The 288,358-nt window shown below is 41.3% G+C and overlaps 2 protein-coding genes and 1 long non-coding RNA gene across 3 annotated transcripts; 2 read left to right on the forward strand and 1 right to left on the reverse strand.

The window, feature by feature from the left end:
* The first annotated feature begins 14,503 nt into the window (after nucleotides 1–14,503).
* Nucleotides 14,504–172,165, forward strand: CPVL (carboxypeptidase vitellogenic like). The gene is made up of 13 exons (XM_002751466.7): nucleotides 14,504–14,612; nucleotides 38,985–39,163; nucleotides 47,033–47,151; nucleotides 61,987–62,101; nucleotides 63,037–63,095; nucleotides 65,404–65,483; nucleotides 71,231–71,297; nucleotides 85,116–85,238; nucleotides 85,613–85,744; nucleotides 90,663–90,761; nucleotides 92,298–92,471; nucleotides 129,067–129,249; nucleotides 171,926–172,165. The coding sequence occupies exons 2-13, from the start codon at nucleotides 38,995–38,997 to the stop codon at nucleotides 172,034–172,036; spliced, it is 1,431 nt and encodes a 476-aa protein (XP_002751512.2). The 5' UTR covers nucleotides 14,504–14,612; nucleotides 38,985–38,994; the 3' UTR covers nucleotides 172,037–172,165.
* On the reverse strand, nucleotides 14,519–35,135 carry LOC118143640 (uncharacterized). Its single transcript, XR_004727905.3, has 3 exons — nucleotides 35,045–35,135; nucleotides 33,062–33,276; nucleotides 14,519–15,043 (listed from the first exon to the last, which is right to left on the reverse strand). It is a non-coding gene; the product is annotated as an uncharacterized LOC118143640 (long non-coding RNA).
* A 38,243-nt stretch (nucleotides 172,166–210,408) lies between the features above and the next one.
* On the forward strand, nucleotides 210,409–214,235 carry TRIL (TLR4 interactor with leucine rich repeats). The gene has a single exon (XM_009002224.4). The coding sequence runs from the start codon at nucleotides 210,479–210,481 to the stop codon at nucleotides 212,912–212,914; it is 2,436 nt and encodes an 811-aa protein (XP_009000472.1). The 5' UTR covers nucleotides 210,409–210,478; the 3' UTR covers nucleotides 212,915–214,235.
* Nucleotides 214,236–288,358: the final 74,123 nt, after the last annotated feature.

Consider the following 288,358-nt stretch of genomic DNA (forward strand, 5'->3'; position numbering starts at 1 on the left):
GTAGAAATATTTATGAGGGCCAGGAAATCATGCCGATCTTAGGAAAGTGAGGTTTCTTTAACAGAGGGCCAAAAGGACACAATGTTTACCTTTTAGTGAGGCAAGGTCATAACGAAGCTTGGCTCTCCACAACACTGTGTGCTGATGGACAGGGCACATCGAGTCGGAAGATGACCACCAACCAGAAACTGATGTGCACCCATGGGCACACAGGAATGCCATTTGGAACAATTCATTAATTCCTTCCACAAATACTTAAGAAATATTTTATGCCAGGCACTGTCCTAGGTGCTTGCATTACATTATTTAACAAAAAGCATCAGAATGAGTGAATTACGTAGTAAGTCAGCAGGTGATAGGTGCTTTGAATAAGAGATAGAACAGGGTAAAAGGGATCAGTAATGCCAGGATGTGTGCTGTGATGTAGGTTAAATAGAGGATTTGGGGACTGGGTGCAGTGGCTCATGCCTGTGATCCCAGCGCTTCGAAAGGCCAAGGTGGGCTGATCACCTGAGGACTGGAGTTTGAGACCAGCCTGACCAACATGGAGAGACCCTGTCTCTACTAAAAATACAAAAAATTAGCTGGGTGTGGTGGCGCATGCCTGTAATCCCAGCTACTCGGGAGACTGAGGCAGGAGAATCGCTTGAACCTGGGAGGCAGAGATTGCAGTGAACTGAGATCACTATGATTGCACTCCAGCCTGGGGGACAAGAGTGAAATTCCATATCAAAAAATAGAAAAATAGGGGAGTCAGGGTAGATCTCACTGAGAAGGTGACATTTGAGCAAAACGTCCTCTGTGCGAAAGGGGGAAGGAGAGAGCTGTAAGACTTGTGGAAAAAGGGTTTCTAGAATTAGTCGCCCCATTTCATTACTCTATATAGGAGAGCTAGAATGATAACACATATGTGTCACATAATATACACAATTTTTCTTTTTGAGACAGAGTGTTGCTCTTGTCACCCAGGCTGGAGTGCAGTGGCACGATCTCAGCTCACTGCAACCTCTGCCTCCTAGGTTCAAGCGGATCTCCTGCCTCAGCCTCCAAGTAGCTGGGATTACAGGCACCTGCCACCAGGCTAATTTTTGTATTTTTAGTACAGATGAGGTTTCACTATGTTGGCTAGGCTGGTCTCAAATTCCTGACCTGGCGATCTGCCCATCCTGGCCTCCCAAAGTGCTGGGATTACAGGTATGAGCCATTGTGCCCAGCCATAATAAACACATTTTAAATGCTTTACTTTTTAAAAAGGGTTTTGTTGTTGTTGTTTTTTTTTCCCATCGGAAGCAACTTCTAAGGTAGATAGTTTTCCAAAGACACCATCCAAAAAATTATTCTGGTCTAAAACATATCACCCTCCCTTAGGACCATGAAGGCTCTGTGATACCAGGATGCTGCAGGAATTTGGTTTCAACCCTTATTCTGTCTCTAACCAGCGGCGGATATTAGAAATCCACGTGACCTCTTCTGTGCTCAGTTGTTTTTTTTTTTTTTTTCTGCAAATGGAAGGAGCTGAGTAATTCTCAAGGTCCATCTCAGGTCTAAACTGACTCCCAAATAAAGAAATCTGCTTGCAGCAGTCTGCACAATACTTTCTCACTCGTTCTGGCGGGGTGCTCCTTGTGCTGTGCAGCCCATCAGGAAAACACTGAAGAGCTACCTAATGACTTAATGGGCTTTAAAATGGGTGGCTAGGTTTTAATTTTCTCTGATAGCAGATTCCCTGAGGGAAAGTGTACTTTACAGTAGATAATAACCACATAGGATATTTCGATTGCCTCAGGGTATCTTATTTGGAAATCAGTTTTCAGTCACATTCCTCTAGTAATTTTTACTATCAGAACAAAATAAAAGCCCCCAAAGGAATGTTTATGCAGAGTTGAAATGTGTTGGAAAGTTAAAAGTATCTCTCTAAGAGTTAAGCATCTGTAAATATTTGAAATAGGATGAAATCACAAATACTGCTACTACTAATCTCTTTCACTTTTGATTAGAGGCCAAAAAGAACAAGCAAAATCTCCAGGAACATTTTATATAAAACTGTTAACTACAGCCATGTCTAACGACTCAAATTATAAAAGAAAGTTGGGTGAAATGCATAATTCACCCACTCAAGCACACAGTCAGCTCTACACATGTGAAAACAGGTCCCGAAGAGGATGCTGAAGAGTAGTATTTTCCTGTCTGGTAAACTTAAATAGCAATATTATCACATAAAGACTAGGCTGCACAATAAAATGAAGTCAGCCTCTCTGCCTGAATTTTCTCCCCCACTCTTACCACATAAATCAGAGCTTTACAGGTTTCTCTAGTTTCCTTTGGTTATGGATCTGACATCATGCTCCATGTTTCAGTCACATCATCTTACTTCATCTGCTCTACAACACTGAAAGGTAGCAACTGTTTGCTCTTTTACAGGATGGTGGAAACTGAGGTCCTAAGAAAACACGTGTGTGCTATTTAAACTGCTTTCCCTTCAAATGGCAAAGAACATTGAAGGAAGACAGTTTTTGACTGTAGACATTCATTCAGGAACTCATGCTACTCTTAATGTACTCAGCTCTACAGACACCTCCCTACCAATACAGCCCATTCCCCGCTTCTTAACCAGCTTTCAGTGGAGATGGGAATTTGGAGGAGTGATGAGTTCATTGCGTCCTCTCCTCCTTTATATGATTACCTCCCTGCCATCTTGCCTTTTCTGGGCTAAATGATAACACTTCCTTCTGTTTCTCTTTGGAACCATTTTCAAAAATATCTCTTCAACAGTGGAATCACAAACAAGAAACTCTTCATAAGGAAGAGTAAAACAGAAGGACTGCCAGAGCATTTTTACATTAGCACATGACATTTCTAATAATCTACATTGAAGGATTTTTTTTTTTTTTGCATCCTCCTAAGTGCCTCTTGAAAACCTCTGTGACATATGAGACAGCTACTGACTAATTTGTTCTGGCGGAAAAATGAGTTTAGTATTATTGAAAATATGTTTTCTATCACCAGATCTTGTTCAGGTCATTGAGTGGCTTTTCACTGGTGAAAGGGTGAAGGATTTATTTCCAATGAAACATTATGGAGAGAAGAGAAATAGCATTTGACTTATCCCAACATTAGCAAAATGCAAATCACAGTCAATTTTCCATAGGGTGATATTTTCATACTTTGCATTTCTGTAGTTATGCATCAGTCTGAATATATTTAAGCAAGGTGAATGAAGGATCCATGAAAGACACGGTGCATAAGCAACTGCGCAAGGCTAACTTTAAACAGTTTTTAGCTTAGTGACTGAGATAATGCCATTTCTCTAGAGAAGTTCTAAATATAGGTGAATAATGGATAACAGTTTACTAGAAGCTATGTAGTGCCCTAAACCAGCAGGGGCTGGGCGTTGAGTGGAGGAGGATTGCAATTTTGAGGTTGATTAAAGATGCAGTACTGACAGGTTCCAATGGGTGTCTCAGGGTGGGGGAGGGGTGGTATCTCATTCTTTTTTTTCCTTCCCATTCAGAGGCGTGGGTAGCTTCAATGTAAATTGCTGATGTGGGTGATTAGGATGTTAAGTGGGAGAAAAGACAGCTCTTCATTATTCTTTTGGAAATAAAGAGGGATAAAATTCAGCAATCATCAAGCCTTTTCATTTTCCTACAATTTGTTGGTGCAGTGAGGAGGCTGGCTTCCTTTCCACAGATGAGATTACTTCCTGCTGACATCAAGTGGGGGTAGGGTGGACCAATGTGTGAACAAGAAAATTGAGCTTGAAGGGTAGCTTTTGTTTTGATGTTTGCTGATGTCTTTTCTTGTGTTAAAATTAGATGTATCACCTACTGGCAGCCACAAGATTTTCATGTTGAGAATGCAAGGCGGATTTCTCTAGATAAATCTCCAGGTGCATAAACTGATTGTCAGTTTTGATAAAGAATTATGACTTCTTGGACTTTAGCTATGCAGAAGAGAAAAATCTCATAATTTAGCATAATGCTTGTGTAAGCTGTGCTGGAGAGTAATACATAGTTGCTTTTATACTAACATAAAGCTCCTTGGTCAAAATTACACCAATAATGCATATTTAATTAGACTTTATAGATATCCAAAGAGGAAAAATCCCCACAAAGTTTCCCTCACAGATGACCTTTATCAGGGATGCCTTACCTGAGTTCCTTCTGATGCCTTAGGGCAAAATTTCAGCCCCAATAAAATGAGATGACATATGGCTGGTTATTCCACAAGATCACCATCTTTAGATTGAATTTAACTTTTTTTTTCTTCCGAGCTAGAGCTTTATGGAGTTTTTGGGTTTTGGAGGTAGCTGGACGGTACATGCCTCAGATTTATAATTTCAAATTAAAATCTGTCCTTCGTCTCTTTAGAGAAGTAACAAGCTTAATCTGTGGCGTTTAATCATTGAAATTTGTCTTGACGTTTTTGAAACACAGATCCCAATACTGAGATGTGATTACTTTGCAACAGATTGGCAAGGAAGGTGACAGACCGCAGAAGAACTTCTAAACAAAGGCAAAACCAGACGAGCCCAGGGGGAGGGAAAGGTAGACCTGAATGTCAAAAAACTCAGAAGTAAACACACTGTTTTCCAGCTGCGTCTATCTGAGGGCTTACCTTGCACACATTAATTAAACTCGTCCCTCTCTGATCATGCTTCGCCGCTTTATCCCTCAGCACTCTTTGATTTAAGGAAAGAAAACCAAGATTAAATGTAAAAGTAAGTTTTCTCACTAACAGCCCAAGGGGCACAGCTGCATAGGCTGTGCAGGAGCACGTGGGCATCTCCAGATCGGTCAGCTCAGGGCCTGTTTCCCAGCTCCCAGACCCTGTCAGGATGCTCCAATGTGGTCTGAAGGACAGAGGGTATTTAAAACTGTCCTTGCTATTCCAGGTGTCCTGAGGCCTAGAAAAAAAAAAATTCATCACAGGGATGAGATTTGTCAACAGGACCCCTCCAGCCAGCGTACCCTCCTGGCTCCCAGTGAGGGAGGACTATCCACAGTTGACCTTGCTAAGGGGACGGGATAAAAACAGGGAAGCAGCCCAGGTACCGTGGCTCATGCCCTGATCCCAGCACTTTGGGAGGCCGAGGTGGGTGGATCACCTGAGGTCAAGAGTTCAAGGCCAGCCTGACCAACAAGGAGAAACTGAATTTCTACTAAAAATACAAAATTACCTGGGTGTGGTGGTGCATGCCTGTAATCCCAGCTACTCAGGAGGCTGATGCAGGAGAATTGCTTGAACACAGGAGGTGGAGGTTGTGGTGAGCCGAGATCGCGCCGTTGCAGTGCATCCTGGGCAACAAGAGTGAAACTTTGTCTCAAACAAACAAACAAAAAACAGGGAAGCAGGGCAATGATTGGAAGAATCCCAAGCTTGTATTCCAAGCCTCAGATTGGAGTGGAGGCAGCTAGATAAAGACATGAGAAGAATGGCAGTTTTGGTGTCAGAGACCCATGTTTGAATTCTGGTTTTGACAGTAGCTCTATGATCTTGGACAAATCATTGAACATCTCTATTCTTCTGTTACATTTATTAGAGAATGGAGAATTTAATACCCACCTTTTAGGGTTATGGTGAAGTCTGAATGATATCATGTGTGATACACTTAGCATGGCTTTGGCTGGTAGTGAGGATTCAATGCCTTTTAATTTCTTTCTCTTCTCTGAGCTCTTTCTTCTTAGCATTGGAAAGAGTTCTATTTATTTATTTATTTTTGACAATGGCTTTTTAACTTAGCCTGTTAAAATGCATTTTTTTTTCTGACATTGTACAATTTGAGTTTAGATAGTAGTATTTCTTTATTTTAATTAATTTATTTTTTTGAGATAGAATGATATGGTTTGACTGTGTCTCCACCCAGATCTCATCTTGAATTCCCATATGTTGTGGGAAGAACCCAGTGGGAGGTAATTGAATCATGGGGGCAGGGCTTTCCTGTGCTGTTCTCATGATAGTGAATAAGTCTCATGAGATCTTATGGTTTTAAAAAGGGAAGTCTCCCTGCACAAGCACTCCTCTATTTGCCTGCCGCCATCCATGTAAGATGTGACTTGCTCTTCCTTGGCTTCCACCATGGTTGTGAGGCTTCCCCAGCCATGTGGAACTGTAAGTGCAATTAAGCCTCTTTCTTTTGTAAATTGCCCAGTCTTAAGTATGTCTTTATCAGCAGCATGAAAACAGACTAATACACGGAGTCTCACTTTGTCCCCCAGGCTGGAGTATAGTGGCACCTTCTCAGCTCACTGCAACCTCTGCCTCCTGGTTCTAGAGATTCTCCTGCCTCAGCCTCCTAAGTAGCTGGGACTGCTGATGAGTGCCACCATGCCTGGCTAATTTTTTGTAGAGACGAAGTTTCAACTTGTTGCCCCCGCTGATCTCAAACTCCTGACCTCAAGTCATCTGCCTGCCTCGGCCTCCCAAAGTGCTGGGATTACAAGTGTGAGCCACCATGTCTAGCCTAACAATAATACTTGTTTAAATAGCAATCAAAGTATGAACTGTTTCATGCAATCTAGAGTATAAAAAATGTCATCTCTTTTTATGTTTTCAAAAAATAATCCAGTTTGAGCTTACATCTGCTGAGTTTGGCAGGCACGTCCAAAGTTTATAGGTTTAGGGAGGCAAAGAGGAGGGTTGGGGAAGCCCTTCCCATTTAGATCATACAGATATGCTAGAGGCTGATTCACTGCATACAAATGGGGAGGGGCCTGATCTCCAGCATTTACACCACTATTGCCCTTATTGTTCCTTTGCTGACTCAGAGCTGCTGGCTCCGGGCCCTCCTCTATCTGCTGGCATCCTGTTCCACAGATTCTGCAATGAGAAGCCCGCCACCCTCCTCCCCAGGTGCAACACTCACAATAAACGAGGCTGTGACGCGATGACAAACACATCCTACAGTTGACTCTTGAGAAACACAGAGGTTAGGGATGTCAACCCCCTATAATTTTGACTTCTCCAAAACTTAACTGCTAATAGCCTACTGTTGACCTGAAGTCTTACTGATAACATAACACTATATTTTGTATGTTAAACATATCATATACTATATTATCACAAGAAAGTAAGCTAGAGAAAAGAAAACGTTGTTAAAATCATAAGGGATGCCAGGGGTAGTGGCTCATGCCTGTAATCCCAGCACTTTGAGGGGCCAAGGCAGGTAGATCACTTGAGACCAGGAGTTCAAGACGAGCTGGCCAACACGGCAAAACCCTGTCTCTACTAAAAATACAAAAATTATCTGGCTATGGTGGCTCATGCCTGTAATCCCAGCCACTTGGGAGTCTGAGGCAAAAGAATCACTTGAACCCAGGAGGCGGGGGCTGCTGTGAGCCGAGATCACATCACTGTACTCCAGCCTGGGCGACAAAGTGAGTGAGACTCTGTCTCAAAAGAAAAGAAAACCATAAGGGAGAGAAAATGTATTTACTATTCATTAAGTGGAAATGGCTCAGCATAAAGTTCTTAAAGGAAGAAAAGGGGTTGGTCCTGATGTCTCAGGTATGGCAGAAACAGAAGGAGGTGGGAGAGAAGGGGGAAACACTCAATGTCACTTTTCTAGAAAAAAAATCTGTGTTATGTGGACGTGTGTACTAGAAATGCATCTGTTCAAGGGTAAACAGTAGTTTAAATCAACAGATGTTTCTTTCTTTCCAAGCCAGCTTCTTTCTTGGGAGGCTTGGGGCAAGAGTACACATGGAGGCCCACATACCATATGTCTAGATATGTAACTTGTGAACCAGGGAACAAACTATTAAATGAAATATACCTTTTTACCTTGAAAAATATTCCTTGATAGCAACCTAGAAAATCAATCTGAGTTTCTAATTCTGAGACTCCCTGAAGTTCTGTGCTGAAACATGGTGGTGTAGAACACTACCTCCACACTTGTCCTCTGGGACATGCTCTCCTGAGCATCCCAGCTCTGTAAGGTGGCCCTTGGCCACCCCTCAGGGAGCATCTTCCCTTGGAAGATGACTCCAAGGAAGAGTGGCATGCAGGCTCTGGAAGAAAGCTTGTGGACACTTGGGCAAGGAATTCTGAGCTCCTCGTTACCCAGACCATGGATGAGAATTTGCAAATATGGAATACAGAAATAATAAGCATCGAGTGTGTTTTGTTTTGTTTGCCTGTTTCTTGTCAAAATTTACTGAGAGAAACTAACAATGGGGTGCACCAAAAGGGAAAAAATGGAGTTCACTCTTCCAACTGTCTCAGAGCACAGACAACTCTGTGTCAGGTCACTTTTCTTCTGAGAAGGAGAAGGAATAATTCCTTTTCTCTTTTTGCTGATAGATCTTTGGGTGGGGTAGAGGGGAACAAACTAAGCTCAGTTTACATCACATTAGTGAGTATGGTGTCACATGTGACATGTGACATGGACTGTATCCTTTAGCTAGTGCATTCAGAATCCTTGGCTCAGTAAGGGTGGATAGAGTGGGTAAGTTGTTATGACTTCCATTTTCAGATGAGGAAAGCAAGGAAGATTTAGCCAGGATCTGAGAAGAGAGAGTGAAGAGATCTGGAAACTGGCCTTCTAGTTATTTCTCTCTCTCACTGCTTGGTTCTCCTAGGTGTAGCTGTTTCAGAGTCAAGGGGGAATCCTTTAAATCCATAGCAGTTAACCCCGCAGGAAGTTTTGAGCAGTCTAGCCATGCATAAAAAGCAACATAAGGTTTTATGTAATTGCTTGAGCATTCATACCAAGAAATACCTTTTGCCCATTTTACTTGTATTTATTTGGTGGCATGACCTAGTTCTTGAAGTTTTAGAAAACCCTTCAGAGGCTATAGAATCACTTTTCTAGATAACCCATTTTGGGTCCTGCAACTCATGATAGGCACAGAAGGAGTAAGCAGAGCACCTGCCATAACCCCGATTTCCACGGGAAGAAAATAAAATAGAACCTAAACAAGATAAAAAGAGGAGACTCCAAATGCTGCTTCACCTACAGGAGTTTCTTTCATCTGTGTTTGTCATTTACAAATGTCTTTCCTTCAACCAAGGAATGACCGGCTTGCTATGGGCCAGACATTGTGTTGATGGCTATACACACAATTTCATCAAATCCTCGGATCAGCCCTGGAAGGGTTGGTGGTGTCCTCTTCCCATACATGAGAAGGCTAAGGCTTAGAGGTTAATTAACACAGCAAAGGATACACAGCTAACGAGTGGCTGAGCTGGGATTCAAATCCCCTCCGTCTACTGCTAAGGCCATGCCCTTAATCAGTTACTATTCCGAGCACACTGGCAGGTTCATCATAACGTCAGTATATACCTTGCAGGGCTGATGTGAAAATTGAAAGAGATTATATAGATGAAAGAAAGTGTTGGGCAAAACATAAAATCCTTACAAATATTCGCTGTGATTATTTCTCTTGGTTTTACACAGGGCTCGCTCAGCTGTCCTTAGTGGCCATGTCTTTATTAATCCCATAATTTATCCTTAAACCACCAAAGTCTTATTTGCCTGGCTTTTCCCATAGCCGAAGGGAAACTGAAAATGTGCCTTTTATAAGAAAGTTTTAACACCTGCTGCTCAAGGGCGCTAAACCATCTGGATCGTCAGAGGAGTATAAGCTCACTTACAAAAGACGTAGATTAATTTGGACATTGTTTCCCTACATAAACCAGGCATAAGGAGGCAAGCAACCCAGGGAAGGATAATCATGCTGAGAGTGGAAGCACTTATTAGAAATAATTACCATGTAATTATCCACAACTTCCCTGGAGTCTGTAGCCTGTGGCTAGTCTTAGGAGGTGCCTCTTCCTTACCAAGTGCAGGGAGATGGAAGCACTTCAATAAGTTGATCAGGGCATGTATCTGTGTCTTAGAGTTTGGTTACTGCCACCTGGGCCTACTTCTCACATATGAAGCTTTCAACGCTGATGGCTAAGGTACAGAACAGCTGTAGACCTTCTTCAGCTGGATCCACCACCCACCCCCTCCCTTTTTTAATAGCACAATGTTGTTTTGCAAGAGTGTGGGTGTGACACATCTGACTTCTTTCCTTAAGAAAAGTATTTACTGAGCAATTAAATGTGGTGCATGGGAGCTATGACATTTCTCTTTTCCTTGTGCCTCTGAGCCATGTGTCCAAGCTGCCAGGCAGGCCCCACTGAAGATCAGTAACAGCACTGAAAAGGAACAATGGCTATAAAAGCCTTGACAAGTACAGGGAGAGACCCAGGCACTTCCAAGAGGGGCGTCATTGCCCATAGGGTTAATCAATTCTCCTTGTTTTCATTCCAGCTCCACATTTGTCTTGGTGGCAGCACTGCAAATGTAAAATCAAACCTACAAACTGACGTTTGATACACATTGTCATGACCATCATTGTTACTGTTATAGCTACCATTTATTAAGCCTTTATATATGACAAGCACTTTATATGTACCACTATCTCATTTCTTCCTCTTAATAATGCCGCTAGATAGTTAATAGTATTTTTATCATGTACCGGTGAGAAAATGGAGATGAAGTCACTTGCTTGTGGTTACTAGGTGCAAGTTTCTAGATTCAAACTGAGTCTGACCCATGCTCTGAACCACTAGGGCTTAACAAACCCAAACCTCCCTAGAAAATGCAGGTGCAGAGAACACAAGGGCTTGGGGAAACCCTAAAATCATCTGGAGTGATCGACCTACAGTTCGAAATGTTTGTTTTCAGGAAAGCCAACTTCAGAGAAGAAGGTTTAACCAATCTCTTTGCAAACAGATTCGTTTGTCCACCTGTGATTATTCTCAATACAAGAAAAGGGCTAAAAATATCACTTGCAGCACTGAAGTGGCCTTATTTTGAAAATGAGTTTTCATAGAAGTAATCCCGCTAAACTGAGGTCATTAAGGTGGGCCCTATTCCAATGTCATTGGTGTCCTCATATATAGATGAAATTGGGACACAGAGACGGACACACAGAGGGAAGACACTGTGAAAAGACATGGAGAAAACCCCTGAAGGCTGAAGCAGAGATTGGATTGATGCTGCCACAAGCCAAGGAACAGCTGGGGATACCAGAAGCTAAAAGAGGAGAGGAAGGATCCTTCCCCTCCAGGTTTCAGAGGGAGCCTGGCCCTGCTGGCACTTTAATTTCAGACTTGCAGCCTCCAGAACTATGAGACAATAAATTTCTACTGTTTATAGCCAATCAGTTATAACTCCCCTGGAAAACACATACCCCTGTTCTGTGGTTCTATTCTGTTCTGTACCGTTTTGTTCTATTTTATTCTTTCGTTAATAGATTTCCAGGCTGGGCACGATAGCTTACACCTGTAATCCCAGCACTTTGGGAGGCCAAGGCAGGCAGATAACGAGGTTAGGAAGTCAAGACCAACCTGGCCAATACGATGAAACTCCGTGTCTACTAAAAATACAAAAATTAGCTGGGTGTGGTGGCGGGCACCCATAGTCCAGCCTGGGTGACATAGCAAGACTCTGCCTCAAAAATAAATAAATAAATAAAATAAACAGACTTCCCAATCTGCTAATTTTGAATGACATCAGCCTCTAGAGCTCAGCATTCACACCCTTTCCAAGCTGGCTCCAGTCTAATTTTCTAACCTCAGTATTAGTCAACCCCTGACCCATCCTGAACACGCCTGGTGTTGCACAGTCCATCAATCGGAGAGCACAGCGTCAACCTGAGTGCAGGTGGCCTGCTCAGTGCCTGTGCTGTCACCTTTCCCCTTAGAGGCTATTCATTTTTTAATGCCCAGCTTCAAGTCACCTCCTCCAACAGGATTCCCCTGGCTCCTTGGGCAGAATCACTTGGTCCCTGTCCTCTGTTTCCCCCAATACTTTATCAGCCCCAATTATAGCACTTACATTGTGTGATAGGATCAGTCTGTATGTCCCCTTCATCCCCTCCCCACAACTAAACTTCAAGTTCCCTAAAGAAGACTATTTCTTCCCTAATTTTTTCTTTTTAATCAAGTGTCTAGCACAGAACCTGACACATGATAAACCCAAATACAGGGTACCCCAAAAAGCTTAGTGCAGTTTTAAGTTTTAATAACTTCTTAAGTCTAAATGCTACAGACCTACAAAATTCATTTGAAAGCTTACTTCTTTTGACCGTTTTAATTATTTTAATGAATGTCATTGTAATTTTCTCTTCTGGTTACTGCATGCCATATTTCACTCAGGGGAACTGAAAAAAATGAAAATTAAAATGCGTTATTCAACATTCACAGAGCTAAATAGTGTTAAATTAAACTTTCAAATGGTGTTCTTGTAAGTTGCAGCATTTATAGCCCTGAGGTTAGTAAAACTGCAGGAAGACTTTTGGGACAACCTGTTTTTAAATAAATATCCTACAGTATGGCTCATTCTGTGTTTACCATTATATTCAGTTTAGTTTTATTGATTTTATCGAGACAGAGTCTTGCTCTGTCACCTGACTGGAGTGCAGTGGTGTGATCGTGGCTCACTGCAACTTCCGCCTCTTGGGTTCAAGTGATTCTCCTGCCTCAGCTTCCCAAGTATCTGGGACTACGGGCACATGCCACCACGCCAGCTACTTTTTGTATTTTTTAGTAGAGACAGGGTTTCACCATGTTGGCCAGGATGAATTTGATCTCTTGACCTCGTGATTCACCCGCCTCAGCCTCCCAGAGTGCTGGGATTACAGGCGTGAGCCACTGCCCCTGGCCTCAGTTTAGTTTGCAAGTGGTTCCACATGAGTACAGGTATTCTTTGGCCACTAGTTGTTCTTATACTTAGATGCAAGGAGCCCTTGTCCAGGTTGCACACTGTAGAAGGCAAATTCCAAATTCCCTCGCCAAATGGTACTGAGCCTACTTCAAGGGACTGTACACCAGCAGTGTTGTCTGCTAATGTCTATGCTCCCATGGCCTAATACTGCTGACGCTGGTGTTCATACTCCGGCTCAAGAGGTGGCTGGAGGACAGCTACTTCTGGGAAGCTGGACTGAGCTTCCATCATTGAACTGGAGCCCTGTGGGAAGAGAGGAGGTGGCTGCAGACCAGGAACTAGAAACCAGCTGTCTCTGCACCACCATATTTAAGTGCAGATCATCCAAAGTTTCAATCCAGCATGTCACGTCAATGCCCAAGGTGTATTTATTCATTCAATGTCATGTCAATTCCCAAGGTATATTTATCTAGGTGGGATGGTAGAACACATTGTACTTAATCATTTGTTAACTTTGTTTATAACTTTTAAATATTTAGGTAGGTATCTGGCATACTAACTAATCTCTATTTGTACTCTTGCCCTGGGTCCTACAAATATTAAAGGTGGGTGGATTTTGGCCTTAAAGAAAAATATTTTCCCACACAGATTTTTAGCTGTAAAGAGGTTGGTGGGTAGGAAAACTTCCATATGGAAACTACGATAGCAAAGAATGACTGCAGTCACTGAAGACACATTCTGTGCTGGGTGATTTATACATCGTTTTTCAGTTCATCCTCACAACAACCCAATAAAGTAGGTACTTAGGAGAAAACGGATATTCAGTGACATTGGTTTGTTCCAGCTCACAAAACTAGTGCTTTAGTTAGCCTTAGTGGCATAACGAACTATGGGAGACTGAAAGTTACTTAAAACAATTTTTCCCTCTGACTGTTGGGTTGGCTGGGCTGCTCTACTGTGGGCTTCCCTAGGCTCACTCCTGCAGCTAGCTGTGAGGAGATCTGGGGTGCCGGGCAGTGCAGAAGGTTCCCCATGGCCTCTCCCACTTGTCTGGCAGTTGACGCTGCTGTTGCTGGTAATGACGACCTTCCTTTATTTTGTGTTAGCTACTGGTCATTGCAACCTCCTTGCGTTTTTTAGTTTTTGCTCCCATACTGTCTGGCTCAATGCCCGGCACTTGGTGATGGTTAATAATAGGCATTCAGGTCGCTTACAAGCAATGTGACCCTGGATGGGTTACCTAACCTCACTTAGTTTGTGTTCCCCACTTGCAAAATGGGTATAATGGAACAGAACACATCAGGTGGCTCTGAGACCCCAACGCAGCGATGCAGGAGAGAGAGTGCTTGGCACTTGGTGCACGCTTGTTGCTAGTGCAGCTGGAATGTAGACCACCAATGAACGTGTGTTGCCTTTTTTAACAGTGGGAGTCAAACACCACTAGCTTTCCAAATTGAAATTCCGGGCTTGCAAGTAAGTCCTAGAGTGCAGAAATAATTTCAAAATACAGGGCTGAAATTCTAAGAAAGCAACTCTTAAAAAGTGGGAGAGAAAACCAAAACAAAACAAAGGGACAAAACAACCTGAACTGCACCGCAGCTGATGAGCTTCATTAATTTGTAAGATTCCACCCTGGGAGTCCACCCTGGGCTGCTCGCTTCTTCCAGCACGGGGAGCGCTGACTTGGTGGGGCCAGGTGCGCACCAAGCGCTGACAGGTGCGGCTGACTTGGTGCGCTGACTTCTGGGACCAGGAGGTAGGGAAACCACGTAGCTCTCGCCCTGTAGGTCTGGGTCATGTGATCCTACAGGAGCACTTAAAAGGCTCGAGTTCGGCAGGCTCCTCGTAACTAGGTGGGGCTGTCTCGTGTCTGCCAGACTTGGGAAGAGCTGTCAGGACAACCGGCTGGGGTCCGTGCTCACCGCGGCTCAGGGAGAAGCACCGACTGCGCCGCGTAAGTCAGGCGGGCTCAGCGGGACAGGTCCTTGCCGGGGTCCCTCGGACGTAGGGACCTCAGGGCAGGTGGTCTCAAAAGCTCTCAGCACCAAGAGGGGAGAAAGCGCCGTGGGGTAAGATTGGAATGGGGTAGTCGTGGCCAACTCCAAGTTTTCAAGTTGGAGCATTGGGGATGGACTGCGTGCGCCCAGCCGAGGGAATACTCTTTCAGACCAGAAGGCACCTCCTAATCCAGGAGTCCCTCTAGGGAAGTGCGAAGCGGTGGGATCCTCCGCCGCTCTTAGTGCGGGAGGGTTGGGGGTGCAGGACACTTTCCGTTCCTCAAGGCGTCTTTTGGGGATGTGTTGATTTCATGGGTTCTCAGAAGCAAGAGAAGCAGAAACGTCTTCTATTTGAAGGTGCCCAAAGCAGGAGAAACTTGACTTTAACCTAGCAAGGAAAACACATAAGATTTTTATTCTTGGAATGTAGGATTAGGAGAAACCAAGGACACAGAAGACAGGTGGAAGCAGCTCCCTGCGAAGTGCGGGTCAGCTTTGTAATACAGAAGCAAAAGGACTTTGGAATATTAATGGATTTAAATCCCAGCTCTGGCCTTGGCTAGTTGGTGATCTTGGGTCAATTATTTAACCCTACTAAACCTCAGTCTTTCCATCTGAAAGGCGGAGCTAATAAGTTTTTCTTTTTAAATAACTGTCTTATTAGAAATAGAAATAACATATAGAAAACACCTTCCTAGCCCAGGACTTAGCTAAGTGTCATTTTCCTTATCAGTTGTAATTGATGATGAAGTCTATGGTGCAGACAACAAAATGATGTCTGAAACTCTGGCCATACAATGTCTGCGGCTCTGCATGACCCACGTGGAGTGACCTCTGAGTCCCCCCACCTTCACTGCAACCCCAGTGGGTCCCAAGCAAGGTGCTTGGTTTTTGGAGCAGGACAATTCTGTGTAATTCCTGGTTCTAGTATCCACTACTTGAATGACATCAGGGACATTATTTATCTTTCACAGCCTCAGTTTTGGCATCAGGAAATGAAGAAGGTGCCCCTCAGTACCTGCCTTTCCCTTCCTTGCTTAAACGTACAAATCTTTTTTATTTTTTAATTTGATTTGGGATGAGTAAAAAAGATGTAAGCAGAATAAAAAGCCCACTGAGAATGTATTTCATGAACTTGATAAATAACTTTCTTAAAAGTTGTCCAAAAGGAGAATTGGAGCACTTTGGCAAAGTACACTGCCCTGGCTTTGCTGGCATGTGAGAGTCTGCATGGGCAAGACCCTGTGGTTAACTGGGCATTCTGGATGTGTACCTCATGCTACTCTAAGTACCGGGGAAACCCTTTATAATGTAGTGTCGGTGTTCTTAACAAGAAGCTGTTTTATTAATCTTTTATAGGCATTGACTGGGAGGGGCAATTGGTCCCCAAATTATAAATCCAGTCTATAGGTCAATTTAGAGTGGGATTCTGCCAGCATGATTTTATAGCCTTAGAAATAGATGGGTTTTGACTAACAGGGTGAGTGACTTAGAAGAGTGTTAAGAAAGTCCACTGGGTTTACCAGTTCACTCCCCACAAGAAAAACAAGAAGCAAATTATACAATTTTAAAAAGGAGTTGTTTTTGTTTTGGGAAGCATCTAGTTTGTCGGGGGAAACGCTGAGTGTTGAATACTGCCCTGAGATGCACAGAACTAAGACAATGAGAGGGGAGAAACTCAGTTATTGCCTCAGGTATCATCAGATACCTGTTTGTTAGCATCCAAATACTCAAGGTAAATAGGGAAGGACCCATTCTGTCTTTTTTAAGACAGAGTCTCACTTTGTCACCCAGGCTGGAGTGCAGTGGCACCATCTTGGCTCACTGCAACCTCTGTCTCCTGGGTCCAAGCGATTCTCGTGTCTCAGCCTCCTGAGTAGCTGGAATTACAGGTGCATGCCATCATAACCGGCTAATTTTTGTATCTTTGGTAGACTTGGGGTTTTGCCATGTTGCCCAGGCTGGTCTTGAACTCCTGACCTCAAGTGATTTTCCCATCTCGTCCTTCCAAAGTGCTGGGATTACAGGTATGAGCCATTGTGCCTGGCCAGTGACTCCTTAATAGGAAGTATGACTCACTAAAGAGCAAACATGATTATTTTAGTTTAACATTTTCAATGGCTTTATAATATGGGATTTTTGTTGACTGAACTAAGAACATTTAAAAGATGTAGGCAAACTTCTCATAATTAGAAAGATACCTCTAGAACAATAACTCATTAATGTCTATGTTGACTTGGTAAGCTGGGCAAAAAGCTAAGAACTTTTTCCTGGTGAAAACAGTAACAGAGTTTGAACGTTTATGCTATATTTGCAAGTTCAAAGATGTAAACCTTAATAGACAGATCACCAGACAGCTATCACAGCTTATCTGAACTGGAGCCAGGGTGTTGAGATTTCTGTCCCTTCAGAGATACTGTAGGTATAACCTTGAACATGAAATCACATGCTTTCATTGCTTTAACTCAGACCCTGGGGTGAAGGATGTGGTGGTGAAAAGAGGGGGAAGGACTATGTCTTTAGATCTTGGAGCCTGAAAAAGCAAATTCTTAGCAGCTTATCTTTCCAATACAGCTGGGACTTATCTCTTAACTTTTTCTCTCTAGTCTGATTCTAGTTAGTGGCTATCTTTATATTGCTTAGAGTTGTTTACAGGCCAAAATGTTTACCTAGAACCCTGGGGCTAGCCCTTCTTTTCTCTTTTGGGAGTCTGTATCCCATTACCCTTCTTTCAAAAAGACCCCTTGACATAGGCTTTTGTACCTGTGTGATTCTCGGGAGAGAACGTAACCCAGCTCCCAAGTGATTCATTTTCTTGTTTATTCATTTAAATAATATTTTTCCCAGTGTTTAATTCTGAGAAGATTTGAACATTCAGAAAAGTAAAAAAAGCTTTGCAATCTAGAATCTACCTAGATTCTATTATTGGTTAGAAGCCAGGCTATGGATTTCAATTGATTAATCAACTTGATTAATCAATTAGTTCCTACTGTTTGCCTAGAGCTTGGCTCAGCAAAGCTGTAAAAACATAAAAGGCAGGGTAGGGTTAAGGAACAAAGCATAGGCTTACGGTTTGTGAAGCGATCATGTAACTTTGGTTAGAAAAGTTATGTTGGAGTTGTATGGTGTAGGACATTGAATTTCACTGTAGAAAGTTTATAGGTGATCCTGGTTGCAGGTGGGAGTCATTGAAGGCATGGGAGGAAGGGAGTGCCTTGTGTTTTAGAAAGCTGATTGCATTAGGCTAAATTGAACGGAAAAGGACTTGAAGTCTGAGAGATGTTAGGAAGCTTGTAAATGTCTCAGGGCAAGTAAGGATTGAACTGTGGATAGAATGGAAAAATGGAAGTAGGATGGCACTTGGTGACAGATTTAACTTGAGGATTTCTGGTTTTAGAACTCAGGCCTCTGCAATGATAATGGAGCATTATTAAGCATCTGGAAGTTGCTGGGTGTCATGGCTCACATCTGTAATCCCAGCACTTTGGGAGGCTGAGGTGGGCAGATCACCTGAGATCAGGAGTTCGAGACCAGCCTGGCCAACATGGTGAAACCCCATCTCTACAAAAAATAGAAAATATAGCTGAGCTGGGTGGCACATGCTGTAATCCCAGCTACCCAGGAGGCTGAGGCAGGAGAATCACTGGAACCCAGGAGGCAGGCACTGCAGTGAGCCAAGATCGCATCACTACACTGCAGCCTGGGCAACAGAGCAAGGCTCTGTCTCAAAAATAAATACATCAAATCTGGAAGTCATACAAGGAGGAAGTTTGAGGAGAATGATGATGTCCGGGTATAGTCTGTGGGTTTGAAGGACTGATTGATTATCCATGTGGGAGTGACAGCTGACAGTGCTGATACTGTCCTAAAATGCCCAATAGCAATGTCAGGACTGAGCAAACATTTGGACTAGCAATTAATACTCAAGGGGTGGTTGAGTGAGAATGTATGGAAGGAGAAAAAAGAAGGACAAGGCCTTGAAGAAAATCTGAATATATGGAGTTCTTGGAACGAAAAGTAAATACAGATGTTGGATGACCTGATAGTGTTTTAATGGCTGTTCATCTACAGTGTTACTGTAGCTGCAGTTCTCCTTAATAACTGACAACACTCCCTGACTAAAAGACCGTATCCGCGCTAGTAAAATGAAGTAAGTCTTTCCCGTTTCCATTGTGGGAAGTGCAGGGGGAAGAAAAAGAGAAAGTTAAATAATTTTTTATCGAGGACTTTTAGAGCATACAATGCTTTTTCCAGATTGGAAGCCAACTAATTTAATGAACCTGTCTATGTTTTCACAAGGCATCACCTACTTAATCTGGGAGCTACGACTGATGGTGGCAATATTTTCCAAACCAAACCTCTAGTGTGACACACATTCTGGATCCACGGTCATCAAGCCTTTATACAACCATGTAGCCATCAAGACTCCCTTCTTTCTTTCAACTTAATTTTTAAATTTATTTTTATTTTTCTCTGGTACTTGATTCAGGACCTTTCTACCTCAGTACTTTAGTACCTGCTTTATATGCAGAATAAATATTCAGCTCCGTGAACCCACTTATTATAATGACCACTGGCAAGGCAAAGGAATTTAGTCATTTAGCATCTTCTCTGTTGCTAGGGACTGTTCCAAGGTCTCAAATAGAAAGTGAAGGCAGAGACTGTGTTTCGTCTCTCTGCAGGTCCTGAAGTGTGTATATGTATACATATAATCTCTCGTATCCCTCACTAGAACAGTGAAAAAGAGTGTGATTCTATTCAGAATGCAAGTCATTTGTCTAAGGGTACAGAGTTTTTAAGTGGCAGAAGCCACATTTGAAGCTGTGAGGGCATACTTTTATTTATTTTTTAATTTTTGAAATGGACTCTGTTGCCTAGGCTGGAGTGCAGCAGGGTGATCTTGACTCACTTCAATCTCCACCTCCCGGGTTCAAATGATTCTCTTGCTTCAGCCTCCTGAGTAGCTGGGACTACAGGCATGCACCACCATGCTTGGCTAATTTTTACATTTTTAGTAGAGATAGGATTTCACTATGTTAGGCAGGCTGGTCTCAAACTCCTGACCTTGTGATCTGCCCGCCTCTGCCTCCCAAAGTTCTGGGATTACAGGCATGAGCCACCATACCCGGGCTGAGGGCATACTTGAAATCTTTCATGCTATTCCCACTGGACTGCATTGCCTTCCTAGATACTACTGGCTGTATACCAGGCACTGTATTAGGTGTTGGCACATGTAGGCTCCTTACTGTGGTCCCTGTTTTGGGAAGGTGATCAGCAGGGAAGCTCAAAGCACATTGCACAATTAGTTATTACTGGCAGGGTATCTGCCCTCTGGTCCTGCCTCTTTTTCACCCAACTTCTTGAACTCTATATGAAGGGCCAGCCTCTCTAAGAAATGCCAACCCCTAAAACTGATGAAAAGGTCATGCAACCTTCCTACTTCCCTGAGTTCAACAACCACTTCATTCATTCATTCTTAAGATTATGCCCTCAATCCCTGGCTGATTTAAGGGTGAAGCAAAAAGGCATACTCTTTTGCTTGTATGTTTATTTATCAATATTCTGCCCTCTTTCATTGTCTCATAGTTGTGCCTGTCTAAGGTCACTTTTTGCTTTTTTCTTATCCATTCCCGGTGAGTCTTTGGAGAAAGGGCGTGATAGAATGTGGAGCCTAGAGCAAGATTACCCCCAGTTGACTCTGGAAGCCATAAGAATTATGCTGCTTCCTCAAGGCTTTTTTCCCAGTTAGAAGCAGCACGTTGTGTAGTAAGTAATAGGATCTGCATTGTGAATGGGTCATCCTCCAGTGAGGACTTGGTGCGGTGTTTATTTGTAGTGGGGCACAGAACTGCATTCCTCATGCTTTATGACAGTACTTAGGGTTTATTGGTTTCCATGCATTTCTCTTTGCTAGAATGAGGGCTCCTTGAAGGTAGATGCCGTCCCCTTTTCATCTTTAACTCCTCCACGAGTTTTAGCGAAGTAAATCTCTAAAGAGTTGAGTTCTGTGGGTAGAAGTCTGTATGTTTGTTTGTCTGATTTGAGACAGGGTCTTGCCACATTATATAGGCTGGTCTTAAACTCCTACACTCAAATAACCCTTCCACCTTGGCCTCCTAAAGTGCTGGGATTAAGGCGCAAGCCACTGTGCCCAACCTGCATGTTTGAATGGATCAAGAAATGTGATTGGTTACTGCTGAGGGAGGGTAGGTAAGTTGCAGGGAAAGGCCTGGCTAGGGAAAAGCTCATAAGCTCTTAAGTCAAGCAACAAGAAATGTAGAAAGTGAAATAAAGATGAAGCCATTCTGAGTCACATGCAGACCCTAGGAAATATCTCCTTTACATTTGACACAAGGGGAAATGGCAGCTGTAGCTAATTCTGAAAATGAAAAATGTTCCTGCCTGGGTGACTTGAGGAAGAATATCATTAGCAATCAGCCAGTCAAGTGGAAATAATTTGTTTTGTTTTTTGTTTTCTCCCCTGGTAAGTATTGGCGTGTTGGTAGAATTAACTTGGCTGGCAGGAGAATGAACTGCCTGTGCTGCTGGGACACAGGAGCTTTCTGAGCTGGCAGACTGCACACTCCACGTGAAGCCACGACTCTTTCCACTGTTCATGTGTATACATGTGCCTGAACATTGGTGTCTGCATAATCTGAGCCTTTTGTTTCAGAGAAAAATTTCTGGAAGCCACTGATTTGGAATTTGTTGATAGGATTTTTTAAAAATTCATGCTCAAAAACCATGTAATTTAATAACTGTCATAGCTGCCGCCCCCCTCTCCACACCCCCCCACTGCCAAAAAACAAACAAAAAAAATCCTTATGTTTCCTATCTTATGAACAGTGACAGAAATGTGTAGGTTTGGGGCACCCAGAGCAGAGGTGGACGTCCTTTCATTAAGGGAGCTTGCATGAATCAGCACTGTGACTCAAAGCCTACCGCACTTTTAGCCTGATCCCCTTGGCTGCATTTTTAGAATCTGACATTCCAAGCTGAGAGGGATTTTGGGAATTATATAGACCATCTAATCCCCAGAATTTACCAGTGAAGGAACTGAAGTCCAAGGGGAGAAGTGAATTGGCTTGCCCAAGGATATACCTGTTGCCAAAGTGAAGGCTGGAACTTCCTGCCTTGTGCATTCAGGAATTGGGGCAGAGCCTTTCCTGCTCAAATTTGCATATGATATACTATAGAGAGCTGCAGCCATCCTCTATGGTCTGGCTTTATTGTCTCTTCTCTATTTTTTAGTCTCCCTCCTACCTTTTCTCAGTACAACTTTCAAGTGGGATGGATGTTGAAAGCCACTAGAACATGAGAAATACATGTGTAATGACACAAAATTAGGTTTGTTAGCTTTTATGTGCAGCAAAGGAGGACACATACCCATGGGATGGAAGAAGAGGGAAGAGGCATCTGAAAGATTTGGCCAGTGCTTGAATGAGTCAAAGGAGGGATCAGGGAAGAGGAACCCGTTGGATTAGCTGCTGCCAAGTGCCCGTGGCAGCTTAGGAACTTACACTCCCAGCAGTTTCTGTTCAGGATATAGAAGGGACAAAGTGACAGCAATTGTTTGGGGGAAAAAAAGGACTGTCCATCATAATGCAGCTGCAGAGTAGCCTTGGGTGTATAGAAACACTGTCAGTGTTCTGTTGGGAGCATCTAAGTCACATCTGGGGTCATCCTAGATTCTTTATTCTATTTCAACTCTAATATATAATCACAAGTTTTTTCAATTTTACTTTCTAATTCTTTTTCTTATTGTTTGGAGACAGAGTCTCTTGTTGTTACCCAGACTGGAGTGCAGTGGCATGATCTTGGCTCACTGCAACCTCCACCTATGGGGTTCAAGCAATCCTCCTGCCGCAGCCTCCTGAGTAGCTCCCATCATCTTTGTTCTATATTATCGTGAAGCATATTAATTAACTGGCCTTCCTGCCTTCTGTCTTTCTGGCTTAAGTCCATCCTTACATTTATGTTCATAGTAGTGTTTTCAAACTGTAAAGCCCTTCAGTAGTTCCTAGTCCCTAGAGGATAAAGATTCTTAGCTTATCTAGAAAACTCTCCCTGATCAACTCTCTATTAACTTCTCTAGATTCTATCCTATTTCTCTACTTCCTACTTAAGCTTTTCTCCTGCCTCTGTATTGGTTTTCTATTGCTGCAAACAGATTTTTAAATGCTATAAATTCCATGACCTCTCAAAATAGTGATACAGGTGTTAAGAAGAAATTATTTAGGCAGATAGTGAGGGTACAGGAGTCCTCGGTAAGGTTTTCCTTTTAATGGAAAGCGGCCCCCAGATCATTTTCTTTTCTAACAAAGAGCAGCCTGCCTATAAAATTGAGCTGTACGCATAGACAGGCAAGCTGGAAGCTTGCATGGGTGAATGCTGGCAGTTGTGCCAATAGGAAAAGGCTACCTGGGACTAGGCATGTTCAAAATGGCCACTCCGCCTTCCCTTTTCCTTTCCAACCACGTGTGCAGTAGGGAGCCGACAATGTGGTGCTGGCCAAGTGGAAAACCCATTTGCATAATAAAGTTAGGGTGAGGTGGCCAGCTTCCCTGCGTGCTATGTAAATATCGCACCTGGCCCAGCCAATCTGTGGTCATTCTGTCTATATAAAACAGACACTGACTCCTCAAGCCTGTCTACAAAATCCAGTGCACTCCAGAGGGCCAGATTTCCCATTCAGACAACCCTCTCTGCTGCGAAAGAGAGATCTGTTTTCCTTTCTCTTTCTTTTGCCTGTTAAACCTCTACTCCACTCACTCCTTGTGTGCTTCCATGTCCTTAATCTCGGCCCAAGATCATGAACCCCAGGTATTTACCCCAGATGATGATGCCCCCCTCAATAGGAGAGACAGCAGCAGATGAGGAAAGTATTTGAGGGATTCATTTAATTAGGACTTAAAGTCAAGTTTGGAAACTAGTTTGGAGGTTTGCAGTAGTCCAGGCAAGTGACAATAAGGAACTGGATTAGCCCCTGAGAGTAGGTTCAGAGAGAAGAATGTGGTTTTAAAAAACATCTAGGAGATTCAATTGGTGATTGGCTGGCTGTGGGAATCCAGGGCCAGAGAAAAATGAATAAATCAAGAAGACATTCTGGATTTCTGGCTTTAGTACTTGAGTTTATGGGAGTATTTCCAACCAAGACAAAAAATAGGGAAGTAAAGACAAGTTTAGGGAAGGAGATAACAAGTTTAGTTTTCGAGTTCTGCTGAACTAATTTTGATTTTTGTTAATAAAAGTAATGTTACAATTCTCCTGATAAAAATTTTAGTCATCTTCTCCACCCCTCCCCATCCTTGTCTTATCTCTGGGACCTCCTCTCATACTTTTACCTCTTTGTTCTAGCCTTTAATTCCAAATTTCCAAGTAATCTGCCTAATCTATTTCTTGATTATTGGATTAGAGTCACACTTTTTATTTGAGGTATTTTCTATTGACTTACTTAACAAGATGAGATTTTACCACTTTTACATACATTATCTCCTCACTTTCCTATTCTTCATCATTTCTAAGTGGTGATACAATTTTCTTTTTTGCTAAATCAATATCTAAGATTTACCTTATTATGTAAGTATTGCTCACTGCTGAGCCAAGCAGTGTACTATAATTGCAATCCATGTCTTGTACAGTTTCATTTTCTTCATTGAATTAAAAATTGCCTCTTGGGATTTTTCCCTGTCACTATATGACTATCACTCTATTTTTCCTATCACTATATGACTATCACTCTATTTTTCCTATCACTGTTATAACTTCTGTCCAAACTTGGAAAGAACTGTAATATCCGTAATGATAGGATTTGTTTTACAAAAGCTCATGCAGTAGTCAATTATAGATAAATTTCTTCCTTGAGGACATCTCATGTCTCTGTCTTATTGCTTCAATATGCACTGGCGGCTCTTTAGATCTAGCTGTTACTCTGCGATTTCACTTCCCCTCTTCAATCCTAGTTCCCCTGTTACTAGGCTCCCATGTCTTCCTCTTTCTTCTTGTTTTGGTGGACCACATTTTCCAGCAGCTTTCTGAGAAGTGGTATATGAGGAACATTAAATAAAAATCTGGCTGGTTCCCAAGCTGCATATGAGGCGAAAAAATTAAATAAAAAATCAAAGTCAAAGTAAAACTGGGTGTGGTAGCTCACACCTGTAATGGTGGCATTTGGGGAGGCTAAGGCAGGAGGATCACTTGAGCCCACAAGCTAGAAGCTGAAGTGAGCTGTGATTGCATGATTGCACTGCCACTGCAGCCTGGGTGACAGAGTGAGACCCTATATCTTAAAAAAAAAAAATAAATCATATGTTTCTGAATATTTAATTATGATTGATATTTTGTCTGTGTAAACAATTCTAGTTTGAAAATAATTTTTCTCAGAATTTTGAAAGGAATTTTTCCCAGCATCTTTTAGCTACTGCTAGGTGCTGCTATTGAAAAGTATACCATTTTGATTCTTGATTCTTTTTATGTGATATCATTCTTTTTTATTCTCTGGAAAGTTTGTAATAGTCACTTTATTTCTGAAATATGTTCATTCTTTCACTTTTTCATCTGGGAACTTGATGGTTCCTTTAAATCTGAAAAATCATATCTATACCTCTGCAAATGCTTTTGTACTGTTTCCTTAATAATTTCTTACCCTGAATATTTTTTTTAGACAAAGTCTCTTTCTGTCATCTAGGCTGTAGTGGAGTGGTGCAATCATGGCTCACTGGAGCCTTGACCTCCTGGGACCCAAGTGATCCTCCCACCTCTGCCTCCCAAGTAGCTGGGATCACAGGTGTGTGCCACCATGCCTGGCTAATGTTTTAAACTTTTTTTTATAGAAACAAAATCTCATTATGTTGCCCAGGCTGGACTCGAACTCCTGGGCTCAAGCTATCCTGTTGCCTTGGTCTCCCAAAGTTCTGGGATTACAGGCATGACCCACACAATCTCCCCTGAATTTTATCTGCCATCATTTTCTGGAACTCCCTTTAATCAGATTTTGGTCTTCTGAAATCACAACCTTCTAATTTTCTCATATATTTTTTCTTGTTATTTTTAAAAGTTCTATTATTTTCCAATTATATTTTCTGTCAGATTTCTATGACTTCATTGCACTGTCCTTTTATGAAATCTTATAATTTCTATTTTTAATTTTCAGAAGCATGTTCTTGTTTTTTATTTTGTTGTTTAATGAAAGTAATATCTTCTCTTACCTCCTTAAAGACATTTTGTTTTTTGGAGAGTTATTCTGCTTCATACATTGCTATTTCTTGTGAGTTTTTATTTTCGTGCAGTTTGTTTTGTATTTTCTACCAAGTTGGAGGCTTTCCTCAAATGTCCATTGGCTCCTTAATATCTATTTACATATTAAGTGTGAGAAACTAAATTGCTGGTTGGACACCGCATTGTGTTGAAGGGATTTCTCAGCATTTAACTGGTTCCCTGTAGTTGATTGGTGGATCCAACACACTTCGTTAGAGGATCCTACATGTCAGTATGTGTAGGCTCTTTGTCTAAGAGAATGCAGTTGTTGCAGAGAAGAATTCTTCAGTTTCCTGCAGAGGCTGAAGAATGAAGGCATAGTGTCCTTAGCACCAATGTTCTTACTGCTGAGTGTTCAAGGGGCTGGGGTCTGTCAGTGTGTAGATGAGTTTTCAGTAGGGTATCGCTCACCCAACTTTCACTTTTTCTTATATTCCCAAGTTTAGAGCATCCCTGCTGAAAATGTCCAAATAATGAATTTTATACAGAATAAGTCTCTCACTTCCTCTTTTAGATTGACGGTGGTGGTGGTGGTGGTGGGGGGGGAACTTGAGGCTCTAAATGCTGTTATACACTCACACCAGTTCCTCCATTTTCAGCCCCATATTTCACTTTTGCCTTCTACAGTATCCAGTACTTAGCATTTTGACACTTTCTGTAGTTGTGTGTTGTTGAATTAGCTTATTTTTCAGTTACATTCTGCTTTCATTCTCTGCAAACTGTCTGTTCACTTTCCATCTAAGCATGTTTTTGCTTTCAGAAACTGCTGACAGAGCAATAATAGAGGGTGTTCAGTAGTTTCTGAAGCAGATGAACCAGTCAGTGGACTCTCTGTTGCCTCCACCTTGGATGCTGTACGCAATGGATTTTGAAATAACTAATGAGGGAATGCAGTGACTTCCTTGCCTTTGGATTAGCTGTATGAAGGCATTTTGGCTGGTTTGAGAGATCATTTCTTCTGCTACACTCTTTTTTCAGGGTTGGTATGAGCAAGCCAGACTGTATGGGGTTTTAAATTCTGAATATGACTGATGAAGCTGATACGGTTAACCATGCCTTTCTTCAATTGTATATGTGATTAAATGTTTGCAAGAATATAGAGATAGTGGAGTGTAGGGGTTACACTAGAATAAAACCTAAATTCTGTTTTTGAAGTCTCTGAGGGAAGCAAAAACACAGCACTTAATGAAGAAATTGAGAAATAAGACAGAAGAGCAAGGCAAGGAGACAGCAAAACATCAGCTTGATTAACAAGGGAGGCTGAGCTAGAATGGTGCTTTTCCTTTTGGACAAATGGGCTTCCCATGACTGATGCCCAAGTTGAGCAGACTTGCTCAGCAATCCTCAGGTCCATACAGGGTGGAGAGAGAAAAGCACTGCTCCATGTGGGAATGGGGAGGGAGGTGAGCTCAACATGACCAGTTTACCCAAATGTACTGTTAGAGCAGTTAAGTTCCTTAAATTCCTCTTCAAAGCATTAGCTACCTAGTCATTTTCTGTTGACAAACCCCTTCTGCTGCATTTACTTGTTTACAAAAGTTTACATCTTTGCTAACCACGATCAGTTTAGATTGCATGGTCTAACCCCAGCCAATGAGGGAAAGACACAGAAGTAGAGACTGCATTAGGGATAAAAACCCCTTCACTCCTTTGTTCAGTGTGCTCTCGCAGCAGCTAAAAGTGCAAGTAGCACCCTTCTACAGAAGTAAATTTACCTTGCTGAGAAATGCTTTGTTCAAGTGCTCACCTTCTTTGCAATTCCAAGCTTATGTTTCTGACAGTACCTATCAGGTGAACCTTTCTACCTGAGACTCTACCCCTATGGAGGAAGAAGGGAGCAGCAAGGGGCCAGCAGTGTTACACTGTTGGACTTCCTGGACATTGAGAGAGGTATCCAGAGTGGAGAAAAAGCAAGGCCCTAAAACACAGGTTGGCTTTCAATACCCAGCACCAGCCTATACCTAATCCCCCTTCAAACCACTCTGACCATTGCTCACTGACCCCCAGCCATGCTGGCTTCCATCTGCATTGTCTCCTGTTAATGGCCTTTGTAGTTACTGTTCCGCCAGGAACTGCCTTCTTCCTAGACACTGTCTCATGCCCTTGGATCTGCTCAGATGTCACCTACTGAAGGGGGCATTCCCTGACCACCTATCTCAAAAGTGCCACTGCTTGACCCCTTCCTCTTTATTTCGTTTATCCGGCTTTGATTTTCTTAAAAACTCTTGACTGTCTCTCTTTGTCAGTTTGTGAAGGCAGATGCTGTCTGTTTTATTCATTGTATGAGCTAAGGATATATTCAGTGAATGAGTTGATGGTTCAGTTAACTTGGAGTCTGTTCCAGCTCAGCTGCTGCCTGGAGTGTTATTGCTTGCAAAGTGGCCCAGTCAGCATGGGCCTCTGTTGAAGTGCTACACTAACTCCTTTTAAGAGTGGAGGTAGGCTGAGGCGCAGTGGCTCATGCCTGTAATCCCAGCACTTTGGGAGGTCGAGGAATGCGAATTGCTTGAGCCCAGGAGCTCAAGACCAGCCTGGCCAATATGGTGAAATCCCATCTCTACAACAAGTACAAAAATTAGCTGGGTGTGATGGCATGCACCAGTGGTCCCAGCTACTTTGGAGGATGAAATGGGAGAATCACTTATGCCCAGGAGGCAGAAATTGCAGTGAGCCAAAATTGTGCCACTGCACCCCAACCTGGGAGACAGAGTGAGGCCCTGTCTCAAAAAAAAAAAAAAAAAAAAAAAAAGAGTGGTGGTGAAGCTTGAATGAGACAACATATGGAAGGTTGCTGAGGAACGTACCAGAATAGTGGAAGCAAGTACTATAGAGTGGTTACTGCTACCAATAGTAGTCTCTCTCTTAGAAGCAGGGAGAAGTTTCTTGTCACTTCAGGGAGTGGTGGTTAAACTGATGACATTGCCGAATTTACCAGAATTACCCCCATATAAAATGCTCTCATTCATTGCTCCCAATCTTAGCCTTGTGTTTGCCATGCTGTGTACCCTAATGTTTTTATTGGAACATTTAAATTATAGTAGGCAATCAAATGTAGGCGATTCTAAGAAGAAAAGGGCCACACTGACTTTAGCAAAACTAACAAAAATTTCCTAGTTGAAGACACTTACTTTGCCAAGAGACTTATTGCCCTAAAGAGTAGCGAGCTTCACTTACCCCGCAAAAGTAATTTTCGAAATGGAAAGAAGTAAACTAGAAATTCATTATGATGCAATCTGTGGACCTGTGATTTTTTACTTCTTTATAGATAAATATACATTTAAATCACTTGCAATTTCAGTACATACAACTTCTGCAAATGGTAAGACAAAACAATCCAGTTTATTCAGAATTCTGCTTTTATCTACAATTACATTGAGGCAGATTTTCTTACATTCTGTCATTTATATAGCAGTTAATGGAAAGTACATGGACTTTGGCATTCTCTAGATGAGGCTTCAAATTCCAGCTTTGCTACTTAACAGCTGAGGGGGCATGAGAAAATTATTTAACCTGGAACTGAGTTTACTCATATGAATATGTCTTACATAAAGCTCTGGTTTTAGAGCTTGTCTAAGAATAGAGTCACAGTCAGGTAAACCTAGTGCCACTGACAGACAGCACAGGTTTTCTTGACTGTGACATGATTTAACAAGGGAGCCCATGTAATTGCATTTAGCCCAGACGTTCCCAAATGTTTTTCCTTATAAAATCTGTTAATATGTTACAGAATTGGTATTCCATAAAGAACCCTGTGGGAAATCCTGGCTTGCAATAATGCCAGACATATTTAACGTAAGAAATCAATTTCGCTTCTCTTTTCCAGTTTAGTGTCAGCCGGTCAGAATTTTCACCTAGACACCTACCAGACAACTTAAAGTAGATCTTTTGGGGTTTTGTGCCTTCACACCCTCCATCCCAACTCCTTCCATAGTCTTCCCAATCTCCAGTAATGACCCCACTATTGATGTATTAGTTTCCTAGGGATGCTGTAACAAAATACCACCATTTGGGTGGCTTAAAACAGACATTTATTGTATCAGTTCTGAATGCTAGAGTCCATCATTAATGTGTCATCAGGGCTGTGCTCCTTCTGAACCTTGTAGGCTAGGATCTTCCCTTCCTCTTCAAGCTATTGGTGTTCGGCTGGCACTCCTTGGCTTGTAGATAATGTCACTTAGTGTCTGCCTCTGTTGTCACATGGCATTCTCCTCTATAGTTCCCTCCTCCTATTATAAGGACTTCAGTTATATTGGATGAAAGCCCTGCCCTACTCTAACTCCAGTATAATCTCATTGTAGCTAATTATTAGGTTGGTGCAAAATTACTTTTAATTAAAAGTAATGGCAAAAACTGCAATTACTTTTGCATCAACCTTGCAAAGACCCTATTTTCAAATAAGGTCATATTCTGAGGCGCTTGGAGTTAGGACTTCAAAGTGTCTTCAACTGAGCGCATAATAATCCATGTAGTCACTCTGGGCAGAAAACAGGTGCCATCTTTGCACTTCTTTTCTTTCCCTCAGCCATTTTATCTGGTCTATGAGCAAATACTCTTAGTTCTGCCTTCAAAATGTAGCTAACCCTTTCTCATTACCTCCCCTGCTACTCCTTGACCCCAGCCTTTTTCATCTCTCCTGTATTATAACCTCGGCATCTTATTAGGTATCCTGGTTCCATCCCGATTTTCCTTATGTCTACTTGTTAGATAGCAACCAGAGCAGTCATGTCACAGTAAAACAGTTGCTATTCCTCCCTTACTCAAAACCCTCTGATGGTCTCTCATTATCCTTAGAGTAAAATGCTAACACCGATGAAGGAAGATAAGCTCTCCATGCTCCACCATATCCATTTCCCCAGCCTCACTGTGTACCAACCCCTCTGTGATTGACCTTGCCCACAACCCACAGTAAGCACCTGCCTGTACCTCAGGGCCTTTGCACTATTTCCTTAAGCCTGGCTCCCTCTCATCTCAGATCATCTACCCAGAGAGGAGTTTCGCACTGATTGTTAGCTGAAACACTTGCACCCCATCCGGCAAAGGCCAGAGAACGTTTTTTTGTTTTTAAAATTATTTTTATTACTACCTTTTTTTTTTTTTTTTTTTTTTTTTTGAGACAGTCTCACTCTGTCACCCAGGCTGGAGTGCAGTGGTGCAATCTCAGCTGATACAACATCTGCCTCCTGGGTTCAAGTGATTCTCATGCCTCAACCTCATGAGTAGCTGGGATTACAGGTGTACACCACCACACCTGGCTAATTTTTGTATTTTTAGTAAAGACAGGGTTTCACTATGGTGGCCAGGCTGGTCTTAAACTCTTGACCTCAAGTGATCTGCCTGCATCGGCCTCCCTAAGTGCTGGGATTACAGGCGTGAGCCATCATGCCTGGCCTAGAGAGAGTTTTGTCACCAGTCATGAAGTGAAGCTTTCAGGAAACAAAAGGAGAGAAACAGGAAAGAGATAGCTGCTCCTGGGAGAGAAAGGATCAGTAACTAATGGTCCCCCCAAATCAGATTTACGTACAAGTCACAATTTAAACAAATGATTTTCTTGTGCTAATCTGAATTTGGAAAGGAAATTCCTAACTAGAAGAAGAGATCTGAGAGAGCTGATTTTTGGTAAGAAAACAAAAAAAGCAAAAAAAATCTTAAGCTTTGTTGTTTTTCAGTCAGATGTCCCAGGTTGTCATCTGCAGGTTCTGATACTATTGGGTGTCTCAGCCACTCCATGTTGCCTGCCAGAAACTGTAAGGGGAAAGAATCTTTTTCTCATCCATCACAAGGTTCACAGCTGAGACCCCGTAACAAATAAAAAGAAAAAAAAAAACAGATTAAGTACAGTATAAAAGTTGTATTTAATATAAATTTCCAATGACACAGAATCCTGCAGAATACAAAGCCCCACAGACCCAGGGAAAACTGTGTGTCTTTAGAGACATTGTGCAGAGGTGTGATTGGAGGACAAAGGGTGTGATCTATGGTAATGAAGGGGGGAACTCATCAAGGTCTGTCCATTCAGATTCTTTTCAGCCTCAGCATGATATTCCTTCCCTCTGGGTATAGGGCAGGACCCTTCTGGAATGAGGGTCTTATGACCTTTCAGGGGAAGTAGGTCAGAGAATTCTTTCATGGCCAGCTCTCAGGAGAAAAAGGGGGGAAAAGGTCAGAAAGCAGCCTTCATGCTTCTGCTTTTCTTTCAGTTTCCTGCACTTTAAAATACTATGCCGAGGTGCTGTTATTTTGGGGTATCATGTTCTGAGCCCTGACACCTCAGTTCCTTGCTTTACCACTTGCTAACTGAACATGGACAAGTCACTTAAATTTTCTGAGGATCAGTATCTCATCTATAAAATAAGACAACAAGGTAAGGTTATTTCTAACCGTTACCTACCTGGTTAGAAATAAAACATAAAGAATCAGCACAGTTTCTTTTCCATAGTAAGCGTTCAGTATGTGGTAGCTATTAACTGGTATCATGATCACGATGGTGTCTTTAATCACAGGCATGACCCTTCTATTTCAAGTCTGTTGAAAAACACTTGGGGATAATGTCTACATTTTACTTTCCACCACATGCCCACTTAAATTTCCCTTCTGGTTGGAGTGGGATTTCAAGGTAAGGCTACAGACTATGGTGTCAGAGTGTATTTTCTCCTCTTCCTGATTTCTCATTCTCTCCCTGCCATGTACCTCTAGTTTCCTTTTCCTGCACATCCAAGGCTATGGTGGCAGAGATAAGGATGACTAATTGATTACAGAGATTAGACACCACTGTCTGATACCAGAGAGGGGCCTGTGATAAGGAGACAGGTGTGTCTCAGTGCCACTTCAGCAAAGGGTGCCCTTTATCTTGCATGTCATGAGTGTGTCCTCCTTGGGAAAAGAGTACTTCAAGAGTGTTGTCCAGGATGTCAACATAGTGAGACTCTGTCCCTTAAATAAATAAATAAACTCCTGGTCTCAAGTGATCCTCCCACCTTGGCCTCCCAAAGTGCCGGGATTACAGGCATGAGCCAGTGCTCCTGGCAATATCTTAATTGCAGCTACATGGTTATTACATGAAAGATATGTATCCTTTGATTGGAGTAATTGATAGTGTAAAGTGGGGAAGTGGAAAGGAGTGAAGGGGAGAGCAGAAGTCTGGTTTAAATACCTGCTCTTTATTTCTTTGTCTTCATTCCACAGGTTTTGTTTTTGATTCTTTTTTCATTTGGCAAAACACACACCTCCAGAGGCATTTTCAGGTTTCTTTTCTTGAGGTCTTGCAAATCTGATGATGTTACTGGTAGATCACATAGGGGAGACCCGGCCAGGATTTTCCCTTTTTGTCTCTTCTGCTGGTCAGGTCGATTGGAATTGGAGTGTGAGCTGATGAGAAGTAGCTCATTTTACCAATAATGAAGATGAGACCAATGTGTGCAGATAAATGTTTAGCATTGGGTCTCTGGGGGGAAAAAAGCCCTGATTTGTGGTGTTTGCTGGTTACTGTGGTGTAAACACTCCTACCGTGGTTGATTTCAAGCTACCAACAAGATTACTTAACATGTAGTAGGAAAAATGTCCAGAAGCAAACCATCATATGTATAATCTGTCTACTAGACAGATAAAAAAACATAACTCTAGAACACAGATAATAGTAAAATGTAGAAAAATCATCAGGAAATAAGTTTTGAGAGCTTTGAATGTGTTTTAAAATGTAATTTCTTCAATAAGTTTTAACAGTTTAACAGTGGCTCTATTGCACAACTGACTTAAAGTTCCTGAAAATTCAACCATCAGCTCTCTTGTTCTGGCTCTAGCATATCAAATGGGACCCAGAGAAGTTGCTGTCTTACACAAAGTCCCCTGATGAGTCATGGCAGGACCTGGATTATTACAGAGCTGTTTCTAAAAACCAAACTTCTCCAGACAGATTTACTTATCAGTGTTTCTGTTTATTCATTTGTTTAGTGACTGCATCCTCTAACAATCTATGAAAGGGATTTAGGACTATTGCAGGCTGTTATTATCTACTAAGACATATGAGTCAGAATATTTGAATATATCTAGAACAAAGGAGAATGGGCCAGGCATGGTGGTTCATGCCTGTAATCCCAGCACTTTGGGAGGCCTAGGTGGGAGGATCACCTGAGGTCAGGAGTTTGAGACAAGCCTGGCCAATGTAGTAAAACCCAGTCTCTACTAAAAATACAAAAAATAGCTGGGTATGGTGGTGGGTGCCTCTAATCCCAGCTACTCAGGGGTGGAGGCAAGAGAATCGCTTGAACCCAGGAGGCAGAGGTTGCAATGAGCTCAGATCACACCACTGCACTTCAGCCTGGATGACAGAGTTAGACTCTGTCTCAAAACAAACAAACAAAAAAGGCAAGTGTGGAAAGTCTTTTAGTCTGGCTGACTGTGCTGTGGACACCATGGTAACCTCTCTGAGCTTCACAGACACTCCAGATGAGTTCCTGGAACTGGAAAGCCTTAAGTAACTGAAAGACCATGAAAAGGGGAAGAATGATCAACCCCTGTGGTGCCTAATTAAATTGAGACTTTCTTCTATTGTTACTTATTCCCGGCCTCAACTGATAAGGCAATTGGACTTTGTAACTGACCTTGGTCAACCTAGTGACTCCAGACCCTACAACCCCCTCCCAGCTTGGAAAAACTGTCCTAAACTGTAGCTTCTGTAATTTTCCACTGCCTATCCCAAACCTATAAAACCAACTCCTATCCGACTACCTGCAGTTGACTGTCTTTTCAGATTCGGCTGGCCCATACCTGGGTGAATAAACAGCCATGTTGCTCACACAAAGCCTGTTTGCAGGGGTCTCTTCATTCAGAGCACATGATTTAACAGAAAGCAGATGAGATTTAGAGCCATAAGTAAATTCTGGTTTTGAGTCTTGGCCTTGTAATGTTGATCAAGTCAGTTACTTCCTGGTGAAAGTTTTCTAGTCTGAAGATGAAGGAATTGGACCACACGAACATTTAATATCTTGTAGGTCTAAAATATCATGGTTCATTACTTAGATTCATCAATCCAATAATATTTGCTTAGTACCAACTGCATGCACTCTCATTATCAACTGTACACCAGGAAGAATGGAAGAATGAAATACGAATATATAATATTATTATAGTATCTTACATTTATGCAGAGCCTTCTGATTTACCGAAGAGAAAATTTACTTTGAGTCTCTGGGATTCTGTGGCTTTAGGAGAGCTGGACACATCTTAACAGAATGTTACAGAGAGAAGAAGCTATTCTAGAAGTACGAATAGAACCTTATTCCTAGGAAACAGAAGAGGTCATAACCAGGTAGTAATAAGGAATAAGGAATATGCACTATTTTTTTTGCCATGTCTAGCAGTTGCTTCACTTTGTTTTTTAAAACAAAGCCCTAAATTATTTTTTTCTGAGTATAAGATTTTTTATAGAAAATTTAGAAATTAAGAAGTATTAAATCAGGAAAAAATGACGTATATCCAATCTAATATCCTGGTTTTCTTTCCCTAATAACATTTTATCATATTTTTCAAAACATTCTTAATGGCATTATTTTAATTGCTGTATATATAATAATTTTATCTTTTTGGTATATGGTAACTTATCTGATGTCTTATTGTTGGACATTTTATTTTTTGACTGTTTTAATTATTCTAAAGAGCACTGTGGATAAATAGCTTTGTTCCATGTCAATTTTACGTCGGACACATATCCAACTTTAAGGTTTAGTAAGACAATTTTAGCAAATTACAGACTTTTGACCTTTAGATTCTTTGATTCTGTCAATATTGCTTTTTGTTTACCTAGATGTTATTGTGTTTCTAAACATTAAGAGGAACATTTTATTTGAATTCTTCAATATGATATGTTTGAACTGGAAATAGCACCACTGTTCTGATATTAATTCAGGTAGGTATGACAAAGTGTAAGGTTAACAGTTTTCTTTTTTAACTTTATGTAGGAGATATCCTCTAGTACAAGGTTTGTTGGTTTAGAAATTGCTCAATATATGTTCAATAAACAGAAAGATGCATGCTAATTTAGGATATGCAAAAACATATGAGAGGGTATTAAAAAAAAGAAACCCCACTTCTTCGTTTGTGATACTAGCTTTCATTCTCATAAGGAGAGGTAACAGCTAAGCACAGTTCAGGAATTCTGGCTTTTGAATGAAAACTGTGAAATGAAATATGTTGGTGCTTTAATTCACCTACATGGGAAACCATGACTCAAATAGTTATTTGATTAAATGTTAATGAGATCTAAGTTGGCCCAATTCTTACTTTTATGTATTAGATTTATATTAATTAAAACAAGACCAGTTTTACCTCTTTTAAAAATATTAAAAATACAAGGGAAGTGCTGTAACTACCCTGGTTATTTAAATATTAATGGTGTCCATTAATGGGGTCTAGGGATTGGCAGCAGGAAGATTGAGAAATTGGATGGCATGATTCATATGTTTCTGTCCCCAGGAAAAACCTCTTACTCGAAGAGCTGCTTCCATTATTTTTTTAAATAGTGCATACATATATATACATAAATTTTTTTTCTGAACCAGTTAGAGAGTAAGATTGTTTATTTCAGGCATTCCTTGGAAGTAGCTATGCTGTAAAAGCATCGGTGTAAACAAGTTCACATAATTTTTAAAAATGTTTTAACAGAGCCAGAGAGGTCATTATCCTGGAGCTTCTTGGGAACCTAATTTCAGTTCCTAAATTCATTTTGTTCTTTATGATAGTCAATAACAGGCAAAAGCATTTTTTACGTCCGTACTGGATTTGGTTGGCCTTATTTACATTAAATGTGGGGAATTCTATTAAGTTAACTGAGAGGCGTGACAAGGGTTATATATTCAATCACATTATAATTATAAACCTTTATCTTATTGGGGAAATGTGCCTGAAAAGCTTTAAAAATTTGCTACAACCAGTATTTTTATGTTATGCCAAATTGGGTTGTAATAAGCATGTGGTTAAAAGATTTTTACACATTATGTATTTTTAAGATGTTCTAATGGCTTGGCATTTTAAAGCACTGAACAAAAGCAGGCATTGTGTTTGCATAATTGTGTATCTCTTTTTGCATCCAGAAATGTGAGCGTGTGGAATACTAACTCATTTCATGTATTTTATTTAGAATTTACAGCTAAGAACATGAGTAATTTTTCATGCTTAAATAGCAGGAGTGCAGTCATATAACAGCCCTGGTGTGCTTGTTCTGATTTCCCACTTATCAAGGTCAGGGTTAGGGTGAGACAAGAGAGACACTGCCTCAGGTGTAAAACTTGGTGTCAGAAAAAAACCTCAACATCAATAGTATTTTATTTTAATGTAGTAATTAAAAAACTGTGTCATACTGAGAAAAGTTAATGATATAAAAATGGTCAGCATTCTAGATGAAGCTGAGATATGGCCCGGCATCTGCACCTCCCTCGCTTCTCCCTAGTCCTGGTCTTGAGTGCGGTTAAGTCCTGGTTTCTCTATTTTCATGTCCTTGCATGAAGACACTCTTTTGATTCAAATTTTCCTATCTGAACTTGTTGACAATAATCCTCACTTTCCTAGTATCAAGGAATTTTTCCTTGGCCAAATTTTAGTTAGGCTTGTGAATCTTCTGCTAGGCTCATTTGTGTACTTCCTTGCAATGCTCGGTTTTAGCAAAGGACGCTGCTGAGTAGTTTTATGAAGAACCACCAAGACCAACATCTGACTGCTTCAGTGTCTGACCAGGTTTCTCATCCTGTCTGATCATCCTGGCCTGTCTTCAGCACGAATCCTATTAGGTCAGTTTAGCCAGATCCACCTTACCCCAGTGCTTCCTTTGAGTAATTTTTCATCCACTGACCCCCACAGTGCTCCTTGGCTATAAATTCCCGCTGGCCCATGCTGTGTTTGGAGTTGAGCCCAATCCCTCTTCCTTGTTGCAAGATCCTGTTGACTGCAAGGTCCCTATGCCTGTCTTTATCCTGATAAAGTCTTTGTCTCCATGCTTTTACATAATCATTCAGTCATTTTTTCTTTAACACTGGTGAAATTAGATTTAAATCAGCTACATGGGCAAGCCCACTATAAATATAACTCACATATTGATGTATATGTAAATCTTTATACAATTTTATACTGTCATTATCATGCCAGATGAATCCAGATGAATATTCTAAGCAAACACCAGATTTAAAGATCTTTGGAAGGCTTTGTGCTAATAGCTTGGGGCCTAATGTCCTGAATTTACTTACCAGCTAGCAATGAGGGGAGAGTCCTAAGGAGAGTTGTAGGACCTTCCTTTCTGGTTTTTGTTGTTGTTGTTGTTACTGTCGTTCTTTGATACAAACTGGGGGTTATAGGAGATAGAGGACATAACCAGAAATGAGTTGCTTCTTTGAAGTTGCCTGGCAAAGTGTGCATGCATGCCTGAGGTCTCACCTTTGCGTAAGCTCTTTCCACCCACCTGTGATGCCTTTCCCATTTCTCCCACCTCTCTGAGAAACATTCACCTTTTATTTAAGATTCGCATCTGACTTTGGTAAGGCCTTTCTATGATCTCTTGGCCTGAAATGTGCTGTCAATCCTCTGCTCTTCTGTGGTGGCATAACGGTTTCTACAACCCATTTATGGTCTTTTACAGAGTTCTTGTGGTCCTGAGACTTTATCCAATCCTCCACTGAATTTGCTTTCCATACTGAATCTTTAAAAATGTCAGTGATTCACACCTATACTCCCAGCACTTTGGGAGGCTGAGGTGGGAGGATTGCTTGAGCCCAGGAGGTCAAGGCTGCAGTGAGCCATGATTGTGCTACTGCATTCTAGCTTGGGCAACAAGCAAGATTCTATTAAAAAAAAAAAAAATGGTAGTTTAAAAATTACTGACATGGTAAATCCCTTGAAGACTCTCCCATTAACCTGTGAATGTAAGGGTGAGCAGGGATTGAGTGTGCTTATTTGTGGTGCTATCCAAGGTGTTTGCAAAGATCTTTACACACAATAATTTTTTAAGTGAATAAATGAATTTCTTACATGTAAAAGGGCCAGATAAATATTTACTCTTTTGATTCATTTGTGGAATGCTGTTTTTATCCTAGACCTGGAGAGATGGTTGATATCACGTGGAAGGTGATTGTTTGGCTGGTCTTGCTGACACCTGGCCCCTGTGATGGACTGTTTAGCTCCTTATTCAGAAGTGTTCCCATGCCACCTAAGGGAGACGGAGGACAGCCGTTATTTCTTACCCCTTACATTGAAGCTGGGAGTATCAAGAAAGGTAAGTAAGTTTAATTAAATGAGAAATTACCACTGCTACGAATTCAACAGTTTTTCTTAAAACAGGTAATCCACAGAATGCAAAATATATTTCAGTATTTTTACTGAGTCGTTTTGTTTCAAAATTTTTTTTTTTTTTTTTTTTTTTTTTGAGAAAGAGTTTTGCTCTGTCACCCAGGATGGAGTGCAGTGGCACAATCTTGGATCACTGCAATCTCCGTTTCCCAGGCTCAAGCAATTATCCTGCCTCAGCCTCCCGAGTAGCTAGGATTACAGGGACCCAACACCAGGACTGGCTAATTTTTTTTTTTTTTTTTTTCTTTTTGAGACGGAGTTTCGCTCTTGTTACCCAGGCTGGAGTGCAATGGCGCGATCTCGGCTCACCGCAACCTCCGCCTCCTGGGTTCAGGCAATTCTCCTGCCTCAGCCTCCTGAGTAGCTGGGATTACAGGCACGCGCCACCGTGCCCAGCTAATTTTTTGTATTTTTAGTAAATATGGGGTTTCACCATGTTGGTCAGGCTGGTTTTGAACTCTTGACCTTCAGTGATCCGCCCATCTCGGCCTTCTAAAGTGCTGGGATTATAGGCGTGAACCACTGTGCCTGGCCTATTTCAAATATTACTGACTTGATATCATATGTTATCTGAGTTTTTAGCTCAAATTAGAATTAGCCAGGGCTGAATTACCTGCATGGTTGAGTTGCAGCATTTTATTTTTAAGACTACTAGAGTGCCTGTCCCCCAGTGGGCACTTAATGCTAATACTATCCTTAAAACTTACTATGAGTCAATCACTGGTTCCAAGCTTTCTGCATGAACTTATTTAAACATCTCAACTTCCCAGGGAGGTGCCCATTTTACACATGTGAAACCAAAGCAGAAAGAGATTGAGCTACTAGCCAGAGTTCATGCAGATAACAGCTGGTGTGAAGGCTTTATATTAAGACAGCCTCACTACAGCCTCTCTGCTGGGCCCCCTCAGCCAGCATGTCTAGGCCTTAGTTTTCTCATTAAGATAAGATGGAGATTTAACAACTTACCCAACTTGCAGAGATGTTATGAAAATCCAATGAGATAAGGCACATGAAAATTCTTTGTACCCAATAAATTGTTCTCCAAGTATGAGTGTTTGCAAATGGCTTTATTTAGAGATTGTGGGTTTTTCTACTGCTCCTACTAAAAGGAAAAAAGATACCAGTTAGTGTTATCAGAGACTAAAATTTATGACGTGCATCTGCTCTTTTTTTTTTTTCTTTTTTGACAGTCTTGTTCTGTCACCCAGGCTGGAGTGCACTGGCACAATCTCTGCTCACTACAACCTCTGCCTCCTGGGTTCAAGTGATTCTTCTGCCTCAGCCTCCTGAGTAGCTGGAACTACAGGCGTGCACCACTACGCCAGGCTAATTTTTATATTTTTAGTAGAGATGGTGTTTCGCCTTGCTGGCCAAGCTGGTCTTGAACTCCTGACTTCAAGTCATCTGCCTGCCTCAGCCTCCGAAAGTGCTGGGATTATAGGCATTAGCCACAACACCTGGCCCTGTATCTGTTCTTTGTGGTTCTTTGTGCTAAATTACTGTGCAGGCAAATGACTTCAACTTTCTGGACTTCAGTAGGTTCCTGAGCTATAAAATAGTAGGTAGCTATTCTGAGGGGCTGTTTGCAAAGAGTGGCAGAGAAATGGGTGGTGGTTGAAGGGAGCACTGGGCTCCAGGAAGGGTCTTTAACAGAATAGTAGAAAATGTTTGTTTGCTGACAGAAATGATGAGCAGGGAGTTGGTTTGGTTTGGGGAAACATTGTTGGAGACTGTGTTTAAGGAGGTGAGAGACAGGGATCTGGCACACAGCCCCAAGGTTGTCCCTTGTCACAGGTGGGAAGGCAGAGATGGTGCCGGTGAAGCTGGCAGGTTGGCAGATTTGATGGGAATGAAGAGTAACTCTGGAAATTTTAGTCAAATGATCATTTTAAAGATCAAAAGTAAATGTAAATACTATATAAAGACATTTAAAATAAAGCAGATTTTCTTCATTGGAAGTACTCGTAGCCAATAGGATGTCAGTGTTTTTTGTTTTGCATTGTACAGGAAGACATTCCCATATTTTAAGGGTATGTGTCAATGCTGTTCATATGTCTTTTTTTGAAATACATATTGGCTTCAAATTTCACCATGTCTTTTCTTAGGAAAGATGAAAAACTTTAATAATGTAGTTAGTGTGTTTTAAAAAGGACTGATTTTTACCTCGCATAGAGAAGTCATGGGAAGACGGCTGCCCCAGCGTATCAGCTGATACCACTAAGATGCGTGGGAAGAGGCTAAGTATCGATAAACCCTCCAGATTGGGTCACATGCACGTATTTCAGCTTCTTAACAAGTGGACTCTGATGGCTTCGATTTATGTTCATTAATAGTAAATCAAAGCAAGCCATTTGATTTAGGGATGAAATAGGTTAAGTAATTGTTGTAACTGAATTCTACCAGTCCACATAGGAAATTGAGCCTGAAATACTTCACTGGAGTTGCCCAATAGGATGTATGCATTAGAGCTGGGTAGCAGAGATGGGCTTAGGACCCAAATCTTCTTTCTGCTCTGTGATTTGCCTGCTATAATTTAATTCCATTTGTTTCAGAAGCTTCTAAGGTGCTCTTCTAAAGTGACCAGATGCACACACATAAAACAGTTAAGGAATTAGAGCATACTAAAGTACTAAAGTATTACCTTTGAAGTAAGTGCACTGCAGATTTGGAGAAGGAACCTATCCCTGTTAGTTGGCATAATCTAGGGAGAAAATACTAGAGCTGTCGTTGCTGTAGTAAAAATAAGTAGCTAACATCTAGTCATTATATCCCTAGTACCTAGCATAGTACCTACACATAATAGGTATGTATGAATATGTGTGGGGTTTAAACTTGGGTGCTAACCCTGTCCCAGGCATTGTACTTTACATCCACTTGCTCATTTAATTCTCGGAGCAACCCTAAAAAAGAGTGCATAAGCGTTGTTCCCATTTTATAAATGAGAACACTGAGGCCTGGAGAAATCAAATATCTTGCCTAGGGCCATAAAATTAGTAAGTGGCAGAGCTGGAATTAAAACCTATACTGGCCAACCCCAGGGCCCATGGTATGAACCACTATGCTCTAGGACCAGCTCTGGACTTGAGAGTATTGGGTAAGATTTATGTAAACAGCAAAAGGTCTGTGCATACCGAATGAGGGAAACAGCTTAAAGAAAGGCATTAAGTGAAAGTGACCATGGTGTATCTGTATCACACATCTTGTGGAACCAAGTAAAAAGAACCCTGAGAAATCTATTTCAGAGACTGTTGACATCACTCCTGTTCTTGTTTTTCTTGCCTGTGAGCATTCCAAAGTTATGGGTATTAGCAGCAGCCGAGAAGGATTCCAAGGGAGGTAGTTTTGTCTTCCACCCTCCTATGTCAAGATTGGTAGATCTTCATGTGATAATCGACAACGTTTAAAATATTAAATCTGTGTGTAATATCACTTTCTAAAGTTATGTTACACAGCCAAATTCTTTGAACAGAATTTTAAGTGACTGATTCAAAATCTGGTACATCTGGGTATTCAAATGTAGCCCTGACAACATAATTAAGGATAATTTTATTCATCCGCTTTGCTGAAAGTTCAGGAAGCTCTGGACAGATGGTCAGCTCACTCCCCTAAATCCCTTTTGTTTCTCGAGTCTGTCAAAACCCTAGGAATGTGAGTCTTATTATTGCAATGGAATATTTTCGAGATAAACAGTAGCTCACAAAAAGACAAGGGACATTTTTATTTTTTAAAATCCCCAATTAGCTGTCTTAGTTTTATGTAATTGTAATTGCATGTTTACTTTCTCTGAAGCTAAAATAAATCTTTACTCCCTGAAACAAAATGAATGTAGGAGGCACATTTCAGCTTGTTTATAAACACTGCATGTTCACACGTTAAAGACTATTTTACTAGTAGGTCCTAATTTATTGTTACTTATGATCTGGCAATGCCTGTCCACACTGGTGATAATTTGAGTGTTTGTGAATCTGACATGCATGCTGATGAGCTGGTTCAAGCCCTTTGTTGGTTACACTCCAATGTTTTTGAAAGTGTTAATATCACAAACACTGGTAGCAGTAAAAACAAAGGAGGAAGTAAAATCACTTCAAAGAAAGCTTTTTCCTTTTTAAAACTATTCTAAACATTCATATTGTGAGTCATGGTGCCAGAAACATAGAAACTCCTATATCTTGGGAGTTTGTTTTCCACATTCAACTGATAGAAGGATGCACAGACATTTGAAAATATAAAAAGTCATTTTAGTTGATGAAATTTTTAATTATTTTACTGGGATTTAGTTAGTGGAAATTTAAAATTTGAAACAAGGGAAAACATTTTTTATAGGCTAGAGAAAGGTTCTAAATTTGAGATCTCCTTTTTTTTGAAACTGAGTTTTACTCCCGTAGCCCAGGCTGGAGTGCAGTGACACAATCCCGGCTCACCACAACCCCCACCACCTGGGTTAAAGTGATTCTCCTACCTCAGCCTCCCAAATAGCTGGGATTACAGGCATGAGCCACCATGCCAGGCTGATTTTGTATTTTTAGTAGAGATGGGCTTTCTCCATGTTGGTCAGGCTGGTCTCGAACTCCCAACCTCAGGTGATCCTCCCACCTTGGCCTCCCAAAGTGCTGGGATTACAGGCGTGAGTCACTGCACCTGGCCAAGATCTCTTAACAAGGTCTGCCTTGGGAGGTTTTTGTAGAAATAAGCTAATCCTAGTGCATTGTCAGCAGTGCTTTTCCATTTAGTTAATTCATTTATTGACTTGTTCATTCATTTGTTAACATTCGTTCGTTAAAAAGTATTTATTGAATGTCTTAGGTGTGTAAATCAGCATGCGGAGTCCCAAAGTATGCAAAGTTAAATAAGACAAATTCCCTGCTTCCCGGCCTCCTGACCGAGGAGGGAAGGTCTGAAATACACTCAAGTGCAAGGTAGCAGAGAAGCTACTTTGGCATCCTTAACAAGGGAGGGATGAGTGAACATCTGAATCATTTGAGAGCAGGTCGTGGGCCCTGTGTGATGCTGGTCTTGGGAGAGTTAGATTGATTCAATCATCCTCTTCTCTATTTCATTCCCTCCAGCTCCTTTCTATTATATATTTTCTTTTTTTCTCATTATACTTTGACTTTTCTCATTTTTCTATTTTCTTTCTCAAATCCTCTCCTTCCCATTTACCTCTCTGAAGTCCGCATCTCATTCATTTCTAATCCAGTTTTAAAAACCTTCTGTACTCTTTTTTTGGCGGTGGATGTTTGTTTGATTTTGCAAAGATTAATAGTTTTGCTAAAAAAGACTTCTAAAGCATTTTAAAGGCTGCCCACCCCTGGGGAGTAGGGGGGTGATCTTTCTGTGGGCTAATTAAGAGTGGAAGTGAAGAAAAGGAAAAGAAAAAAGATGGTGGGAAGAGTGGGAGGGGAGGAGCAGCAAACACCACTTGACCCAAACACCTCCCTTTTCTTTCTCACAAGATCATCTTCTCTTTTTCTTTGCCTTTTTTCCCGATGGAGGAGGGGATAGACCTCACTGGGAGCAGAATGGGAAGACCTACAGAGGTTGCATTAAGCGACATTCCATGGCAGAACTGGGCTGAGCCAGAAAAAGGAAATCCTTCTAGACGTCACTTGGAGTGGCCAAGGGCTAATGTTAACTTTCCCTTCCAATTGACTGAACCCGTATTTTATGGGCAGTGCTAAGCTAAGGGTTCAGATGCATTTTTATTGTTGCTTGATCCTCACAGAAAGCGCAGGGTAGAGGAATCGTTATTTATATTTTGCATAAAAGGAAAGGCTCAGATGGAGCAGCTTCCTGGGGAGCCCTAATTTGGTTAGGATTCCAAACCCAGGTCTGTCGGGCTAGGAAACCTATGCTCTATTGTGCTAGCCTAACAGGACCCTCAAGGACCACCTATGGAGATCTTTCCTTTGTCCCCACAACCTCTGCTCAGAGATGCTCCCTGTTCCCAGTCAGCAGGTGCATTTCACAGACAGCAACACTAGCTCTGCTCCCTGCCTGCCAGCTTCTTTTTATAGGTTTTACATGTGGGGGCTCTTTTAATCCAGGTGGCCCACAGGCAGCCCATCTTCCATAGAGGAGACCCTGAAATACAGGGAGGTTAAATGCTTGTCCAGAGGGTAACTAGCTGGTCCATAGGAGTGCTAGGATCAGCAAAGTACTAAAAAGAAAACAAACTCTGTGGCCTAGATAAGAGGTTTCCCTTTTGAGAGGCATGCTTATATATATACACATATATGTGTGTATGTGTATATATATATTTTATATATGTGCATGTGTGTGTATTTGAAGACAGGGTCTCGCTGTGTCATCCAGGCTGGAGAGCAGTGGTGTGATCATGGCTCAGTGCAGCCTCGGCCTCCTGGGTTCAAGCCATCATCCCACCTCAGCCTCCCAAGTAGCTGGGACTGCAAGCACTGCTGCCATGCTCAACTAAGAGGCATGCCTCTTTTAAAAGAGAAACTAGTGGTCCCAAAGCAGCAGTGTGCTGGTAGAAGTTTAACAACCAGCCCTTGGAGTCAGGACCCTGAGTTGTAGCCTCTATTCCCTTGCATGTAAATAGTGTCACGTTGGCCTATTTTATCCTAACGATGTTGTCCCTGAATGCTGAGCTGGGCTTAGGTGGACCCTCCACCACCTAAGGGTCCACCTACCACCAAAGGCATCTTTAGTTGATGGCATGAGAGGAGTCAAGTTTCCTGACCTACTAAACAGTCTCCAACTTAATACGGCTCAGACTTACATCACTTTTGAGTGATTAGTTCCTACTGTGGACACATTCTTTGTCACCACTAAAGGATTGTTCTTCGTCCAAACTTTCCCTTTTACTTCCCCACCATGTTCTCTTGTTTTCTGTTCCTTTGTCACTCCCTTCCTGACCACTACTTCCCTTCCCACTCCCTGCCACCTGCACCTGCTGACTTGCTCTAGTTAAGAGCCCTGGGGGAAGGAACAGACTCTGCAGCCCGACTGCTGGGTTTGATTCCAGCTCTCCTCTGCTGGCTGTGTGACCTCAGGCAAATCACATAATCTCTCTGTGCTTCAACTTTCTCATCCGTAAAGTGGGAATGAGAATTACACTTCCCACATCATGTAAAGCCCTGGTATTGTGGCCTTGCAAACGTCAGCTCCTAGCAACATTCTTTACTTCTGGGCATCCTCAGCCCTCTGAGCTTCCCCAATTATTTCTTCCCTGTGCCTGTCGCAATGGTACCATAAGAAAGCCAGGACCCCTGCCCTCTATAGCTGACCCTCATCCTGTTTGGCTCCCCCTGAGTAGCCATGAGGTCACCCCCAGGCTCCCCACTGGCCATAGCCACCCTCACTCGCATAGGCCTCAGTCCACTCCCCTTAGTAGACGTGACAGGCTTTTTGCCTTCCTGAAAATGAGAGCATGAAGGACACCGGCCACTTCGGGGCTGAGAGCTGCTCCACCACATCGTTTCTCTTGCGCCCCACTATTTTGGGTCAGGTTACTTTATCCCGCTTCTTTCTATGTGGCCCAAGGTAAACACCTTGGTTTATGCAAGGTGTGATGACAGGAAATTTGCTTATCTTCTTTTAAAAACCTTGTTACAGCTTGTAGAATATATTTGGGCACTCCTTCCCAAAGGCTTTAAACTTTCCCATATCCTTGGCTACATAGTGAGGGTGGACTATGTGGGATTTTCCGCAGGAACTACCTTTCATATCAATCCCTTCTAGTCTATCTAATCACTCCATTTCACCCAGACTGAGATAGATGGCTCACATGGCTTCTTTTCTGTAATCCTTGGGTAATTTCTTTTTCTCCCACTAGGAAAAGAATTGAGTTTCGTCAGTCCTTTCCCAGGATGGAACATGGACAGTTATGCCGGTTTCCTCACGGTGAATAAGACTTACAACAGCAACCTCTTCATGTGGTTCTTCCCGGCTCAGGTAGGCGCCCGACAGAAAGAACACCAGTGTTCAAGAGCTGGCTTGCCTCTTGAAGGCAGAAATGTTAGCCTAACAGCTTATAGGTCTTAAGAAAAAAAAAAACCAGATTTTTTTTTCTAAAAATAAGCAAATCTGCGTGGTGTTCCTGTTAATAGGCAGGAAACAAACGTTTTCTGTGGGGTGGGAAGTGTCCAACTTCGAAATTGCTTGCAGCCCTATTTGGAGGGTTAAAACTATCACTTCTTGCCACAGCCGTCTTCCTATCTTTCTGTTGTATTTTTGTTCTAAGAATACTTAAGGCAGGGATGGGTGGTGGGGAGCCCAAGGAGGATAAGTAGGGAGATTCCTGAAGTTAACAGGTAATGCTTGGCCGAGTATGTTTATATCTAGTCAGCCTTGGCCTTATATGGTGACCTTGTCTGTGGACTCCTTCATGTACTCAGTACCCACTTACTGAGCATTTTCTGCGCTGTGGGGTCACAGAGGAGATGGAACTGAGCTCAGACTCTATGGACCTTAACAGGAGGAGTGGGAGGATTGCTGATCTAGGAAGGCTTCTGGCAGGAAAGGCCATCACTTTTTCAAATCTCTATAGATGTAGGCGGGTATATTCTTGTACTTCACCAATCCTATGTAATTTACTTCAAGAGCATGCCATTCTTCTGTATGAACAAGATACTTTCAGCTTAGGGGTGCTGTTGTGGGTATTGGTAGAAGTGCTGAGATGCATAAACAAATCTTATTCCACTGCAGAGTAATTTTCTATTTTCATCTTCCAAATTGGATTTGTTTTAGAGGCAGGGAAAGCAAAGAAAAAACTATCCCTGTGGAGGGTGTTATTTACATTTGCATGTGATTTGCATATAGCTGGTTTGCATGTATAGTAACTGAGTATATGGCTTAATCCAGGGTAGTTTTCGAGTTACATTGTTTCTCTTGGTACTATTGCGTTATATTTTCTTATCTTTTCTTTACTGCTTTCCCAACTACATGGCCTCTGACATAGTTCACCCCAAAGCAGCCTGTGGTGGAGTACAGTCAAGTTAGGGCATGTAATAAAGGGTGAAGAATTCTGTGTCCTTTGTGGTTGGGTGCACAGTAGCCATCATCTTCTCTGGAAGGCTTTCTTGGCCCCCAGCGAGGGCTTCTTATTTCTTTGTCAGTGTTCCTGTTGAGTGAGGGAAGAGAGGTGCCTAGAGTGTACCATGTAAGGAGACATACCCTCAGGTGTGTGTCATACAAGGGCAAGGTCAGCACTGGAGCCTGACCCCTTCCAGCCTCTTGTTGGTGCCTCCCATGAGTGGAGCCCAACTAGAAGCCGGGTGGAGTCAGGTGGCCTAGCCCATAGAGGTACACCTCACAGGGCACAGAGTGGGGTATAGGAGGGTGGATAATGGACCTTCCGTCTCTTAAACTTTATGCCTTTGAGAAACATTCTGTGCCTGTGTATTTTTGATATCACATCTATCGATGTCATTGAATGCAGTCATTTATCTGCAGTAACCCCTTCATATTAGTTGTCTCTTGCTGCTATAACAAATTGCCACAAACTTAGTGTCTTAAAACAACATACATTTTATTTTATAATTCTGTAGGTCTGACATGGGTCTCCCTGGGCTGAAATTCAGGACCAGTAGCGTTGTGGTCCTTGTAGAGGCGCAAAGGGAGAATCTCTTTTCTGGCCTCTTGCAGTGTCTAGAGGCTGCTCACATTCCTTGGCTCATGGTCCCTGACCCCAGCTTCAAAGCCTGCAATGGCAGCCTGACTCCTTCTCACTTCATGTAATCTCCATGGTTGTGTTGCCTTCTCTGACTCTTGTCTTCTGCCTCTGTCTTCTAAAAGGACTCTTGTGATGATGTTTCGCCCACCTGGATAGTCAGGATAATCTCCCCATTTTAAGGCCAGTTGATTAGCAACTTTAATTTTATCTGCAACCTGAATTCTCTTTTGCCCCATAACCTAACGTATTCTAGGGATTAAGACACAAACATCTTTAGGGAGTTACTATTCTGCACAAAATGGATACTTGAAAATTTGCCTAGATTATTGAGTCTCAATATGTTCTCTCTCAGGTCAGTCTCACATGTTGTTATATACAAAAATTCTCTGACTTCCCCTAGAGATTCTGACTTGTAAATTGGCAGAGGCCAGCAGGTTGCAGAATTACCAGGTGAACCATGCTCTGTGAAACCATCACTCCAGCCTACTGGCCATTACCCTCTGCCTGAAGCTCCTGGCCGGAAAGTGACTGACATGCCTTTTACCAGAAAGAAATGCCTAGAGCAGCCAAACCCAGACTGAGGCGGTGTGTTTCCCATGTTAAGGGTTGAAATGCAGGGAGTGAAGAGACCAGTGCAGTCTGTGGAGGCTGGCTTCACTAATCCAGCTTGCAGATTCTCTAAGACCTGTTAGGACCACTTCCCCATCTTCCTTCCACTCTCCTACTCCCCCACATAAGCCGGAGAACCCCAATTCCTTATTTTCCCTTCTGCTTTGTTACTTGTTTATGACACTAGTCAATTCCTCATTGCCTTCTGAATGTTGAGTCTTTTTTGATAATGATCCAGATTTGAAAAAAAAACAAACAAACCAGGAACTAAGGCTGAGAGAAGAGCTCAGATGGAAACAAAGCAAAAACCCAGTTGTTTTCTTTCTCAGGTTGACTCTGGACAGGTAAACAGCTGTGTCTAGAATGTAGGTGGTGTTTTGGCATCATAAACCTGTTGAGAGAAAGAGGTTTAGTTTGCATGCTCTGCCGGTTGCTAGACTGAGGTCTGAAAACCCCCTTCATTAAACAATAACTGGACTGTTGGTTTTTGCTCTTTTCCCCTTAATTAAATGAACACCCAGCTGTGCATCCCCTGACCAGGTTATGTTCTTTTGAGTCCAATACTGTAGCCGTAAACACATCCTGCGATGAACCCAGAAGACACAAGAGAAAAGAAGGTCTTTAAGTACATGGTGTTCCAGTGAAAGTGATAGACGAAGCTTTGGGAGAAGAGGGGCCGAGATGAAAAACAGTGCCCACAGATAGGTACCACCATGTGGCAGCCAAGAAAGATTGTTCCAAGACCTCTTCCCTGGAAGCCCACATGCAGAGCCAGATATCTGAGGCTTCTGGCTATAAATTATGGAGTCATACCAGTTTGGGTGAAGGAGATAAAGCCTGTGTGACAAGGAGAAGCAATGGTCACTGAGATGGGGGAGTCCTTTTCATTTGGCAGAGATATTAGTTCATTGTCTATCACAGGGAAGCAGCTGATATTGTCACCAGGAGAGAAATGACCTCTTTAAAAAACTTAAGGTAGAGAAAATAAGAGATCCAGGAAGGATGCCACATTTGTCACATCCTCTGAGTATTTTTTTGGGGGGGGATGCTGTTTCTCAAATTAGTTTTGTTTTCCTGTTATTTTTATGAGACTGCCCTGTTATTGTATACAGATCAGTGCAGAATGAATTCCAGAACTTGAAATTGGTGTGCAGTGGGAATGACAATCTGCTGGAGAAAAGAGTAGGCATTTTGTGTGGGATAAAAATATAAGGAAACTAGCAGAAATGTAGCAGTTCTAATAGCTGCTGGTAACTGAATACTGTCTATTCTGGGCACTGTGCATTTTCTTATCCAATCCTTGCCTGAACCCCATGAGGAAGGAATTGTCATCCTCATTTTATAGATGAAGAGATTAAATAATCAGCTCCAAGTTACTCAACTAGAAATTGGCGGAACTGGAATATAAAATTAGGCCTCTGATGTGCAAATCCTTGATCTTGGCCTTCATGTGTTAGATCCAGAGGAAACGAGTCATGGAAGGCACTTGAGTATAGTAGCTAAAAGTACAGCCTCTTTAGTAAGTCAGGCTTGGATAGAAATCTTGGCTTCAGTACTTACGCTAAAGGTGACCTTCGGCACATTTCTTAGTGTCCCTGAGCACTGGTTTCCTCATTTTTAAAATGGGGATCAAATACCTATTTGGCAATGGTTTTGAGACAGAAGAGGTAATGGGGAAAGCATTAGCATAGTACCTAAAACATAGTAACTATAGTTTCTACTGTCGTTATTTCATTATGATTAACATTATTATGGTTGTTATTACTTTTTAAACTATTAACACAAATGTTGAGAACGAAACCAGTCACAATTTGAGAGGTTAAAGATGACAGCAAATAGAGGGAAATTATAAATTAGAAGGACCTGAGCCCCAGGCATCAATCAGGGTGAATTAATTGCTACCAGGTCAGGAAATCACTAAATGAAATTGGGATTTTTTCCCCACATGGAAGAAGATAAAAAGGACATAGAGATTATTACTGTTTAAAGTCAGCATTCTTCTCATTGGTAAAAAAATAGCTAGTATTGGACTTTGTGTTACAGAAGTAGAAACAGATAATTCATTGGATACATTTATTCAAAACCTGCAGTTAAGATACCTCAAATGTCATGGAGCCAAAACCTGGGGCATTTGGAGTCAGGCCTAGGCCCCTTTACAGAGGACCCCACCTTAATCCTCAGGCCAAGAGGAAAGACCTAGATGCCTGTATTTGAGAATCTGGTGTCTGAAGAGGTCAGGATCACATTGATGAGGCCCATAAGGTGCTGGGATGAGGAGGGCTCCCTTTCAGGCTCCTGCAGGCTGGGCCCTCCTGGATCAGACACCAGAATGATCAGATAGCACAATGTGCTTGAATCAGCGGTCAGTTGGAGAGGAAATGAACTGCTCTAATGCTCCTGGTCCAAAACACTCTCTGGCATGTCCCAAAGGTGCCTGGAAGGCAACAGCACAGCCCATCCTGGGGCCGAAGGTATGGAATCTGGCCCCACCGTAACTCAGCCCATGGTGCCATGTACACTCCCTCACCTGCACATCTGAACTTCTCCAGTAACACAGATAACGTGGGAGAAGACAGGGATTCCCAAATGTGCGACTGCTCATCAGAAATACCTGGGGAGCTTTGGAAATAGGATTGATCTCCCGGCTTACTGTCTAGCTGCACCCAGCAGAGACTGATTCTTCAGATCTGGAGCCGGCCTAGGGATCAGTGTTTCTAATGGTGGTCCTGGTGCAGTGAGTCAGTGGGCTGGAATTTGGGAAAAAAGAACTAGAGGGTTGGGATACAGGGATTCTAATTCCAAGTCTGTGATTCTATGCTGTATAACTTGGGAGACAGCATTCATATTTTCTGGGCCTCAGTTCTCTCATACAGAAATAAAGATGTTAAACCTCATGGATTGCTCAGGCTCCTTCCCAGCATTACCTTCTATGGTTCTGTAGTTAAGTGTAAGAACATCCAAGAACTCCAGATCAGGATGTGGATTGAATGAAGGAGCCCTTGACTATGTGGTAGCCAGCCTTCAGGCTGGTCCCCAGGGCTCTTCATCTCTTGGTGTATATGCCCTTGGGCAGTCCCCTTCCATACTGAATCAAGGCTGGCTTTGTGACCAACATGCTAGCAAAAATGATGGTGTTGGACTTCCAAGGCTACATTATAAAGGGCAATGTTACTTGTGCCTTGGTCTCTTCAATCCTTCATTCTGAGAAAAGGATGCCATGTTGGGAGGACACTCAAGCAGCCACATGGCTGTGCCCCTGTGGAGAGGAAGTGAGGCCTCCACCCTCTAGTGGGCACCAACCTTGGAAGAGGTTCATCTAGCCCCAGGGAAGCCTTCTGATGACTGTAGGACTGATAACTTGACTACAATTTCATGAGAGACCCTAAGCCAGACACCCTCAAATTTCTGACCCACAGGAATCCTGAGACATCAAAATTTATTGTTGTCTTAAGCCGTTAAGTTTTGGAGAGATGTTATGCCGCATTAGATAACTAATACAGCTTCTTGTCTTGGACTTTTCAGCTGTGGTGGTGATACCTTGTGACCACTAGCATATTCTCCCTAACCTGGGGGAAGGATAAGAACATAAGGAGTGGGGATTACTATGCCGGCTACTTTTAATTTTCATTTTTTTGCCTTCAGCTCCAATTCTACCCACTTCCCTGCTCCACCATAATAGAGCCCTCAGCATTTCTCCGATGCAGTAAGCACAATATTAAGCTTTGCCAGTAGAGGGTGCTGGAGAGACATTGCAGGAGGAATTTGGCTTAGCTCTCTGTTCTGTGTCCTGCCTTTGCTTTTTCTTGGCGCCACTGCCTTGTCTGTCAGCAGTGTGTTGTGGAGGGGACATCCAGTGGCACTGCGCCTTAGCTGTGCACCCAGACCACCAAGACTCTCAGCAAGATGATATCCCTGGCTGTCGCCCTCCCAGTAGGAACACCATGCGCCCCAGGCCTTGCCGGCAAGCAGGCTCCCTAAAGCCCTTCTCTCTCTGCAGCCCTCTCACTAGCCTTGGCCATTTGTGCCTCAGAGGGTTGTTCCCTCAGCGCCTCCCCCCACTCCCCCACCGCCCCCCCCCCGATATGGACACCATGTACTCCAAGGTTGTGTGCCACCCTTCAGGCAAGAAGGCTCCCAACCTCCTGAGTCTCTCCGTGTCCACTTGCCAGCCACAGCCTACCCATCCCTACTTACCCAAGGATGGTTGGCCAGCTTTGGACCAGGGAACCCAGTGAACCTCTCAGCTCCTCAGAGGCCTGTGACCATACCTTCATGGGTTGGTGGACACAAATCTACCAACAAGGTCTGGACAGCAGCCTTGGGAAGAGTCCCCTCTCCACTTTATGGGCTTGTCCGGCCGTGAGCACTCCCCCAGCCCAGGGTATTCTTTGGCATTCTCCTTATATATGCATATTTAGTCCCTGTTATAACAAATACTTCTAGATATTAACATTTCCGTGTTCCTTAGTGGAAACAGGAAGCCTACCCAGCATGCTGGTCTTTGGCCAATGCTGACGATGTGGCTTGTGGGAGAGCAGGCACCTCTAGTATTTCATCTTCACTTTTGCCCAGGGGTGTCTGAGATACCCATGGCTGGCTGTGGCCAGAGTAAACACTGGAACTTGTAACCGAATTAAAGGTGAATGTTTCCAGGTTAAAAAAAAAAAAATTAAAATGACTCTGGTTTCTGACTTCTGATTGAGGTTTAACTGATACAGCTACCATTCTAAATCTTTCTCCAGCTCTGAGACACTACGGGCTGGACATGTGGTCTGGCCTAAGGAATGTGTGATAGAAAGGCCTCGAGAGCCAGGGCAGCCAGTCTTTTTGTCTCAGCTCTATTCTGTCTCAGACCACAGGATCCCTCATCTGTGCTTCATTCTTCTCCATTGGCAGATCAACATGCTTTGCTTCTTCAGGCACTTGGCCAAGTATGGCCAACCTTTTGTTTCCAAGGTTACATTTTGCAACCAACAGATTAACTAGCATCCACAACTGCCAGTCTGGATCACATCCTCCTTGGTCCAATCAGCTAAAACTGAAGATGTTGGGTATTAGCTATGATATAAATATGGCTAGCAGGCTAGCCATGGATGAATGGAGACTCAGTTCTTAGAGAAGGGGACATGGACTGGACAGATTACTGAAAATATGTCTCAAAGTATATCTAGCACAGGTGGACACAAATCTACCAGCAATACAACAAAGATTGGGGCATCACAGATAATTGTCTACTTCAGATAGAGGCTGTTTATCTTCTCTGCTACATATTTAATGTCATCAGGGATCTGGAAGAATAGAGGGTATCGGAGACAAAACAAAGTAGCTAAAGGTGGTAAGTTAGAGATTATCACCCATAAGTACATCTGAACACTATCTACCCTGCAGAAACTTTTGCGTTTCTGATTTCCCTTGAGGAAATGAAATTAACATGGAGAAGTAAGTAACTTTTCCATCAAGAAAAGAAAGTAAGGTGTCTTCTCCATGCTTCCTCCTCACCGCCCATTTCCCTTTTCTTTATTAAGTACATCTTTCTGGCAGGAGGCACAAACAGAACAGCCCCACCTATGTCATGAAGGAATAAGCCAGGTAGAAAGGTTAGGAAGAAGAAAGTTAGGATTCTAATGGGTTGTAAGCTGGTTCAGATCGATGCTACAAGCGAAAGCTTGATGAGAGTCAAGGGAGCTTGGGAGTGCTGCATGGGGGTCTCAAAACAAAAATGATTTTAAGACCACGTATGGTGGCTCATGCCTGTAATCCCAGCACTTAGGGAGGCTGATGTAGGTGGATCACCTGAGGTCAGGAGTTCGAGACCAGCCTGGCCAACACAGTGAAACTGTCTTTACTAAAAATACAAAAATTAGCCAGGGCTGGTCACGGGTCCCTGTAATCCCAGCTACTTCAGAGGCTGAGGCAGGGGAATTGCTTGCACCGGGAAGGTGGAGGTCACAGTGAGCCAAGTTGCGCCATTGCACTCCAGCCTGGGATGACAGAGTGAGACTCCATCTAAAACAGATTTTGAAAAAATTGATTTTCTGTATGATGGTGCTGTGGCAACAATCATGATAAAGGAAGGTGAGTGGTCAACGCCAACCACTTGAAAGAAAATTCCTTTGAAAAACACAAATGTTTGTGGCAACTTGTGTGTATGTGTTGAGTGTGTGGGTGTGTGGAATGAAAATGTTACAGACCTGTTTAACAAGTCTAGTCACAAAATTAATGGCTTTAAATAAAAACTCTGCCTTGATTAACACAATTAGTGTAGCAGCTGAAGTACTAGCCGAACTGGGATCTGCATGGCAAAAAGGGAGTCCATTTAAGCTACTGGTGGGAATTTAAAGACATTTACTTGGGGTACTAATGACTTCAATTAAGGTAGAACACATTACTTAAACCAAGCAAATGATCAGCCTCTGCATAGAGGAGTGTGAAGAGGGCCTTAATTAATTTACTAATTGCACTTTTCATCTGAAGCAGTGTCCTCGATGTGGATGTGTTAGTGGTTTAGTTGCTGTTTTCTCTAACCAAATATGGCATTTCTTATTGGAGATGGGAGGGAAGGGGTGGCTATGGATGAAGCCAGTCCTGAGATGGGCAGATGCCTGTCTACTTTAAGTGACTTTCTGGTCCAAAATGTTGCCTTAACACTTGTTGAGGTACCTAAAATTTCCTAGAGTTACTCCAATAAAGTCCTCTTATAAAATAGAATCTGTTACTTAAAAGTACTGAAATTGGTAGGTTTTTAGCACCCCCCGCCCCTGCCGTCCAATATTTTAACTTAGTGTTTCAGTGATAGGCATGTGGTCTGAGCGGAAGGTTATCTCTATTCTCTCTCTCTCTTTCTCTCTGATGTAAAGGAGGGCCTGAGGGATTTGTTCTGACGGAGGGTGAGGGTGGAAAGGAAGACTCAGGGCAAGGATACTGCTGCCCAGGGAGGGTGTATCCATCTAGGGAACAGCAGGGCAGACAGGATTTAGTACTAGTTTCGTTTCAATGAGTTTCACAGTTTCACTTTCTTTGACAATCTGTTAAGACATGGAGTAGAGTTTTCAACATCATTGTGAATAAGCGATGGAATTTGCTAATGTGAGAAATTGTGAAATTGCCCTTTGTAGAGATTCTGGCAGAATTGATAACCGAATCTCTCTACTTCTGGGACATTTCTTCTGGAAGAAACCCTGAGGAAAGAGTGTCCAAATTCACAGATTGGCCACCAGGGGTCGCCAGAAGAACCGAAAGGGCTTCTGAGGCAAAGCCATAGTTGCTTCTTGCTCTCCAATGGGAGCTGCGGGGCCCACCCTCTTTTATTGCTAGGGAGACTTCTTACTTAAGTATTTAGGATTCCTTTGTTCTTTAATATTTAGAACTTTTTCTGTCCCTTCCCTTTTAATCATCAGTTCTTGCTGCAGGACTTTGATGTATAAGTCATTGGTAGAGGTTTTATTTTCTCTTAATTAAATATGTAATATGAGGGGATTACTCATTTTTTTAGATCTCAGCTCAAATGTTAATCCATGACCGGAAACCTTCTTTAACTACTTAATCTAGTGTCTCTCCGTTTCTCTTTCATATCGCTCAGTTAGTTACTTGCTTATTGTCTTCCCACACCAGTAGAAAAATCATCAGAGCTGATACTTAAATAGATGTGCCGGGCACTGTTCTAAGTGCTGTACATAGGTCCACTCTAAAACTGCATGGAGACCTTGGGAGATAGGCATGAATAGTATCCGTATTTTCAAGCAGAGGACACTGAAACACAGCGGAGTTAAGTAATTTGCCCAAGGTCACACAGCTATAAAATAGCATAGCTGGAATGCAAACCTTGGCACGCTGGCTCCAGAATCCATGCTTATAACTAAAACGTGTTCTGCCCGTTCATAGGTAGGAGTTGGTCTGCATCCACAGCCTTAGACAAAGCCCTGTGCGTAGTTGGCATTATATGTTAAGTGAATTAATACACTGTGGTAAATTCATAGGGTGTCATACTATTCAGAAAATGATGACATGTACTGGTATGAAGAGATCTTCACATATTAAGTGAATACAGCATATATAGAGTATAGCTTGATTTTATTTTTGGAAAATATGTGTATGTATATTGTGTATGTAATAGCTACGATACGTATATATGTGTGCAGGGGGACCATAGAGAAAAATCTGGAAGAGTACACATAAGTGTCTCCATGATCATCTCTAGGAAGTAGAATTTCTGGGGTAAGAGGGACTTTTAAAAATACCTTCATTGAAAAAAAAAATCCTTTAGTTAAGAATAAGTACTATTTTTATAATGGAAAAAGTTTAAGAAAAAATTTAAAGCTTTTGAAAAACGAAATGCATTAATTATCTTGCTTCATACACTCTTGAATTAAAACTTCAATATGAGAAATGTTTTTAAAGTCCTGAATTTTGTAACGCTGTAGCTGACTCAGTCATTTCCTCATTCGGTCTTAAGTATTGCAGGGTGGTTTTGTTCAGGAAGTCGTTTGTTCTTTCCAAATTTGAGGGTAGGGCAAGGGCTGCATTCTCATAATTGAGAGCTGAATATATCACCCTAAGGATTGTCACAATAACCTCATGCCATTATTATGGCCATAATTAATATTGTACCTCATATCATGGCATTTGATGCCGTATTTGACAAAAGTCTGCATGCTGTGACACAACGGACTCTTGGGTTTTTGGCACTGAACACGCATGTACACCTTTATTTTCCAGATGCGACTTTTACATCTTATTCCAGATAAGGGTGACATTAGCTCACAGGTTGTTTAGCCCATCAAAGTAGAAAAATATATGCGTGGGCTTTTCTTTAAAAACGGGCTTCTTCAAGGGTTGTTGAACCTCACTCACCTCCTCCAGGAAAGTAAATCTGGAGCAAGGTCAGCTGAGGTTGGAGGTGTGTACACAGATCTTGTTATTGAAGCATTCCAAGAATGCAGTGTCCTGTGCTTCAAAGTTGCATAATAAAGATGTTTGACACTGAGGTGTTTGACTTGACTTTGTAGTGTGGCCTCTCAGAGTCAGGCTATTTTTCTGAGAGTCCAGAGATCTGGTTGATTGTGCCAGGTCACCGGAAGGGACATGGAAGGCCAAGGGAGAATAGGGTGTCCTCCCCTCTTCAATAGGGGAGGACAGCCTGGAAATCAGAGGGCAAACTCTCCATCCACCTTAAGACCCTCAGCCCCGCCTACACATTTGAACCACCTGGGAGCTTTTGAGAAAGGAAAGACCAATGAGGCCTCCTCCCCACAGACCAATGGAATTGGAATCTCTGGGATTTGGGCCTGGAGAATAGTATAAAAATACTATCCAAAAGAGAAGAGCTCTCCAAAATACTTTAATGAGCACACTGTGGCATCTAGGAGTTCACGTGTAGTTTAGGAAGGAAGTGGGGTTGGATGTCCACTGGAATTAGTGGACACAGCATCTCACATTCCCTGGGAGGCTGAGAAGAGTGGGGACTACCTTCCACCCAGATCCCATTGTTTTTCCATCTCTCACAATGTGCTCCTACTGCCGAGTGAATCCAAGTGGAAGGCGGTGCTGGTGAGTGGATCTGAGAGGAGATAAAAATCCTATTTAAACAAAACATACAATTGGATTGCATGCAATCTATCTGTACATGACAGAATAGGAAAGTGGGCTCTGTGGTGGTTTTTCCTTACTCCTGTAGCCCACACTTCCCTGAGCAATTTTTCACTAGTTACTCCTGCCTTAAGTGCTCCAATGTCTGTGAGCAAGTCAACAGAATGAGGGTTTTGTTTTATAAATCAAAGCAGAGGCCGGGCACAGTGGCTCACGCCTGTAATCCCAGTACTTTAGGACGCCTAGGTGGGTGGATCACCTGAGGTTGGGAGTTTGAGACCAGCCTGGCCAATATGGTGAAACCCCCATCTCTACTCAAAATACAAAAATTAGCTGGGCATGGTGGTAGGCGCCCATAATCTCAACTACTCAGAGGCTGAGGCAAGAGAATCCCTTGAACCTGGGAGGCGGAGGTTGCAGTGAGCTGAAATCATGCCACTGCACTTCAGCTGAGCGTTATGCAAAGGACTTCATTTAATTCTCCCAGCAAGCATACAGTGTAGCTACTGTTATTGATCCCGTTTTTATAGGTGGGGAAACTGAGGTCCAGAGAGCTTAGGCAACTTGCCCAAAGTTACACACTGGTCGGTAGTAAAGACTAAATTTGAATCCAAACAGTTTGGGGCAAGAGCTTCCATGATTATTCATTATATAATACTGCACTGACTCCTGGGGCTTCAGGCCTGCTCATCAGAGGTCCCAGTCAGACTCTGGGCTTGTACCATTTCTGTTTCCTTAGTCATAATCATCATTTATATTTATTGTGCTTTTATCATACATTAGGTATTGTTCCAAGGGCTTTAATTATGTCACTTAATTTCTTTTTCTTTTTTTTTTTAATTGGAGATGGAGTTTTGTTCTTGCTGCTCAGGCTGGAGTGCAGTGGTGCGATCTCAGCTTACCATGACCTCTGCCTCCTGGGTTCAAGTGATTTTCCTGCCTCAGCCTCCCAAGTAACTGGGATTACAGGCATGAGCCACTGTGCCTGGTCAATTATGCCACTTAATTTCTTAATGCTCAAGAATGAGCCTGAGAGGTGGCGCCTCATAGGAAGGGTGTGCCCCAGCCCACAGCCATTCCTACAAGCACCTCTGTGGTAGCAGGTCCCCTGGTCCCCTTTCCAAAGCTGTGAAGGACTGTTAGGCTCTTGGTGACTGGGGAAGAGAAGTTCCTCTGTGCACTCTGTAGCCATGGTTGAAACTTGGCTCAGCTCTTCCTGCAGGTCTTGGCGGTGGCATCCCTGTCACCTCTTGAGTCAGTCTTGCCTTCTGCCTCAGCCTTCTCCTGTCATCCAGGTCGATGGAGTATGTCCACTCAGACCTTCCAATGCTTGGTTTGTCTGCACAGCCAGGCCAAGGCAGAGGTGGCAGGATTTCATTTGGCCCAAAGCTAGGGGATCCCTGCTGACTAATCATGCAACAAGCCACACCATCATGCTGGGGCCCACTATTAGGTCCTGCTAGAAGCCGAGATCGGGGTGCCAAGTAGAGCTTTTTCCAGGTGGTTCTGGAGGATTCGCATGGGGAGTGTGCCTCCTTCCCCTTCTAGGTCTGTGCTAGTGAGAGGGTTTCCTTTGCCATTTCCCTGGTGTACAGCTCTGCTCCTTGGCTCTGCTCCTGGCTGGATCCTTCTCAGCTTTCAGGGCTCAGGGCAGCACTCAGACCTCATGGAGGCCTTTGCTGATCACCACCTCCTTTACAGCCTCCAGGGACTCTTAAATCACACCTGTATTTCCCTTTTACACTCTCCAATCATTGTCTTTATTTATTTATTTTTTATTTCAGACAGACTTTTGCTCTTGTCACCAGGCTGGAGTGCAGTGGTGCAATCTCAGCTCACTGCAACCTCCACCTCCCAGGTTCAAGTGATTCTCCTGCCTCAGCCTCCCACGTAGCTGGAATTACAGGCACCTACCACCACACCCAGCTATTGTTTTGTATTTTCAGTAGAGACAGGGTTTCACCATGTTTGCCAGGCTGGTCTCGAGCTCCTGACCTCAGGTGATTTGCCCGCCTCGGCCTCCCAAAGTGCTGGCCTTGTCTTTATTTCTTTACGTATTTATTGCCTATTTTGTCCATGCAATTCTAAGTTCCAAGAGGACCTGAGTTTTCTTCTTCACTCATTGTTCTGTGTACCCAGCTTCTGGCACTGTACCTTGCCCATAATGAGTGCTCCATAAATACGCAGTGAATGAAATAGTTGAAAAGTCTCTGTCATTGAAGGTGATGGTATTGACACTACTGCCAGTAGCTCATTTTCAATATCACAGCCCTGCCAATAACCCTCCTTAGTATATGTCTCCCCCATGTCCTACATAAATCTGTACCTTGTTCAGGGTTTTATCACTGTTAACGTGCATTGGCTAGAGGCCCCTGGGGCCTGCCAGCTCTTCTTCATTTTCCACCATGTTGAATGAAGTTGTCATGGTCCCTGTGAACATGTTCTTAGTGAACAAAATCAGAAAGGCGTTTGGGCTCTCAGTGCAGAAGGGAAAGTGTCAGTGAGAATGGATTCTTTGTTGTGCCTCTGTTGGGAATATGCACGTTAAATGGAAGAGTCCCAAAGAATCCCCTTTTGCACTTAAACAGCTAAAAAAAGATAACCGTGCCCTAGGCAGTGTGCTAGGTGTCTGGTAGCATGCACAAGGCAAGCGTCTGCATTGAAGGGGCTTTCCGTCTCTTGGTGGAAAAAGACTGCATGACAAGAAGACACCAGCATACGAGGCACAGCCTCATTCAAACAACCAAAGATGGTCAGTACTTTGCCTAGAGTGGAGAGTGGTGGAGAGTGGTCACTGAGGTCTGGGAGGTTTTGTGGAATTTAGTCACAGCCCTGTAACACTAAGCCTCTGTAGCCTTAGTGTGTGTGCTCTGTAACACTTAATGTTCTGTGTGGTCACTGGTTTTTACTGTTTCCTCTAGATAAAGCCGGAAGGTGCCCCGGTAGTTCTCTGGCTACAGGGCGGGCCAGGAAGTTCATCCCTGTTTGGACTCTTTGTGGAACATGGGCCTTATGTTGTCACAAGGAACATGACCAGTAAGTATCCTTTGCACGATATTTCCTATAGAATCTTCCATCTGAGCCTTACATCTGCTCCAAAACTTATTTAGAGTAAACACTGCACCGCTAGGAATAGCTTCACCAGTCCAGATGATCAAGACACATCTTTGTGGCAATGCCCATCCGAGAAGGAGGAGCCACGGGGGTGAGTGTCCTGACTGGTCTGCTTTCTCCCTTGAAATTTGGGTGAAAAGTTCTAATCTGTTTTCTTGCAGTCTGCTGCTGACTCAGGCATTCTGAGTTTGCTAAAACAGTTGGTATTTATTACTGTTTGGGACAGCTCTTTGCATGGGACTCCTGGGTGGAGTTATATTCTAATTACTCACATGAACTAAGCACTTTATGGTTGAGTCGCACACATGATCTGATAACGTGGAGGCAAGAGACTATTGCAGGTGGGGGCTGAGGTGGAGAAAGATAAAGAGCAACATCTGGCTGTTGCTGAGTTTGCCTTCATCTCTCTTTTTTTTAATTTTGGGAAGAGTGTTTACTTCCCCTGGGTCGGAATTTGGAGTGTGAGCCAGTCTGTGACTCAGTATAAAGGCTTATGTTTCAGTTTTGTTGAAGTAGTTCTCTTCAAGAGATCCAGCATTAAGGATGATTGATTTAGTTGGACAGATGGATGTTACTGCAGAGGTGGTCGGTGGGTGTTTCTTCATGAACCAGCCTCCTGAGGTTTTGTTTCCAAGCTTTATCTCAGAAGTAGAAATGCTGTGGGCTGGGGGCAAGTGAAGGAGAGGACTGGGGAGGGTAAAGGTGCAGGTGCCTCTTCCCCACCATGAGTGTGAAGTGCTGTCAGAGGGGACAGGAACAGTTCACAACGATCAGCGGGTGTGTTGGGCTTCTGACCTCCATGAGGCCTCGGTGGAACGCTTGTCCATGACTGTCTCATCCCTGTTCTGTTTTCACAGTGCGGTACAGAGACTTCCCCTGGACCACCACGCTCTCCATGCTTTACATTGACAATCCAGTGAGTCTGGGGCGACACTGTGAGCCGTCAGTGCTGCCTCTCCTGTCTTTCTTTTTTCCTTCTTATATTAAGTACATTCACAGAATAGACTGAGTTTTTGCTTTTCAAAATAGAATATAATCTGCAAACTTAAAACCATCTTGAGATTTAGTTTTTCCTTTTCAAAGTAGAATTTAATCTGTAAAATTAAAACCATTTTGAGATTTAGCTTTTCTGTTAACATGTATAATCATACCTGAGTTTGGGAATTTTCCTTGCTGCTTTCTCTCATTTCTTCATTTGTTTTTTGGAGTCTCGCTCTGTCGCCCAGGCTGATGTGTAGTGGTGCAATCTTGGCTCACTACAACCTTGGCCTCCTGGGTTCGAGCCAATTTTCCTGCCAAATAGCTGGGATTACAGATGTGTGCCACCACACCTGGCTGATTTTTGTATTTTTAGTCGAGACAGGGTTTCACCATATTGATCAGACTGGTCTCAAACTCCTGACCTCAGGTGATCCACCAGGCAGCCCATTTCCTCATTTTTAATCCTATGAGATGTCCTGTTCACTGAATTAGATAACCCAGAAGGAGGGATTTGTTTCTTTTCACTAAGAATATGGGTTCCTTGTATCAGGGATTATTATATAGTGTCAGAACTTCTAATCTTTCACATAGAGTTCTAGATCCAAAAAGTCAAAACTGGTCTCCTTCAATTACATGTTTTAATTAATTTATTTTTTTGAAATGGAATCTTGCTCTGTCACCCAGACTGGAGTGCAGTAAGCCGAGATGGCTTACTGCATCCTCCACCTTCTGGGTTCAAGCGATTCTCCTGCCTCAGCCTCCCAAGTAGCTGGGATTACAGGCTTGTACCACCATGCCTGGCTAATTTCTATATTTTTAGTAGACACAGGATTTCACCATGTCGGCCAGGCTTGTCTTGAACTCCTGACCTCGTGATCTTCCTGCCTCAGCCTCCCAAAGTGCTGGGATTACAGGCTGGGATTACTGGCCTCCTTCACTTACTAAGACTAGCAGAATGCTTCATCTCTGGACAAAAAGTGATAATCTTCTTGGAGAGGTCTTCCAATATTGGTTCTATTAAGGTGCAAAATAGGAGAGAAACTTAGGGTCAGCTTCTACAGAGTTGGAGTATCTTTGCCCCCTTAACTAAAATCTTTTACTTCTCTCACTATTCAGATGGTCCAAAGAGAACAAAATAAATAAAAGGGAAAAAAATGTCAACATGCTCCTTCCCCCACCTTGTTTTGGCAAGCTTCCATATTCCTAGTCTATATCTGTGTATTTAAAGAAAAGATGAATTAAACACCCTTGGGTGTTTGGAAAACCAAAACACGAAAATCTTTATACCAGATGGGGAGTCCATTCCTTATGCAAATTGTTAACCTAAAAATAGTAGCTGCTGCTTTCGATTTACAGTTCAGTTGTCTATGAACTTCTAGCTATAATAAAATATTAGTTTAAAATTAGTCTTAGTTACTCTAAACTCCTTATTTACTGAAGAGGAAATGACTTAATGGCCCTATTTCTCGCAAATAAAAGAAGTAGGAGGAGAAAGACAATGTACAACTACCCTTTATCTCCAGCGTAGAGAATCTTTTTTTTTTTTGGAGATGGAGTCTCACTCAGTCGCCCAGGCTGGAAGGCAGCGGCATAATCTCGGCTCACTGCAACCTCTGCTTCCCAGGTTCAAGTGATAATTATTATGTCTCAGCCTTCCGAATAGCTGAGATTACAGGGCTCACCATCGTGCCCGGCAAATTTTTGCATTTTTAGTAGAGACAGGGTTTCACCATGTTGGCCAGGCTAGTCTCAAACTCCTGACCTCAAGTGATCCACCTGCCTCAGCCTCCCAAAATGCTGGGAATTCCAGATGTGAGCCACCATGCCCAACCAAGAGTTTCTTATTGGCAGGACAGAGCAATGCACTCTCGAGGTCTCAGAGAGGAGACAACTTTTGATCTTTTGATACTGTAGCAGGGGACGAGAAAGATGAATTCTTCCTTCTTAAATCAACATCTGGCAGGGTCTCCACTGAGGACCAGGACAGCCCTGCCACTGACCCCAGGGCAAAGCTCTGTGTTGGTGTTTTTTTGGGCTTTGGGGGATGGACAGAATAGGTGGAACTCAGGATCCTTCTGGGAGGAGGGCTAAAGGCATGGGGGCAATGGCAAAAAAAAAAAAAAAAAAAAAAAAGTCAGAGCTTGTCCTTTGGAACAAGTCACCTTCCAGTGTGGGACCTCTCTGCAGGTCCCTAAGGTGTGTGTTTCTCTTTGTTTATACCTGCTTGTTTATTTCTCCTGCAGGTGGGCTCAGGCTTCAGTTTTACTGATGATACCCACGGATATGCAGTCAGTGAGGATGATGTAGCACGGGATTTATACAGGTGAGATGCTCTGCCTCTATCTTGGTCGTCTTCAGACCAAACATTTTTCTATCTCAGTAGGAAAATTCTCCTAGTGTTTTAATTATTATTGACTGAGATTTATAGTCCACTTCCTGAAGATAATTTCAGGATACTTTCACATCTACACACACACAGCAGAATTTTTCAATTAGAGATTATTTTTTAAACCTTTCAACCAGACATCTGAAAGGTTTCTGCTTGTTTTCAAAATTGTATTTAACTTTGCCTTTGCAGGGGACATCTTCTCAAATATTTGTTTTGTTTCCCAGGATTCCTCTTTTTTTTTGACTTTTGGATGCAATTTTTTACTTTCTGCTTCTAGTTCAAAGCATTTCCAGGCTTGAAAACTTAGCTTATTAGTCTCTAGTCTTCTCCCTTCATCTTATGAAAGTTTCCTTTTGCAAAAAAAAAAAAAAAAAAAAAAGGGGAAAAATGTAAAGTTGTAAGTCTGGCCAGTGTCCATATAATTTCTCCCTTTCTCTTTTTACTCATATTAATCTTTGCTATTTTTAGCATTTTTTAAAGAGCAAGTGACCTTTCTTATTTGGTCAGATATTTCCAGTCTACAAATTATTACTAGAGACCAAGTCCTAGATTCTTTCTGGTCACTAGGGCACTGCCTTATGAATCATGATAATTTACTAAAAGAACCCTAGTGGCCAGAAGGAGTTAACTAGGTCCCTACCTCACACCGCCACTAAGCACTCTGTTAATTACCGCCAATCCCCAAAGCCGAGAAAGTGCATCTAATAGGAGTCAGGGTTTGCTGATCTCTGACAAAAGCTTTCCATTGTACATTTCTTTCTCTCTGAGGCAGATATGGCTGGAGTGGGAGAGAAGAAAGTATAACTTCCTAGCCTCTTTCCCAAAGAGCCTCTTTCCCCTCTGCCCACCAAGAGAAGAATATGGCTGTTGTCTTCTCCACTTTTATTTTCCACATGTTCCATGATTCGATCAGGGGGATGCCCAGGACCCCACACTTCTGCTTCCAGATACGGTGGGGTCCTAGGGATATATTCACCAAGATCCTCGAGAGGTGTCCCCCCAGCACCTCCTCCCCCTCCCTCCACAGACTGCGGTCCTCACAGGCTTCCGCAGAGTCAGGGCCAGGGCTCTCTTTGGCACTGTGTGCTCTCTTTCTTCAGATTAGAAACCTCCTCCCTCCCCCCACCTCCCATCCCTCTTTGGTTTAAATCCAAACAATCTCAGTGGTTAACTAGCAAACACCCTGAGGGCAGAGGTTCTGTATTGAAGAGGGGCATCAGCCCCCTCCAAGACAGAGCATCTCTGCCAAGCCGTTTCTGTCTCTCCTTCCCCTCCCCTGAAGATGGTTACAGCTTCCAGTTGCCCCTCAGTGTGAGGATGTCGACTGCTGACATGTGGTCTGTCTCTTCTTGCCTGACATGTAAAGGGAATCTATTTCAAAGCGTTCATTGTTTATCGTGTTGTAGTTCTTTTTGCTTTAGGCTCTTAGAACTGGAAAATAGCTAATCAGGGATAGTGCAGAAAACTGATTTCAGCTGTTTCCTTTATAGTTTACACTGTTCATTTCCCTTGTGACCGCATTCTTCTCTCCAGCTGTCCAGATGGGTGTTTGAAATAAGAAGGTCGCTTTAAACCTGCAAATGGGCTACTACAGGTTTAGAGAGTGGGGCTTTCGTTTTCTCCCTTTGAAAACCATCTTTCTTTTTTTTCTGGAAATCCCATTCTTTTTGACTATTAGTAGTGCTTGGCTGTAAGCAGTAGGCCCCTAAAGAGATGTTTACCATTCACATTTATGGTGCTTTTCTTTGTGTTTGGAAATAAAACACTTTCACTAACAAGACATTAAAATACTTTCTCTCCCTCTTTTCCTATTTGGAATATGCTAGTCACAATGCCTCTCTGGTTTAAAAAAATGATGAAATTTACTAACTTCAATTTGGAGTGTACTAGCTGGTGCGGCTCTCCTGCCACTGTTTACTAATTGCCTGTTGTGTGTCAGCAGCTGCTCTTGGTGCCGGTGAGACAGAAGCAAGCAGTCTCCAAAGCCCTTGCCCTCCTGGTGCTTAGTCTAGTAGTGGCCCTATAGTTAATTTCTTAGCAGCCACATGAAAGTGCTACTATAGTTTTCTCCTACATGTTGGTTTGCAATGGGAAATTATATGTAGGATTGCTAAACAAAGCTTCATAGCAATGCAGCTAGGAAGCAGGCTTTCTATATGAAGTGAGAAGCCTCTGTGTTCTGTGCCAGGTGGAGAGGATCATGGCTCAGCCTCATTCAATGTAGAATGAATGCAGAAGAGGCTCCCCACACATGCTCCAATAGAGCGGCAGTGCCAGGATTCCTGTTGCTGAGCTTGTGTCAGTCTAGCGCAGGGCAGGTGAGCCCCAAAGTGGGGCTTAGCCTGTGAGGGTTCTTGGCTTTGCCTAGGAAAGAATTCAAGGGTGAGATGGAGGTAGAAGAGAACAGCTTTATTGAAGGGGCAGTGTCACAGCTCCATGTCTGCTCCTACAGGGGTACTCTCTAGTCACAGTAGCAGCTTAGGGCAATTTCGCAGTCATATTTAAACCCACTTTTAATTACATGCAGATTAAGTGTTGGTTCATGTGGAAATTTCTAGGGAAGGGATAGTAGCTTTTGGGTCTTTGGGTCATTGCCATGAAAAGGGGTGGTAATGCCTGGGTGTGGCCATCACAATGGCAAACTGATGTGGTCCATTGGTAGGCACGTCTTATGGAAAGCTGCTTCCGCTCAGGTCCTGTCTTAGCTAGTCCTCAATTTGATCCAGCATCTATGCCCCGTCTCTGTAGTTGAGTCCCACCTCCTACCTCAGGTCCACTGCCAGTGATGGTAGGTACACTTTGCTTGGCTTTTCTTGGCATAAAGCTTTTGCTTACATCATCTGAAACTTGATTATCCTGAATGTTGCTTGTGTTTGTGATTATGCTTCTGTCTCCATCAGAACTGACCAGATTCCAGTGCTGTCTTTAGGTCTACAGTGCATGATCAAGTCCAGTCACCTTTTCTGCCCTGCATCCACCCAATCTCTGTTTGAAAAATTATCTGAGGAATAATTTTCTCCTAGTCATTCTTCCTTGCAATCTCCTTGTGAGCTTTTAATGTACCTTTCTGCCAGGAAAGAGCCCTTAACTAAAATTCTGTTTATTAGACAAGTCCTTGACACAATGCCAAGGTGGCCAAATGGAATCTCCAGGAAGTGGCATGCTGCTTGTGCCATGTAGCTCTTATACCTGAATAAATGCAAGGAGTGTGCACATGTGCACACACACGCTTATGTATTAGATATATGTTTAGCAGTTCTACTTCTGAAATTTGAAATTTCGTGTGGGCATGATTCTAGATTCTACTTTCTGGAAGATGCTTACCATGTAATAAGAAGAGTTCTTGACTAAAATACTGTTAAATGGGCAAATGACATATGTAAATCTAATTTATTAAATTGACTTTTTTCATTCTTCACTCTCTTTGAAGAAATGGGAGGGCTACCAAGTTACCAAGTGCTTGCTTAAAAAAATATAGCCAATTTTTTGGCTGTGAAATCAAAACTGTGAAATTAAAACTCCATGCTGGCCGAGTGCGGTGGGTCACACCTGTAATCCCAGCATTTTCGGAGGCTGAGGCGGGCAGGTCATGAGGTCAGGAGATCGAGACCATCCTGGACAACATAGTGAAACCCCATCTCTACTAAAAATACAAAAAAATTTGCTGAGTGTGGTGGTGCATGCCTGTAGTCCCAGTTACTCAGGAGGCTGAGGCAGGGGAATTGCTTGAACCTAGGAGGCAGAGATTGCAGTGAACTGAGATGGTGCCACTGCACTCCAGCCTGGGCGATTCTGTCTCAAAAAACAAACAAACCTGATAACTTCTTGAAGTGGAGCCTTGCCTTAGAAACTTGAGCTAGAGAATCCTGCCATTTTCAAGATAGAAGTAACCTGGGGGATTATCTCCACCTAAGTTGGTCAGATAAAACACAAAATACCTAGTTAAATTTGAATTTCAGATAAACAACAAATAAAATTTTAATGTAAGTATGTTCCATGCAGTATTTGGGACATACTGATACTAAACCATTATTTGTTTATCTGAAATTCAAGTTTAAGGCACGTCTTATGTTTTCATTTGCTAAATCCAGCAACCCTAATGAATCGCCAGCAAATACTACAAGGAAGTAAGCTTTAAGCTAAAGCCAAAGGCTTAACTGAGATTCACTAAATTACCTATTGGCCATTCCAACAAGCAGGAAGAAAGAAAAGGAAGTTGTTTTTAGTCTGAAGGTTGGAGCGGGAAGGGTGGAGAATGAATATCTATTTTAATCTGCGTTCTAAAGCCAGCTTATTGCCAGCACAAACATGGAAGCTATAAAATGCAGTGTCTCAGATTTAGTTGCTACAAAGGCCACTATAAATAATGGATACAGAAATAAACCGAAACTCTGCAGTAGTGTTTCATGGTGAATTTTTATGCAACCTTTGAAAATTAAATATAGCTAGCATCATGGTGATTGCAATGACCCAGTTTTGCCTCTTTGTAACCCTTGAACTTTTCCTTCCTACTGGGTTTCCAGAGCCTCCTTGCCTTTCATCTTCCCTGGATGGTTCATGGCCTGTAGTCTCTCAGCAGGAAGCTGGGCCAAAACCCTCCCCTAGCCTTGCAGGCACTGCAGTCTGGGTCAAAACACTCAGAGTTTCTGAGTTACTCAAGTTTTTGTTTTTTTTTTTTTGAAATATTTTATTCAAGCAGAGAATCATTTAAAAATCCACTGTTTTCTTATTATGAAATCATTCCTTGAGTCTGTTAAAATCTATTTCATCACTGAAGTGGCTATTGGCATTCTTTTTTTATTTGAGACGGAGTCTCACTCAGTTGCCTAGGCTGAAGTACTCAGTGGTGCAATCTCGGCTCACTGCAACCTCCGCTTCCTGGGTTCAAGGTATGCTCCTACCTCAGCCTCCTGAGTAGCTGGGACTACAGGCGTGTGCCACCAGGCTAAGCTAATTTTTGTATTTTTAGTAGAGATGGGGTTTCACTGTGTTGGCCAGGCTGGTCTCTAACTCCTGACCTCAGGTGATCCACCCGCCTTGGCCTCCCAAAGTGCTGGAATTACAGTGAACCACCATGCACAGCTGGCTATTGACATTCTTTAGTAAATGTGTTTTTCTTTTTTTCTGTTTTTTAGCCCAGTGGCCACTGTACATTTATTTCAATATCTGTGGCTGTTTGCTGTTTTTCTTTTAAATTATAGTCATCTTACAGTTTTTCTGTTCTTTGGTTATTAAAATACTGACATCCTGGGAGCTCCATCAGAAATGTTTAGAGTCCCCCCACAGTGGGGGTTGGTAAGAAACTAAGATCCCCCTTACTTCACAAACCTGGGCTAATGGAATTATAAAGTTTGCAGAGCTACCTCCAAGAATTGCTATGTAACATGTGAAACCCATGTTATTTGCTCAGGGTGCCCTCAATAGTTATATGATCCAAACTGGTAACTCAGTGATTTGGAAACATGCCCAGAGTGGTGATGTCCACTTATCCAAACTTCTTATCACAAAGTAAGCCCACACCTATTGGGTAAATAGAATGTCCTACAGGAGCGCATTGTGGAGTGGATCTTATTTCAAATGTGAAAGCTATTGCCAAAGGCTTAGATTTGATATCCTAGCATGAAGAGATCCTGAATCATTTTTCTGATGAATTTGTATTGTTGTTGTTGTTCTTTTTGCAGTGCACTAATTCAGTTTTTCCAGATATTTCCTGAACTTCAAAATAATGACTTTTATGTTGCTGGGGAGGTAAGTAGAAGTCATATTCTCTTGTGTGCTTCAAACGTCATCAGAACTGAGATATATTATGAGTGTAGTTTGCATATTTAAAATCTATATATGTATATACATGTACACATATGTATCAGTATTGATTCATTCAGCCTATATTCAAAATTCTCCCAATTATGAAAATACCCTTCATAACATTTTTTAAATCCCAGGGCTCACTGCATGCTCACATGTTACCATGGGTGCACTAGGTGGTCTCAGTCACCTGCCTTGTCATGTCCTCGTCATGCATGATGATGATTTGAAGAGTCCAGGCCAGGTGCCTTGTAGAATGTCCCGTATTTGAATTTGTCTGATTTTCTCCTCAGTGCTTAGGTTATGTCAGAATATGTGGTTGAGAGCATCACACAGATGGTGTGTACTTTGTTGCCTCTCATCAGGAGGCACATGATGTCAGTTTGTCCCGCTGTTGATGATGCTAAACTGGATCACTCTGTCAAGGTGGTGTCTGCCAGATCTTGCCATTATAAAGGCACCTCATTCTGTTAATAATTAATAATTCAAGACCATTTGAACACTGTTTCCTCCTAAAAATGCCACCCAGTAGTTTTAGCATCCATTGATAATCTCTGTCTAAATCGGTTATTACACTGTGTGTGGTGGGGGTGCGTAAAATGGTGATTTTTCTTTCTTTCTTTTTTTTTTTTTTTGAGGCGGAGTTTTGCTCTGGTTGTCCAGGTGGGAGTGCAATGGTGCCATCTGGGCTCACTGCAACCTCTGCCTCCTGGGTTGAAGCGATTCTCCTGCATCAGCCTCCCGAGTAGCTGGGATTACAGGCATGGGCCAACACACCTGGCTAGTTTTGTATTTTTAGTAGAGAAGGGGTTTCTCCATGTTGGTCAGGCTGATTTCAAACCCCCGACCTAAGGTGATCTGCCTGCCTCAGCCTCCCAAAGTGCTGGGATTACAGCTGGGAGCCACCATGCCCAGCCAAAATGATTTTCTAATGTATCTTTATGTGAATATCTTTCTGGCATTCTTCCTTAGAGAAGACTTTTCCCTTTTCCTCCTATTACTTACTTTAAAAATAGTACTCTGGACTCACAGATTGTTATTTCTATTTGATCTGTTAAAATTTGTTATCATTGTTTTTGATGCTTATAGTGTTTTAAATTTGCTCATGAGGAACCGCTTCAACTGGCTCCTGTGCCCTTTTGACAGGTCTCCATTAGCCTCCAAGTGTGTCCCTGCTTTTTGACACAAATGTATGTTCCAGGAGCATCCTGTACTTGTACTTTCCCTGCCCTAGCCTTGGAATAAGTCAGTTCTTCACAGAATGCTGGTTCTTTTTCATGGGGAATGGTATTTAAAAAGCAAGTCCTCAGCACTAAGTGGGCTCCTTGCTGCTGGGATGTCATTGCTTTTAGACTTTGTGCATGGGCAGAGCTAGGAAACAAAATGACCTCATGCTGATACTTATAATTCTAATTCCACAGCACAAGGTTGTCTTCTCTCTTCCCCGTTTCGCGTTTGTTTAACGCTTCTCCCGCGTCGAGGGCTGTGGTACCTAATAGCATCGGTGTGTTTACTCTTTTGCTTACTCCTACAATATGTCCAAAGTGGCTTCAGAATTACTACCTGAGTACCATTACCAACAAGAAACAGCAAGATTACTTTCATTATTTTTTGCTGCAATTATTTTTATCCTTAAATTGTATCTCACTACACACTTAAAATCAAAGTACTGTGTTTAAAAGTTATAAGAATTCTGTTTTTTAAGGGCGATGATGTTACAATTTAATGCACAGTTACATTCATTTGTCTATGTTGGTTTCAGTTTTAGGGCTTGCTTTTTGCATCCTTTTTAAGATCATTTAAAATGTGTGTACCAGCCAATCATTTGAGAACACAGGTGCAGTTCTCGGTGCTAGGAATACAATGGTGAATAACACTGAATAACAAAAAAATCCCTGCCCTCATACATTCTAGAGAGGTAGACAGTGATAACTCAAATACATGCTGTAAAATCAGGCAGTGGCAAGAGTCGTGAAAGAGATGCAGTAGGGCAAGGGCTGGAGAGTGACCGAGGTGTGGTTTCAGATAAGATTGTCTGAACAAGGCTCTCTGACAAGGAGATAATGAGCAGAACCCTGAATGATGTGGAATAATTTCTGCAGTATTTGTAAGAAGGGCTTTCCTGGCAGAAGGAACAATAAATGCAAGACTCTCCAGCTGGGACAGGCTTGGCGGGTTCAAGGAAAGCACAGAGCTGCCGTGGTAGGAGCTGAGCAGAGAGAGGCCAGTGGATCCATCCTGTAGGGTCCGGCTGCCTGTGGCAGACTTTGGACTTTGTTCTGAGGGTAATGGGAGACCATGAAGGGTCCAGTGTTCACTGACAGAACATTTAGAATCCAATTCAACTGAGCACAGATACATTGAGTATCTACTATGTTTGAGGCACCGGACAAAGATTAGGAATTCAGTGGTTTGTAAGACATCGACCCTGCCCTAAATCTGAAGGTCTAATAATTAAAATACTGATGAAAGGTACAGTTAGAGAAGTATTATCTCTGATCCAGGAGTCTTGATAAAAGAAAAAAAAGTTAAGCAAAATTAGAGAAGTAACTATAAAGACTAGTAGCCACAGGAAAGGTACAAATAGCTACCTCTCAATGTGGGATCCTCAGGAAAGGCCAAGCAGAGGAGGTGACAAACTGGGTTTTGAAGGATACATAGGGGTGTGTTAGGCAAGGCTCTTTTGGTTGCACGTGTCACAGAAACCCTATTTAAAGCAACTTCAGTGAAACAGGGCATTGATTGATTTAGCGTCAGGTGTGGCTGGATCTGGGTGCTCATACTTTGTCATCAGGATTCTGCCCGTCATTCCCTCCTGACCAATGTACTTGGCTTTGTACTTCTCTGGTTTGATTCTCAGGCAAGTTCTTTTCGTGTGGCTCCCCTGCTTCTCCATCCATCCCAGGGCAGGTATAGCCTATCAATTCAATGTCTCTTTCCCAATAATTCCATCCCCCCAGATTCCTGAATCTCAGATGTTCCACTTGGATCCCATGCCTATCCTAGAACCACCAAGTGGAGCCAGGTGGTTGGAATATACAGATTGGCCATAATGGTGCCTGAGACCCACCCCAATACCCTGGGAAGGTAGGGACAAGGATGGGGGCACTCATACTCTGAACCGCAAGAATGGGAGATGAGTGGTCTCCAGAGGAAGATCCAAGTGATGACACCAGAGGTAGGGCTGTAAGGATGCTGGTAAGCACGTCTGCGGTGTCCACTTTCAGGACACCAGAGGTAGGGCTGTAAGGATGCTGGTAAGCACGTCTGCGGTGTTTACTTTCAGGACACCAGAGGTAGGGCTGTAAGGATGCTGGTAAGCACGTCTGCGGTGTTCACTTTTAGGGTGAGAAAGAAAAATGGTCCAAATTTTTCTATGGGAATAGCAAGTCACTGGAACTAGCAACTTCTTTCTTCTCTTTCTAAGGTATTTGGAAGGGTTATTCTGACTGTTGAGCATACTACACTTTAGGTTTTTTAAGCCAGTTATCCAGCAAGGATGATTTAGGACCCCTCCTGGTAATTTCTGGCTTTTCATTGTCTTTTAACCAATTTCAGAGCCAGGTTAGGGAAGCGAATAGGAAGTTACACTCCCATTATTTGGCAGCAACCCTGGAAAATGCCCATTTCACCTCCTGCAGAAGAGCAATGTACTTTGTGTGTAATGTCTGTCTTGCAAATAATCTGGTGATATTGTTAACCATGATGTTGATGCAAACCATGATGTTTGGCAAAGTTGCCAAATCCCAGATGAAAAATTTGACTTGGTTATTTCACATCTGCCTGTGGTTTTATGCATATCGTTTCCTAATGTGTGTAGAAAAGGACAATTTTCTTTTTACCTTCCTTGCTGCCAGGATGAATACTTTAAGGAAACCTGTGCCACCTGAGTGATGAAGGTGGATGTGAGGTAGATTGTCAGGAGGTACCATCTTACAGAACTACCTTCAGTCTGGGGGCACTGCTCTGTCTAGAAGAAGAAAAAGCACTTTGTAGTGATGTCTTGATGGTTTATTATGAATAGTAGATTGCTATGTTTCTCCAGTTTAGTTTGTCCCGTCTGGATTGTCTTTTGTTTTAAGGCTTTGTGGCAGAAAAGAGAAGTGGAAGGCTTTCTGGATTAATAATTAGGAGACCTGGGATTCAGGGCTGGCTTTGCTCCTCCCTGGATGATTTCAATAAAATCTTTCAACCTCCCTGGGCCACTGCTTTTCATCTAACAGAGGAGTTGTTAAATTAGATCGCTTCCAGGGATATTTTGCTTTACTAGAAGTTCAAATGTAGTTATCTAGACTCACTCTTAAAGCATCTGTATGTAATTGCAGTTTTAATGTAATCCCTGCCCATTTTTCCTCTTGCTGATGCTACCACCAAAAAACAAAACAAATTGTTCTAGATTTTTCAAGAAGAAAAAAAGTCCTTTCTCTTCTAAACTCTTAATTTTCTCACACTCTTAGGAAACCTGAATAATGCTGCTCGGTTTGTAGTGCCATCTTCAAAAAACCAATGCACAGATTCAGAAACGGTTTTCTGCTTTTCAATGTAAATGCACCAGACCTAAATATCTTCACATTTGTGTGTGATGAATGAGAGGAGCCTGATGCTCAACGGGTCTGGAGCAGCTGTTCAGAACCCTGATACGGTATGAAGGAGCCTGGAAATAATAATAGTACCTACTGCATAGGGTTGTTCTGAGCATTTAGCTAGATAATCCTCTCAGTTATTAGCATAGTGATTGGCTGTGGTGAGTACCCAACATGTGAGGACTGTTATTCCCATTTATGTTGAAAAGCTTCATTAATACATTATGACTCCCAGCCATTCAGCCTCATGCATGTAGATAAGAGCTGAAGTGTTAAAACAAGCTCCGCTAACTCGTTGCTGGGATATGGCATTGTCCCCTCTACTCTGTGTCTATTATTCTGAAATCATTTTAAAAAGCAATAGTTACTTTCTAAAAAGAAAACGGAGCTTAGCAGTTGACATTAGAAGTTGTGCTTGTTCATTTTTTATATGGACAGCAGCAAAATGTGTCCAGGCCCACCCCAGACTCTGCCTTGCCCTGTGGATGATGGTGTGGCCACACCAGAGAAAGTGGAGTGGGCCTGCCCTCAGTGCAAAGGAAATGGGAGAAGCTGCTTTGTCGTCTTCCTCCTCCTCTTCCTTTCTGCCCAGAACACCAACTGGAATTAATTTTCTCTAAAAAGAGACAAATGTGTTTGTAAGTCACCCTCCTCAAGGCATTAAAAAAACAAAAAACAAAAAAACAAAAAAAAAAAACACTTCAAAAAGAGAAACAAGCTGCATTTAATTCCCATAATTAACTTTCTTTCTAAGTGTTATCCTTTCTGAGGCAGTGACTATTGGTGAAATTGCCCTTGTTCCTGAGGCACAGACACATGCAGCGTCCTCTCAATTGTATGTGAGCCCAGCTAGAAGTTAAAGCAAAACAGCCCTCACTGGAAGGCAGGCAGGTGACGGGATCAGGGGACTGCCCCTTGTTCTCTGAGCCTGTGACTTTGTGTGCCGCTCTGGGGAACGATTCAGTGCCTGTGGGAGGTTGTGGCAATGCATGAAAACACTTCCAAACTAGCAGGGCCTGTGGTTAAAACTGGCCATCTCTTCCCCATCAGCAAAAAAGGGCAGGCTCTTTATAAACAGTTTTGCAACCTTAATTTATTTGAGGACTGAATAGAGACAAAACTTCGAAGCTGTTTAAAAATGAACTAGGGAGCTTAATGGGATACTTGATCTTCATCTGTACAGGTGAAGTCCCTGTTGGAAGCACAGTGTCTGACAATCTTTGCTGAAATCATCATGGCCCATTGGGTTAGGGGGCAAGCTCCCGGTGTGCGAGAGCTGTGTTTGTTTTATTCAATACTAAGCAAAGTGCTTAATGAATATTGTAGAATGGGGTTCATGCAAGGCTGCCTTTAGATAAAATAAAAAAATAATTCTTTCCTGCATCTTTTTGCCTCCCTTTTAAAACATTTTTTATTTTAGGTTTGGGGGTACATGTGAAGGTTGTTTACATAGACAAACACTTCCACGGGGGTTTGTTGTACATATTATTACATCACCCAGGTGTTAAGTTCAGTGCCCAATAGTGATCTTTCCTGCTTCTCTCACCTCCTTTTAATTGCCCTTCTCTCCCCACACTAGGTCCTGGGCCCTGGGGACTCTCCTTTGGCCTCCATCATTTTTCAGGGCCATCCCCTACCTCAGCCTCTCTCTCCTCAGTCTATTGTGCTCAGCTCCTATTTCTCCACGCTTCTTCCATCCCCATCATGATTGTTCTGTTTCTCTCCCTCATTCTGTCTTCTTATCAGCTCATTGTTCCATAGAAAGGATCTGATAAATTAGAACCAATCTGGTGGACTCTCAACATGTTTGCATTTGAGTAGAGAGTAGAGCCTACCTGATGGATAGATATTTGTAATAGGATAATTTCGAATACTGGCATGCAAACAGAGTGGGGGCAACCAAGGTGGGGTGGGAGAGCAATTCTAGAAGGAGGCCTATATTTATTAGCATTCTATGTAAGTCCGTGCCATCGTCCTGTTAGCTCAGGCTTGGGATCATTAACTGTGATGGCTAGTAGGGATGCTTTGAGAGCACATAGTTCACATATTTTATCTGTAGATTTTACTAGAGAATATTTATTGAGAATGGACTGTATGGTAGGCATCATGCTAAACACTGGTTTATACATTACCTTGTTTAATCCTAACAGTTGCCTTATGAAGTAGGTGCTGTGATTATTCTTCCCATTTTACAAGTGAGGTTACCGAGGCTTAGTGAGTTTAGGTATGCCTTACCAAGGCCACCCAGCTGGAAAGTTGAGGAGCCAACACTGGAACCTGAAGAGTCAGACTCCGGAGCCTGAGGATGGTAGTGAAGGAATGAGCTAGTGGTGCAGCCTTGTTCACCAAAATGCTTGTTCACCAAGCTGGGTGCTCTACCTTGTGCTTGCATGGTCTGGAGGACCTGCTTCAGATTCACTTTGTAGAGAAGGGAGGCAGACATCCTGTTCCGTATTTTATGCTGGATCTCTAGGGTTATCAACCTTACACAAACAGAAAAGAAGTTCCCTAGCTTCTTGAATGTCTCTGTCTTTCTGGCCAAGACTTAGTTTTAATCATAAAGACTTGACTTTGATCATTAAGTTTTATAGAGTAAGTGGAAGTTTCAAGTGATAAAAAGACTTGAAATCTTCGGAATGCAATTATTTCTCAAGGCTTGGAACTTGCTGAATTTTATTAGATAACATTCAAGCTGTTATAACTCTTGAACCCACGACAAATGTCTATTTTCAGTTATGCTCATCTGTACTTGCCAATATTTTCTTTGAGAATTGAAAAGGGATTTGTGACTACTTATTGAGTTTAATATTACAAAAATCAAGGTTTAAGCTGCAACCGGAGAATCGAACAAGGGCATATGGAAATGTTTGCAAGTTGAGTCTCTGGCTTTTGGACAGCATATCCAAGTCAAATCAATACATATACGCTGAGGTTGCATGGATAAGAATATGAGTAAATCAGAAGTCAGAAAGGAATTACCATGCTGGAGCAGGCAGCATAGAGACATAAATAGTACCTGAATAGATGAGAAGTTTAGGTCGGGCATGAGAAATGCTAACTTACATCTATTATGCAGCTTCGTCCTTATGAATTGTATCTATAGTGAGCAAACAAAGACTCAGTTTGTTGACTGTGGCCCAGTGTGTTCAGGCTTTTAAATAAAGAGTAACTGCTGTCTCCATTTGAAACAAAAGGGTTTATTCATCTCATTGAGGCACCTGGCTTCAAGCTGAGTTTCTCCAAACTGGCACTCAACTCAGAGTAGGTGGGAAAACGATGCATCTTGTTCACCTATGCCTGTCAATGATGGCTTTTTAAAATTAAGGAGCAGCTTCTCAATACAAAATAAGAATATATCATTTGGGAGGCAGCATGTATTTTTGCATAAGTTTATGTGACTAAAAATTGGCTGTAGATTGAAATGTTTTTGCTATATGCCTATGCCTGTAGATTTTGCAGGTTTCTTTTTAAGCCCATATTCGAAAGAAATAGATGCTTTGATAAATCCATATTCTTGTTAGAAGGCTTTTTCTTTTAATTGCAGCAATATGGTCTTGAAATGAGATGACGCATGGTCTAGAAATGTCCAGGAAATTATAGAGATTACCACAACACTAAAATTCCAGCTTTCCTCATTCATTAATTTTCTAAACTGGCTACTTTAAGGCCACACTGCTCTCGAGAGAGAAAATCATGGTACTGAGGGAAGTGAGATTCTACCCCAGACTAGATGAAGCCAAGGTAGGTCGCCCTAGCCTAATGCTGTCCTCTTGGCTGCTAAATGGTCCCCATTACATGGAGCTTTTCATCAGGTTTTGTGGCTTTCCTGGGGTGTTCAGTGTGTTCATAAAGTTCTCTTTGAGGCAATGAAGGTCTCTTGTTCCCTCTGGTCCTTTCCCACAAATGGGCGGCAGCTCTATTTTAGTCTGTGCCTGGGATGAGCCGGAGAACAAGGCAATGATATTACTATTTCCAGAAGGGCAGTTTGCCTTGATTCCTTCTAGGGATACAAAGGGGCTCTCACCAGCCCAGTAGTGAATTATTCAAAGAAGGATTTTTTTCTCCTGTGCAGCTGGGGAGAGAGGGGTTCAAGCAGGGCAAGGAGCTTAGAATGCCTCTCAGGGTCCTCAGTGTTCCACTGCTGAAGTTAACAACTCCTTCTTTCCACCTGCCAGGCAGGAGATAGAAACTAAGACCTGTGGACGTTGAAACTGTGTGTCCAGGTTTAGCTGTGTCTCATTTCAGAAGCCATCTCTTATTATTGATGACGAAGTTCTGAATGTTTTTACCATGAAATGTGCACCTAGAAGCAAGGCAGAAAATGAGTATAACTGTATCTGTTTTTTTTTTTCTAAACTTCAGAGAAATGTAGTCAACTGAGAGTAGCTTAAACAATAGTAACTGCTACCATATGTGAAATTTCTATGAGAGGATGTTGTTTCCATTTTAATATTATTCTCTGACACTATTTGTTTTCCTCTGGAGGAGCTGCTTGAAGCTGGACTTTAGCTATGAAATCTTTTTCCCTTCCTTGAAAATAACCAAATGGCAGGTTACAATAAGTAGGCTATGAATGTTGTTGAAGCATATAAGCAAAGAGAGATTCAGGCAAAAAACAAAAGTTTTCTCTACGTCCAATTTGATTGTGTTTTTACACATCTGGGTAATTAACCAAACATTACTTTCTCTGTAACTATTTTAACAAGTACAATGTGATCCTCACGGGATTTCCATTAGGCTGGAAAAAAAATATTGCAGACCAAGATTCAAAACTACTATTCAACTATGATGTTGAGGCCTTTTTCTCTTGTGGGAGAAATAAAAGATTGAGAGCTGAATTCTGAGATCCTTCTGATATAGGAGGAAACTTGGAAGTTTATTGCTTCTTTAAGCTCCAGCAAATACAAGCATGTACAAACACACTCTAATACCTCGGGTCATTCTTGTTGGAGGTGAGCTCGAAATATGGTCACCATGGGAAAAATTAACCAAGTAAGGGCAGTGCTGGAAATTGCAGCTTGAAGCTCCTTTAAGTATTACAAAGGAATAATAAGGGCAGCCTAAAATTCTGATGTGTTGATTGCTAACCTAGTTTGAATTCTGTTAGATGTGTTACGTTTATCTGCCTGAGTTTCTCATGTGAAGGTCACTGCCAAATCCTGAAGTAGTGTGTGTTCAAATAGTTTTTGGCCACACTTTTCCTCTTTCTTTCTATAATTGCTTTGGTATTGCTCTGAGCTTTTACGAGGCCAGAGTCTGATCCCATGTTAGAAGGTTAGTGTTAATTCACAGGCTTCAGGGGCTTCACTGACCAGCTGCTGGCCACATTGGTGAACACCATGGGGAGGTCAGAGAAGCCACAGGGCCAAGAGTTCTGGTTGTTGTTGCTGTTTTCATGATTCTGAGCAGAACTCAGAACCAAAGAAGCAATAGTTCATAGAATTACAGAATCACTGTTAGAAGCCTAGGGGACCATATAGTCCATTTCTAATCCATAGGGCAGTCACACTGAAATCCTTCCCCCCAAATATAAGGTTCTATAAAATATATACAGGAAAGAGCCAATGAGGAACAATAATATATACTTGATATATTATCTGGTTGTCTTTTGAAGTGCTTATGATGGTCAGAGAATCATTAAATGGAGAAACAAATGATTCAAGAAGAATAAATAAGCCTGATCTTGCCAAAAAAAAAAGAAATCTATCTCAACAAAGAGAGTGAAAATAATTGAAATTTATTACAATGTTTCAGTGTCTGTTTTCCATAAAAATAATTCTGTAATTGTCTACTCTGTGAAAGCCTGAGTTACTCAACCAATGGAATGATTAATGAAAAAGGCAATGACGGATTTGTCACACTGACACAAAGCAAGGAAGTGTGTGATAGTCATTAGAAAATAAAAAGAAAAAAACAGGTAAAGATGATCACTGAAGTTAGCAGATGTGGACTGAATATTGAAGAATCTCATTTTGGATCTCATTATAGTACTACTCATATGACTGTTTTGTTTTTCATAAACAATCAGCTTAGCAACCATGGAGTAGATAAACCCAAGGATGTAGTCCCACCTTGGGATACCTCAGACCCATCCCATTCCAGGACCACTGACTGAAATGCAATTAGATATGACAAAGGGGAGCTGTGGAGACAGCCAAGCAGGGCAGATTCCAGCCAGGCATGTAAATGACATGCATAGGCCCTTGTTTTCATCACTGTAAAATACAGGAAAATAACGCTTATCTTAAATCGGCTTAAAGTAGCTGAGGAAGCCTGGCTCATAGTAGATGCTCAGAAACTGAGTGGGTGTTCCTTCTTAATTCTCTGTCTAGATACGTCCCAGATACACATGATGGTCACTGGGGGAAGGTGCCATAAACGTGCAGATGTTTCAGCTTACATTTGTGTCAGAAAGGGTCAAGAGAGATGTTTTATTACCAGGTCTTATAACAAGAAAGCTGGAGTGATAATACCACTGAAAGATACGCTTTTTAGCATTTGTACCAATTTCCAATATGGAAAAAGTATTTAGAAGTAGCGCCAGGTAATTTATTTATCAAGTATGTTTTTATTTACCTACTTTGTGCTAGGCGATGTATACATTATGGAAATAGTAATCTAAGAAATGGTAAACTTTGCTCTATAGTGTTTCAGTCGAGGTTTCCATAATAGAGTTTTGAAAGAAATTGTGAGCTTTATGAGGCAACTTTTGTGCTTTATTCATTTTTATGTCTCTTCAGCTATGTAGTATAATGCCTGTATTAGTTCGTTTTCACACTGCTTTAAATATACTACCTGAGACTGGCTAATTTATAAATAAGGGGTTTAATTGACTGTTCGGCATGACTACGGAGGACTCAGGAAACTTAGAATCATGGCGGAAGGGGAAGCAGGCACCTTCTTCACAAGGCAGCGTGAGAGAGAGAGAACGCACAGGGGAAACTACCACTTTTAAAACCATCAGATCTGGTGAGAACTCACTCATTATTATGAGAACGGCATGGGAGAACCACCCCCATGAACCAGTCACCTTCCACCAGCTCCCTTCCTCAACACATAGGGATTACATTTGGAGATGAGATGTGGTTGGGAACATAGTGGCAAAGCATGTCAATGCCTTTGACAGAAGAATTGCCCAAAAAATTCATTAAATAAAGAGTATATAATAATAACATTTTTATCAGTAAAATAGGGAAATGTGCTTTTTTGTCAATTGACAGAAATTTTATTTGATAAATGTTCACTTATTGTCACTAACCAGAATGTAGCATAGTTAGGCAACAAACCAAATTTCAGACATGTAAACACACCTTTTTATTACACAAGGAAGCTAAAATGTACTTACAAGTATGAATGGATAAATTACTTTGATTTGATACTTTGCCTAAATAATAATTATTGTACAAGAGAGCTGCATCAATGAGGAGATCTTGGATAAATTACATAAATGACATTATTTTATCATTGCTTGGAAGGAGTTTAGGTTTTGGAGTTGGTCAGCTCAGGTGTAATTCTGGCTCTACAACTTAACCTCTCTGAGCCTCAGTCTCCTCATCTTGAAATGGGAATGATGCTCTCTTCAGCATATGATTTTGGTATGGATAAAATAAGAGCTCTCAGGGGTTCCCAGCCTTTAAACTACAGACCCCTGTAGAACCTTGGAGATGCCGTGAAGGGTCTGTGAACTCACGGGTTATCTACATAGTGTCTCCAATCTGTTTTAAACCTAGAGGCACTGCTGTTATTTCAGGTGTCTGTGCATTCATTTTAAGATTCGTTTATTCAACAACTATTGAGCATTAACAAATCCACAACATCAGTCATAGTGGACTCAAGTAAAACAGACAAATGTCCCTGATTCTAGTATGGGTTGAAGAGTAATAGTATATAACATGAGTAAGTAAAAGTTTGTTGGAGAGTGATAAGTATTGAGGAAATACTTAGGAAAGTAAAAATACAGGAAATTGAGGGACCTTGCCGTGTGTGTGTCTGGGAGAAGAGCATTTCAGGTGAAGGGAATAGCTAATGCAAAGGCCTGGCAGCCACATGCCTGGTATGTGCAAGGAACAGCATGGAACCCGATGGGCTGTAGAGGAATGAGGGAAAGGGTAGCAGAGTTGAGAGTAGAGAAAGGAGCAGATCATGTCAGCCCTTATGCCTTTGCTTTTGAGAAGATGGGAAGTCATTAAAGGATAAGGGCAACAGAAGGGGACCAATGACGAGGCTACTGCAGTCATCCAGGCCAGAGATGATGTGATGGAGAAGGGGTTGTGGGGAGACGCTGGACTCTGGACAGATTTTGATAGACTAAGTAGAGTTAACAAGCTTGGCTGATTGACTTTTGTGGAATGTGAGAGAAAGGAAAATATAAAGAATGGCACCGAGATTGTTGGCCTGAGCAGCAGAAGAACAGAATTAACGTGAATTGAAAGGGAGGCTGCCTCAGGGTTGGGAATGGGAGCTTCATTTTGGACATGTGAAGTTTAATATTAGACATACAAGTGGAGATGTCAAGAAGGCAACTTTTGATGGAAAAAATACAAAATGCAAAGTTATTTGAAAAATACTACTGAATCAATAGTAGTTCTTCCAGCACAGTCTAAAAATAGAACTATTACCATGTCTGTTAGGGGAAAGACATTTACAGAATATTTTGACCTTGTAAAGGACACTGTGCTAGAAAAGGTTGGAAATAGAGGTGAGTTCAAGTGAAAATTTTAGTACCCAATGAATAATATTTTCCTTTTCTTCTTCTCCTGTTCCTTTAATACATGTTGATTTCAAAATTTATGGCATCAGATTTTGAAATCTTAATTTTGAACTTGAGGTTTTTTCCTTCTAATTTTTGAATAGAGCTTTCACCTAACACATGGCAGAATTGTGTTCACTGGCCCAAGTTACTTTATTTTGGAAGAAATGTAGAATGTTCACTTATTACATGTTCACTTGTTACATTTTGTGCATTGAACCTGTGCATGTCATTTGATGCTATTTGAGACAAAAGAATTGGAAGACGGAGGTTCTTGCTACTGTGGAATCTACAAGGTGAGGTCAAGAAACAGATGGTATACCTCATGTGGAAAGATTGCTCCTTCATTGTTACTTTATTTAACTTCAGTAGATATAATTTTATTAGCATCAATTTGTGATTGGCCATTTCAACATCTGTCCTTCTCAGTCTTACGCAGGGAAATATGTGCCAGCCATTTCACACCTCATCCATTCCCTCAACCCTGTGAGGGAGCTGAAGATCAACCTGAAAGGAATTGCTATTGGAGATGGATATTTTGATCCTGAATCGGTAGGTGTCTCCTTTTTACTTTCTATTTTGTCTTTTAGGGAGATTAAATGAATTTTATCAGATGGAAGTCTCCTCTTCGAGGTCTAATTTCATAAGGGAAATTTATGACTTAAATCTCCTAACTTTTACCAAATGTTTCATCGTATCAATTTACTGTGCCAGCTTCCCTTGGCTGTCAGTGCAAATATGTGTGCGTATTGTGTTGCGTTCTGTTGCATGTGTTGTGGGATAGATGTATGTGTGCATGTAATTATCCTACTTGGGTAACCAGCACAAGATTAATTATTACAAAGGATGATTTCATCAAGTAAATGGGTTTCCTTAATGTCTTTCTCTCCCTTTGTGGCATTGATGTGTGTCTTTGTTGTCCTCAGGTTATAGGGGGCTATGCAGCGTTCCTGTACCAAGTTGGCTTGTTGGATGAGAGGCAAAAAAAATACTTCCAGAAGCAGTGCCATGAATGCATAGAACACATCAGGAGGCAGAACTGGGTTCAGGCCTTTGAAGTGAGTTCTGGGGGCCTGTGCTGCCCTTGAGCAATTAAAACCATCTGGGGAGGGGGGCAGGTCAGTAGAAACACCTTGGTGCTCAGGCATGTTTTTGTTAGAGAAGGTTTATCTGTTAATTCTGTTGGAGATTGGGAGGCAAGTTGAGTGGGCTGATAATGAAGAAAAGGTCTGTCTGTGTTTCTTTGAATTTACTTTGGCTGTATTTTAAGCCTGAGATCATCTTGGAGTGTTTATCTAACTGTGTCTTTCATTAACTGTTTTGATTTCTTTAAATGCCATGGAGGCCCTCAAGGCAGACCGTATCATATGGAAATCAGAAGAAAGGCAACCCAGGAAGTAGAGGCATATGCTTCACCATCTGCTCTAAACCATGTAAAGAGTTTTATATCCACAAACAGGGTTTCAGCTGGGAGAAATGACCAGTGTCTAACACATGTCACGTGACACACGTGTCAGGAACAAAGATTATAAAGCATAGTAATTTGAAACTTACAAAGGACCATTGGTATTTGTGCATACCTTACATTGCCCCCCTAAAATTAAACTTCAGAATCAATAATTATGTTCTTCACCCTTTTCTTTTCTTTCTTGGCTGTTTAAAAAGTAAGAATAGACTAAATATTAGGATACAGAAAGTTGATTTTTTTTTTTTTTTTTGGTCAATGTAGACAGAGCCGTGTGTAAACAATCTCCCTTAGGAGGCTTTTGCCACATTTACTACAGAGCCATCGTATTTGACATAGTAATAAATGAGGCAAGGACGGAATTTCGAGGACTTTGTTATTAGACACATTCTGTAACAGTATATCTAATGTCATTGTTAATAAAGACTGATATTAATAGTCTTAAGGGCATTGCAGATTAACCAGTTCAGATCAAAATAGGAGACATAGAACCTTGGAGAGAAGGTGGAAGGTAAGACAAAGTTACTTTTCATTTTACAAGTAGGGTGTCAGGACACCATCTGAAATCCCCCAAGGCAGTGACTGCCCTGGCCATGATCTGATAGCAGCTAGCTGTGCAAATAGTTGGAGCAAAGGGAGTCCTGAGCCATCTTTCAGAGCTCTATCAGGCTCTGTGTCAGGACACGAAATATTGCTGCAAAGGATGAATTCAAATTTTCTTGTGCAATTGCAAACACAAAGGAAGAGGGGTCTCTTGGGGACATGTAGGATCATGTTTCCATTTGCAATGATAGTCTTTTGTAGGCTTTCTGCTGCAAAAGTCAGAGGGGGAAAAGCAGTGAAACTTCAGTATTTAGAACTAATACCAATTTTTATGTGGCACGAGACCAATTTGCAAATGAGACATTTGATTTGTTTTTAAAGAAGTACGCAGGGGATAAAGCAGTGTCGAGAGCAAGAGCATTTGAGAGGCCCTGGTTTAGAAAGAAAGCAGAAGGATGACTGCTACTTAATACAGCAGGCTAAACAGCTACGGGATTAGTGAAGCTGTAGAAAAGTTCAGGTATGTTGTGCATTCAGAGATAATGAGAACATGACCGACGAAGTTAAATAGTCTCTCCCAAACCAGATACATCAGAAACTGGAACCCAAATAGGCAAAACCTTGGAAGGCTTGGAATGTCTTTCTGATCATTGGTCCAGTATCTTGAGTGATAAATTAAAACAAGATCTTTGCTTTTTCAAGAAAAACAGATAAAATGATACTTAGGACAGTAAACAACTTGTGGTTGAAATGTGTTTCAGTGACTCCAAAGGAAGACTCCAACAAATCCTGAAACCCAAGGGAATATAAACGTCAGAATTTGAAGCCTAAAATGATGAACTGTTTGATGCTCTGATCCTTTAAAACGATTTAATTACTCAAAGCTGTAACTCAGAGCTGGAGAATACTTTGGAGACAGGTCATCTACTGCCCCTATGCATTTACACACGCACACACGTGCATGTGCGTGCATGCGCGCACACACACACACTTACTGGTGGGTGGGAGAATACCGAGGCCTAGAGGATTGCAATGAAGTTCTGAAAGATACACAAATAGATTGTGGCAGGTCAAGGACTGGAATTGTTCCCCTATTCCCACCCTAGTATTTATCCTATGGTAATTTTCAGGCGTTCTATAAAAACCCTGGGATGTTTTAGATATCCTGTAAGATGTAAAATGGCTGAACCTCTGTCCAGTATTACCTCTCTTTCCATGACAATTTTCTGAATCACACAGTTCTTAATTTCACAGGTCTTGACTACCCACCTTATATTTTGACAACAATTGACTTTTTTTTTTTTTTTTTTTTTGACATGGAGTCTCTGTCACTCAGGCTGGAATGCAATGGTGCAGTCTCAGCTCACTGCGACCTCCACCTCCAGAGTTCAAGTGATTCTCCCACCTCAGCCTCCTGAGAAGCTGGGACTATAGGCACACGCCACCATACCCTGCTAATTTATTGTACTTTTAGTAGAAGTGGGTTTCACCATGTTGCCCAGGCTGGTCTCAAACTCCTGGACTCAAGTGATCCCCACCCACTTTGGCCTTCAGAAGTGCTGGGATTACAGGCATGAGCCACCGTGCCCAGCCAACAAAGGACTTTTTATAAAAGCAGTTACTCTTCAAGGTTGACTTTGTATTCCCCTTGGTGTTGAAGAGAATTTCTCACCATGAGTTCCAAACATGAAGTGTGCATTCAGAATGACCCTGGCCTACGGTGCCCCCTCTGGATGAACAAATTAGAAAAAGACACCACCTCTGGGGTGACGCAGTCCTGTGGGTTCAGGACTGGGCAAACAGGTGCCTCCATTGTATGAGGATAAGAGGTGGCCATTACTCCAGATGCAGCCCTGAGCTCGGCTCTCCAGCTTAGCAAGCAGAGCTTTGCCTGGTTCGCTGCGTCTTCTTCCCCCTTAGCCACAGGCATGGCCATGGAGTACACAAGCTGCACAACCAGATGTGGGGCCCCGTGCAATGCTAGGGGCATTCCACCCACACCGCTTTCTATGGTGATAACTCTTCTCATTCCTGGCCTCTAACCCCTTGGTAATAGGAACCTGAATAACTTAAGCTTCTTCATATTTGAAAAAGAACGTGAATACAACAGTGAGACTGTATATCAAATGTTGAAGCCTGGCCAGAAGGAATTGGCAAGGGGGAAGCATTGCAGGCTGCCCGCTGGGAGCCAGTGTGTGCATGGTTGAGTGTGCAGGCTCAGGAGTCGTGGCCTAATCATCTCACTTCTGACATTCTTAGTGGGGTATCCTCAGCAAGTTGCTTAACCTTGTGTGTCTCAGTTTTCTCACCGAGAAAATTAGGATAATAATACCTTACAAGAAACCTAAATGTGTACTTGATAATTGTTTTTAAGATGTGCTGACTTCATTTCTTGGAACCCTTCCATGAGAACTCCTTACAACTTAATACCGTCATCAACAACCCCTCCACGTCTCCAGCCTCTTCTGTGACCATTTTGTTCTCTTCATCTTCTTGCTTTGCCAGAAACCTGGCTCTCCCCTGATGATGCTGTGGTCCTTGTGGTTCTCTCTAGAGGGGACTGTTCTCTCTCTCAGGTTCCCTATACCACTTGGTTCATAGGTAGAGCAGGTGTCTCCCTTGCTCATCATTGTGACTTTCAGATCAGATCATGTTCCCTGCCTTCTCCCAAAGCTTTGCTCTTTGACTCTCATGTCCTCAGAGAGGCCCTCCCACCACTTCCAATTGTGTCTGCTAACCCCTGGTTACTTATTTGAATAGCTGAGTTCCTGCCTCCCTTTCGCTCTCTCCAGCATTATACTTGTCATAATTCCTGGTGACTACAGGATCCACATTGGTATTCCTTTTAGGACCTGGTCCTTGGTGCCTTAGCCTTCTCTTTTTCAATAATCTTGTACTCCTCCTCATTTTAGCTGCTGATTCTCATACCCTAAAAAGCCGGCAGCTGATCCACAATCACACATTCAAACATCTTTCTCCAATTACCACCTCCTGTTCTAGCTCCCTTCTGCTAATGTAGCAATCTTACAGCCCTGCAACCTCACTGCCTTTCAATTCATCGACCCTCCTGCCTCTCCACTATCTCTAACCCCCTCTAGTCTCCATTTCTCTAATTGCCTGTCTTCAACCCAGGGTCAGTCATTCCATACATTTCCAAGCTCAAACCCCTTTTGCACTTCTTCTGACGCCTTTGGCTGAACCACAACCTGGGTCAATCTGCCTCTCTGCCAGGCTGTGCTTGTCTCTGTGCAGCTGACAGTGGCTGGAGGAAAGCATGCAACCATGCTGACTGCGCTCTCCCTCAGCTGGTGACTGGGTTTTTTAATGTCAGGAGCCCAAAGATAGCTTCTACCAGCTCCAGGAACCTGTGTCTGTACTATATCCTACATTTTCTCTCCATGTCCTCTGGTGGACAGTCCATGCTCCATGTTAAGGCACCTTCCGACAAAGCTGACTCCCATAGGCAAGGCCTTTGAGCATGCCGTGTCCTCTGCCTGGAAGCTGCTTTCCCCTAGATGTCTGTGTGGCTCTCTTCCTCCCATCCAACATGTTTTTACTCAAATGCCATGTTTTGAGTGAGATCCTTTGTGACCTCCTCTCTACAGTGTCCCGTACACGCATGCACACACATGACACTTCCTACCCCTCTTTAGTTTTTTCCTTATTCCCTAACATACTCAAGAGTTTGTCACTGTCTACCATATGACATAATTTGCTTAGAAATGCTTATTTTGTGCTCTAGAATATAAGCGCCATGGGGAAGGACCATTGGTCTGTTTTGTTGATGTTCGTTTCTCCAATGCCATGACAGTGTCTAGCTCAGAGAAGATGTACAATAAGTGGGCACTGGATGAAACAATAAAGGAATGAAGAAGTTACTACATGAAAGCAGCAGAACACAGAAATGTCTGTACGTTTTTACCATGCTGATGTGTTCTTTCTCTCTTTCTCCCTCTCTCCCAACCTAGATAATGGATAAACTATTCTATGGCGTCTTTACAAGTGATCCTTCCTACTTCCAGAGTGTTACAGGATGTACTAGTTACTATAACATTTTACAGTGCACGGTAATGACAACATTTTTGAAACCATAACAATGTTTGATTAAAACTTTTGGCAAAACCAAACTTCTTTGATTTGGGAAATACTATAGATGACTTTGTACTGGACCACCATGTCCAAACTGTATTGCACGTTGTGGTCTCCTAACCCGTAGGATCTTTTTCCTCACCAGTGTTACATGTTACACACTGAGAATTTATGATGTTTCAGATAACTCAAAACAACTTCCGATTCACATGATTTTCCCCCAGTAGAGCTTGTTATAGAGGCTCTTTTGTGAAGGACACAGACTGGGATTGGAGTTCTGGGTCTCAAGTCCCAGAGCTTCAAATCTGTTTATGAGTCTCTTGAAAATGCCCACCTTCTTTGTTCTGTACTTAAGACGCCTGGAAAATCAAAACTGCCAAAGCCTTAATGAAAATATTTGCTTTGTCTTACTTTTAACTGAAGATGTTTAATGCATTTATGGCCCTTACTTCAAGCCTTCTGGAATGTTTCGCAAAGTATTCAAGTAGTTTGTTTCATAAAAGTAGGCCGAAGTTGGTATCGTTTGTTGGTCAAAACAGAAGGAGCCAAAGTAGGTGTTTGAATTGGTATAATCTTTGTCTAATGCTTATGACAATGCATTCTGTTTTGAAAATCTCCTGATTTATGAACTAGTTTGTAAATAAAGTATGAAGTTAGTTTCAGTGGAATTCGCCAATGTTGCAGTTTTGGATTTAGATCCTACCAAGAGAAAAACATATGGTAGACAAGAAACAAAACTTGTGATTACATCTTTTCTTCTCTGCAAAGTAATATATTGACAGTTAGCAAAAGCTGTTGATGAAGCACAAAGTTGTCAAACTCAAACCACCTTAACAGTTTTTTAAATACTTGTATAACTTGTTTTTTTTCAAAGCATTTACTCCTTTCTTTCAGTGTAATGATCATTACAGAGACTTGAATGCAGTTAAAAAAAAGTCTCATGTCCAACTTCTCTTCTGTCTTGTGTCCTTCATAATGTATCATCTCTTTACATTTGACATATTTTCCCCTTAAATTATAGTCAATCCAATTTCATGTGTGTATGGTTTTAATAAGCAGCAGAACACAGAAAAGAAATTCTTAGCTTTAAATCCATCATGATCCCACCCTGGCCCTTGTGTTCCATTTGACCTTCTTTCCAAAGAGCCACCAACAAAGAGGAAATTGACTTTGATAAACTCACCTCTTGTTTTCTCTATCTTTGCCTCTAGAGAAGTTGCTAATAGGAGTCACACATCGCAAAAGATTAGTTTCTGCAAAAGAAAATCCCATGTTTGCAAATCGCGTATTTGCTCTAAGAGTATCGCATCATTCAGATTTGTCATTAGTAAAAAGATTCCACCTAAATTACCTTAACACCTCCGAGAGTTAAAATTGCAAGAATGGTGACAAATTAATAGTCCCATCACATTTGTTCATGTTGGATGTTATGAGAAATTCACAGCTTTTCCCAATGTGTGGTTCCTGTCACCGATCATGTTCCCTTATGTCTTTCCAATGCCCCCTTCTGCCAGGAACCTGAGGACCAGCTTTACTATGAGAAATTTTTGTCACTCCCAGAAGTGAGACAAGCCATCCACGTGGGAAATCGGACTTTTAATGATGGAACTGTAGTTCAAAAGTACTTGCAAGAAGATGCAGTACAGTCAGTTAAGCCTTGGTTAACTGAAATCATGAATAATTATAAGGTAAGAAAGCTACTTCAGTTACTATTTTAGGAACTTTCAGATTACCAGTGTGGAGGTGATTTGTAATTTGACTCCTGCCTTTTTTTTTTTTAATGTGTTACTAACAAATAAAAACCCCTTCTTTGTTTGATTTCTTTAAATTCAAAGTTTTATACTGTTCCTTTCAATTTAACCACTTTTGGCCAGGCACAGTGGCTCACGACTGTAATCCCAGAGCTTTGGGAGGCTGAGGTGAGTGTCAAGAGTTTGAGACCAGCCTGGCCAACATGGTGAAACCCCCTCTCTCCTAAAAATACGAAAGTTAGCTGGGCATGGTGGTGTGTGCCTGTAATCCCAGCTACTTGGGAGGCTGAGGTGTGAGGATCACTTGAACCCAAAAGGCAGAGGTTGCAGTGAACCGACATCACGCCATTGTACTCCAGCGTGGGCAACAGAGCAAAGACTCCATCTCCAAAAAAAAGAATAAATAAGTAAAAATAAATAATTTAACTACTTTCCCTTAATGAAATTCCCTTTGGCACATGCAGCTTTTCATCCTTTCTTGAGAAGGGAAGAGTGGCAGAGGCAAAAAGATGACTGGCCGGTGTGAGAGCCAGGTTTCACTTATGTATTGCTTTATTATATTAACCCCAGTGACATCAGGGATAAATGAAACCAACTGGTTATTCCAAAAATGCATTTTGCCTTATATTATAGAACATTATCTTTAAGATAGGAATGCTAACCTCTTTTCAGTTTAATACATTTGTGAATAAGTACCTAATGAATTATGGACAGGTTTATAGGTGAATTTTTGATATAGCACTAATCATTCATTCATTAGTTCATTCCTAACATCTGGTCCAGGCTGGTGGCAGTATGGGTATCAGACTGAGAGTGATTGTATTCATTTACTTTACCTAACCACAGTGTTTTCAGTCTCTCCTTTGGTGCTAGGCTGTGACGTTGATATGATGCATGAGAAAGGGTCCCTGTATGTCAACTCAAGCCACTATGCTGTCTGGTTGAAATGCTCTGCCTTATTTGCTGCTGGAGGTGCCAGTGGAAAGTGAGGCCACAGAAAAGGAGCCCTGGAGGTTCAGGCAAAGAAGGCATGGGCCCTAGAACTCCCACTGGGAGGGAAGACACCAAGAGCAAGTGACATGGGGAAAGTCTTCCTGTGTTTTTTTCTTTCCTGGTACTGCACTCTCAGCTCCTCTGGTCCTTCAGGGCTGTTAACCTTTACCCGAGGGATGGTCTCTGGGGCAACTGTGAAGGATGCCTGTATTAATGTTTGGGGAGACCACCATTGAGTGATTGACTTCCTCCCTATATCCTGTTTTGGATGAACAAAAGACAGGGCAGTCAGCAGCCCATAGGATTTTTGTATGAATTAGAAAGAAGGCATCCTCTCCTCAAGATACTTTATTTCCATCTTTCAGAAATTGTCCTGATATACTGCTTTAGTTAAAACCAGAGTCTTTACTGCCATTTGCTGGCATGATTAATATACATTTCTACAATGTCTATGTTAGGGATGGTGTCTATTAATATTGTTCAGTGCACAATCTGCAATACCATCCCCCTGGCCAATGCACCTAACTAGACTGGTGTAGAATATGCCAGACCTAGAAGGCCCATTTTCAGGTCCTGCTCCTAGTACAGATGTGTAACCATTGTTGACAATAGTCTAAGACCAATGGTATGCCAAGCCTGCAAATGCATTATAAACCTGCAAAACTTGATGAAATATTTGCTTTCTAGGAAAGAAAGGGTCTAACGAGGTCAGACCAGCATTTCAACCATCCTTGTATTTGGTTTTCTTGGGAACATGGAGTGGCCTTTAGTGCTTGCTGCTTTAAGCCTTCTCAGAGTTCCTCCAGATGCTGCTTATCCTCTTCTCTGAGCTCTCAGAATGCATTGTCTCTACTCCCATACTTGTACATGACACACTCTAACATGCAGACTCTCAGTCTGATATCCATACTACCACCAGCCTGGACCAGATGTCAGGAACGAACTAATGAATGAATGATTACTGTTACATCGAAAATTCATCTATAAACCTGTCCATAATTCATTAGGTACTTACTCACAAATGTATTAAACCGAAAAGAGGTTAGCATTCATATCTTAAAGACAGTGTTCTATAATATAACATTAAGGAACAGAAAGTGGGTATTTTTGAGTGGGAAGCATATAAGGAAGTTCAATATGCATTATTTGCTCCCTTGGGAGATATATTTTCTCACTGCACAAATTTAGCCATGTGAGGATAGGGTGGGACAAACAGCCTACTTGATGACATAAACTCTCCTTGCGTTTTGATTGAGAAAGGAAAATTAGATTAGAGGTGATCCTGCATTTTGATACTTAAACATATCTGTCCCTCTTGCCCATGTAACCTAAACCTACCACTGGAAGTTCTAATAAAATCAGAATCCAGTATTTTCTAAACTTCCTTTTTTTTTTTTTTGAGAAACAGTTTCACTGTGTCTCCCAGGCTGGAGTGCAGTGGCGCAATCTTGGCTCACTGCAACTTCTGCCTCCTAGGTTCAAGCGATTCTCCTGCCTCAGCCTCCTGAGTAGCTGAAAATACAGGCACATGCCATCATACCTTGCTGATTTTTTTTTTTTTTTTTTTTTTAGTATTTTTAGTAGAGACGGAGTTTCACCATGTTGCCCAGGGTGGTTTCAAACTCCTGACCTCAGGTGATCTGCCTGCCTTGGCCTCCCAAAGTGCTTGGGATTACAGGCATAAGCCATTGTGCCCAGCATAAACTTTTCAACTAGGAATCAGTTGCCAGAAAAAGAGAAGAGTTTAATGGTACAGATCAACCATATTTCCATAAAGAAAGAGAACAAAACACGCCGTCAATCTAATGCAAACCAAAAAGTGGCTGCCACTAAAGCAGACAGCATGTTCATTCACGCAGCTGGCAAAGCCCTAAGGATAGCGATTATCTTTGGCTTGTCTGTTAATGATGTTGGACCTCAATGTATATGTAATGGAATCAGAACAACGTAGGTTGGCTTAAAACATTAGTACCATTAAAGTCGTATTTGTGTAAGACTCGGTACTAATTTGTCATAGAAAATAGCCTGCCTGTTTCTGTGCATAAGAGCATAGAGGTCTTTTTCCAGTACTAGATTGACTTTAGCTGATGTGGAGTCTCTGCTGGTTGGAGGAAGACCTTCCCGGGTTTCTGGAATTATGTTTTCATGTAGTTTCTGTATAAAAATTAGCTTCTTTGTAAGCAATGTTAGTTCCTATGTAAACTACATGAAGCATAGTCCTCTTATAATGATGTACAGGAGATCATTATAAGTCATTTTCCTTTCCGTAATTTCAGATGTTTGGTTGGTACATTGAAATATCATATTGGCAACTTCCAAAATAACTAGAATGAGGAAGAATCTGTTGGGCTGTTTGAATTCTTCATGGCTGAATGAGGTCAAAACATGATCAGGACCTTTAGGAATTAGTTGGTTAATAGACTGAGGTGATTAGGAACATGTTCTCAAGTTGCACGTGTTGAGTTTGAGTTCCGGTTGCACCACTCACTGGCTATGCTTCTTTGGGAAACAAAACGTAAACTCTCTGTGCTTTGGCTTCCTTGTCTATAAAACAGGAATAAAAACGGTATTTATGTGTGAGTTTCTATGAGGTTTAAATGAGATTATTTGTGTAAACACACTTAGAAGAGTGCCTGGTGGTTAAAAGGTGTTAGTGCAATCAAAAGTTATACAATAAACCCTGGAAAACACAAAAATAAAAAATAATTGACAGGCTTCCAGTTTCCAGTCCAGTGCGTAAGGAGCTTAGACGTCTCCACTCCATTTTAACGACAATAAAAAGCCAAACACACTGAAAATCAGTCAAAAACTCTTCTTATATTTGTCAGATAACTGAGGTCACAGGGCAAACTGTTGCTCTCGGAAATTAGAGAGAGAGGTGAATATAGGGAGTCACAGCTTAACAGAAGCAAACTCCTAAGTAGAACCTTCCGTGGAAACAGGTGCTGACACAGGAAAACTTGAACTGTAATTGGTAAATTACTAGAGGCTCCATAGGGACAAGCCTGAGAATTAAAAACACCATGGGCGGCAGTGGGGTTGGGGGGAACACTCAGGCAAAGGTCATTTGTAAATGACCTTTATTATGTTGAGGGACTTTCCTTGTATACCCAAACTGTTGAGAGTTTTTCTCAAGAAAGGATGTTGGATTTTGTTGAACACTTTTTGCGTCCGTTGAGATGATCATGTGGTTTTGTCTTGCAGTCTGTGATGTGTCATTTTGATTGACTTGCCTGTGTTAAACCAGTCTTGCATGCTAACAGTAAATCCCACGTGATCATGCTATAGAATCTTTTTGATGTATTGTTGAATTTGGTTTGCTAATATTTTATTGATAATTTTTGCATGAATGTCAGACTTACTGTCTTGCAGTTTTCTTTTTTCTTGTGATACCTTTGCCTGGCTTAGGAATCAAGATAATATTTGACAAAAAATCTATGATTAACATGCTAAGGACTTTAATGGAAAAAGTAGACAACCTGCAAGAACAGATGGATATTGAAAATAGAGAAATGGAAAGTATAAGAATCAAAAGGAACTGTTGGAGATCAAAAACACTGTAACAGAGATAAAGAATGTCTTTGGTGGCCTCACCAGTAGACTGGATGCAGCTGAGGCAAGAGTAGCATGAGGATGTGATAAATAGAAGCTTCCAAAATGGGAAAGTAAAGAGAATAAAGAATTTTAAAAATTTTGAGTATCCTTAATTATGGGATAACTACAAAAGATGTATCATACACATAATGGGAATAGCAGAACCAGAAGAAAGAGAAGGAAATGGAAGCAATATTTAAAGCACTAATGATTGTAAACTTGCCCAGATTAATGCCAAACACCAAACTGCACATCCCAGAAACTGAGAATGCGTGGAGCTGGATAAATGCTAAAACAAAATAACCAAAAAAAGGAGACAAGTCATATGGAAACTTCAAAAATATTAAATATAAAGAAAATCTCAGAAGAAGCCAAAGGGAAGCAAAACCTTACCTATGGAGAAGCAAAGGTAGGAATTACATCTAGGTTCTCCTCAGAAATCATGCCAACAAGAAGAGAATGGGGTGAAATACTTAAAGTGTTGAGAGAATAAAACCCACCAACTTAGAATTCTGCACCCTGCAAAAGTATTCCTCAAGAGTGAAAGAGAAATAGACTTTCTCAGACAGACAGGAATTAAGGGAATTTGTTGCTAGCAGACCTTCTTGGTAAGAAATGTTAAAATAGGTTTTCAAAGAGAAGAGAAGTGATACATGTCAGAAACTTACATCTATATAAAGAGAAGAAGAGCACTGGCTAATGATTAAATGAAGATGACATGATTATGTAGGAAATCCAAAAGAATCAACAGAAAACCTTGGAATTAATAAGTGATTAATCGTAGCAAGGTTGCAGGATGTAAGGTTAATGTATAAAACGGTAATCACTTTCCTATGTGCTTCCAATAAACAAGTGAAATTTGAAATAAAGCACAGGACTATTTACATTAGCACCCTCCAAAAATGAAAGACTTAGGCATAAATGCAACAAAATATGTATAAGATCTATATTAGGAAAACTATAAAATGTTGATAAAAGACATCAAAGAACAACACAAATACTTTGTGTTCATGGATAAGAAGACTCAATATTGTCAAGATGCCAGTTCTTCCCAACTTGATCCATAAATGCAATATAATCCCAGTCAAAATCTCAGTAACAGTTTTTGGATATGGAGAAATTGATTCTAAAGATTCTATGGAGAGGCAAAAGACCCAGAATAACCAACACAATATTGAACAAGAGGAATAAAGTTGGAAGATTGACATTACCCAACTTCAAGATTTACCATAAAGCTACAATAATTAAGACATTAATTATTGTAATAAGTATGGCATTGGCAAAAGAGTAGGCAAATAAATTGATGGACTAGATAGAGATCCCAGAAATATACCCACATAAATATAGTCAACTGATCTTTGACAAGTGAGCAAAGGTAATACAATGCAGTGAAGATAGTCTTACAGCAAATGGTGCTGGAACAGGTGGATATATTCACATAAAAAACAAAATAATCCAGACACAGATCTTATACTCCTCATAAAAAATGGTCTTAGCATGGATTATAGATCTAAAGATAAAACAAAAAACTGCAAGACTTGTAGACATTAACTTAGGAGAAAACCTAAAGAACCTTGGGGATGGTGTTGATGTTTTAGATACAATGTTAAAGGAACAATGCATGAAAGAAATAATTCAGAAGCTGGACATCATTAAAATTAATAACTTCTGGCTTACAGAAAACAATGTCAAGAAAAGGAAAAGATAAGCCACAGACTGGGAGAAAATATTTGCAAAAGACACATCTGATAATAGACTGTTAATTAAAATATATTTTTGAAAACTCTTATAGCTCAACAATGAGAAAATGAACGACCCAATGTAGAAATGGGCAAAACACCTAGGCACCTCACCAGTGAAAATAATGGTAAGTAAGCATATGAAAAGATGTTGGCTGGGTGCCAGTGACTCATGTCTGTAATACCAGCACTTCAGGAGGCCAGGGTGAGAGGATCACCCAGGAGTTTAAGACCAGGCTGGGCAACATAAAGAGACTCTACAAAATACAATTAAATCTCTACAAAATACAATTAATTCGCTCAATGTGGTGGTTTGCACCTCCTATAGTCCTAGCTGCATGAGAGGCTGAGGTGGGAGGATCACTTGACTCCAGGAATTCAAGGTTGTGGCAAGTCATGATTGTGCCACTGCACTCTAGCCTGGGCAACAGGGTGATATCTTGTCTCAAAAAAAAAAAAAAGATGTTCAACATCATATGTCATTAGGGTGTTAGAAATTAAAGCCATGAGACGCCACTTCCAGGACTGTTAGAACAGCCAAGATCCAAAATACCAACAACACTAAATGAATGCTTGCAAGGATGTGAAGCAATAGGAATTCTCATTCTGATGGGAATGCAAAAATGCTACAGCCACCTTGGAAGACAGTTTGAAAAATTCTTACAAAACGTAATATGTTCGTACCATACCATTCAGCAGCCATGCTCTTTGGTATTTACCCAAATGAATTGTAAGCTTGTGTTCACACAAAAATCTGCACAGGAATATTTATAACAGCTTTATTCATAATTGCCAAAACTTGGAAACAACCAAGAAGTTCTTTAGTAGGTGAATGAATAATTAAACTGTAGTCCAGACAATGAAATTTTATTCAGTGCTAAAAATGAATGAGCTGTTGAACCATTACCATGAAAAGACATGTCAAAAACTTAAATGCATATTTCTGAGTGAAAGAAGCCAATCTGAAAAGACTACATATTGTATGATCCCAACTATATGACATTCTCTAAAAGGCAAAACTATGGAGTCAGTGGTTGCCAGGGGTTGGGGCAGTGAGGGATCAATAGGCACAGCATAGAAGATTTTTAGGGCAGTGAAACCATTCTGTATGATACTACAATGGTGGATACATGACATTATGCATTTGTCAAAACCCATGGACTGTATAACAAGCAAGAGTGAGTTCTAATGTAAACTATGGACTTCAGGGTATTTGATGATGTTTCAATGTAGTTTTGTTAATGTAACATACCTCACTGTGGTGAAGGGATATTGATAGTGGAGGAGGTTGTAAGGGAGAGGGCATAAGGGGTGGATGGAAATTCTGTGCGTTCTACTCAATTTGCTATGAACCTAAAACAGCTGTGAAAAACAAAGTTTATTAATTTATATTTTTAAAGTTTATTTCCTAGTAAAGGGGATAGATACTAGTATATTTGATAAAGGGTAGATTCAATTCCTACATCCAGCAGACATATACAGTAGACTCTCTGAAGGAAAATACAAGTGAAGTACAACTGAATTCAGGATAAATTACAACAAACGTAATTGTAATGCCTTTAATAAAATAAAAGTGGATCTGAAAACATAACACCAGAAAAACAAGAGGCAGAGAACGGAATTCTGTGAGCAAGAACAATAAGGCAGGGTGGCCCTGGGAACCAGTGTCCTCGGTGCTGTAATTGGCAACTGAGCTGTGGGCCCAAGTAAAGTGAGGCTGCTGACCTGAGAGCCCAGCACCAGGGCTGGGACGTGTGGAGGGCCCAAATTGGTCCCATGTTGCTAGAAACTCTGGCAACTAGCAGAAGCAAATATACAAAACTTAGAGGTGGGGCTGGGCATGGTGCCTCATGCCTCTAATCTCAGTGCTTTCGGAGGCTGAGGCAAGCAGATCATGAGGTCAGGAGTTTGAGACCAGCCTGGCCAACATGGTGAAACCCCATGTCTATTAAAAATACAAAAATTAGCCAGGCATGGTGGTGAGTGCCTGTAATCCCTGCTACTGGGGAGACTGAGGCATGAGAATCACTTGAACTGGGAGGCAAAGATTGCAGTGAGCTGAGATCATGCCACTGCATGCCAGCCTGGGAGACAGAGCGAGACTCCATGTCAAAAAAAAAAAAAAAAGGAACACTTATAAAGAAGAAACAGAGAAGAATTGCTTGAACCCAGGCAGCAGAGGTTGCAGTGAGCCAAGATTGTACCACTGCACTCCAGTTTGGGTCATGGAGTGAGACTCTGTCTCCAAAAAATAAGTTAAAATGAAAAAAGTGTAGAGGTGTTTAGTCTATCAGATTTTTCAAAAATGTAAAAAAAGTTTAAAAAAAATTTTTAACAAAAATGTAAACTCGTAATCAAAAGTCATCTAACACAAAAGTAAATAGGCTATAGGCTGTGAATAAACAGAAATAATTATAAGAGATGAAGATAGCCAAGGCACTTTCAGATATAGGAAATATGAGATATAACTATGTCTGAAATATTTGAAGGCATAAAAATGTAATTACTAAACAAGCAATAAATGAGAAGTATTAAATATGGTGAGACAAATTTGGAAGAGAACAAATTGTAATAGTTAAATGATACAGTTGTTGAATTCAAAACTGAGTGCATGGGTTAAAGGGTAGATTAGACACTGCTGAAGATAAATTAATGAATCAGAAGGTAGAGCTGAAGAAAATACTAAAATGGAACACAGGAAGAAAAGAGAAAAAATTTTAAGGGAAGATTAAGAGACATTAAGAAGAGAATAACATATGTCTAAGTAGAGTCATAGAAGATATAAACAGAATGAAAAAAAATTTTGAAGAAACAGTGGCTGTAAATTTGTAATATCTGATAAAAGTTATGAATGCACAGACACGTGTACTGAAGCACATAGACAGTAACAGTGGGGGAGAGAAAAGAAACTCATATTTTAGCTGGTTTTAATGAAATTGAACAATAGCAAAAAGCAAAGAGAATGTTTTAAAAGGCCATCTATAAAAGGAGGAAAATCAGACTGACAGAGACTTATCAATGACAGCAATGGAAGGCATAATATATTCAAAATGCTAAAATGAGATAATCTAGAACCATATTTCAAGTAAAATGGTGAAATAAAAGTATTTTCAGATTTAACAATCATTTCAAGTGCATTTAGAGTCAACAGATTTTCACTAAAGGAGGTTCTAAAGAATATATTTTAGGAAAAATGAATTATTCCAGAATTATTACAGGAAAAAAATCTGAGATACAAGAAATACTATAGAAATTGATAGAAATGGTATTTTATCCATGTTAATTTTCTGGTTTTAGTCATTGTACAGTGGTCATGTAAATTGTAACATTGGTTAAGGCTATGTAAAGGATACACTATTAACAGATTTTGTTTGCTTTGTTTAATGACAGGATCTTGCTCTATCACCGAGGCCAGGGTGCAGTGGTGTGGTCATAGCTTACTGTCTCCAACTCCTGGGCTGAAGCTGTCTTCCAGCCTCAGCCCTCCCAAGTAGCTGGGATTACAGGCATCTGCTGGCTAATGTTAGTGGTTTGTTTCCCTTCTTTCCCCCCTTTCCCTCCCCCTTCCCTCTTCCTCTCTCTCCCTCTCCCTCCCCCACCACCCTGTTTCTCTGTTTCTTTTTCTTTCTTTCCTTTTAGAAATGGGGTTTTGTTCTATTGCCCACGCTGGTCTCAACCTCCTGGCCTCAAGCGATCCTCCCACCTCAGCCTTCCAAAGTGCAGGGATTACAGGTGTGAGCCACCGCAACCAGCCTTTTTAACAGATTTGCCGAGATATAATTTATATACCACAAAATCAGTCATTTCAAATGAACGAGTCAGTGGTTTTTGCAACTGCAATTTTATTTGCAACCATCACCACTTTCTAGTTTGAGTTTCTGAACATCTTCATCACATCTGAAAGAAAAAAAATTCCTTATCCATTAGCAATGATTTCTACTTCCTCTTCTGACCCCTGGCAACCACTAGTCTACTTTCTGTCTGTATGGATTTGCCTCTTGTGAATATTTTATATAAATAAAACTGTGTAATATGTGGCCTTTTGTTTCATTCCCTTAGTATGTCAGCATATTCATTCATTTTACTGCTAAGTAATATTCCTTTATATGGTTATACCATGTTCTGTTCATCTATTGACGGACATTTGGCGTGTTTCCACGTTTTGACTATTATGAAAATGCTGCTATGAATATTAATGTACAGTGTGTGGACATATATTTTTCATTCTCTTGGGTAGATATATACCTAAGAGTGGAATTATCGGGTCACATGTCAACTGTATATATAACATTTTCAAGAACTGCCAAACTGTTTATTGCAAAGTAGCTGGGCCATTTTACAATCCCACCAAAATGGGTGAGTTCCAGTTTCTCTACCTCCTTGTCAGCACTTGTTATTGTCTGACATTTTGATTCTAGTCATCCTAGTGATTTAAAGTGCTATCTCTTTGAACTTTGATTGGCATTCCCTAATGACAAATGATTAGCATCTCTCTATGTGCTTTTTTATTGTTCATTTTTATGTTTTCTTTTTGGAAAATGTCTATCCAAATACTTTGCCCATTAATTGTGTTGCTAATTAATTGGGTTATTTGCCTTTTATTGAGGTGTGAGAGTTCTTTATATATTCTGAATACAAGTCCCTTATCAGATATGATTTGCAAATTTTTTTTCCTATTCTCTGGGTTGTCTTTTCATTTTCCTGAAATGAAAGGAAATTTCCCGTCAAAGTCCAAAAGTTTTAATTTCGATAAAGTCCAATTTGTCTGTGGTTTTTTTTCACCACTTATGCTTTTTTTTTAAAAAAAAACAAACAATCTTAATTTTATTTCATTTTAGTTAAATTTGGGTTTAAAAATTAATACTCAAGTTGGTTATTGGAAAACATCCAAGTATTTGCAATTTGGGTGTGTGAATTTACTTGAATTTACTTTTTTTCTGACTCTATTTTATAAAATCTTTTTTTCCCATAGGTTATTAGGGTACAGGTAGTATTTGGATACATGGGTATGTTCTTTAGTGGTGAATTGTGAGATTTTGGTACACGAGCAGTATACACCAGACTCTATTTGTAGTTTTTTATCCCTTTCCCACTTCTTACCCTTCCCCCCTTCTCACCCTTCCCCCCACCCGTACCCAAAGTCCATTGTATCATTCTTATGCCTTTGTGTTCTCATTGCTTAGCTCTAATGTATGAGTGAGAACATACAATGTCTGGTTTTCCATTTCCAAGTTACTCGACTTAGAATAATAGTCTCCAGTCTCCAGGTCACAGCAAATGCTGTTAATTCATTCCTTTTTATGGCTGAGTAGTATTCCATTGTGTGTGTGTGTGTGTGTGTGTGTGTTACACACACACACACACACACACACACACATATATATATATATCACAGTTTCTTTATCCACTCATTAATTGATGGGCATTTGGGTTGGTTCTACAATTTTGCAGTTGTGAATTGTGCTGCTATAAACCTGTGTGCAAGTATCTTTTTTATATAATGACTTGTTTTCCTCTGGGCAGAAACCCAGTAGTGAAATTGCTGGATCAAATGGTAATTCTACTTTTAGTTCTTTAAAGAATCTCCACACTGTTTTCCATAGTGGCTGCACTAGTTTACGTTCTGACCAGCAATGTAGAAGTGTTCACCACATCTATGCCAACATCTACTGTTTTTTGATTTTTTGATCATGGCCATCCTTGCAGGAGTAAGGTGCTATCACGTTATGGTTTTAATTTGCATTTACCTAATCATTAATGGTGTTGAGCATTTTTTCGTTATGTTTGTTGGCCATTTGGATATTTTCTTTAGAGAATTGTCTATTAATGTCCTTAGTCTGCTTTCTGATAGGATCATTTGAGGTTTTTTGTTGTTTGTTTGTTTGACTGATTTGAGTTTGTTGTAGGTTCCCGATATTAGTCCTTTGTCAGATGCATAGATTGTGAAGATTTTCTCCAACTCTGGGAATTGTCTGTTTACTCTGCTAACTGTTCTTTTTGCCATGCAAAAACTCTTTAGTTTAATTAAGTCCCAGCTATTTATCTTTGTTTTTATTGCATTTGCTTTTGGGTTCTTGGTCGTGAAATCCTTGCCTAAGCGACTGTCTAGAAGGATTTTTCCAATGCTGTCTTCCAGAATTTTTACTGTTTCATGTCTTAGATTTAATTCCTTAATCCATCTTGAGTTGATTTTTGTATAGGGTGAGAGATGAGGATCCAGTTTCATTCTCCTACATGTGGTTGGCAATTACCCAGCACTGTTTGTTGAAAAGGGTGTCCTTTCCCCACTTTGTTTTTGTTTGCTTTGTCGAAGATCAGTTGGCTGTAAGTATTTGGGTTATTTCTGGGTTGCCTATTCTCTTCTGTTGGTCTATGTGCCTATTTTTATATGATTACCATGCTGTTTTGGAGACTATGGCCTTATAGTATAGTTTGAAATCAAGTTGTATGATGTCTCCATATTTTTTCTTTTTGCTTAGTCTTGCTTTGGCTATGTGGGCTTTTTTTTTTTTGGTGTGGGGGCGTTTATATGAATTTTAGAATTGGCTTTTCTAATTTTGCAAAGAATGATAATGGTATTTTGATGGGGATTGCATTGAATTTGTAGATTGCTTTTGGCAATATAGTCATTTCCACAATATTGATTCTACTTATCCATGAGCATGGGATGTGTTTCTATGTGTTTGTGTCATCTATGATTTCTTTCAGCAGTGTTTTGTAGTTTTTCTTACAGAGGTCTTTCACCTCCTTGGTTAGGTATATTCCTAAGTATTTTATTACTATTATTTTGCAGCTATTATAAAAGGGGTTGAGTTCCTGATTTGATTTTCTGCTTGGTCACTGTTTATAGAAGAGCTCCTGATGTGTGTACTCTAATCTGGTATCCAGAAATTTTGTCAAATTATTTTATCAGTTCTGGGAGCTTTCTGGAGTGGTCTTCAGGGTTTTCAAGGTAAACAGTTATATCATCAGCAAACAGTGACAGGGTGACTTCCTCTTTACCAATTTGGATGCCTTTTATTACTTTCTCTTGTCTGATTGCTCTGGCTAGGGTTTCCAGTACTGTGTTGAAGAGGAGTGGTGAGAATGGGCATCCTTGTCTTGTTCTAGTTCTCAGAGGAAATGTTTTCAACTTTTCCCCAGTCAGTATTATGTTGGCTGTGGGTTTGTCATAGATGGCTTTTATTATATTGAAGTATGTCCCTCATATGCTGATTTTCCTCAGAGTTTTAAGCATAAAGGGATGCTGGATTTTGTTGAATGCTTTTTCTGCATCCATTGAGATGATCATGTGATTTTTGTGTTTTAAATCTGTTTATGTGGGTGTATCACATTTATTGACTTGTGTATGTTAAACCATCCCTGGTATGAAACCCACTTGATCATGGTGGATTATCTTTTTGATATGTTGTTGGATTCGGTTAGCTAGTATTTCGTTAAGGATTTTAGAGTCTATGTTAATCAGGGATATCAGTCTGTAGTTTACTTTTTTGGTTATGTCCTTTCCTGGCTTCGGTATTAGGGTGATGCTGGCTTCATAGAACGAATTAGGGAGGGTTCCCTCTTTCTCTGTCTTGTGGAATGGTGTCAAAAGAATTGGTACCAATTCTTTGAATGTCTGGTAGAATTCTGTGTGAATCCATCTGGTCCCGGAAATTTTTTTTTGTTGGTAAGTTTTTAATTACCATTTCAATCTCACTGCTTGTTATTGGTCTGTTCAGGGTATCTAATTCTTCCTGATTTAAGCTAGGAGGTTTGTATTTTTCCAGGATTTTATCCATCTCTTCTAGGTTTTCTGGTTTATGTACATAAAGGTGTTCATAGTACCCTTGAATGATCTTTTACATTTCAGTGGTGTCAGTTGTAATATCTCACATTTTGTTTCTTAATGAGGTTATTTGGATTTTTACTCTTCTCTTCTTGGTTATTCTTGCTAATGGTCTATCAATTTCATTTATCTTTTCTAAGAACCAGATTTTTGTTTCATTTATCTTTTGCATATATTTGTTTCAATTTCATTTAGTTCTGGTCTGATTTTGTTTAATTCCTTTCTTCTGGGTTTGGGTTTGGTTTATTCTTGTTTTTCAAGTTCCTTGAGGTATGACCTTAGAATTTCATTTTGTGCGCTTTCAGTCTTTTTGATGTAGGTGTTCAGGGCTATAAACTTTCCCTTTATACAGCCTTTGCTGTATCCCAGGGGTTTTGATAGGTTTGTGTCATTACTGTCCTTCAGTTTGAAGAATTTTTAAATTTCCATATTGATTTCATTTTTGACCCCATGATCATTCAGGGGCAGGTTATTTAATTTCCGTGTATTCGCATGGTTTCAAAGGTTCCTTTTGGGGTTGATTTCCAGTTTTATTCCACTGTGGTCTGAGAGAGAGTGCCTGATATAATTTCAGTTGTCTTAAGTTTATTGGGGCTTGTTTCGTGGCCTATCATTTGGTCTATCTTGGTGAAAGTTCCATGCACTGTTGAATAGAATGTGTATTCTATGGTTGGTGGTTGTAACGTTCTGTATATAGCTGTTAAGTTCATTTGTTCCAAGGTATAGTTTAAATCCTTTGTTTCTTTGTTGAGTTTCTGTCTTGATGACCTGCCTACTGCTGTCAGTAGAGTATTGAAATCCCCACTATTGTGTTGCTGTCCATCTCATTTCCTAGGTCTATTAGTAATTGTTTCATAAATTTGGGAGCTCCAGTGTTGGGTGCATATATGTTTAAGATCGTGGTATTTTTCTGTTGGACCAGGCCTTTTACCATTATATAATGTCCCTCTTTGTCTGTTTTAACTGCTCTTGCTTTAAAGTTTTTGTCTGGTATAAGAATAGGTGTCACTTTGCATGAAAATGCCTTTTCCTACCCCTTTATGTGAGTCCTTATGTATTAGGTGAATCTCCTGAAGGCAGCAGAGTGTTGGTTGGCGAGTTCTTATCTATTTTACAGTTCTGTATCTTTTCAGTGAAGCATTTGAGCCATTTGCATTCAATGTTAGTATTAAGATATGAGGTACCACTGCATTCATCATGCTATCTGTTGCCTGTGTACCTTGACTTTTTGGTTTTGGTTTTGCCTTTTAAATTGTTTTGTTTTATAAGTCCTGTGTGATTTACACTTTAAAGATGTTCTGTTTTGATGTGTTTCCAGGATTTGTTTCAAGATTTAGAGCTCCTCTTAGCAGTTCTTGTAGTGGTGGCTTGGTAGTGGCAAATTCTCTCAGCATTTTTTGTCTGAAAAAGACTGAATCCTTCCTTCATATATGATGCTTAGTTTCACTGGATACAAAATTCTTGGCTGATGATTGTTTTGTTAGAGGAGACTAAAGATAGGGCCCAAATCCCTTCTAGCTTGTATGGTTTCCGCTGAGAAATCGCCTGTTAATCTGATAGGTTTTCCTTTATAGATTATCTGGTGCTTTTGTCTCACAGGTCTTAGGATTTTTTCCTTCATCTTAACTTTAGATAACCTGATGACAGTGTGCCTAGTCAATGATCTTTTTGTGATGAAGATCATTTCCCAGGTGTTCTTTATACTTCTTGTATTTGAATGTCTCTGTCTCTAGCAAGGCTGGGGAAGTTTTCCTTGATTGTTTCCTCAAATCTGTTTTCCAAACTTTTAGATTTCTCTTCTTTCTCAGGAATACCAATTATTCTTAGGTTTGGTCATTTAACATAATCCCAGACTTCCTGGAGGCTTTGTTCATATTTTCTTACTCTTTTTTGTCTTTGTTGTACAGGGTTAATTTGAAGACCTTTTCTCCAAGCTCTGAATTTCTTTCTTTTATTTGTTCAGTTATATTGCTGAGACGTTCCAGAGCATTTTGCATTTCTGTAAGTGTGTCCAATGTTGCCTGAAGTTTTGATTGTTTTTCTTTATGCAATCTATTTCCCTCTACTTCATATATATATATATATATATATATATATATATATATATATATATTTTATTTTCTTGCATTGGGCCTTCCCTTTCTCTGGTACCTCCTTGATTAGCTTAGTAACTCACCTCCTAAATTCTATTTCAGGTAAATCAGGGATTTCCTCTTGGTTTGAATCCATTTCTGGTGAGCTAGTTTGATTTCTGGGGAGTATGAAAGAGCCTTATTTTGTCATATTACCATAGTTGGTTTTCTGGTTTCTTCTCATTTGGGATGCTCTGTCTGAGGGAAGGACTAGGGGTAGTTCAGATTCTTTTGTCCCACTGGGTGGGGGTGTTCCCTTGATGTCTCTCCTTTTTCCTATAGTTGTGGCTTCCTGTGAGTCAAGCTGCAGTGATTGTTATCTGTCTTCTGGCTCTAGCCACCCAGCAAGTCTCCCAGGCTCCGGGCTGGTACTGGGGGTTGTCTGCACAGAGTCTTGCGATGTGAACCATCTATGGGTCTCTAAGCCATGGATACCAGCACCTGCTCTGGTGGAGGTAGCAGGGGGGTGAAATGAACTCTGTGAGAGTTCTTAGCTTTGGTGGTTTAATGTTCTATTTCTGTGCTGATTGGCCTTCTGCCAGAAGGTGCCACTTTCCAGAGAGCATCAGCTGTGGTAATATGGAGAGGAACCAGTAGTGGGCGGGGCCCTAGAACAACCAAGAGTATATGCTGTTTGTCTTCAGCTACTAGAGTGGGTAGGGAAGGCCCATCAGGTGGGGGCAGGGCTAGGTGACTCTGCCTTGGGCAGGTATTGCCGCAGCTGAGCATCTGTGGTGTCTCCCAGGTCCTGCGGGAGCAGTCCACTTCCTTCAGAGGGTCTGTGGGTCCTCTCAGGATTCCTGGTTTCTTCTTGCAGTTGTTCTGAAGCTAAAATTCACGATGTGAGCCTCCACACCCTGCTCTGTCGGTCCAAGTTGGTGCTTCAATCTCTATTTTATAAAATTTTAATACAGATCAAGTGTTTCTGAGGAAAATGTAGCATCCAAATTGAAACGTAAAAGGGCAAAATATAGGATCTTAAAGACTTAGTATTAAAAAAAGGTATCTCACTAGTTATTTTTATACTGGTTACATGTTGAAATTAGAATCTTTTGAAGACATTGGGTTAAATAAAATGTAGTTTTGCAATAAATGGCACCCTTTCTTTTTACTTTTTTTTAAACTAGTGGTTTCCAATACATTTTAAAATTCCTATTGACCTGATAAATCTACTGGAAAGCATCACTTTTGCTTTTGATGTCATACCCAATAAACCGTTGCCTAACCCAAGGGAACAAAGATTTAGTTCTGTTTTCTTCCAAGAGTTCTGCAGTTTTCACACTTACTTTTCATCAACAAAAATTAATAAACTTAGCTAGGTGCAACAACATGAAGACTCTTAAAAACATAGTGTTCAGTGAACAAGGCATGTCACAGATTATAAATAGAAGAAAGCACAAAAACAAAAATCATTTATTATTTTGAGATACATACATATATTGTGAAACTTTTTTCTCAAAAGTTAGGAAATTCTGTATCTAAACTCCAGGATAGTGAATATCTCTGCCTAGGAGATAGAAAGCTGGGACTGGGACAGGGGAGAAGTACACTGGGTAGCTTCAATAGTATTGATAGCATAGAAGTTCTTAAGGTGGATGGTGCATTTGTGGACATCTGTTTATTGTTAAGCTCCCTAACTTTCAGATATGTAGGCTAGGAAATAAGGTTTTTTGTTTGTTTTGTTTTTTTGAGACAGAGTCTTGCTCTGTCACCCAGAGTGCAGTGGCATGATCTCAGATCACTACAGCCTCCACCTCCCAGGTTCAAGTGATTCTTGAGTCTCAGCCTCCCAAGTAGCTGGGACTATAGGTGTCCACCACCACACCCAGCTAAGTTTTGTATTTTTAGTAGAGACAGAGTTTCACTGTGTTGCTTAGGCTGTTTTTAAACTCATGACCTCAAGTGATCGGCCCACCTTGGCCTCCCAAAGTACTAGGATTACAGGCGTGAGCCATGATGCCCAGCCAATAAGATTTTAAAAGAGGCAAACTGATTAATGCTCTTCAGAGATTTAATTGACCATGTTGTGAGCATTCGGTCTGCCTGTATGGCAACGCCTTTAAAGTCTCTCAGCATGCTACAAAGAAGTAGGAGGCATTCTGGTGGAGGCAAAGTGACTGATCCACCCTCATGGGGAATCCCATCAGTTTTCCTCATGGACACAAAATGATGACACAATCCAAAATAGTAGGTAACTGAAATCATCTTTTCTGCCTGGCTCTACCTGCTCATTGGTAGGCAGCTGCTTTACCTTGCAGGTCTTATTCTGTTACCTGTCCCTGATGGTAGCATTGAAATGCATTCAATTTCAGAAGCCTCGCTGCGTGGAACTTAGAATTTCCCTTTTACTTTCTCATCTGTAAAATGCTGTCTCATGGACAGTAAGCATTAGGAAGGCAGCAGTGTTACCTGTCTTGTTCACCACTGTAAACCCAGGGCCTAGCACAGTGCTGGGTGCAAAATAGACTCTCAGTAACCTGTAAGAAATGAAAGAATAATTTTCATAGGAACAAAAAAGGTTTTGATGGGGAATAGGTGTTGCTTAATACATTTGACTACTTTAATCTTCCCTTTCCAATCATTCTGAAACTGCACTTCCACTACAGCTGTGGTTCTAATGGCTCCCTTTGCATTAAAACCTGAGGAGCTCTAGAAACACTGAACGGCCCACTCCACCAAAGATTCTGACTTAGCTGCGTTCAGTAACAACCAGCACAGTGGTGTGCAGTAAAGTTGGAAGGAAGGAAAGAAAAGAAAGGATGCAATGATAGAAGGAAGACAAATGGCTTGTTCATTTATACTATAAACCATCTTCACAATTAACTCATATTCAATTATAACTGCAGATAATCCACCTGAAGTACCATATATTTCCTAGTCTTTTCAGCAGCATTAAAAAAATGAAAATGCACTCTCCTACTTTGATTGTAAGATGTATCCTGATTTTTAAAATAATTAAACATGGTGATGAGAGGATAGAGGATCTCTCGAATCTAGGAAACACAACTCAGTCTACAGGAGCTTTTGGCTTTGAATCCTCTGCCCTTCGTAGAGGTCCCCTGGTCCCGTAGTTTTTGTGATAAAGGAGTTACACTGTTACTATTTTTCCTGAAGATGCTGAAAATGTTTTCAACCCTCTTTTCTCTGTCTGCTTATAGTTCCTGCCTTGCTTAAAAAACACATGTGCTGTATTTTCAAAGACTGTGTGTGTGTGTGCACGTGCGCGCACCATGTGAGTGTCTCTGGATTTAAGGTTGTTCCTGTTTCTAAGTGGTCTGGAAGGTCACTGCAGTTTTAAGAGGAACCATCTCCAAATGTCAATTCTTACTTGCACGCACTTGTGCTTTTAAAGGTTAAGTTGCCTTCAGGCAGGGCTTAATATGTTGTATTTAAAAGTTCATCTGGCTGGGTGCAGTGGCTCATGCCTGTAATCTCAGCACTTTGGGAGGCTGAGGTGGGTGGATCACAAGGTCAGGAGATCGAGACCAGCCTGGCTAATATAGTGAAATCCTGTCTCTACTAAAAATACCAAAAATTAGCTGGGCATGGTGGTGCATGCCTGTAATCCCAGCTACTTGGGAAGCCGAGGCAGGAGAGTTGCTTGAAGCCAGGAGGTGGAGGTTGCAGTGAGCCAAGATCACACCACCGCACTACAGCCTGGACGACTCCTTCTTAAAAAAAAAAAAGTTCATATAGTCAGGAAGTGGTAAATAGGAAGTTACATTTCCCTGTCACTTATCATTCTACAGCTCATTAAATTTCACCTAATTGCATCTTCAGGATTCAGGATGTTAATGTTTTTCAGCTTTACTACCAGACCGAAATCTTAACACCCGGGTCATTAGAGTTTTATTTACTTATCCCAGGCTATCAAAAGATCTTCCTTTAGGAATGGCAAGTTCCTGAGTAATGGATGTGACTTAGAAATCTGAAAGGCAAATATTCCAGTAAATCTAACTCATTTTATTAGTCATTCTAATTGCTTGTGGCATTTTCCATCGTAACATTTTTTGATGTCAAGATATTGATGGTAATGGTGGCCAGGAAGCTAGATTTGATAAATGTCTAGTATAGCAAGAAACATTTAACACTTAAATGAGGTTAATTCTTTAAATGTTAGACTTTAAGCTTCTATCAAACCATGATGGAAAAAGTGTAACTTTGTTGACTGGGCTTTATGTGATCATTTTTTCCCCCAAGCCCTTTGAAGACAATGAAGGGAGTGCTACTATCATTCCAAGAAAATCTGGGAGGAGGGAGTAGCTCCCAGTGAAGTATGACTTCTGCAGAGAGGGAAGCTAACTCTAGGACATTTATTTTATGTAACTATAGACTATATATAAGCAACTGCCACATTACAGTCAAGTAAAAATAATGTACATTCAAAAACCAGTTTGCACTGCAGAGTTCCTGGTGAGTTCATTTTACCAGTATCAGTTATAATCCAAATGCAAGAGTGGAATTAATTTTTTTAATGAGGCATACTTCTGGGCTTTTTTGACTTTAAAGCATTTCAGTGAATAAAGGGAAAAGTGGATACCTTTAAATTACGAAATCGGTTTTGATTCACCTAAACCTGCCATGCTTTTGACATATTTTCTTTTTGTACTTTATGTTAGTTGAGATGTTCACATAACCGGTGTGTGCTTGTATTTTCTCTTCATTCTCTCATTAAGCTGTTTAATAAGATATTCTTCCCCATGAGGTGGTTTAAGTTGTTTAGCCTGGTGCACACCGCTGTCATGTCATAGGGATTTATTCTGTTGTTGTTTGAAAGTGTCTCATGCTTAAAACATTCGAAAGTATAGTTGTGATTAGTAGAATTTAATCTAGAATTACTGAAATATGGCAAGGTGAGGGTGGTTCAGAGAGAAAGAAAATGACATTACCATTTTCTATGCAGATTCCAGAAATCTAAAAACCAATAAGCTAGGACATGTATATTTAAATTCACTTGCTATGAAACCCAACTGGTATGAAACACAGGCGATTACATCAGTTGACTTTACTGAGAAAAGATAAATTGAGAAAGGGTGGAGAGAATATTCTTTTCTAGATACAATGAGTAGTATCTGCTGTGCAGTAAACATCACATGCTGTAGTGGCTGCTCAGACTTTATTTCTTGTGTGATAGTATAACAGGAGGAGATGCAGAAAGTCAACATAGATGTTTTAAAAGATTGGGCCACTGGGAATCATTGGGAATCCAAAGCAGTTGACCAACATCATCCAAAAAAAGTGTGAAAGGATATAGGAAAAGTTTCATTTTTTTAATTTAAAACAAAAAGAAATCAGAAAATAAGGTTTGCCAATTTTTTATTATTATTTAGAGACAGAGTCTCACACTCTGTCACCCAGGCTGGAGTGCAATGGTGTGATCTCAGCTCACTGCAAACTCCACCTCCCAGGTTCAAGTGATTCTCATGCCTCAGCCTCCCATGTAGCTGGGATTACAGATGCCTGCCACCACGCCTGGTTAATTATATTTTTTAGTAAAGATAAGATTTCTCCATGTTGGCCAGGCTGGTCTTGAACTCCTGACTTCAGGTGATCTGCCACCTCGGCCTCTCAAAGTGCTGGACTAGAGGCGTGAGCCACCACACCTGGCCTGTTGATGTTTAATGTACAGATTGGTCCCGGGGGGCTGATTTGATCTGTGTGTCATGGTCCCACATCAGAATGGAAAGCCAATGCTTTTGTCTTTGTTTTTGTAGATGTCATCATCAGCATCATCATGATTGGAGTCTGTTTGCCAAGCAGTCTGATTTCAGGCTCTGTGCTCTTTCTATTCCAGTTTCCTCTTCTTTCATGTGACAGTGGATGACTTAATTCTGTGACAGTTAGCCCTCGTCTGTTATCAAAAAGAGAAAGCCGCATCGTCACACTTCCCACCGCTGACGGAAGCCCCAGTCGTATGTTCTGGGCTCCTCCTAGGGCTTTCTCGTTGGATTTGCCTGGTCTGTGTTGTAGAAGTTGTCTAACCAACCACACTCTGCCATGAGTCAGTCTGTGGCATCTACTTGCTTGTCACTATTATTGTTGTTTGCAAGACATGTCACTGGGTAATGATCAACGAACAGCACAGGATTACACATAAAAGCAGGAACCTTTTGCTCTGGGCAGAAGCTTCTGACATCCTCCGTCTTGATTTCTGGCTTTCCCCTCTGCTCTTTTCACTCTGAAGATGCATGTCTGTTTCTTCAGCCTTCTGACAGTCCCCATATTTGTTACAGTGATTTGCACATTCCTTCTAGGCCTGTTTGACATTCTCTGTAAAGAAAAGGGAAAAGGATGCTTTATTCTCCCAACAGGGGACAGTTGTGTTTTTGGAAGAAAACACCAAAAAACTTAATTGCAAGGTAATGGGGTGGCTTTGGTGAATAGCACCATTGAGAGCATGGGGCAGAAGGTCTTGCACCTGACTGATACCAGGTTTTCCTGTGTAGATAAAACATGAAAAGCACAGAGCACAGACTTATTTAAAAAAAAAAGGTGAAGAAAAGCAAGCTGTGTAACCAAGCACTTGCCTTCTTTTATGAGGAGATCAACCTGGTTGGAAACCTTCCACTAACTTTGCTATCTACCAGGGAGGGGGTGTGGGGATTGATAACAGGTGGGAATTAGACTCCTGGTAGTAGCTTTTCTGGTTCTTTGGATACCTGCCTACTACTGCCACTCTCAGTCCTCTTCTAAGAGAAAGGCAAAGTAAACTTTATTCAAACTGGAATTTTCTCAAGCTGGAGAGCAGGTTTGTTACAGAGAAGGGAATGCCAGTGGGTAAGCCAGAATCCAAGGAGAGCTGCTCCTCGAGGAATGCTCTGCTCCCTGACCATGCTAGGGCCTCCCTGTCCACTGTCCATATTTGTTTTGAGAGCCTCTGAGCATCTTTAGGCTAATGGTTTTTGCAGGCTGTTTAGCATTTCTCCTATGACAAGGCTGTCCTGCTGACACTCGGGACCTCTTTAGCTGGAAAGGATCATTTCTTCCCCAATACTGCATTAGTGAAAGGGAGTACAGCTTTTTTTTTTTTTCTCCCTTTCTTCTTTTAATGCTTGACGTATTTACTAAATTACTAGGGGTACTGTTATTTTTTGTTTTGTTTTGTTTCAGAGACAGGGTCTCACTGTCGCCCAGACTGGAATGCAGTGTCGTAACCATAGCTCACTGCTACCTCGACCTCCTGGGTTCAAAAGACCCTCCCACCTCAGCCTCCCTAGTAGCTGGGACTCCAGAAGCACGTTGCCGTGCCTGGCTAATCTTTTAACTTTTTGTAGAGAGAGGCTATTGGTGTGTTGCCCAGACTGGTCTCAAACTCCTGGCCTCAAGTGATCCTCCCACTTCAGCCTCCCACCGTGCTAGGATTCAAAATGCAAGCCAAGGCCCCTGGCCCATTACTATTATATTTTGTAACAGTGGTAATGTTGGGGAGTGGGGAGCTGGCAGGCAAGCCCACAGCAAGCAGGTTTTCCCATAGTTCCTGCCGTCTCCTCTGTAATGATAGCTATTGTGAGAGCATCAGCTGCTCCTCCTCCAGGTGGACATAGTTTCCAATTTCCTTACTCCAGCTTCATGAACTGCAGACTGCTGCTCTGAGAGTGGCTGTCCTTGTAAGTTACTTCTGTTACTTGGCAGCTATTGACAAAGATACAAATTTTCTTTCCAGTATATACCAAACCCAAGGTATAGCAGTACTGTCCAATTGAAATACAATGCAAGGGACATATGTGCATTCACATTTTCTAGAAGGCACATGAAAACTATAAAAGAAACAGGTGAAATCTATTTTAACAATATATTCTTAACACTATATAATGTCATATTAACTTGCAGTTGAAACTAAGAAATTACTGAAATATTTTACATTGTTTTCTTTGTAGTGAGTCTTCAAAATCCTGTGTCTTAGATACACATAACAATTTTGACTAGCTACATTTTAAGTGCTTATAAGACACTTTATTGAAGAATATAGGTCAATACCATAGATTTAACGGTCTATAAAGTAAAGCAGTTTTTCTTTGCTCTGCAGGGCTGTTTCTTATTGGTTGGGCTGCATGCAAATGTGTATTTGTTAATTAAATAAATTTATTGTTGTGGAAAAAGAAAGAAATTGGGTCCTTGACCCACCTCCTAATAGGTAGTAACTCTGTCAAGCATATTGCCGTCTTCGGAGATGACCTTCTCACAAGCATTCCTCTTCTGGAGAGATTTGTCTGGGAGAGTGAGTGAGGTTGCTCCTGGGACACTTTCAGTTTATTAAAATCCAGTTATTGGGCCAGGCGCAGTGGCTGACGCCTGTAATCCCAGCACTTTGGGAGGCCAAGGCAGGTGAATCACTTGCGGTCAGGAGTTCGAGACTAGCCTAGGCAACATGGCGAAACCCTGTCTCTACCAAAAGTTACAAAAATTAGCCAGGTGTGGTGGCATACACCTGTGGTCCCAGTTACTTGGGAGGCTGAGACCCAAGAATTGCTTGAATCCAGGAGGCAGAGGTTTCAGTGAACCTCTGTGTTCCAGCCTGGGTGACAGAGCAAGCCCCTGTTTAAAAAAAAAAAAAAATTAGTTATTGGTGATGGTCAGAGGAGATTCTTGAGAGGCAGGGGGCTCAGAAAGCAGCCATGAGAGCAGACCCTGAAACAAGCAGAGCAAAGGACAGACTAGAGTGGGCCCAGGACTTTTATATTCAAGCAGGAGGACAGAATTATTCTGGATCACTCTTAAAAGTCATATGTGTGCTGTTCTAGGTAGGGAACTTTTTCCAAAGATCATTGGGTTGGAATGATGCCTTTCTGTATCCTTTTCAAGTTGGCTTTGCTTGTTCCCCTCTAAAAGCAGCAAAATCATTTAGAGTTAAGTTGCAAGAAAGCAGGAATATTTTTTTTTTTTGGCCGAAAGACATTTGTTTAATCACTGGACACTCACTCAAACTTGTTCCACTTCCATTTTCCTTTATCTATCTTGACAAAAGCAGCTGGTAGAGGGGTGGTGGGCACGCGGGGTATTTATTCTACGTTCACTTACCTTCTTGTCTTCCCTTTTCCTTAAACTTTAAAGGAAAATATGCCTCTTTTTAAGAACAACTTGGTTGTAGAAGTGACTGTTGTTTCATTCAGTTTTTCTACCAGTGTTCTTCAAGCAGGCCCTGGGGACTCGGGCTTCCTGAGTATTACATCCCTTAGACTCTGCAGTCATCAGGAAAAAGGAGGGCTGACAGTGAGAGTGATGGGCAGCTGAGGTCAACGCATTGCCCAAGGACAGATAACAAGTCTGCCTCCAGTCAGGGACATTTCTTAAATGTTCTACTCCTCAGCTGAATTAAAGTCTCCTCTGTAGCTGAGCTTTTGGGAAACCCATGGGAATTACTGTTTGTTGATCTGGATAATAGTGAAATTAATTCTCCTCTGCTCCGGGAAGAGGCACCGGTGGGTCATGCTAATTGCTTCAGTCCAAAAGAACTCCCGGCTACGTTAGAGTTCGTAACAGAAGAATGATAAGTAAAACAGCCAGAAGAGGAAGTTTGGAGGGCTGATTTGCAGGAGGTTCATTGATTTAGCATCTGTAGGGAAAATTCCTTTAAAAAAGATTTTTTTTTTTTGGATTAGTGAACAGGAGAACATTCAAAACTAAGACAGATAGAGGCCAACTGGGAATGCTGTGCAGCCTGGAATAGCTTAGGCTGCTGTTCAATCATTTCCCCAAACAGGAAACCACAGAATGTTAGAGATTAAGGTCACTAGATCACTGGGAAAGAGCATAACTTTGTCTGCAAAGTATTATGATATATCGTAAATGGGCCAAAATATAAGCATAAATCTTTCGTCTAAAAATGCAACAACAAAAATCCAGCCTTCTCACAAAAGGCAATTTGCTTTCCTGTTGTGCTGAGATCCCAACGCTGCCTTCTGTGGAGTTGCTGTAACTTTCCTAATAAGTCAGAGCTGTGAGCAGGAAATAGAAAAGTTTTGTGTTCTCTGTAGTAACGTGCGCTTTTTTGTTTTTTAATAAAACGGATAAAGTTTAGAGCAGTAAGTGGACCTCACATGATTTATTTTCAGTCTTATCCTTTCATTCTAGCAACAGTGAAAATACACTAAAATCCACATTTATATACATTTCTGTCCCTAATCTCTCAGGCTGTATTAAAAGCACAGTTCTTTTCTTTCTTTCTTTCTTTTTTTTTTTTTCACCTTTGATTATCACTGTGGCAACCCCTCACTTGCTTGAAGTGAAGAAATCTGAGTTTAGAGAGAGTGGAATCTTTCTAGGTGTCTGTAAGCAAACTCTTCTGCAGGTATCTTTGGCTAACACTGTTGGTTGCTTTATATATGTCTTAAAATTATTTACTCCTCAAAGGTATATTCTGTTTAAAATAAGGATTAATTCTCATCTGATTCAATTCGTTAGGTCTTCACTAGGAAAACGTTTTCTTGCTGAGTTAAACTCATGATTTATGCACATCTAGGACCTGGAATTCAATTTATGGTTCGTATGTTAAACCAAATTATGTTTAACGTAAGTATGTTAAAGTGACTAGCATTTTAGAAAGGTTTAAGTGAAACTGAGTTTTCTTGGCCCTTCTTCTAAGGAAAACTTAAAGAACAAAAGCATAAATTTGCCTTTCCTCTTCTGATTATTCACTGATTTGAAAAGTTAAAAAAAAAAAAAAGCTGAAGCACTAGGAAGACAGCGGTCACATCTTTCCATATCTGTTCCTGTGGTAGTTAGTCCCTAGACTCTTTATAAATATGTGTTTGTTGAATAGGCAGTGATCTCTTATGAGAAAACTACAAACAAAACACACTACGTACACAGGTGAACTTGCACTCTCTTCTCCAACTCAGACGAAAGGCCACTTCCCTTCCATTTCAGATGGAAGGAATGCTCGACCACCTGCAGATCCAGGAAGGAAGTGAAGTAAATGAATAGTGTTGGATTGAGACCTACTGATCTTTCTTTTTTATCCATGACAGAGACATGGATGCAGAGACTATTTTACTCTTCTAAGAAAAACAGTAGCATAAGCATTGGATACATGACAACTGGCCTGTGCCTGTGTGTGAGGGTCCTAGGGTGGGGGTGCAGCTGTGCCTAAGTAACAGCTCTGCAAAGTGTTAGCTCACTGTGGCTGAGAGGAAACACAGGTCCAGCATGGTCAGATCTCCCGATATTTAAATGCTGACTGTGTTAGTTCAGGCTGCCATAACATAATAATATAGACTAAGGGCTTAGAAACAAGAAAAATGTATTTCTTACAGTTTTGGAAGCTGGAAATCTGAGATCAGATTACCGGCACAATTGGTTCTGGTGAGGATCTTCTCCTGAATTGCAGCCGGCTGACTTCTTTTTGTATCCTCACAAGGTGGAAAGAGTGATAGAGAGCTCTCTGGGGTCTCTTTTGTACGGGCACTGATTCCATTCATGAAGACTGCTCTTATTACCTAATCACCCTCCAAAGGCCCCATCTCCTAATACCATCACTTTGGCTGTTAGCTTTTCCGCATCTGAGTTTTGGTAGGATAAAACATTTGGTCCATAACACTGGTATATAACTGAAAACACAATTACAAACATTCTGTGACACAGGCATCTAAACGGATAAACAGTTACACCGCCACCACTTGGACTAACCAAATACATCTGCATGCTGAATGCAAGCCTCACGCAGCCACCTTAAGACCTCTGCACTTCAGTAGAGAAACTTTTGATTCTTGATGAAGAGTAATAAAAACATTGGTAAAACCTGCTCTTCAAGTTATAGGAAATCTTTCTGTCTGGTACCTTATTTGCCCCTCCTGACAGCTGTGGGTTGTAGCTATTCCACTTTCTAAAGGAGAAAATGAAAGCTCAGAGTGAGTAGATGACTTAGCCAGATCCCTCAGTGAGCACAGGCCTTGTGGGGCTGAGGCAGGACCAGAGGTCAAGACTTTTGAAAGCGTCAGCTACTTTTATAAGCCTCGGCTATTGGTTCTGTCCAGTGGACGGCCTAGCGTAGTTGCTTATGGAGTTCTAACTCCTACATCCTAAGTCACAATTCTAATCCATAGGTAGCATTTCATTTGGAAATTGCTGTGCTGTTATGTACTTCATCACGCTTCAAATGTGGTAAGTGATAATAGCTAACATTTTGCACTTCCATTCTGTGCTTGGGGTGCTGAGAACTTTACATGCATGATGTTTCATAAATTCTCCTAATTCATATGTGCTTTTCTTATGCCCAGTGTACAGATGAAGAAACTGAGCTCTAGAAGAGCTAACTTGATCAAAATAATACTGCCAGTTAGTGGCAGGGGTGAGATTCAAACTCAGCCATAGAGTTTATGCTCTTAACTATAAACATGTATCCTTCGTTTCAAAGAGTCCACTTAACTTTAGGTGTGCTACTTGCTTGTGAAATTACAAATATAGAATAAACCACCTGTTCAATGTGTTCTTTTTTTTTTTTTTTTTTTTTGAGACGGAGTTTCACTCTTGTTACCCAGGCTGGAGTGCAATGGCGCAATCTCGGCTCACCGCAATCTCCGCCTCCTGGGTTCAGGCAATTCTCCTGCCTCAGCCTCCCGAGCAGCTGGGATTACAGGCACACACCACCGTGCCCAGCTAATTTTTTGTAATTTTAGTAGAGACGGGGTTTCACCATGTTGACCAAGATGGTCTCGATCTGTTGACCTCGTGATCCACCCGCCTCGGCCTCCCAAAGTGCTGGGATTACAGGCTTGAGCCACCGCGCCCGGCCTCAATGTGTTCTTACGGGGGTTAGTGACCATAGTGAGGCAATGTGGAGGAGAACCTAGAAGCACACAGTTGGGGCTCAGGCCAATCTGAACTTGAATTCCCATCACCTGTCGGGTGACCATGGTACACTGGCTTACCTCCCCGCACCTCTGCCTCCTTGTGCCTAAATGGGATAAATAACACCTGCCTTCTGAGAATGCTGTAAAATGCTTAGCACAGTTCCTGCAACATAAGAATAACAAGCCGGGTGCGGTGGCTTACGCCTGTAATCCCAGCACTTTGGGAGGTGGAGGCGGGCAGATCACGAGGTCAGGAGTTCAAGACCAGACTGACCAATATGGTGAAACCCCATCTCTACTAAAAATACAATAGTTAGCTGGGCATGGTGGCATGTACCTGTACTCCCAGCTACTCAGGAGGCTGAGGCAGGAGAATCGCTTGAACCTGGGAGACAGGGGTTGTAGTAAGCTGAGATCACACCGTTGTACTCCAACCTGGGTGACAGAGCAAGACTCCGTCTCAAAAAAAAAAAAAAAAAACCATTTTAAAAGCTATAGTCTTTACTATACTTTTATAGCATTTAAGTGTGGGGAAATTCCATGTGATTTTAAATTCAAGGCCTCAAAATTAAAAGTTCCTTTAAAAGGGTAATACATGAATTGATGGCTCTAACTATCAAGAAAAGACAGATGCTATGGCCAATGTGTGTAAATCAGTAGTCAACAGTGTGCTGTTATTTCAAGAGCTTGAATACATAGAGTTGAGGTTTATCCTGGCTGGATTTCTTCTTACAATCGGCCTTTTTCTGAAAGAGTGAGATTGACAACCAAGTATTTGACACACAAAAAAAACATCCCTATATTCTGAAGGTTTATTGAGAAGTGCTCTGTCCAGTCTCTCTGGTCATTATCAGCTGATCAACTTGCTTGAGGAGCAGGAGGAGGACCTAATACTCACAGACCTCTTCCTCTGTCTCAGAGACTGTGCTGAGAACTTTATGTACACAGTCTCATTAGTTCTCTTAACAATTCCGTGTAGTTCTTAGCATCCTCATGTCTAGGAGCGGGCTGAAGCTGTTGGAAGGTCACCCACATGTCTACAATTTCCCAGTTATGGTGTGTTGCCACGTACTGCACTGGTCTGAGAGAGTATGAATTTGGATTTCATTGTTTTAGTGACAAACAATGAAAGTATCAACTCTGGATACTTGAAGCTTGAAAAAAATTGGAAGACAGGATAGAGCTCAGAATTCAGGGAAACACTGAAAAAGTGGGGTGAGGAAAGGAGATGGGGGAAAACTGTAGGGATATAGGAAGCAAAACTAATGAGTAGGCCTATCAGTGAACTCTGTGTCTCTCTGCACATGATTCAAATTCCAGGGAAAGAAAGAGCATTTGAGTGTCTTCACTAGGTCATCTGCTCATCCTTTGCCAGAGAAGGCAGGACACTGTGGGTGACAACTCTCACCAGCACTGTATCCACTGAGGGTGTGGGTGACCCAAAGTACAGTTTCCGGGAGAAGGGAGAGTAGATCTGCGCATGCAAAAGCAGCACATGGTCACTGTACAGCACCACACTAAAGTATTGAAGAGCAGAATCCATGCCCTGTAATTGTCAGTTGTATGGGGTACCAGGCACTGTGCAAGACCTTGAGACATAGCTTGCACTTGCGAAGCTCCCGTTCTTAAGGCACTGCTGGTATTTCATGGCTGTTTAACAAGGCCACTCCCCACCAAATGTGAGAAATGCCTTCGCCCACATCCTGTCCATAGAGCCAAAGTGAAAGGTGACTAAGAGATGTCACCAGGGCCAGACAAACAGAACAAGATGGTTTCTGAACCAGAGATGTGAACTGTGTCTCACAGGCAACTAACCCTAAGTTTCCAGCAGCTTTGTAGCACTAAATAGTTAGCTGTAGGGAGTCAATAAATACTTGTTGGTTTGAAGGAACTTAGCTCTTAAGGAACAATTTTAGGTAGAAGGGTGGTAGAAGTCAGGATTGAGGACTCATTCTGGTGCCTCACAGTGTCACAGTTTCCATCACCGCAGAGTGGAGGGAGACAGTGGAACACTACCTGACCTCATGAAGCAGCACAAGAATAAAGCTCTATGTACTTGAAAGTATGTTGAAAAGCGAAAAAGGATTAATAAAAATGCTTTTCTCATCTCTGCCTTTTGACAAAGAGAAAAAGATGCCTGAATCCAAGTTACCCAATGCCGTCTCTTGTAAATCCTTGAATTCTGGAATGAGTTTTTAAATATCGTCTATGAACTAAAGTTAAGCTTTTACCTAGTTGTCATGAAAAAAATGAGAGCTGGTATGGTAGTACTTGAATTCTTACAAATTACTTCCCCAAAAGACTCATCTTTTGCCAAACTGAGGAACCCAATCTCATAGCGTTACTGTTCTAAAAAACATTCTAGGCTGGGTGTAGTGGCTCATACCTGTAATCCCAGCACTTTGGGAGGCCCGAAACAGGTGGGTCACTTGAGCCCAGGATTTTGAGACCAGCCTTGGCAACATGCTGATAACCCTGTCTCTACCAAAAATATGAAAAATACCCAGTCTCATAACCTAGTCTCAAATACATAAATACATTAAATTGAATATTTTTTAAAAAATGATGAGAACACATGACACATTGGGGGGCCAGTACATACTGGGGCCTGTGAGGGGGTGTCAGGGGAGGGAGAGCACCAGGAAGAATAGCTAATGGATGCTGGGCTTAATAACTAGGTGATGGAATGATCTGTGCAGCAAACCAACATGACACATGTTTACCTATGTAATAAACCTGCACATATACCCCCGAACTTAAAAGTTGACAAAAAATAAAAAGCATTCTATGGCCAGATGTGGTGGCTCATGCCTGTAATCCCAGCACTTTGGGAGGCTGAGGTGGGCAGACTGTCTGAGCCCTGAAGTTCAAGACCAGCTTGGGCAATGTGGCAAAACCTCGTCTCTACAAAATATACAAAAAAAAAAAAAAAAAAAAAATTAGCCAGGTGTAATGGTGTGCACCTGTAGTCCCAGCTACTCAGAAGGCTGAGATGGGAGGATGGCTTGAGCCCAGGAGGTGGAAGTTGCAGTGAGCCAAGATTTTGCCATTGCAGTCCAGGCAACATAGTGAGACTGTCTATTAAAAAATAATTTGAAAAAAAAAAGATTGTAATCACATTTGACAAAAAAAGAAAAAATTCCTAGGAAATAGCCCATCTAAAACAAATCAACCACAGCTCAGATATCTTAACTGTATTTTGATTTGCTCTTTCCTCAGGTTTGAAGCATTTTTAAATGTGATAGAGTATAAACAAGTGAAGTCCCAGTTTTTCACTGATTTTTTTCATAAGAGGCATTTTTCTGTGACATTGCATAACTGTCAGTTTCAATAAGTTAAGCAGCCAGCCCTCTTAGGAGTAAAAGAATTCTCTAAAAGTGCCTTTGCTCCTTACTACAGGCCTACAGCTGACCAGAAAGGAAAGTGAGGAAATGCATGTTCAGGGCGCTGCCATATCGCTGGGAGCCAAGTCCCACTGTTCCTTGTTTTGTTCCAATCACTCTTGTCAAGGGAAGTGTAGCTAAAAGCTGCATTCATCTCTGTCTCCTCCCTGCTGTCTTTTAGATCTTGTTGCTTTAAATACTAGCAAGCTAGTATTTGCTCCAGAGTGTCCCAGTTTTAGCACTGAAAGTCTTGGTAGGGCAACCCCTGACCAGAGCAAACTGGAACAGTTGGTCACCCTACCAGGGGAGAAGTGGGATGAGTGTACCGACATATTTGGCCAACCTGCCCCTGTCAGAGCTAAGGTCCTGCCCTGGAACTTCTCTATCAGGATATGAGTAGCCAGCGTGTGCCCTTGGGCTTCAGGACCACCACTGTGCCATCCCTACCTGCTTCTTTTGCTCAATCACTGGGCCCTGGGCTATCTCATCCACTCATTCAGCCTAGAGGCACCTAACTGGGATATTCCTTTAGGGTCTCCTGAGAATAAATTTGATGTTCAGGTAAAAATAAGAGCTCTGGAATTTTTTTTTGTTTGTTTTTTAAATTTAGGTGCATAGTATATCTGGCATTTCTCCCCATGTTATCCCTCCCCTCCCTCCCCACCCCCTGCTGTCCCTCCCCTAGTGCCCCCCGACTGCCCCCAGTGTGTGATGCTCCCCTCCCTGAGTCCACATGTTCTCATTGTTCAACACCCACCTATGACTGAGAGCATGCGGTGTTTGGCTTTCTGTTCCTGTGTCAGTTTGCTGAGAATGATGTTTCCAGATTCATCCAAGTCCCTACAAAGGACACAAACTCATCATTTTTTATGACTGCATAGTATTCCATGGTGTGTATGTGCCACATTTTCTTTGTCCAGTCTATCATTGATGGGCATTTGGGTTGGTTCCAGGTCTTTGCTATTGTAAACAGGGCTGCAGTGAACATACATGTGCATGTGTCTTTATAGTAGAACGATTTATAGTATATAAATATATGTTATGTATAAATATATAGTATAAAAATAAATACCTTATATACTGCATATACATGGTATATACCCAGTAATGGGATTGCTGGGTCAAATGGAATTTCTGTTTCTAGATCCCACAGTTGGTGGGAGTGTAAATTAGTTCAACCACTATGGAAGACAGTGTGGCGATTTCTCAAGGATTGTCTCAGCCCAAAATCTCAAACTTCAGCAAAGTCTCAGGATACAAAATTAATGTGCAGAAATCACAAGCATTCCTATATACCAATAACAGATAAACAGCCAAATCAAAAGCAAACTACCATTCACAGTTGCTACAAAGAGAATAAAATACCTGGGATTACAACTAACAGAGGATGTAATGGAATTTTTATGTTTAATGCTGGCCTGCCCTGTCATCTTTGAAATCACTTCTTATGATCATTAATCTGATTTCTTTTCTATTGCATTTGACTTCTGTGCCCTTCAGAAATACAAAATCGTTTCCATGCTTTTCAAAGGAAGGATTTCCATTTGTACTCAAAAGTAGACCTACACATGACCTGTGCGAGATTGTGCAGTTCAGCTCTTCACTGCTTTGTTGGTCCAGAGAGTTGGTGCTCTCATTATGGTGAGACTTGAATAGCAAGAGAAACAACTCGGGGATGGTCCTCATTCCACTTCAGTTCAACATGTCATGTAATGCTGTACAGAGAAACTTGTTTTTGCCATATCATGGGGACTATGCTATTGTCCCTTAAGGATGAAAAAAGAAATCACATTGATTTCAAAATATAGTAATGATTATCAGTAAAGAAAGAAAGCAGTGGGAGACATATGAGAGATGCAGGCTGCATATACTGGTCATGGAAAGTAAAACCAAATGGATGCACCATGAATTTGCTGATGGATCAGCATCTTTACACTGAATTCTAGAAGAAGAATCACTTTATACACGATGGTCTTTGCTAATCAGCTATAATCAGATCTTCCTAGAATGATGAAGTAATTAAACCTTGTTCACTGGTACTGATCGTATATAATTGTTTCCATACTGTTGGCCGAAACAACTATAGGAGGGTTTGCAAAGGCCATAAGTACTCAAGGTCTTTGAGGTAATTTCTCTGTATAAACAATGCAAATATTTTATTGCTGGAGTTTGGTTGAAATTTTTAAACAGGCTTTAAATCTATCAGGATTTTCCTGTGGGTTTCTGCTTAGGAGAGTGGGGGTGGTGATGGTGACTGGGTAACATGAAAGGCCCTGTTTTCCTGCAGTGGGGGCCCAGGGCTCTTTCATCTTAGTCTGACTGCTGTCCCACTGCTGCTTGAGGATTTGGAGTGTGTAAAAGTCCTGTGCTTTTTAATTATGTTTGAGCCTTTTAAGAAGCCCATGCCATAAAGGGAGAGATGGAAACATATGCAGTGAAATATTTTATATCCAATTTGAGGATTCAACCGAAGGTCTCCGCTTGGGCCAAATCAGAGCCTTCAAATAGATCAAAGGTAGCATGGAGTTGAGGCTGACCTCTTTGCTGGATAGAGTGGCAATACTTTATGATAATTAATATCATGTTAGCTGCATTAAAATTGCGCAAGGAAAGTAGGATAAAGGAGAGCATATTCCTCAGATTTTCACCATCTAAATTATTAACTTTTTTCAAAATTGTATTTCATATATGTGAATATGTACACTGATTTTTATAGTTATCATTGTGATATATGTTATATTGGACTTTTAGCTTTCATATTTAACATTGTGTGATAAACATTTCCCACACTGCATCATGATTCAGTGAAACATTTTAAATGGTGTTACAATATCCTATAGAATTCCTGTACTGATGTGCATTTACCTACTCAGTTATAGGACTTTTAGATTGTGTTTGAGTTTTTCATTATAAGACTCAATGAATAGATATAATTTTAAAAAATTTCTCTGGACCCGTTTTCCTAGAATATATTCTACAAGTTGAAATTGCTGGGAAAAGGAATTTCCCATTAGCTCCACAACTTTAGCAGAATTGGGTATTATCTGAGTTCTTTTTTCAAGTGGAATTGAAAATTGTTTTAGGGTTAAAGAGTTGCCTCAGGGTTGTTTTTCCTATGATAACCATCAGTTTGACACACACACAAAATTGTATTCTAGGAAGAAAGAACATTCTTCTCTGTTGACAAGTAGCTATCATATTTTTAAAAAGGAAGTTTTGCAAGTGGCATGGCAGGCATAGTTGCTTCCAATAAGAAGCAAGTTTGAGGCCGGGCGCCGTGGCTCAAGCCTGTAATCCCAGCACTTTGGGAGGCGGAGGCAGGTGGATCACGAGGTCAACAGATCGAGACCATCTTGGTCAACATGGTGAAACCCCGTCTCTACTAAAAATACAAAAAATTAGCTGGGCATGGTGGCGCATGCCTGTAATCCCAGCTACTCGGGAGGCTGAGGCAGGAGAATTGCCTGAACCCAGGAGGCGGAGGGCGCAGTGAGCTGAGATTGCACCATTGCACTCCAGCCTGGGTAACAAGAGCGAAACTCCGTCTCAAAAAAAAGAGAAACAAGTTTGAGGTACCTGATTCTCTGTCTGCTGCTGCTGCAGCAAAAAAATTATACTTGCCATAGAAATCAATGTAGGAGAGGAGAACATTATGGATTAGCAATACCCAAGAGAATGCTCAGCTTGCCAGTGACTGCAGTGCCTGAAGTTGAAGTTAATGAAATACAGGCTTCATGAAAATCCTAGGGTGTAGTATTCCTTAGTTCCACTAAAATGCAACCACAGTCCTCCTTCTCAGCATAGCCATAAATCCAAGTAAAACTATATGTATGTATCACTGGGTGACAGAACACAAATGTTTTTGAACCAAGAGAGGCCTTTATGCAGATTACTATGCAATGGTAGAGACAAGGCTTGAGTTTATTTCAGATTGTTGTTTTTTATGGCTAACTAGAAGAAAATCTCAGAGAGATTCATGTCTTCTTTTCTCTCTTGCTGGCTGACTATACCTAGCTCAATTCATGAGCTTCACCTCCTGAATCTTGCATTTGCTGATGGCTTGATTTCATTTCAGGTTCTGATCTACAATGGCCAACTGGACATCATTGTGCCAGCCTCTCTGATAGAGCGCTCCTTGATGGGCATGGACTGGAAAGGATCCCAGGAATACAAGAAGGCAGAAAGAAAAGTTTGGAAGATCTTTAAATCTGACAAGGAAGTGGCTGGTTACATCCGGCAAGTGGGTGACTTCCATCAGGTAGGAAGATGCTTGGGGGCGGGCAGGTTGTAGGAATGGGAGAGTGGGATTGAAAATAAAGCCTGAATACCAGTGAGACATGGCTGACCTTAAGCAAAGCCATACAACAGCCAACATGTGTCTTCTGTGGCCCTACTTTCCACAGAGAAGAGTGGTCTGAGGTCATACATACATAGGACTAAATATAAAACCAGAGAAAAAATTTAGACATTGTTCAAGAGGTAAGGAGACAATTCATTAAAAAGACAGTACTCAGTCCAAAAAGGCAAATCATTAATGAGAGAATTGCAGTCTATTTGGGGAGAGAGGTTGACAAATTATAAGAGGAAGTTTCAATACAATTTCGTCTGGCAAATGTATGATCATATTTTTATATTAGACCTGGAACCTCAGGACAAAATCTCTCTAGCTGATACCCTAGTGCAACCTCCATTGTGGGGCCAGACGTTACTTCTCTTCCTTTCTTGCAATGTTCTCTTCAAGTTTTGGAATCATGTTTATGCTGGCTTCTTAAAATAAGGTGGGAAGTATTTCCTCTTTCTATTGTTGGAAACAGTATCTTTTTAATAAGTGTTAGGAGAATTTATTGGTGAAGCCATCTGGGCATGGAGATTTCATTGAGGGAAGGGTTTTGTTGCTGTTCTTGATAAATAGTTAAGTGTACATCTTTATAGAATACATGTAATATTTTGATAAGTGTATATAATGTTAATGATAAATCAGGGTATTTAGGATATCTGTCACCTCAAACATGTATCATTTTGTTATATTGCGAACATTTCAAATCTCTTCTAGCTGTTTTGAAATATGCAATATATTGTTGTTAACTATAGTCACTCTGCTGTGCTATTGAACACAAGAATTCCTTCTAGCTAACTGTTTGCACCTGTTAACCAATCTCTCTTCATCTTCCCACCCATCCCCACTTCCCAGCCTCTGGCAACTATCATTCTATTCTCTGCCTCTGTGAAATCAAATTTTAGGCTCCCACATAAGAGTGAGAAATACAGTATTTGTCTTTCCATGCCTGGCTTATTTCATTTAACATAATGACCTCCAGTTCCATCCATGTCACTGCATGTGATAGGATTTTGTTCTTTTTTATGGCTTAATAATATTCCCTTGCATATATATGCCACATTTTAAAATTCATTCATTTGTTGATGAATACTTAGGGTGACTCCATGTCATGGCTGTTGTCACTAGTGCTATAATAAACATGGGATGCAGATATTCCTTTGATATACTGATTTATTTTCCTTTAAATACCAAGTAGAGAAATTGCTGCAGTGTATGGTAGTTCTATTTGTAGTTTCTTGAGAAACCTTCATATTGTTTTCCATAATGGCTATACTAATTTACATTCCCACTTAACAGTGTATGAGTTTCTTTTCTCTGCATCCTCATCAGCATCTGTTACTTTTTGTCTTTTTTGGTAATAGCCATTCTAACTCCAGTGATATGATACCTCTTTGTGGTTTTAATTTGCATTTCCTTGGTGATTAGTGATGCTGAGCATTTTTCCGGATGCCTGTCCAGCACTTGTGTGTCTCCTTTTGAGCCATGTCTATTAAGATCCTTTTCTCACTTTAATGGTATAATTTGTGTTTTGTGTTCTTTAGTTGCTTGAATTCCTTGTATCTTCTGGATATTAATCTTTTGTCAGATGGTTACTTGGCAGATACTTTCTCCCATTCACCTGGTTGTCTCTTCACTCTATTGTCCCTTTTGCTGTATAGACATTTTTTAGTTTAATGTAGATCCATTTGTCTGTTTTTTGTTTTATTGCCTTTGCTTTTGGGGTCTTGGCCATAAAAGCTTTATCTACACCAGTGTCCTGAGTGTTTCCCCTGTTCTACTGGTTTTATTATTTTAGGTCTTATGTTTAAGTGTGTAATCCATTTTGAGCTTATTTTACATGTATATCATGAGAAATAGGGGTTTAGTTTTTGAGCTTATTTTTAATTTATATGGTGAGAGAGAGAAGTTTAGTTTCATTTTTCTGCATGTGGATCCCAGTTTACCCAGCACCATTCATTGAAGAGGGTGTCCTTTCCCCAGTATATCTTCTTGTCAGCTTTGTCAAAGATTATTTGGCTATAAATACATGGATTTATTTCTGGGTTTCCCATTCTGTGCCATTGGTCTATGTGCCTGTTTTTATACTAATACCTTGCTGTTTTGGTTATTATTGATTTGTAGTATATTTTGAAAACAGGTAGTGTGATGCTTCCAGCTTTGTTATTTTTGCTCAGTGTTGCTTTGACTATTTGGGGTCTTGTGTGATCCATGAGAATTTTAGAACTTTTTTTCTATTTCTGTGACAAATGCCATTGGTATTTTAATAGTTAGGCATTGAATATGTAGATTGCTTTAGTCAGTATGATCATTTTAACTATTAATTTTTCTAATCCATGAGCATGAGATGTCTTTCCATTTGTTTGTGTCCTCTTCAATTTCTTACATCCATGTTTTATAGTTTTCCTTGTAGAGATCTTTCACCTCCTTGATTAAATCTATTTTAAGATTATTTATTTATGTTGTAGCTATCATAAATGAGATTGCTTTCTTGATTTCTTTCTTAACTAGTTCATTATTGGTATATACAAATGCTAGTGACGTTTGTATGTGATTTGTATCTTACAACGTTATTGAATTCATTTATGAGTTATAAAAGGTTTTTGGTGGAGTCTTTAGGCTTTTGTATATAAAAGAGCCAAATCATGAGTGAAATTCCATTCACAATTGCTACAAAGAGAATTAAATACCTAGGAATACAACTTACAAGGGATGTGAAGGACCTCTTTGAGGAGAACTACAAACCACTGCTCAAGGAAATAAGAGAGGACACAAACAAATGGAAAAACATTCATTGCTCACGGTTAGGAAGAATCGATACTGTGAAAATGGCCATATTGCCCAAAGTAATCTATAGATTAAATACTATCCTCAACAAGCTACCGTTGACTTTCTTCACAGAATTGGAAAAAAACACCTTAAATTTCATATGGAACCACCGAAAAGCTCACATAGCCAAGACAATTCTAAGCAAAAAAAACAAAACAAAACAAAACAAAAAAATAAAGCTGGAAGCATCACACTACCTGACTTCAAACTATACTGCAAGGCTAGGGTAACCAAAACAGCATGGTACTGGTACCTAAACAGATATATAGACAAATGGAACAGGACAGAGGCCTCAGAAATAATGCCACACACCTAAAACCATCTAATCATTCGCAGACCTGACCAAAAAAAGCAATGGGGAAAGGATTTCCCATTTAATAAATGGTGTTGGGAAAACTGGATAGCCTATGCAGAAAGCTGAAACTCCCTTCCTTACACCCTATACAAAAATTAACTCACGATGGATTAAAGATTTAAATGTAAGACATAAAACCCTAGAAGAAAACCTAGGCAATACAATTCAGGACATAGGCATGGGCAAAGGCATTTTGACTTAAATATCAAAAGCAATGACAACAAAAGTCAAAATAGACAAACGGGATCTAATTAAACTAAAGAGCTTCTGCACAGCAAAAGAAACTATCATCAGAGTGAACAGGCAACCTACAGAATGGGAGAAAATTTTTGCAGTTTACCCATCTGACAATGGGCTAATATGCAAAATCTACAAAGAACTTAAATGTACAGGAAAAAACAACCTCATCAAAAAGTGGGCAAAGGATATGAACAGACGCTTCTCAAAAGGAGACATTTATGCAGGCAACAAACATGAAAAAAAGCTCATTATTCCCGGTCATTAGAGAAATGCAAATTAAAACCACATTGAGATACCATCTCATATCAGTTAGAATGGTGATCATTAAAAAGTCAGGAGACAGCAGATGCTGGTGAGGATGTGGAGAAATAGGAACGTTTTTACACAGTTGTTGAAAGTGTAAATTTGTTCAACTATTGTGGAAGACAGTGTGGCAATTCCTCAAGGATCTAGAACTAAAAATACCATTTGACCCAGCAATCCTATTACTGGGTATAAGCCCAAAGAATTATAAATCATTCTATTATAAAGACACATGCACACGTATGTTTATTGCAGCACTGTTTACAGTAGCAAAGACTTGGCACCAACCCAAATATCCATCAATGATAGATTGGATAAAGAAAATGTGGCACGCTCGTTGAATCCGCAAACGGTGAGTCGGAGCTGCATTTCCAGACTGATCTTTGTTGCCCACAGAACGGGGAAACTCCCAAGTATAAAAAAGACACGGGACGCCAGGCAGTAGGTCTGCCTGGCGAAGCCGGCAGCCGGGGCGGCGGCGGCCGGCCCTACCCAGCAATCCCCACAGGGCGTGCTTGTCCGGGTGCCCTGTTGAACCGGCAACCTGAGACTTGAGAGGGCTGGACTTGAGACTGAATGAGACTTGGACAGTAGGCCAGCCCAGGGGATTGCAGGGACAGATCGTTTGGGACACCCAGTGGGACGAACAAAACCGCGATTTCAAACTATCCCAAGCAGACAGTCCGAGATGCTCTGTGGGGGAGGGGCGTCCACCACTACCGAGGCAACCCATCCCTACTGAGATACACGCCCACTGCTGACGCAGCCAGCCGTTGCCGAGGCAACCCGTCCCTACTGAGATACACGCCCACTGCTGACGCAGCCTGCCGTTGCTGAGGCAACACGCTACAACGAAGAGACTCTGCCGCAGGGCATGGTAGAGACCACAGCAGAGCCTGCAGGAACAGGGCGAATCACACAACAGCAGGGCGGAGCCTCGGCAGCCAAACAGTGGCTAGTCTGCCTTCTAGCTGGGCAGGACACCTCATCGGACATCGAAAAATAAAGCCCGAACCCCCCAACACAGAGCATTTGAGAAAAAAAGGGTTTTTTTTAATGAGCTCTGTTGCAGCAGAATCAAACATAGCAGCCTAACAGCCCTGAATGAACAACAGAGCTCACAGCTCAGCAATTGAGCTCCAAAAAAGTACAGACTGTCTCCTCAAGCAGCTCCCTGACCCCTCTATATCCAAAAGACTGACATTTGGCAGGCATCATCCTGGGACAAAGATAGCAGAAAAAGAAACGGGTAGCATCCCTCGCTGTGCCACAGCTGCTAGAGGTGCACCCCAGACAAGCAGGGCCTGGAGTGGACCTCAGCAGTCGTACAGCGAAGGGGCTAGGCTGGTAGAAGGAAAACCAAGTAACAGAAATACTTCATCGTCAACAATCTGGGTGTCCACTCAGAGACCCAATCGAAAAGTCAGCAACTACGCAGACGACAAGCGGATAAACCCACAAAGATGGGAAGAAACCAGCGAAAAAAGGAGGAAAACACCCGAAACCAGAACATCTCGCCTCCTAGAAAGGACCAAAACTCCTCACCAGCAAGGGAGCAAAGCTGGACGGAGAATGACTGTGACGAAATGACGGAATTAGACTTCAGAAGGTGGATAATGAGAAACTTTTGTGAGCTAAAAGAACATGTATTAAATCAATGCAAAGAAACTAAGGAACTTAAAAAAAGATATGAGGAAATGATAACAAGAATGGATAACTTAGAGAGGAATATAAATGAATTAAAGGAGCTGAAAAACACAATACGAGAACTTCGCGAAGCATGCACAAGTTTCAATAGCCGAATTGACCAAGCAGAAGAAAGAATATCTGAAGTCGAAGACCAACTCAATGAAATAAAACGAGAAACCAAGATTAGAGAAAAAAGCGCAAAAAGGAATGAACAAAGTCTCCAAGAAATGTGGGACTATGTGAAAAGACCTAATCTACGTTTGATAGGTGTACCAGAAGGGGACGAAGAGAATGAATCCAAGCTGGAAAATACTCTTCAGGACATCATCCAGGAAAACTTCCCCCACCTAGCAAGACAGGCCAACACTCAAATGCAGGAAATACAGAGAACACCACAAAGATATTCCGCAAGAAGAGCAGCCCCAAGGCACATAATCGTCAGATTCAACAAGGTTGAAATAAAGGAGAAAATACTAAGGGCAGCCAGAGAGAAAGGTCGAGTTACCCACAAAGGGAAGCCCATCAGACTCACAGCAGATCTCTCGGCAGAAACACTACAAGCCAGAAGAGAGTGGGGGCCAATATTCAACATTCTTAAAGAAAAGAACTTTCAACCCAGAATTTCATATCCAGCCAAACTGAGCTTCAGAAGTGAAGGAAAAATAAAATCCTTTGCGAACAAGCAAGTACTCAGAGATTTTGTCACCACCAGGCCAGCTTTACAAGAGCTCCTAAAAGAGGCACTACACATAGAAAGGAACAACCAGTACCAGCCATTCCAAAATCACACTAAAAGTTAAAGAGCATCAACATAATGAAGATTCTACAACAACTAACAGGCAAAACAGCCACTTAGCATCAAAATGGCAGTATCAAATTCACACATAACAATATTAACCCTAAATGTAAATGGACTAAATGCACCAATCAAAAGACACAGACTGGCAAATTGGATAAAAATCCAAAACCCATCAGTGTGCTGTATCCAGGAAACCCATCTCACATGCAAGGATACACAAAGGCTCAAAATAAAGGGATGGAGGAAGATTTACCAAGCAAATGGAGAGCAAAACAAAGCAGGAGTTGCAATTCTCATCTCTGATAAAATAGACTTTAAAGCAACAAAGATCAAAAGAGACAAAGAAGGCCATTACATACTGGTAAAAGGATCGATAAAACAAGAAGAGCTAACGATCCTAAACATATATGGACCCAATGCAGGAGCACCCAGATACATAAGGCAAGTTCTTAATGACTTACAAAGAGACTTAGACTCCCACACAATAATAGTGGGAGACTTTAACACTCCACTGTCAATATTAGACAGATCAACCAGACAGAAAATCAACAAGGATATCCAGGGCTTGAACTCAGACCTGGAGCAAGCAAACCTGATAGACATTTACAGAACTCTCCACCCCAAATCCACAGAATATACATTCTTCTCAGCACCACATCATACCTACTCTAAAATTGACCACATAATTGGAAGTAAAGCACTGCTCAGCAAATGCAAAACAACTGAAATCATAACAAACAGCCTCTCAGACCATAGTGCAATCAAGTTAGAACTCAGAATTCAGAAACCGACCCAGAACCGCACAGCTTCATGGAAACTGAACAACTGGCTCTTGAATGTTGACTGGGTAAACAATGAAATGAAGGCAGAAATAAAGAAGTTCTTCAAAACCAATGAGAATGAAGACACAACATGCCAGAACCTCTGGGACACATTTAAAGCAGTCTCTAGAGGAAAGTATATAGCAATAAGTGCCCATATGAGGAGAATGGAGAGATCCAAAATTGACACCCTATCGTCAAAATTGAAAGAGCTAGAGGAGCAAGACCAAAAAAACTCAAAACCCAGCAGAAGACAAGAAATAACTAAGATCAGAGCTGAGCTGAAGGAGATTGAGACACGAAAAACCCTTCAAAAAATCAATAAATCCAAGAGCTAGTTTTTTGAAAAGATCAACAAAATAGACAGACCACTAGCCAGATTGATTAAAAAGAAAAGAGAGAACAACCAAGTAGATGCAATAAAAAAATGATAAAGGGGAAATCACCACAGATTCCACAGAAATTCAAACCATTGTCAGAGAATATTACAAACAACTCTATGCACATAAACTAGTAAACCTGGAAGAAATGGATAAATTCCTGGACTCCTGTGTCCTCCCAAGCCTAAACCAGGAGGAGGCTGAAACTATGAATAGACCAATAACAAGGTCAGAAGTCGAGGCAGCAATTAAGAGCCTACCACACAAAAAAAGCCCAGGTCCAGATGGGTTCACAGCCGAATTCTACCAGACACACAAAGAGGAGCTGGTACCATTCCTTCTAAAACTATTTCAAACAATCCAAAAAGAGGGAATACTTCCCAAATCATTTTACGAGACCAACATCATCCTGATACCAAAACCCGGCAGAGACCCAATAAGAAAAGAAAACTTCAGGCCAATATCCATGATGAACATAGATGCAAAAATCTTCAATAAAATATTGGCAAGCCAAATGCAACAGCAAATCAAAAAACTTATTCACCATGATCAAGTAGGATTCATCCCGGGGATGCAAGGCTGGTTCAACATACTCAAGTCTATAAACGTAATTCACCACATAAACAGAACCAAAAACAAAAACCACATGATTATCTCAATTGACGCAGAGAAGGCATTTGACAAAATTCAACAGCCCTTTATGCTAAAACCCCTCAATAAACTTGGTATTGATGGAATGTATCTCAAAGTAATAAAAGCTATTTATGACAAACCAACAGCCAATATCATACTGAATGGGCAAAAACTGGAAGCATTCCCTTTGAAATCTGGCACTAGACAAGGATGCCCTCTTTCACCACTCCTATTCAATACAGTTCTGGAAGTTCTAGCCAGAGCAATCAGGCAAGAAAAAGAAATAAAGGGTATTCAAATAGGAAAGGTGGAAGTCAAATTGTCTCTATTTGCAGACGACATGATAGTATACCTAGAAGACCCCATCACCTCAGCCCAAAAACTCCTGAAACTGATAAGCAACTTCAGCAAAGTCTCAGGATATAAAATCAATGTGCAAAAATCACAAGCATTCGTCTACACCAATAACAGACTTAAAGAAAGCCAAATCAAGAATGAACTGCCATTCACAATTGCTACAAAAAGAATAAAATACCTTGGAATACAACTCACAAAGAATGTAAGGGACCTCTTCAAGGAGAACTACAAACCACTGCTCAACAAAAACAGAGAGGACACAAACAGATGGAGAAACATTCCATGTTCATGGTTAGGAAGAATTAATATCGTGAAAATGGCTATACTGCCCAAAGTAATTTACAGAATCAACGCTATCCCCATCAAGCTACCATTGACTTTCTTCACAGAACTGGAAAAAACCACCATGAACTTCATATGGAACCAAAAGAGAGCCCGCATAGCCAAGTCAATTCTAAGCAAAAAGAACACAGCGGGGGCATCACACTACCGGATTTCAAACTATACTACAAGGCTACAGTAATCAAAACAGCATGGTACTGGTACCAAAACAGAGATATAGACCAGTGGAACAAAACAGAGGCACCAGAGGTAACACAACATATCTACAACTATACAATCTTTGATAAACCTGACAAAAACAAGCAAGGGGGAAAGGATTCCCTGTTTAACAAATGGTGTTGGGAAAACTGGCTAGCCATGTGCAGAAAGCAGAAACTGGACCCCTTCCTGACACCTTACACTAAAATTAACTCGAGATGGATTAAAGACTTAAACATAAGACCTGGCACCATAAAAACCCTAGAAGGAAATCTAGGCAAAACTATCCAGGACATAGGAGTAGGCAAGGACTTTATGAACAAAACACCAAAAGCATTGGCAACAAAAGCCAAAATAGACAAATGGGACCTAATGAAACTCCACAGCTTCTGCACGGCAAAAGAAACAGTCACTAGAGTGGATCGGCAAGCAACAGAATGGGAAAAAATGTTTGCAGTTTACCCATCTGACAAAGGGCTGATATCCAGAATTTACAAAGAACTCAAACGGATTTACAGGAAGAAAACAAACAAGCCCATTCAAAAGTGGGCAAAGGATATGAACAGACACTTTACGAAAGAAGACATATATGAGGCCAACAATCATATGAAAAAATGCTCATCGTCACTGATCATCAGAGAGATGCAAATCAAAACCACATTGAGATACCATCTCATGCCAGTTAGAATGGCGATCATTAAAAAATCTGGAGACAACAGATGCTGGAGAGGATGTGGAGAAAAAGGAACACTTTTACACTGCTGGTGGGAGTGTAAATTAGTTCAACCATTGTGGAAGACAGTGTGGCGATTCCTCAAGGCCTTAGAAATAGAAATTCCATTTGACCCAGCAATCCCATTACTGGGTATATATCCAAAAGACTATAAATCGTTCTACTATAAGGACACATGTACACGAATGTTCATTGCAGCACTGTTTACAATAGCAAAGACCTGGAATCAACCAAACTGCCCATTGATAATAGACTGGATTGGAGAAATGTGGCACATATACACCATGGAATATTATGCAGCAATCAGAAATGATGAGTTTGTGTCGTTTGTAGGGACATGGATGAATCTGGAGAACGTCATCCTCAGCAAACTGACACAAGAACAGAAAATGAAACACCGCATATTCTCACTCATAGGTGGGTGATGAAAAATGAGAACACATGGACACAGAAAGGGGAGTACTAAACACTGGGGTCTATTGGGGGGAAAAGGGGAGGGCCAGTGGGAGGGGGAGGTGGGGAGGGATAGCCTGGGGAGAAATGCCAAATGTGGGTGAAGGGGAGAAGGAAAGAAAAGCACACTGCCATGTGTGTTCCTACGCAACTGTCTTACATGCTCTGCTCATGTACCCCAAAACCTAAAATCCAATACAAAATTAAAAAAAAAAAAAAAGAAAATGTGGCACATATACACCATGGAATACTATGCAGCCATAAAAAAGGATGTTTATATCCTTTGCAGGGACATGAATGAAGCTGGAAACCATCATTCTTAGCAAACTACTGTAAGAATAGAAAACCCAATGCCCTATGTTCTCACTCGTAAGTGGGAGTTAAACAATGAGAACCCATGGATACAGGGAGGGAAACATCATGTACTGGGGTCTGTTGGTGGGTGGTGGGGGTGGGGTTAGGAGAGGGATAGCATTAGGAGATGTAGATGACAGGGTGATGGGTGCAGCCAATGACCATGGCATGTGTATACCTATGTAACAAACCTGCATGTTCTGTACATGTACCCCACAACTTGAAATACAATTTTTAAAAAAAGGAAAATGGAAAAAGTGTTTGGAAAAAAAAAAGAGATCATGTCATCTGCAAAGAGAACAGTTAGACTTGCTCTTTTTCAGTATGGATGTCTTTTGTTTCATTTTCTTACTCTATTGCTCTGGCTAGGACTTCTGGTACTATGTTGACAAAGAGTGGTGAAAGGGGACATTCTTGTCTTGTTCCAGTTCTTAGAGGAAATGCTTTCAGCTTTTCTCTATTTGGTATGATGATGTTTGTCCTATATGGCCTTTATTATGTTGAGGTATGTTTCTTGTATGCCTGATTTGTTGACAGTTTTTGTCATGAAAGGATGTTGGATTTTATCAAATGTTCTTCTTAATCTATTGAGATGAACTTATAGTTTTTGTCTTTTATTCTGTTGTTGTGATGTATCATGTTTATTGATTTGCATATGTTGAACCATCCTTGCATTTCTGGGATAAATTCCACTTGATTATTGTGTATTATCTTTTTGATGTGTTGTTGGATTCTGTTGGCTAATATTTTGTTGAGTATTTTTACATCTGTATTCATTAGGGAGATTGACCTGTAGTTTTCTTTCTGTGTATGTCCTTGTCTGTTTTTGATATTCGGATGATAGCCATGTAGAATAAATTAGAAAAAAATTCCCTCCTTTTTAATTTTAAAGAATTAATTTGAAAAGAATTTGTATTCGCTCTTCCATATAAGTTTGGTAGAATTTGGCAGAAAAGCCATTCAGTCTTGGACTTTCTTTTGTTGGGAGAATTTTTGTTACCGATTCAATCTTATTATTCTTAATTGGTCTGGTTAAGTTTTCTATATCTTCCTGGTTCAATTTTGGTCAGCTGTATATGTCCAGAAATGTATCCATTCCCCTAGGTTTTCTAGTTTATTCGGCTAAAATTGTCCATAATAGTCTCTGATGATCATTTGTATTTTTGTGGTATCAGTTGTAATGTCTCCTTTTTCATTTATGATTTTATTTATTTGGGTTTTCTCTCTTTTTTCTTGGTTAGTTTAACCTAGTCTACTTTATTGATTTTATTTATCTTTTTTAAAAACAGGATTTTTGTTTCATTGATCCATTGTACTTCTTTTTAAGTTCTATTCCATTTAGTTCTGCTCTGATTTTTATTATTTCTTTTGTTATAATTCTGGGTTTAGAACAAAAGAAATTAGGTTTGGTTTGTTCCTGCTTTTCTAGTTTTTTAAAGATGCATCTTTAGATGTATATATAATCTCTTTTTACTTTTTTGATGGAGGTGTTTATTACTATAAAATTCCATCTTAGCACCACTTTTGCTGTATCCTATAGGTTTTGGTATTTTGCATTTCTATTTTCATTTGTTTAAAGAAATTTTTTAATTTTCTTCTTCATTTCTTAATTGATTCAATGGTCATTCAGGAGCATGTTTTTAATTTTCATGTATTTGTACAGTTTCCAGAGTTTTCCTTGGTATTGATTTCTAGTTTAATTCCATTGTAGTCTTGATATGTACTTGATATGATTCTGATTATTTTACATTGTTGAGACTTGTTTAATGGCATAACAAATGATCTGTCCTGGAGAGTGTTTCATGTGCTCATGAGAAAAAAATGCATTATGCAGCCATTGGATAATATGTTCTGTAAATGTTCTATTTTGTCTAAAGTGCAGTTTAAATCTGATGTTTTTTGCTTACTTTTCTGTCTAGATCATGGCCAGTTTTGAGACTGTTTGTTGAAGTCCTCAATTATTATTGTATTGGAGCCTATCTCTCCCTTTAGATCTAATACTGTTTGCTTTATATATATGGGTGCTCCAGTGTTGGCTGCATATATTTAATATAATTGGAATGGCTATATCCATTTGCTAAATTGACAACTTTTTCTCTTTTTATAATTTTTATATTGAAATCTATTTTATCTGATATAAGTATGTCTACTCCTCACTTTTGGTTTCTGTTTACATGGAGTATCATTTTTTATTCCTTTATTTCAGTCTCTGTGTGTCTTTGCAGCTGATAGGAGTTTCCTGTAGGTAGCTGATATGGTTTGGATATTTGTCCTTTCCATGTCTCATGCTGAAATGTGATTTCCAGTATTGGAGATGGGGCCTTGTGGGAGATGATTAGATGATGGGGAGGATTCCTCATGAATGGCTTTGCATCAGCCCCTTGGTGATAAGTGAGTTTTCACTCAGTTAGTTCATGTGAGATCTGGTTATTTAACAGTGTCTGGGACCTCTGCCTCTCTCTCCTTTCTACTCTTGTCGTGTGAAACATGTGCTTCCGCTTTGCCTTCTGCCATAATTGTACACCTTCTGAAGCCCTCATCAGAATCTGAGCAAATGTTGGTGCCATGCTTGTATAGCCTACAGAATTATGAGCTAATTAAACCTCTTTATAAATTGCCTAGCCTTAGGTATGTTTTTATTGTGATGAAGGAATGGCCTAATGCAATAGCATATAGTTAGATCATGTTTTTTTTTTTTTTTAATCCATTCAGCCAGTTTATGTCTTTTAAGTGGAGAATTTAATCCATTTGCATTCATGGTTATTATTGATTGATGAGAACTTATTTCTGCCATTTTGTTCATTGGTTTCTGGTTGTTTTGTATATCCTTTATTCTCCTTTTCTTCTCTTATTACTTATCATTTAGATTAATGGTTTTCTGTAGTTGTAACATTTGAATCTTTTCTCATTCTCATTCGTGAGAAGCCAGTGAGTTTATATGTTCATGTTTTCTTGATGGTAGGTATTGTCCTTTCACTTCCCAACATAGGGCTCCCTTAAACATTTCTTGTAGGGCCAGTCCAACTGGGAATGAATTTCCTCACTTTTTGTTTGTCTGGCAAAGACTTTCTTTGTCCTTTTTTGAAGGATGGCTTTTCTAGGTATAGTAATCTTGGTTGTCAGTTTTGTTCTTTCAGCACTTGGAATATATCATTCAGTGCTTTGAATGTATCTTCTCATTTTCTCCTGCCCTACAAAGTTTCTGATGAGAAAACTGTTAATCTGATGGGGATTTCCTTATATGTGCCTTTACAATTTTCTCTTGCTGATTTTGGAATTCTTTATTTGTCTTTGACTTTTGACAGTCTAACTCTAATATGCCTTGGAGAAGACATTTTTAGATTGAATCCATTTAGAGATTTTTGAGCTTCCTATTCTGGATGCCTATCTCTTGCAAGGCTTGGGAAGTTTTGGGCTATAATGTCACTAAGTAAGCTTTCTGTGCCTTTGCTTGTCTTTTATTCTCTTGAAACACCCAAAATGTGAGTATTTGGTTGCCTGTTTTATGGTGTTCCATAAGTCATGTAGACTTTCTTCATTCTTTATTAATCTTTATATATATATATGCACTTTTTTTGTCTGAGTTACTTCAAAAGACCTTTCTTCTAGTTCAAAAAGTATTTATTTGCCTGATCTAGTCTAGTATTGAAGCTCTTGATTAAATTTTTGTTTCATTCATTGAATTCTTCAGTTACAGAATTTCTGATTGATTCTTCTGTATGATATCTCTTTCATGAGTTTCTCATTCTGATTATAAACTTTTTTTCTGATTTCTTTGTATTATGTGTGTTACCATGTATCTCACTGAGCTTCTTTAATAACACCATTTTGAAATCTTTTCCAAAAATGTCATAGATTTTTCACTGAAATCTGTTAGAGAGTTATTGTTTCTTTACATATGTCACATTTCCTTGCTTTTTCATGTTTGTGTGTGTTTACATTGATAATTATGAATCTGGTGTAACAGTCCCTTCTGATTTTTTGAATTGACTCTTGTAGAAAAGATGTTTTCCTATAGTTGTATCTATAGTGTTGGTTGTGTAGGGCACTTTGGTTTTGATTTTTGGTGGACACAGCAATGTAGTCTTCAGATGACTTCTTCAGCTATAATCAGTGTCAGTGGTATCTCTGAGTTCCTCAATGGGTTAGGGTGTGGTTGTTAGTGGATGCTGTAGTGAGGCCTTGCTATGGATTCGGACACCAGGTAGGCCAGTTATCTGGCATTAGTGATTGTGGCAACAGACTGAGCATGCTGTTCCTTGGGTTACCAAGGTGGTAACAGACTGAGCATGCTGTTCCTTGGGTGGCTTCTATGGGGTAGAAGCAGGTCTGAGTGGGCTGATCCTTGGGCCTTCATATTATTTGGCTGTGTCCCCACCCAAAGCTCATCCTGAATTGTAGCTCCCATAATCCCCACATGTCATGGGAGGGACCCCATGGGTGGTAATTGAATCATGGGGGCAGGTCTTTCCCATGCTGTTCTCATGATAGTGAATAAGGCTCATGAGATCTGATGGTTTTATAAAAAGGAGTTCCTCTACACAAGCTCTCTTGCCTGCTTCCATGTAAGATGGGCCTTTGCTTCTCCTTTGCCTTCCACCATGATTGTGAGGCCTCCCCAGCCATATGGAACTGTGAGTACATTAAACCTCTATCCTTTATAAATTATCCAGTCTTGGGTATGTCTTTAATAGCACCATGAAAATAGACCAATACAGGCCTCCAGGTGGCTTGTTGAAGTGCTAGCAGTGGCAGTAGTGGGCCAAGCTGGCAAGTGGATCGCTGAACTCCTGGGCAGTGTGTGCGGCATCAGCAATGGCGATAGCAGCAGTGGGCACTAGCATTGATGGCAGCAAACTGGGTGGGCCAGTCCCCTAGCCCCAAGGTTGGGCATATGCAGGTGAGTGCTGGTGGTGATGGCAGCAGGCCATCCTCATGTCCTTGGAAGGGATGCATGGGCTCCAGCATTGGTGGGCAAAGTATATTGATCTCTAGACCTCTGGGTAATGCACATATGCACTGGCAGGCTGTGGAGGCCTGTTTTTTAGCATCCCCAGGTGTGGATGGGCAAGGCAGGCCTCTGGACAGTGCCCACAGGCAGTGGTGAGGGTGGTGCTAGGTGAGCTGGAGTTGTTCTCAGGACCCTCAGTGGTGTGTGCATACAAAGGCAGTGTCAGGCAGGGCTGATCAATTCCCAAGCTCCCAGACAACATGCAAAGGCACTGGCAACCTGTGTGGGCCCATCTTCAGTTCCCTGGAAGGTGTGTATGCATGCCAGTGGCAGTGGATGGGGTAGATCAATCCCCAGACTCCTGGACATTGTGTATGGGCACAGGTGAAGGCAGTGCTGGATGAGGCAGGCCCGTGCTCAGGCCCCTAGATGGCACATAGGAGTGGTACCTGTGGCAGTGTATGGATTGGATCAATCCTCAGGCCTTCGAATGGTACACTAGAATGCCAGTGGGTGTCTTTAGGTACTCTGATGGTGCATGTGGGTACCAGTGGCAGTGGAGGTGGTAGATTGATCTGCTGGTTCCCAGATGATGTGTGGGAACTGGTGGTGGTGGCAGGCAGGCAGACCTGTTTTTAGACTTCCTAATGGTATGTATAAGCACCAGCTGTGGCAGGCAGACCAGGATGATCTCCAGGACCTTGGATGGTGCCCTTGGGCCAAGAGACAGGCTGGATGGGCCTGTCCTCAGGTCCTGGGACATTGTCTGGATGAGCCAGTTCCCAGGCCTCCTTAAGATATGTGCAGGTGTGCAGCAGCCCTGCTGCTGGGGGGTAAGGATTTTATGTCAGTGGCAACAGCCCCAGGCACGCAGCTCTCAGGCTCTAGAGAGTGCATGCTTTGGCTCCCTTCAGCCCTAGGGCAGCCTCTCCAGTGTGCTTCACTATCCATTTCTTGGGGCATAAGACATTGCATGAGGTAAAGTTCTGGGGACCCACCTGCACTGCTGGCTCCAGCCACCATCGTGATGCTGTAACCCTTTGGGTAGATGTAGAGGGGTGTCTACAGGGGTTCATGGATGTAGATATGTAGCGGGTATTGGGCCCCAAGGTGTGATGTAGTCTGGTGGGGGCTGAGCTCTCAGATGGCAGCATGCTATAGCTACTTGAATCTCAGAGGATATGTGGGACCCAGTGTGAACTTCCTCTCCAGAATAATGTCATTACGTGGACTCCAGGCATCTCTTTATACTAATATCAGAGCTTGTGAGGGCTGAGAGGCTCACCTGTGGCTACAATTGTAGGAGTTTGTGGTGGGAATATGGACTGCCAACTGTTGGGGATCTCTTACTTACCTTTTCCCCATACTGGGAGGAGTTTTCCCTGGCTCTGAATTGATCTTGGCTGGGTCAACTGCTTCACTTCCCTTTCCTTCTATGCCTCAGAAGTTCCCACTTTGCTACTGAGTTCCACTGTATCTCTAGATGTTATATTTGACATCTAATTATCTGCTTGCCATTCTGGACCTTCTTTTAGGAGGAGGTGAGAGCCAGGTGCCCCAGGCAGCCATCTTGAAGCACCTCCAAGGGAAGGTTTGCAATTGCAGATTCAATTTCTAAAATAGGTATGGGATTAATTACCTTTTCTATTTCTTCATGTGTCAGTTTTCATAGGTTGTACTTTTTTTCAGGAATTAATCTGTTTAATCCAAAATTTCAGATTCATTGACACAATGTTGCTTTTATAACATCATCCTTTTTTGTTTGTTTGTTTTTTGAGACAGAGTCCCACTCTGTCTGCCCAGGCTGGAGAGCAGTGGCATGATCTTGGCTCACTGCAACCTCTACCTTCTAGGTTCAAGTGATTCTCATGTCTCAGCCTCCCAAGTAGCTGGGACTACAGGAGTGCGCCAATACGCCTGGCTATTTTTTTGTATTTTTTAGTCGAGACAGGATTACGCCTTGTTGGCCAGGCTGTTCTTGAATTCTTGACTTCAAGTAATCTGCCTGCCTTGGCCTCCCAGAGTGCTGGGATTACAGGCATGAGCCACTGCGCCCGGCCTGTCACATCATCTTAATATCACTTGATGTTTCTTAAGATCTCTGGTGTTTTTAGTAATTAGTGCCTCTCTTGCCTAAGGTTTAACAGTTTTATTCTTCTCAAAGAACCAATTTTTATCTTTGTTGATTTTCTCTATTATATTTTTGCTTTCTGTTTTATTAATTGTTGCTTTATTACCTTCCTGCCGTTCTTTTCATTGTGTGTGATTTACTATTCTTTTTTAAAAAACAACATGAATTTTTAGCCTTTATTTCTAATATATGCATCCAATGGGAGAGATAAATTTGTGTTGTTTAAGCCATCCAGTTTGGTATCCTCATAAGACTGTTGAGAGGGATTTGATATGTTAATAAGCTTAGAGCAATTTCTGGCTCATAGTAAATTTTGCGATTTTTGTTTTTATTATTACCCTGGATTGCTTACAAGAGTACATATAACAGAGAAAATTGTAAATAGTAATAGTCAAAACTCTAGGAAAACTTATTGAAAATCAACCTATGAGAGAAAGTTGGAATATTAATATTCAGCCATTAAGGGCATATTTGAACGTTGAGCTACTAGGGAGTGATGGACATGTCATCTCCTCCCATCTGCTACACTACTTCGTGATGAAAATCTCACTGGGCATACACAGGATCTCCTCAAGACTCTTTGGTGGCTGCCTCTGACACCTGTTATTTTATATCCCCTGGACCAGCCATGTGAAAGCTCCCATGCCTGACATTCCACATGTGTCCTGCTTGGCTCTTTGCATAAAATGTCCAGCTTGGGAGGCCAGATTGCTGCTTCAGGGCAACATGTCCCACAGAGGTGGGAAAAGGAATTGGCCGCCAGTCAGAAACTGGTGGCAAATATCACACTAAACCCGCTAACTCTTCTTGTGAATGTGAAACACATTTAGAGATGAAATGGTACTTCTCTGGCTGCCAGAAAACAAGTAACAAAAGAGGCAAGGCCCACATATGTTTGTGATAGGGAGTGTTTCACCACGCAGCAAGGGATCTGCATTTTGTGTAGGTGATTTTAAACTGTTGGCAGAGATCCTTCCTGCTTAGTGCCTCAGCATTGGTTTGGGCTGGTTTGTGGAGATGAGGGTTAGGAGGAGGGAAAAGCGCTCCTGTGTGAACAAAGGCATTCTCTGTGAGGCTTGGATCTAAGAATACTGTCTAAATGTCAAGTGTCTGATAATGAAGAAAACGGACCTTAGCCATGGATTTGCTTTTCAGCATTAGACACACAAAACAGGAGCATAAGTGTGTGTCTGCCAAAAAGGCAACCTCACTCTCAGCCAAACACTATAGCTCTTAATTAAAAAAACTGAAACCAAAGTAGACTTGTCTCTGGATGGCTACCTAAAATGCCCACTTAAAGGAATGACAGCTCTCCTAGGGGAGTAGCAGGATACTGAGAGAGGGGGCAATTTTCCCCATGTATTCACATCGAGCCATGCCCAGAGAAATCAAATGCAACTCCCACCAGCCTTCCGAGATCCCATGAAGAGTGAGTGCTTCTGGTTCCTCATTGTTGGTTCTGACCTAGAAGGTAACAAGTCTTTAGTATTGGTTCTATTTTAAGGATCAGACACTGCCCTGTTAGATAATCTGAGAAGACTTTCTGAGCTTCTGTAAGATTTGGAAGTTGTCTGTAAATGCACGATTTGGACTACCTTATTTCTAAGATATCATCTAACAAAAATCTGAAATATCTACATCTTATGAATGCCCAGAGGGGCTCAGTTAGCAAGCAATGAAGAATAGTGTTGTGAGCTTCAGGAAATGCTCTTATACTTATATAGATGTGTGTGTGTGTGTGTATACATATAATGTGCGTACATATATGTGTACATGTATGTATGTATATGTGCATATATACACATACATGTATACATATGTACATGTGCGTACATATATACATATATATATGTACACATACACACAGACCTATCTCTTTCCACCAATATGGAGAGAAATATACACAAAATGTAAGTCTCAGGCTACATGATATCCAAAGTCATGGGTAGTCTCTGCACTGGCATTGACCATGAACCCTTCCTAGTGTTATCTCTGGGTCCCAGAAGTTGAGTCCTCTTTCTCCTTGTCTGTTGACAACCCATGGCCATCAGTCTCAAGGCCACCCTTTTGGGATCTTTCTCCAAATATTAAAGTTGCTGTTCATTATCTGAGTTGATGTTGTCACTGCATTAGAAATGTAGGGACATTTTGTTCTTTTATTTTTTATTTTTATTTTTATTTTTATTTTAAATTTTTTATTGGATTTTAGGTTTTGGGGTACATGAGCAGAGCATGCAAGACAGTTGCGTAGGTACACACATGGCAGTGTGCTTTGCTTTTCTTCTCCCCTTCACCTACATTTGGCATTTCTCCCCCGGCTATCCGTCCCCACCTCCCCCTCCCACTGGCCCTCCCCTTTTTCCCCCCAATAGACCCCTGTGTTTAGTACTCCCCTTTCTGTGTCCATGTGTTCTCATTTTTCATCACCCACCTATGAGTGAGAATATGCGGTGTTTCATTTTCTGTTCTTGTGTCAGTTTGCTGAGGATGATGTTCTCCAAATTTTGTTCTTAAACATCAGCCCTAAGGAAGTTTTGACTCCACATTTAGAAATTTAAAATTTTGGCGGGGTGCAGTGGCCCACACCTGTAATCTCAGCACTTTGGGAGGCTGAGGCAGGTGGATCACTTGAGGCCAGGAGTTCAAGACCAGCATGGTCAACATGGTGAAACCCTATCTCTACTAAAAATACAAAAATTAGCCAGGCACGGCGGCGTACTCCTGTGATCCCAACTACTCAGGACTCAGAGGCATGAGAATCGCTTGAACCCTAGAGGTGGAGGTTGCAATGAGCCGAGATTGTGCCATGGCACTCCAGATTGAGGAGTGAGCCTGTCTAAAAAAAAAAATTAAAAATTGTAATGAGAATAATAGCCATACTGACAAATTTCAAGAATTTTTTTAGAATAAATGTCATTAAGCTGAATGTCGTGAAGAAAACACTTGTTTTTTCCATTGTTATTTTATTGAAAATATCTTTATTGACACAAATCATTTTTCATATAAACTGAAAAAATGTTGAGTCATTGAGCGGTTTTCATTTTTACCAAATCTCACAGGGTGTAGCTTCTGTAATCATGAGTTTTGCATGATCTCCAACAACCTGATTTTCCTGACTGCAATTTGAGCCATTATTATTTTTATTTTATGTTTTCGCTATCAATATCAGTTCCTTTTTCTTCAAAAACTGCAAGATGCATTACCTCTGCTAGGTTGTATTTAATAGCTGGAAAAAATTTTAGGTCTCATTTTCCAGGGAAGGGAAACTGAAACCCACAGGTGAAGTGACTTCCCTAAAGTATCCTACCCATTTCATGTCTGAGCTGAGGTTAGAATCTTGGCTTCCAGCCCAGAGTTTCTCTGCTTCACAAGCATATTCACTACCGGAATAATGGAATCACAGCAGTATGCTGGGACAGTTACAATTGGAGCCCATATGCATCCCTGCCATAATTAAAGCAGGGCTGAGAAATAATGTATTTCACATCTAGTGTTAGCTCTGAAACCACCCAAGGTGACCACCTCCTATAGACAGAGAGAAGATTGGGTTTTTTGTTTTGTTTTGTTTTTTGAGATGGAGTCTTGTTCCGTGTTCCAGGCTGGAATGCAGCGGTGTGATCTCAGCTCACTGCAACCTCCACCTCCCGGGTTCAAGCGATGCTCCTGTCTCAGCCTCCTGAGTAGCTGGAATTACAGGCATGCACTATCGTACCTGGCTGATTTTGTATTTTTAGTAGAGATGGGGTTTCACATATTGGCCAGGCTGTTTTGAGCTTCTAACCTCAGGTGATCCACCCATCTTGGCCTCCCAAATTGCTGGGATTACAAGCGTGAACCACTGTGCCCAGCCAAATGGGTTTTTAAAAAAGGAACTAAGGCTTGGTGGCGAGGCCAGGTTCATATAATGTTAAGAAAAGTTATGGCTTTATCTGGGAAATTGTGATATTAATAAAAGAATGCATGCCAAAATTGGCCAAAATGAGCAGTGAGAACATGGTGGGCAGTGTCATGGATAAGAGAATACAGGGCAGGGCACAGGGCAGCGTGCATAGTCTGGCTCACAGCCTGCAGCTGGGAGAGTGAGAGCTAGGGGAGAACAGAAGGGGAACATGGTGCCTGGATAGCAGGCAAGGAGTGTGTGTTCCATGGTTTAAGCAGTGGGGATCTATCAGAGGTTTCAAAGCACATTTTTAAAAGCTGTTCTTTGGGAAGTTTATAATGGTAACTTTAGGATGAATTCAGGGTGAGGAGACTCTAGAAATAGGAAGTCATATAAGGATCTTTATTGGAAGAAGATTCTCCATCTATTTCATATGTCCACCTTCTTGATACTGATTTGGAAGCCTTGAAATAGAGGTCTGGGGATATAGGTTTTGGAATGTTCAAGCTGTGAGGATTAATTCCCTGTTTGAGAGATGGTGTTTACTGTGTGTCAGGGAGATCACCACATGCTGGTGTCCCTGGCACTTCCTCAGTGGCCCTAGTAGTCATCCTCAGCCCCCTAAAGCACAAACCCTGCACCAAGGCTTGCACCTTGACCTTGACCTGGGTTTGGTATATGGAGCCCTCAGCCACACTCTGCTCAGGGGCGTCTCCCAAAATGTCCTGTTTCCATCAGGAATCAGATGTTCTGCTAGACGTTGTATCTAGGGAAACCAAAGGGAAGGAGCACGCTGCCCCAAAGCTTGACTGTTCTGGACAACCCTCACCAATTAGAGGGGGTTCATGACATGAGGGGAAGGTGGAGTTAGACAAACCTGGTTTAAACTTTCATTTTGCCACTTGCTAGCTGTGGGCTGGTTGCTGGTCCTGGAAACTCTTGTGTTTTGTTTTGTTTTGTTTTGTTTTGAGATGGAGTCTCGCTGTATCACCCAGGCTGGAGTGCAGTGGTGTGATCTCAGCTCACTGTAACCTCAGCCTCCCAGGTTCAAGTGATTCTTCTGCCTCAGCCTCCCAAGTAGCTGGAATTATAGGTGCCCACCACCACAGTTGGCTATTCTTGTGTTTTTAGTAGAGATAGGGTTTCACCATTTTGGCCAGGCTAGTCTCAAACTCCTGACTTCAGGCAATCCACCCACTTTCGACTCCCAAAGTTCTGGTATTACAGGTGTGAGCCACTGAGCCCAGCCAGTCCTAGAAACCCTTGAGTGAGAACAATTACTTCACAGGGGTGATGGGAAGGTCAAAAGAGATGGTAAGGATGGTGACCGATGATTCGGTGTCTGTGAGCCCTCAGGCCATGGTCTACCACACACTTTTTTAATCCACAATTTTATGGAATCCGAGTAGCTATCCTAAAAACTGTCATGGTATTTACTAACTCCTAACCGAGGAAACAGAAGCTTTGCCTGAGGAACTTGCTTAAGACTTCTAACAGTAATAGTATCTGAGATTTGAACATCCAAATTTCCATCTTTCTACCACCCTACAGTGTCTGTAAGTACCTGTGAGGAGAGTGGAGTGGGGAGGGATGAACTGCAGCTGGAGCAAGGCTCCATGTCCCCTGTATTAGTCTGTTCTTGTGCTGCTACAAGGAAATACCCAAGACGGGGTAATTTCTAAGAAAATTAATAAGAATAAAATTACTAAAATAAGAGGTTTAATTGGCTCACAGTTCTGCAGGCTGTACAGGAAGCATGGCTGCATCTCCTTCTGAAGAGGCCTCAGGGCGTTTTACTTATGGCAGAGGGCAAAGCTGGTGCAGATGAGAGATGCCACACACGTTTAAACGAGCAGATCTCGCGAGAACTCACTATTGCCAGGACAGCACCAAGGAATGTTGCTAAACTATTCATGAGAAATCTGCCGCATGATCCAATCACCTCCCACCAAGCCCCACCTCCAACACTGGGGATTACCGTTAGACATGAGATTTGGGTGGGGACACAGATCCAAACCATATCACTGCCCTTGGGGCATGTGGTAGTGGTGGCAAGGGGGTGGTGTGGCGGTGGTGGACAGTGTATTTGGCAGCACATCCTAATCACCATAGAATACTTTGTTCCCTAAAAAAAGGAGGACTTCTTGGGCCGGGCACAGTGGCTCACTCCTGTAATCCCAGCACTTTGGGAGGCCGAGGCGGGTGGATCACAAGCTCAAGAGATCAAGACCATCCTGGTCAACACGGTGAAACCCCGTCTCTACTAAAAATACAAAAAATTAGCTGGGCATGGTAGTGCATGCCTATAATCCCAGCTACTCGGGAGGCTGAGGCAGGAGAATTGCCTGAACCCAAGAGGCGGAAGTTGCAGTGAGCCGAGATCTCACCATTGTACTCCAGCCTGGGTAACGAGAGTGAAACTCTGTCTCAAAAAAAAAAAAAAAAAGAGGACTTCTTATAAGGAGATGGATGAGGTATGGTTTGTCTGCAGAAAGCAGTAACAACCACAGCTTTCCAATTGTGCTTTTCTAAAACTCAAATTAACTTGAGTTTGTTTCTTGAGTACATACCAGTAGAATATGGAGGAAAGAATGACCACAGTCCTTCGAGTGGAATCAGGCCAGGATTTGAACGTTTTCACAGATAGTCCACAGAGGAAATGATAGACAGCTAGCCACCTGCCTTTCTTGGTATTACTGCTGACAATTCATTTTTTTGTGTGTTTTATTAAGAATTTTAAACAGCTTAGGAAGCATTGTGAACTTTTTCTGAAGGAACAGTTCCAGAAAGGTCTTCAGCAAGTCCTTGATAACATTGACATGATCAGAGGAAGCAACAAGCCACAGATGTCACTTTTGCATTTGACTAGATGAGAGGGAATGAAGTTTTCAAAAACATATTGAATGGAGGAAAATAACTGTTACAGGCTTAAGGCAATGATAACCAAATACAGTTAATTCCATGGAAAAATGTTTTGGCCTTGGCTGGGCGTGGTGGCTCACATCTGGAATCTCCACACTTTGGGAGGCTGAGGTGGGAGGATCGTTTGAGCCCAGGAGTTCAAGACCAGCCTGGGTGGGCAACATAGTAAGACCCTGTCCCTGCAAAAAAAAAAAAAAAAAAATTAGCCAGGTGTGGTGGTGCATGCCTGTAGTCCCACCTACTTGGGAAGCTGAGATGGGCGGCTCACTTGAGCCCAGGAGGTCAAGGCTGCAGTGAGCTATATTCACACCAGTATACTTCAGCCTGGGCATCAGAGTAAGACCCTGTCTCAAAAAAAAAAAAAAAAAAAGTTTTGGCTTTGTTACAGAAATGAGCAAACAGAATCTTCATCTCCCGACCAGCAGTCACCTTCTACAGTGATAGATATCTTCTTTCATGGGTTCTTTGTCTCTATCTTCCTGACATGGGCAGAGTTCCTCTGTCCATTTATGGGAATCAGACTGTGGGCAGAAAACCAGAACACAGTAATCAAACCATACCCCACCTCCCAGCCAGAGAGCTTCTTGGAAGTCACAGGTTAGGTCCTTCAAAAGCAGGCATTGAGGCAAAGTTTTGGGTGCGAATAGTTTGTTAGAGACCAACACCTGTGGAAGGAAGGGTATAGGGGCAGGATTGGACCAAGGGAGAAATCAAACTGTGATACAGGCCAGACACACTGGGAAGGGAACTCCTGGGAGCATATTTTCTATCAGAGTGTCCCACACTGGGCCAAAATAGTGAGGCCTTTTATGCCCAGCTCTTTGACTCACCAAATTTGGGCTGCCCCAGGAAGGTCATCATCTTGGGAAAGGCAGCTCTTTGCAGTCGAGACAGACCCTGAAGGAGCTGAGAGCTGGGGGCTGCCTGCTGAATGCACTCCCTGCATCTGAGCAGCAAGTACCTCCTTGAAGAGGGGTTCAGTGGGGTGCATCTCTATGTCTACCAAAAATGCCACCCAGATAATGCACTTGCTAGCTCTCAGGGATTTGGGCGCAGGAAGTGGGGAGCAGCAGGAGCTGATGGTTTGCCTAATATGAGAACTTGGTCTTTCTTTGTTTGCATGCTATCAAATTTTGCCTCAGTTCTCAGTGTAATTATGTCTTAATATCTGCCTTAGAAAGATGGATCAGGCCTTGGTTTTTACTCATATCAAGATCCCAGATAGGCAAGATGGCTCTTTCGGGAAAAAGATTAAAGAATCATCAAAAAATGTTTCCCTTTTTCAGTTATTTGTCATGGAATAATAAATTACGCCAAAACTCAGTGGCTTAATTTGTTATTTCTCACAAATATGTGGATTGAGTGGGCTCAGCTGGGTGGGTCTGATTCAGATGGGGTAGGCTGAGGTCACATGTGCAGCTGCATTCAGCTTGGAGTTTGGCTAAAGCTGGGACATCCAAGATGATCTCCACTTCTCTGTTTCTCTCTCCATATGGCCTCTAATCACATAGTGCCCTGGCCTGGACTTTATCACAACACAGCAGGCTGGTCTTCCAAATGGAGAAGCAAAAGATGCCAGTCCTTTTAAGGCCTGTACTCAAAAGTCCCAGAATATTCTCTCCATTTCATTCTCTCTTGGTCGGTGCAAATCACAGAGCAAAGCCAGATTCCTCTTGGTGAGAAGAATGGCAAAGAATATGGAGCCATTTTTTCACCTACTACTTTGCCCTAACCCAATGTCTCTCAACCCTTGCAGATACAGATTTCCACACCCACTCTCCAGATTTTATTGGTCTGGGGTAGAACCTGGGCTTTGGTATTGAAGCTTCATAGAGGTTTCTAATATGCAGCCAGTTTGGGAACCCTAAACTATGATGTGTTTTGTCCCTCTATTGGTAGTCACATGGCTGCCATCTTGCAGGAACCTCCATGGGGCTTATGTGTGGAGAAACTTTCATTCTGATTCCTGAAGAGTGTTCTAAATCCTTTTTATTACTTACAAGCCAACCAGAAATTTTAGAACAGTTTTACTCTTTACAAACCAGCCATTGACCTGAAGCATCACATTTAGAAGTGTGTCTTCCAGTCAGTAGTATCAACTGGTGTGGCACCAGTTCTCTGAAATCCTCAGCCAACACCTGAATCTAAATTGTAGACTTCAATCTCTGCCGTGCACTGTAGGTTTACAAGAGGTCTTTGTTCTCTTCAATTACTGATAGATCGCTGGGAATTTAGAGTTTTAGAAAACTCTTTTTATTTATTTAAAAGCATGAGTTTCCTTTTTCCAGCTGTGCTGTGCTGTGTTGAAACTGTGTGGTCCCAGTGTACAGTGCTCTCAGGTGATCGTATGCCTGTGTTGTCTTCCAACAAGAAAAAAACTATCAAGCAGTGTCTGCTTTAAACATCATCCAGAGTGATGGTTTGCATCAAAGATGCCCACCGGCCACAGAGAATTTTTTTGTGGATATTAGTTATTGGTAAAATATTATACTAGATTCATACATTTCCATGTCAAAGCCACAAAAAAGTGCAGCGTTTTTGACTGAAGTTTTATTATAAGTAAGCTCAGTATTTCCATTAATTAGTCAGTCATTAGGTTATTTAATAAGGAGGCTTAACCTGGAATAAGGGTCTGTGGTTAGGATTCAAGGAGTCGTCAGTGAACTTGGGAAAAAATTCCATCTTTATTTTCACTAACCTCTAACTGAAATAGCATTTCCTTTCATTATGAATTGTGAAATTTCACATTTCCTTCCATTATAAATGTAGGCAACAAATCACAGTGGCACAGAAGTACCTTTGACTTTTGTCTGCAATAGAAAGCAGAGGTATTCTCATACCAATTGTCACAAACATTGTTGTAGATGTGCTTGAAAACCTTTTATGCTTATTACTACAATTAGAATTATAGTAGTTTTCAGATCCTCTGGTTTCTCCTACCAAATGTGCTAATATAGAAGTATATAAGTTGCTACCTCACAAATTTTTTACTGTTTTGATTATTTCAATGTAATGCTTCATTTGCAATCCATAATGTGTATGTATATCATATATATATATATGTGCCTGCATGTGCATTGTGCATTATTTATTTATTTTAAGGTAGCGTTTTGCCCCGTCACCCAGGCTGAAGTGCAGTGGCACCATTATGGCTCACTGCAGCCTTTAACTCCCAGGCTCAACAAATCCTCTCACCTCAGCATCCCAGGTATGTGGGACCACAGGCACATGACACCATGCCTGGCTAATTTTTGTATTCTCTTGTAGAGATGTTGTTCAGGCTGGTCTCAAACTCCTGGGCTCAAGTGATCCTCCTGCCTTGGCCTCCCAAAGTACTAGGATTATAGGCATGAGCCACCATGCCCAGCCAGCATGTATTTTAAAACATTATTGTGAGAAGGTGTCCATAGGCTGCACCAGACACCGACAGGAGACTGTAGCACAAAAAGATTAAGAACCCATGCATTAGACTATTTGAATTGTTGAAAATAATTTATAGACTCTCCCCAGCCCAAATCACTTATCACCTTTGCTTATACCAGACAGACTTTATGAGCTAAGCTATCAAGTAGGCATGTATTTTGTTTCTAGTTGATTACATTGGCAATTCTGACTACTTTGGTGACCATATTCAAGTGGTATTATAGGGATTAAGAGAATGGATACTGTGTTAGGCTTGGATTAGATCCCTGCTCTGCCATGTACCAGCTGTATGACCTTGGGCAGTTACTTAACCTCTCCAAGAACTCCCTCACCTGTGAAATGGGGATAATATTATCACCTACCACTTTCCCAGGAGGATTCTTTATTAGGATGAATTGAGGTAATGCTTATCATTACTTGACCCTCTCTCTACCAGCCACCTAATAAGCATAAAATAAATGTAGGTTTCTATTACCTTAGGAATCTCTCTTAGCATTAATCTACTTCACAGGGCAAGCAGCTCTCACTCCGTTCATAGAGTCCTTAAGAGACATTTTGTATTAAAGATTCAGATGATGAAATCAGTTCAATATTCTCTATCAGACAGACCTGAAACTACCACAGTTGCATCCAGTTTTAACTTGACTGCAACAAAGAGACTGTCTTGTCAAAAGGTAGTAGTAGCAGAGAGGGATGAGTTAGTCATTTTGCTATATGACAGGCTAATAGGAAATAAAAGTGGCTGAATTGAGTAATGAGTTGTTTCTAAAGCATTGAGTCCCTTCTAGTTTAACAATATCTGAAACATCCCTGTCTGCAATAAACGAGGCGCATCCAGCCTTTTCTTTTTCTCCCGTTTGTACTGAGCTTCTAACATATGGAAGACAGGAAACATAGGAGCTTACATTTAGAGAGTAAAAAACTATCAAAACAAAAAAACCCAAATATTTGGCAAGTTATTGTTCTTCTGCTGTCCAGCATGGAGATGCGGGTATTTATTTTTGTTCTTAATATTTATTTTTTATGCAGGAACCAGAGTCCCAAGGTTGAGATTCTGGCACTAGCTCTGTCATCTTAGAGCTGCTTGCCAGAAGGGGACTTCCCACTTTTGACTTTGTTTGAATTCAATTGCTTCTCCATGCCTTCCCCACACACTGTTTTAGACATGGGGCCAATCTCATCATCTCTTTGTAGGGGAGAAGAAAAAGGTGCAGCAGAGACTCTGTTAAGCTTCCTAAAGATTCATTTTTGCAAGGATGGCAGTATCAATAGGTGGTTTTGCTTTTTCTTTTTTAAAATTTAAAATTGAATACATACCAAAGAATATTTACAATGCTGTGTAAGATAAAACAGTGATAAACGAACACTTTTGTACTCACCAGCCAGTTTAAAAACTACAACATTGCCCTTCCCAATTACCCCTGCAGGTAAAGTGCTGTCCTGAGTTTTGCCTTTATCATCCTCTTTCTTTTCTAGTTGTTAATAGTTTTACTGCAGATATACGTATCCATATATAATATCTTACTTTCCATATTAATTGTATAGAAAAGGAATTAGATACTTTTGGTATTCAACACTATACGTGAGATTCACCCATGTTGATATGCTTGATTGTGTCTTATTCTTTTTCATTGCTGCATAGTCTATTATAGAAGTCTATTATTCATCCATCCCAGCACTGATGAACATTTGGGTTGTTCTCAGTATTTTGCTTCTACACATAGTGCTGCTATGGATGTTTTTGAACATACCTCCTTGTGCCTGTGTCCAACCTCACTGCATAATGTCAAACTGTTTTCCAAATCAATCGTATTCTTGTCAGTAATGTAGAAGAGTTCTGATTATTCCATGATCTCAGCAAGCACTTGGGCTTGCCTCTAGTTTTTCCACGTGAGCTTGTTAAAGGAGGGCTTACTGTCCTTTCTTTGTATTCTCTTTCCATGGCTGTCTCCTGTCTTGTTGTTTTGTTTCCTTTTTTAATGCCATCCAATGAAAGGACTTTGGTGTCCACACACACAGTGAAGGCGGAGTGGACATTTCACATCCAAGTCCTGGTGGTTACATAGTTTCGTTTTTCTTCCTGGGTGTCCTGTGCTGAAGTTGGCTAGCAGATTCTCCAACTCAAAAAAATTCAGAAAGTTATTCCCTCAGCATCTTTTCAATTCAACTCTTCCAACAGTGACTCAGTAAGAAGCAACAAGTAAATAAAATCAACAGATCTCAGCTTACGCCTTGGGTTCGCCAGCAATCCCCAGACCATAGAGAGAAAATGAATCTTTTTATGGCAAAATTCCTCTCACTCCCATCACTTTTCCATTGAAACAACAAGGCAGAGAAGTTAACTTTATCCAGTTGCTTTGCTGTGAGTCTTACCAGAAAATTAAGAATAATAGCAATTGGCAAATATCACTCACCCAGTTCTTTAGCTCGCATTTCTCGCATCTGCTTTATGATATCCTTGCTGGCCTGATTTTATTCATTTCCCAGTGCCCAGCATAGAAACCACAAGAACTAGCAAAAAAGAAAAACACTGCATTTATAGAAACCAACAAAACTAGGGAGTATTTTGTGGACATTAAAAGAAACATGAGGGCTATCCCACATTATAAATTTCAAAATGAAAGTTTTTGCCTTGTGGTTTTTTTTTTTTAAAGTTTTAAGATGTTATTCAAGAACACTCTGAATAACTGTTTTAAGTTGTTGTTGAAACTTGTTTTCCTTTTCCAGTAGCCCACTTGACTGATCTCAGCTGGTCTCCTTCCTCACCAATCTACCCTCCCCTCTGTGCTTTTTCCAAAATGCAAGTTTAATGGTGTTTCTTCCTTGTTTAAAACCTCTCACTAACTCTGATACCTACAGAATAAAGTCCAAACTCTGCCTGGATTAATGAAGAGATTTGATCTGGCCTCTGTTTTCTTTCCCATCCTTAACTCTTACCCTCTCCCTCCTTTGCATTTTAAATGGTGAAAAACAAAATACCATATCCTCCTCCAAGCATGCACCCAGAAATTCACATGGGATTTTCTCCTCTTGCCTTATGAGGCCCTTTCTACTCCTCTGACATACCTGGAAAAGTCCCATTTCCCTTTCAGTCTTGGTAACCTTGGCGTGCTTGATCCTTCCCCAGAATACCTCCTCAGCAACTGTCTCCATCTCTGTATATCTTCTGTTGCATGTACTACACTGGGGTTTCACACTTCAACTCCTTAATTGCCTTCCTCCTCTATTCAATACTGAGTTCCTTAAGGACACGAATAATTTGTTTTAAAATATTTATTTTTGTAGCATACCCCTTAGCACCGTTTGTGGCACTGAGTAAATGTTTGGTGAATTAAAATCAAATTGGCCTCTACCTCATTCCCATGCCCCTCTCCTTTGCCTCTGAGTGACGTGTGTGTGTGTGTGTGTGTGTGTGTGTGTGTGTGTGTTTTAATACTATATCTCTCAAGGAGGGCTATGATTGTTCACCAGTTGTACATACCAAAGTGTCTTGTAGGAAATAGACATGCTGAGATAATGAACAGTTCAAAACAATTCCCTTCTAACTAAAGACTGCATTGTTTATGTCAGCCAAAGACTATTTCCTTTCTGTGTTGCATGGAAGAAAAATGAGAAATATTCTGGGACACAAATTTATAAAAGGAGTTGTAGAAATTTCATTACCTCAGTGCTGACTAGAGCATCCTCTCCTGTAAAAATAATTGAATTCCTGGTTTTTGTTTTTTTCCCTTCTCTTAAAAAAACCACACAGCTTGCTTCCTGAAGACAAAGGAAATAATAATAGCAACTCCCAGTTTACTCTGATTATTTGCCAAGAGTCTTCTTAGTTCATGTGGTTCTATTTCATTACAGAGGACCGATTAGCATAAGAAGAATGCTTCTAAATTAAGCTACCCAAATATGCACTTAGTTAGTACTCTGGGAGCTAATTTATTGTATTGTTTAAAAATATAAATTGGCTAGCAGATCTATTTATTGAGGTATAACAGCTAGGCAACAATGCATAACTTTCTCAGGTCTTGAGTGGTTTTTAATAATCTATTGAAATTTTACAGAGAACCATTTCATTAAATGGAAAGTGGATAAATACTAAGAGGTCTATATTTTAGAGTATTATCCACACATGGAGAATGGGCTTTAAAAATTAATGATATTTGAAGAACAAAGAGGGAATTGGGGTTTGCTTTATATACAGTAACTTTTTGTTGTTTTAATTCGGAGTGTAACCAAAGACTTTCAAAATCACTCGTGGGATGTTAAAACAAATAAACAAATAAGGCGAAAGAGGAGTAGGATAGAGAAATAGAGGGATGGGACAAAATTCTGGTAAGACAGTGCTACACTGTCAGTTAGACTAAAGCAGTATTTTTGCCTTGAGCAGTTTTGGGGTTGGCAGTGAAAACCATGTACCTTGTTTTATTTTAACAAATGGCATCATGAAACTATCATGCTATTTGGCATGCTCTGTATTCTAAATTCCCAGAGCCTAGAGACATATAGGGGTTCTGGCGCTCCCTTAGGCTGTGGGTCAAGAACATAGTTGAATCCAGATACACTGTCTGGTCTGGAGTTGCCTTAAACGGATCAGCTCTGGAGCATCTCACGGTGCTCTGATATAAATGGAAGAGTCTTGTAGATGTTGTAGCATGGTGTTGAAATTCTGTTACTGTCAATTACTCTAGAACTCAGTGAGGGCAGGCAGAAATGGAGACAAGTGACAGGCCTTTCTCACCTTTCTGCAAATTTTTGAAATTTAGCTTATCTGATTTTCAGAGCCAAGGTTTCAAAGAAGTTTTAGACATAGTAATTTACCACAGATGCAATTTCTTTAGGTTCACCTGGGGAGCAAAGAATGCCAGAATGTTTCCTCTTTCCCAAGGACAGCCAAAATGTCAGAGAACCAGGAGTCTGGGAGTAAACTGGGGAGAGAGGGCATCGATTTGCAGTGTTTGCCATTTCCCATAGTGTAAATACTTTCACACAGCCAATTTCAAGCTGCCAACTTCACATCACTAAACATGGAGTTGAGTAGGAATGTGCACAATTGGGTCTCCTGATCCAGTGAGAGGGAGCACTTGCATACTGCTGCTAGAACTATCTCGCATTGCTGTTAGCAGGAAGTAAATCTTTAGAAGCTTAGCTGGCTCTTGTTTCCATGGTACCCAGAAGATGATGAGTCAGGGTCTAAGTCTTGCAACACTTCTGGCAAGAGCATTTACTGCTATAACCTCTGCCCCTTCCCTCCCCATTCTTATTCTCTCTTCCAAAAGAAAATTACAAAAGTAGATCATAAAGCTAGATATTGAGTAAGTGTAAATAATGAACCGGATTGTGCTTTTTATCCTCTTGAGGATATCAAATATAAAAACTGGACAGGGAAGGAGAGAATGAGGAAGGGAAATCTTGATTACTTTTGAATTGCATCAAATCCTGTGTTGTAAGTGGGTTCCTAAAAGGGGGAAAAGACAGAACGGTTTTTTGCGATTCTGCTAAGACAAGTAAGGTCTTGCTTTCCTGGCATTTCTGTGTAGGAAGAAAAGGGTGTTTGGCATTGCATGTGGTGAAAGGGGACGGGGGTAAAGGGAAAGAATGGGATGGATCATGACATTGGCAGGGCTAAAACTCACTGTAGCAGAGTTGAGTGCAGTGACAGAGGTTTGCTTTCACATTCAAGCTGCTTCATTAATTTAATTGGGACCTTTTCCAGGGAAAGGGAGGATTCATAAAAGGGAAATTAAGGAAGCCTGGAAAAGAAACATTTCCCCTTCTGAAGACTGTATTGTAATCCTTTTCTTCTGAAAAAGTGCAGTAATGAATGTTATATTTATTAGTGTTTTAACTTCTGCTCTTACTCCGCTTCTTAAAGGGAAAAAATGTTCTTTTGATCATAAAACCTCAGATAATAGTAGTATGGTGACCATTGGTTGAGTGCTTATTATCTTTCTAATACACTGGCACGTGGTGCAAACTTAAGACATATTTGTAATGGGCCGGGCACAATGGCTTGCATCTGTAATCCCAGAACTCCAGGAGACCAAGGGAGGATCCCTTAAGCCCAGGAGTTTGAGACCAGCCTGGGCAACATGGTGGAACACCGTTTCTACTGAAAATATAAAAAATTAGCCAGGTGTGGTGACACATGCCTGTAGTCCCAGCTACTTGGGAGGCTGAGGCACAAATAATTGCTTGAACTTAGCAGGTAGAGGTTGCAAGGAGCCAAGATCACACTACTGCACTCCAGCCTGGGCCACAGAGTGAGATCCTGTCAAAAAAAGAAAAACAAAAGACATATTTGTAGACTGGATGCCGTGTGCACCATTTTGTAAACATTGTCTCTGAATCCTTACAAAAACTTAAATTTTCATAGAGTGAGCCACCATTCCAAATTGTCTGACACTTTTTTACTTTTAGCACTAACAGCCCTATGTTCCCAGAAATCTCTTGGTCCTAGGCAAAATGGGACAAGTGATCACCAAAATTCTTATCCCATTTTACAAATGAGAAAATAGAGACAGTTAAGCCATTGTGCCAGAGTCACAGAACTGGGCTCAAGCCCAGAGCTGCTAAATCCCGAGTCCATGCTCTTAACCATCAGGCCAAATGGCTTCCTACTATTCTGTACTCTGCTTGAGATCTTCATTAACTATAATGACCAAGGAAAGAGAAAGCTTTGATCATTCATTCCAATCTTGCTGAAGTTAATGCAGAAATTCTTAGAGTTAATATAGAGAAAATTTCCCATGACTTTTTTTTTGATAGACACATTCAAAGCACATCTAACTGATCTGGTGAAATAAAGCTAACAGTGTCATCCCCAAACCATCCCCCACTTCACACACCTGTGCATGGACAAACTGTCTCCCACAAAATTGGTCCCTGGTACCAAAAAGGTTGGGGAACTGCTGCCTTACAACATTTTACACTCACTTTACACCATCTTAGTGCAAATATTGTCTTCTGAAAAGCTCCTACATAGTTCAAACTCCAGAAGACATTATTATTATTGATACTTTTTACTTTTGTTCACATATGTAAATTCTCAGATGCTGTTCATTCTCCTCTGCATTTCCATGTTTCCACTAGGGATAATTTTCCTTCTGTCTGAAGAATAGTCTTTAGTACTTCTTTTAGTGCTGGTCTGCTGACAAAAACTTTTTCCAATTTTTTGTTTCCTTGAAAATATCTTAATAAGGTCTTCATTTCTATAGAAGTTTTAGGTTAGCAGATATTTCAGAACTTTTAAGATATTATTTCACTGTCTTCCAGCTTTCATCGTTTCTGTTGAGTAGTCAGCTTTCTTCTTTCTTTGAAGTAAATGAAAGTACTGTTTCCTTTTCTATGACAGCTTTTAAGGGTTTCTCTCTCTTTGATTTTAGGAAAATATTCTGGCAAGTGCGTGTCTGTGTGTATACACATACACATACTATAGTATAATACACTGTTACTAATATATTATGTGTACTATTATGTGGTTAGTTTGCTTTGTGTTTATTCGATCTAGGATTCATAGAGCTTCTCAAAACTGGCTTGGTAACTTTAGTCAATTTTGAAAATTTTTCAGTCAATATCTCTGAATGTTACTATTTATTTCTTTTGCCCCATTTCTTCCTTATCATTGTATCCTAGAGCTCAAGTTAAACATAAGTTAAATGTTTCATTGTCTCATATATTTTCTTTTCTCTCTCTCTCTCTCTCGTATTTTCCATACCTTTATTCTCCATGCTTAAGTCTGGATATCCTCTACTGACCTAACTTTCAGTTCATACATCTTTCTTCTACCATGTCAAATCTATTGCTAAAACATCTATTGAGTTCTTAATTTCAGTGAACAATTAATGAATAACTTTTTCGTTCAAGAGTTTCCATTTGATTCTCTTTTACATGTTCTAGTTCTCTGGTGAATGATCTCTTGTGTTACCTAATATCTTACATATTTTGTTCACAGTTACTTTAAAATGTGTACTTGGTAACTCTAGTATCTGGATCCCTTGTGGTCTCTTTCTGTTATCTTCTATCTCCTTTAATCTCAGTCATTTGCTCTTGTTCTTTGCCACGCCTACTAAATTTTATTAAATGTAGGAAAAAATGTACAAAAAAGTATGAAGAAAAATGTTATTTTTCTTCCAAAAGGATTTAATTTTTTCTAGAAGGCAGAGTAAAGGCATATCATCTTGATTCAGTATGGGGTTGAGAGGATTGTTTCAGTGCTTGATTTCAAGGTTTGTGAGGACTAACCTGTTTGTTTTTTTATTACTTCCAAGGATTGTCTTCTATGGATGGAACGGAAGGCCTGTGGTGTTTACCAGGGCTGTCCCTCCTTAACAGGCTTGCAACTCCAATTCTTTTGTTTCTTTCGGGGTTTTCTTTGTTTTGCTTTTTGGTCTCTCAAGCACCATACTACTACTGAGCTTTTCATTCTCTTATCTGTTACTTTTGACTTGGCATCTTGGTCAGAGAAGCTTAAATATTGCTGAATTTTCCAAAGGGAAAAGCAGCACAAAATGTTAGGCTCACTTCCTTGTGATTCTCTTTTCTCTTTCATCACGGCCTCCCAAGGCTTGGTTGCTCTCTGATACCTTTAAACAGTGGTTTTCTTTTTAATTCAGCTTCTATTGTTGTTCTATGAAATGAGGTTGGGTCGATACAAGCTATGGTCACAGTCAGAAGTGAAAGTCCTAAATTACAAACAGTATTGTTGAACTGATTAAATGGTGTATATAGGAAGCCCTTTGGGGATGCTGTAAAGGAGCACCAAAGGTCTAAACTGCTCTAGGAATGTATACCATTGTGATGGCTACATGTGGGTCTCCCGAAGCACCTAGGAGCTCCTTTTCTCGTTCTATCCAATAACCATTTGCTACATCAGAAATGTGCAGTGGGAGACCTCAAGAATCATTTCCCTGAGTGCTGCTGGGGCAACTCCCAGCCTTGATCTCTGCTCTGTTTTTTTCTTTCTTTCGAAAGCGACTTATTGCATTCTTTGTCAGGAGGTCTGCTAACAAGCTTTGCCTTGTTTTTTATTCTCATTCCCAAGTACCTTTTCAATATATTTTTACTTGAATGCTATTTACCTTATTTCTACTTAGAGTTAGTGTCTGAAAGCAAACTGAAAGATAAGATTTAGTAAATGTGGAATGGAATAAAAGTAGTCAGAAGAACTTCCGTGTAAATCAGAAACCACAACAAGCAAGATTCTCTTGAGGGTATGCATCATTCTGTATTGGAAAGCAGAAACCATAAACCTATCCTACATATTCTGCCTCCCTAACTTGCAGCTCCCATATGGCTCTTTTCTCTTTCCTGGTAGGTAGCACCACCTTTACAAATTTGCCCATGTCAGAAGCCTGAAATGGGATGTATTGGGGATGGGTAGAGAAAGTCTCACTTTGTATCTGGTTAATCACTGATTTGTTGGTTCCACCTTACTACCCTCTTCTCTTTCCCCTTCTCTCCATCCCTCCCATGAGCCCATAGCGTCTCTCTCCTGATCTGGTAGTCTCCTAATTTGCCTCCTTAGATACTAAGTCATTCTTCTACAATGCAAATAGAAGCATGTCACTACCCTACTTGAAACCCCCTAGGATATATCTGGAATAGGCAAATCTATAGAGACAGAAAGCAGATTAATGGTTGCCAGAGGCTGTTGGGGAGAGGGGAGTGAGAAGTGATTACTAATGTATATGAGTTTTCTTTGGGGTGATGAAAATATTCTGCACCTAGATAGTGGTGGCACAACACTGTGAATGTACTAAATGCTACTGAATTGTACACTTTAAAATGGTTAAAATAGTAATTTTATGTTAAGTGTATTTTACCAAGTTGATTTTAAAGCCCTATAGGATAAGGTCCACTCATCCCAGCCTGGGGCATCACATGGTCCGGCTAGCGTTTGCCTGTTCATCTCTCTCCTGTTTCCCTCTATTCCTGCACGAATGGGACGACTTACAGACTGCTGCAGGTGATCCCTATCTCCGGTGATCCCTCTGCTGCATGCACCCACAGTTTCGCGCCCCACACAGTTTCCTCTATCTCCGGTGATCCCTCTGCTGCACGCACCCACAGTTTCACGCCCCACACAGTTTCCTCTGTCGGCGGTGATCCCTCCACCCCCACCCCGCCCACCACTCTCCATTCAGTGATCTCCTTCAAGACCCCCAAGGAGCTTCCCCTGACACATCTCCATCAACAAGCCCACTGTGAACTTCTCTCTCTTTTCTGTCATCTAAACAGGCACAACTGGGAAGCCTTTACTGCCCGGTCTGTGTTTCTAGTTCCAGGGAGAATTACATTGTTTTCTAAAAAATAAAGGGGAATGACGCTTTAAAGTGTTTGTATAACCCTGTTGAAATTCATGACACATTTGTGACCCCCTGAACATCTGGAACACATGAGCTTAGAGGCTTCCGCTCTAGTGTGGAGGCACCCAAAATAGACAGTTCTATCCAGGGAGCCCTCAGATGACTCTTGTCACACTTAAATATGTAATTACAGCCCCGCCACATTTTGTTACTCACCTCTAAAAGCTGCCGAGTGGCCTGTGTCTTTGATTTGTGAATGATGAGTTGCTTGACTATAAACAACAGAGTGGTTTATTTTTCCACATTCAAAAATATATTTAGTTTTGAAGTTAATATCAGTAAAATGCTGTGTGCGAATCTGCTTGAGAATATGCGTTGTTTGGGAATTTTGTGGCATGTGAAATAAGCTTTGTTCCTTAACGAGCTTTCTTTTCCCCCAGTCTTAATGACACAATTTACCGTGTCACTGGGTCATCACATATGGCAACTCGGAAATTGGACTGGGGTCAGGTAGGTCACTGAGAAGAAGAGTAAGAACACACGACCCCTTCAGCTCCCCGTCGCCACTTGATTATTATGGACAGGGAAGGTGTGTGTGAATGTGTGTGTCAGTGAGTACCAGGGGAGTGGATGCCCAGGACGTGAGGTCGTGAGTAGGTGTTAAACAAATTTCTACTTGTATTCTCCCTTGATATAAACAGAGAATTCCCTGGTTTGCTGCAGAACAGAAAAAATTCTAAACAGTGGTTCTCAACGAGTATTTGGAACAGCAGCATCAGCATCACTGTGCAGTTGTTAGGTATGCAAATTCATAGGCCCTGCCCTGGACCTTGGAAAGGTCTGGAGGTGATGCCTCACAAACTGTTAATGAGCTCAGGTTTTTGTTGTTGTTGTTGTTGTTGTTGTGACAAAGTCTGTCACCCAGGCTGGAGTGCAATGGCTCAATCTCAGCTCACTGCAAACTCCGCCTCCCGGGTTCAAGCGATTCTCCTGCCTCAGCCTCCTGAGTAGCTGGGATTACAGGTGTCCACCACTATGCCCGGCTGATTTTTGTGTTTTTAGTAGAGACAAGGTTTCACCATGTTGGTCAGGCTGGGTCTCAAACTCCTGACCTCACGATCCACCCGCTTTGGCCTCTCAGGGTGCTGGGATTATAGCCGTGAGCCACCGTGCCCAGCGAGCTCAGGTATTTTTATGCACATTCAAGTTTGAGAGCCATTGTTTTGTTTTGTTTTTCATTTGTTTGTTTTTAAGGTAGAATCTCACTACGTCACTCAGTCTGGAGTGCAGTGATGCCATTTTGGCTCACTGCAACCTCTGCCTCCCGGGTTCAAGAGATTCTCCTGCCTTAACCTCCCCAGTAGCTGGGATCACAGGCACATGCCACCGCCATGCATGACTAATTGTTCTTAACTTTTAGTAAAGACGGGGTTTCGCCAGTCTGGTTTCAAACTCCCAACCTCAAATGATCCGCCCACCTCAGCCTCCCAAAGTGCTGGGATTACAGACGTGAACCACTGCACCTGGCCAAGAGCCATTGTTTTAAACAACTTTTTAAACCAAGGTTTTTGATGAAAATGTAGGAACACTATGTTCTAGGGTAGTAAGGTTGATAGAGGCATATATACTTACTTACTTATTTATTTATATTTAAAGATGGGATTTCCCTTTGTTGCTCAGGCTGGAGTGCAATGGCTCAATCAGCTCACTGCAGCCTCAAATTCCTGTACTCAAGCAATCCTTCTGATATAGGCATTTTGATTCTGGATGCTGAATATGAATAATTGTTGGAAGAATCATGAAAATGACCAATATTTACTGAAGGCCATCCCAGGCCGGGAACTGTGCTAAGTATTCCAGGGACATTATTCCACTAAATCCTCACACAACTCACAACTACCCCACAAGGTAATACTTGTTTCCCAATTATGAAGTAAAGGAATCTGAGGCTCAGCGAGGTTAAGTCCCTTGTTCCAGGTCACACAGCATGAAGTATCTCTTGCGGTGCTCCTGCACTCTGACTTCTGATCCCGGGCTGTGAAACACTGTGCTGTCCTTTGTTTATCCTTTGTTAGCTGCAGCTCTGGTTCTGGGGCAGGATGACCTTTAGCTCTAGGGTATTCAATTTATTGCTGCTCCAGACCATTGCTGCCAAACTCATTTCCAGTTGAAGCAGCTGGGTTTTGTCACACATATGACTTTGTTAAGTGTCCTCAGCTGAGCTGAAGCTGCACAGCAGTCACTCATCAGATCCTGCCAAGGCCAAAGATATGGATGAAAATCTGCAGGAAGAAATTTCTAGCCTGGGATTGCAGAGCGGCAAAAGTTTCCCTAGAGGGTCCTATGAAGGGGTTCTTGTCACACATGTTTAATTTCAGTCTGCGATAAAAAGTGGGCATGTTGGGTTTCCAGTTGCAAGCTTGTACACAAATGGTAGGTAGGTTCCACTGTCATTGCAAAGAGGCACAAATGACCACTGATCAACTGCAACGTAACACCGAAGTTTCACATTTGCATGTGAAAGGATTAAGTCCGGTCCCAAATCTGCAAGTGGGACTGCCTCCGTCGCTGTAATATGAGAAATACAAAAATACAGAAAATCATCTGTTTATATCTGCAAGATTGTTTTCATCAATAAACCTCAGAGGGCTGCTGAGAGGTGAATAAAAATGTTCTGTGACTAAGCTGAGAGTTCAGTTCAAAGGTAAGGAATGATTGTGTGAGTACTAGGATTTAATTTAAAACATCACACCAGTGTTCGCATCAGAAGTCAGGGTTCTAGCTAGTTATCTGACTTACAGTTGTGTGACTTGTGCAAGCCACTGAATAATTACAGATAGCTCAGTCGCCTCAATGCTTACGTGAATGGTGCTCCCTGCAGTTATGCAGTGCACAGCTTATGCAGCTGCAAGCTGCAATGTAAATTTCATCTAATGATGTTAATCCTACGTACTGCACATCAAGATTGTAAGATGGCGGGTGTTGGGAGGTGGGTGCAGATTTTCAATATAATAAATTCACTATGCAAATATACTTTTTCTGCCCCAGTTTCCTTCAGATTGAGACAAGTAGAAGAACCCAGCCTTTTAGGAAGGGCCTTGTGAAAGTGACCTTTAATTGCTGATTGTGATTCAGCAGTTAGAAGTTACTGAAATTGATGCCCTTTTTGCATGTATTTACTCACTTTATGCACTTACCGTCTGCCCATTCTCCACATATGCAACAGGACATCTCAGGCCAGGCTGACCTCTCCTTCATGTAACTTCCTAGCACTGTTTCAGTTCTTGCCCTTTTGGCATTGAATCATGACAGCTTCTCATTTCCCTCTACTTAGAATATTAGCTGACATGCTGGAGGCTTAATGAGTAGAGACCAGTGCCCTTTTGTTGATTTGATCTCATCTTCATTAAAGGTGTTTTAGGAATGTTTTATACAACCCAACAAGGGCTTGGGCTGCATAGGTATATGCAGCTATCAGAACTGGTGAGTCTATACTTAAGACTAGTGAATTTCATTGTATCTTAACTTGACCCAAAAGAAGAAAATCTGTAAACATATATTGAACTCTGATGACTAATGTGATGCTAAAGTATTTGAGGGAAGCACATTATGTGCCCATTTTACTTTGGTATGTGTCAAAATGTAAGATGGATTCATGAGTAGATGTGTGATGGATAGAGGCACTCTTACATGAGAAAGCAAAGTAAAGTGAATGTTTATGAGAGGCTCAAAATCGTCACTATGAATTGTTTTTGAATTTGCCATATGTTTTTAAGTGTTTCATAATCCAACATTGGAGAAAAAGAATGTTCTTAACTCTATGCTGCTCAAAACATGACTTTCTTTTATTTCAAGTGTCAAGGTTGTTTTCTTTGTTTTTTAGAGATGGGGTCTCATTCTGTCACCCAGGCTGGAGTGCAGTGCATATGGCCTCCAACTCCTGGGCTCAGATCCTCCTCCCACCTCAGTCAAGGATATTTTTGCTTTTTAAATTTTTTTAAGAAGGAAAATTTCCCCTTGATTACTGATAAAGGCTAAGATGGAAGGTATGGCTCACTGTGAGGGCCGATTGGGCTGGCTAACTGAAGGGTGGAATTTAATAGACAATCCACCCTGTTGTAGGCAGACCTGATGTACCCCAGAGGTAGTGGGCTGGAGGTGGGCCTCACCAGGTAACAATACTTGAAGTCCAGCACTCCCAACTGAGGGGAGCAGGCAGATCACTCTCAATAGGAAAAAGACAAGGAGTAATTTTCAATTTTTATACTCATGAGAAATGAACACAACGTTGTGTAAAATTAAATGTTTTAAAACTTTTCTACCTTAATGTGCCCATTATTAAAGCCATCAATAGCCAGATAGGCAGCCTATCCAAAGACATGCATTGGGAGAGTATGTTCTGTATTTCATGTAAGCTTTAAATAGAGTTTACTCTGAATGAAAATTTTTCATGTATTTAGAATATCCCTTTCTCTAACTTTCTGTTCTTTTACTTTTTCTTTTTAAGGTAATTGTTCGAGGTGGAGGACATACTTTACCCTATGACCAGCCTCTGAGAGCTTTTGACATGATTAATCGATTTATTGATGGAAGAGGATGGGATCCTTATGATGGATAAACTGCCTTCCCAAAAGAGAACATCAGAGGTTTTAATTGCCGAAAAGAAAATTGTTAAATCAGAAAAGGTCATAGAAATAAGAAAATTGCCTTTTCATATCTGCAGCAATAAAAATTATCCTTGAAACAAGTCAGCTTTTGTTTTTTGGGGGAGATGATTTATTATAAAATTAACATAAGTATGAGTAAAAATTACATGATTTAAAGGATGAAAGGAATGGATGATGTGACACTGAGACAGAGATGCATAAATGAAATGTTGGGGTCTTGAATAGGAATTTTTAATTTCTAAGAGCAAGTGAAAAATGCAGTTGTAACAAGCTGTAACTCATCTTTTTCTGTCAATAACAGATTTTGGCATGCCATGCATATGAAGATGTTTGGCAAATATTATTGGATAAGAATAGCTCAATTATCCCAAATAAATGGATGAAGTTATAATCATTTTGATTATCAAATGTATCAAGTCTTAAAAGAATTCTTGGGCCGGGCGTGGTGGCTCAAGCCTGTAATCCCAGCACTTTGGGAGGCCGAGGCGGGTGGATCACGAGCTCAAGAGATCGAGACCATCCTGGTCAACATGGTGAAACCCCGTCTCTACTAAAAATACAAAAAATTAGCTGGGCATGGTGGTGCATGCCTGTAATCCCAGCTACTCAGGAGGCTGAGGCAGGAGAATCACTTGAACCCAGGAGGCGGAGGTTGCAGTGAGCCGAGATCGCGCCATTGCACTGCAGCCTGGGTAACAAGAGTGAAACTCCGTCTCAAAAAAAAAAAAAAAGAATTCTTTGAAATCGAAATCTTATACATAAAAGGGATGATGGAGCAATTCTTGATAAGCAGAGGATCTTATGCAGAGAACAAACTTAATCTTTGCCTTTTCATTTTCTTTTTCCTTTTTTGAGTTTGTTAGTTCATTTGAGGTGTACACACTTCTCAAAGAGCCTGCAGGCTACATTAGTTACAAGATCCATTTTAATTTGGGCTTCAGATTCTCTACTTCTTTTTCCTAATAAAGAACAACCTAATTTTGTATAATTGTTAGAATATCAAAAAATTAAGATAAGCTGGCATCAATATATAAATTTATAAATGTGCATACATTAGCCATTTTCTAAATAAAATATCACATCCTGGCACATCTTTTTGATTTATGCACCATGTGCTCACATCTCTTTGAAATTCTACAGGACGTTTGGCTTTTTCCACCTCGCTTCCTTCTCATATTACCCATCTATGAATTGGCTCACTGGAGAATTAAATTTAAAAATCAAAGTCTGTTCTTGTGGCAAATATTTTATGGAGTTTATTTTTTTAGTTTCTCATTTTGTGCCTGATTTCATCCAGGTTTGTGATTTTCTTTAATTGTTCATTGTACCCGTGTACGAGAAGTCATTAAATCAACTATTCTTAATCAAAAGCAGATTTTAATTATTGCAGAGAATAAACTGGGGCAGGGTAGGATGCAAGAAGTTTTTCATGTAGTCCCTTCTGCAAGTAAAATTAGCTGTATTTGGTCCCATATCTATGAACTGGAAAGGGCACTGACTGGCTGGGAGACCTGGGTTTAGTCTCATATGGATCACACATGCGCTGGATGTTTTTGGAAAAGTCACTTCATCATACCAGTCTCCCCAAAACTCAAGGAAGGTAGCCAGAAGAGGAGACTTCTGAGGTTCCATCTGGTTCACATGTCACTGGAGTAGTACCTATTTACAAGGATACTACGAGATGACCCAGTTGATCTTCATTATTCAAGGATTCCATGTTTGCAAATGGAGTCTACTTGCTAAAAACTATAATTCCAGTATCAGTACTTGCTCTTTTGAGGTCATGTACAGAGTGGCAAAAAATTTCAGTTGCCCAACATACACGTTCCCTGCTGGGGTCAAAGAAGGAGACACTCTGCCTTCTTGTCTCAGCTTTCATACTAGAAACAATTGCCTTTTCTTTTTCTCCCTCTGTCACCCATGCTGGAATGCAGTGGCATGATCTCAGCTCACTGCAACCTCTGCCTCCTGGGTTCAAGTGATTCTCCTGCCTCAGCCTCCCAAGTAGCTGGGATTACAGGTGTGTACCACCAAGCCAGCTAATTTTTGTATTTTTAGTAGAGACAGGGTTTTGCCATATTGGTCATGCTAGTCTTGATCTCCTGACCTCTGGTGATCCTGCCACCTTGGAGGATCCAGGCATGAGCCACCACGCCCAGCCCAGTTGTCCTTTTCTAACTAAGTCTGTTTTGTGCCACATTTTTTGGCATTGTTGCACTTTTTTGTGGCTGATTTTGCTGTTTACAATGGCCTCAAGCATGGTCCTGAAGTACTGTCTAGTGTGCAAAAGATTATGAAGTAACTTACAGAGAAAATACAAGAAGTAGGTATTTTGGTTTGTTCAGGCATGAGTTAAAGTGCTGCTGGCCCTGAGTTCGATGTTAATGAATCAACGTTTTAAAGGTGACTAAGAAACGCACTTAAGGTTATGTATTGATCAGTTGACAAGAATGTTGTGACCACAAGCCTGAAGGAACCTAAACCTGTATTTCTCTTAGAAGCAATGGTTCAGAATTTTCTAATTCTGTTTGCATAGACATTATAGAACATAGCTACAGTGGATAAAGAGAATTGACTGTTTTCCTAGAGCACTTGGCATAGGGACTAGCACACGACAATAGCTCAATAAATGGAAATTGTAGATGTTTTCATTTTTATCATCTCCCTGACCCAGGTACTAGGACAGTGGGGAGTGCTGAGGTGGCAGTGGGGGCACAGTTGTCAGACTTCCAGGAACGACCCTAAGCAACTCATTTGAGGATACAGTTCCATGAAGATTGAATCTGGCAAGTATTTTACTTTAGAAGAAGAAAGGGAAACTAAAGAAAAACTAGTTTTTGGATTTAATTGTAGAGAACCCTTGGTGTAGAGACTCTCCAAGTACAGTGCATGCCCTCCATCGATGTTCAAGACAATCCGTGACAGTCCAAGGAGAAAATACGAGGATATCTGTCTATATTTGCTTCATTTCAAAATGATAGCACAGTTCAGCTTTCCTAGTATTTAATGCTGGATTCTCACGATGCCCTCTCTCAGTTCAGACATGAGACAGTCAGATGTCTCATGTGACTGCAATTGCTGTAAGCAGACAACATCTGCAAAGAGGGAGAGGCATATGGAAGAGGTCCACGGAAGCATCTTCTCACGGTCCTGCATCTAGCATATTGCCAATAATTGCTCTGTTGTCAATATTCGTTTCATAAAAACAAAGCCTTCAAAGAGTAGGACGATTATAACACTTTGCAGTTTGATGGCCAGCGGTCAAGGGGGTCTTCTGGACCACACTGCTTATCTCATGGTAGTACATTTAAAGGAGTTGTGGAACCTGAGGCTGAGTCATGGATCCTTTCTTTGAGAAAAAGCAGCATTGCAGAAGTGCCATGATGGCAAGTGGCGATTGTTAGTATGTCACCTAGCAGATATTTTTTTAAAAAGTAAACACACAATCCACCTTTTCAAGGTAGAAATGATATTTTCACTTAGTGAAATTAATTTGTGAGAAAGTTAACTTTTCAAAAGAAAGTGAATCTATGGCAAGAGCCTTTTGAAAATATGTTTGGAATGTTCCCATCTTACTATACACACATTACAAAAACAAAACTAAAAAAAACTTAAAAGCAAGGAAAATTCCAGTTGTCTTTGTGTAGTAAATGGAACTGCAAAATGAGATGTGGGAATTACTAAAGCTCATCTGGTGAGGCATTTTTTTCTTTTGGATAGACATATCTCTGTTAAGTGTCTTTTTCAGCTCTGATGGACTTTGAAACCAAGCATTGAACTGCATAGCCAGACATTTGAATGGCTGTATCACAAAAGGGTAACCCAAGACTTTTTGAAAATAACAAGACATATTCAAAACATTGTCCTATCGAAGATATTAACAGTAATATTTTAGAAAGCATTTTTACCATTAAAAATTAAATACAATTTTTAAAACTTAAGTATTTAAAAACTTCATCTTTATCCTTTTGCAGTTTCCACTTTGATTAAAATTTCATAATGTAAATATTGTTAGTACAGTAATGGCATGATTATACTTTATAAATTAAGACAATTTAATATATTTATAAAATATATATCAATACAATTATGAAGATATATATAATTATATAATAAACAGATAATATATAATTAAATATAATTATTTCTTTATAAAGTATAATCATGCCACTGCTGTATTAATAATTACATTATGAAATTTTAATCAAATTTAAGTCAATATATAAAATACATATTAAATAGGTATCTTCAGTAATTTTTAAATGATAAAGTTGAAAGCAAAAAGATTTGGAGACCACTGAGATGACAAAGTCTAAATTTAAAAGTAGCCTTAAATCTTGTTCCAATTTTATGTTATTAAAAAAGGCAAGGCATCTGACAATATATGATTCTTTTATGTGAAAGAAAAGGAAGGAAGGACACGTACACACAGCTAATGGCAGAGCCCAACAGGAATCAAAGTGGGTCTCTGTTCATCCCCATCCTCTTCCCATAAGGCATCCTGCTCCCGGTCCCTCAGCTCTTCCTGTCCTATCAATGGGTAGGTGTTAGGGTCTGTACTGTCATTAATAATGGGCTTTACTTGGAAAGTGGTGTAAACCAGATCTTTGGAAACTTTTTGATGCAGTATCCGCTCTGGAGACCCAAGAGGGGCGAATGTAAATTTGGATTGTGATTCTCTGGACAGTACTAAGAGCTTTCATGTAATTATTGATTGATGTGAAGTTCCCAAGTTATATTTTCTAATGCCACCAAAAATACTACAGTTAAGACCAGAAACCAAGGGCTAAGATCTTGTGGCGAGCTGCTTGACTTAAACCCTATTTCCTGAGCAAAGTCTGGTGTTCCTTTTGTTGTTTCTTGTGAATAACAGGCCTCTGACTCTTAGTGCTGATGATATGTGGGCCTGGGCTGTGTCCATTTTGTCCCATGTAAGCCTCTGGCTCTAAGCTCAGAAACCATTTCATTCTCCATGCTGGGTCCCTGAGGGGTTGTCCCCTGGTGGTCAGGGCCAGCTGCAGAGGTGACTGGGAGTGGCCTGTTCACCACCACACAGGAAGTGTGTTCCCCGGGGAGAAGCACAGCTACCTGCACAGATGTGTTTACTTTTTCTTGCATATTGTAGTGGTTATTGTTATTAAAATCCTGAAGATTTAAAAAAATTTAGAAAACCAACCTGAAAGGGATTGATTTTGTTGCCCCTAAGACACCGAGCCTAGGAATTAAAAGCAGACTGCTGTGATTTATATCTGCTCAAACCCAAGCAAAGACATCTGCTCAATCATTTGAAAGGGATTTTTGGCAACCTCAGGAGTATGACGAGGGCCGTCTGCATTCCCCTGGGCGTTGTGTGTGTGAGGACAGCAAGCCAGGGCTGCTGCTGCTGCTCACACAGATTTCACCAGAAACTTCTCTGCGTGTAGACAGGTCTTTGGGGCAAATGTTAATCTTTTTCTTAAATCTTTTAATTTTCAGATTGCAAAAGAGTTGTTTGTTGCAAAAAAATTCTAATGTAAAAATTTCCTCTCACCAATCCCATACCCACAGCCAGTGGCAGCCACTGATAACACATCCCAGGCTGAAGAAGGAGGGCAGGCCATCTTGAACTCAGTGTCACCAGGACCGCACCTAGTGGGGGAGACAATTGACCCCCACCAAAAAAACCCAGGGCATTGTTACTAGAAGAACATAAAATATCCACCATATGCAGATATCAAAGCTCTGTAAAAAGATTAAAGGCGGTCTCTACATTTTGACATGCAGTGGGAATACACACTGGTAATTTCCCTAATTTCCCAATGAATATTTACAATCAGAATTCACATATACACGTAGTCATGTTTGATGATACTTTAAATTTTCATACATGAATCAAAGGGAACAAATGAAGTGCCTGAGAGAACTGCAAGTATGGGGTGGTGGGGTGGGATCTTGTGTGAGAAGAATAGGAAAATCTAGACACACAGCACCAAGAACAGAAATTGCCCTGGACTCCTGGTTCAGTCAAGCTTCCATGTTACACCAGGATGTGCCATGTTCATCTTTTTGAAGACAGGTCCTGTTCTGCGTGCCGAAGATATGGAGACAAATCTAGCCAGCTCCTCTGCCACTGAGATCCTCTAAATGGGAAGAGAGGCTTAGGAAGGGAAGGCCGGTGACCACTGCATAAATAACTTGTCCTGGGGTGCTACCTACTTTAATAGATGAAGGCCCAAAGTGTTTTGAGAGCAGAGGACAGACAGCGTGACTAATTCCTCCGAAGTGAGGAGTGGGGGTGAGACTGGAGAACTTCCAGGGGAAGAGATGCCTTCTCTCCTCTTATTTTTGTCTTCCCACCCATGATGATTTAATTATTTCGTTGCAAAATCTGAATTTGCAAATGAGCGCCCTAAACTTCTGTTGTGGGGGAGTAGAAGGACCAATTCCCATATTACACTGACTGGAAGAAACCCCTAATGGTCATGCTTTAGTTTTCCCATCTTGTCTCTGTAGAGTCAGGAAAGATCTAGAAGGCTGTCTTCCCTGCAACCACATCCATCAAGTGGCCTTGGTGGCGTGTGAAATGGCATTTCCTTACTAAAATCCTCGTACACTGCATGGTAACATGCCAGAACATGCCGTCATTGACCAATTTCCCATCTCCCCTGGGAAGAGAAATGTTCTTTATGGAGGACATTTTGAAATGGCCCCATAGTATGACTCACTGGAGGAGAATGCCAAAGGCTTTGGGGCAAAAATAAACAAAGTGAAAAAAAAAAGGGTAAATTCTGTCAGAAAAATGTTTGGAGTGATGTTGCCTGGAAAATGGAAGCTGATCTTGGACTGGATGGAGGGTGGATTTTGTTTACTCCAATGAGGTAGTTTGTTCACGATAAAATTCCGCTAGAATGTCTTATTTGGTAGGGCTGTATGGGGCAGAGGAAAACACATCTCTAATCAGTCATGGTTCCCTCAAATGAACTCCTCTGTCCCCCAAAAATGTTACTGTTTGTTAGGCTGGTGCCTCAGAACCGTTCCTTAAAAGTTCTAGTTTCTTATGGAACGAGAAATGCAATTCTTTTTTGTCCTTATAAGGAAACCAAACTCCTTGAGGTTTTGCTTCTAGATCACATTCTTCCCTCACTGGACAGTCAGAAGAGAAAGATGAACCAGTCAGGGAAACACGCAATTCTGAGCTCCAGTTCCACATTTTCCTCCATTGCCTACCATTCAGCTGAATGTTTCTCTCTTCTTGGGTTGGAATAGAGTAAAAAAAGAGTTGATAGTCACATATTCAATATAGAGGCAATAAAGGAAGAGAAAAACAATTCAGTAATCCTGTGCGATTAGGACATACTCAGTTATATAAACTGAAACCAGGTGGTTTAAAACTACCAGTGCCAACAACTCCCATGCAGTTGTCTTTTAGTAAAGAAAATGCTGGTGAGGCTAAGAATGCACAGAGGTTTGTGTTATTCTCCCCTACTTTTCACTCCAAACAAATCCTCAGATTCCCAACAGCAGGTACCATAAAATGAAAACAGAGATGAGAATATAGAGAGACAAGGAAGTTGTGGGAAGCCTTGGAAAAGACCAGAAGAAGGTGAAATGGAATGAGTTCTTGAACCACCAGTGGCAATGTTTGCTACCACCCCAGAAAGTGAGATGAACCATAGGCTTGCGCCTTTCTCCCCAGCCCCAGGTGCAGGTGCAACCCCCGCCTCTGAAGCTCAAGATGCTGCTGGTCTTTGCGATGATCCATTTCTCCCCCTCTGCCCAAAGCCACCAAGTGAAGAGAACAACTTGGCATTTGGAGTAGAGAGCAGGTGATGACAAGCATCTCTGGGGACAGAAGTTTCACACCAGGATACGTACCATGGGAGCTGGCAAGGGATAGTTGCTGCGTTTCCATGTGTACCATGCTGAGGGATTTAGTAAAGAAAATGCTGGTGAGGCTAAGAATGCACAGAGGTTTGTGTTATTCTCCCCTACTTTTCACTCAAAACAAATCCTCAGATTCCCAACAGCAGGTACCATAAAATGAAAACAGAGATGAGAATATAGAGAGACAAGGAAGTTGTGGGAAGCCTTGGAAAAGACCAGAAGAAGGTGAAATGGAATGAGTTCTTGAACCACCAGTTGAGCATCTTGATAAATTTCTAAAACAAATTGCTAATAAATGGCATAACAATAAGAACTACCAAAAATCAGACAGTATAAAACAATATATGCCTCAAGATATGCGCTTTAAAGCCTATTTCTTCTTACGTGTGCCTGGACAGATTCCATGAAACCACCATAGAAGGATTCTGTATTTATGGGGGAGAACACTTCAGGTTGCACAGGCCTACTCTTTTGTTCCTCAGTAATGGAGACCTTTCTTGTTCACTGGTGCAGCTGTTTCAAACAGTGTCCACTCTCAAACTCCAAGATGACAGTGTGGCTTCCCTTACTCTCAGCGAATGGCCTTGTCTCCTACCTTACTCAGAAGAGCAAAGCAACCCAACACCACATCCCTCAATTGTTCTTTTTCACCACCACACACTGCCACAGCATCAGGACCCATGTTCTCGTCCTATCACAGGGAAAGTCGTGCCCTCTCTTCTGAGCTCTCTGCTCACGGCTCCTAATGGAAACTCAGCTTCAACGTGACCAGCCTGCTCATCCTCCCCAAACTAACAGCTTCCCTTTGTTTTCCCTGGTCTGCGAGAACAGCCACGTTCTTACCATCAATAGCTTTCTCTTGTCCTCCTTTTACATTCCCCCAGTGGCCACAGCCTGTTCATCCTGCTTCAGCAGTATCTTTTGTAGCTTGCTCCTCCTTTTTCTTCCAGTTTCTAGATGATTGCACAACCTACTGAAGGTCCCCTGCTCTAATCTTTCACCAGTCCCCATCGTTAATCCATCCTAGACAGCGTTGCTATTTCATTTTCTAATGCACCAGTTTAATCAACTCACTCTCTGACTCAATGGCTGCCAAGTATTTAAGTTGATGTCAAAACACCCTGGTTGTGCAGGCCTGCCACACACTGACTCTAGCCTACATTTTTTAATTTCTCACTGTTCAAATGTGTCCAGTCAGTGAGGGGGATTACTTACGTTCATGCAAATACCACCACTATTTTCTTTCCGTTCAGCATGCTCTGTCTGTCAAATGAAATCCTGCCCAGCCTTCAAGACTCAACTCAAAAGCATGAGAGCTAGTAAGCCTCCCTCCTTCCTCATTCCCTTTACCCACCCCCTGCTTATAATCACGTTCTTCTGTGGATTCTCTGCCTCACTCCAGGAACGCATATTTCTGCCTTTAGTCAGAGTTCCTGACATTTTCCTTTGTTTTCCCCCTTTGAGCAGGTACAGCTGATCCTGTGTCCTTGCTTTAGGGAGATCAACAGCAGGATGAGATGCAGAAGGACTCTGGGAGCATTTCTGGCTTTTGTTTCTAAAAAGCCAGAGCCCAAGGGGAGGACTGGGTTTGAGGAAAGAGAATGGCTTGGAAAAGCACGCAAGAATTCAGACTAAAAGGTAATTCCCCCAGATGATGCAAGGAGCAGGTTCAGCGGGTTCTTCTTCTTGGCAGGGGCCAGGTCTGGACCAGAGCTGGAAGAGGAAGAGCCTCCAGGTGGAGGAGCTGGGAGGGGCGCCAACAGGTACTGAGGTTTTCAGCCTTGCCCAGAAGCAGAAGAAGGCCACTGGGTGTGAAGGGACCTTGGAGACAGGCCCAGTGTGATGGCTTGATTGGCGGAGGATCCTTCCCAAAGCCCTTGTCATCACATAAGACTCTCAGAACCTGACACAACCTTGGTGTGGGTGAGGGGAGAAATAATTGAAATTTCCCACTGTGCCAGCAGAGTGGGAACTCATAATTTTAAAATATTATTGTAGAAAATAGACATTTCTTATCACCTGAATTTGCGATCAAGATTCATTATCTATATATTCAAGTACACATAACACAACGTTTCCCCTTGAAGAAGAGCAGCTGACTTCAACAAGATTTATTGCGTGGTGGAGATCCAGCAATGAACAGGACTGAAGACCCTTCCTCAAAGACTGCGTTTCCGTGGAGGTCGGTGTTGAACGGCATACCTACATGCATGCAGAAAGACATAATTGCTAAGTGCTATGATGAAAATCTCAGCAAGGTAAGGAGAATAAAGCCTGATGGCAGGTGAGAGTGTGATCCACGGAGGGGCCAGGAAAGACCTTCCTGACAGCTGATGTTTGAGCAGGGCCCGAGGGAGGGGCAGCCATGGATCTCGCTTGTATTGGGCAGAGTCCACGACCAGCGCTGAGGACCAGCAAGGGGCCCAGGCCCTGAGAAGAGAAGCTCCACCACCCCAAGGAGGACGTGGTGATGTCAGTGACATGGAAGTTGGCAGCTCAAGGTAAAACCTGCCTCCTTGCTTCCTTTGCTTCCCCAGCAGAGTGCCAGACACACAGTATGTGCTCAGGAAATACTGATTGAAAAAGGGATGGGCCAAATGTGGATATTTATGCCACACTGAAAAGATACAAAACATAAAAATATAAATAAATACAGAGAGCACAAAAATGGCCAAAACGCCCATAGCCCAGATATAACCACAGTATTCTTATTCGTCTCGGCTTTTATTATTTGCAGATTCTGTTTTTCCCATACTGGAGACAATACCACGTCCTGATGTCTTAATCATATTGCAACTTTTAGTATCATCCTTTGTCTCGTTGAAATTCAATTTCTCTCTAACTGGCTCCAACAACTTGGGCAAAGTCGTCATGAGGCAATCAACACTTTCAAGGGTCACAGAGGGTGCTCAGTAGCCCTGAATTTTATAGAAAGGGAGATCCGAGGGCCACCAAACCCTTTGAAGATGAAGACCCTGTGGTGGTGTGCTGGCCCACACTGCCCCTTCTGACTGCTGGCTTCAGGGTGCCAGGGTCTGGTCTCTGGCCCAGGGAACATCCCTGCTTCACAGTGCTCAGGGCTTTGCCATCATTAGCAAGATGGTGCCTGTGAGGCTTTCCCCTCTCTGTTTGGGGTGGAAGTATTGGAACATTTCCTAGAGAGGCATTTTGTTCCTCTCAGGTCTCTGCTTTTACTGCTAGTCACTGCCCCCAGCTGTTCCTAATTTTCTCTCCGGATGAATGACTCAGCTTGATTCAATGTCTACAACTTGTGGCTTCTTAAAGGAGCCAGACCATTTTGTAAAACAATGAAACAGAGCTCAAACCAAATAAAGTCACCTAAGAGTACAGCATAAATTAGGATACATAAAATGTATTGATTTTCAATGTCCAAGATTCTAACTTTGACTATGAAAATAAACATGTGCCTGGGATTTTTTTTAAAAATCAGAACTTAATAGAAATCAGACAGCAAGTCTACACCCTTCTCTGAGGCAGCCTCCTATCCTTCCATCTGCTTTGGACATAGCTCTTTCTGGAGAAGCTGTGGGACCTGTTCTGAGGTGTCCTCTTAGGCCCAGGAGAAGTGGAAGGGACAAGTTCACAGCCAAAAGGGACTGCTCTGTTAAGTGTTCCTGGAGTAGATGCAAATTTTACAGGTGAACCAGCTTTCTTAAGGACTGAAGATGCCTTTGGCTGTGTTAGATTTGCTTTTGCCATGAGCAACACATGAATTTATTCAAGACTTGTATTACCAGAAGGAAAACAAACCTAAGTCAGGACAAAATTAATGGGAAATATAAGGAAAACAAAACAAACTCCATCATCACCACCAACAAACATCCCATAGTTCGGTGGAGGTGATTAGCATCAGATGGAGAATGGTGCCCAGGTGGCCGGGAGGCCGGGAGGGAGGATGTCCAAGGACAAAAGCAGCAGCTGCGTTTCAGCTGGCGCCGTCCAGAACATCCAAACCACTTGCAAAGACAGAAGTCCTCCCCCCCCCCCCCCCCCCCCCCGCCTCCTGCTTCTTCTGTTCTTCTCTCCTCTTCCCCTGGAGCAATAGGGATGTTCTAGGTTGGGACTATTCCAGATGAGAGGGTTCTGCTGAAGGGCTAAAGATGGAAACTGAGTGATGGTTGGGTGGGACTGTAGGACTAGTAGTTGTCTAGGAATGTAGATATGATTTCTTAGCACTCTCCCCACACACTGGATTTCAAAGTAAGACTTCCCTCCCTAATAAAAGGTGCATTCAGCTGTCTCTATGGCTGTCTTATAATCAATTCATAGTGAGTTGATGGGTGCTTTGAGCTTAACCAGACCCACACATAACCTCAAGTCTAATTCTATCATGTGGCTTCTAATGCCATCACACGGAGCCTCTGGCAACAAGGCCATTTTCCAGTTGTTAATAGCCTCTGCCTTCCATGCTCATCCTGCCAGAATCATTTACAGCTCTGTTTCTGAATTTACCCAGAAAAGATTTTTTTTTCCTTTGGTGAGATGGTATCCAGAGAACACTTTCCTAGGACAAATGGATATAAAGTTCTGTTCACTGCAGTCAGCACAGTAGTAAAGACCCTCAGAGGTCTTGGTGTCACAGAAATTCTTAGTGTAGCATTTTTGCCTTATAATTTTTATTCCATTGGCAACTACACCCATTTAATAAAGAACACTAGTTTGATTTTCATATTAACAATTCATTAATGTTTACTTCATTCCAGAAAGCCTTAAGAAAAGCAAGGAGGACAGGGACTTTTGTCTGTTTTGTTCTGCCTTGTTTTCGCAGCTCCTAGCGGAGCACCTGACACTTCATAAACGTTCATTCATATGTATTGTTGAATGAACTGAGGTATTTCCTAATGGGAAATGGAGAGTTTTGTCATCTTTTCAATTTCATAGCATTTTATGTGAAACAGAATTGTTTATCCACCTTTAAGGAAAATTTTTACCTAGTTTCACTCTTTAGAGGCAATGAGACCCTTAAAAATAGATTTTTACAAAATCTAGCATAATTTGAACTTGTAAACCACAACAAGGTATTTACAAAGTCAACCCTTTCTTTCATTGCAAATAGAAATTCTATTTTGTGTTATGGCAGGACTAAAATATTCCTCTCTTGGTCACAAGCTAAGACCTGCCAGCAATAACAAACTGATGGTCCCCCTCCATTATGCCTAAGCGAAGGATTCTGGCAGAAGAGATGTAATTCAAATTAGATATGCTACGATGAAATCTCAACTCTCTTCATCTTTGAATAAACAAACCAAAAGGGAATGTATACTTCTGAAAAACAGTCCGTATTGTTATGTTCTTAATAACTCAGCTACTCAAGCTAGCGGTTGTGGAGTTGAAAAAATGTAAAATTTCGACCTCTGCTTTTCACAGTTAGAACAAAAGCTGATTTAATAGCTTACAACTCCAACAACTGTTGGCCAAATCCCACATGAAGCTGTGCAGTGATTCTTAAGTGGCTTTTTAAAAGACTCTCTCATTTATAATGAAAATATAAACGAAAATCCAGACTGCCATATGTAATCTTTTCCCAGAGAGAAAAGCTTGCTCCAGATTTGCTGACAGCTAAAGAGAAAGCCAGTGAGACTCCCAGCAGTAAAACTGGGCCAGGATGAAAGAGGTAGAACTGAATCCTTTGTTCAAAATTCAGATGGAGACCTTTGTGTTTTCTGGGATTTCTGTGAACCTGAACATAGGGAACATGTACCAGCAAGAGGTGAAACTAATTTGCGACCATGTCAAACCTGGAGCTTCTCGTAGTTCATTCTTGTACATCACACCTTGCATGTGCAATTCCAGTGAAAAGAAAAGGGCAATATGCATAAGAAATCTCCAATGTGCTATTAAGGATTTGGGGATGACATTTCCATGTTCTTCCTGTTTTGATAGTTTTAAAAACCAGTTTTTGTTAATTGTGTATCTGATCCAGCTGTGAACTTAACTGTGAATGTGGCTATCTAGAAAATGAGCAAATCAGTTACCATTTACCTTAGATAATGTAATTTCATGTAGTAAATGATCAGTATAAACTAATTTTGTTAACTATTACATGTGAATATAAATGTTAGGCATATTTAACATAAAATATAAGTACTAAAACCTTTTCCTTTACATGCCTTCTTACTTTTTTTCAGTGAGTATTTGGGAAAACAACTCTTGCACATCTTCTAGGATTCAGCCCCATGAACGGGAGATGTGACTTAACAGCATTTAAGCTTCTGAGAGTTAACTGGATTTGGCTGTTGATTGCTTACCAGCATTAGGTGGGTATTAGAAATGTATTCTGTTAATTTGGCTGACAATGGGATTGACAGTATAACAAACAGTATTACCACCAAAAGCAGCTTTGGTTTTAATCTCTAGAACTTTGGTACCAAAGCAGTTTGGATTTGCCAGGGGTTTATGTTTTAAAAGGATTATGTTAAAGCTTATTAAAGTTGAACTCTCAAGGAACAAGGCTGGATATTCATGTGAGGAATGCAACTCTGTATCTCTACCGGCCAAGTGGCTTGTGAATGTTTGAGGATTCCTGTCACACTCTAAGTTGCTGTGAAAGTGTAGACTGGCTAAAGAAAAATCTTCCTCAGGGAAAGGCTGATTGGGAGTTGGCAAAGCAACTGTAAACAGGACCCAGCCTTTCCCATTTTAGAACTTTCAACAAGTCGAAGAGCTGGAAATGGAGTGGCAGAATCATCTGAATACCTAAAAGCTGAGAAGATAGCAAAGTGCGCTTCATTAATTAGAGAAGATAAAATCAAGAAACACAGTTGAGGGTCGGAGGCTGAAGAGGCCTTTATTCTGTGGTCAGTGGAAAAGAGTGTCAGAAGGGTGAGATGGCCTGAGGCAGCCTCACGGGGCCGTGGGCATTGAACTGGTCCAGGCAGCCCTCCAACCTCGAGCTGGACCAAAGGGACTGGCTACACAGGCTAAGAGACACTGCCCACAAATCAATTAAAATATTTCATAATTAAGAAAAAAGCATTTCTAAAGCATGCTGTCCTATGAAAGGAATTTGAAATAAGCCCAATAATAAAACAAACTGGACCTCTATTTGAGCTGCTATCCAATGTGGACTTGCTGGCTGTGCCATTAGCTCCTTCCTCAAGAGAAAATCTAAGACCTATGTAGGGCTCTTCCTAGACTGCCAGTAGTATGCCACATTCAGGTGACATGAATCGCAGAGGAGGTCAGTACTACCAACCCCACTCCCAACACGACACATTTACATATTCAAAAGATGACAAAAAAAATCAAGCCTCTGGGTACTTGAAATTCATTTGGAAGAGATCAGGCTAGGACATACCAGACAATAATTCAAAATACTTATTAAGCAATAAATAATCAGCTACAGTTGAATGCTCTCTGGATTCCAGAGTCTAGTTTAATCCTATTTCGGCCATTTAGATTCCTGCATAAGAGCTCTGGCCTGTATAATTCCAAGTGGGGCAAGACACAAAAATTTCCAAATATATGCCTTGAAAACACTTTCGTGAAATGGAAATGTACTTACGACTCTTACTGATTAAAAGATCAGACTGAGAGCAGCCTAAATATCCATTATTGGGTCTTCTTATATAAATATGATGACTTCCTTTTTTTTCTTTTTGTAACTAGAGAATGAGGAAACTTGCTATAGACTGATATGGAGGGAACTATGTGTAATTCTGTGCTCAAACACATAAGTGGAAACCACTCTATATATCTCAAGCGGAGTAAGAGGGAATGCAGGCAGTTTGTTAAAAGCTGCTGGAAGGACTAAGGAGCAAAAAAATAAGGGGCTCTTACCCAAAGGCTGGGAAGCTGCCACCATCCCTTGGCTCAATCCTGCCGGGGATACTTACTGTTGATGTTGTGGAAACCATCCTTGGGCTGCTGGAACCCAGAGCATAGGCAGTCCAGGCCAGCTGCATGTCCCTGCTGCTGCCATTGCCAGCAGCAGGGAAAAATGGCTAATCTCCTCCCACACTGGAACCTACCACCCACGCCTCCCATGAAGCCAGCTCAATGAGTGAGTCTGGCGAAGGGGATGGAGGATTATCTAGAAGGGTAGACTTGGACTTAAGAGACACAATCCGGCACGTCTACCCGTTTCCTGCTCAGCATCCACACATTCAACTGGATGCACCCACCAGCAGCATCACACTTCTTTCTCACAGAATGCAACAAGATTCCTCATACAGATGAACACAACTTCATTCTCTCCCCAAAACAGGGAATACAGAGTAAAACCACTGTAAGATGGTGGCCTCAGCCACTGTATTCATCCCAGCGTGATGTTTAGTTTTCTCCCATTTCAATCACCATTGCATGTTTTATAATGGATATTCTCCAGCCTAAAGGCTAGTTGTAAAATTAACCACCGACACTCAGTGTTATGCACGGTAAACATAGAAGAAAATGTGTGTAGCTGCCACGGGTTTTGTTTTGATGACTGGTAATAAAACTAGTTAATGATGATAATAGTTAAATAATAATTGAGAATGAGCTGCTTCCAATGTCCATTCCATCTTCCTTTTACCTTCAGCCAGCACCTCAAGTTAGTTGTCTGGATTCTTTCCTTGGCAAGATTATTTAAACCTTCAGTTCTTAAGGGTCTAAGTCTTTAGTTGTCCTGCAGGTTGCAATATTATTCCAGTAACTTTTACTCCTGGATGTGGAAGTGCTAAGAGGCACCCAGGAGAATTTCCTGGGCTTCAGACATAGCCCTCCCTGCCACCAGAGTGTGTCATGGCAACCCAATTCTGGGTTCTGGTCAGTCACCCCAGCCAGAAAAGTAACTCTCTTCTTTGCCTGTCCATTCAGTGGCAGAAGAAACTTGAAATGGGCAGACAGAAGTATCAAATTCCAGTTCAGTGGAACGTTATTGCGTCCCCTAGAGGAAGCATTCTCTCCTTGGAATCAAGACCTTTAAACCAGCTGATCCATGTTTTGTAGACGGAGGGCAGACATTCTGTGAGAGATACTCAGGATGTGATAGTGAGAGGAGCCACTCCCATTTTCACCCCTTGACTCCCAGGTCTGTGTATCCTGACTGTGAGAGACACAGCACCACTCATTCGTTGCTGATTTAAGGCATGATCCACATGCAGTAAGAAAGCCACCTAGACTACAGGCAGTTGTCTTCCAGATGGTACCATTTTTGAAACTTCAGTTATCTATTTCTAACTTTCATAATGATAACTACTTTTGGGTGACGGAGTACATGGTAATCCAATAAGTCCCATGGGCATGATACCAATACTATATTTCTTTCGCTGTAAACTGAGTTCTTTGGTCACAAGCAAAGAACTTCTTTGGTCATAATCATCATGCTATTGAATAAGGTTTTGTGTTAAGTTCACAGATGGTGGTGCTGATAAACCCATTGCAGACAGTGAATGCACAGCATATTTAGAAATGGTGTCCCAGCTTGGGCAACATAGTGAGACCCTGTGTCTACAATTTTTGTTTTGTAAAAAGAGCTGGGTGTGGTGGTGAGTGCCCATAGGCCTAGTTACTTGGGAGGCTGAGGCAGGGGGATCACTTGAGCCCAGGAGTTCGAGGTTATAGTGAGCTATGATAGTACCACTGCACCCAGCCTGGGTGACAGAGTGAGACCCTGTCTGTATTTAGAAAGAAAAAGAGAGAAAGAGAGAGAGAAAGGGAGGGAGGGACAGAGGAAAGAGAGAAAGAGAAAGGGAGGGAGTGAGTGATGAAGGGAAGAGAGAGAGAAAGAGAAGGAAAGACAGAAAGGGAGAGAGGGATGGAGAAAAAGAAAGAAAACAGAAAGAGAAAGAAAAATGAAAGAAAGAGAAAGGGAGGGACAGACAGAGGAAAGATAGAGAAAGAGAAAGGGAGGGAGTGAGGGATGGAGGGAAGAGAAAGAGAGAAAGAGAAGGAAAGAGAGAAAGGGAGGGAGGGATGGAGGAAAGAAAGAAAAAGAAAGTGTCTATTTCAGAGAAAAAAAATCATGTCCTTCATAATAAAAGTTCTATGCAATAACCTTGCTACCTGATGGCTGGCTGGTCTCTGGGGAATGACTCCACATCAGAGGCTCAGAGTGGGTAGAGCCCCTGTCAGCAAGTTAGACAGTTATCAGTGACAGGGGCCAGAGCAGTTTGGTGAGGGGAAGTTCTCATTGTTGAACCCCTGCCTGGCGTCTCTCCCTGCCACATGGCCATGCTCTTCATGAGCCTATTATTAAGCCTCAGGGTTGCCAGGAATGGGCTGACTGACTTCCACAAACAGGCCACCCTGTCAGCAGACTGCTGAGGGCCTCATCAGTGGATGTCCTCTAATAAGAATTCACATGGGACAGGGCCCATATGGAGAGGTCCATCTGCAAACCTTTTTCCTTATCACCAATATGCTAATCAAACCATTAATGACCCATAAATTGGTATATATCTCTACTTTGGGCCATCTCTCCCTCCAGACAATGTGCTCAGTGTTTGGCCCCGAGAACTCTTGCCACATTCCTGATGTGGGCTGCAATGCTTCAGCAATCCACATCACCCTGGTGCCTCCAAACTGCAAGGGATTATCTGCAAACCAGGCCCAACTGTTTTCTTCCTCTGTCAACGGTCAATCCTAAGAGGCCACAGATGTGGACTGGGGGCGAATTAAAATGGCAGCAAGAGTAGATGCTATGGGAGTGACAGCCACTTGCTCTTGAAACTTCCTTGTGCCTTAAGGACCTGCTCAAACCAAACCTGGTATGTACTATTTTACTACTTACACCCGATGGTAGATTTCTGTCATGTATGCCTAACCTCATGGCTCAGAAGACTGATGGAGTCTCCTGAGTAGTAAATTAACCCAAAACTTCACAACGTGTATTTATCATCTCACATTGTTTCTGAGGGTCAGGAATCTGGGAACAGCTCAGCTGGGAAAATCTGGCTGAGGGTCTCTCATGAGTCTGCAGTCCAGTTGTCAGCCAGCACTGTAGTCACCTTGAAGCTTATGTAGACATGCTGTAGCCCAATGGTTCTCAAATGGGGGTGATTTTGCACCCCAGAAAATTGGGCAGGTCTGTAGACATTTTCAGTTGTCAAAACTATGGGGGGTGATGCTACTAACATCTGGTAGGTGGAGGTCAGGGACGCTGCTAATCACCCTGCAGTGCACAGAACAGCCCACAGCAAGGAACTGCCTGCCCTGCAGATGTCAGTAGTGCCAAGACTGAGAAACCCTCTTCTCTCTTGAACCCCCTTCTGCACTGGTCCCTACATAAAACCTGCAGCTTAGTGGGTAACTCAAAGCATTGCTCTGAACAATAGACTCTAAAAGGGTGTGTGTTGCCTGAAAACTGAAAAGACCCACAGAATACTATAGCTCTTTCTTCATGGTAGGTGGTACAAAGTACAATAATTTATCTTTCACTTTGTAGAGGAAATGCCAATATTCTCCAGACCACTGGAGAACCTTCACCTAAGAACCTTCACCAAAGCAATAGGCCTTGACTTTTCCTGGGGATCATCTCCCACCCTCTGGCATACATTTGTCTTATTAAGGCATTTATGATATTTGCTTCTTGTTGCTCATCATGTCAATTACACATCAGCAGAAGGTTCTGCAGGCTACCAAGATGGTCCAGGCCCCTGCAGACTAGTTCTTGTCAGAGCAGGAGAGGCAACACAGGCCTGAGGTAAGATAGGGAGGTGTTTTGCCAATCCTCCAGCTGGTTGAGAGCAAGCTTCTTCTGATGATCTTTGCTAATTTGGTATTGGGGGGAAAAAGCATCCACCAGATCTATAGCTGCATACTAAGTGCCAAGAGCTCTGCTGTGTCATCCAATAAAAGAGACTAAATCTGGCCTAGTAACTGGTTAATGTTGTACGAATTCACAGTCCTTCTCCAATAACCATCTTCCTTCTGTACGTGCCAGACAGAGGAGTTAAATGAGGACACAGCAGAACAACTCCTGTACTGTTCAAATGTTAGACGGAAGTACTCATCTCTGCAATTTCCCCAGGGATAGGGTTTTGCTTTCAGTTTATTCTTACATAGGAAGGGGAAATCCCAAGAAGCTTTCACTTGGCCCTGCCTACCATAACAATACTCAACACACAGAATCCATATGGAAGTGGCTCTTTTTGTTTCTGAGAATGATAACTCTGTCCAGGAATGGGAAAATAACCAATGGGTGGAGACCCATTGGAATCCACCAAAGCAGCCACAGGTCCAAATTTCATTTACTACCTGATTACCATAAGTGATACCCCCTCCAATGGGCCAGAGGCATTTTGGGTCTCTAGAGATCAGCATAGACTCAGAACCAAGGTCCACAAATCTACCAAAAGCCTGGATATTCCCCAGTACACAGTTACCCTAGTGAATGGTTGCACATCTTTTGGGGAATACTTAAAGGAAGATTTATGCTAGATACTTATACCAATGTTATAGAGTCCTTCCTCAAACTTCCCAAGCCTTTCTTTCATCTAAACTTTAGAGTTCTCAAGCCTTAGCATGCATCAGAATCAGCTGAAATGAAGATTGCTGGGACCCACCTCCTGATTGCTCTTGTGTCAGTGGGTCTGGGCAGGGACTGAAAATGTGCATTTCTACCAAAGTCCCAGGTGACGCTGTCGCTGCAACGCTTTGGCCATGGTTTGAAAATCAGCGATCTAAGGATTCCTGTGTTTCAGAACTGACTCAGGTCTGGAACATAGATGAGAGGCAATGACTTTCCATTGAACAATTCAGATTTCTATTGACTAGACCTAGACATTTTCTGATTACATAAATCAGATAATTCTTAGGAGACTGCCCGTCTAGTTTGGTCCTAGGGCCACCACAAACAGTGAGCCAATAGCAAAGGTCTCTGTGTGCTGTGATGTTCCACTTGCTGCTCCAGGCTCTCTGACCATTATGGCAACTGTGCCCACCTTGCTCTTGGATGATAAGAGCTGCCACCTGGTTCTGCCCCTCTAGGAACCCATCATCCATCAACATAAAGAAGTCTATTTCAATGAAGAGGTCTCTTCTCAAAGGGGGGTCTCTTAAGAACCCTCAACAAGACGGTTGGCTTGAAACATCTGCCAACTCTGGAGAAACATGACCACAATAATACCAATCAAGAAAGACCTGTTCTGTTCTTCTTACCACTTTATCTCCCTGCATCCTGGAGGGGCCAGAAACTGTGGGGTGCTTGAGTTTATCCAGGCAACAAAAAAGAAATATCTCAAGGGATGGATTTTAAAAAGTATTAGGGGCCAAGTGCGGTGGCTAACGCCTGTAATCCTAACACTTTGGGAGGCTGAGGTGGGTGGATCACATGAGGTCAGAAGTTCCAGACCATGCTGGCCAACATGGCAAAACCTTGTCTCTACTAAAAATACAAAAATAAGCCAGGTGTGGTGGCATGTGCCTGTAGTTGCAGCTACTGGGGAGGCTGAGGCAGGAGAATCACTTGAACCCAGGAGGCAGAGGTTGCGGTGAGCCGAGATGGCACCACTGCACTCCAGCCTGGGTGACACAGTGAGACTCTGTCTCAAAAAATAATAATAATAAAATAGAAAAGATATTGGGAAGTACAAATAAGGTTGCTTTATAATTGAACCCTTTATCTGCCTAGTCAATGTACCAGTAATAATGGCAAATGGTGTGAAAACATATGAAGATGGTTATATCTCTATAGAGTAGGCAGGCTACAAAATGGCATGTTCTCAGACAAGGCTCCGGTCTTCCAGATCACCAATGGTCCATGGAGAAAGGCAGCTGTCCTACAATGAGCCGTGAGGATTCTACCATGGCCCAGGAAGCACACTCATGGGCTTTTATTCCTGGCTGGCCCTCTCTCACACCTGATTACTCTGAAAAGTCTGCAAATGTGCCTACCCCACTCACTGGGTGCTAAACTACCCCAAGGCATTTCTGAGTATTAAATAAGAGACAGAGTGAAGTGAAAGGCAATTTCATGAAGTAACCCCCAGGAGGTTCAGGCTTTAGATTGCCTGACCTGAGTTTCAATCCTGAATGTCCCTATTTGTTGGTGAATGTATCAATTCCTTTCTTTAGTGAAAAATAAAATGAGCTATTCAAATGAAGCATTTAAATATATACACAAGTCTGTTTCTGGATTCTGCTCTACATAGACACCAGAAGGACAGCAAAAAGGCTACTGGGACCACAGCAATGTGAGCAAGAACGGTAACAGGAGGTGAGATCAGAGAGGAAGGTTCTGTGTGTGGGGGTGGGGGCATATGATATATAACCTTTAAATGCTCAATGAGACGGGAGCCACTGTAGGGCTTTGATCAGAGGGGTGATGTGACTTGATGAGTATTGCAGGATCGCTCAGGTGCTGTGCTGTTCTATGAAGAACAGACAGTGGGGGCAAGGGTAGAAGCAGGAGAGTGTAGAGATAATCCAGAGGAGAGAGGACAGCTGCCTGCGCCAGGGTGTTGGAGATAAAAGTGATGAGAAGTGGTCAGAATCTGGATATCTTCTGATGGTAGAACCAACAAGACTTCCTAATGGACTGGAGTGTGAACAAGAGTGAGGTCAAGAATGAGTGGGTTTTTGCCTGAGTAACTAGAAGGATGGAATGACTATTGCCTAGCATGGGGAAGAGTGTGGAAGGAGCAGGTTTTAGGGAAATGGCCCAATTTTGTTTAATTTGAGATATCTCTATGGTATTTGAGTAGAGATGTCAAGTAGGTAGCACAAGACACAAGTCTTGTATTTAAGAAAGACATTGAGGCCATGGACAATTTGAGTATCTTTAGGGTAGAAACTATTTAATGTCCTGTGATTATAGCAGATTACTGATGGAGGGAGCACAGAAGGGAAAACGTCCAAAGACCGGGTCCTGGGCACACCAACATCAAGACATCATGGATACAGGAAGAAGTCGGCAACAGAGTTGAAAGGAGCAGCTAAGGTCGGAAGAGGGTGTGGTATCATCAAAGCCAAGTGAAGACAGTGGTCCAGGAAGAACAGATGGATCATTCTATCAAAGGCTGCTCAAGGAGAGTAAGATGAAGGCCAAGTACTCAAGACTAGATCATACCCATAGTCATCAGTGACTTGCTAAGAACAGTTTTGGTAAAGTAGTGAGTCTGAAAGTCCTAACGGGAGAAGACTTGAGAGGATGGAAAGAGAAAAAATGAAGATATGGAGTTCATACATCATTTTTCTAGAAGTTTTGATGCGAAAGGGAGAACACAAATGGGGCAGTAGTTGAAGGGGCACGTGAAGTCCACTAAGGAATTCTTCTTTCCAGATGTGAGAAATGACAACATGCTGTGCTCTGATTATGATCCAGTAGAGAAAGGGAAGCATTGATGATGTAGGAGAGAAAGGAGAGAATCGTTCAAGCGATGCATGGGTGTCCACCAGGCAAACAACACTCTCAAACACTGCTGGGTACTGGCTCAAGATCTTTGAAGGGAAATTGGGCATTACATATCAAAACAATAGATGCACATATTCTTTGGAATATAATTTTTATTTCTGATATTCTATTCTACACATATACTAGCACTGAAATGCAAAGACATATCTACATGTGATTGATGACAACATCGCTTAATTATAAGATTGTAAAAACCAGGAAGAACGTTTAAATGTATATTGATAGCAGTGGTTGAATCCATACTTGGAATACTACACAGCATTGAAAATGAGGTGATGTACATGTGCTCATATGGAAGCATCTCCAAAATGACTCAAGTAAAAAATATCAAGGTAGAGAAGAGTACATGGTATACTTCCACCTGTGGGGATAAAAACAGAATAAAGTAACACATAAAGTTATATAGAAAACAGATTTTTATATGTGCATAAAACATTTCTGAGAGATCTTAGACTCACTTTCCATTGAATATCTTTTTCTAATATTTCAATTAAGAAATTCATTGTTCATTAAAAATTAAGAAAAACATAAAAAAGTATTTGCTAAAAAGAAAAAAGTAAATTTAATTCTGGCTGCACATTATGTTATTAATGTAAATGTTCTTATATAATGTTTAAGGGAGAAATGCCACTGTCTTCTAGTGTTGTTTTGGAAGGTAATGAAAAACAACATCCAATAAATCTTTTAAAATAAATTTTACTGAACCAGTAACCAGCAAGGCCTTTATTCAGTAATTTGCAATTTTAGAATATAAGTTCCCTCTGTATAACCAATGTAATAAGTTTTGAGTTTCAAAATGTATTTCTGTTGGGCATACTACATGCAGTCAATAAAAACTTAGTGGTTCAATGTAATCACTAATTAGATGAATGTCAGCCTTATGCATTTGGGAAGTAGAATTTAAATATAAAACATTATTGGGGCTTCCTTTTTTAAAAGGCGAATTTGTTTGTGTGTATACATATATGTGTGCTTTGTAAAGATTAGTGTCTTTTTATTTTTAGCCTATTGGACAGAATATAACAATGCTATGGCTGAGCCGGAAAGCCATTTTGATATAATTTAGCAAACTATTTAATCATATTAACAAACAGGTTATCAAAGGAAAATGAGAAGGAGAAGACCAATTTCCAGAAGCAGAAATTCTCCCCAAGGCTGGAGTTTAAACGTGTAGCTATACTGAATTAAGAGGGTATTTTAAATATAAAGGTTTTAGAAATTAATAGTTCTTAAAGATAAGGAACTGTACCCATTAGGTACCTCTAATGGGTAGAGATTGGAAAAGGGAAGGTGAAAATTAATCACTTTTAGTGTCTGTCAGCTAGGAATCTTTAGTAATTCATGAGCAACATTAATATTGACAACCTTATTGATGATCTTGATGGATGACAAGACCTTGAACTTCTTTCTAAAGCATCAAGACTACATGTTTTTGAATGTTTCTAGTAGTCAGCCTACTTACTGTAATAAATTTTTTTGAAAACTAGCAGTATATGCTACATAATATTACCATATGTAACAATACTCTGATGTCTCACCATAAGAATATTTTATGCATTAGGGCTTCTCTGCTATTTAAGCACACGTTTTTCCTTTCCCGGGTTTACTGAATTATGTATTAGTTATAGAGTACTCATGCTCTGTGCTAAGTGCCACTTCTCTCCCCTTTTGCTACTGGAGTGCAAGTACATATTCTATTTCATTATCAATTTTAAAATCTACCTGCAGTTAAGGAAGTAATTATTCACAGGGATGGAATTGCTGGGGTAGGAGTATATTTTCAAAAATGTTAGGACGTGTTTTTAATATTGGGTGTATTTGCTGCTTTTTTTTTGTTTGCTGATAGACAATAACATACAGGCAATGCATAAAATCTTCACACTAAGGTGCAATTATTTGTAGTCAAGATCCACACATTGACAGGCTTCCAAGACTAAAAAGGCTGAAACTTGGTTTGCTGACAAAACCCTCATCCATTTCAATGCAAACAAAAATTGATTGATGAAGCATTTGCATACCTGTTTGGGAGCCTATGCAAGATGCTGTAGACAAGTATTTTTCAAACTTTATCATGCATACAAACCATCCGGGGATCTTGTTAAAATGCAGAGTTGAAGTCACAGATCTAGGGTAGACCAGGATATTCTGCATTTCTCACATGGACATGCTGATGCTGCTGGCCCACGGACCCCACCTGAATACTATCGTATAGAAGTCTGTAATCCTGGCTGCATGTTATGGGGAAACTTAAACTGAGCAAAGCAGGAAGAGCCGTCACCAGAGCCTGACCACTCTAGCATGATGAACTCAGACTTTCCGGCCTCCGAAACTGTGAGAAAATAAGTCTCTGTTGTTTAAGCTACCCAGTCTATAGTATTTTGTTATGGCAGCCAGAGCCAATAGCATACCAGATGATTCTAATAACACACAGCCTAGGTTGACAACCATTGTTGTGAAGGGCACTGACATGGTATAATCATAACTCTGTTTTAGGACATGTACTTATTAGGGCAGCTAAGACCTAGGCCTTAAAAAGTCACAGGTAGTCAGGTGTAAGACTGGCAGAGTATTAAGAGATTCAGAATAAGACAGCAGCCAGGGTTAGAGTAATAAGCGAAGTGGATTGTGTCACTGCTTAATGAGTTTGCTAAGGGCTGCATTTAAAAAAAAAGTTTTAATTAAAAAAATTTAAAAGTATAATTTAAATTATACGATGAAAAGGCTGCACAGATATTAAGTATTCAGTTTTGACCATTCTATACAGGTGAGTAATTACCACCCTAAAAAAGATATAGACCATTGCCATCAACCCAGAAAGTTCTGTAGTATCCTGTCCAGCCAATTCCCACCATTCTCGGAGGCAATCACTGTTTTGATTTCTATCACCACAGATGAGCATTGTTTCAGAACTTCAAATAAATGGAGTCACGGAGGAAGTGCTCAAATAATCTGAGCTTCAGTAATGGTGGGCACTAGAAGGCATGTGTCTTCTTATGTAACTTCAAATAAAACATACGACAGTGCCCAAGATGTATTCTAGACTAAATTTATTAACATGAACCAACCAAACTCTCAGCTCTAAATCACAATTTATAGGAAGTACAGAGGACAGAGTAACAAGCTATGTTGGACAGCATAGGGAAGCAATCAGACAAATACTGTGAAGAAAAAATAGTAGATGAAAAGAACAGTTTTAGATCTTAAAATATCTAAGCACCACACAAACCAGATATAATGCATGATCCTGAGCTAAATCCTGATTTGGACAAACCAGCTTTGGGGAGACATTTGGGAGAAAATTAGATGCCATGACATTTTATTAACAGGAAAAGAGAAATACTAAAAGGAAATAGACAATTTACAACATTATAATCTTTTTTTTTTTTTAAGGCTTACGTATGTGGTGCAGTGACTCACGCCTATAATCCTAACACTTTGGGAGGCCAAGAGGGGTGGATCACCTGAGGTCAGGAGTTTGAGACCAGCCTAACCAACATGGTGAAACTCCCTCTCTACTAAAAATACAAAAATTAGCTCGGCATGGTGGTATGCACCTGTAGCCCCGGCTACTTGGGAGACTGACACAGGAGAATTGCTTGAACCTGGGAGGCGGAGGTTGCAGTAAGCCAAGATTGCATCATTGCACTCCAGCCGGGGTAACAGAATGAGACTCCATCTCAAAAAAAAGAAAAAAGATCTAAAAATAGATATAATAAAAGGTCAACAGTTATAGTCACTGGTTGGTGTGTACATTAGTTTTCTATTGCTGCCATAAAAAATTTCCAAAAACTTGGTGGCTTCTAACAGTATGAATTTATGATCTTACAGTCCTATAGGTCCGAAGTTGAAACTGGGTCTCATGGAACTAAAATCGAAGTATTGGCAGGACTGCATTTTTTTCTGGAGGCCTGGGGAAAAGTCCACTTCCTTCCCTTCTCCAGCTTTTAGAGGTTGCTGGCATTGCTTGGCTTCCCCTCCTCCATTTTCAAAACTAGCAATGGCTGTCCAGTCTTTCTCACATTATATCACCCTGAACTTCTCCTCTGCCGCCCTCTTCCACTTTTAAAGACCCTGGTGATTACACTGAGCCCATCTAAGGAGATTATCTTATTTTAAAGTCAACTCTTTAACAACAATAATTCCACTGGCAACCCTAATTCCTCTTTGCCATGTAACCCAAACATACGTATAGGTTCTGGGGGTTAGGATGTAAGCATCTTTGAGGGACCATTGTCCAGCCTACAAAGGTGGGAATAAAATGTTTCATGTTTTTGCTGGTTGTCTTCATTGTCTGACTTTCTGCAAAGCACAAACACTGTTTCTATAATAAAAAGCTAATCTCCATTTAAAAATAAATATGATGGAGGAGAAAGTAATACAAAGAGTGGTAATATTGTGGAGATTACAAATACACATGTAGAATAGGAATGAAGAAAAGAGACTTAATTATATGTGAAAATAGGTATTGGTGGCTTGGAAAATTGCCACTGAAAGAATCACTTAAAAATGCTATAGTTCAGACAGTATGTATGAACAGGCAGATGATTTATTCTGAAAGTATCAAACAGTGACTCTGGCTATGACAAGGGCACTGTGATGAAAGATTCCTATGGAAAGTATGCATAAGAATTTTCAGAAAATATTAATTCAAGTCCCAGCATTGTCATCACTTACCAACTGTGTGACCTTATGCCAGTTACTTAACCAGTCTTTGCTTCGATAGCATTATCTATAGATGGAACTAACTGTACCTTCCTCAGGGGTCCTTGAGTCATTAAATGATTTAATGTCGATAGAGGGCTTAGGACTGTGCCTGGCGCATCATCAACACTCTGTAAATGCTAGTCATTAACAGTTATTACTCTGGCAGGTGTCTGTAGCCACCTGTTTCAGATGGAAAACCACTCTGGAATTTTAGTTAAGCTTGTGCTTACATGCCATCACTCACCTGCTGATTATCCATGGCGTTCCTATACCCAAAGATACTAGCTTAATTCACTAGTATTAGTAGCTAATTAAGAATTTCAAAAGTGAAACTACAGAAAATCTTCCTAAATGGCTAGGTTTCCAGGAAACACCCCTTCCGTGATAGCCTGGTGGCTAAAAATACTTTTGAAGAATCAACAGTTATTTAGCCCAGATTGTTAACATGCCAAATGGTGCTTTCAGCTATGGGGTTCTAACACCTATATCCTGATGGAAATAAACGTCTAATAATTTGCTACTTTGAGTGACAGCTTGGGGACAAAACAAGCTTTCCAGAACTGTGAGGGACTGGAGACAACGACAGTAAATATTATTCTGTTCACTGTGGATTAATGTTAAACCGGTTGGATACCATGAGTTGCTGAACTGGTCAAGCACAACATGGTAAAAGCAGCTTCCATTGTAGAATGTGACAATTTTACGTAAAACACCGTATTCAAAGAACTGTATCATTAACAGATTCCAATGAATTCATTAATGTTCCACTGAAGAAATGCAATCAATTCCTTACTGTTTAAAGCTAGAAGGGCTCTTTGAAAACATGTAACCCAATGTTCCTCAAACTAGGTCAACAGCTCTATCTCCCATCCCCCATTTCTTTGTTTCCTGTAAGATTTCTCAAAGCTTCGTAAGTGCTACTGCACACTGAAATTGAGGGCCAGTGTGACCACTGGCTCCTTTGCATGTAATCCTTTCATATCTCAAGGGCCAATACTGATGACAAGAAGCTTCTGGGCAAACACTGATGTATCATCATGGACGTTACTTTGGAGAGCAAGAAACTAATGTCCACCACCATCAAGTGATTCTCCCTGTGAGCTCAATAACTGCAGAGCTGGCCCAGAATGCAGGCCTGTCTATGCAGCTATCCAGAGAGAACCTGTGGGCCGAAGATATGTGCACTGGCCCTGGGGCCCGGGTGGCCTAGAGAAGGGCTATGATGAAAATAGAATGTACAAGAAAAGACAAAAACGTCAGTTACCTGGAAATATAGCTTCCTCCTTGTTTTTTGCTCAACCTAACCTTTTCTTTCTTTCTTTCTTTCTTTCTTTTTTTTTTTTTTTTGCTGGGGGGAGACGGAGTCTTGCTCTGTCACCCAGGCTGGACTGTAGTGGCATGATCTCGGCTCACTGCAACTTCCACCTCCCAGGTTCAAGCAATTCTCCTGCCTCAGTCTCCCGAGTAGCTGGGACTACAGGCATGTGCCACAATGCTCGACTGATTCTTTTATTTTTAGTAGAGACGTGGTTTCATCATGTTGGCCAGGATGGTACTGATCTCTTGACCTCGTGATCCACCTGCCTCAGCCTCCCAAAGTGCTGGGATTGCAGGTGTAAGCCACTGCGCCTGGCCCAACCTAACATTTATTAAAGATCTGCAGTTTCAGAAAAGACCCTCTGTTGGATGTTATAGAGGAGACTACAACACTGTGCAAAAGACTTGGTCCCGCTCTAAGGACCTCAGATTCTCATTGAAAAAACATGCACGAGGCTGAAATGTTAGCAACAATTCTATGTTCATACCACTTGTTGTGTTCTAAGCAGTTTCACATACAGTTTACAAAACTCTTACATTGAGCAAGTATGATTTCTCCCTTTTTATTTTATTTATTTATTTATTTGGAGACAGGGTCTTGCTCTCTTGCCCAGGCTGAAGTACAGTGGCTCAATCTCAGCTCACTGCAACCTCTGCCTCCCAGGTTCAAGCGATTCTCCTGCCTCAGCCTCCAGAGTAGCTGGATTACAGGTGTGTGCCACCACACCCGGCCAATTTTTGTATTTTTAGTAGACAGGGCTTCAACATGTTGGCCAGGCTTTTCCCTTTTTATAGATGGGAAAATGATCAGGGAGACTGTGATGTAGTTGAAGGGCAAGACACACAGCAAGTGGACCCCATATATACCACATGGGTAGTTTATGAAAAGCATTGGATTTTTAAAAAAATGACATCTGCAAAGGCCTATGGGGTTTTACACTGTATACAATAAATAGCCTGACTAACCAAGGTTATTTCTAGCACCAAGATAGATTGATGTTTTAAAAATGTTTCTAAGAAAGACCATTTGTAATGAAGCAGGGCATGGCAGGGCAATGGAAAAAGCAAGAGTTGATATGAACGGCATCATATACATGTTTATCAAAGATTTTTTAGCTCCAAAAACAAATGTTCACTGTAAAAAAATTTTTGATTACAGAGAAACATAAAATGAAGAAAAGTTATTTGCACTCTCACTAACCAAAGAAAAGCAGTGTTCAGCAAACTCTTATTCTCCAAATTTCTAAAGCCATGCACACCATAAAACCTGATCACTTACATTCAGCTTTTGAACATTCTTCAGTTCCAAATATCTAAGTGGTAACAACACCTTTTCCTTTTTCAGTCTACAACTTATTATAACAGACAGTGAAACAGATGATGGAAGCATTCATCTTTGAGGTTTCTCGATTATATTTTGGATATGAAGTAGGGATGAATGGGGGGCTGGGAGTGTCATTATGGATCTATTAGCATTCTACCAACAGAAATACTTGATCCTGCCTATGGCAAGGGCTCCAGTGCTGTGCATGGAGGCTTTGATCTTGAGTTCCACTCCAGCATATGGTGTTACTAAGCATAATCAAAGTGCAGATCTTCGTAGAAAATTACAGAGACTGAAAAGGGGATGGACGCTTCCTTCCTCTCATTTCCTTTCCAGCCATGTTCATGATTTTAAGTAAAAGAAGATTTGGCCTTTTGATGAAATCTGCAAACACTTTTAGGGTATTTACACTGTATAGAGGCAATTATTTAACTGTCCAAGACTATTTTCATTACTGAGATTGACAGAACGTTTCTTGCCAGGATAAAGCCACAGTTTTTGGCGGCAGGGGTCTAAAACTGCCTCCCTTATTTTGGCCCTATACAGTGACATTAGAATCAGGAGACAACTGCAGCTCTGGGGGCAGGGAGGAATGACCCCATGCAACATCCAGGTTTGGATAATAAATACTCGGAAATGTACAGGATGAGTTGCTAGTCTTTTAAGGTGATACTCTTCAAAAGAGATAGAAGTGCCCTCCTACAAACAGTTTTAAGCCATTAATTATAACAATTCAGATCATGTTGGAAAAAGAACTTTTAAAGAAGTAAATTCCCTTTGAGTATATCTGTCAGCTCACTGAAGACAATGGGAGACCATTTCTGATTTATAAATTGAAAATAAAATTCATGTTTTTGTCAAAGTTAATAATCTTCACCCTCTCATCAATGTGCTATTGTTGAGTTTGGATGACTGTGATGAACTTGGGCTCAGAGAAGTAGGCCCCAGGCAAGACTGCAATTGGAAGCATTTGGACCCAAAGCCTCTGTGTAGTTTCTCATGGTTACTGATTATTGTGTCCAAGCTTTATGCAAATTGTTTTAAATAACATCATTACCAAGAAAAAAAAAGAGTGCTATCTAAAGCACCATTCAGAAAGTTGAATCAGGTCCAGGTGAGTCCACCTGAAGCTATTGGACTCTGGGACAGCAGGGCTGGTTATTCTTGGCTGCGTCCTTCCTGACCAGTCAGTGCCCAAACCTCACTAGCTGGTGCCCTTGCTGTACCAGTTGTTACGTATTTTGAATATTACACAGAACTGGCCCCACTGGTTGTACATATAGGCAGATATCAGCGGGGAGCCTGCTAAGGCTGATCGTGGTCTACCCTCTCCCACTATAGTGGTGGATCGTTCCAGAAGATAACCAACCTCTCTAGCTCTTAGCATCCTCTCCTCCAAACTGGGGAAGTGAGCAATCCTCACCTAATTCGTGCATGAGATTTAGATTGATGTTAAAACCAGATATTAGATAGGAAAAGTTATTAAAATTTAAAAAATAATTTTGAAGAAATACATAATATTTGTATATCATTTAGAAAATGCCAAAAAGTAGAATGAAAACATTTGTTTTCTTGCCACCTAAAGATAACTGTTAACATTTTTGTTTCTTTTGCTCATCTTTACTAAAACTTTGACAATTCAACGATGGTTCCTAGCACCACAAAAATAAAAGAAAACAAGGCCATCACCCTTCCAGTTTGGCAGGGATATAAATGGCTAAATAAATGTTTTAGTGTCGTGTGTAGAAGTCCAAATAAAAGAATAGTGGCAAGTGGTATCGTAAAATACAGTTACAGTTCTGGTTACCAGTGAGGACAAACATTTTAGTGCTTAAGAATAAGAGATACGTTTATACCTAGAGCATTTCCTAAGGCTACTGACTCAATTTCATTCTAGGGGAAGACAACATTACATTACTGCTATAAAATTTCAGTTACATGTAAATAAACTCCATACTGTAACCATAAATAACATTTGGATCTGCCTTACTTCCTAAGTCATTCTACTCAGTCCACATCTGCCTTGCCCCTTTAGGCTTGCCAGAAGTGCCTACAGTTCACTGTAGTTCTTATAGATGCACAGTCTGTTTATACATGTTGGTTTCAAAAAATCAGGTTTCTTTGAACTGACGGATAAGGATTTTCCTCAGACATAAAAATCCAGAGTGTTGGAAGCAGTCACTTTGTAAATGGCCTGAGACACATATAGTATTCACTTTCCATAGACATTTTCCTTTTTCCTTATTTTCCTCTCAAAAAATAATTGCTATTAGAGCATATTATGCTCATTTTATTAGCCTAGATGGTATTATCCTTCTGGATTATTGTCTTTTGTACATTCATCTTCCCAGCCATGCTGAGCTCTCTGAAGGCATGGGCTCTGTTTTACTCCTCTTTCTATCCTAAGCCTCCCAGCAAAGGAGATTCTGAAATGTCTCAGTAAGCCCTTAAAACTCTACTTTGGGCCGGGCGCGGTGGCTCAAGCCTATAATCCCAGCACTTTGGGAGGCCGAGGCGGGTGGATCACAAGGTCAACAGATCCTGACCATCCTGGTCAACACGGTGAAACCCCGTCTCTACTAAAACATACAAAAAATTAGTTGGGCATGGTGGTGCATGCCTGTAATCCCAGCTACTCAGGAGGCTGAGGCAGGAGAATTGCCTGAACCCAGGAGGTGAAGGTTGCCGTGAACCAAGATCGCGCCATTGCACTCCAGCCTGGGTAAAAAGAGTGAAACTCCGTCTCAAAAACAAAAACAAAAAAACTCTAGTTTGGTGGTTCCTAAGCTTGGGTCTTCACCAAGCAATACTTGATAATGTGCTAAATAAAATCTCTAGGCCCTATTCTGAAGGTTCCATATCCAATTTTCTGGGGGTGGGGCTAGGATCCTATATTTTTAAAGAGCCTCTTTGTAAAATGAAGACAATAATTGCTTCTACCTCCCTGAGTAGTTATGGAAATAAATGAGTTATTTTATGTAGAGTGCTTAGATCACTGCCTGGCCTTCACCAAGCACTACGTAAATGCCAGTTTTATTATATTATTATTGTTGTTACATAATCAGCCAATCATAAATAGGTGTTTTGAAGTATTGTCTATTGGTTTTCTCAAACTTGAGCGTGCATAAAAATCACCTGGTAAACTTACAGACACAGATGCCATAGTTTTGTTGTCTAGAGATTCTGATTTAATAGGCTGGTACCTGGCCAGAGACCTGCATTCCTGTATTTCTCAGGAAATGGGAATTGGTGGATTCTGTAAACAATAGGCTATCTCTTTGACATCCCTAATCCCCAAGGAAAAGAAACTTGTCTCTCGGGCTGGGGCTAAGACGCAGCTCATAGAAAGACAAATTTGGGGGGCATCTGATAATATGCCAAGGGATCAGTGGGGACTCCTGTTTCCTACTTCGCCTGTGTCAGGGGCCATACAGCTGGTCTGGGGTTGGCGCCCTTGAGGGGAGGAAACAGCTACCATTCCTGCAGGCTGCCGGAGTAAGCTCCAGGATGCTGCTCCGGCAGAACTGGGCTGGCTCCACCTCCCCTCCCCCCACCCATGGGCTCCAGGGCACTGCCTGACCAAATTCTGCCAGCTCCAGGGGTTGCTGAAGACACTCCTGGAATCCTTCATAACTCTGTAGCTGAAGTTCAAGGGAACCACATGTTGCTTGGGAAGACAGGTATACAACCATGGCAAGCCTGAGGAGATTCCATGCCTGGGCAAGACTCCTGAGAGCCCTTATACCACGTTTGTGTCATGGAACCAGCCCAAAGGTATTTGTGCTTCTGACTTCTAACACTACCTTGCAGTGCACTTGAGTTTTAAAGTGCAAGCTTTCCAAAAGTGAAATGACAAAGCTCTTGTCTTCTCTCATGAATGGCATTCCATCCTGGATTTCCAGTTGTGATTATGCAAATTATACACTTAAGCATAATCAATACTTGAATCTCCTGGAAGCTGATCAAGCCTGGATCCATCCATTAACAAAAACATTACATAGTTCGAGACATTAATTTACCTAGAGACAACTGTGTCCTTGCTTTTACAAAAAGCATTACTTTTTATAGAAAATTAAGTATAGCCTAGCCTATGTTATAATAAAGTAGAACTTGTATTTCTAAAAACCGCTTTCTGGCCAGGCATGGTGGCTCACACCTGTAATCCCAGATCACGAGGTCAAGAGTTCAAGGCCAGCTTGGCCAACATGGTGAAATGCTGTCTCTACTAAAAATACAAAAATTAGCTGGGTGTGGTAGCATACTCCTGTAATCCCAGCTACTCAGGAGGCTGAGGCAGGAGAATTGCTTGAACCCAGAAGGTGGAGGTGGCAGTGAGCTGAGACCATGCAACTGAACTCCAGCCTGGGCAAAAGAGTGAGACTCTGTCTCAAAAAATACAAAACCAAAACCAAAACCAAAACAAACAAACAAACAAAAACCCCAAAACCCAAAAACAAACAAGAAAACGCTTTCTTTCAAACTCCTTATTTTTTTCTCCCTGTACTTTCTAAAATCGAAGTACATTTACTTTCTCCCCTCCAAAAATAGCTACACATAGACAGGCCTGTCTTCAAAATTTGAGAAGCCCAGGGTTAGAGTGTGAAAGGTCACTCACTGGCCCTCGGCTGCCCTTCCCAGTTCTGGCTCCTGAATTATGAGGGGTCTCCTGGGGGCCTCCCAGTGGAAACTCCAGCCCACATCTCCTGATTCCTTTTGCACAGCTACCCCCTTGCTCTTCCCTTGGCCCTAGGAGCATGTACACTTGTGGTATGACTGGTCACGGGAAGACAGATGTGAAGGCAGCCTAGATATACTTAGGCAGTTACACAGGAATTCCAGGGTCTAGAGAACCCTGAGCAGGAGGTGGGTAAGAGTGTGCACATCTCCTTTGAAGCCTGAAATCCTGTTCTTATTTGGAGGGGCATGGCCAGAGGAGGACTGGAACACAGCCCTCTAAAGCACAAGGTCCAGAGACAGGGCCCATATTGGCCTGGTTGAGGGAGGTACATACATAGTATCTACAGGATGCCTACGTGTGTGGTACAGCTGAATGTCTCAGTCTGGATGCTCTATCCACATATCTCACTTATTAGTGTCACAGATTTCACGGACCTAGAAGGCAAGAACTAGGAAGACAACACTTTCTTTGTACAGCACCTACTTTGTTTATTTAGGCAGAGATTCCTCTTGAGGTTGCAGAGCAAGTATGATTACAGCAGCTGCCTGCTGAAATCCTTACAGGGAAATAAAGAAATATTTATGTCAAGTCACTGTATAAGCTAGGGTGTAAGATACTGTAAAATAATACATTAATAAAGGTCACCCTAAATATGCAGACAGAAGATGTAGAGGTTCCTAAATCCCTCTCTTGCATATGTTGCCAGGCTTCTCCTCGAGTGCCTGCTCAACTTCCTCTATCCAGGTAACGCCACTCACCCCTCAAACTCAGTACAGGTTTCCCCTCTTCTAGATGCCTTCCTCACACTCTCAGGCCAGGAGCTGTACCTTGGGACTATCATGGCTCCACCCCTCAGCACTGATCTCCCAATACTATCATCTCATCTTGACTCATCTCCCTGAAAGCCAAGGTTCCTGCTCACGCATGAAGTCACCACTGACTACCTTGCCAACAATCTCATCTTTCTCTAAATTCATAACTTGCCTCTATTACTTGCCTATATTAATTGCTAAATGAGGCAATTACTGTGAAACATGGAATTACTAAAAATCATTTGTCACCCTGTGTGGTGGCTCATACCTATAATCCTAGCACTTTGGGAGGCCAAGGTGGGAGGATCGCTTGAGACCAGGAGTTCAAGACCAGACCGGCAACATGGCAAAACTCCCTCTCTATAAAAAAATACAAAAATCAGCTGGGCATTGCCACAGGCACCTGTTAGTACCAGCTACTTGGGAGGCTGAGGTGTGCAGATCACTTGAGTGCTGGAAGTCAAGGCTGCAGTGAGCAGAGATCAAGCCACTGTACTCCAGCCTGGGCAACAGAGGGAGATCCTGTCAAAAAAAAAAAAAATACCATTTTCATTTTTGCAGTGTTCTCTCTTACTGCCTTATATTACTATCTAACCTTTCAATGCATTGCCCTTCCCACTGGACCGTCATTCTCTTAAGGTGAGGATCTCTATCTTTCCTTTACTTTTCCACACTGTTGCAGAGTAGGTGCTCAAAAGTTAGGTTTTCTCAACACCTTGGATGGGGGGAGGGTCCTTAATTTTAGCAAGATGGTTCACATAAATAAACAGTAATTAACAGGTCCTCTTTGTGTATTCTCATTCTCACCAGGGGCTGACCCCAAAGGAGCCACTGATTAAATGCTCCATTCCCTACAGATAATAAATAATAATGCTTCCCCAACTGAGCCAGGCCTGAACATTTCTGGGCCTAAAGACTTTGAAGATCACTGCAAATCCAGGCATGAAGCAGGAGGGCCTTGGAGGAAGAGGTTACCTTCGGGTCTGTGAAGGTTATTATGTATGTGCATAGGAGCAGAGCCTACCCCAAGGGCTCTATTCCTGGAAGAGAGTTAATGGAACTGAAGCACCAAAATGTGGCAGATGGCAGAGAAACTTTCACGGTGGCAGAACCAGTTCTGTGATGTCTTGAAGTTCTAGCCCACAGCAGGAGAACCAGTTCTGTGATATCTTGAAGTTCTAGCCCACAGCAGGAGAACCAGTTCTGTGATATCTTCAAGTTCTAGCCCACGGCAGGATGGAGTAAATACTCCCTTTAGATATCTAAAAGGGGGTGGTGCCTCTCCTCAGCTACTAGTACAGCGACGTCAAAGACCCAAGTAGCAACCGTCAGACTGGGTTCACCTACCCTCCTATTCTTACGGCCTTCTGCAGGCAACCTTGTGCTCTCTGAACTTCCTGCAGAATGCTGGCGGCCGCCGTGCTGCCCAAACTTCCCACAGGGTGGCACCTGGATGGAACAAGTGACTTAAAAACAAGGAAGGCAAGGCGCTCTCCCACTGCTCAGACGCGGCTGGTGTACTCGTCTAAAATAAAAAGGTCTCTGTCTGCAAATCCCGTTTGCTCGCCCGGTAATCCTCCTCCGCCCCAGCCTAGCGCGTCCGCCCCGTACAGCTGTTTTTAATCCCTACTTTTCTCACTTGGCATCCTGGGCTTGGGCTGACCAGACGTGGAGCCACTTAGCGTTTCCTCCTCCCCCTGCCGGGGTCTGTCCTCCCTCCGCCGTCTCCTCTTTCTCCGCCTGCGTCCCCGCGGGCAGAGTGTGGGAAGAACGAATTTCCGCCCGGTTTGCTCTCTGCTCGCAAACTCGGGTCCCTTCCGGACGCAGCCGCGTGCTCCCCAAGCTGTTGCACCGGGGCCGCGTTCCCCGTCCGGGACCGCGAGCGAGGAGGTGCCGGCTGCGGGGGCCGAGCCGCCCGGGCTCCGCTGCCAAGCCGCGCCCAGAGAAGTTCTTGGAAGGGCTCCCGCCTGCAGCAGGGGAATCCACTCGGCGGGGAGAATCCGCGCCAGGGAATCCAGCTCTCCGGACTCTGCTGCAAACAAAAAGCGCCGGTTCTGGCTCCCTCCTCTCGCCCCCCGACGCGCACCAAGAGAAACAGTTTTCTACAGAAATGCAACAAGTAGCACCCGGAGTCCGCAGAGCGCCCCGCGCCGCCTGACTTGGCCGGGCGAAGCCCGCCTGCAGAGCCGCCGGACAAAGGACGGAGGAGGGGCTGGACGGCGCTGCGAAGTCCCAAAGAGGCCATTTAGTGACTCTGGCCAGGCCAAGGGGAATGCAGAGGAGACACAGAGCCGGCTGGCCAAGAGGACGATCCGGCCGCAGCACGCAGGGCGGGCGGCGATGGAGGCTGCCCGCGCCGTGCGCTTCCTGCTCGTGGTGTGCGGCTGCTTCGCGCTCCCGCCGCGGGCCGAGCCCGTGTGCCCGGAGCGATGCGACTGCCAGCATGCCCAGCACCTCCTGTGCACCAACAGGGGGCTCCGCGTCGTGCCCAAGACCAGCTCGCTGCCGAATCCCCACGACGTGCTCACCTACAGCCTTGGCGGCAACTTCATAACCAACATCACGGCCTTTGACTTCCACCGTCTGGGGCAGCTCAGACGGCTGGACCTGCAGTACAACCAGATCCGCTCTCTGCACCCCAAGACTTTCGAGAAGCTCTCGCGGCTGGAAGAGCTGTACCTGGGGAACAACCTCTTGCAGGCGCTCGCCCCAGGCACGCTGGCCCCGCTGCGCAAGCTGCGCATCCTCTACGCCAACGGGAACGAGATCGGCCGCCTAAGCCGCGGCTCCTTCGAGGGCCTGGAGAGTCTGGTCAAGCTGCGGCTGGACGGGAACGCCCTCGGGGCGCTGCCGGACGCAGTCTTTGCCCCGCTGAGCAACCTGCTCTACCTACATCTGGAGTCCAACCGGATCCGCTTTCTGGGCAAGAATGCCTTCGCACAGCTGGGCAAGCTGCGCTTCCTCAACCTCTCTGCCAACGAGCTACAGCCCTCCCTGCGCCACGCGGCCACCTTCGCACCGCTGCGCTCCCTCTCCACCCTCATCCTCTCGGCCAACAGCCTGCAGCACCTCGGGCCGCGCGTCTTCCAGCACCTGCCACGCCTCGGCCTGCTCTCGCTCAGGGGGAACCAGCTCACGCACCTCGCGCCGGAGGCCTTTTGGGGGTTGGAGGCCCTGCGCGAGCTGCGCCTGGAGGGCAATCGGCTGAGCCAGCTGCCCACCGCGCTGTTGGAGCCTCTGCACAGCCTGGAGGCGCTGGACCTGAGCGGCAACGAGCTGTCGGCCCTGCACCCGGCCACCTTCGGTCACCTGGGCCGGCTGCGCGAGCTCAGCCTGCGCAACAACGCGCTCAGCGCGCTATCCGGGGACATCTTCGCCGCTAGCCCAGCCCTTTATCGGCTGGATCTAGACGGCAACGGCTGGACCTGCGACTGCCGGCTGCGAGGCCTGAAGCGCTGGATGGGCGACTGGCACTCGCAGGGCCGGCTTCTCACTGTCTTCGTGCAGTGTCGCCATCCCCCGGCCCTGCGAGGCAAATACCTGGATTACCTGGATGACCAGCAGCTGCAGAACGGGTCCTGCCCAGACCCCTCGCCCTCAGCTTCCCTGACCGCCGACGGCAGGCAAGGACCCCTGCCCACGGCTGCGGGGGAGGAGATGACGCCCCCTGCAGGTCTCACGGAGGAGCTGCCGCCGCAACCGCAGCTCCTGCAGCGGGGGCGATTTCCACCTGGGGTGGCCTGGGATGGGGCTGCCAGGGAGCTCGTGGGCAACCGCAGCGCCGTGAGGCTGAGCCGGCGGGGCCCGGGCCTCCAACAGCCCAGCCCCTCCGCCGCTGCCGCCGCGGGCCAGGCCCCACAGCGCCTAGACTTGCGAGAGAAGCCCCAGCGGGGCCGTCCCACCCGGGCAGATCCCGCCCATATGGAGCCCACCCCAACTGCCTCTCCCGGCTCTGCGCCGTCGCCCGCCGGCGAACCCTGGCAGCGCGCGACGAAGCAGCGCCTGGCCACGGAGCAGCAGGAGCGTGCTGCCCACTCCGACGGCGGAGCCGGGCTGCCGCCGCTGGTGTCCGACCCGTGCGACTTCAACAAGTTCATCCTGTGCAACCTGACGGTGGAGGCGGTGGGCGCAGACAGCGCCTCGGTGCGCTGGGCTGTGCGCGAGCACCGCAGTCCCCGGCCGCTGGGCGGCGCGCGCTTCCGCCTGCTGTTCGACCGCTTTGGCCAGCAGCCCAAGTTCCACCGCTTCGTCTACCTGCCGGAGCGCAGCGATTCGGCTACGCTGCGCGAGCTGCGCGGGGACACCCCCTACCTGGTGTGCGTGGAGGGCGTGCTTGGGGGTCGCGTCTGCCCGGTGGCTCCCCGGGACCACTGCGCCGGGCTGGTCACACTGCCGGAGGCCGCGAGCCGGGGCGGCGTCGACTACCAGCTGCTGACCTTGGCCTTGCTGACGGTCAACGCGCTGCTGGTGCTCCTGGCCTTGGCGGCCTGGGCGTCTCGCTGGCTGCGGAGGAAGCTGCGGGCCCGGCGGAAGGGCGGGGCCCCGGTCCACGTTCGCCACATGTACTCCACCCGACGGCCCCTGCGCTCCATGGGCACCGGCGTGTCCGCCGACTTCTCGGGATTCCAGTCCCACCGGCCGCGCACCACCGTGTGCGCACTCAGTGAGGCGGATCTCATCGAGTTCCCCTGCGACCGCTTCATGGACAGTGCGGGAGGTGGCGCGGGCGGCAGTTTGAGACGGGAGGAACATCTCCTGCAGCGATTTGCTGACTAGGTCCAGGGCGTGTAGAGACCATCTCATTGGCACCAAGGAGCCGCCTCTCTGTGGGGCCCACCAGCCCACCTCAGGGGAAGTGCCCTTTTATGCACTTGCCAGAGAGGCCAATGGGGACAGAGGGCCAATTCGGGCACCATCCCCCAATTCCCAGTACTCAAACTGTAAATGGATGGTACTTGGTGGTCAAGGCCAAGAGTCTGGGACAAATGAATGGTGGGATGCTGAGGTGGGAGGCAGCCTTCACTTGGAGGCTTTGCCACAGTTATACAAATGGCTTTTGTAGCATTGCAATGCAATAGCCTGGCTTCTTTGGAGGTAGAAAGGGGGTGCTTGTGCCCCCAAATGGCCAGAAAGATTTGGGTGCATGCTTTTTGTTTGCTCAGTGTCACACAGAGGACTTTTGTTTCTATTTAAGGAAAAAGGAACTTATTACCATTACAAAGGAGGCTTGGCCTGGGACTCCACTGGTTTGGTGATCTCTGCCAGGAAGGGGGATGTAAACAGGTGGTAAAGTTTAACACAGCCGCCAAGGAACTCATTTATGTTGACTGATAGAGCATTCAGGATACCATAAAGTTTAAATAATAAGAGATGCAATTTTTTTAAAACAATGTGAAAAGCTCTGACATTTAACGAACTGACCAATTGACTCAAGGACTGTTTTAGTTGAACTGGGCCATTCTATGATGTTACTTTTAACATTAACAGTACAAGAGCGTTTGCTGACTTGGAGGATAACTAAGATTACGTACTTTCTCAGGAGAAGACTGCATGCAAGACTTCTCTGTCAGGGTTGCTCCTGTGGCTTTTTAATTTTATTTTTTTAAACCTATATATGGAAAAAGAAATTTCAATGCCAGATTTGATAAAAGAATGTAATGTATACATAGCTGATGACCCCCTGGGGAACACCAGCATTCCAGTTCACTTACCACATCTGTGACAGTGTGTTTAGATTGGAATAAATGTGATGTGGTACTTCTCATGTTTTTATCAGTGACATGGTTGACTGTACCCTAATTCTCTTGAGTTGCAGTTAAGTGAGGAAGGTAATTTCCTAATAGGGAAGCAAAAGGTGATTGTCAATTGATAGTTTAATGTTTGACCACATTAGTGTCTTTCTTTATATGATGTAGTAGAGGGGAAGAAATTATGGAAAACAAATGTGAAAAAAATACACCAGTGGGTATCTTTTCTACTAAAACCAGAAGATTGTTATGAGTACTTAAACCTCACTGTGAAATAATGATATATTTTGCAATTAATCCCTCCCCAACCCAGTGTCTTACTGTGTTATTAAATCTTATCTTTTAGCTAATAGTTGCAGCATTTCTTTTAAATGTTTTTGTTTTAAACTTAGGGGTAGGATCCTTTATTTGTTTGGTTGTTTCCAGTTATTTGGGATACTTTCATTCCCTGCTATTTATGAAGTACATGTTTATCACTAAGTATAGTGGTTTGGTTTACATTAATAATTTGATTTACATTAATAATTTTATGTGTGGTCTAAAAATGCAGTTACTAAGAGAATGTACACTGTGGTTATGTTCACAGTGGTCATGGATTTATCGACAGTAGAGTACCATGGAGGTCACTGCAATGGTGCTGAGGCTGACAGTGGAACCTTCTGTTTAGAACCTTAAGCCTCTGAGGGTCCTGGTGACTCAGGGAATCCAACACTGCCTGGGGTCTTTCACCCCAGTTCACTCCTTTTGTGTTTGGCCTAGATTGACCCATCCCTGCCCTCATCTCAACAGCTGAGTAGGGAACCAGCCATCTGAATGAGCTGATCGTTGTTTATGCTCAGATGAGTAAATGTCCAGACCACTTAAACTACAGCTGCTTTTCTGGCAGTCTTATCTGTGGGGCCAAAATTTAATAAACCACAGGAAATAGGCTGTCATTCTTAGTGTGCTGCCAGGGCTTCTTTCAGATTCAGAGCATATTGGTAGATGGGAGCAGTAGTGTTGTTTGCTCTTATTTTCCACCAGTGAGCTGTCTGGCACCTTTTATGCTCCTGGCTTTTTTTCAGTCATAGCATGATTACATCTCCTAGCTATTTCTTTTGCTCAGCAGGGTAGTATTGAGTCCCACTACAAGTATGGACAAGGCCTCTGGTTCTCCTCACCAGCCACCTTTTCAGCCATAGAACATCACTGAAAACACCTCATGCCTGGATCTGTGTTCTAGTTTAGTTTCACTGGGAAGTCTTTCAGTGGGAAATGAATAAATGTTATACATTCTTATGTTCAGTTATGCCAATAAACCCACTTACTAATAGAGATAATTTGTTGGCATTTCCAAATATTTAATACACTTTCATAATGATACAATGCAGTTTTCATTTATGGAAATGAAACAAGCTTGATGTCTTTCTGTCCTTTTTAATGTTTTTTTTAATTTCCATTTTCATAGGTGAGTATGGACTTCACTTTTTTAAAAGGGATGTGTGATGTTATGCGCAAAGAGACAGTGGAATGGCTCTAAAAACAGATGGTCAGCCACAGCGTGAAGATGCTGTTGGACACGAGTGACGTCAAGGTGCAGGTGATCGGGCCTCAGCAGGCATTGCCTGTTTAGAGGAAACTGGTGAAAAATCGAGCCCTTTGGCTATCATGGTCAAAAATAAGGAGTTATCTTGAGCTAGAAGTCATTTTTGCCACCACACAGCTTAAGAAAAGGTAACATTTCTAAGGAAAAAAGAATAAACTTGGTATGAGTTAGGGATATTCAGTGAAAGAGCCCCTGGGCGGTCTGCAATGTGGTGGGACCTTCAGCTCAACCGATGGGATTACTGCTTCCGTAATGCAGTGGATTTTGCAGTGCTACCAAGAAATAAATAATTAGCATGTGATCTGAACACCTTCACTAAATTGTCACACTCCTGATTTTCACTCAAGGTACAGCAACATATATTAAACCATTAAAAGAGACACTGGATTGCCTGGCATTTATGTTTAACCACTCCCTTCTGTTCTCCTAAGACTGGAAGATAAATGATGATGAAGCATACTAGTGCCAGAGTTTATTCCCAATTCAAGACCATAGCCTAGCATCAATATTGTTGCCATCCTCAGAGAGTATAGATTCAGGAAGGTTTGACATGATGGCAAGGAAGTGATTAAGTCACTTAGTTATTAGAGGGTTGCATTCATTTTTTTTTACCTACTCTCCACCTCAGCTTCCTCAGTTTAAATGGGCAGCCAAAGAATGGTGATGGCATAGCGCTATTGTGAGGCTTAAATGGGTAAGTAGCACTCACCAGCACCAGTTACACCACAGATGTTCAATAAATACGAGATGTATCAGTGGTAGTAGTAATCTTTAAATAGGGCAACCAATTGTAAGATATATTTAAGAATTTTCAGGGACAAGACATTTCTTTCTGCTTAAGCCATAACAAATCAGAGCATTCAGATTATGAAATTATGGCAATCCTTCTCCTTTTTCTAGTTAATTGAAACATTTCTATAATTCTCTTGAGAAGTGGGCATGTCCTTTGCCCACTTTTTAATGGTGTTGGTTGTTTTTTTCTTGTAAATTTGAGTTTCTTATAGATGCTGGATATTAGACCTTCGTCAGATGCACAGTTTACACATACATTCTCCCATTCTGTAGGCTGGCTGTTGACTCTTTCGCTGTACAGCAGCTCTTAAGCTTCCTTACATCCCACTTGACAATTTTTTGCTTTTGTTGCCGTTGCTTTTGGTGTCTGTGTCATGAAATGTTTGCCCACTCCTGTGTCTGGAATGGTATTACTTAGGTTATCTTCCAGGGTTTTATAGTTTTGGGTCTTACATTACAGTCTTTAATCCATCTTGAGTAGATTTTTATGTATAGTTTAAGGAAGGGATCCATTTTCGGTCTTCCGCATATGGCTAGCCAGTTATCCCAGCAGCATTTATTGAATAGAGAGTCATTTTCCCCTTGCTTGTTCTTGTCAGCTTTGTCAAAGAGATAGTTGTAGATGTGCAGCCTTATTTCTTGGCTCTCTATTCTGTTCCATTAGTCTATATGCCCGTGTTTGTACCAGTACCATGCTGTTTTGGTTACTGTAGCCTTGTAGTATAGTGCGAAGTCAGGTAATGTAGTGCCTCCAGCTTTGTTCTTTTTGCTTAGGATTGCCTTGGCTATTTGCCTTCTCATTAACTTATAGATAGTATCTTCAAGTGTCCCTTTACTTCGTTTACTTAAAATAATAGTTTCTGTGCACAAATACTTTTTTCTCCACGGATTTCAAGTCACTTTATCCTTTTCAGTCATGTGGCAAAGAGTATTCTTTTCATTTTGCATAGGGAGACTGAGGTATTTGGAGATTATGCTTAACTATTTTACTTACTGAAATAATTAGGAAAGAAAATATAGTTTCCTGAGACCTACTTGCTTTATCTTGGGGCAGACTAGCAAAATATTCTATTATAACTGTTGGAAAGATTTTAAAGTTACAGGCGGTGAGATTTCTAATTGATACAGAACTGTGAGTGGCTTTATAATTTGGCTGTGAAATGGTATCAGTTGCTAGAGGGAAATAAATTTCATGCCCCAGTATTTCAAGCAACATCATCTTCCAACTATATAAATTCACAAAATTTCTTTGAAAGTAAGGAAAGCTTTATAATGCTAGCTCTATGCCATAGTTAATGCCGACAGGACAGCCCTGTTGCATATTAAGACCAGCTGTGGCCATGTAGCAGGCTTCACTTTGCCAAATTACGGTTTTTGGTTAAGTAATGCTTAGCGCACAGCTGAGTTCACACTCAGCTCTTGTATATGGGTGCTGAAGTGTGTAGAAACACACTTTTAATGGTGACCACCATCCTGTTAATCCATTATCTCATAACTCTCATGTCCTAAGGATTGTTACTTTTGGAAATTAAAATAATTACAAATTTAAACAAATACCCATATTAGCACCACGCAGTAATAGTTAACATTTTGTAATGCTTGTTTTCGGCCTTAAATGTCTCTATTGACAAATACCTCTGGTTTTCTTCTCCACACCCTGTCCTCAAAGCCAACTACCATTGTGATTTGGATGTGTTTCCTTCTAGTCCATGTTGAAATGCAGTTGATTCTTGTTATTCATAGTTAGTTATGTTGTGTAAAGTCACCACAAACATTGGATTCGTGAATACTGAACCATTGCTCCTAGCGGAAATACAGTGCTGCAAGCCTCTGGTCACATTTTCATCAATCAATACATAACGTTAATTTATGTGTGTCTCTATTTAAAGACACCCTATGTAATATATGTTGTTGGCTAGATGTGGTAGTTCACACCTATAATCCCAACACTTTGGGAGGGTGAGGCAAGAGGATTGCTTGAGCCCAGGAGTTCATGACCAGCCTGGCAATATGGTGAGACCCTATCTCTATAAAAAATAAAAAATTAGCCGTGAACGGTTGTATGTGCTTGTAGTCCCAGCTACCCAGGAGGCTGAGGTGAGAGGATCGTTTAAGCCTGGGAGGTCGAGGCTGAAGTGTGTATGATAGTGCCACTGCACTCCAGCCTTGGTGGTAAGAGTGAGACCCTGTCTCAAAATGTGTGTGTGTGTGTAGTTGATCATTAACACTGAACTCACAGCCAGCAGCACTGTGACTCATGCCTGAATGGAGCTTGTCTAACATGCATATTTTCTCCATAAGACACAGCTTCCTGTGCTTAGGAATGCTAAGGGCTCTTCAGCACTATACCTGGGGACCCACTTAAACAGCAAAAAGCACAAAAATGGGGGAAATGTGGCATTAAATAGGAAAAGGACTCTTGTTAACAGCATGAGAGCTGGAACAAGAAAGCAGAACATCATCTTGTTCAACTTCAGCTGGAACCTGAACGGCAGCTCAAATTTTTCACTGCCCTAAGCATGTTAGCCAATGGCCATGACAGTGCTGTGGAGTGTCGATTCTAGGGCCGCAAACAAATTTTGGTGAGAAAATGAAATCACAACTACAGAATCCGAGATTCAGGAAGGTCAGCTGTACTTTTTATTCCTCCCAGCTTCTTCTCCTGTGTCCCTTACCCCTTTTCCTTTTCTTTTTTTTTTTTTCTTTTTGAGATGGAATCTTGCTCTGTCCTCCAGGCTGGAGTGCAGTGACACAATCTCGGCTCATCACAACCTCTGCCTCCCAGGTTCAAGCGATTCTCCTGCCTCAGCCTTCCAAGTAGCTGGGATTACAGGAGTGCACCACCATGCCTGGCTAATTTTTGTATTTTTAGTAGAGATGGGAGTTTCAACATGTTGGTCAGGCTGGTCTCGAACTCCTGACCTCACGTGATCTGCCTGCCTTGGCCTCCCAAAGTGCTGGAATTACAGGCGTGAACCACTGTACCCAGCCCCCTTTTCTAGATGCCATAAATTATCTTTTTTTGTTTTAACCCCTGTGAGTAATCTCGTTTTCAAATTGGTAACCACACCCACTTTGGGTTTGTTTGATATTTTCTGGTGATGCTCCTATGAGCATCCCTTGCTATGTGTGCACAGTTTTTAATTTTTTTAATTAATTACTTAATTTTTTTTGAGATGGAGTCTCCCTCTGTAGCCCAGGCTGGAATGCAATGGCACGATCTCGACTCACTGCAACTTCCACCTATTGTGTTCAAGTGATTCTCCTGCCTCAGCCTCCCGAGTAGCTGGGATTACAGGCGTGTGCACAGTTATGACTTCCTCTTCGGGCGATGCTTACCAGACATTAAAAATGCAACTACTCTCCTGTCCTTTCTTCCTGCTGCTCACTTACTACTCCTCATTTCTCAGAAACGGTGCTGCAGATGAGAAGGGCTAAGTATGTCCCCTGACCGCCATCTGCCTCCGGTGTTAGCCTCTTACCCCTTTTATTTGGGAAGGCTCTTTGACACTCTTTTACTCTATGGCATTCTTTTATTTGCCAAGAAAAGGGTGATGGTTCTGAGAAGAACATAGTTTGCTTCTTGAAAGCTCTTATTTGTGTACATGTACTGCCTTCACACACATAATTTGGTGAATTTTTTTTTCTATTTCCGTTTTGTGAAAACTCACACACAATGTTTTGTTTGTTGGTTTTACTTTGCATGTACTTTGAATTACGCTGTTCTCCTTCCTCCTCTTTGTTGGTATCACTAATTATTATACTTTCCCTTTCTCATTTGGTTCTAAAAAACACATCATTTTAAACTTAACAAAAAAGCTGCAGGAGTATTTCAGAAAACTTCTGTATACCCTTTGGCCCGCTTTCTCAGTTGTTAATGTTTGCCCTGTTTGCGTTCTCATCCTCTGTCAGCTACTTAAGAATAAACTACAGACATTAGAGATTTCTTTGTTACCACTAAATATTTCAGTTGTATAAATAACCAAAGTACAATGATCAGTATCAGAAAATTAACACTGATAAAATGCCATCATCTAATCCACAATCCATAGTCAAATCTATCAACCGTCCTAACACTTTTTAGCTAACACCTCCTGCTGCAATCTAGGATCATGCATCACATTAGCTAGCATATCAGTCTCTTTCTCTGTCTTCTTTGCTTTGATTTTCTCCTTTCCTAAAGTAATGTATATCGAGGTATAGTTTATATACAGTAAAATTACCCCTTTTGAGTGTACAGTTCTATCAGTTTTCAAAAATGCATACAATCATTTAGCCATCGCCATAATCAAGATATAGAACATCTCCATTACCGCAAACAGTTCCTTTGTGCTCCTTTCAGTCAGTTCCCTTCCCCATAAATCCAGTCCCTGGTGATCACAGATCTGATTTCTCTCCCTATGGTTTTGCCTTTTCTAGGATGGCATATACATGGAACCATACAGTTTGTGACATTTTGCGTCTGGCTTTTGAGTAGTATTCCATTGCATGAACATATCCCACATTGTTTATTCATTCGCTGGTTTAAATTGTTTTTTAAAATAGATCCATACCTTATGGTCTGAAATGTAGGATCAAGCGAGCAAGCAAGATTAACGTTTTGGTTTTGGTTTTTTCCATATGGATATATATTGTTGTCCAGTGCATTTTGTTATATGTAAAAGATAACAACTGGCTGGGTGCAGTGGTTCATACCTGTAATTCCAACACTTTGGGAGACTGAGGCAGGTGGATCACGAGGTCAGGAGTTCAAGACCAGCCTGACCAACATGATGAAACTCTGACTCTATTAAAAATACAAAAATTAGCCAGGTATGGTGGCACGCTCCTATAATCCCAGCTACTCAGGAGGCTAAGGCAGGAGAATCACTTGAACCTAGGAGGTGGAGGTGGCAGTGAGCCAAGATTGTGCCACTGCACTCCCTCCTGGGCAACAGAGCAAGACTTCGTCTAAAAAAGGAAAAAAAGAAAAGATGACAACCTATTCTTCCTGCACTGAATGACCTCGGCAACTTTGTTGAAAACAATCAGTTGGCCATATATGCGTGTCTATTTCTCGAAGTTCTATTCTGATCCATTGATTCATCCATCTATTCTTGGTCCAGTACCAAATTGTCTTAATTGCATAGGCAGTCTTGAAATTAGGTAGCATAAGTTCTGCAAATTTATTCTTCTTTATCAAAGTTGACTTTGGCCAATTAGCTTTTTGATTTTCCATATCAATTTTATAATCAACTTATTATTGCCTGAAGAAAAATGCCTGGCGGGATTGTGATTCTGATTGTATCTTAGTCCATTCAGGCTGCTGTAACAAACTACCATCAGCTGAGTGGCTTGAAAACAGCAGAATTTTATTTCTTACAGTTCTAGAGGCTGGAAAGCTCAAGACCAAGGCTTGGGCAGATTCAGTGTCTGGTGAGGAACCGCTTCCTAGCAGACAGCTGTTGTCTTGTTCTAACATAGTGGACAAGCCAGAAAAGCTCTCTAGGGCCTCTTTTTTTAAGGGTACTGATCCCTAGGTGACCTAATGACCTCCCAAAGGCCCCACCTCTTAATACCATCACCTTAGGGGTTAGGATTTCAAGGTATGAATTTGGGGAGGGAGGAGACACAAACATTTAGACCATAGTAGACTGCATTAAATCTATAAATAAATTGGGAAAGAACTGACATCTTAACTGACTCTTGATCTGTGAATGCAATATGTCTTTGAATTTATTTGGTTATTTGTAGTTTATCTGATAAATGTCTTACAGTGTTCGGCCAACAAATCTTAAATCAATATTGTTAGTTCTATAAGTATTTCGTGATTTTTGATGTTACATAATATCATCGAGAGTGCACATGGCACTTTTAGAAGATTTCAGTTTCCAATTGTGCGTTTTCTAGTCTATAGAAATATGTTTGATTTTATACATTGGTCATTAAACTTGTAGTTTCTTGGTACATTAGTTCTTGCAGTTTCTTTGAATATTTGATGCATATAATCACATTATCTGTGATAAAGATAATTTTATTTCTTCCTTCTCCTTGGTATGCCCTCTATAAATTTTTCTTGCCTTATTGCACTGGTTAAAAACAGCAACATACTGTTTAATAGCAGTGGTAAGAGAAGGCTTCCTTCCCTCACTGCTAATTTTAGGAATAAAGCATTCAGTCTTTCACATTAAGTATGATGTCAGCTCAATATTTTCATAGATGCCTTTCATCAGATCAAGGAAGTTATAATTTGCTGAGAAAAAATGTTGAATGTTGCCAGTTGCCTTTTCTGCACTATTGAAATGACAGTATGATTTTTCCTCTTTAATCTGCTGATATGGTGAAAATTACATTGACTTGAGTTTTGAGTTTTGAACCAACCTTGCAACTAAGTGGGACAAATTCCACTTAGTTATGATATATTATCATTTTTATATATTACTGGTTTCAGATTCTTCACATTTTATTAAGGATTTATTGTCTCCAGTTTTCTTATTTTTTCTAATGTTTATTTTTGGTTTGGGTTTCAGAGTAATGCTGGCCTTATAAAGTAAGTTGAGAACTGTTTCTCCCATGTCTGTTTTCTGGAAGAGGTTCTATAGAACTGGTATTTTTTCTTTTCTAAATGTTGATAGATTTGCCAATGAAGGCTTCTTTGCTTGAAGTTTTTTTTGTAGAAAGGTTTTTTCTCCCTATGAATTAAATTTACTTAATGGATTTAGGACTCTTCAGATTATCTAATATTCTTGGATAAACTGTAGTAATATGTGGCTTTCAAAGAATTTGTTGCTCTCATCTAAGCTATCAAATTTATTGGCATAAAGTTTGTTGGAATATTTTCTTCTTATTATTTTTAATATTAGTAGAATTATAGTAATGTTCTCCCACTTTCATTCCTGATACTGGAAATTTGTGTTGTTTCTCTTCTCAGCTTTGCTAAAGAGTTATTAATTTTATTTTGTTACATACAGATTTGTTTGTCAAATAGCATGTTCATAACCTTTAAAAATTATACTTTTTATAGCAGCATTTATTATGGATAGTAAAAAAGAAAAATTTTTGATTTGACAGGCTTTTTTGAGACTTTGTACACACAGACAAGTGTTCTTTAATTTGTGTCATAGTTTAAGCTAATATATACAAATTAGCACCCAGAAATAGGTTTTCTTCATACTTAGCTCGTCTCTTTCCTCAACATTATGTAAAACATGGGGGGAACCCCTTTCCAAATAAAATAAATGAACAGTTCTATAAAGCAGATTACATTTAGGCAACACCTAAGAAAGTTGCAGTGAAGGAGAGTCAATAATTGTGTCTGCTTTAGAGCCCTGTGGTTGAGGCTTTTTTTTAGAACATTGTCAATCATGGTACCATGAATTCCCACTTAGACATGTTTCCGAATATTGCATTTGCTTAGAAAGGAACCCTGTGCTCTTTCTGGCAGCACATATACTAAAATTGGTACGATACAAAGAAGATTAGAAAGAAATCCTGTCTTGCAATAAAGCAGTAACTGTCTGTTGTGCACATTAAATTTTAAACAAACGCTCAATCTGAAACCAAAATTGGTTGGGGAAGAGAAGCACAATGGATTAGATACAATAGAACTCTTATTTTGTGGAATAATTTGTAGATGGGCCTCTCCTGGCAAGGGTTGTGACCAATATATAATACTATATTATATATTAATACTATAATAATATACATTATTAATTATAGTATTATATTAATAATACACATTAATACTATAATAATATATATTAATACTATACAGTCATCACCAGGTCTCAAAATTGTAGGTAAACAAATAGGTCATCGTTAAAAAGAAAATAAAAATGCTTAGTTTTAATATTGCCTACATTAAAGGTATTATTGACTTACAATATGGCAAATCTTATAGAAGGGAGAAGTTGTCTTTGAGATTTTTATCTTAATTTTATACATGTATTAAGAGCAGCCATGGTGGCTTATGTCTGTAATCCTAGCACTTTGGGAGGCTGAGGTGGGAGTATCCCTTGAGGCCAGGAGTTCAATATAGGAAGATCCTGTCTCTCCAAAAATTAGAAAAAATTACTAGCCAAGCAGTGGCACATGCCTGTAGTCCCAGCTACTCAGGAGGCTGAGGTGGGAGGATTGCTTGTACCTGGGAGGTCAGAGGCTGCAGTGCAGAGAGCTGTGATCACCCCACTGCACTCCCAGCCTGGGTGACAGAGCCAAACCCTGTCTCTCTCTCTCTCTTTCTCTCTCTCTCCATACACACACACACATACACACACACACACACACACACACATACATAATATACACACATATACATATGTACACACATATACACATATATGTATATACACACACATATACATACATATATGCATGCATACATACATATTTAATTTATGTAAGACTCATTAAGCATAAACTACTTTAAGGCATAGGGTATTTTGTTTATTTAATTTGGCAGACCTTTATAAGCATATATTTTGTGCCAGGCGTGATTTTAAGAGCTATTGCTACACTAATTCATTCAGGCCTCATAAAATTTACTCTGTAAAGTAGGTACTGTTACTTTCTCAGAAGAGAGAAGAGGAGACTGAAACACAGAGAAGTTATGTGTCTTGATGGAGGTCCCTGAGTAGGGAGCTTTTGGAGCTGCATTGGAAGTGACACTGGCTGGCTCCAGAGACTGAAACACAGAGAAGTTATGTGTCTTGATGGAGGTCCCTGAGTAGGGAGCTTTTGGAGCTGCATTGGAAGTGACACTGGCTGGCTCCAGAGTCCTTGCTGTCAATCCTGATAACTTTTGTCCCTTACATGTACACATGATGACTGTAACATCAAGGGATTGTTCTTAGGGTGCATTGTGAAGATTTTTTTCCATCCCATTCCTGAGTAAAGCTTCAGTTCTAACCAATTTGGTCTTTTTTCCCACCTATTTTTAAAATTTGTGTAACACATGTATGGGGCGCTATCCAGTGTTACATTATTTAAACTTAAATATTTAATGAAGAACGTGCAGTTCATCTTTGCAGCCATAAATACTTCACTCTGTCTTGACATGTAGGGTTAGTTCTTTCCACTGGTTTGTGAGCTCCCTAAGAACAAGAATTCTATCTTGTATTTCCCTTTGTGTCTCCACAGGGCCTGGCTGGCTTAGAATAGAATTCCTGGATACCTGCTTATTGATGAATGCTGCAAGGCAGCTGTTCAGTCCTTTCCCACTGAGACACACATTCCAGACACTGTTCATAAAAGTAATATTCATTCATGTGTTGGGGCAAGTCATTTCATAGCTGTAATTTCACCCAAATATGCATTTATATAGCCGTGGTTAAAAATGGACAGATACTGTAAGACAGTACATTTGACTGGAAGCACACTACCTTTTCTTTCTTTAATGTGGAAATATAGTTTTCAAAAATGAACATTTGGAGAGTCTGATACAGATTTCTCCCCTTAGTGCACTATTTGTAGATTTCATATTGTATATAATAAATCCAGGATACACCTAGCAAAGTGTATTTCACATAGTAGGTTCGTGGCAAATGCTAGTAGAATTTTTGAAATCCTGTTAAAGCATCAGTCCTATTAAGAAGGGAGTGATGGTAGGAGAAATTTTCATCAAAGATCTTTTGGATCTACTGAGTCTGAGTTTTGGCTTTATGGGACACAGAACTTGATATTGTTGCATGCACACCGATGACTTTATTTTTCACCTAATCCCATTCCTGAGTAACTTCTTCCCCCACAAAATCAGGACTGAGACAAAAAAATCCAAGGCATAGCAATAATTTATGAATTTCTTTCTGCACCAGAAAGACATAAGACAAGTGTTTTTGTGAGATAAGGGACATTTCAGCAATACCGTGAGGCAGGAATTAAGGTATAGGCAACTGGTCCCACCAGGTGAATGATTATCTGCAGTTGCCAGAGTGAGCTGTCTCAATGGCTGATGAAGCTGCTGACCTTGACATATTTATCATCATTACTCCAGGGGACAGACACCAATATCTCTATTCTTGTGCATACATAGCCAGAAAAGGAGGCACGGTCCAGTGAAAAAGAATTTATGTGTATAGCTGTGTGGCGTTTGTGTGTGTGACAAGGAGAGAGCGTTAGAGAGAGAGAGAGTATTTGGTTCTTACATCTTCCTTCCTCTTTTAACTTTTTTTCTATTTTTACTGAAATGGGAAAATGGCATTAGGCTCTCATCTAAAAGATGAGATTCACAATAGCTCCTCAGTCTGCAAGACTTGAAGAGGCATAGTTTTTCCTTATAAGGGAGCCGAGTAAGGCTGTAAAAAATAGACAATCTCTGTTGTCATCTCTCAGGCTAGGATTGCCGGATTGCCATCTCATTAGGGGAGGCCAGAGTGAGGGATGTGACCCTGGGTAATGCTGGTGCTGTATCCTGCCCCCACCCCAGGATGGTGCTGACTGCTTCCTGGCCTGGAGTTTGAAATCTGTTCCACTGTCCCATGCCCCTGGCCTGGCTTTCTGTGTTTTGCTGGCATTCTTGGCTGTCCCTTGGCTTGTGGGTACATCACCCTGATCTCTGCCTTCATCTTTACTTGGTGTCCTCCTATTGGGACTATCTGGGTATAAATTCCCCTCTTTATAAGGACAACAGTCATATTAGATTAGGGGCCCACCTTATTCCAATATGACCTCATCTTAACTAATGATACTCACAACAACTCTATTTCCAAATGAGACTACAGTCTGAGCTACTGGGGGCTAAGATTTCAACATATGAATTGAAGGGGAGACACTATATAACCCATAGAAGCATCCAATCCATTGATGGTGATTCACTTGGGAGCCTTTTCCTAATTATGAATTAAACAAGAAAGAGGCAGGAAAACAGCAGAAGAAATGATGGAACAGTCGATCTTTCCTGACAAAGGATCTGGATGTGGAAACATGAGGCCTGGGGGATGGAGCACGAGCCTCCTACTCATTCATCAGAGCAGTCACCTACTGTCAGAGGACCCTGACGGTATCTGACTTGAAATGAAATATGATGTATGAGTCAAAGAGCACTAAGGCTCCAAAGCCTTTTGCAGACTCCCAGGGGCATGTGAATTTTAGCTGCCTAGACAAAATTATTCAAAGTCCTTGGCCTTAGCCTTTAGAAATCTGCAGGTGCTCACCTGAGAGGCCTGCCTTATGGAGGGGTACTGCTTGGGAAGGAGCAGCTCCTTTGTAAGCATCTGGTCTTCTCAGCCACTTGACTTCCTAGTAGGACTGTGTTTTAAAAATAAATTTTCTATTTCCTTAAGAAATATCAAAGTAGAATGAAATTCAGCCAAGATTGAAGGCCCGGAACTTGGTTAGTTTCAGTTCTCACACAAGCCAATAATGTGCCTATTTCCATTTCCAGATGGAGCAACAAGGCTCAGAGTTCAGTGGCTTGCCCCGGGAGCTCCAAGGAGGCCAGCGACAGCCCAGTCCTATGCACTTTGTATTTGGGTATCAATTTTTGAAGGATGCAAGTGGCTTTTTAAAAAAAATCTTAAATATCACGTTGAGATAAGAATTCACTTGACCCTACTGAGCCTCTCATGTGAAATGAGGAGTCTGGATTTAGATGATCTCTGTGCGCCTGTGCAGCCCTAAAATGCATCTAAAATCATGACTTTTATTTTCCTGTTTTGGATGTAAGAAGCAGAGGATGTAGGCTGTCCATCTGCTTTTTTTTTTTTTTTCAAGATGGAATTTTTAACATCTCATCATGGAATTTCCTGGATCTCAACCAAGTATGCAGATCCCTGTCTCCCGGAAGCTTGCCTATTTTTGACTGCAATAGAATTAGAATCTGGTCATTTGGGGGGCAATCCCTTTGGAGAGATATTTTTCTCTTCTTCTAATGTCCCCGTGCTTCTACCGCTTCCACAGATGTTCAGAGCTGGCCACACACAGCCTCATTTGCACTTGGCTGACAGGCAGTAGCCTGTTGCCCTGGCCAGAGAAACACTACACCTTTCTCTGCTGAGACCGGATTCTTCTCTGGGCACCTCTCCTGTGAAGCAAAGTGGGCCAACCAACAGGCTTTGACTGATTTATTTCAGGAAGACTCGCTTGTTGATGGATATGGTAATCATGCCAGTAAAATTCAATTACTGTATCCCTGAGGACCGTAGCAAGCAATAATAAATTAGGAAACATGAGCTTTGGAGTATCTGAACTGAAATTATAATGGGGATATTGAAAAACAAACAAACAAAAATCCAAAGCATTCATTTAATAATAGATGCTGCAGTTTTCCCCACCAAAAATTAGTTCATCAACTAACCCTTTGTTCTTGTCATAAAAGAATATGACTCAGACCCAGCCAAGAACATTTTATCTTAATTACTTAGTATTGTTGTAGCTCCCAGGTCACCCCTGCCTTCTGAGTAATGGTACACGGAGGGGAAGCAGCCTCCTGGAAGGGCCTCCCAACCACACTAATCCCTGCTGGGCTTACACATGCTCGAGGCTCATGGCCTTGGGTTTCAGGTTGCCAACCAGGGCTGAGCTTTGAATGGAAGTCATAATCTCAGAAGGTCTGCCTAGCACTGAACCACTGACATCCATCAGGAATGTCAAGTCACACATTGTCCTATGAACTTCAGCTGGCTTTCTTGCTATCCTTTTCACTCCTGGCCTTTCCACCCTGTCTTTCTTATTTTATGTGACAGTTTATGGCTTCTCCTGTTTGTGCCTTCTGCCTGTGGGTTGTGCACAGGTCTCCACTATGCCATAGTAGACTTTGCAGAATTAGCTGACATTTCTTATCCAATATACATTTTAAGTACTTGAAGGGAGAAAGAACATTCAGGCAGTCTGGTTATATCTGTAGACTCTATGGTCTATTCCCAGAACACTTTAAAGTTAAAATGGTTTGTCGTGATTGTCTTCCTTCACTGTATTTTCTTCCTCATCTGAATCCCAACATTCAAGAAGATAACACAGGACTGATGACCAGGGGAGGTATGGAGAAGATGACAGAGGACATAAAAATATTTTCTGAATCAATAGCAGATCATTTTCTACCAGTAATAAATGTCTTTTGGGGTATCCACTAAGACCAAGCCTGTTTCTTGGAGAACTGCTACCCTCTCCCCACCAGCACATGAAGGACTGCAAGCCTGGAACATGGTTAGTTTACATGGCCCCACCGAACTGGCCAAATCCTGACCCAAGCTGGGCACCATAGAATTTTTCTCCCAGAAGTCGATTGGTTTGCTAGAGTTTGGAGATGGCAGGGCTCTAGAGTTCGGAACCATTATTTTTAGCCATATGCACAGAGCCATGTACACAGGAAAGGGAGAGGGTGGTTTTATAATGAAGCAGAAGTGTCCAGAGAAACAGAGACCAGAGGTGGTCCAGACACAGGCAAATCCCTGCTTTGATTCTGGTGACTGTCACACCCGGCTTCCAGAATGCTCGTGAGGTCTGGCTGTACTCCACTGCCTGCCCTTATGTTGTCCTGGTAAATTCTCCCTTTTTGCTTTGGTTGGTATCAATAGGAAGTTTTGCCATTTGTTTGTTTTCTTTTTTTTAACTGCCAAAGGAAACTTGAGATGTTGTAATACCATCTAACACTTTCTTGGACTTTTGAGGACAGGGGCAGGAAGGGTGGTGAGAGTAGGTCTGGCAGTGGAGGTGGCTTTGCTGAAGAGGGTTACTGTCCTTTGGTGGAGGAAAATCCCCCATTTCACTCTGTCCTTGCCCCTGTGCTGGCTAACCCTTTCTGTAAGCCCCTGTCCCCAGCGCTGCATCTCAGCCCTCAAACCTTCATTATTTCTTCACTAATTTGCCTTTTAGCCACTGCCTCTTCCATGCCCATCTTCCTAGGACCTTAAACATTTTTCTAAGACGTTCACAAATGATGAAAAACTATGGATTATTTTATTCGGGCAAAGGAACTGACAATTCATGGCAGCATATTTCAGGCCTTGCCAAGCTTAGGAGTGATTCTTTCCATTACAATGAGATGGAAGCTTCAGGACATCAAGAGACAAAAAAGCAGCCAGAGGAGCTTACTGTCCCTTTATTCCCCATGAAACGCAATGCTGCGTGGTGCTCATGTTGTGCCCTCACTGCTTCCCGTGCTTCGCCACAGCAGGGATTTCATTCAGCATCCCAGCTGTTCTACAGCCTGTGCTGGGGTGCTGGCTGGGAATGGGGACACAGAAGGGTGTTGCTTTCATGCCACAGCCGTGCTCTGGCCCTCTATACAGGTAATCAGTGAATCTCTCAGGGCAGAAGCCTGTGGGAATGTCCAGTCTGACTCTGTCCTTATTTGGCCCATGAAAGGCAAATGTCTCTCCACTATCAGAAAATGAACACGCAGATACAACCTCCAAATAAAGGGGGACTTACAGAGGAGATTGTAGTTTCCATTTTCTGACATCTTCTGGAAAAAGAGCTTGGGACTTAGTGTCTCTTGTCTAAGAACCATGGTCACAATTTATTAACCTCTTCTGTTCTTACAGGGCAACATCGAATGTACAGTGCTCAGGTCAGCTGTTACACAAGCCCAGGTATGCCCAGCCCTGTACTGGGCATCTTGCAGCACCTTCTTTAGATGCCACAGTGGTCTGACAGGAAGACATTATTACTACTAATTTTCTAGCAAGTTAGGTAACATGCTGAAATAGTCACCAACTTGGTAAGTAATTGACATGGAATGTGGACCTGAGTTTAGCTGACGCCTAAAATGATGCTAATTCTACTGCACTGTCATTCGGTATTTCCCAAGCTTGTCTGGTAAGACACTCAGGGCGAGGTGAGCACTTGTTAAAACCCTGATCCTGGGTCGTGTTGCAGTTCTAAGACATGAGAATCTTTTAGAAGTGAGTACAAGAGGCCAGTCGCAGTGGCTCACATCCAAGCAGTTTGGGAGGCTGAGGCAGAGAGATCACGAGGTCAGGAGACTGAGACCATCCTGGCTAACACAGTGAAATCACATCTCTACTAAAAATACAAGAAATTAGCTGGGCTCTGTGGCACAAACCTGTAGTCCAAACTATTCAGGAGGCCAAGGCAGGAGGGAGAACTGCTTGAATTTGAGAGGTGGAGATTGCAGTGAGCCAAGATTGCACCACTTCACTCCAGCCTGGGCCACAGAGTGAGACTCCCTCTCAAAAAGAAAAGAAAAGAAAAGAAATGGGTATAGAAATTTGCTCCAGGTGAATCTTATCAGGTAAGTTAGATAAATGCTGTCTTAATGCCTTAAATGCTTTTTTTTTAACCCCGTAATTCTTAGTGAGGTGTGTGCTAAGGAAGTCTTCTTTTTTATTTTTCATGAACTTTTCATTTTGGAATAACTTTAGATTACACATAAGTAGCAAATATAATACAGTTTCCGTCCATATACTTCCTCTCACCTAATTCTCCCTGATGTTAACCTCTTACATAACCCTGGTACATTTGTCACGACTAAGACACTAACATCGACAAATTACTATTAACTTCACTCCAGACCTTATTCAGCTTCCACCTCTATTTACCCTAATGCCCATTTAGTATCCCAGGATCCAATCCACGGTACGACAGTGTATTTAACACAGAGGCTTCTGATAGTACAAATGTTCTGAATAAAGCTAATTATGAGTACAGCTAACAGCAATTGCACTCCTATATGTATACGCAGCTAATGGCATATACGGTAATGTTTACAGCAGCAGTCTCTAATGCAGGTAAAACCTAGACACAGCCCATCCATAGTAGAATAGATAAATAAAATGTATATTCATGCAGTGTGTTGGAAGTAGAAAAGTTCCTCTTCAATGTTTCGTTTCTTGTTAAAGAATAAATCCTTCTTGCTTTTGCTAACAACTCTTTGTTAAAGCCTACCCTATGTAGCTCTTAGACATGCCATGCTTACAGGCATGTAGTATATTCTATGTCCTTGTACTTTAACCAAGATATCTGTGCTGCTGGATGTGCTCACAGGCATATCCCAGCTCACAACCTATGCTCCCTCCTTATTTGGACTTCCTGTTGGTTCTCCATTGCTTTTTACCTGTTTGGAAAAGTTTTAAGTTATTAGCCAATTGGGTTTTAGTTTAGATTATGAGGTCTGGCTCCAACCAATGGAGATCAGACACAGAAGTAAGGACATCCCCAAATGCATAAGGGATAAATATATCTGTTTTTCCTTTGTTTGTTGTACTCTTATGACAAGGTTGCTAGTGAGGGTACCCTTTCTGCAGGAAGTAAAGATTACCTTGCTGAGAGATCCTTTGTCTCAGTGCTGACTTTTCTTTGTGGCACTGAATATGTACACATAACACAATGAAATATTGTGTAGAAATGAGAAGGAATAAACTATTGCTACTTACAGTAGTGAGGATGAATCTTGCAAACATGATGTGGATATGATGCAATGCAAGAAATGGCACACACTATAGGCTTCCACTTACAAAACATTAAGACAGGGAAAACCAAATTATAGCATTTGAAGTCAGAATACCTTTGGGAGGGGTGGCGACTGAGATAGGTAAGAGATTTCAGGGTGCCAGAATGTTCCATTTCTTGAGCTGCAGGCTGGTGCCACAGGTGCATTCACTTTGTGAAAGTTTATCAAACTGTGCACTCTAAGATTTGTGCAGTTTTCTGCACCTATTTTTTTCTTCTTTAAAATTAATTAAACACAGAATGAAGTGTTTCTATAGGAAAGCAGAACAGTGGCTTTGGGACAGCAACTTTAATTTATCTCTGAAAACAAATTAGCTTGATGCAGCAAATTGGATACAACTGACTGTACAGTCACCCTGCACTAGGAAACAAGCATGGCTCCTTGGCTAATTAACAGACACTGGGGCATTCTCCTCCACTCGGAAATGTTTATTGGCTTGCGCTTTTAGGGTAGGGTGTGCCTTTTACAATAAAAAGGTTTTCCAGCTGGTGGCATGAGATGCATCCTTCCTAGTGGAGTGGGGCCATGCTGCTGGAACACATGGAGAGACATGCTGGCCCCAAGCATGAGGAGCAGCTCTTCATGTGCACAGGTGACTGAAGGAGGCAGGGTGCAGGCTTCCCTTCTTGTCCTGCTGAGAGCTGTGACATCAGGACACATCACCAAGGACTGGGCATAGTAAGTAGGTGGTCAGCTCAAACATCACCTCGTAACCCCTTTCTGTCACCTCTATCATTTACCTCTGCCCTCCACAGCCAGCCTTACACAGCAGTAGCTCCTACCAGCCACTAGTTCCACCATCTCTGTTCTCAAACTTCACCCTGGCACTGACTCCTTCTCACTTAGACCCCTCTTGTGTCTTTTCTGAAATTTTACAGTTGTTTCCCAATGCCTCCCTCTGCCTGTCTGCTATCTAGAGGTGTAAAAGTGGTCCTTTCAAAAACTGAAATGTGCTTGTTTGGATTCTGGGATTAAACTCCATTATCTCCATAGCTGTGAAGACAAAGCTTGCCCCCTTGTACTAGCTATGGTCTGGATGTGTCTCCCAAATTCATATGTTGAAACTTAACTGCCAACAGGATGGTATGAAGAGGTGGTGTCTTTAGGAGGTACAGTGCCCTCATGAATGGGATTAGCAGCCTCTTTTATAAGAGGCAGACGGGAGCTCTCAGGATCTTTCTGCCCTTCCATCATGTGAGGACATAGCATTTGAGGCACCATCTTGGATGCAGAGAGCAGCCCTCACCACACACCAACCTGCTGGTTCTTTGACTTTGGACTTCCCAGCCTCCAGAACTGTGAGAAACAAGTTTCTATTATTTATAAATTACCCAGTCTCAGGAATTTGGTTATAGTAGTGCAAACGAGGTAAGATAGTACTTAGGTCCTCTATGCTCTTTCTGGAATGTTCTCCCCTCAGCCACCAACAAGGCTTGTTCTCTTGCCTCCTATAGAACATGTTTCAAACGTTCAAACTAAATGCAACCTCCTTCTCCCCCTCCCCACAGGTGTATTTGGCCTAGTCCTTGCCATATAATATATGTTGTGCTTCACTTGTCTTACCTGTTGTCTTTTCCTTCAACTTCAGGACCTTATTCCACTCTGTGCCAAAGGAGTTTCAGCAAAGGCAGGGATTTTTTTCTATCCCAGTTGCTCTCACATTGCCTGGCACATGGTAGGGATGCCTTGTGTTGACTGCACTGTGGAATGAATCTGAGCTTGGCTTACTTCTCTGGTGTATCCTCTGCCATGTCCCTACAAACTCACTGTGCCCCAGTCCCTTGTGATCCATGAAGCTCCACATCATTCCCCCAAAAGTCAGTGCACGCAGTTCCTTCCTCCTGCAATACCCGTCTCCCCTTTCTACACATACGAAGCTCGTCTTCATCCTCTGGATTCCACTGGAGCTTCAGCAACTCCATAATGCCTTCCCACGGTGCACACACAGTGCGTGGACCGCGCCGGATGCTACTGGCTTGTTCAGGCCTCAGCCTTCGCCAGAGACATGAAGCAAACCCAGGGCCAGCCAGTGCCATTGTGTCTTTCCCCCCCGAGCCTGGGTCTTTAGATGTGTGATGAGAGAATGCCTAAAGACATACAGGCAGCTAGTCGCAAGGACCACACTAGTTTCCAGATATGCTGGTCTTCCATTCATGGTACTTTACTTGTTATTTCCGTTAGAGAACTCCTTTGAGAAGACATTCTCACTAACCTTCCCTAAACTCACATTCCTCAAATTCCTTACATTAATCAAAATGTCATGTAATTAATTGCTTTTCATAAAGTGGCTCTTACTGCATAGATTATTTTGAGATGTTTTCAAATTACTCAAGCAAAAGAAAGAAACCCCGGGCAAACTGCGGGTTATTGTAACCTCAAACCTTTTAGCTGGAAGTTTGCAATGCTGCCCTACTTTCTTTCCTGGATCATTGGAGCTTTATTGAGGCTTTCTTATTTGTTTGAAATTGTCTTCTCTCAGGGTCTCGGTCAATAGCAGCTTTGGAGAACTGAGCTGTTTTTATGGCTCATGTCCAGGCCCTTTGAGGGCTGGTGCCTGCACACACCTCCACAGGCAGCCTAAATGGCAAGGTCGAGGTTGAACTTAGGTGATGAGGTCTTTTCATTTTCTATCTTCCTTGCAGATCCTGGCATCTCATCAGCATAGGGACCAGGTAACACAAAGGGGAAAGCATTCAGATTAGTGCATGCCTGTCACTGCACAAACCCAACCAGATTTGGCAAGGCCCAATTCCTCCCCCTCCTTCACTCCTCCCACCCAGCCTGAGGCTCATTTTCCCTTCCTGCTAGAGTGCTGCTTGTTTTCACTGCTTGCTTAGCAGCGTGTAACATGTTGGCAGGGCTTGCAGCGGCCTATCCTCTCCCAACAGGCTCTTTGGATTAACCCCATGTGAAAAAATGGAGTTTCGAAACACAGGGCTGTGTCACAGTCCAGAGAAGCCAGACCCAGAGTCGATAACAAGCCACGCCTTGCTTTGAGGGGCACAGATTCCCATGGGGCCCAGATCCAAGGCCACTGGCACTTGACTTTGAGTTCTGGCCCCACCCCTTAGTAACCTAGTGACTTTCTAGGCAGTGACTGGCCTTCTCCAACTAAGTCTTAGTTTTCTCATCTGTGAAAGGGGTTAGGCCGGTGTGGTGGCTCACGCCTATAATCCCAGCACTTTGGGAGGCCAAAGCAGGTGAATCACCTGAGGTCAGGGGTTCGAGTCCAGCCCGGTGACCAACATGGTGAAACCCCGTCTCTACTAAATACAAAAAATTAGCCAGGCGTGGTGGCAAAATGCCTGTAATCTCAGATCCTTGGGAGGCTGAAGCAGAAGATTGCTTGAACCTGGGAGGCGGAGGTTGCCATGAGCTGAGATTGTGCCATTACACCCCAGCCTAGGCAGCAAGAGTGAAACTCTGTGTCAAAAAAAAAAGGATAATAGTATAATTTCTGCGTATATCATTCTAAGGATTAAATGAGTTAAGTGTGAAAAGTGCCCAGAGTCCATTATACAGTGAGAACCAGAACTCACGGTGTGTTAGCTGCTAGTCATGTGATTTGCACAGCACTGCCATGTCTATCATCTGCCTCCGCATCACTGCAAGTCACCTGGCTAAGCTAACCGTTGATACTTCCATTTTAAAGATGGGAAACAGGCACCCAGAGGCAAGGGGGCTGCTCAAAGCCAAACATCTGAAGTAGGGTTGGAGTCAGGTTTCCTAATGACTTGTTTCGTGTTTTTCCTGCTTTGTTGCAGCGCCCCAGAGTTACCTAAGTCTCAAGATTCCTTCCATCCGGACTTTTCTTTGAGGAAGAGAAATTAATTGGAGGCAAACGAGTCTGCGCGTCTTGCTTCCTGCTTCAAAACAATATAACTTTGATCAATACTAACTCATCCCCAATATGAAAACTACGTGTGCCCCCACTGTCTGTCTAGCATAACGGGATTGAACACATAACGTGGACTTCACATGAGACTGGACAAGGCAAAACTGGCCTCGAGGTACATGGCATGAAATCACGCTTCCAATCTATAAAGTGACAGGGCCGTAGAAAAGCTGAGCTTCACAAAATAAAAGATAGTGAGAGGACGTCAAACCACACAGGGAAGAGTGGATAATTTTAAGTCTTTCTCTGGACTCCTAATGACCCTAATTACACTGCTTCTGATTTTTAGAGTCAGTTAACTTAGCTGATTGCCAAAAGGACAGCAAATTTGATCCTTGAAACTACAATTTCACTTTGTTCGGTTACAGCCCTGGGTTGCACTTTACCCTAGCCTGCTCCGGGTCCCTCGGGGGAACCTGGTGAGAGGAGGTGGGTGGTAACTTTCCACTCTTTTGTAGAATCAACTTTAAGACTATAAGCACTAGGTGGCATTTTGGGTATCACTTTCAAACATTTTTCTTATGTCCTGGACCATTCTGTAGATAATATTCTCTTTAAATTCACTCATTTATAATTTTAGAAGCTTTAAAACACTGTTTTATTAGTCAGTATAGGCTAGGCTTTGTTGTAGTACCAAATAAACCCTGATATTGCAAAGGCTGAACACAGCAAAGCTTTGGTTTTCCATATGAACAAAAGCTCAACATCACTGATGGTTAGAGAAATGCAAATTAAAACCACAAAGAGATACCATCTTATGCCGGTCAAAATGGCAATCATTAAAAAGTCAAGAAATAATAGATGCTAGCAAGGCTGTGGAGAAATAAGAACACTTTACACTGTTGATGGATTATAAATTAGTGTAACCGTTGTGGAAGACAGTGTGGCAACTCCTCAAGGATCTAGAACCAGAAATACCATTTGACACAGCAATCCCATTACTGGGTATATACCCAAAAGAATACAAATCATTCTACTATAAAAATACATGCACACATACATTTATTGCAGCACTATTTACAATAGAAAAGACTTGGAACCAACCCAAATGCCCATGAATGATAGACTGGATAAAGAAAATGTGGTACATATACAACATGGAATACTATGCAGCCATAAAAAGGAATGAGATCATGTCCTTTGCAGGGACATGGATGAAGCTGGAAACCATTATCCTCAGCAAACACACACAGGAACAGAAAATCAAACACCACATGTTCTCACTCATACGTGGGAGTTGAACAATGAGAACACATGGACACAGGGAGGGGAGCATCACACACCAGCACCAGTGCGTAGATAGGGGGATGAGGGGAGGAAGAGCATTAGGACAAATAGCTAATGCATCAGGGCTTAAAACCTAGATGACAGGTAGATAGGTGCAGCAAACCACCATGGCACATGTATTCTTATGTAACAAACCTTCACGTTCTGCACTTGTATCCTGGAACTTAAAATAAAATAAAATGAAAAGGTTTAGTTTTAATTCCTGTGAAATCCAATGCAAGTCAGATGACTTTCCCGGGCAGCTTTTCTTGGAGATAGATGGCAATGGCTAGATCCAGTCTTACTCCATTGTATAATGCCACCATCTGAAAAAGTGACCTCCAGGGCCACTGATGCAGAGGAAGAATGACTGGAGGGCTGTGCACCTGCCCGTCGGTGCCTTAGCCCAGAGGTTATATAGGTTTCTACCCCATTTCATTGGTAAAGATTAGTCACATGACCCCTCCTAGGTGCAAAGGGGCTGGAAGTGGAGAGGCGCACCAGGGGTATTTGCTGAGCACAACTGCCTTGCCCAGAGATGGAAAATGAAGACTGATGTTACCACTTGCTGTGCAGAAGAGGTGGTCATAAACAGATATAATAAGAACAATGGATTAAATTCTAGGTAGATATTATTATCTGCTAAACATTCTTGGCTTTTAGCCTTAAGTGTATCTAGTTTGTCCAAAAGATGATGATAGGGGAGAGAAAGAGAGAGAGAGGATGAGAGATCAAGATGTGTTACCACCAGAGACTTTCTCCCTGAAGAAATCAGAAATGTTGGCTGGGTATGGTGGCTCATGCCTGTAATTCTAGCACTTTGGGAGGCCAAGGTGGGAGGATCACCTGAGGTCAGGAGTTTAAGGCCAGCCTAACCAACATGGAGAAACCCCATTTCTACTAAAAATACAAAAATTACCCAGGGATGGTGGTGGGCACCTGTAATCCCAGCTCCTGGAGAGGCTGAGGCAGGAGAATCGCTTAAACCCAGAAGGCGGAGGTTGCAGTGAGCCGAGATTGCACCACTGCACTCCAGCCTGCCAACAAGAGAAAACTCAGTCTTCAGAAAAGGAAAAAAAAAAAAAAAAAAAAAATGGGAAGGAAATTAGAAATGTTGAAGTATCACTGGGTAAGGAATACCTTTCTCATTATATGATTCAATGTTGTTTTGTACCTTGTCCATGTCCTGTCTAAAATCACTCTCTTTCCACCTAAAACCATCTTGGCAATGTTCCACATGCCACGCTCTGGAAAAATGCTGCCCTACTGTGCCTGGAACCATGACTTGATATCTGCTTCCTGTGGTGGTGACTGCGGTGTCATCATCCAAAGCAGTAGCAAACATTTATGAAGACTGACTGTGTGCCTGGCACTGTGCCTGCACTGCTGAGGACAGAGTTGAAAATGACCATCCTGCCTTTAGGATTCCATAGAATGGGGAGAAGAATAAACTTGTCCTACAACACAGTGTAAGAAACACATCTAGGTAACTACACTGGTGCTAATGGGGTGAGTATTCGAGGAGTGATCCTTGAAGGACAGCAGACTTTCCGAGAAAAAATTCGTAACATCCTATTGTGTAGTGTTCACTGTTTCAGATTACTTCCTTTAATTTTTTCTTACAGTGGTATTAGTGATATTCCTTTCAAGGTGAAGTCCAGTCCACTGGTAGAAGAATTAAAAACCAGCTAGTATTTTCCAGGTGCTTTGAATTGAGTGTCCCTCGAGGCCTCAAACATTCTCAGAGGGCAAATGATAAGCCGCACAATGCCACGGCAGGCTATGGGGAACCGGACTCCAAGTCACAGAGAAGGTTAGTAACAGTGTCAGATCAATACCGTGGTTATTGATTGAAGCAACTAAATGTCGGCCAAAAGGAGTGAGCTGTGGTGTTGACCGGCAGGTCCTGCTCCTATTTCCCTGCTGTGCACCAGTGACCCTGTGCTCAAGTTGCCTTCTTAGTAAAATTAGAGGATTGGACCAAATGCAGAGCCCCTGCACTATGGATGTTCTCAGATGCAAAGGAGCCTCTCCCCTCAAGCCCCTCCCCGTAGATGAATGACCTTGGAATCCTCCCACTGTAAGTTTAGCCTCAGCCAACCCATCAGTTGTTACTTTGGTGCTAAATTTAGATTGGATTTTTACGTGTTGGGGGAAATAGAATTAATCTCATCACCATCGTTTTCATTTATTTCTATTTTATTTAGTAGTACTATGAGCCAGGCACTCTTCCAAGTATTTTTATAATATTAATTAATTTAATCTGTACGATGATGAGTACTGTTATTACACCGATTTTAGAGGTGGGACAACTGAGGTCCAAGGAGGTTACATAACTTGCTCAGGATCAACTGTCTACGGAGGGGCAGAGCAGGGTTTTTAGTCTCAGGCAGGCTGGGTATAGAATTTGTCTGCACTCTCTCTGGACAAAATAATTCAATCATAGTAAGATGAAAATGAAGTATGCAGTAATACATTAAAAGAAGATTTAAAAAAATTAAATGTAATAAGACAAGGACAGATGCTGCACATACCTTTGGGCTAAATCCTTTAAAAGGGAAACGAAGAATGAATCACCTACTATGGGAGAAAGAGAAGAAAAATGCCTACACCCTTATGTGCCTACCAGGCTTTCTACATATGAGCTCATTTGCTCCTTACAAGACCCCAGGAGGTAGGTGCCATTATCATCGCCATTTTACAGAGGAGGCTGAAAGACTTGTTTGAGATCACACAGCTAGTAAGTGGAGGAAGCAGGTCCCTATTAAAGTCCCTAGAGACTCACATAAGGGTGGGCTGGGGAATCCACATCAGAAGGCTCTGTGAGTCAAAGTCCTGGTACGCAGCTGCCTTGCAGTAATTAAGTCTCTGTGCTGTAGGAATCTGAAGGACCAGCTTACCTGCCCCAACACACTTCAATCAGAAGGAGCAGGTCTGCTTAGGGGAAACATGCACAGTGCATAGGAGATGCCTGTCAACGCTGAGAAGAGCTAAAGCACCGAAGGACTAAACCACACCCTCACTTGATGGAAATGTATCTACAAGCTCCTCACCCATGTTTGACCAGGGTTCCACAGTCCTGGCACTATGAACATCTGGGTGGATGATTCTTTGTTATTGGAGGCTGTCCTGTTCATTGTGGGATGTTGAATGGCATCCCTGGCCTCCGCCCACTAGGTGCTAGTATCTATGTCCACCCTATCCCCCCAGCCGTGACAACCAACCACAAATCTCCCCCAACAAGGCCAAATGTTCCTTGGAAGGCACGCTCACCTCCTGGTTGAGAACCACTACTTTGATCTTATACTCTGGGCTTATGAGCGGTGAACGCTTCCAGAAACTAGCCTGTTCTGATGTCGAGGAGTTCAATATTCCCTAAAATTCCTTCTAACTCTCAGAAACTAAGAGAAAAAAAAAATGATGGGTTAGCTTCTGTAGTGCAGATACTTGGCCATTCAGTTAAGTGTGTATATTTGAGGGGTTGAATGGTTATGCAGAAGGTGGTTTGGAAAACCTACTCATCACATTTCTTCACAATACCTGTATTTCATTTCATCTATTGGCTTGACATTTCTGCTCTTCTCATGCATGAACAAATTCTTATTTTGCACCATATTGCCCTCTAGCGGTCACTTCTCTTTGTAGCACACGGAAGAGAGGCACTAAAACAAATCGCTTTTGAAGAATGAAGCCCAGGAGGGAACTGGCTGGGGGAAGTGGGCGCGGTTCCCGGAGCCTGGTAACTTCTGGCTTCGCCGAGTGCGAGCGGCAGGTTTCTGCTCCGCGCCGCGCGTTTTCCTTCCCACGCCCCACCCTTCTCCCTGCGAGCCCTCGCCTCCGCGTTCCACCACCCAGTGACCCTTTGCTCCTCCCGCCGGGATACCGGACCTCTCCTTTGCAGAGAGAATTCGAAGCTACTTCCATTTTAAACAGAAAGAACATCCTGTGGCTAGAAATATCCGACACGGGGCGTTTTCCGAATGCCCCGAAGGAAGTTGCTACATGAAAAATGGACATGATGCGCTGAAAAAAAAAAAAAAAAAAAAAATAGAGATGCTTTGTTGTCGCTCTCGGTTCTCAGCCGGACCTCAAAAACTTCCCCGGAATTTTTTTCCTCCAAAGTCAAGCCAGCTACTTTGCAAGTGCCCCCTTTCTTTATTCTCCTCGCCCATCCCCAGACCATTTAGTCAACCCCAGTGGGACAGGAACCGTCCTACAAATGCATGTGTATGTCATCTTAAGAGCTTTGATAAACCTACTTAAATTTCAGACAGCTAGAGACTGTCATAATGGCTTTCTTCTGTCGATAGGTGACATTGTGTAATTAGTAACCCTGTAAAGCCTTTGAGGACAAAGAAAGCTACTCTCTGGAGTTAAGCGTCATCTTCAAGGAGGAAAATTTTAAGAGTACCTCTACATCTAGACGTGGGCTTCAATTATGTGTTTAACTGTCTCAAGATACAGCACCTAAACGTCAAACCATTTAAGCCTGGATGGTGAATTTATGGTAGAGTTGACTTTTTTTGTAAAATAAGTTTTCTGTTTCCAGAAAATAAAATTGTATTTAGGGGTATAGGCACATGAATTATATGTTTAACTGTCTCAAGATACAGCAGCCACACGTCAAACCACTCAAGCCTGGATGGTGAATTTATGATACAGATTTTTTTTGTAAAATAAGTTTCCTGGTTCCAGAAAATAAAATTGTATTTAGGGGTATAGGCGCCAACACTTTTAGCAATTAATCAAAATGAATGAATGACCAAAAAGTTTAATTCTAGACTAGAGCTATTAAATTAGTTCCTAACTATGAAAGCAGTTTTGATTTTAGGCCATATCAGTGCAGGACAACATACAACCAAGAGCCTGGAGGGTCAGATATTGTGAAGAGTCCATTTGCAGAAGTCCTTTGGGTCAGCAACAGCTGGGTTTCCTCAAGATTACAGGTTTCGTAAGATAAACACACACTTCTTTACTTCTGCTCTATGTGAACACCCAGCAGATGAAGTTCCACTTCCCCCTTTCCCCTGCCCCAACGTTTAAAAACCTTTCTCCTTCTTTTTTCTTTTCCTTCCCTGTGAATGCTTAAACATCAGCCTGTGCTTTAGAACCATAAAGTTCTCCTTCCAGAACTCACAGAGGCCTGTGATGAGGAAGGGCCTCAGGTTTCAGCTTCACTTGCTTCTCAGAATTTTGCATCCGGCCTCAGGCGCCATCTATTTAGAGTGGTCAGCAGCTGATAACAGTCTGTATCCATTACGGTAGGTCCTGGCCATCATAGTGCCAGGATTCTGGAAGCAAGCAGGGCGGCTCATGGATTAGGAGAGCAGCTTGGATGTGCAAGACAAGGTCTGGAGTCAAGAATATAAAATTACAATTACAGATACCTTCAATGATCCTGTAGAACAAGGATAATTAAAAGAGATCAGGGGCTGGGTGCAGTGGCTCACTCCTGGAATCCCAACACTTTGGGAGGCCAAGCTGGGGGGATCACTTGAGTCCAGGAGTTCAAAACCAGCCTGGGCAACATAATGAGACTCTGTCTCTTCAATAAATAAAAAATAAATATTTTCTAAAAAGAAATGGAAAAAACAGACATCTCCAGTGTGAATATTTGTTTATATTTCTGAAGATTATTAAGCCCCTTTTACTTTGTCACTTGACGTGCTCTGGCCCTGAGACCACAGAATGACATGGGCCTGGCCCCTAATCCTCGGGTGATAAATGCTACCTGAAAGCAAAGATGACGTCTATGGAGGGCGTGAAACAAGGCTCCCATCAGGGGACTTGCCAGCCTGCTCAGTATAAGTGGGCCCCCTGATAGTGTGGGTCCAGGAAGTTGGTGTGGCGCCAAGCTGTCCACTCAGAGGGCTCGGGCCTTCCCCCAGAGGACTCACATCCCATTCATAGCTCTGTAGTTGTAAGCAGCCAAGTTAATCTGGGGGAACTTCTGCGTGACAAAGGGGTAAAGAGGCTGTGGAAACCTTCCCTAACAAGTGGTTAAATTAAGAATCTTCAAAAACCCTCTAACTGGAGGAGCAGGATGAAGGCGAAAGGATACATGAGTGATCCCTGCTGGCGAATATAATCAGATGATTTGTGTTAACAATATGCCACAAAATCCCAGGAACAAAGTCTAGGTCCTGTCTTTAGCCACAGCATGTCCATGGCTAATGTGAACCTTTTATCATATTACTGGATGGTCCATTGAAGCCATCCTTAGGAAATTAGAACTGTCATGAGAGAAGATGAGATCCAGTCTATGTGGACGGGTGCTTATTTAATTTTATTATTAATTAATTAATTTATTTTTGAGACAGAGGTTTGCTCTTGCCCAGACTGGAGTGCAATGGTGCAATCTCGATTCACTGCAACCTCCGTCTCTCAGGTTCAAGCAATTCTCCTGCCTCAGCCTCCTGAGTAGCTGTAATTACAGATGTGCCACCACACCCAGTGAACTTTTTTTTGTATTTTGAGTAGAGATGGAGTTTCTCCATGTTGGTAAGGCTGGTCTTGAACTCCCAACCTCAGTGATCTGTCCGCCTCGGCCTCCCAAAGTTCTGGGATTACAAATGTGAGCCACCACACCCGGTGGGGTTTTTTTGTTTTTTTTAAAGAGGTGCTAGTAACAGTGGTGACTTTCCATCTTTACATTAAATTAATGACTAACTCTACATATAAAATCTTGTGCCCTTCTGCCCTTCTTCCTCCCCTCCCTCTCCTTTCGCAAGAAAACTGTATTTCAGGACTATGCCTGCAGTGATGGCTTCAAGATTCACAATAAATTGTTTAGCCTTTAAGGGGATGAAAGGCAAAATGTCTAACAGCTGAAAAAAGGCACAGGCTGGGGAGATCTCAATTTTGTGAAGCCCGAGGCTTATATAATTTCTTAAAAAAAGAATATAAAATTACAAATACAAAATCAGGCAGGAAAGTGAACATTTCTTTAGGATGAAAAATGGTATCACCAAAAATTATTGGTGACGAGGAGGTTTAGATCCTTTTTCTCCTGAAGATTTCCTTAGGTAATTTACCAAAAATGCCCGATTAGAAATGCTTTCTGATTGCAAGCCAGCTTCCTCTCTTCTCCTGGAAGACTCAGTGACTCCCCCCAGAACACACGGAGGCCTGTGATGAAGAAGGGCCTCGGGCTTCAGCTTCACCTGCTTCTCAAGATTTTGCGCCTGGTCTCAGGTGCCACCTATTTGGAGTGGTCAGCAGCTGCTAACAGTCTGCATTGATAGCGCCAGGATCCTGGAAGCAAGCAGGGAGGCTCGTGGATGAGGAACACAGCTTGGGTGTGCAAGACGAGGTCTGGATTCAGGTCCTGCTCAGTACTTTCCCAGTGAGTGAACTTGAGGTCTTGAAACCTCTTTTTTACTATATCTGTAGAACAAGGATAATTAAAAGAGATCAGGGGCTGGGTGCGGGGGCTCGTTCCTGTAATCCCAGCACTTTGTGGGGCCAGTCTGGGATTTCAAGACCAGCTTGGGCAACATGGTGAGACCCTGTCTCTACAAAACAAACAAACAAAAAACCCCACAAAAATTAGCCCAAATTCCCAGCTACTAGAGAAAGTGACATGGGAGGATTGTGTGAACCTGGGAGGCAGAGGTTGCAGTGAGCCAAAACCATGCCACTGCACTCCAGCCTGGGTGACAGCAAGAACCTGTCACCCTGCCCCCCCCAAAAGTTGGGTATATAAAACACACAGCAAAGCACCTGGCATAGGACAAACACGCAATGAGCCTTTGTCTGAGAGTGAAATGTATTTTAAAGTTTGATACAGAAAGTTATGTGTGTGTCTGCATTTGTCTCATCCATCCCCCACCCTCCCTTCACTCTTGACTACCAGAGACATTGAAGATCATTGAAAAATCCATTCCCTAGTTAACGTTGCCCGGCTTGCCTTTTATACTATCTGTCGGATCCAATCCATCATGTATGTAATCACATTATACATTGGCTGCTCTATGAATAAGAAATGAGTGGAGGGTGTGTGTTTTTGTGCCATTTCCCTATCGTGTAGGACTAGGTACAGAATGCAGATTTCAGCTCCACAGCTGAAAGGTACAGATAATAAATCATCTTCCATGTCTGGGATGGAAGACAGGCTTCTTGGGGATTCTGTCACGGCGGTGGAAGACGGGCCTTCTTCCTGATCAGTGCTTTGGGCGCCAGCTTACTCTGGTAACTGAGAACAAATGGAAACCTTAGAATTCACCATATCTGCCTGGGCGTGGTGTGGGATGAACTGAAATCCAGAGTTCCAAGATGGCTTGGGTAACGTGCCTATTGGAATTTACACTTCCTGACAAACATCAGAAAGGTGTTAAGACACAAAATACTCTTTTGTGCTGCAGAAGATTTCGCAATCTTTGGGTGACAGGAAAGGTTTTCCATTTCCTTAGCTGTAAAATAGAGATAAAAGCCCCCTTGTTTGCTTCACTGGATCACGTGGAGAAGAAAATATAAGAATGAACGTGAAAACGCCTTGCATATGCAAGGAGAGCTCGCACTATTGCTGTTAAAGTGGTAGCATAAATTAACAGCCTGAAGCCGTTATGTATCATTTTCCAGCAACCCACTTTTCAGCAGTGATTTCCTCATACTTCTTACATTTGCATTTTGGCGTTTTGTTGTTTATGTAGGTTATAGAAATTAATGGTTAAATGTTAAGTTCTACTGGATTCTCTCTGTCAAATTGGAGTAACATAGGGAAGGCAGTTCATTAATGTATTTATGGTCTATTTTCAGGCGCCATGGTCTCCTGCCAATTGCTAAAACCTTTCTCAAGTATGATGAAACAGCGCCACCGTGTGGACTCGAGGCTTACCACCCGTCACTTGTTTGCCTTTGGATTTTTATGCAACATTTGTAAGTAAACTTGATAAATTATATTTTCTGTTTGAATAAAAATGAATACATTTATCTGTATTTACCTACATAAATATATGTTGAAATAATGAAAATTGAGGTGAATTTGGTGGAATTCTCCTATAGCTGTATTTGTGAATAACTTATTAGAGAAAGTATCCCTTCATCATTGGCATGGCCACGCTTGAATAATGTTTGAATGACAGCAAGCTTAATGCCGTCCAAAAGTCTGTCTTCCTGATGGTGGTAACTAAAAAAATGCACTTTCCCAGGATATCTCCCCCTATTCTCTGATGAAAAAGTCTATATAATGCATCTGTTTCATGAAATGCATTTTATTGTATGTGGAGCGGGGAGGGGAAGAGGTATATAAGGCAACATACATTTAACGGAAAATAAGAATAAAAGTTGTAAACGTGTTCTTGGCTAGAGCCACTCATTTATCCTGAAGTTAATCAAGCAACCAAGGCAGAAGCACTTTGGGGAGCCGTGTGATAACTCTGCATTGGGCTGTTCCTAATAGAGGAGCCTTTGCCAGGAAATGTTTGTTAGGGATAATAGCAGAGCAAGGAATAGTTCTCTCTTTTTAAAATGGGTTATGAATGACAGTAGCAGTAATAACTTAATGTGTTTAGCAAGGCACTGTCTGAAGCATTCTGCCTGCATTGTTTCATATATTAATTGGAGAGGAGTTCGGTCATGGCCATTTAAAAAATGTAATGTAATCTTAGAAAATACTAGCCAAGGTAAGCAGACACACATTCAAGCTGAGAGCTACGCAGGTGTCATTGGCACTGGACTCAAGAGCGCTGACTGCGCTGGGTGGTTGATTCCCTCTGGTGGTCATTCCGGGAATTTACAGATGTAATGCAGATGTCACACAGGACTGTAATAATCACTGGCCCTGGGATACACTTTGGTGTGTGCAGTCCTGTCCAGGGAACATGAAGCCAGTGGAATGTGACCATTAAATTATGCCCACCTTTGTTCTCATTATGTTGCTGCTGTAGATGAAAGAGACTAAGTAAATGATCCACTGATCTGCTAGGATGGAACAGGGAATGTGGACAGGAGCATACAAAATGATGGCGGTAACAAGGGGCTAACATGCCACTGTGTTCTGCCCTTTAGCTGTGAGATCAAATGGGAGAAAACATTTAGAAAGTTAAATAACTGAATGGGTAAATAAACTGTGTTGCATCCGTTGGATCCATTCGAAATAGAAAGCCCTTTTTTTTTTTTGCAACATACATTACATCAGTGCTCATGCACCCAAGTATTTCTATGTGTCTATACATCGGATATATCTAGAAGGATAGATGTCAAGTTGCTAACAGTCATAACCTCTGGGGATTAAGACGGGGAGGGCAAGAGAATGAAGACTTTTGCCTTTTACTTTATCATTCATTTATTACCACAAACTTGTATTTCTTTTATAACAAAACAATCTTAAATAACGTAAACAAATTAAGAAAATGGGGTAAGTGGGTTAGGGAAATGTTGTAATTTATCTTACGATTCAGAACTGGACAATAGACAGCTTTAAATATTAGCAATCATGGAGCCCCTCTGAATAGAGTACTCTAAAAGTTTTAGTAGAATTTGTATTAACTCCATGATAATTTTCTTGCTTCTGAACTTATGAAATGGAGGAGCTTACTTGACCACAGATCTAAAATATTTTCATTACCTGCTGAGGAGTATGTGAAGCACCAGTTAAGGCAAGAAATCTGGAATTCTTCCAAGTTCCAATTTAGCTATTTCTGTATTTGTTGATCTTATTTAAAAATGTCCTCTCCTACAAAGCCAACCCAAAAAAGCACATGGTATTTTAGATACCACAGTTATTAAAAATCACTCTGGTTCCCTGTATGTTTATTAGAACTTTGCATCAAAACATTTAAAGTGGTTCACTCTGGTTCCCTGTATGTATATTAGAACTTTGCATCAAAACATTTAAGGTGGTTTTGGAAATCTACATAGAATACATAAAATAACATTACATAAAGTAAACATAGGTTTTGGGGTGGGGGAGTAAGGAAGGAGGAGGAAAGGAAAGGGCAGGGGCATGAAACAGGGGCAGACGTGCGATGAGTCCACAGAGTACACTAATGAAAATGAAGTTCTGCAGCGCTTTTGGTCAGGATGAATCATAGATTTGGTTTGCAGTTTGCTAGCAATTCAAACAAAGAAACAGGGTAAGCTCCAGGAGTCACAGGCCCACAAGGCACAGGTGAGTTGGTTGTTAAGGAGGAATGACAGCTACTGGGCTACTAAGACAAGAAAAAATTGTCTCCTGCTTGACTGGGTTCTAGCTAAAAATGAGACGGCATTTGTCAGTTACAGAGGGAGGTGCAGGAGGAGGAGATGGCATCCAAGTGTTGGCAGGCTCCTTACTCCCTGGCTGGAGGGAAGACAGCTCTGTCCCCAGTCCCTCAAAAGTTTTTATTGTTCATTTTTAGTAGTCTATCTTTTCCATCTACCCTGACCCCCATATGAACTCCATCCTTTCCTCAGTGGGCCCCAAAACGTTCCCCAACTATTCTTTATCAGGCCAAGCTCAATGAAATGGATTTACTAGACTTTTTCATATTTATGTGTGAGTGATTAATAATAGATTCTGCCCCTGCCCCACTTAGGGCATGGGCATTTATTCTTTGTTCGCTTAGAATGGCAGCTGGGCAGGTGGTCTCGGTATACGTTTGTTGCAACAGTGGTTACATTTCACTTGGCATCGTTTATCATCTCCTGTGACTTTTCACTGTGTTTACAAATTCCCCTTTGTAGAGATCACGCGTGAACCCTAACAGATTAAATTATGGCAGCTTTATTTACTGCATCCTGGGTTCTATCTTCCATATATTTTATTCCAGAATTGTTTATTTTCTTACAGCCATTGCCCACTGAAATTCAGGGTAGGGTCTTCTATGACCCCATCATCTTTTAAATCAGTCTTTAAACAAGGCCATTCATTCCCAATGGCTGTTTGTGTCATTTCCCCTATCCGCCCTCCCTGCTTTCGTGTTCTTCATTTAGCATCCAAGTTCACACATAAAAACACATTGTGCAATGACAGACTGAGATGGCCTGACCCGGGGCAATAAATGGGCTATTCATCTCACCAGCGTCTTGGCCTCAGAAGGAGACTTGAAAGGAAAATAAACAAAGTTGTGAGTTTGTGTGGGTGGAACCTTCCAGATTTCCTTTCCCAGACAGCACAAGAAAATTAGGCCAAATGCCCATAAAAATGTAAGCTCTGACATTCTTTGATTCTGCCCAGTTTTCCTATACATAGGACAGGAACGTGGTGTGAGCCCATCAAGCGTCTTACGAGGTAATGGAGGTGCCAGTTCTAAGATGGGGGATTCTGGTTAGAACCAGTGTTCCCGCTAGTTCACTTGGGTCGTAAGCGGACAGAGAAGGTCTCAAAGCAACACAATTTACAGAGTGGGCACACATGGACCAAGGTCTGTGATGGCCTTGGGGAGGAATTGAGGCAGGGAGGAGCTTGGAAACCTCCTTCCACCTTGGCCCATCCAGTGCTGCAACGTATCTGCCGTGCCATCTTGCCCCAAGTGTGCTGTGCACAGTACCTCGTCACTTCCCCTCTAGGAGGGGTCCTTGTATGGGACCTGCAGTCAAGTAGCTGGTTGATTTACCAGGAACACAGCCATACTAGTTTACGGTTTTCTGACAAAGGAGGTGGCAAGAGTGCAGTTGGCCCTGGTGAGAGGACATCCACGCTGTGGTAGGCGATGCCTCTGCTGGTGTGAACTACGTCTCTACCTCTGGATTGCGTCTCACTTGGTCTACGCTCGACATGCACCTACCAATATGTTTTAGATAAATATTTTATCTTTCAAATATTTTGCTTAATATTGTCGATGCTAGTTTGTTTGAGACATAGGGGTTTGCGACTGATTCCCTTTATGGCAGATGAATCTGTCGTCAGTAGAAAAATCCCAGTCTTTGATTTATGCAGTATTTCAGGCTGAGAATTGCCTTTTCTGATTTTATGATATCAGAATATCAGAATGTGATTGCTACCTCTGCTTGCTTTTGGTTTGCGTTTGCTTGAAAACACAGCCTGAAATTTGCTTTGAATTTTTAAGAAGTTTATAGTGAAGTGTAACAAACATGCAGAAACGGGAATAAATAGCTTGATGAGTATTCCATAGTGAACATGCCAGGGTAACCAGTTCCCAGATGAAGATATGGAACCAGCACCCCAGAAGGCCTCTTCAATCCCCCTCCCAGGCACAGTTCCACACCCGAAATCAACACTCACCTCATTTCTGACACCATGGACTAGTTTTGCCTATTTTGGTAACTTACGTAAGTGAAATCATCATTCGTCATTATGCTTATGATACTCATTCATGTGCTCACATGTAGACACAGCACACGAATTGTCATTCCTGAGTAGAAATACATTTTATTGAATACAATGTTTCCATTTTACTGGTAAGGCACGTGTGGATTGTTTTTGGTTTTTGACAGTTTTGTAGTGCTGCCATGTGTGTTCTCAAACCAATCTCTCCTGCATATATGGATTTTTCAGCTTGATATAAAACTGGATTGGATTTTTGGCTTGCTATAAAGCTGCGTAATTGGCTGTGGTAATGTTCAGAATAGATAGTGCCAACCGGTTTTCTAAAGGAGTTGTAGTAGTCTCCCTCCCAGCAGCAGTGGGTTAGAGCTTTGGTCATCCTACAGCACTTGGGACTGTCAGTCTTTTCACTTTTAGTTATCCGAGTGGAAGAGCAGTGGTTTCAGTTGGAGTTTCCCTGGTATATAATGATGTTAAACACTTTTTCATTGTTGATTTGCCAATTGAACATTCTCTTACATGAAGTGGTTGTTTGAGTTCTTTTAATTTGTAGAAATCCTTTATAGATCTATCATGTAAGTCTTTTGTGAACATGCATATTGCAAAATATCTTCCCCCACTCTGTGATCTGCCTCTTCTCTCTCTCAACAGTGTCTTATAATGAGAAGCTTTTAATTTTAATAATATACAATTATTTTTTCACCTTTATGGTTAGTACTTTTTTGTATTTTTTTTTTTTTTTTTTTGAGACGAAGTTTCACTCTTGTTGCCCAGACTAGAGTGCAGTGGCATGATCTCAGTTTACCGCAACTTCTGCCTCCCGGGTTCAAGCAGTCCTCCTGCCTTAGCCTCCCGAGTAGCTGGGATTACAGGCATGTACCACCACACCCAGCTAGTTTTCTATTTTTAGTAGAGATGGGGTTTCTCCATGTTGTCCAGGCTGGTCTTGAACTCCTGACCTCAGGTAATCCACCTGTCTCGGCCTCTCAAAGTGCTGAGATTACAGGTGTGAGCCACAGTGCCTGGCCTGGTTAGTGCTTTTTTGCAACCTGTTTAAGAAATCTTTGCCTATCCCAAGATGATGAAGATATTCTCCTAATTTTTTTTTCAAAAAATAGCTTTATTGTTTTGTCTCTCATACTTAATTTCTCATTTATCTATAATTGTTTTTGTGGATGGTGTGAGGTGAGGGATGAGGGGATTATCGGAGCTTCTCTCTGCCTTCTCCTATGGCTATCCAAATTAACCTAGGACCATTTATTAAAAATATATACATTCCATATTGTACTGCAGTATTACCTTTGTCATAAATCAAGCAACTGTATACGTATGTTTCTGAATACTCTGTTGTGTTTCCTGGTCGATTTGTTTATTCTTGGACTATTGCTGTACTCTCTTGTCTATAATTTATTTTTAACTTTTCTTTGTCTTTTTTCTTTAGGCATGTCCCTTTTTAGTAGCAGATAAGTAACTGTAAATGATCTAAATCCAGTTTAAAAATATCATCTTTTTGGCTGGGCATGCCTGTAATCCCAGCACTTTGGGAGGCCGAGGCAGGCAGATCATGAGGTCAGGAGTTCGAGACCAGCCTAGCCAACGTGGTGAAACCCCATCTCTACTGAAAATACAAAAATTAGGTAGATATGTGGGTGTGTGCATGTAATCCCAGCTATTTGGAAGGCTGAGGCCAGAGAATTGCTTGAACCTGGGAGGCAGAGGTTGCATTGAGCCAAGATCACGCCACTGCACTCTAGCCTGGGCAATAGAGCAAGACTCTGTCTCAGGAAAAAAAAAAAGAAAAAGAAAATAATGTTTTTAAAACGGGATTTTTAAGGTGACTATAGCTGATAAAAATGTATATTTCAAGAGAGCTAGAAAAGTTAATCTTGAAAGTTGCCACCATAAAGAAATGATAAAGGTTTGAGGCAATGGGCATGCCGACTACCCTGATTTGGCCATTATGCCGTCACTGCATGTATCGAAACATCACACTGTACCCCATAAATACGTACAATTATTACATGTTCGTTATAAACATTATTTTGTAAGAAGGGGGGTTATACTAAGGCATTTGTATTTTCTGTTATGGTTGATTTGCTTGGCCTATTTTTACATTTTCTATTTTTATTTATTTCATGGTTTTTTATTGCTTTATTTTTGAAACATCAAAGCCCTAAATAATTCTAACTACTGACATGGGTAAGTTGACACGTATGAATTGGCTTCTTTCCAGCCCCTCCTTGGCAGCGACGCTCCTGCAGCTGCCTCAGGTTTTTTTCTGAGTCCCCGAGCTTCAGAGGTCGAATCCTGTTTTCTGCTTCCACAGCTACCACCTCTCACTGGCTTCACCGTTTTTGCCTTTCTGATGCTCCAAGAGATATCCACCTCCCTGATTTTTGTCCTGAAGCATCACTTTTGCTCTTAACCATTTTGCTGCCAATTTTATTTATTTATTTATTTATTTGAATTTTAGCTTTCTAGTGTTTTGCTGAATCCCAGCCTCTGAGCCAAAAGAGACCGGAAGAGACCATCAGGGAGGAATAAGCCTATTTCTGCCTTCTTTTGTTTGGCCTGGCAGGTGCGTTTTGTGTTGCTAACAAACACTCCGGGCTTCACTGCTCTTCTGTTTTCCACCCAGCCCTGTGATCAGTAGAAGTTAATGAAAAATCTTCCAAGATTGTGGTAGTAAAGTGAGTGTGAGTCTAAGTTTTTGAGACTGTGAGATTTCACATTTTCTTTGAAGTGAACAGATTTTAGAAAAACTTTGAGGGAGGTCTCCTCTGAAGTCGCTGACAGAGGTGCTAGAATCTCCACTTCCACTATTAAATATACAGCTTTCTAATGTACTTCTCCACAAACACATTTTTAAATAATAATAAACACAATCAATAGAGAGACTTCATGTTTTAGCCAGATTTCAATCTTGTTTTTCTCATTCATTCTTCATAAACTATTTAATGTCATTTACTCTCTTTTTAAATAGCCTTTTTAATAAGCCAGAGTGTTGAATTATCTTCTGGCTGTGTGACCTTGTATAAGTCACTCACTGATGATTTGGGTTAACTCAATCCAGATAATAAAGTAATTAAATTAAACTGATTTCTAAGATATCTTTTAAAAAAATTCCCCACTTTTCTAAAACATCATACACAGTCTTGCTTGTGTTTAAAATTATGCCCAAATTGGTCACAAAACAAACCAGCATACAGAAATCACAGTTCTTGGCACTAATAAGCTCTCTTTCTTAGCTGTTTCTTTCCATTGACCAGACACTCCTGGCACTGTAGTAGTAAAGTGCTTGCTTCTAACTAAAATACATCTGATCTGCTACCTCTCACTGGTTAGGATGGTAAACTTAATGCATCAGCACCAGGTATACTAATCTGTAAGACATTTGCAATTACCACTTCACAGACTTCTGCTGAGAACAGTGCATGGCTAATGTATTAACCTACTCCTAGGGACAAAGCGGGATCTTGTAGTGCAGAGGTAAGAGGAATCTTTTAAATTCTCTGAGAAGATAATAGACATCAGTCATACTAGAAACATGAAGTTATGATCTATACATGTATATATATTTCATATTCGTATAATATACATTTTAAAAGTTTTAATTGTGATAAAATACACAGAATGTAAAATTTACGAGATTAGCCATTTCTTTTCTTTTTTTCTTTGCTTTTCTTTTTTGAAACAGAGTCTTGTTCTGTCGCCCAGGCTGGAGTACAGTGGTGTGATCTCAGCTCACTGAAACCTCTGCCTCCTGAGTAGCTGGGATTACAGGTGCATGCCACCACACCCTGCAAATTTTTGTACTTTTAGTAGAGATGGAGTTTCACCCTGTTGGCCAAGTTGGTCTCGAACTCCTGACTTCGTGATCTGCCCACCTCGGCCTTGAAAAGTGCTGGGATTACATGCGTGAGCCACCGCACCCAGCAGTGATTAACCATTTCTAAGGGTACAGTTCACTGGTGTTAAATATATCCACGTGGTTGTGCAACCTTGCCACCATCCATCTTCATAATTCTTTACACCTTGCAAAACTGAAACTCTGTTTCCATTAAACAATAACCCCCATTCTCCCCTCCCACTCGCCCCTGTCAACCACCATTTTACTTTCTATCTCTATGAATTTGGCTACTCTAAGTACCTATGTAAGTAGAATCAGAAAGTCTTTGTCTTTTTGTGACTGGCTTATTTCTCTTAGCATAATGTTCTTGAGGTTCATCCATGTAGCATTTAAGATTTAATATTCGATTGTGTGTATAGACCACATTTTGCTTATCCATTCATCGACTGATAGATATTTGGGTTCCTTCCACATCTTGGCTATTGTGAATAATGCTGGTATGAACATGGGTGCACAAACACTTCGAGAGCCTTCTTTCAGTTCTTTTGGATATCTACTCAGAAGAGGAACTGTGAGCTCATATGATACATCTTTTTAAAATTGTTTAAAGAACTTCCCTACTATTTTTCATAGCTATTGTAGCATTTTATATTCCCACCAACAATGCACAAGTTTTTCAAAATAGCATTGGTTATTTTCTGGTTTTTGGTTTTGTTTCTTTTAAAAGTAATATTATTTATATATACATTTTTTATTTCAATACCTCTTGAAGTACAAGTGGTTTTGGTTACATTGATGATTAGAATGGTGGTAAAGTCTGAGGTGTTAGTGCACCAGTCACCTGAGTAGTGTACACTGTACCTAATATGTGGTTTTTTTCTCCCTCACTACCTCTCCCACCCTCCCCACTTCTGAGTCTTCAGTGTCCACTATATCACTCTGTGTGCCTTTCTGTCTTCATAGCTTAGCTCCCACTTGTGAGAACATGCAGTATTTGTTTTTCTATTCCTGAGTTACTTCATTTAGAATAATGGCCTCAGCTCCATCCAAGTTTGCAAAAGATACTATCTTATTTTTTTTATGGCTGAGTAGTATTCCATGGTGTATATGTAACACATTTTCTTTATCTGCTTATCAGTTGATGGGCACTTAAATTGGTTCTGTATCTTTGCAATTGTGAACTGTGCTGTGGTAAACATGTGTGTGCAGGTGTCTTTTTGATACTGTGGCTTCTTTTCCTTTGGGTAGACACCCCGTGTTCAATTGAATGGTAGATCTACTTTTAGTTCTTTGAGAAATAGCAATGCTGTTTTCCATAAAGGTTTTACTAATTTACATCCCCACTAGCAGTGTGTAAGTCTTCCCTTTACCACATCTGTGCCATTGTCTTTTTTTTTTTTTTTTTTTTTTTACTTTAAGTAATGGTGATTCTGGCTGGGGTAAGGAGGCATCTCGTGGCTTTAATTTGTATTTCTCTGATGGTTATGTTAAACACTTTTTCATGTTTGTTGACTATTTGTATATCTTCTTTTGATAAATGTCTATTCATGTCATTTGCCCATTTTTTGATGGGATTTTTTTTCCTGCTTATTTGAGTTCCTTGTAGGCTCTGAATATTAGTCCTTTGTCAGATGTATCGTTTGCAAAGATTTTCTCACATTCTCTGTGTTGTCTCTTTACTCTGATGACTACTTATTTTGTTATGTAGAAGCTTCCAAAAAGGAACACTTTTCTACGCAACATTTCTGTTTGCTTATTTAAACCAAAGTGAGTCCCTTTTGAAGAGTACTATTATAAAAATAATTTAATGGGTCATCAAATCATCACATAAAGCCAAAATATTTAGATGTGAGTAAATGAAAATACAATTCCAGCCTGAATATTTTATATCTGCACTACTGAATGGGGTAGCTTTTCCTCTCACTGTACATGGAATTTGTGAGTGGGTGCAAGTGCAGGATGGCATGGAGGTGGCAGCACATTTCTTTCACTGTTTGAATGACTCTCTATAAAATGAATAATAAGGCCAGGCATGGTGGCTCATGCCTGTAATCCCAGCACTTTAGGAGGCTGAGGTTGGGTGGATCACCTGAGGTCAGGAGTTTGAGACCAGCCTGGCCAACATGGCAAAATCCTGTCTCTATTGAAAAAAATAAATAAATAAAATTAGCTGGGTGTGGTGGTTGGTGCCTGTAATCCCAGCTAGTTGGGAGGCTGAGGCGGGAGAATTGCTTGAATCCAGGAGGTGGAGGTTGCAGGGAGCCTAGATCATATCATTGCACTCCAGCCTGGGTGACAGAGCGAGATTCTGTCTAAAAAAATAAAATGAATAAATGAAATAATTATTTTAAATGTTAAAAAAAGTTGTGTTAAAGATTTTAAAGTGTCACCTTTGAAAAATTTTTTAGAGTTCACTATGGGAATGATTTAGCATCAAAGACATTATATCCAGGCTGTGAAACACCATTTTTGTCCATGATTAAGCTAAGTTTAATCCTCAGGAAAGTAGGGTTAGCACAGACCTGTGGTGTTTTAGTACCAGAGATTCTTGGAAATGACCTGTGAGATTTATAAAAAGCTTCCACCACTGAATTTACAGAGAGGTAAGATGAAATGTGTCCAACACCCTCCCCTGTCTGCATTTGTCTTGCAATGAAAAGGCCTGTAAATGAAAGCAGGTGTTACTCTGAAGCTAGGTGAGACAGTGCTCATAAAATACACATTTATCTACTTGAAGGGTGCAGGGCATATGACCATTTACATCAAAGGCAGTGTTAGGGCACCCAGAGATCCTCAGCCAGGCTACACAGACACCCACAGTCCAGGATAGTTTTAAAACAAAAAAAAGTTGGTGAGAAAAAATTTCAAACAAGTGGCCTCTGTTTTCTTTTTGCATATAAAAAGTTTAGGCAATTTAAAATAAGAATAGAAAAAGAAGTAGCTACAGGAAAAAAAAATTGTACAGCATGTACTCGTAGTCTGCAAAGAGTAATCACTTTGTGAGCCAAGCATTGTTCAGCCTCTTTATTAAGGGAATCTTTGACATTATCTAGTCCAACCTATTTGTTTCACACCCTTCTGGCCACAAACATGGATGCAGGCTTACTATGCACCATGCAAAAGAGAAAATTGAGGCCTAAAGGAGTTAAGTGTTTTTTCCAACATCAGGCAGAATATAATAATTAGCTATGTAAGTAACAAATTACTCAAAACTATAGCAACCCGAAACAGCACCCTTATTTCACAGTTTCTGTTGGGGAGTAATAGAGGCACAGCTTAGTTGGGTCTTGGCTTCAGGGTCTTCTCACATCCCTGCAATCAGTGTATCAGCCAGGGCTGGGATCTCATCTGAAGGCTCAAATGGGGAAGAGTCCATTTCCAAGCTTATTTATGTAGTTGTTGGCAGAATTCATAACTTTGAAGGTTGATGAATTCAGGGCTTCAGTTTCTTGCTGAATGTTGGTATCTCAACAGTTTGCTTCATCTAACCCAGTAAGACAGTAAGTCTGCTATCAAAATGAAAACCATCCTTTATAACCTCATCATGAAGTCACACTGCCCCCTCCCCATCACTTTTACCATATTCACCTGGTTAGGTAGGGCAAGTAACTTGGTCCATCCAACACTCAACAGGAGGGGATTCCATAAAGTCACAAATACCAGGAGGTGGGGATCACTGAGGACTACCTTAAAAGTTTGTCTATACACAGAGAAAATGGCAGGATTTAACAACTACTACATTGTGTTCTCTGTGCTACAGACAACTGACTTCAGGTACATAATAGAAAAATGGGTTTTTCTTTTTTGAACCATGTGAAGTGGTATCTGGAGAAAAATTCAGTCAATTTTCATCAATATAACTTTTATTTTGTTAATATCCCACCAGTTGCTTAATAGTTTAAGAAAGTAATCAAAAGTATTTTCCATATACTGTCATAATCCAAGGGGCCCTTTCTTCTCATTCTCCACATTAATCCACTTCTATTAGGGTGACCATATAATGCATCATCCAAACCAGGGCACTTTGGGAGTGGAAGGGGGTACTATTAGTATTTACTTCAGATGCTACCGGAGTAAACCACAGCAATCCCTGGTAAACCTGGCCAAAGAGCCACCCTACTTATAGCCACGACGTAAAGCAATCCTGCTCCAACTTGGAAGCTCAAAGCTTGAGTGATGAAGGGAAAAAAGAGAGGCTTGGAATCAACCCTGACCATTGGTGAGGTTACAGATCAGTGGCCAGATAACCCTGGCATCCTATGTGCCAGCTGGTTTCTCTGTGAGCCTTTTCATGCGATCGAGGACCTCTGGAACCCATGAAAGAGTCTTAAAGCTCTTGCATCACCTTCCCTATGTTCACTTCTCATTTCTCTCTCTGTCAATTTCACGAACAAATACGAGGTGCACCATGCCTCTCTCAGGGTTTTGTGATGGCTTTATTGTTCAAAGCCCTTTTGTTTCACTTTTAATATTTCAGAATACAGTCATGCAAAATATATGAGCAAGTTTGCCAACTACTGATGTTTGAACAAATGAAGTTTTTTATTGATATTATGTCGATACCATGTTTTCAATGGAAAACATTACTCCAGGATTTGAAATGCTTATTTATAAATGAAAATCTGAAAACCACTGTCCATTAGTTGTGCGTTCCTCTTCCTCCTTTAACATGCATTCTGTGCACTTCCAACATTAGCATATAGCAGGCATTCACAGAGTGCTTGATTAATTAAAGGCAGCAAGCATTTGAAAGTATTTGTTAAAGCTCATGGAAATACCAACTGCCTGCAAAGCAAGCATTTATTTGATAACAATATCTGTTGAAATGAATACTTTCTTTGAGAAACAAAAGCTGGTAAAACATTTACTTCGTTTGAATCCATGTACTTACTACTTTAAATAGAGTTTTAAACATGAAAATCATTTCTGTATGCACATGGCATCAGTTAAAAGTGAAGCCTAGCAAAATCTCTCTTCCAAAAGACTTTCAGGCTGAGTGCGGTGGCTCATGCCTGTAATCCCAGCATTTTGGGAGGCTGAGGCAGGTGGATCACATGAGACCAGGAGTTCGAGACCAGCCTGGCCAACATGGCATAACCCACTCTCTACTAAAAATACAAAAATTAGCTGGGCATGTTGGTACCCACCTGTAATCCCACCTACTGGGGTGGGGGTGGGTATTGAGGCAGGAGAATCACTTGAAGCAGGGAGGCAGAGTTTGCGGTGAGCTGAGATTGTGCCATTGTACTCTAGCCTGGGTGACAGAGCAAGACTGTCTCAAAACAACAACAAAGAAACAAACAACCCAGAAGACTTTCTAAGAGTAAAGTGGTCACCCCTCTGTACGTTATCTGAGAGTTTTGCATTTGTGGATTCAACCAACCATGGATTGAAAATACTTGGAAAAAAGTGCATCCGTCATTATTCCCTAAACAGTACAGTATAACTATTTTTTTTAACAAGAGAAAACCAAACAGGTTTATTATCATGTGCAGTGCACATCACATGTGAGAAATCTCAATGAAAGTAACTCAAAGCAGTGGCTTAGTATTTTACAACAGAATAGGTTTTTTTTTTTGTATAACAACATTTATATAGCCTTTACATTGTATTAGGTACTATAAGTAATATAGAGTGGTATAAGTAACATGGAGATGATTTAAAGTATATGGGAGGATTGCATAGGCTATATGCAAATATTTTGCTGTTTTGTATCAGAGACTTGAGTGTCCAGGGATTTGGGTATCTGCAGGAGGCCCTGAAACTAAACCCCAGAGGGACAACTGTATACACCTGACTGAATTGTCCTCCGATGGCTCTTTTCAGAACAGGATGTCCAGGTCTTAGCTGTCCACCAAGCCCTCTTTCTTGTTTTCCATTCAGTCAACTGTGGTCATCTTCACAGTTCCATTTTCCCATCTCTTTGCACTTTTCTTGACAACAAAAAGAATTCCATATTATATCTGATAAAATATTTCAAACTTTATATAAAAAGGCATGCAGTGAAATACACATAACACCACCATTCCCCAGAGGCAACGATGATTTAAAATTAAAAAAAATTAATACTTCTTTGACAAATCATAATTATATATATTTATGGGAACACAATGTGATGTTTTGATATATGTACATAATGTGAAATGATTAAATTGAGCTAAATAACATATCCATCACCTCAATTACCTATCAATTTTCATGACGAGACATTTGAAACATACTGTCTTAGTTATTACACAGTACATTATTATGGATTATAATCACCCTGCTCTCAGAGCCTATTCTTCCTGTCTATCTGAAACTTTCTATCCTTTGATCGAAAATTACCATTCCCTCCCTCCCCATGCCCTACCCTCAGTCTCTGGTAACCATAATTCTGCTCTCGACTTCCACGAGTTCAACTTTTATAGATTCTCCATGTAGGTGAGATCATGCAGTGTTTGTCTTTTCATGTCTGGTTTATTTGATTTGGCATAATATTCTCCAGATTCATCTATGTTGCAAATGACAGGATTTTCACCCTCTTTTAAGGCTGAATAATATTCCATTGTGTATGTATGCTTTATTTTCTTTATCCATTCATTTATTAATGAACATTTAGGTTGATTCCATATTTTAGTTATTGTGAATAAAGCTGCAATGGACATAAAAGTAAACTTTTTTTCCCTGACATATTGATTTCAGTTCTTTTGAATATATACCCAGAAGTGGGAGTAATGAATCATGATAGCTCTAATTTTAGGTTTCTGAGGAATCTCCATACCATTTTTTGTAATGACTTCACTAATTTACATTCCCACCAAGAGTATATAATGGTTTCCTTTTTTCTGCATCTTTGCCCACACCTTTTTTTTTTTTTTTTTTTTTTTTTTGTGACAGGGTTTGGCTCTGCCACCCAGGCTGGAGTGCAGTGGTGTGATTTTAGCTCACTGCAGCTTCCACCTCTTGGGTTCAAGGGATTCTCAAGCCTCAGTCTCCCAGGCAGCTGGGATGACAGGTGCCCACCACCACACCCAGATTTTTGTATTTTTAGTAGAGATGGGGTTTCACCATGTTGGCCAGGCTGGTCTGGATCTTCTGGCCTCAAGTGATCCTCCTACCTCGGCCTCCCAAAGTGCTGGGATTACAGGTATGAGTCACTGTGCCGAGCCAGTTTTTTTCTCTTTTTGATAAAAGCTGTACTATCCTAATAGGTGTGAGGCAACATTTTATTATAGCTTTAATTTGCATTTCTTTAATGCTTAATGATGCTGATATCTTTTCATGTCCCTTTGGCCATTTGTATGCCTTCTTTTAAGAAATGTCTATTCAAGGCCAGGTGTGGTGACTCACACCTGTAATCCCAGCACTTTGGGAGGCTGAGGTGGGCTTATATCAGGAGTTTGAGACCAGCTTGGCCAATATAGTGAAACCTCATCTCTCCTAAAAATACAAAAAGTTAGCCAGATGTGGTGGCAGATGCCTGTAATCCCAGCTACTCAGGAGGCTGAGGCAGGAGAATTATTTGAACCCAGGAGGCGGAGGTTGCAGTGAGCTGAGATCATACCATTGTGCTCCAGCCTGGGCAACAATACAAGACTCTATCCCACCAAAAAAAAAAAAAAAATCTATTCAGAACTTTTCGACATTAAAAAAAAATCAGATTATTTGTTTTCTTGCTATTAAGTTGTTTTAGTTTTTGTGTATTTCAGTTATCAAGTCTTTAACAGATGTATGGTTTGCAAATATTTTCTCCTACTCTGTGGGTTATCCCTTCACTTTTTTATTGTTTCCTTTGAGGTGCAGAAGCTTTTTAGTTTGATGCTGTTCTGTTTGTGTGTTTTTGGTCTTGTTGCCTGTGCTTTCAGGGTCATATCCAAAGAAATCTGTTTCGCAATCCCGTGTTGTGGAGTTTTCCCCTTAGGTTTTCTCCTCGTAGTTCGACGGTATTAGGTCTTATATTTAAGTCCTCAGCCATTGTGAGTTGGTTTTCATACATGATGTGAGACAAGGGGCCAATTTCATTCTTCTGCACATGAATATCCAGCTTTCACAACATAATTTGTTGAAGAGACTGTCCTTTCTCCACTGTGTGTTCTTGGGACCTTTGTCAAAAATCAACTGACTGTAAATGTGTGGGTTTATTTCTGGGCTCTCTAGCCCGTTCCAGGCTAGAGATGTGTCTTTTTATAGAGGCCACCATTATCGACAATTTCTTGCATAGCCTTCGAGAATTTTTTTATGTATATACAAGTATATAATGTTTGTATATATATTTTTTCTTTCTTTTATTCTTTCATTCTTATTTACACAAAGGGGAGAACACTATCATACTTAAAAAAAAGATACCCTTAACAGCATAGTTGGGTATGCTGTTAAGCCCTTTCCATGTCAGTGCTTGCTGTGTCTTCCTCATGCTTAGCAATGATCCAAGTATTCCACTAATGGATGTACCATATTTAACGTGGCCAGTCCTAAGCCCTTAGATTATTTTCTGTTACTAAAAAGTTACTGCTGTGTATATCATTTATCTCTGTGTATGAGTACAATATATTCGTTTGTAAATCTCTGGAAGTAGAATTGCCAGGCCAAACAATATGTACTTTTTTTTTTTTTACTGTGATAAATAGTATTAAGCTGAGTCCATTTACGCCCAAGATATCTCCAAATACAGAAGCAGCTCACACTTTCATCTACTGAGCATAAACATCTTATTTCCCCACTTAAGTTGTGTGTCACCAATCTAGTTCCTCGGTTTCCTGGGTGAAAAGCTTTTCTTTCTTTCTCAGTTAATTTTCTCAAATCATTATTTTGGCCAAGTATCCTTTCATATATTTGTATTTCATTTAGATTTCATTTTCTGGGAACTACATGTTTTCATGCAGTTAATACTTGCCCGTTTTTCTATTAAACTCTTGTTTCTCTCCTACCCACCCCCTCCAATATGAAAAGTTCCACTGGCTTTGATAGAGTTGTGCATTTGAATAGATACATACCAAATCCTGGATCAAGGGTTCCCAGGAACAGTCTAACCACCATAACATTCTTATATACGATTTTTATTACCCTTTAGCTGTTATGGCTCTGGGCTTTAAAAAATACACAAGGTCTGTCTTTTACAGAGTGGATTTCAATTTTTAATGTCAGCGCTAAGGAAGGCCTCTCTTCCATCTTTCCCTTAATGATGTGCTTTTGCTCAGCACAGTGCACAGCTTTCTGGTTCTATGAAGGCATTAACTCAGGTCTTGGTTTTCACTGGTCCTCTCTGGATTGCTGTCAAATACTGCGGTGATAATAAAAATAATTCTGTGTTTCACTTTGAAGTGTTGAAGTTCACTTGGAGAGGCTGATTTTATCTGGTCAATGTGGTTGCAGGTTTATAAAACTGGGATGTGGGGGTTTGTCTTGATCTAGCTAATGCGACTCTTCAGAGAGGCTATGTAAATAGAATATATTTATCCATTCTTTTGATTTATATATTTTCTTAAAGGTCATGATTTACATTTCGGTTCTCTATCTCTCCTTATGTTGCTTTCTGAGAAATGCAAAACCTGTGGGGAGAGAGAACTGTACTTTTGAATCTGGCTTTTGGGAGATTTTCAAATGTAATTCCCATTAGTATCCTTGGAGGCGGGGCTGCCCAGGCCTTCCTAAGCCGGCCAAATGCCTGGAGGGTAATGGATTATCTTCCTCTCAGTGGACTCCATGGGAGATATTCTCAATGGTTTATGCATTCTGGCTAGAAAATGCTCCCTGCAGACATGAGGGAAAAATTCTTCCTGTGTTCCCCAACAGAGGTCCACTGGGATTGCATCTGGCTCACAAAGTGTAAACCCTGTGTACTGTAAAGAGAAGATCAAGGGCAGCGTTGGCACTAAGTGGTTGTTCAAAAGGTTCCAACTATTCTAAGTTTTCAAAAACAGGGAGTGAGTGCTTGTTGCTTTAGCCTCAGGGAATACTTGGAGAAGGTGTCTTTAAATACCTCCTCAGAATGCCCAGATTTTAGCAGGAAGAAAGAAGACCATAATGGGAACAAAGCTATCGGTTTCACTTTTGGCTAAGAAAATAGAAAAGGCATGAAAAAAAAAAATCTTCCAGAGCAAGCTTTTATGATTCTCTGTGCAGAAGCCATTTTCAAACTGAAAACCAAATAATGGGGAACTAAAGAATTAGTTGGTACTCAGAAATACCTCCTGGACGTGGAATCGTACTGTGTTAGAATTTAGGTGTCTCTAACATTTTTGGTGATGAAGCAACTGGTAAGCTTAGTAAATGAATAATGTGCTTTTGGAAAATCAGCAAGAAAATCTCTGAGAGCAATCCAAAGAAAAAAGCGCTTTCTAAAAAAATCTGTGGGGTGGAGTTGTTTCTGTATCTCAAATCTTGGATCAGGAATATTGGAAGATTGATACTATTACCCAGTGTGCATTAACCAATGTAACTTTATCACGTAATGTTTTTCTGGTTGTTCTGCCGAGCTTAAAGGACAAAAGGTTAGCAAACACTTAAATTACCAGTCACATTAAGCTCTTGTTTTGTGATCCTTAGGCTCTGGGGAGGCCTACATTTGGGGCTTGAGTTGATACAAGGCAGACTCAGGGAATTATTTATTTTGCTTATTTTTTTTCCATCTGGGCTTCCATATTAATTGAATGGATTCATTTGGTGCCATTTGCATTCCCTTTAGAATTTTGGTCATGAAAATTAAGAATCATAATTCTAATATCTCACACAGTCGGTGAGTAATGGCAGAATGCTTTATGGCTCTGACCTTTCTAGTTTTCTAAGTTTTGATTTGCTGAGTTCTTTCCTCTTCCTTCTTGCAGTTTACTTATTATGATTATTAATGAGGAAGCAGAAAAGTGGCCATTCAGTCAAACTTTAGGGAATGGAACATAATAAACGGTCTCTGTCTGGGATCTAACATTTGCCCCTAAATACAGTAATTATTAGGTTGCCTGATGATGTGCTGAATTTTACAAGGCTCTTATTAGGGAAAGAAAAAAACATAATAAATCCACTAATGTGGGTAATGACTGGTATGGAAATTGAAAATGGTTCAAAATTAACCCACTCTTTTTTCCATCTTCTAAATGCTCCCTGGGTCTTAATATTATTCATCATATAAGTATACTTGTTTTTCTCTCATTTTGACTAGTTCTACATTGCCAAGAAGCTCCAGAATTACTTGCAATTAAGTGCTATCTGGCCTTACACAGGCATTGCCAACGAATTAAACAGAATCTGATTTAAAAATATAACAAACCTACATTAGTAGATTGATTGACAGACTGGCCTGTAAGGCCTTTGTGTTTAACTCTTTGTTAGTTCCCTTGCACACTGAGCAATGGGAATGGGGAGGCCCACGATAGGTGGGAGCGCTTAGCATCACCACGAGGTACTCAATGATGCCTGCTGAAGGGATGCTTAGCTTAGTTTTCTCTTTGGGCTTTCCCACTTTTGTGTGATAAAAGGCAATCTTAGAGTAAATGCAGGACTTTCTATGAGCCTTTTAAAGAAGCCAAAAGAGAGTGGGTAAAGTGGGGTGTGATGAAGACGGAGGCAGGGAGACTATAAAGGAATGTCTGTTCTATAGCTTAAAGAATATCAGAGGCCTGAGTCTTCACTATTTGCAATCCTATTATCTAACTTCCAGGTTGCATAAAACACTGCATTTATAAAATAAATTTTTGTAATACATTGCATGCCTTTCTAAAATGTAGTTATTGTTGAGGATAAAATTGAAAAAAATAAACTGTGATTGAAAAGAGACTTTAATGTCACCTCAAATTTATCTTTCACTTACCTTCTATTGGTGTTTAAAAATTTTTTAAGCTTAATTGAAATTTAAATTTCAATTGAAGATAGAGTAATGGGGAAAATGTCAAACTCAACTAGAAGCAAATTCCAGCTCTACAGAACAAAATAAAAATAAAAAAACAAGTACTTCAAATAAATAGAAAAGTATGTCTATTCAACAAATGGTGTTAGGATAAATTGACTCACTATTCAGAAAACAATAAAGCTAGACTCCCACTTGATACCATGTACTTAAGTGGCTTCCAGATGGCTTAAAATGTTAAACATTGAAAACAAACCTAAAGAACCATCAGAAGAAAATATAGGCCTTTTTAAAACCATAACCTTGAGGCAGAGAAGACCTTAATACACAAGATAAAAAACTCAACAAAACAAAACAAAAAGCCTCTGTGTGATATCATAAATTAAAAAAAAATGCAACAAACTGGAAGGAAATAGTTATATAATATGTAATAGACAAAGGATTAATTTTCAAATCTGTGAAATGTGCCTATTAATAACAAATGTTCAAGGAACCACCAGAATAATATACACGGAAAACAAATAGTTCATTCACACCAGAAATACTGTAAGTGGCCAGTCAACTTAAGAATTCTGAGCCTCATTTCATTAGTAATCAAGTAAAATAATGAAATACTGTATATTACCTATCATTGTTCAAAATGGGAAGGACTTATATGTCCAGCATTGTTAAACATGAACAGAATGATACTGATGAAGCCTTTTTGAAAGGTAGTTTTACAATCTCTGTCAAAATTAAAAGTTAATTATATGTCTTGAGATTCTCTTCTAGTAACAGCCTAGTTAAATATTCACACGTGTGCACAAAGATGTATGTGCAAGGCTGTGAGAAGCTGCTCACCAGGGTGGTCTATGTAAGCGTAAAATACTGGAGTATTAGTTTGCTAGGGCTTCTGTGATGACAGACTGGGAGGCTTAAGCCCCAGAACCTTATTTCCTCATGTTTCTGGAGGCTATAGACATACAAGAATAAGGTGTATACAGAGTTAGTTTCATTTCGAGGTCTCTCTCCTTGGCTGACTTCTCTCTCTGTCTTCAAGTGGTCTTTTCTCTGTGTGTGTTTGTGTCAAAATCTCATCTACTTAAAAGGATATGGGCCGTTTTGGATTAGGGCTTGCCCCAATGACCTTGTTTAACCTTGATTACCTCTTTAAAGACTATGTATCCAAATAAGGGAGGAATCGAGGGTTAGGACTGTACATGTGAATTGTGTGGGGGTGGGACACAATTTAGCCTATAACATATGAAAACACACTTAATGTAAAATAGGAAGTGATTATGGTTCATTCAAGATATACACTAGAATATAGCCATTTATAAGAATGTAGACCAATGCAAGATTTTCAAAATATTAAGTGAAAAAAGAGTCACAGTGTATAGGTGTATAATATGATTCCATTAATATAAATAGAAGAAGGGAAATGGATGTGAGTATTTATCAGTATATATTTCGAGAAAAAGAGAGGACTGGAATGATATACACCAAAATGTTGGGAAAGAGGTGTAAATGGGGCCAGGATGGAAGGAAGTGTAGCAGATAAAGGGTGAATTTTTTTTTCCTAGGCATACTTCTATTTGCCTGAATATTTTATAATGGGAATACAATTTTAAGTTAGAAAATGATGTATACACATACACCAAAGGAAATTTTGAGTTTGTGTTGGACAAAGAAAATTTATAGCTACTTAACTCATTCGATGTTTTAAAAATTCCATTCTCTACAGAGGTGAGAGCAGCCCTAAATCAGGTTCTCTACTCTGTGCTGTTTGCTTTCATGGGGAATGAGGATCAGTGCTCTAGTCAACTAGCAGAGTGATGTTAAAGGACAAAATGCCAAAGAGAAGAAAGAGAAGGCACCTCCAAGCTTTTCCTAAGGAAGCATCGCTGGGGAAAGTGGTGGGGAAAAGAGCTAGCTTGCTAGCAGGGCAAAGCCTTGATAAGAGCAGGGCAAGTGCTGTCTTTCTGGTTACTCTCCACCTCCCCCTGGCCTGGGATCCCAGGAGCTGTCAGTGAGAGGATTGGGGGCAGCAGCTGGCCCTTAGCTAAATCTTCGGAATTGGCTGGGGATTAAGCCCCACCTGTTGGGAAGCTCTGAACTGGAGCTCAGCAGGAAGTTATCCCGGTGACCAGGGAGACAAAGAGTGGCAACACTTCAGTCCCTATCCTCTGTAGTCAACTGTTTCTTGTTACCCTCAGACCCTTAGGTCTCAATATGACACTCAGTCATTATCACACACACCGTAGTTGAAGTAAGAGGAAATACAAATTAGTTTGTTCAATTGAATGTGGCTTCAAAGGCATACTCTAAAGAGTCTTGTTCCAGCTCTGAGTGTCATCATGTGAAGATACGTGGGAGATAGGTCAATTTGCAACCCAATATTTTAAAAAAATGTGTCATGTGAATAAATATGTCAGGGTTGTGGAGCTTTCAAAGAAAGTAGGCTTTCAGCGATGACTTCTGGGACATGGTAGGCTGGGGAAATCAGAGAGGTGGCCAGGAGTTACAGTGAAATAATCAGAAAGAGGGAGATTGTTCTGGATTTTCTTTTACCAGAAACAAAGGCTCAGTTACGAGAGTGTGGACCAGTGAGAAAGGCATGCACAAATAAAGCTGAAAGGGGGAGCTCATTGTGGAGGAATGGAATTGCTAATCAAAAGTGCTTTATTCTTTTTCTGCCTCTTTTCCTCCATATGAAAGTCTCAGACATGATACTGGTCACCACCTAAAAAAGCATGGTGAAAATGTATGGATTTAATCTCAAATGTACTGTGAAATATTAATGCCCTTATTTACATTTATTGGTTTTTCATTTTATGATGATGATTAGAATTTTCCCTAATTTCATGGAGCAGCATGGCAACCGCCTCTTCAACAAACTCATGGGGAGAAAAGTCTGCTTTGCCAGGTGCCCTTGATGGTGTCCTGTGTGGATGAGGGGCCACATCCTAAAAGGGAAGGGCTTTCACAAACAGATGAAGTGGAAAGACCAACCCAGATTTTCTGTTTGTAAACTTCTCTCAAAATAACAAGAAATGGAAATGAAAAGATGTGCCTAAAAATAAACATCTCCTGGGTAACTTGGATGATCTATTCCTAAGCCCAATCATAGTCTGTAAGAGGAATTACCCAGCTTTGCTCTGATACAATTTCATTCAGTATCCCTTAGCATTCACCCCATTCAGGCAACATTCACATGCAATAGAGCATTAATTAGAATAGATTATGCTTAACTAATGAAGAGATGCCTTTAGAGTATTAATAAGGTAGATCTGATCCTGGGCTACCTTTCTTCCTTTTCAAAAAACTTTTATTTATTGAAGTATAATATACATATTGTACAGCACACAAATCTTGATGAACTCAATGAACTTTTAACAAAGTGGATGCACCTGTGTCACCAACACTCAGCTCAAGATACAGGCCATTGCCATCTCTTGAGAAGCCTTGATTGTGTTTCTTTTCTAGGCGTTACATTCTCTTAAAGGTAACCATGATTCTGACTTCTACCATCATGATTAATCTTTCCTGATTCAGAATTTTCTTAATCATAGAGTCATGGGCTCTTGGATCTTATGGCTTCACTTATCACCACATCTGTGAGAGTCATTCATGTTGTTACATGAGCTCATAGTTCATTCTTTTTGATAATTCTATAGCATTCCACTGTATGACTATACAAGCCAATATATTTTTTCATTCTATTGTTGATAAGAATTTAGATTTGTTTCTGCCCTTGAATTGGACTGTTCTAATTTGTCATGTACACGTCTCTTGGTGAACATAGGTAGACATTTCTTCTGGGTGCAAATGTAGGAGCGGAATTGCTGGGTCATCAGGTGTATGTGTGTAAGCTTTGGTGGATATTGCCAAAAGATTTTTCCAAAGTGGTTATACCAATTTGTACTCCATTCACAGAATATGAGAACTCCACCTCCTTGCCAACATGAGGTGTTATCATCCTACTTAAAACAGTACCTTAGTACATAGCAGCATCTTTTGGGGGCTTTAATTTGTATTTCCCTAATGGTAAATGATGTTGAGCACCTTTTTGTATGCTTATTGGCCATTTGAGTATTTTCTTTTGGGGTTTGGGCAATAATTTCAAAGGATACAATCCTGAATACCAAAATCTCAAATGCTAAAATCCCAAAAGATCAAAATTTCTAGTCTAAAAATCTCAAAATCACAATCCCAAAAGACCAAAACCTTGAAAATATAATTCTGAAAAAAAAATTGTGAAAAATTCTCTAAAACACATTTATTTACATTTATAAAAGGGGATTTATTTAAGAAACAAAAAACACAACAGAATACTTCATAGGCCACTTTACATAATAAAATAGGTAAGAACATATGTTTGCAAGTGTGAACAGGTATACTAATGGCGGTCACACAGGTATAACAGTAATGAGCAGATAAACCATATTTGGAAAGAAATAGGCCAACAAGCGAAATATACAGGCAAACCTCATTTTATTACACTTCACTTTGTTGTGCCTCACAGATATTTGTGTTTTTTACAAATTGAATGATTGCAGTCTGTCAGCACCATTTTTCCAACAGTGTGTGCTCACTTCAAGTGTTTGTGTCACAATTTGGTAATTCTCGCAATACTTTAAACTTTTTACTGCTATTATTTCTGTTATGGTAATCTGTGATCAGTGATCTTTGATGTTGTTATCGTAATTGTGCAGCATCATGTACCACACCCATATAAGATGGTGAACATAGTCTATAAATATGTTGGGTGTGTTCTCACTGTTATACCAACCAGCTGTTCCCCATCTCTCTCCCTCTCCTCAGGCCTCCCTATTTACTATGATACAACAATATTAAAATGAGGGCTCATCTATACCCCTACAGTGGCCTCTCAGTGTTGAAGTGAATGAAAGAATTGCACATCTCTCACTTTTGATCGGAAGTTTGAAATTATTAAGCTTGCTGAGGAAGGTGGCATGCTGAAAGCTAGGCCTCCTGGGCCAAACAGTTAGCTAAGCTGTGAATGTAGAGGAACAGGACTTGAAGAAAATTAAAAATGCTACTCCAGTGAACACATGAATAACAAGAAAGTCAAATGGCTTATTGCTAACACGGAGAAAGTTTCAGTGGTTTGGTTAGAAGATCAAACCAGCTACAACATTCCTTGAAGCCAAAGTCTAATCCAGAGCAAGGCCCTAACGCTTTTTGAATCTATGAAGGCTGAAAGAGGTAAGGAAGCTGCAAAAGAAACATTTGAAGCTAGGAAATGTAGGTTCATGAGGCTTAAATAAGGAAGTGGTCTCTATTACATAAAACAAAAGGTGAAATAGCAAGTGTTGACGGAGAAGCTACAGTAAGTTATCCAGAAGATCTAACTAAGGTAATTGATGAAGGTGACTACACTAAACAACAGATTTTCATTGTAGATGAAACAACCTTCTGTTGGAAAAAGATGCTATCTAAGACTTCCATAACTAGAGGAGAAATCAATGCCTGGCTTCAAAGCTTCAAAAGACAGTCTGACTCTCTTGTTATGGGCTAATGCAACTGGTGAATTCAAGTTGAAGCCAATGCTCATTTATGATTCTGAAAATTCTAGAGCCCTTAAGAATTATGCTAAATGGGGCCGGGCGCGGTGGCTCAAGCCTGTAATCCCAGCACTTTGGGAGGCCGAGGCGGGTGGATAACGAGGTCAACAGATCGAGACCATCCTCGTCCACATGGTGAAACCCCGTCTCTACTAAAAATACAAAAAATTAGCTGGGCATGGTGGTGGGTGCCTGTAATCCCAGCTACTCGGGAGGCTGAGGAAGGAGAATGGCCTGAACCCAGGAGGCGGAGGTTGCGTTGAGCCGAGATTGCGCCATTGCACTCCAGCCTGGGTAACAAGAGCGAAACTCTGTCTCAAAAAAAAAAAAGAATTATGCTAAATGTACTCTGCCTGTGCTTTATAAATGGAACCAAGCCCGGATGATGGCACATCTGTTTTCAGCATGGTATACCGAATATTTTAAGCCCACTGTTGAGACCTATTGCTCTGAACAAAATATTCCTTTCAAAATGTTACTACTCACCCAAGAGCTGTCATGCAAGAGGGTTGATAGCCTCATCGTGATAGAGATCTACAAGGAGATTAATGTTTTCATGCCTGTTAAAACAATATCCATTTTGCATCCTGTGGATCAAGGAGTCATTTTGACTTTCAAGGCTTACTTAAGAAATATATTTTGTAAAGCTCTAGCTGCCATAGATAGTGATTCTTTTGACGAATTTGGGAAAAGTAAATTGGAAACCCTCTAGAAAGGATTCACCAGGCGGGGTGCAGTGGCCCACACCTGTAATTCCAGCCCTTTTTGATGCTGAGGTGGGCGGATTACCTGAGGTCAGGAGTTTGAGACCAGCCTGGCCAACATGGCAAAACTCCATCTCTACTAAAAATACAAAAACTAACTGGGTGTGGTGGTGGGCACCTGTAATCCTAGATATTCAGGAGGCTGAGGCTGGAGAATTGCTTGAACCCAAGGAGGCAGTGGTTGAAGTGAGCCAAGATAGTGCCATTGCACTCCAGACTGGGCAACAAGAACAAAACTTAGCATTTTAAATTTTCTTCAAGAACTGTTCCTCTACATTCACAACTTAGCCAACTGTTTGGCCCAGGAGGCCTAGCTTTCAGCCTGTCTCAGCTTTTGGCATGCCACCTCCCTCACCAAGCTTAGTAATTTCAAGCTTTTGATAGAAAGTGAGAGATATGCAATTCTTTCATTCACTTGAACACTGAGAAACCATTGCAGGGGTATATAGATCAGCCCTAGTTTTAATATTGTATCCTAGTGAATGGGAGGCCTGAGGAGAGGGAGAGAGATGGGGAAACAGCTGATTGGTAGAGCAGTCAGAACACACACAACATTTTTAGTATGGTGAACTGATCCTATATGTGAAGGGGCAGATGTCCTACACAATTGAGTAACTTGGAATGGGAGGTTTTTTTGTCTTTTTTGCCTGAGTTTTCACTTCTTTTGTGATCTTCAGAACACTCAGTGCACTTGTATTTGGAGAGTGGATGTAATGTACGTATTTTCTAAGTATATGCTGTCCATTTGAAAGTTGGATTATTGCTCAGCTGTTACAATTAAGCGAATTTCTGCTTTTGCAGCATCAATAATAATTAGCTTTAACATTTTTGTCCTTCACCATTAAGTAGCTTCATATGCTCAACTTACCTGAACCTTTTTGCAAGGGAATGTTTCACAGATCTCTTCCATCATGTTGGGAGAAATAAAGTAAAAGGAAGAATATTTACTTTTTCCAATACTAAATTTGTATTAGTCACTGTTCTCCACAGAAGTAATAGGATATCTATTTATCTATATAATACATAAGAAGAGGTTTATTAGAGGACTTGGCTTATGGGACGTTGGGATCTATGGGATGTTGCTGGTAGCATGGCTCTGTCCAAATCTGAAGGTCTCAAAACCAGGGATGAGGATGCTGTAATTCTCAGCCTGAGGCTGACAGCTTCAGGAGCTGCTGATGTAAGTTCTGGAGTCCAAAAGCCAGCTATCCTGGAGTTCTGATGTATAAGGCAGCAGAGGAAGAGTCTGTCCCAGCTAGCAGAGAAAGACCCAATTTGCTTTCTGCATTTGCTCACTCTAAGATCCCAGCCAATCAAATGGGGCCCCCAACAGTGGGGCCAATCTTCCCCTCTTAGTCCTCTTAGACTCACAGACTAATCTCCTCTGGACACACCCTCACAGACACACCCAAAATAATACTTTACTAGGTTTCTGGGTTTTCGTTAACCCAGGCAAATCGACACTTAGAATTAAAGTTTGAGATTCAGAAAGTGCATACCTCAACCAAAATAATTAGATAGAAAACCATACCTGGACATATCAAGGTAAAACGGCTGAAAAGCAAAGAGAAAGTTTAAAGTAGAATGAACAAAAGAATAAAGGTGAAAGCCAAAATCAGCGAGACAAATATTCAAAAGTGGAAATTAACTAAACTTAAATTGATTTTTAAAAATATTAGTGAAATTATAAAAACCTCAGGATTGCTTTGGCTATTTGGGGTCTATTGTGGTTCCACATAAATTTTAGGATTTTTTTTTAAATTTTTCTGTAAAGAATGCCATTGGGATTTTCATAGGGATTAGACTGAATTTTATATTTTGCTTTAGGCAGTATGTTTATTTTAACAATATTCTTGCAATCCGCAAGATTGGCATCTTTTCATTTATTTGTGCCCCCTTCAATTTCTTTCGTCAGTGTTTCAGTTTTCCATGTATACATCTTTCACTTTAGTTATATTTATTCCTAAGAATTTCATTTTATTTTATTTTGATGCTATTGTAAATGAAATTATTTTCTTGAATTCTTTTCAGCTAGGCTGTTATTTTTATCTAGGAATGCCATGAACTTTAGTATGTTAATTTTGTATTCTTTAACTTTACTGAATTTATTTATTAGATGTAACAATTTTCTGGTGGAGTTTTTGGGGTTTTCTATGTTTAGAATGATGCCATTTGCAAATAGTGATAATTTTATTTATTTCTGATTTAGATACCTTTTATTTCTTGTTTAATTGATTTTTTTCAATTTTTAACATTGATATATAAAAATTGTACATATTTATGGAGTACGTGTGATAATTTGATACATACATACAATGTGTAATGACCAAATCAGGGTAATTAGGATATTCATCACCTCAAACATTTATCATTTCTTTGTATTGGAAACATTCCATATCTTTTCTTCTAGCTACTTTGAAGTATACAACAAATTCCTACTAATATAATCATTCTATTGAGCACCAGAAATTATTCTTTATAATAATAACTGTATTTTTTTTTTGAGACGGAGTTTTGCTCTTGTTACCCAGGCTGGAGTACAATGGCACGATCTCGGCTCACCGCAACCTATGCCTCCTGGGTTCAGGCAATTCTCCTGCCTCAGCCTCCTGGGTAGCTGGGATTACAGGCATACGCTACCATACCCAGCTAATTTTTTTTGTATTTTTAGTAGAGACGGGTTTTCACCATGTTGACCAGGATGGTCTCAATCTCTGGACCTCGTGATCCACCCGCCTTGTGAGCCACCGCGCCCGGTCCATAACTGTATTTTTGTACCCTTTAAACAATCTTTCTTTTTTCCTCTCCTCCCCCTGAACCCATCCTTCCCAGCCTCTGGTAACAATCATTCTGCTCTTAACCTTTAGAAGATCAGCTTTAGAAGATCAACTTTGTAGCTCCCACATACAAGAAAATGTGTGATATTTGTCTTTTCATGCCTGGCTTATTTCATTTAACATAATGACCTCTGGTTCCATCCATGTTGCTGCAAATAACAAGATTTCATTCTTCTTTTATGGCTGAATACTTTTTCACTGTATCTATATATATATATGTGTATATATGTGTGTGTTTGTGTGTATATATATAGATATAGATTTGATTTTTGTATATGGAGAGAGATACAGGTCAAGTTTCATTTTTCTGTGTATGCATATCCAATTTTTTGCAGCACTATTTATTGAAGGGATTGTCCTTTTTGCAATTTATTTTCTAGACATCTTTGTAAAAAAATAAGTTGGCTCTAAGTGTGTGGATTTATTTCTGGGTTATTCATTGTGTCTCATTGGTCTATGCATCTTTTTTATGTTAGAACCATGCTGTTTTGGTTACTATAGATTTGTAGTATATTTTGAGGTCAAGTAATGTGATGCATTCAGGTTTGTTCCTTTTTCTTTGGCTATTACAGGTCTTTTGTGGTTCCACAAGATAGAATATAGCAGCATTTCAGCTTGGGAATTGTGGACCACCAGGCAGGGGTGGTTCAGTGGTGACAAAACCTGAAGGATGAAGGGGTACAGTGACTACTGGCCCCCAGAACAGGACACATTCCAGCAGTGGCTCTGGTTTCAAGGTAGCTCAGTACAGTATTTTTGTGGGCCATGGGGAAACAAGGCACAGTGTCAGCTCCTACTCTGCCTGGTCAAGGTCTGCAGCAGTGTGGACTCTGGGCAGCTCCTGCAGCTAGGCGTAGCACCTGTGAATACTGCAGGAGACCCCAGTAGTGAAGACTGTAATTGTTCAACGTGATGGTTGGGGTTGTCAGGGTTTTTTCATTTTCTTTTTCCCAGCAGGAAAGTTCCTCCTGGTTCCAAGCTGATCTCAACTGCAGAATGGGTGGCAGAGTCAAGGTGTTTTCTTTTGTTCTCTATGTGACCACACTGGGTTTCTGTGCTCTGCAGGTTCCTGCTATTTCTTTCATGTGCTCTGGCGCTCTCCTTTAGTTATTTTCATCTGCATGTGGTTGGTTGTTAGTGTGGCTGTCTGTCAGGGAGATGAGTGCTAGGGGTCTCTAATTGGCCATCTTGCTCTGCCTCCTCCATTTAAGTTTTAAAGAATGTATTCCACTTGTTTGGTTTGTTTTTCACACTTCCATGAGAATATTGATGGTAATAGATGTTTTAAGTTGTCTCCCTGATGACCTCCATATCAGGATCCCTGTGATTGTATCTGTGCTGTATGTTCTTGGTCATTTGTTTCCACTTCCTGGCATGCCTATTAATTACTTTAACTTGTTGTTTTTAACTAATTTTATATTCTTAGAAAAGTTTCAAAGACAGTATAAAGAGTTTTATTAAGACATTCTTTTATATGAAAGAGGTGTTCCTTCTCCCCATTGATTTATTTGGTTGTTTATAGCATTATGGTTTTATTGTTGTTAAATACAGTGAGTTCTAAGTTTCTCCTCAAAGAATCAGTATGTCTGTCCAGTTTCCTTGTTCTTTGTTCTCCATTTTAAAGTTTAACTTTCTTGTCTTCTTCCCCCAGGTTTCAGTAAACAACCTTCTCACCAGCTCTAATCAGTAGTTCACATCTGTTCCCCCGGTTACTTCCACCTATTCATCTCATAGAAACCTCATGTCCCGTTCATGCATCTAACATATTTAGAGTCCTGAGTCACCCCTGGTCACCTGCCCCATCCTGAGTCACCCCTGGTCACCTGCTCTGTCCTGAGTCACCCCTGGTCACTTGCTCTATCCTGAGTCACCCTGGTCACCTGCTCTGTCCTGAGTCACCCCTGGTCATCTGCTCCATCCTGAGTCACCCCTAGTCACCTGCTCTCACCTGAGTTACCTTTAGTCACCTGTTCCATAACCATATTTCCTGCTGAAACTACTAACCCTGCCACTCTGGCTTGTACCCTGCTCTCTTTAAAATACCCAATTGGAATCAGCAGAGACTGTGAGATCCAACCTTAGCCAACAGGGGAATGACACAGCAGTAGGGGCTACCTGTTTCAGGGATAAGAACCCCTTCCCCTCCCTTGTTCAGGTGTGCTCTCACCATTGTTTCATCCGTGAGATGCACCCTTCTATAGAAGTAAATTGCCTTGCTGAGAAAATTTATGTTCGAGTGTTATTCTTTTGTTGCACCAAAAGTTTATTTCTAACATGGATATTTGTTTTATTTCATGAGTTAGAGTTCAATACTATCGTTATTTATTTTGGCCCTCTGATCATTCTAGCTTTGGTTAGGAGGTGCCCCTTTAAGTCAGCTCCTTTGTCCTTTCGACAAGACCCTACTTTTTGAGCACTTTTATTATAGGAGTTATTAGTAAATTATTTTAGGCAGATAGGAAGGATAAAAGAGTCCTCAGTAAGGCCTTTTCTTTTAATAAAAAGGCCATCAAAAATCATTTCTTTTCTAAGAGAAAACAACTTGAAAAACTAGACCAGCAAGCATTGGTATGCAAATGCTGGTGGCTGGGAGCCAGATCCACCAAATATGGCAGTTCCCACCCTCTTTTCCTTGTCATAATGTGTGCCAGGTGTCATGGCTGCCTCCAAATAAAACCACGTATGCAGGACATCATGATGACCTGCATATGCATATTAAAAGGCTAGGGCAGGAGGGCCAGTTTTTTCCTGGGCTCCATGAATGACATACTTGGTCAAACCAATCCCCTGGACTCTATGCAAATCAGACACCACCTCTTCCAGCCTCCCAATAAAACTGACTGCTGTCCATGGTATATGAGGTTTTCTGTCTGGAGCCCTCCTCTCTCTACTAAAAATACAAAAAAATTAGCCAGTGTGGTGGCAGGTGCCTGTAATCCCAGCTACTGGGGAAGCTGAAGCAATGCTTGAACCTGGAAGCGGAGGTTGATGTGAGCAGAGATCACCCACTGTACTTCAGCCTTGGTGATAGAGTGAGACTCTGTCTCAAAGAAACAAAAAGGGAAACTAAGATCTGAATGCTAGATGGGCTTGTTGTTTCTAGGCCCTGTAAGCAGAGAGGTAGGAAATACATGTGTATACTTAGACATACACAAACATTCATTTTATTTCTCTATCTGTATAGACTCTAAAAACATGAACTCGCCCTGTAACCACAGATTCCAGTCCAGCACTACAGGTTCATTTTAGTCTTCTACTTTCCTTACTTGTCACTTCTTTGACAGTGAGAAACCTGGTTTTCATTATCTACCTATTGGTTCAGTCCTAGTATATACCTAAACTAATTTCAGAATGGTTAACCTGTACTCCTATGTGAAACAAATTTACCAACTAGGCTACAGCATTTGTGTATAGTTCTTTTTGTCTTTAGTCTTATACTACCCAATCGAAAATCGTGTTTTCCAAAGTTACTTAGGATACTTTTTTTTTTTCTCCCTCTGTCACCTGAGCTGATGTACAGTGGCACAATCATGGCTCACTGTAACCTGAAACTCTGGGACTCAAGTGATCTTCCTGCCTGGGCCTTCTGAATACCTGGGACTATAGGCATGAGCCACCACACCTGGCCAAAAAGTTCATTCTTTTCTTCCTCACTCCCTTTAGTGTGGTTATGTTCTTTGTTTACAATATAGGTAAGACTAACGTGGTATTGTTAGTATTCCATCTTGAGTTCCCCTCACAACCTAGTTGGTTTGAATTGTTTATTTTTTTGGATATGTGAACTATGGTTGTAGGATACGTTACTATGGTTCTAGGAGTGAGATCTATTCAAAAAGATGCACTCAAAAGTGCTACTCCCTCCTCAACCCATTTCAGCCTCTCCCATTCCTTTCTTCTATCTATCCCTTTCCCACCTACCTGCAGTAGTTCTTGGTTTATCTTTCCTATATTTCCTTTTCATAAATGATCAGAAGTGTGTCTTTTCTTATATCCCTTATTCTCTACATGGTAGGTAGCATGGTATTCATTCCCTTTTGCACTTGCTTTTTACACTTAGCCTTGTGTCTTGAAGGTCACTTCATATCAGTTAATAGAGATCTTCCTTTATTTTCCTTTTCTTTTCTCTCTTTGTTTCTTTTTACAGCTATTTGGTGTTTCATTGTGTGGAAGTACCATGGTTTATTCAGTTTATTCAGCCACTTTCCAAAGTATGACTTTTAGATTGTTTCCACTCTATTGTAATTCACACAGTGCTACAGTGAGTAACTCTGAATATGTATTTTTGTATTGCAAGAAGTGTAACTTCAGCGTAGATTCCTAGAAGTTGAGTTACTAGCTTAAAAAATAAGTGCATGTAGAATTTTGTTAGGTATTTCCAAATTTCCTTCCAGAAAGATGCCAATTTGTATCCTATGAGCAATGTCTGAGAGTACCTGTTTCCTCACAGCTTTGCCAACAAATGTATTGTCAGTCTTTTTAAGTTTTGCTAATTGGTTGTTGAGAAATTGTATTATTTTAATAATTATCATTTTTATATGTTTTGGAACCATTTAATATGTCTTTGTGAATTATTGATGGCTTTTTCCATTTTTCTATTACATTTTGGTTCCCAGCCTAAATGCCCATCAACCAAAGAGTGGATAAAGAAAATGTGGGCTGGGCATGGTGGCTCATGCCTATAATCCCAGCATTTTGGGAGGCCAAGGTGGGTAGATCACAAGGTCAAGAGATCAAGACCACCATCCTGGTCAACATGGTGAAACCCCATCTCTACTAAAAATACAAAAAAATTAGCTGGGCATGGTGGCACACACCTGTAGTCCAAGCTACTCGGGAGGCTGAGGCAGGAGAATTGCTTGAACCCAGGAGGTGGAGGTTGTGGTGAGCTGGGATCACACCATTGCACTCCAGTCTGGGTGACAAGAGTGAAACTCTGTCTTAAAAAAAAAAAAAAAAAGAAAGAAAAGAAAATGTGGTATATATACACCATGAAATACTTACTACTCAGCTATAAAACAGAATGAAATAATCACCTTCCCAATAACTTGGATGGAGCTGGAGGCCATTATTCTAAGTGAAGTAACTCAGGAATAGAAAACCAAACATTGTATGCTCCCACTTATAAGTGGGAGCTAAGTTATGAGGATCCAAAGGCATAAGAATAATATCATGGCCTTTGGGGCCTCAGGGAGAAGGTGGAAGGAGGTGAATGATAAAAGTCTACAAATTGGGTACAGGATACACTGCTTGGGTGATGAGTGCACCAAAATCTCAGAAATCACCGCTAATGAACTTATCCATGTAACCAAAAACCACTTGGATCCCTCAAAACTATTGAAATAAAATAAAAACAAGTTTTTTTTTGTTGTTGTTCTTTGGCTCTCAAGTTTTAAACATTCTTTATATATTTAGGATTATTAGCCCTTTGTCTATGATATATGTTGCAAATACTTTTTCCCAGTTTGTCAATTGTCTACTTTGAGATACAGATCTCATTTTATCTTTTTCCAAATGTCTGCTCAATTGTCTAACATCATTTATTTTTAAAGTTCACTTTGACTCCAATGGTTTCAAATGCCATACTCATCATTTACCACTTTTCCTTATGAGTCTGTCTCTGAAATTTCTACTCTGCCTCACTGGCCATTTGCCTTTGCCATGTTGTTTGAATTATAAAGACTTTATAGTATGTTTTAATGTCTACTACTCCTCCCTCATAAATATTCTTTTCCATCATCTCCTGGCTATTTCAACATATTTGTTTTTCTACATAAAAACAAATATGGTCATGTTCTTTGTTTCTAATACAGGCAGGTTAATTTGTTATTGCTTGTACTCTATCTTGAGTTTGGTGTCACCTTTAACTCCATAAAATAGCTTGCTGATAGTTTTACTGGGATTGCATTTCTTGTGTGAATTAATGTAGGAAAAACTCACATCTTTTATAATATTAAACTATCCTGTCTAAAACCAGAAAATGTACTCAATTGTTTTATTGTTTGAGCTAGTTTCATCATTGATTCTGTTGGGTTTTGCTAGGATACCGTTACAGCATTCTCAAAGAGAGAACATTTCACTTTAGCTTTATCCATTCTTAGGCCTCGATTGATTTCTCTTACCTGATTTATTTGGTTCATAACTCTAGTATAGTGTGAGATAGTAGAAAAGATAGTGGTCATCTTTGCCTTGTTCTTTATCTTGGTGAAAATGCCTGTTAATGTTTTATTAAATATGAAAAATTATAGAGATCTGAATAGTTATTTTTCTGAGTTTGGCAGTTTTCTTCTAGTGAGCATATAACAAATGAAAAAAATCACTTTTCGATCCAGTTTCTTACGGTATATCACTGTTCAAGCTTTCGGGTAAAAGTCATTGAAGACTTCTTTTTTTAGGTTTTGGGCCCTCATTTTATCTTCCTAGGACTACAAACTGTCAAAATCTGGACTTAGAACATACTTTTGGTTTAGTTTCACAAATCTCACCTTATACCTGTACATTTTAGGAATCAGCAAATACTGTAAGGGGAAATTCATGCAGTCTTAAGATCTCCGAAGTGTATTTCTTCCCCAGATCTTAGCATCATTGGGTATTCTCTGATAGCTTGGAACAGCTGGATTTTTTTTCTTTGTATTTTATCCAGCTTTGATGGTGTCCTCAGCCAGTTAGATGGTCTGATACCAGGTACTCCATTAAGCTGGAAGCAGACGTCATCTTTAGGTCATATTTCTCAAGTGAATGCTATTCTCTGGTGAATTCTGAAGACCCAGTAAGATTAGATTTTGAAGATAATCGGGTACTCACATTGAGGATTTATGAATTTTTGCTCAAACTGATGACCACATTGTCATGCAAGCAATGCCATTGCCTCAGGCCATTTCTACTGGAAATCTGAAGAGCTATGCCCTAGTAGATTTTGGTTTTAGCAGACCTCACTTCGAAATTACATCATCTCTGGTTATAATGCTCAGATTAGAAATCCTAAATATTTTCAGTTCTCCACTCTCCCTCACTTTTTTTGTTAGATGAGTTGCAAAAACTTACTGATTGTTACCTCTTCTATAACTCTTCTCTGTCCTTCACTTGTCGTTCTTAATGATAATGCCCAGATTCAGGCCCCATTGTTCTTTTCCTAAACTACTTTCATAGCCCTATCTGCTCTTCCAGCCTCTCATTTGAAACACTCATCTCTCTTCTAATCTACCCTGTATGCTGCCAGCAGAAATGGTCAACCTATTACACAGTTCAGAGTATGAAAATTACCTCAGAAGCCTCTCCACTGCCTAACGAGGGAAGTCCATCATTATCTGATCTCACATGATAGTCTCCTCCACGGCATCTCCCACTCCGCCCATGAATCTCCGATCCAGTCATTCTGTCCTTGAACATGCCACACAATAGCTCACCTTCATGCTTTGGCTCACTCTGTTGTCTTTTAAAAGGATGAAGCCATTTAAAAAAAAATCTTTTCAAATTTTTGAAATCTTATTCTTAAGAACCCAGCAGAAGTTTCAGTAGCTGCTTGAAGTCTTCCCTAGTCCTATCCAGAATTCATTGTTCCTTCTTTTGTATTCCCATAGCACTGCTTGTAATAATATTTAGTACTGGCCTTGTATAATATTGAGTACACGCACACACACATTTTTTGAGATGAAGTCTCACTCTGTCACCCAGGCTGAAGTGCAGTTGCCCGATCTCATCTTACTGCAACCTCTGCCTCCCAGGTTCAAGTCATTTTCCTGCCTTAGCCTTCCAAGTAGCTGGGACTACAGGTGCGCTACCATGCCTGGCCAATGTTTTGTATTTTTTGTAGAGACAGGATTTCACCGTTTTAGCTATTCTTGTCTTGATCTCCTGACCTTGTGATCTGCCTGCCTTGGCCTCCCAAAGTGCTGGGATTACAGGCATGAGCCACCGCGCCCGGTTGAGTTAACATATGTACTTACTTACGTACAGTACTTATTGTACAGTATGCTAGAGAATGAGCTAAGCTCTTGACAAATGTTATCTCATCCATCCCTCCATATTGAGTGAGAAATGGACTAAGAACTATTGTTATCTTCAAACATAGTGGGGGAATTTAGAGTGATTTGTATGCCTTTTTTACAAATGTAAGCTTTAGAGATGTAAACGATTTTCACATTACTTGTCAGAAAGAAAATTATTTGCCTTGTTTTACCTCTTTTTTCCTTTCTCAAGAGTTTAAAGCCAGGCAAAGCAATAAGCCATTTTTGATTATTTAAATAAAGACAACATTTTAGATATGATGTATTAGCAAGATGAAATAAATATAAGTCCCTTGATGGTTTTGTGGAGCAGAACTGCCCACTATCTGTGTATGTGAAAGAGAAATAAAATTGAATCTTATTTAAGCCTTGGTGGTGGCAGGAAGCCAGGGGAGTCTCTGTTATAGCGGCTTAACCTTTATTAACCTAATACACCATTTCTTTCAAATTGATGCTCAGGATGCTTTTCTGGAGACAATTGGAAACTTCTCATTGCCATATTCTCAGAGTAGAGACAGATATGGACTAAGCAGCTACTTATGAACACATCAGCAGCAAGCCAAGCATCAATGAATAAATTACAATACTAATGACACAGTTGAAATGTTTTCTCTTCATGCTTTATGATCTCCAGTGTGAATCCCTTTCCACTGTACACTTCATTTCTGTAACCAATATCTTATAACTCATAATAGCTTGCAATCCAGCCACAGGATGTTAATATTTTTCTTCAGCCAATATACGGCAAACACTGAGAATTTAATGGAATAACCAGCTGGGTGACCCCGAATATAGTCTTCTCAGTTCACTAGATGCACGCAGAGGGTAAGAACACTGCTCAATCAGGGGATTCCAAATGGGAAGACACCTGGCCAGATGATAATGGGAACCACACCAGCCTGGAGAAGGGAGAGTAGGCGCCTGAGGACTGTTCAAATACCGAAGTGTTCGAATATGAGAGCTTTCCAAGGAAAAATCTTTATTCTGTATATGCTATGAGCCAAGGTGGGGCTTGGTTTGAAAGGCTAAAAACATTTGAGTCAGCAAGAAATCCAGGTTAAGAGGGAGAGAATGAAAGGTGAGAGCAGGAAGGAAGGAAGGAACAAAGAATCGAAGGAAGGAAAAAACGAAGGAATGAAGGAGGGAAGGAAGGAAAGAAAGAAAGGGAAGGGGCAAGAAAAGACATGGAGGGAGAGAGGGAAGGAAAGAAGGAGGAAGTGGAGAAGAGAGGAAGGAAGGAAGGAAAGAAAGGGAGAAGGGGAGGGGCAAGGGAAGGCAAGGAGGGAGAAAAGGAAGAAAAGAAGAAAAATGTGGAAAGGAGAGAAAACATTTTAGAAAACAAAAGTACACAAGCTGCATAGATAGGTTAATTTATGTTCCTCCCCTAGAGGTCGTAAAACTTTCCTTTGGGGCCTCCCTCTGCAGATGTGTGACACGCCCAAAGGAAGTGAAAGCAGAGGCTCAGTGACACAAGAATCACACCTCATCTCAAGGCCCTTCCAGCTTCTGGCAGGGTTTTCTGTGAACTTGACACTTATGCAGAGTTTTGTCCCTGAGGCAGGTACCTCCCTTGTACATGTAGGAAAAAGCCAGAGGTGACTTAGAAGCAACTTGGCTCTAAGGTCTAACTGGAGGGATTTTATATTTTCCAGTGTCTGTTTGCCATACCACCACCTATGCTATGGTAGCTAAACCCTGGGCGAGTTAGGGACTCCCACGGTAAGTTTTCTCCCAGTCCATCAAGTAGAGCAGGAGGTAGATCAGGCTATCCATAGACTTCCCAGTGCAAGTGTAGCTGGGGGTCCATCCTATGGGAGAACATGGGGGCCAAGTCCTCATAAATATCCTTCAGGGATCTCATATATTCTGGCTTCCTAGTGAAGTTCATCGTTACAATCTCACTCCTTCCTGAAAAACCCAGCCTTTTCACTTTATGTACAAGTTTTTTTCCCCCAGAGAACTTCAGCAAGTGGTCCCTGGCATGGGATTATTTAGCTACAGTGCTCTTTATGGTGAATTTGTAATAATTTATACTGATGGCTCAGGAATGAGAATGTAAACTTACATAGCCCAGTATTTCCTGGAAAGACTTTCTCTTCCAGTAAATATGAAGTGTAATATGGACTCATATTTCACAACTAAATGTTTTCTGGTTTGAATCATTTAGAGGCGTAGATACATTTGTACTTTCAAAAGCATCACTGATAAAATGTTAGAGATACATTTAAACATTAGTTAACAAACCAATCTTAAGAGTTTGCTTATCATGGCAGATAATAGAAGGATATATTATTTACAAGCTATTAGGAGAGGAAATGGGACAATTAAACATATCTGGTTAAGCTAAAAAGGCAGGAAAACAAAAAAGAACAAATAATAGATGAGACATATAGAAAACAGACGGCAAAATGGCAGATTCAAACTCAAATATATTGGTAATTATATTCAATATAAATGAATGAAAAACTTCAAATAAAAGGTAACTTTGTTAATAAATGACAAAACACTGGTCAGGTATGGTGGCTCATGCTTGCTGTCCCAGCACTTTGGGAGGCCAAGGCAGATGGATTGCTTGAGCCCAGGAGTTCAAGACCATCCTCAGCAACAACAACAAAAAAGTAGCTGAGCATGGTGCCACATGCCTGTAGTCCCAGATACTCCTCAGGCTGTGGTGGGAGGATTGCCTGAGCCTGAGAAGTTGAGGCTGCAGTGAGCCAAGATTGTGCCTCTGCCCCCAGCATGGGCAACAGGAGTGAGACCCTGAGTCAGAACAAACAAACAAAACCCCCAAAATATGCCACTCACACGAGACTTACCTTAAATATGAAGAAAATAGAAATATTAAAAATAAAAAGATGGAAAAAGATATACAATGTACACATTAAGATAATAAAAACTAACATAGCTATCGTATTCTGATGAAAAATAGACTTCAACATGATATATTACTAGAGAGAGAGGAACATTTTATAAGGACAAAGATATAGCAAATTGAATCCTGAATTTGTGTGCAATAAATAACATAGGCTTACACTGTAGAAAGACAAAAATTAACAGAACTGAAACACAGAAACAGCCATATCCACAATCATACTTGTGAATTTTAGCAAATCCCTTTCAGTAACTGTTAGGCAAAACTTGAGCAAACACATAGGAGATTTGAAAAGCCAGAGTAACACTTTATAAAATTTACGTACATGGAATTTTACATTCAGCATCTGTAGATGTACATGCTCTTCCAATGTACATGCAACATTCACCCAAAGAAACCGTATGCTTGGCTTTAAAGCAAGTCTCAACAAATCTCAAAGGATGGAAACCATGTAGGATACGTGAACTGAATACAGTGGAATTAAGGATTATCTCAACAATAGCAAAGAAACACTGGGAAAACCCCCAAATGTCTGGAAATGAAGCAGTATACGTCTGAATAACCCCTTGGTAAGAGAGCAATTGCAATAAAAAACGTTTAAAAATAAACTAAATAAAAATATGCCATATCAAGCCGTTGGGATGCAGCTAAGTTTGTGCTTAGAGGAATACATATCGTTTAAAAATCTATTAGGAAAAAAAATGCTAAACATGAACAATTTAAACATATATCTCTAGTAGCTAGAAAAATAATAGACAATTTCAGAAAAAATGGAAGGGAATAATAAAGATAAAATTTGGAATAAATGTAATAAGAAATACATAATAGAGAAAAATCAACAAGGCCAAAAGCTGGTTTTTTAAAAAGAACAACCCCTACCGACAAGTTTCTACCAAGAAAACAACATTGCAAAAATCAGGAATGAGGAGGGGGCATTATTTAAGGAAAAAATAATGCTAATTTCATACAAATTCCTTCAGAGAGTCAAAGAAGAAACAATTTCTAGCTCATTCTACAAGGTCAGCAAACAGAACCTGGTAAAGAACCTTACAAGGATAACAAAAACATCTCTACTAAAACAATACAAAAATTGGCTGGGCATAGTGGTGGGCACCTGTAGTCCCAGCTAGTTGGGAGGCTGAGACAGGAGAATCACTTGAATCCGGGAGGTGGAGGTTGCAGTGAGCCAAGATCGCCCCACTGCACTCCAGCCTGGGTGACAGGGCGAGACTCTGTCTCAAATAAAATAATTAAAAGCCAGGATATAAGTCACTCTTGGGAATAGTGACTGAAGAGAGAATTTAAAAAAAGAGTGTCCAGGTTGTTCCCACTCTTCCATCACTGGGCCCTGGGTTCATAGTGTATGTATTCTGTAAAAATATTTCAAAGTGTTTTTAATGATATATGTGTGTAAAATTAAAATCAAGATTCCTCATCCAAAAAAAAAAAAAACCTGAGAAAAAGTCTTACAAGGAAAGAAAAGCATGGCCTCATCTCTCTCATAAACAGATTTTCAAAATGCTCAACATTCTGAATGAGATGCTCAACATTCTGAAAATGTCAGAAAATGATTCTTTGTGATCTCTTTGGGTTTCTGTTGGGAATACATGACCAGTATTTGAAAAAC

The sequence above is a fragment of the Callithrix jacchus genome, chromosome 11 (genome assembly GCF_049354715.1).
Source record: "Callithrix jacchus isolate 240 chromosome 11, calJac240_pri, whole genome shotgun sequence".
NCBI lineage: Eukaryota > Metazoa > Chordata > Mammalia > Primates > Cebidae > Callithrix > Callithrix jacchus.

Coding starts and splice junctions, on each gene's coding strand:
- CPVL (XM_002751466.7), top strand. CDS start 38,995: ATGGTTGATATCACGTGGAAGGTGATTGTTTGGCTGGTCTTGCTGACA. Junction 90,762..92,297: donor ATAACATTTTACAGTGCACG/GTAATGACAACA, acceptor CCCTTCTGCCAG/GAACCTGAGGACCAGCTTTA. Junction 92,472..129,066: donor AAATCATGAATAATTATAAG/GTAAGAAAGCTA, acceptor ATTTCATTTCAG/GTTCTGATCTACAATGGCCA.
- TRIL (XM_009002224.4), top strand. CDS start 210,479: ATGGAGGCTGCCCGCGCCGTGCGCTTCCTGCTCGTGGTGTGCGGCTGC.